At 49.7% G+C, this 257347-nt stretch overlaps 7 protein-coding genes and 1 long non-coding RNA gene across 25 annotated transcripts; 3 read left to right on the top strand and 5 right to left on the bottom strand.

Annotated features, from left to right (window-relative positions):
- The first annotated feature begins 17870 nt into the window (after window positions 1-17870).
- YWHAG (tyrosine 3-monooxygenase/tryptophan 5-monooxygenase activation protein gamma) lies at window positions 17871-42556 on the top strand. Its single transcript, XM_032459600.1, has 2 exons — window positions 17871-18180; window positions 39153-42556. The coding sequence occupies exons 1-2, from the start codon at window positions 18094-18096 to the stop codon at window positions 39807-39809; spliced, it is 744 nt and encodes a 247-aa protein (XP_032315491.1). The 5' UTR covers window positions 17871-18093; the 3' UTR covers window positions 39810-42556.
- Window positions 42557-55782: 13226 nt separating this feature from the next.
- On the bottom strand, window positions 55783-57397 carry HSPB1 (heat shock protein family B (small) member 1). The gene is made up of 3 exons (XM_032459596.1): window positions 56916-57397; window positions 56187-56250; window positions 55783-56098 (listed from the first exon to the last, which is right to left on the bottom strand). Exons 1-3 carry the CDS (start codon window positions 57265-57267, stop codon window positions 55909-55911), a joined length of 606 nt encoding a protein of 201 aa, XP_032315487.1. The 5' UTR covers window positions 57268-57397; the 3' UTR covers window positions 55783-55908.
- A 6595-nt stretch (window positions 57398-63992) lies between these two features.
- SRRM3 (serine/arginine repetitive matrix 3) lies at window positions 63993-99048 on the bottom strand. 2 transcript variants are annotated; one of them, XM_032459580.1, is made up of 15 exons: window positions 98799-99046; window positions 92373-92474; window positions 83142-83270; window positions 82968-83048; window positions 82417-82446; window positions 81916-81978; window positions 81758-81793; window positions 79869-79919; window positions 79247-79351; window positions 78741-78918; window positions 68297-68655; window positions 67479-67703; window positions 67254-67391; window positions 66762-66866; window positions 63993-65489 (listed from the first exon to the last, which is right to left on the bottom strand). In XM_032459580.1, exons 1-15 carry the CDS (start codon window positions 99029-99031, stop codon window positions 65264-65266), a joined length of 2061 nt encoding a protein of 686 aa, XP_032315471.1. In that variant the 5' UTR covers window positions 99032-99046; the 3' UTR covers window positions 63993-65263. The 2 variants fall into 2 exon arrangements, with proteins under 2 accessions (XP_032315471.1, XP_032315472.1); XM_032459581.1 differs by lacking the exon at window positions 66762-66866 and having other exon boundaries at window positions 98799-99048.
- On the top strand, window positions 67775-197343 carry STYXL1 (serine/threonine/tyrosine interacting like 1). 10 transcript variants are annotated; one of them, XR_004312555.1, is made up of 10 exons: window positions 67775-67797; window positions 86758-86859; window positions 159056-159159; window positions 167652-167713; window positions 171251-171389; window positions 175591-175736; window positions 177886-177982; window positions 178283-178387; window positions 181271-181416; window positions 188834-188931. XR_004312555.1 is itself a non-coding variant. In XM_014556047.2 (10 exons), exons 3-10 carry the CDS (start codon window positions 159057-159059, stop codon window positions 195991-195993), a joined length of 939 nt encoding a protein of 312 aa, XP_014411533.1. In that variant the 5' UTR covers window positions 148511-148704; window positions 149627-149724; window position 159056; the 3' UTR covers window positions 195994-196111. The 10 variants fall into 10 exon arrangements, 9 of the variants coding, with proteins under 9 accessions (XP_032315479.1, XP_032315480.1, XP_032315481.1 ...); XM_014556047.2 differs by lacking the exons at window positions 67775-67797; window positions 86758-86859; window positions 177886-177982; window positions 178283-178387 and adding exons at window positions 148511-148704; window positions 149627-149724; window positions 190557-190669; window positions 195862-196111; XM_014556048.2 differs by lacking the exons at window positions 67775-67797; window positions 86758-86859; window positions 177886-177982; window positions 178283-178387 and adding exons at window positions 148511-148704; window positions 149620-149724; window positions 190557-190669; window positions 195862-196111.
- LOC116657463 lies at window positions 123618-130546 on the bottom strand. The gene is made up of 3 exons (XR_004312557.1): window positions 127359-130546; window positions 126264-126486; window positions 123618-123875 (listed from the first exon to the last, which is right to left on the bottom strand). It is a non-coding gene; the product is annotated as an uncharacterized LOC116657463 (long non-coding RNA).
- On the bottom strand, window positions 135638-148463 carry MDH2 (malate dehydrogenase 2). 3 transcript variants are annotated; one of them, XM_032459595.1, is made up of 9 exons: window positions 148280-148462; window positions 146332-146500; window positions 144598-144681; window positions 144019-144128; window positions 142483-142608; window positions 139692-139769; window positions 138650-138749; window positions 138159-138310; window positions 135638-136513 (listed from the first exon to the last, which is right to left on the bottom strand). In XM_032459595.1, exons 1-9 carry the CDS (start codon window positions 148343-148345, stop codon window positions 136499-136501), a joined length of 900 nt encoding a protein of 299 aa, XP_032315486.1. In that variant the 5' UTR covers window positions 148346-148462; the 3' UTR covers window positions 135638-136498. The 3 variants fall into 3 exon arrangements, with proteins under 3 accessions (XP_032315486.1, XP_006180995.1, XP_032315485.1); XM_006180933.3 differs by lacking the exon at window positions 135638-136513 and adding an exon at window positions 136518-136835 and having other exon boundaries at window positions 148280-148461; XM_032459594.1 differs by lacking the exon at window positions 135638-136513 and adding an exon at window positions 137408-137731 and having other exon boundaries at window positions 148280-148463.
- A 139-nt stretch (window positions 197344-197482) lies between the features above and the next one.
- Window positions 197483-203774, top strand: TMEM120A (transmembrane protein 120A). Of its 2 annotated transcripts, XM_006180936.3 has the most exons (12): window positions 197485-197691; window positions 199340-199458; window positions 199691-199807; window positions 201814-201873; window positions 202080-202175; window positions 202252-202341; window positions 202577-202642; window positions 202741-202802; window positions 202906-202998; window positions 203120-203184; window positions 203284-203352; window positions 203426-203774. In XM_006180936.3, the coding sequence occupies exons 1-12, from the start codon at window positions 197611-197613 to the stop codon at window positions 203537-203539; spliced, it is 1032 nt and encodes a 343-aa protein (XP_006180998.1). In that variant the 5' UTR covers window positions 197485-197610; the 3' UTR covers window positions 203540-203774. The 2 variants fall into 2 exon arrangements, with proteins under 2 accessions (XP_032315478.1, XP_006180998.1); XM_032459587.1 differs by lacking the exon at window positions 201814-201873 and having other exon boundaries at window positions 197483-197691; window positions 203426-203688.
- Window positions 203775-203937: 163 nt separating this feature from the next.
- LOC102510441 (NADPH--cytochrome P450 reductase) lies at window positions 203938-256749 on the bottom strand. 5 transcript variants are annotated; one of them, XM_032459585.1, is made up of 16 exons: window positions 256638-256749; window positions 226020-226211; window positions 215264-215312; window positions 212555-212683; window positions 210867-211016; window positions 210278-210402; window positions 209755-209844; window positions 209259-209357; window positions 208091-208207; window positions 207872-207990; window positions 205814-205995; window positions 205518-205667; window positions 204907-205177; window positions 204687-204832; window positions 204523-204608; window positions 203938-204420 (listed from the first exon to the last, which is right to left on the bottom strand). In XM_032459585.1, exons 2-16 carry the CDS (start codon window positions 226196-226198, stop codon window positions 204276-204278), a joined length of 2037 nt encoding a protein of 678 aa, XP_032315476.1. In that variant the 5' UTR covers window positions 226199-226211; window positions 256638-256749; the 3' UTR covers window positions 203938-204275. The 5 variants fall into 5 exon arrangements, with proteins under 5 accessions (XP_032315476.1, XP_032315477.1, XP_032315473.1 ...); XM_032459586.1 differs by lacking the exon at window positions 256638-256749 and adding an exon at window positions 256234-256631; XM_032459582.1 differs by lacking the exon at window positions 256638-256749 and adding an exon at window positions 254893-254914.
- Window positions 256750-257347: the final 598 nt, after the last annotated feature.

Below are 257347 nucleotides of genomic sequence, written 5' to 3'. Positions count from 1 at the left end.
GTGTTGGCAGGATGGTATTTCTGGAGGATCCGGGGGGTATCCATTTCCTTACCTCTTCCAGCTTCTAGAGTCTACCGCCTTCCATGCCTGCTTATAACCTCCTTCCAGCCAGCAATCGCATCACTCTGACCCCAGCTTCCATCATCTCATCTACTTTTCTGACTCTTTCGCCTCCCTCTTCCATCCTCTAAGACCTCTTGTGATTTTATTAGGCCCCTGGATAATCCAGGATAATCTCCCCATCTCAAGGTCCTTAACCACATCTGCAAAATCTTTTTAGCCATGTAAAGTAGCATATTCACAAGCTCCAGCGATTAGGACATGGGCATTTTTGGAGAGGAGAGCATTAGTCTGCCTCCCAGAGGCTCCAAACCTGAGTCCTGGCTGCCAGCCAAGAGTGAGGCAGACACTTAAGCTCCAAACTCCATCAGCTCTTGGCAGTATTGGTTTTGTCTCCATTTGTCAGGGAGCTCTCTGTGACCCACTGTGTCATTGGAGGAATGAGGGCTTGAGGAGTGAAAGGAATGAAAATGCTTAAGAATTCAGGGAGTCAGGCAGAGGGACAGGGATGCCCTCTCTGCCCGCCTGCAGCCCCTAGATGTGAGTACAGGGCACACTCAGATTTTGCCTAGCCTGAATGGCCCCTCCACCATACATTTGAGGGAAGTATTAGTGTCCCTTTTTACAGACAGTGACAACTGAGGCTCAGAGAGGGCAAATGACTTGCCCAAGATTGCACAGTAGACCCAGGACTAGAAGCTAAGATTCTTTTTTTTTTTTAATTTTTAATTTAAAAAATTGTTTTTACTTTTTTATTTTTGGGGGGGTTGGGGTTTTTTTGGGGGGTAATTAGGTTTATTTATTTATTTTAATGGAGGTACTGGAGATGGAACCCAGGACCTCATGTATGCTGGGCATACACTCTACCACTGAGTTATACCCTCCCCCACTAGAAGCTAAGATTCTTGATTCTCATTAATTCTGGGCACCAACCGTGTCCAGTTCTTCGCCTCCCTGGCACATGGTAGATTTGTACTTCCCTGTCCTCTTGAAGTGAAGTGTGGTACTTTGACACTCTTAGGCCAATGAACTGTGAGTGGAAATGTCCCCCAAGGCAGAAGCCTTCAGGGATCCAAGCACAGTTCACTAAGTTCCCTTCTTTCAAGGTGGCCAGTGACATTCCAGCTGGTAGAGGCTCCATCAACCTGTATCCCTGAGTCAGGACCACCCTGAAGAAAGCTTCCATTGACTTAAGTTGGACAGGTAGAGTGAGTGAGAAATAAATCTTTGCGGTTGTAAACTACGGAGATGGGGGTTGGTTTATCAGAGCAGCATAACCTAGCCCATCCTGAGTGAGACACTCAGGCTCCTAAATTTTTCTCTGCCCTGTGGGGTTTCCGTGAAACCTGTCCTCCAGTCAGTTATCAAGGCTGGCTCTGTTTGCTGTTTTCTGTGGTTCTCTGCACACTTTGGTGTTCTGTGGGCCAGGGCCTAATGAGACTGGGAGCACACAGATAAGTAAGTCAGGGCTTTTGCCCTTGAGAAACAGAATAATCCAAATGCTGACTTGAGTGCCCTGTGCTTTCCTGAAACTCAACCTGTTGCACTCAGAACTTTGTCACCTACCCTAAACCTGGGTTTCCCTGTTTAGTAAGTACCACTACCAACCACCAGCTTAAGCTAGAAATCTGGGCGTTATCCAACAATCCCCACCCCCCAAAAACTAATTCTGTCTCCCAAACACTGCTGGAATCTGTTCGTTTCTCTTACCATTTCTTCTCTTACATTTCTTTCATGGCCTCTTCACTGTCTAGTTGTCTCCAACCCAGTCCTCATACCACAAGAACAGTGAGCTAGCTACTGCTGACAGATCTGATGGTGCCACTCCCCTGCTCAAACCCCTCCCCAGCGCTTTCCTCAACTCCTTAGCTCAGTTTGCAAGGTCCTGCACAGCCCGGCTCTGCTTGTGTTTTCAACATCATCCTTTACCATTTGCTGCTAGGATCTTGCCAGGCTGAACCACTTTCGATTCCTCTAATGTCTGGGCTTTCTTCCCACCAAGCCTCTGCACATGCTGTTCTCTGCCTGGAATACACGTCACCCTTTCCCCTCCTTCCCCTTAGTCGACTCTTTTAGCCTCATGTCTCTGCTTTCATTTTCTCCAGAAGGCCTTCACGGATACCCCCTCCCCTCCACAGTCTGGATTAGGAGCCCCCATCACACCCTGTACTTCCCCAGTGACAGGACTCACCCTCGCACCTCAGCAGACCATGACTTGGCCTTGGCTGTGTCCTCCACCAGCCCAGGGGGCCTTTGAAGACTGGGGCTGGGTCTCTTGGGCCCAACTTTGCACACAGAACCTCACACACAGCAGGTGCTCAAATAATATTTGTCCAGTGAATGGAGGACATCAGCAAATATTTCTGGGACACCTGTTTGCTAGTCCAAGCACCGTGCTGGACTCCAGGGCTGCAGAGCAAGAAGAGATCTAGACCAGTTTCTGTTTGCATGACCCAGAGATTACCTTCAGAAAGAACTCATGATAAGCCATTGAACAAATCAGTATGCAAGAGAGTTTGAGCTAGTGATTAATGCTATGAAGAACACGAAGCAGAGGGGAGGGTATAGCTTAAGTGGTAGAGTGCATGCTTATCATGTAAGATGATCCTGGGTTCAATCCCCAGTACCTCCCCTAAAAAAATAAATATGTAAACCTAATTACCTCCCCGACAAAAGAAAAAAAATTTTTTTTAAAGCATGAAGCAGGGCGTTATGGGAGGGACTGGGTGGTCAGGGAAGGCCTCTGAGGAGGTGAGACTTGAGCTGGACCTGAGTAGCGAGGGGGAACTAGCCCTGAAACTTTTGGCCACAAAAAAAGGTTTGGGGTGGACCATTACAGGTCCTTCACTGGGAATTTAGCCTGGCCTACAGAAGGACCAACAAGAAGAGCATTGTCATTGGAGCAAAGAGAAACATGCTAAGAGATGAGTCAGGAAAGCTGGTAAGGGCCAGACCACTCAGGGCTTTCTAGGCCACAGGGAGGAGTTTTATTCTAAGGGCAATGAGAATCCACTGGAAAATGAGTGATGCAGGCGGCCCAGGTGTCAGCCTCTTAAATATCTCCCACATCTTTGGACTTGCTGAGTGCACCTTGCCTCTTAAGATTTAATTAAAAGGACCTGTTAAAGTAAGACACACAGGATCCCTACAAAAAAACTCAGGAATTCTTAGGGAGCTTAGATTCTGCTTTGTACTCTTGACTTTTGCTGATTTCTGGGTCTCCCATCTGCTTTGTCTCCTTTGTGACTGTCCTTTTCCCTGTTCACTAGCTAAGCCCTTCACTCCCGAAATTCCACCAATTCCAGGCTCTGCATGTAGCACACTTGGCTGATGATTTGGACCAAGCATTCAATAAACAGCTGAAAATTGAGAATAAGATACCCTGTTTTTAAAAAAGCCCTTGTATATTTACATACACACCCATCGCCAGCATCACACCACTACACACACATACACATGGCCACATAATTTTTACTGATTTTCTCTACTCTAGCCCTAATGACCTACCCCAAATGCTGAGACCCTCTCTCCTACCACCTCCTTCCGAGTTTGCAAGCCCTCTGGCTTCCACCTTTTTGCTCATAGTCTTTTCTTAAATAACAGGTTTATTGAGATATGATTCACATACCATAAAATTCATCCTTTTAAAATGTACAATTCAGTGGTTGTTAGTTATTTGCAGGGTTATGCAACCATCACCACTAATTCTAGAAAGATTCATCACCTCACCAAAAAACCCTCATACCCATTAGTAGTTACACCCCATTTTTCCCAGCCCCCAGCCCCTGGCAACAACTAATCTACTTTCTGTCTCCATAGATTTGCCTGTTCTAGGCATGTCGTATATACGTGGAATCGGGCAATAGGTAGCCATTTGTGACTGATTTCTCTCTCTTAACATAATTGTTTCAAGGTTCATTTGCATTGTAGCATGTATCAGTACTTCATTCCTTTTTATGGTGAAATAATATTCCTTTGTATGGACTTACCAAATTATGTTTATCTGTTCGTCTGTTGATGGACACTTGGGCTGTTTCCACCTTTTGGGTATTGTGAAGAATGCTGCTATAAACATTCCTATACAAGTATCCGTTTGGGAACCTGTTTTCAGTTCTCTTGGGTAATACACCCAGGAGTGGAATTGCTAGGTCATATGGTAATTCTATGTTTAATATTTTGAGGGACCACCAAACTGTTTTCCACAGTGGTTGGGCCATTACATTCCCACCTGCACTGCACAAGGGTTCCAATTCTCCACATCTTTGCTATTTTTTGTATCCTCTAGCCTCTTAAAAAAATTCTAGCCATCCTAGTGGCTGTGAAGTGTTACCTCCTGGTTTTGGTTTGCATTCCCCTAAAGACTCATTGAGTGTCTTGTTCTTTCTGGCTATTTGTATATCTTCTTTGGAGAAATGTCTATCAAGTCCTTTGCCCATTTTTCACTTGGGTTCTTGCTTATTTCTTATGCAAAACTGTTTAGCTATCTTTGCTGCCTAGCCTCCAGGACTAGCTTTCCAAAATTGCCCTTTTTGTTTTGCTAATCAAAGCTGGTTCTCCCAATTGGAATTCTGCAGCCACCTATGAAACTTAAGTGGTTTTGTTTCCCCTCCTCATTTGTATACATTGTCTCATTTCACAGTCACAACCTGAGAGATGGAGGTAAAATCTTTCTATTTTACACATGAGGATTTAGGGATTGGCCAGGATCACAGAGCTAGCTAATTAGGTGGTGGAATTCACACCCTGAACTGTCAAACTCCAAAAAGCCCCATGCTCTTCCCATTACCTAGTACTATCTTGTCTCATGACTGCCCCTGAAAGTGTTAATCTATATCTCCACGGCACAGAAGGGAAACTCAGGGCCAGAGAAGGATCAGGAGTTTTTCTGGGTCACAAAGAAAGATCAGGGTCCAGGTCTAAGGACTCTCACCTGGGCCCACAAATCCTCCTCCCAGCCCTACCCGCTCAGTGGCGTGGACCGGGAAGAGGCGGCGTGGCTGGGCCCTTCCGGCCCAGTCGTCTCCCGCCTTCCTGCTGAGTCACCGCCGCGAGGCGGGGTGGGGCGTGGTGGGGCGGGGCGCGCACGTTGGCGGGCAAAGGAGAAGAAAGCAACCAGGTAGAAGGCCGCCCTGTGTGGAAACTGAAGCCCCACCCCTGGCTCCGCGGTAGCCTCCTGATTGGATAGCCATGGCCGGACACTGCCAATCACAGCAAGCTGCAGTGTGCGGGTGGGGCGGAGCCTAACGCAAAGGCGACGCCCTCTCGTCTCCTAGTATCTGCCCTTTCCGGGCGCGCCCCTCGGGGCTTTTGGGAGCGTCCTAGGCTGGTAGCGGGAGGGGCAGTGGTTTCTCGATGCTACGCAGAGTCCTGGTGCTACCTACGTGGGGACAGAAAGAAAGTGTCGGGGAGAGTCCCCAAGAGCCTGGGGTGAAGGCGACCTTGTCTAGCCTGTGCTGCCTTTCTCAGCTTACAAAGAGCATTTGACACCCTCCCCAACCTCAGTAGGGACAGGCTGGGATTTTTATTCTTGTTTTAGGGGAAGATTAACCTACAAAATCCTATTAAAACTGGTATTGAAAGGGGCGGGCCTAGACACTCGCAGACATGCGCACTAGACTGAGAGTTTAACAACCTGCTGCTTAGAAACATCCTGGCAAAGGCCTGGGTGTGCTGGGTCACACTGAGGATGTGGACTGAGGACTTGGTCCTGAGGGCCTTTGAGATGTATACGAGGTGGGGGAGGGTGGTCTCTGGATCTCAGCGGTTTGCTTTTCAAACTCAGTGCCCTGTCTCCCCCGTGGCCCGACGCCTCTCTCCACCCACCCCCCTGCTCTCTGCTCTTGAGCTTAGCTTACTCTCAAAGACTTACAGCAGTCTTTCTTCCTTTTCACCTCACTCAGCTACTCAGCAAATACCTACGCCCTTCCTTGTGCCAGGCTGGGGCAAAAAGGCCCATCACAGAGCCAACCAGGTCTCTGTTACTGTAGAGTTCACAATCTAGGCAGGAGACAGACCAGTGGTTACATGAAAGTCTGGTAAGAGTTGGATGGGGGAAGAACAGCGTGCTAACTCGGGGGCAGTTTGCAGGGGCCCCTAGCTTAGTCTGTGGGGAGGGACCAGGGAAAGCTTTTGGAATAAAATAGCTTTTAACCAGAGGAAAGGGAGCCTGGCCTCATTTGAGGAATGGAAGGAGAAGCAGATGTCTGGAACAGAGGTTCAAGGGAGATGGTGGATTGAGATGGGAGGAGAGCCTTGTAGGCTCATTAAAGATTAGGGAGATTATCCTGAGGGTACTAGGAGGCTAACTAGAGAGTTTTAAGCAGAGGAGAGACATAATAAGATTTGAATTTTAAAAAGATCACTGGGCATCCTGTGGAGAAAGGATAGATAGTAGAGCAACATGATGGAAGCCCAGCTGCATTAATGCAGGGGAGAGATAATGATGATGGTTCAGACTCTGGTGGAAGTGGTACAGACCATGAGCAGAGGATGAATTGTTGACCTGTCCAAAGGGGCTCTAATGTTTCAGGAGCCTTAGAGTCGTGCTCCCTCTGTGGGGCCCCTTATATTTATGCATTTATTTATTCTTTAGTTCAAATATTTGATCTCCACTCTAGCTAGAAATTATGCCTCATTTCCCAGGGAGAGGGGCTCCCATCTGACCCAGTCAGGATAGAAGGGAAAGGGTGATGTCTGCAGAGGGGTTGATGCAGACCTGACTGGGACCCCACAACTGCACAGTATTTGGACATTGACATGTGGGGGTTCCTGTGCACTACAACTCTCACCAGAGCCTCTCCTCATCTCCGCTGCCAGCCAGCCAGAGATTACTGTTCCTTCTTGGCAGATGGAGAAACTGATGCTCAGAGAAGGGACCTACCTGCCCAAGGTCACCTAGCCTGAGCTAGAAGCAGACTTGGAACCTTGGTGTCTGGGCTCCCACTGGCTTCTCTTCCCACTGCAGTCTGGCTGCCCACATTTAGGTTGTTTTAGGCTCAGAGAACCTCTCCACCACTGTCAGGCAGGAGAAGCTGCAGACAGAGGGGCGCCTGCTCTCTGCCTCGCTGCGTCCAGCTCTGGCCCCGAGATTGCTATATTATTAGCAACAACCCACGACTGCGCAGATCTGTACAGCCTCCAGCTTGCCAGGGGACTTCACATGCAGTATCTCATCTGATCCATTTGGCCACTTCAGAAAATGAAAATCATTATCCCCACTTAACAAGTGAAGAGGCTGAGGCTTAAAGACAAACTGTTATGCATCGAATGAACTCCATTGTGTAAGAACCCAGTGTGTGGAGCTTTGGAGAGGTGTTGTGGGTTCACAGGCAGAAGTCGCCACTCCTAGTAGAAGTTCTGGGAAATATTCTGAAAGAGCATTTAAGCTGGAGCTGAAGGCCATGGATTTGGATAGGTGTGAATAGAGTGATGGGTCCCCTGTTTGTCCTCTCCCAGCATCCTGGACTCACCCTTTGATCACATGTTATCATTTGTCTCACCAGATTTTATGCACCTAGAAGGCACTCAACATTTGAATCAATGGAGGGTCAAATAAATGGTGGTGAGGCAGAATGAGGCCAGTTTGCGGGTCACCTCGGTGATCAGGAGAGTCTCTTCCAGCCCAGTGGAAGGCTATCTGGTGCAGAGCCCTTGGGCAGGTAGGACAGAGCAATGAAACATGTCCTTCCCTCCCTGTTTTTGTGGGGCTTGGCACCCAGCATAAGTGAAGGGGTTTAGGGGTGAGGGGAGGTGTGTAGGAGCCTTTAATTGGTGAGATCTTTATCAATTGTGCAGCCCTGGGAACTGGGGTCGCAAACTACTCTCAGGCTCCCTACTTTCCAACCAAACTGCTTGGCCAGAGTTTTGGAACTATCCCCAAAGTGTGTCAGGAACAGAAAGCATCTGTTGCCTCCAAGTTCTTGTTGGACCTAAAGGACACTCTTGACGCCCTAGGTTACCCAGGTCCTCTGTCGGGTGGGTGAAAAGATGTCAGAATCACTGAAGATTGTGGTGGCTGTTCCCATTTTAGAGATGGGAATGAAGACTGCAGGCAGCCCAGTGGCTACCAAACCTCACAGCCAGTGAGAGGCAGAGTGGGGGTCCCTTCCTCCAAAGCAGGCCCCTTCTCTGACCTGCTGCTGCCCTGGAGGAAGTCCTTGGGGACCCTCCTCAGTCTGCAAACAGGGTCACCTGGCTGGGCTTTCAGCAGCAAGTGGTGCAGGTGGAAGAGATGCTCCAGCCGCCTGGCCCAGCGGCCTCTGCTTCCCAGAGCAGCCATCCATCTCGCCCCGATTGGATCCAGCCCAGCAGCTTCTCAGATGAGCCGTGGGCGCTTGGCCAGCCTGCTCAGCTCCTTCTCTCCCTGTCTGTCTCAGCAATCTGTCTTCCTGTCTGTCCCTCTGTCAGAGCCTTGTTTCTCTCTCTCTGTGTCCACCACTATGTGTCTGTCTCTCTGTCACTACTCGTTTCTCATCTCTGCTTTTTTTTTTTTTTTTTGCCTGCCTCAGGGCCCCCTCCCTGGCCTCTCCCTAGTGCAGGAGTAGCCTCGGGGCATCCAGGGCCACTGGAATCACGGTGGCCCCTACTCTGCTGGGTGCCTCTCCTCAGCCACCTGCATGACCCAGTGGATAAAAACATACAAAGCAGGGGAATACCATAGTCATGTTCCCCTTTGTTCAAGCCCTTGGCTTCCTCTTCCCTGGTTGTGAAGCTCAAGAGGCCTGAATTGTCCCGTCTTTCTGCGGTAGAAGTGCTAGCCCAGAGATTGGAGTTATGGAAGGAAGGTGCGAGGGTAGCAGGTCCCCTGTGCCAGGCAGAGTGGAAAGGTGTGGAGGTTCAAGCCACTAGGCTGCCCTGCTTCTTCCAAATGCCTGAGGGGACCCCCTTCCTTGGGGCTTAGGCCTCGCAGCTCTGTGACCCATCCCTGGGCCCCAAAAGCCTCTTCCTGGGTGGCCTTCCTTTGGCCCCTGGTTGTAGTTTTCCTCCTTCCCCAGACCCTGCCCCATCCTGAGGTTTCCAGCAGCCACGGGTCAGAGCTTTATCCATCAGAGCCTCTCAAGGGAACCAACTCAAACCCGGGCCTCAGCCCTAGCCCATGTCTACTCCCCAGAATTTTCTGTGGGTCTTGGGGGGCTTCCCACTCTCCTGATGCTCTGGCACCCCCACTTCACTGCTCCCTTCTACCTGTTCTTCTGGAACTCTGAACCCTCTGGCCTCTGACCCCCCTCCAGCCTTTATTTTCCCCACCTCACCTGGTCCTTGGCCAATCCTGGCACTCACTCCTTTGATATATTGTGTCCCCTATTCCCCCAGTCCCTTGGGCACAGCTGACCACTGCCTGCCCTGGGTGGGCTGACCTCGACCTTCTCAGCTCCTGGCCCACACTGCTGAGGGCTGCTGGAGAAAACCACGGGGCCAGGCAGATGGGGGCCCAGTGCACAAGGCCTCCAGGCCCAGCTGGTCCTTTTCCCAGCTCACTCCCCCACCCTCCCCAGAGGCTCCCTCAAACCTTCAGCCTGTTCACCAACCTCCTCCCCTCCTCCTCCCATGACTCAGCGGATGACTTCAGCTTCTCCTGCTTGGAGAAGATTCCCAGGAACCTCCCTGCTCTCCACTCAGAAGTCCACCTTAGCTGCCTTCCATCCCAGCTGACCCCTCCTCCAGGGCTCCTGACCTCCCCCATGTCAGTTCACCCACCTGTTCCTTCCCCACCCCACCCCCCCATCCTTCCAGCCTCTCTGTTTCCACACTCTTTCTCCTGAGCATTTAAACAACCCCAGCCTCTTCCAGACAAAGGAAACCTTCCCTATGCCCTGAGCCACCAGCAATATCAGCTTCTCTCTCCTTTATCAGACCATTAAATTACTGCTGAAAACAGTCATGAAAACAAATCCTACTTTGCCGCCTCTCTACCCTCTGCCATCCTGAACCACTACAGTTTAGCTTTACTAAAATTGAACTTGCCAGGGTTGACACAGATGCCCTAACTCCTGAAATGGCCTTCTTTTCCGTCCTTACGGTTTTCTGAAGGCATCGGGGGCACCATGGAGCACCATGAGGAATGATGATAACGTCCTTCTATGCTCCCTGAGTCATGTGGACTCCTGGTTTTCCTGGTGATCCCTTCAGGTCTTCTTCTGAGCCCATGTTTGCTGCCCCACCCCATACCTCACCCCCTGCTCATTTATACTCTTCTGAGGCCCACAGGTCCACTACCCACTGTGAATCAAATTTCTGTGTCTAGACCCAGCCTGTACATCTCACTTGGATGCTCTGTCTGGGAGGATGGGGCTGTCCCCGCCAACCCGCTTTTCCAGGAGTCATGCTGAGCATCTCCCTTCTCCCACAGCCTTCACTGCTGCCCTAACCTCACCCCCACCACCTCTCACAGGGGCTATTACAGGAATCCCCCAAATGGTCTCCATTCCTCTGGTCTCATCATCCAATCCACCTTCTACTCCAGCTGCCAGAGTGGATGTTCTAAAATGCAAATCTGATCCCATATCTCCCTTGCTTGAAATCTTCCCTTGCTGAAGAGTCTGAAGGGCAGCATCTGGTCCATTCTGAGATTCCCAGCCTTGGGGCTTCTCAGGACTGGTTTTATCTATCCTCCTCTCCCTTCCCCACCCCAGAACCCAGGAAATCCCCGTGATTTCATTGAGCGCTTCTGATCTACACAGGATAACTGAAGTTTGGATCATTTCAGCAAAGGCCAGAGAATGTAAAGATTTTAGTATTAACCTGAGGGGCTTGTTCTCAGCTGATGGATCGTTGGTTCCTCATTTTGCAAAGGAGAGACAGAGATCCAGGAAAGAGAAGTCATTTGTTTAAGGTTATTCAGCACATCATTGGTGCTCTGCCTCCAGTGTCTTCAGTACTGCGGGTCTCCAGTGCTCTGTTTGCTGCCCCAGCCCCCTGAACCCGGCATGGACAGCCACAGCCTTGGGCAGTACACCCGGAAACTGCTGTCCCTCCAGCTTCTCCAGGAGGGCCTTGGCTTTGACTCAACCCCCTGGAGACCACACTATTTCCCACTCCCATGAGTGAGAAGGTCATTAGCTTCCTCTCTCAGTACCCTCCTCTTAACCAGCTTTATCTGCATCCTCCCACAGGAGAGGTTTGAAGTGAATCCAGCTGTGTGTAGGGAGTCAGCCCTGCCTTCATTGACTCTGAGAAGAGGCCAAGAAATAAGAAGAAATTCCCTCCGATGAAGAACAGGAGACATATGAACCTCCTTCATGACCCAGCCCCTCCACTTACTAGCTGTGTGACCCATACAGGTTACTTAACCTCTCTGTGTCTTGGATTCCTCTTCTATAGTGTGGCCTCTCTCCTGTCTGTGGGGGAATGGGGACAGATGCATATGCTCTCCTGTTTGTTCTCATTTATTGGCTTTTCCTTGCCATCTGACTGTTCAAAACTGAGGTGAGGACTTAGGGAGAGGATCACAGAGCATTGACCTATAGATCTGGGGGCAGTCTTTGATGTAGGCACCTGGCTCAGCCTAGATTGGGGGTGGCTGCCCTCGGGTTGGAGGCCCAACCTCCACTTGTCATGAAGTGCTCTTAGGCCTTGTATATCTCTCTGGACACACATTTCTCAAGTTAGGGGGTCAGGAGCTTAGTACCACATGTCCCCCCCATCCATCATTTTGGCCATCTCTCCATTCCCATCATGCACCAGGCATTATAGATGAAGGAAAAAAGAATGTGCTAAAGTCTACTCTTTGTTCCTGGGGAAACTTGTCCAACATGGAGACAAAAGGGCTTCACATGTTCTGGCCTTAAATGTAAAAGGCTTTTGCGGAGAAGAAGGGTTCTCCTTTTTCCTATAACACCAGAAGGCAGAATGGGGAACGATGGGGAAAAGGGTCTGAGAACTTGAGTGTTGTCCCACGGAGGAAAGGGGACTTCAGGAAACCGTGAATTGCCTGTGGCTAGGGGTGTGTTCACAGGGCTGACACCCAGGAGATGGGGTGCTATGTAAAGGATTTCTCTACTGCATGAATAAGGGTCCTTCTGCTGTCCCTTCAGGTTTACCAACTCCAACTCCAGGAAGACAGGGAGGAAATCTGGCTGGTTTTGAAACATAGAAGACAGCGCAGGCCCCATGCTCCTGAGTCATCTCGATTTGTTCAAGGCTTGGTGCAGAGGGAGTGCCTTTTGCTCCTGTCTGTCCCCAGGCTCAGAGCAAGGAGTTGGTGCTCAGGGTCTGCGCCTACCTCCTGTCCCCCCGTGAAGCCTGGGCCCCGGCTGCCTGCTGAGGCAGCACCAGTGTTCCTAACACATGATCAAGTGGGATTTGCACTCTGGAAGCACTGGTGCTCGGCTGACTCAGCAGAATGGCCAACACAAGAAAATGCCAGTTTCCTACCTCTTCCAGCCAGCTCTCAGAAGGCCTCATGGCCACTCCTCCTATTTGAGCAACCTAACCTGGCCTTCTTCAGAGTTTTCAGGGCCTTCTGAGGTCACTCTGGCAGACCACTGATGGTGGAAGAAACCTCCAGAGAGTTTGGAAAACATACAGGCTCCCAGACCCTACTGTTGGAGAATCTGACCCGGTATGCTGGACCTAGGTCTCTGGATTCTCGACAAGTTCCCCTCAGGTATTGGAGGACTGTGATGCCCAGTCAGGTTGAGAACCACTGCTCAGCATCATCTCTGAGTGGCCGGTCTTTGGGCTCTACTTATCTGCTGGTCCCTGACCTCTGATTCCTGTCCCACCCTCTCTATACTCAGCCCATGCCATCACTGGACAGCTCAAGCTGATGGAGCAATTGCTTCCTAGAAATGCACTGAAACTGATAGGCTCTCTGCAGCTTGGATTTTTCTAACAAAAAGCACCTGCCTCATTCCCTGCGGTCAGCAGGCAGTCATCCATCACTGTAGGTCTCCCATGAGTCATTTGCCCTTTGTTGGAGTTTCAAGCATCAAAACCCTCACTTCAGACCCCTCTACCAAGTTAAGAATGCGTTTGTTTCCCAGTCCAATGTGGAGGGCATGATGGAGATTTCTCTTTAAGATTCAGTGGGGAATCCGAGGTCCAGATTGGTGAAGCACTTGGCCCAAGTTCATACAGCTGAGTTTCAGGAGAAGATTCTATCCAGACTCCTCTGCCCTCTAATGTCCATCTCTTGACAATAGGGACAGTTTATCTCTTTCTTTGAGACAATGGCCTATTTTTTATGGTGATGGACATTTCCCTGGTGTGATAAATTTTGCAGTGGGCTCTTTTTAGGGCAATGCAAGGCTTAAAATGTAAAGATGTATTAGACTTTTCAATCTCTCCCTCCTTCCAGTCCAGTCAGTTTTAGGGGATCTGAGAGGCCCTACATTTAGGAACACTGGCCTGGTAAGAAGCAGTCAGCCCCAGGCACTCGGAACAGAGAATTTCTGTGGGGTTGTCGGCCACATGTCAACAGGCCCTTCTTTGAAATCCTCTGTCTCGATCTTCTTCAAGACCATCCTTTCTCTCTGTGGCCCTACTGGCTCCTGAGATTGTCTACATTTCTGCCTTCCTGAGTTTTGACTGCAACTTGACCATGGCTGTCTGTTTTGGGGCAAAACCTTTCAAGTCCTCCTCAAGAGGTAAGATCATCACCAGGTGACTCATTCTTGAAGCAGAGTCTGTTTCATCGAACAGAACTTCCCTGAGCACCTGCTCCTTGCTGGGCTCGGAGCTCAGAGGTGACTCAGATGGGTCTCTGTCTTTGAGGAATCCATCTGTAAGACGACAGGGGAAGACAGAGTCACACATATACGAGTGTAGTAACGAGGTCTAAAACCCGTGCTGGGAGCTGGTGGGAGCACCGAGGAGGAGTGGTTAGTTCACCACGAAGTGTCTGAGTCTAAAAGATGAAGAGGTAGGACTGAATAGGGGATGGGGTTGGGGGTAAGAGTAGGAGTTCCCAGCAAAAGGAACAGCTTTTGAAAAGGCCCAGAGTTGGAAGAGGGCACGGCTTGGTCGGGAAATGCCAGTCAAGTGTCCTATGTGAGACGAAGCTGGAGAGGTAGGCGGGAGCCTCAGGAAAGCCCTTGAATTCCAGGCTAAGGAGCAGGGACTTTGACCCATATGTAATGGGAGTGGCATGTATGGCAGAGCAAAGGCCAGGGAAGGAGAAGATGGGATGCACATTTGGAAAGATCTTTGAGATCTTGTACTGGAGAGGGTGGAAAGACACCAAGATAGGGCAGTTGAAAGGCTATTGCTATAGGCTAGACAATCTTAAGAAAAATCCATCCAATTCTGTTATTTTACAGATATACAGTCTGAGGCCCAGAGAGGTAAAGTGACTTGCTCAAGGTCACCCAGCAAGATCAATAGCAAAGTCAAGGCTTCAACCTGTGGGTCCTGCCTCCCAGCACAGGCTTCCTCCACTGCCCCAGGATCCTCAGGAGGAGAGGCAGCCCACCAAGATCTCCCTGTTGTCCTTCACCTCTGAATCTGTCACGTGCTCTGCCCCTACTGCAGACCAGCCTGTTAGGGAAGTGACTGGGAAGTGTTCCCAGAGGACAGGGTGGGGAGCATGGCTGGTCAGCTTTGGAGATGCTGCTGCTGCTGCTGCTCCTCCGCACCAATCAGGGAGCTTTCTAGCCGCAGGAGGAAGCCAGGAGCCAGGGGTTGGGGCTGCAGTGATTTATGACTGCATAGAAACAGCAGGACACTAATGTCTCCGGCTGGCCTGCTTGTCTGCCAACTCGACCTGGAGAGGATGCATCTAAAGGTCATATCCCCCAGCACTGGAGATGGGGCTAAGGGTTAGCCATGCAGAGTGCCTGCCCAGTGCCCTTGTGTCAGACCGGTCACCAGGGGGCAAGGCCCCATCTTTCCTGAGCAGATGCCAAGGGGTAGATTCTCATAGCCTGGGCAGGAAAGGGTGCCCTTGTGACTGCGAGTCCAGAAGATCTGCCTGGGTTTGGATTCAGGCTCTATCAGTCATTGGTGTGTGACCTTTGGCTGGTCACACAGCTGAGATTGCTGTGTCTCAGCTTCCAAGTCTAAAAAGCAGGGATGATTCAGAGCCTCTCAACTCTGGAGCTGAACCATCTCCCAGGTCTGCAGGTATAGATTCCCTGTTTCCACAGCTAAAGAATGCAGGTCGCCCTCCATTTCAGAAGAGGAACAGGCTGCATCTAGAGCCTTGTCACAGCTAGGCGGAGCACTTAGCGCTCACTTGGTTGAATTTCTCACTTCAAAGATGGGGAAATTAAGACTCAGAGAGGGCATAGGCAAATGGAGCTGGGGGCCAGGCAGAAGCCAGAACGCTAGTTCTTTACCTCCCTGCTCCAGGTTTCTTGCAGCAATACCCAGGCATGGAGGAGAAAGCCAGACTATTAAGTCATTTGCTCTGTGTAAAGTCGCCTTGCCTCTGAAGCAGCCCTCTGAACAGCCAGGGGCCGCTGGGCAGCTGCAGCTTTAAGCCTAGAGTCTTTAAAAAGAAAAAAAAAAAAAAAAAAAAAAAAACAGGAAAGGAAGGAAGGGCCAACTCTACCCCTGCACAGTTGGAGAGAAGCCTCGCCGCTGTGGAGACCGCAGATGTTATTCCTGTTTGGCTTTGGAATATCCTTTTCTTTGCATCTGGTTTACTTTTCCCAAACAGATTTGGCCCAAAAAATAAATTAAAAAAAAAAAAAGCACATTGGACTGGTGGGGAAAGGAACTGAGGTGGAGAGGTCAGAGAGGCAGCCTGAAATGTGCCAGGAAGTTCCCGAGATTTAGCATCTGGGGCTTGAATCACTGACACATTTAATCCACAAGTGGACAGCCAGGGTTGGCTGTAAGGGTTCCTTCCCACGGACCTGTGATGCCCAGGAAAGAATGGTTCAGACCTGGTCTGCAGGGAGGGAGAAAGGAAGAGGAATGACTTGGCGAACACTCAAGTAAGAGACAGAAGGAAGTGGGAGGGTTTATTCACCAGCAGGATTGCATTTTGCTGGGTGGTGTAGTAAGAGGAGAGGGCCTAGATCCTACGATGGAGGAGGGGAGAAGAGAGCTATTTCCAGACTCCTCACTCAGTCCATCTCCTCCACTCCTGCCAGGGCAGTCTCCCGAAGTGCACGCGTGCATTCATTCATTTCTTCATTTCGTATATTCTACATATTTATGGTGTACCAGGCACCGGGCTCAGCACGGAGGAAGCAATGATGAAAAAGAGAAGATGCAAATCTCATCATTTTCTGCCCTTGTTAAAATCTCTCACAGGCTTTCTATTTTATTTCAGAAGAAAGACTTCACTCCTTTGCCTGCCATTCAGGGCTCTTCATGTTCTGGCTCCTGATTCCAGCCTCAAGCCCTGCTCTCCATCACTTCAGGCAACAAACACACTGGATTCTTTGCCTAACAATAAACATGCCAAGGAGGAACCTGCCTGTTAGTCCCGCTGACTGTGCCCTCTGCCTGCTCTCAAATCCTACACATCTTTAAGGGCTGGGTTGGAAATGTTACCAAACTCCCTGCACAAGCTTTTCAGAACTCTTCCTCTCTGGCCTGAAAGAATTTAAAAAATAAAAAAAAATAAAACAGAACAACAGCACTTAACACATCCTGAATTCCTTGAGGGCAGGGTTCCATGCCCTCTTCCTCCAGAATCTAGCATATAGCCTGGAATATTCCTTCACAGAAACTCCTTCATTCTCTGTTCTCTTACACAACACTTCATGTCCACTGTTTTTTTTTAAAAACTCCTTTTTACTTTCTAATGTACTCTACACATGTATCTTCATTTTGCCTATTTTCTAGGGCAGGAATTTTTTGTTTTGTTCACTGCTGTACCCCATTGCTTAGAACTGTGCTTGAAACATAGTAGGTGCTCAATAGAGAAGTGTGGAATAAATGAAATAAATACAATGTGCAGTCAAAACTATGGGGTGTGTGAGCTACATGGAATGTCAAAAAGGGAAGCATACAAGCAAGAATTAGTCAGCCAGAACTCAGCGTGTACATCCTAGGCGGGGACAGACGCAACCCCCAGACACAACCCAGTGTTAAGCATACAATAGGCTCTGGGTAACTGAAGTGAATCTTCAACGCTCCACCCTGGAGAGGAAGAAGGGACTACTCTGGGGTCAGCCTGCAAACAGCTGCATCCTTTCTGTAAATTAACCAGAATGTCCGACTGGTATTTGTCTTTCATATTTTCACCCATAAGGTCCAAGAACCTCAAGGTGGGGATGGGGAGCTGGAACCTTGTCGAGGAGGTGACAGCCCCCCAAGGTTTGGCTCCTTAATTCAACCATCCCTCAGGGAGGCACAACCCTGACAGTTTGGAGCAGTAGTGGTCGCGCCCTTTCCCCTCAGTACCCCCAGGTCCTAGTATCCTCCCCAAGTAATTTCCCGGAGCATATAGGGCGGGGCCGTGAATCAGCACTCGCTGGGACAGATGCACCCTTCGTCCCCGCCAGGGGTCCCCAGCGCCCGAAGAATTAGACGCCCCCCTCAAACCTCCTATGTCTGCGCGCCGTGACCACTGGGAGATGTAGTCTTGACCGCCCCTTTGTCCTTGATCTCCTCAACGTATCACCCCACCCGAGGATGAACTACAACTCCCAGGGGTCCAGGCGCGGCGGGCCTGGTGGGGCGGGGGTCTGCAGGAGGAGGAGTAGGGGGTCGTCTGGAGAAGCTGGGGCGCAGCAACCCGGTGAAGTGGAGAACGGGGATTGTTCGAGGCGCAGCAGAGGAGGGTACGCTCAGAAGGCGGTGGCGAGCTGAGTAGGGGAGGGGAAGCCCAAAAAGCGGAAGGGCCAGGGCGGGGCCGAGGCGGGGTGCGCGGGCGGGTGGGCGGGGCCGTTGCGTCACGCGGCGTGGGCGGGGCCGCAGGGGGTTGTCCGCCCGCGGCACGCACAGCAGCCGCAGCCGCCTCGCGCCCGGTCCTGCGGTCGCAGCTCGAGTTGCAGCCTTCGCGCCTCCGTTGTCGCCTCAGCTGCTCGCTTCGTGGGTCGGTTCTTCCGGCACACGGGCTCCAGCCGCGCCACAGCCGCCCTTCGAGCCCTTTAGGCCGTCCCGGTCTCCTATCCCGGACCGACCCAGCCCGTGAAGATGGTGGACCGCGAGCAACTGGTGCAGAAAGCCCGGCTGGCGGAGCAGGCGGAGCGCTACGACGACATGGCCGCGGCCATGAAGAACGTGAGTTTCTCCTCCCCTCCCCCCGCCTCTCCCCAGCTCCTTCGCAGACGCGGGTCTTCGTGGGGTTGGCCGGAGGGCTAGTCGCCTGTCGCGACTGCAGATTGGCCGCCCTGAGGGGTTGGGGAAGGTCCCGATAGCTCTGAGGACCCGGGTGTGACGCGGCCTCTACCCGAGCGTCCCCCACGGCCGGCGGCGCTGCCTCCTCGGCCTTCCCCGCGCTCGGGCTGGGGCGGGGTCTTGCAGGGCTGGTCTCGGGAGCGGGGTCTCTGGTTGCCGCGCCTCCAGGTCTGCTGGGGACCTGTGCGGGGGCCGTGCGCATCCTTTGTGCCCCACTTCCCCTCCTCCCAGCCTGGGCGTGTGGGGGCGGGGGACCGCATGGATGCGGTTCCTCTTTTCTCCCTGGTGTCTGGGCGGCGCCTTTCCCATTCACTCAGCAGGTCTCCCGGTTTTCTAATATTCCCCCCACCCAAGTCGCCCCACTGCCTCTCCAGACAGATCCTTTAGAACCTCCCCGGAAAAAATGTAGGCTCTCCTGAAAATCTGGGCTCAGTGGTGCAAAATCGAAACCTCCTTGCTCACGTTTTTCTTAACAAAAGGCTCCTCCTTTCTCCATTCCCCAAAGTAAGCCCTCTTGCTTTTAGGAAGGGGAATGTTTGTCTCGCTAACGTTTTCATTGATTGTTCTCAATATGTCATCTTTTTCGTAATGTTTTTGTGTTGAAAGGGTACGTATTGTCTTTAAAATAAAGGTTGTGAATTTAGTGACCGATTCAGTTTGTGACATATGCTGTTTCTTTTTTAAATACAGGCACACATCTGTTGAAATTCCTATAAGTTGAAAAAATAATCTCTCTGATCTGATATTGCAAACAAAGCGATGGTGGGAGGCAGTATCAAGTCATTCCAGAAGATTCTGCATTTGTCATATTGCAGAGAGCCTAGACTGGGTGGAGGCTGGGAGGAGTTATTTTAAAGGGGAAAAAGTCTTTCTTTTTTTTTTTTAATTTGTTTTGTTAAATGCATTTGAGGCTTAAAAAAAAAAAAACTAGCGCATCCTCAGTGCTGATGAAAAGAGAATACTGATCTCCAGTTGTCGCATTTTGTCTTAGATAGATGCAGATTCCTGCCTATATTGCACCATTTCGTCAGTAACACTACATTTATCTAATGAGTGGTCAACCAGTTTAATATTAGAGGAGGGGGGAAATATTGAGCATTAATAAATGCAACATGGAAAATTATCTAATGATTTAGGTTTCCCACTATCTTAATATTTAACTTCCTGCCTTATGTAACAAAGGTTTTAAAATGCATCTCCAGTGTGCAGCGGATGCAGGAGTGTACCTTGCACATTTAAACCTTTTTAATGAAGCAGTATAGTGTTATAGATTGAATAACTTTACTGGTTTACAAAAGATGACAATGTCATGCTTTTATATTAAGCCAGCTACATTAACAAAGAAGATTTTTAGCTTGTTAAGGAAGAGAACTGGTTCTGAAATTGGGAGTACTGCTGTAATAAAATACTAAATATTGCCACAGCTCAATTTGAGCTCTTTAAAGCTCAGAGTATATACATTGCACTTTTAATGGATATCAGTATTGCAAATACCTTTAGTTCGTGTTATTTAGACTCTTCTAATTTTTCCACACTTCTAGTTTCACAGGAAAGCGAGTGACCTCGCACCTATATCCATAGCAACCCAGTGATGTCACACACAATGACACAGAGGCTGCAATGCACCTAAGGGCTGATAGGGAGTATGCAAATGGCATTTGTCCAAGGTAATGCAGAAATTAGCAGATAAGGCAGGTGGAATTAAGCACTTTATCTTCCACCAGATGAGAGTTGGTCCCCATTTATCCCTAGATATGCACATCAGTGACCTCTAGATATGCCTGTCCACCTTCCTATTTCTAGTTTTCTCAGAAGTTTATAAAATATATTCATGATTTTAAACATTGATCTCACTGTTAAAATTGGGCATTGAATGAATAAATATAGAAATTTTAAACAAGGATGTGTTTTGTGGTCATAGTGCAGGGGCAAGCTGTATACATGGGTTTATTGCAAATTAACTTGGCAGGTTTTAATAAAAACCTTTAAAAAATTAAGACTTCCTACTGGGTCATTTTCAGTAAATGTTGGGGAATGAGAATCCGTTACAGAACACTTTAGCTTAGTATTTGAAAAGGTTCTCTTTTGCTGTGTTTATGTGTCTGCTCCTTGATGGAGTGTGGAGGAAAGAAGAGTTTATAAAATAAAGCAGACCTTTTTCAAACCTGTTTACTGTGACTTTGAGGAATTAGGCAGACTTCTGACCTTCATTTTCCTCATCTATAAAATGGGTCAACACCTACTTGGAAAAGTTGTGAGGATTAAACAGGAAATGTAGATGCTTTAAAAAGGTAACTTTTTGAAACTTTGTTCTCCCTCTGTTTATAAAAGTCATCTCATCATAGAATGTGGGAAATACAGGAGGAAGATACAAAGAAAAGTTTGAGCACTTAAGTGAGTTCTTCTAAGGCTGAGATCATCCAGATGGTAGAGTGGTTGCATTTGCATTTAATGACATTAGCCTAGTAGTAGTTAGGACCTGTGATAGTTGTATATGGGTGACCAGGATAGAAATGTATGCGATATTTTGAAAAGGAGGTAAGAGGGAAGTTTAGTCTTTCAAGACAAATGTGTAGGCTTACATTTACACCTAGACGTTTTCTACTTAATAGACAACACAAACCTGTCCTTTGGATTTCAGTAGCCTCTTGAGAAGTTAATATTATAAGTAGGCTACTGGTATTTGTTGGGGGCGGGATGGGGGAAGGTTCTGGGCTACTAAATTTGTTGAAGTTACTGGGTTAAGCAATTTAACTCAAGGGTGAGGGGGTTAGTGGGTGGCAAAAGGCTACCTTAATTATATTTTTTAAGAAGTCTTCCTAGTGGAATCGATACACTTTTAAAATTTTTACTGACTTTAATATTCTGTTTTTCCTACTAGCTCTTCCAAGAGGCTAGATCAATAGCCATTATCACTAATGGAGTAATGACACCTCTGCAGACTCTTCAGAGGTAGAGTCCTGCCAGCCAGTATTCTAAGTCATGTGATTTCAGTTCACTGAAATTGGGGTGGAAAGAATACAAATAACAGTTTGCTTTTTATGTTATCCTTTGCAATAACTGAAATGACTATTAAATGCTTTTTCTGATTATTTAAAAGATCTCATGTGTCTTTTGAATTAGATTGAGATAAAAAATATTGCTCAAAGTGCATCCTCATTACAGTTCTTTGGATTAACTCCAGACCCTGGAGAGGATTTCATCCCCTAGTATTTGGAGGAACCCTTATTTATTTATTAAACTTAACTGAATTATTAAAGAATGGAGAAAATGATTCTGGTTTTATTGAGGTAAAAGTCATATGACAAACTAGCGATTTTCAGGTGTACAATTCAGTAGCATTTAGTATATTTACAATGTTGTGTAGCCATCACCTCTAGAGAAAATGAGAAAATGGTATTTTTTAAAAGTGATGATGGTCTGGCTATAGCTGGCTGAATTTCAAAACATGATTACTGATTCAGGAATGTGTCAGTAATGAAGTGCTCACAGCCAAAGGTAATCAGTAACCCTTTGTCTTTGTTTTCTAACATCTGAACCTTTTCAGCATAAATGGAAAAAAGGGACTTATTTTAGCTAGATTTGTGTTTCCATTTAAAAAGTTAAGGGTTTAAAAACTATATGATGCTCACCCAAATTAATAAGAACAAGTTACCTGGAATCAGAGCAAACTCTTAACTATTTGGAGATTATAGGAATTTGGCTGGTGTTCTTATTACTCATTTTCCACCCCAAGGCTGACTTTGTTAGACATGATTGCCCTGCTGGGTGGCAGGGGTCCCCTAGTGGACACTGTGCAGTGTTTAAAGTGGTGCGCTGTTAAAGCATGGGATTCTAAACCACAGTGGACTTCCTGTAAATGAGATGTAAAGTACATCGTTTTGGTGCTTCTGAGGCTGCCAGGAACAAATCACCCCCAATATCAACAGTCCTAACCCTTTTATCTGGCAGGGGATCTGATTATTTCTGTATTTCTACCAGGTTGCATGAGATTCAGAAGAAAAAGCGAAGACCACTTTATGGGTCTAGTAGTCAAAAGAGGGGAGGGAATCACACATAAGTCACTGTCTTATTTTCTAAGCTCTGTTTGCTAGAGCTTTGCCAGATACTCAAAACTATAATTATGGGGGCCTCTATTTTTGGTCTTTCTAGGTTATGTAGACTACCTTCTGGCATTTCCTCTCATAATCATTTTTCTGTTGTCTTCCCTAAATTCCATTTAGGTATCACCTGTCATTTTGGTTGCTACCAAACCAAATCGTCTTACTTTAGGTTGGCACTTGCAGAAATCCTTGAATGTTGATTTTACTAATTTATAAATATGAGTAGTTAAAAAAAAAAGTTACATGAAAAGTGATCAACAGAAATTCCCAAAAGAAAGCTTTAAGATAGGTGGTTAAATTGGTTTGGTTCCATGATTTTGCAGGCACAATAAATATTTGTAAATCTTAAGGACTTTGCATGAGTCTTTATTTTTCTCCTTTTAAAAGAACTGGTGATGTCTAAGCCAAATTTTTGTCAGAATCACTTATAAGGATGTGTCCCACAGAGGTAGATTTTTCTTGACCCACGTTGAATAGTGTTAATATAATAATGGTGCATCGCATTAGTTGGGTTGTGAATAGGTGAACAGAAATGAGAGGATTCTTACATACATAGATTTTTAATAGGACATTAAAAAATAGTTTCCAAATAAACTCATTGCCCTTATTCTCAATCTTTGGAGCACTGTCTTATTTTTGGAGAGGTGTAAAGCCAAACTTAGTAGGACCCAGGTGTAGTGTCAGCTTTTCCCTCTTAATGACTCTGCTACTAGAACAGGGGTGCCAGGCCGGGGAATGTGGCAGTGACAGCAGTGGGCAGCTGAACATGTGGTGACGGTAGCGCAGGAGGAATCCCTCCTCCCCCCTCCCCCCCTCCCCCCAGCGCTGAGTGTGAAGAGCAGCTGTGCTGCTGTGAGAAGTGAGAGAAGGCTAAGAGGTAACAAGAGGAAGGCTTTGAAAAATGCAGGTTTGCTTTAAACTTCTTTAGCTTTCTGAAAGGAATTATTAATAGGACATTTAAGCTACCATCTTCAAATAACCAAAATCTAGGAAACAAAGTTGCCTAGGGTACCAATACTTAAAGGAGGTAGAAATAAGCTTCAAGTCTTTTTGACTGAATTGTTGGAGTACCATTCAGTTCAGCACAGAGCTCCTCTCGTAGCGGGCTAACATGAAATCGTCCATGAGTATGTCTTCGCAGTGAAGGCCCAGCATGGACAGTCCCATGCAAACAAGCCCATACTCCAGCTGCGACATTTTTACGTGAGGCTCTTTCTGGCATGGATAGACTCATGGAGAGGTGTTATTTTCAAATCATACTCCACTCTTCACATATGACTTACATCTGGTTTTTCTAACAATATCTGTGTAATAAAAATAGAATCTTTAAAGTTTAGAGACTAGATTTTTCCCAGTAGGTTGAAAATGACCCAACTGTAAGGACAAGGGGAATTAAGATAGGTTAAGAACAGCAGAAAAGCACTCAGACAAGGAAAGCTGGGTGGGAGTGAGGGGACAAGTGAGTAAGGAAGGAAAATTCTAGAATATCTTGAACTTGGGGATGCTGTGATCTAAGGGAGACTGGTTTTTGGAACACTGTCATCAGTGGGACTGACTACTGATGACAAAAATGCCTGGCTTTTAGGACCCTAGAAAATTGAGGGTAAATGACAAGGATCACCATAATAATTTCTACAGGGTTTAGGTTTGCTTTTGTACCTTGCCTTTTTCCCTTGATATTCCGAGGGTATTTTCTTCTGTTATTAGTATTTTCAGTGGCTGAACAGTACTGTAAGTGTGTTATAATTTAATTATTTTTAATTTAGCACTTACGCTGTTTCCAGATTTGTAAATAATATTGCCATGAATATCTTTGTGGTGAAAGCTTTCAAACAGATTGTATATTAGGACGGACACCCTAAAGTGGAATTGTTGAAAGAATAAGAATAATTTTTAAGGAACTTGAAACCATCACTAGTGCCGGTATTTATCTCTTAAAAGTTTTGAAACGTAATTGTTTAGATATTACATACACGTGGTTCAAAGTTAAAGGATACCCTATTGCCCTTTCTGCTTCAAAAAGAAAAAATGAGATTGAAAACTTGACTGCTAGTTTACTTGCAGCGAGTCTCTGCTTTCTTGTGGTTGGAATGAGTGCCTTTTAAAACAAGTTAAAAGGAAACAACTAAGACTGGGACTTTCAAATATATGCAAAATAAAGATAATAGCATAATATAACCCCGTTTACCCAGTCTCACCATTTGTCAGCATATTGGCCAATTTTGTATCTATATACTTTCCTACTCTTCTAGTCCCCATGGGATTTACCATCTTGCAAGATGGCTTTTATTGACCTAAAATTATTCCTTATTTGCCACAAATGCCCCAGTTGCCAGCGAGATCTCTTTACATTCAAGTTTGGCAGCCTCAAAGTGTAGCTTCTAGCCTAAAGCATTTAATCCAGACGGCAGACAATTTAATTTTTTCCTTGATTTAAAAATGAGTGTTTCCCTTCAGTTGACATCCAAGTGTTTCCTCCTATCAGCCTTTGCTCATGAGGAGACTGGATGGGTTGTGAATGGGGAGAGGAAAGAAGATGCTGTTCTGTAGGTTTAGAAAAGGGTTCTGTCGTTACAGGACTGTTCTTCATTTTTTACTGCCTCCCCCCCCCCCCTTTTTAAGAAAGGGCAGTTAAGGGAGATATCTTCTGTCAATTCTGGCTTTTATCCCCAATCTGATAGAAATGCTAAAACCCAACTGATTTGTTGAGGATGGTGTGGGTAAACAGGTTTTGCTTTTGTTTGGTTCTGTTTTTTGCCAAGCATTTTAAATCATTTTTGCCTTAAAGTCAGTATACTATTGGTTGTGTGTATGAATAGGTAGGTAGGTAGTGAATATACTGCCGTTTTATTTTTTATCATTTGAAGGTCCTGCAGAAAAAGACTAGATTTTTGGAACTAGATCCATTTATTGAGGAAGGGAAAACAATGTGATAAACTCCAAAACAGCTATAGTAATAGACTGAATTTTAAAACTTGCATTAAATATGTTTCTACTGACATTACTTACTTAGAACTTATGTCTAGCATGTAGATTCTCAAAAACGCTGAATTATAACTATTTCTTATTTGGAACTTAATGATACTCTTGCCTTTTGATCAGATTTTTCTGTTTATGATCTGGCTATATATACATGTATATTTTAATAAAGGATGACTAAAATTAGCTTTTTTAGCAAGCGTTTGTATCTGTTGTGAAAATCAAGTCAGTACCATTATTTACTGAGTTGTTATGGCATAGCATTACTCTGAAATGTTGATGAGTTAACTAAGCATTTGGACCATAATGGAAAACCTAGGGTACTTTTTTGATATGACTTACCTTTTTACATCTGTTGTGTAGATTTCTGCATTGACTATAATCTTTTGGGGAAGAAAAGAGATTTTAAGTTACACATTCTTGGATAAAATACTGCAACATAGTTGGATATTTACTATCACTTGAGAAGCATCTTTGTATACTTTCCCTGTTTAATTTCACATTTAGAAAGTAATGGCTCCATTTTACAGGTGGAAATGTTTTAAATAATTTGCCTAAGGCTTGAATTAAAAGTATTTTTTCCCCCTAAATCTCTGGCTCTTTTAAAAGGCTTTTAGTTTTCAAAAAGTGTCATAGGTAAAGTGTATATGTGGATACTGGTGATCTTTTAGCTGTTGTCTCATTGATCTGTTTCCATTAATTTTAGTCAATGTTCCATTGTTCATGGAAGCTTCGAAAATCCTCCAAACTGCTGCATGTTTAGTATTATTCCATTTAGTTGTCCTTGAAAGGGTGGTTATGTAGTCTAGGTTTTAAATACACAGAACAAACTTCTTTTAGGACAGTCCTAAGAAAAATTACTCAATATGAGTATAGTCTGGTTTTAGAAAACATTTGGTGCCATGATTATGGTATGTTTTAAGTACAGAGGAGAACTTGCAGTTTTTAGCATAAGGAGGTAAGTGTTGTGGTTTTTGTCGTTCGAGTCTTAATAGGTGTTGCTAAGAGGTCAAAGGATGCCACTCAAACTGAATGGAAGAGTATGTCACTTGAAAGAAATGGGAAGCTGTGATGTTTTTATACATCAAAATTAATATAGTCTTGTGTGGAATCCACAAACTGGAGATGTGTTTTGAGGGGATTTGGGTGAAGATTAAAGGAAGAAAAGAATGCTAATTGAATATTTTGTTAATGTTCTAGATGGTGGAAGAAATGAAAGGTACTCATCCAGAAATCACATAGGGCAGATAGAATTGTGAGGGGGGATTATTGAACATCTATGGGAGTATTCCACACAAAAAAAGTGAACGTCAGCCCAGTGCTGTGGAATCGGAAGAGGACATTGTAGTCACCCTGGGCATCAGGGGAGATTTAGAGAAGTGAAGGCAGAGTGGTGTCATCCAGGGGGGCTTGAGGGAAGGGACAAGGTTGAAGACAGGAATGTCCCGGCAGAGGGAATAGCATTGTTCAGTTTCAGAACGTACAAGGAGCAGGTCTGTTGCATTATTGCAGTCCCTGTTGGTTGCACTGGGAGAATGTTAGGAAATGAATCCAGAGAGATTAATGGGGGCCAGTTCACAAAAGTTCAAGTGGAGTTTGGGTGTTTTCTTACGCTATGGAGAGTCATTAAAGGATTTTAGGCAGGGGAGGATCATAATCCGATTTTTGGTTTGGAGAGAGCATTGGCAGCAGTGTGGAAATTGAATAGGACAGTGGGGCAGAGGGACAGAGACTGATTAGTATTTCAGGTCTAGTCTGAAGGGATGAGTACCTGGTCAGGGACAGGGAGGGCAGATTTGAGAGAGAGAATATGACTAGAGATGAAAGGAGGAAGAAGGAGAAATGATGGAGGTAAAGTCAGTTGCTGTCATGCTGTGTTGGAGGAAGCATTTAAGTGGATTTAAATAGAGACATCAGGCTACAACTTAATACATGAAAAGCCCTTAGAACAGTGCGGGGCAGGGGGTAAGCGATGTGTTAATAATGTATTATTCATTAAGTAAACATTTATTTAGGAACCACTAACGACCAGGCTCTAGCCTAAGGCTAGGAGAAGGTAATATCCCCTGCCCTCCTAGAGCTGACGGTCTATGAATTCATGACAGTCAAAACTAGGTGTAATTAGGTTATCTAGGGAAAAATCAAGAGTCAAAGGCAAAATGTGAAACCCGGGGAATCGCACATCAGTAGTGACTGGAATGAGGAGGAAAAATGTAGTTGGTGATAGAAAACCAAACAAGAAAGCTAACAAAGGGATGAGAGCATCAAGAAAGGGTGATCAGTCTGCAGTGTTGGATTCCTTGGGAATTAAGATTTAAGATGGTAGCCAGGGGAGGGTACAGCTCATTGGTAGAATCCCTGCTCAGCATGCACAAGGTCCTGGGTTCAATCCCCAGTACCTCCATTTAAAAATAAATAAATAAACCTAATTCCCACCCACCCCAAATAAAATAGATTTATTGAAGACATAAGAGAACTTGGGGATATGTGAGGTAGGAAGACAGTTGATGACAGTGGTAGTGGGGTGAGGCGTGGGTGAAAGGTGAGGAAATGGTAAGGAAGTGAGGCAGTTAAAAGGCATCATTTATTTTAAACCTGAACTTAGTCTACATATTAATGGTAAAGTACAGAAAAGAGAATGACTGATAGGAATATCTTGAGAGGGAAGAAGCATCTTGTTTGCATACAGGGAGGAGGCAGTGGTAGATGGAGTTGTTTGTTGAGTAAAGGCCGTGAAATTTCCTTGTCTGTGGTCGCCTTTTTCTGAAGAGGCCAGAGTGAGCAAGGATTGCCAGGCAGTGAGTGCTAAGGGCCCAGCTGAGGTTAAAAGAAACTTAGTTTGTAGTGACTACAGTCTATAATTTTTTTTATTGATCTCTCCCTCCCTCCCCTCACCTGTATTTTGGGTATAAGAGTAGAAAGCAGGCTGGGTGGTTCTATTGATTGAATGGGTGTTTCAGAGATGGCGTAGTAGGATAGGGTGTAGGAATGTTGATATAAATGCGAAAATAATTGAATTAGATGGATCTTGTTGAACCTCAGAAGGAAAGAATAAAGTGTAGAGGGACAGGGCTGAGAGGAAAAGGAAGTGGGGTTCAAGAGCAAGTCTAGTAGGTGGGAGTGAGGACTGGTAGGTAATACTGAAGGATAATAAAAGTTTGCTTTTTAAAGTGAATGGTTGTGAATGAGGCCAGAGGTGTGGTTTGGGGATACATATGTTGTCAGAATTGATGAAATGACTGAACTGGTGTTTATAATTAATTTGAGGGAATAGCCTTGGATAGGGAAGTGGAACCAGAGTTCTGGACACAGGTAAACAATCCTAAGGAATTGAACATGACATTGATTCCAGGAGAAACTTTAGAAACAGAAAAGACACGAAAGAGGAGATGGTGGTGAAGGAGTCAGTATGGATTTGTATAAGATCCTGTGTAACTAATTTTGATTTAACTAATTTTTAGAACAGAGTTCTCTGACTGCCAGCCAAGGGAGCGCTAGAGTATTAGTATATTTGCTCTGAAGTTGGGGTTATAGGATGAGCTGCAGAGCCTTGGCACATGTCCCAGTTATTAAAAAGTGAGATCAGACTGGAGTAACGGGTGGAATCTGGGCTAATGAAGTGGCCTTATTTTTTAATTTTTTATTTGGGGTGGATAATTAGGTTTATTTATTTTCAGTGGAGGTGCTGGGGATTGAACCCACGACCTTGTGCATGCTGGGCACACACTCTGCTGCTGAACTATACCCTCCATCTGAAGTGACCTTATTTTTGCTTCAAGTCCTGTACCTTGGCCCTAAAATTCAACTGTTCCGTTACATTTGGTGCAGATGATACTTAACAATGGCCGTATTAAGATTAGTGTTGTTGTTTTTTTAATCAAACTACCTAAAACAAATATTTCTGATTTTAGTTCTGTGGACTGGCTGGGTAGTTCTGGCCTAGGCTTGATCCAGTGGGGCTGGATGAACTACAGTGGTCTTAACCCCATGTGGGGCCAAGGCCACTTCATGGTCTCATCTCCAGGTTAACCCAGGTTTTCTCAGCTTTGGAGGGTTCCCAGCAGTGAGCCCCGATTCACAAGCACTTCTCAGGCCTTTGCTTGCCTCGCGCTTGCTAACTCTTAAGTAGCCAAAGCAAGTCACATGATCAGGTTCAGATTATAGAGGTGGAGAAATATATTCCAATTCTCAATGCAGGGAGCTGCAAAATCATATTAAAAAGGAAGGGGATACATACAGGGTCGGAAAGTTGTCTGGACTGGATACATCCTGTGTAGATTCATGTCACTTAACAAACATTCAGAAGTGACTGTTCAGGTACTGTGATTTACAGATGAGTGAAGTGTACTCCCTGCCCATAAGGATTTCAGTCTTTTGGGGGAAAAGAAAAGTATAGAGTCACACCACAAGGCATTAGAAATAAGCAGTGTAAAAAGTGCAAGGTGAAAGTTACTGGTACACAGAGGAAGCAGTAAATTAAGTTCTGCCTGAGAATTCTGCAGGCTTTAGGAAGTATCTGAATTAGGACTTGAAGAACAACATATAGGGAATTTTTCTTTATGGATTCTGGAAGTGCATTTTAGGTGGTGGGGAAAGCATGAGAGCAGGGAAGGACGTAATATGAGGAAGAGTGTGAGACCTGGTGTGGGTAGTAATGACTTGGAGCGGGGTTTTTCTACCTTTGCAACATTGACAGTTGGACCAAATTATTCTTTGCACTTGCACGGGGCTGACCTGTGCATTGTAGGGTGTTCAGCAGCATGCCTGGCCTCTGCCCAATAGATAATTGTCTAAATAGAGCTCTTTTTAGAATGCACTGTACCATGGTTTACACAGCACTTTCACGTATACCAGCTTGTTTAGTTTCTTCTCCCCCCGCCAAAAAAAAATCTATGGTAAAAACTAGTGGTTGTAAATACTAGTTCATTTGTGCTGAATTCAGAACATAGCCTGGTTGGTTAAAGTTTGAAGTATTAATATCAGGCAGAAGAGTACTGAGCATATTTTGGGGAAAGAGGATGGTGGGGGAGTTGTATCCAGATCATAGAAACCGTAAGTAGAGAAGACCTAGGGGTATAAAGACTATCTTTACCTACTTGAAGAATTGATTCTGTCCCCAGGAAGTAAAATTCCTAAGGCCAGTGAATGGCCATTGTAAGGCAATAAACTTGGCTTTAGTGTGAAGTCACATTACTTCTGAAGTTAATATCTAGCGGTGGATTTAAGCGGAATTCTCACAGGTGTACAAGTAGAAGGTGAAAGACCTTCACCCAGCAGGGTCTGCCAGAGGGAGAGGAGCCCAGGTTTGGTATGTGTGTGTGGCTTGTCTGCACTTTGACAAGTTGTTATTTTAGTATGTTTCTCTCCTTGACTTTTTCCCCCATAATAGTGAAATTGAATGCTTCATAATGAAAAATAACCCTGGTAGGGAATGTAAAATTCTTACCCTTTTGAAGTTTGCTTAACTATACCTGAGCAATAAACAACGATCTTGTTCTCATTTTTGGAAAGCATGTTGAGAAATATTAATCTGTGTCAGACTATATAGTTTATTTGAAGTCACAAGAGGAGGATTAAATATAAGAGGTAGAGGTCTGTGCTCTATTATAATGAATTTTCTTTGTAAAAGCCCACATATTATGAAGCAGGAATATTTGGAGTTCTGAACCTGTCAAACAAATGAGCTAGTATTTAATTACTGGTGTGTGAAAGTGCTGTATAGACTGTGATTACTGTCACAGTTTTATTTTTTTATAGGTTTATTGAGATACAATTCACATACCATACAGTTCACCCACTTAAAGTGTACAGTTCACTGGTTTTTATTATGTTCACAGTTGTGTGACCATCACTATTATCTCAATTCCAGAACATTGTCATTCCTGCAAGAGAAACCCTGTATCCTTAGCAATCACTGCCAACAAATCCGCTCCCACCTTAAAAAAAAAAAAAAAAAAAGCCCTAAGCAACCACTAATTTACTTTCTGTTTTTATAGATTTGCCTGCTTGGGACATTTCATATAACTGGAATTACACAATGTGTGGTCATTGGTGACAGGTTGCTTCTTTTTTTTTGTTTGTTTTTAATATTTTTGTTTATTGAGTTACAGTCATTTTACAATGTTGTGTCAAGACAGGCTTCTTTCATGAGCCTAATATTTTCATTGTCATCTGTGTTGTCCTGTGTATCAGTACTTTCTTCCTTTTTGTGCCTGTTCCTTTTTTGTCTATAATCGAGTGTATGGATAATGCTACATTTATTATTTCATCTGTTGACATTTGGATTGTTTCCACTTCTTGGCTGTTTTGACTAATGCTGCTGTGAACGTTTATGTGCTAGTGTTTGTGTGGACCTTATATTCATTTCTCTTATTTATACCTAAGAGTGGAAATACTGAGGCATGTAGTAACTCAGCATTTTGAGGAACACTGAGCTGCAGTTCTTAATCTGGAGAAATAAGATACGTGTGGATCCCTGAATCTTTGAGGGGCAGAGGTAGAAAGTATTTTACAGAAAGCTTCTCCTGCTTGGTTAAGAACCAGTCATATTATAGGGGAAAACACATGGGGTTTTTGAACCATGAAATTTGTATTCCATTCATTTGGCTCTGAGCCTTAATTTTCTGAACTTTAAAATGGAAATAACAATATTAAATCATAAAATGTTATCTGGAGGGCCAAAAGAGGAATTATAATTTTGGTGAAGAACTCATTTCTGAGACCACAAAAGTTATTTTAAAAAATATGAAACAGATGAATACTTAACATGATAGTGAAATATCTTTTAAACCAAGAGGCAGTGTTTAAGAATGCAACACTGATCAATTATACTTCAATTTAAAAAAAAGAATGAAATACTGGAAGCATTCCATTAAACTCAAAACAAAGATGCTCATTATAAGCATTATTAATATTGTCCTTGTCTGTGCAGTAAGATGTGATACGAGTATAAGAAGTATAACCATGGGAAAGGACAAACGACATTTGGAAACCGTAAGATTAGATGGGGAATAAACTGGAAGAATATTAGAAATAGTAAGTAGTTCAATAAAACAGGGCTGAAATCTGTAGTACATATTTTATGTTATCAGCCCTAATCTGTAAAAGATGAAAGGTTTTTATATACCTAATAAAAGTTTTTTGTTTTTTTTTTTAAGATGTTCTTGGTGGAGGTGGGGTGGTGAGCACAGAGCAGCAGATGTGGGTGTGAGTTGTTTACATCAATAAGCTTGTTTAGGGGGAGGATATAGCTCAGTGTGCATGCTTAGGTCCTGAGTTCAAAGTAAACAAATAAATCTAATCCCCCCCCCCCCCCCCAAAAAGCTTGTTTATATAAAACTACTGGCTTTGGGCTTTTCTGGAAAATTAAAACTTGGTTTTCAAAATTAACTTTAAACTTTAATGGTGGATGTGATTGCCTGGATCAACTATGGAGAGGGTTTATTTGAATAGGTAACAGGTCAAAATTCAACCTCCTCAGCCTTGAATGCCTCCCAGCCACATTTTCAGACCATTCTAGAAATACACTGAGAATATACAAATACTTTTTTAATGGATACCTAGAAATCCATTGTATGGATAATCTAACCAGTCTCCCATCGAAAGACTGTTTAGGTTCCAGACTTCCGCTGTTACAAATGATGCAGTGAATCAAATGCAGTTTCTAGAAATGGAGTGTCAGAGTCAGAAGGTCTTTTAGTATTTGTAATTTTGATAGTTGTTTCCAAATTGCCCTCCATAAAGTTTGTACTAATTTATGGTTTCTAACAATGGATGAGAACGCCTGTTTATCCACACTGTCAGCCTTTACAATGAGTCATCAAAGTTTAAGTTTTGCCAGTCTGATTAAAGAAAAATTAACATTTATACAGTGAATGAGATTGGGTACTCCTGTTTTTTTGTTTTTTTTTTTAAATCGTCTATTCCTTATGCTCACTTTTCTATTACTGATTGGTCTTAAATTCTTTGTAGGAGTTCTTTATGTATAGGCAGACCTTGGAGATATTGTGGGTTCAGCTCCAGCCCACCACAATAAAGCAAGTATCACAATAAAGTGAGTCGCACACATTTTTTGGTTTCTGAGTGCATACAGAAGTTATGTTTACATGTCTTTAGAAAGTACATATCTTAATTTAAAAGTCCTTTATAGCTTAAAATTGCCAGCCATCAATCTGACAACACAAGTTTGCCACAACCCTTCAGTTTGTAAAAACTGCAGTATCTGAAGTGCAGTAAAAGAAGGTCTGCCTGTATGAAAGAAATTAGCCCTTTCTCTGATAATGTTGCAATGATTACATCATCAGAGACTCAGTGGGAGTAAAGGGCACAGGATTTCAAACCAGAGGTCCTGAGTTTGTGTCCCTGCCCTGCTGTGTGTGAGTGGTGTAATTTTGGGGGAAAAGTCAATTCGTTTCTCTGCATCACACCTGTATAAGTGTCTACCTTGTGAGGTAGTTGTGAAAAGAACATAGGATTTGGTGACTATCAGAAAAGCCCAGGTTCTCAGCCAGCTCTCCTCTCATCCCTGAGACCTTGAGCCTGGCCCTGTCTTCACAGTGTGGTGTGGTGGGACACATGGTCAGTGTATGTGCTTGATGAATAATCTGATAAGCAGTGGTTTTTCTTGTCATCAGACCTATGTGACATGTCATATCAAGTTTCCTAGAATGAAATATGTATTGGTCCCCAAGACTACCCCTAGGTTCAGTGATTTCCTAAGGCTCAGCATGTAGCTGTACTCACGGCTATGATTTCTTACAGTGAAAAGTACAAAGCTAAATCAGGAAATACAAAGGGAAAAGGTGCTTGGGGCAAAGATCAGAGTAGATCAGAGGAAACCAGGCACAAGTTTTTAAGTCTTCTCCCAGGGGACTCACACAGGCTGCGTGTGTGAAACATTCTGTACTAGGAAGCTCATCAGAGACTCAGTGCCCAAGGGGTTTATTGGGGACTTGGTTAGATAGGCACTTTCTGCCTAGCACATACCAAATTCAAGACCCTCAGAAGGAAGATAGGTGTTTAGCATAAACCACATTATTACACAAACAATTTTAAGGACGGTGAGCCATTTTTATCTGGGTTTGGTGGGAACCCTCCCAATATCCCAAGTTCTCAGATGCTAGCCAAGGGTCAACTTTCCAAGCAGACCTTTCTAAAGATAGCTGTCTTAAGCCTGTTGTGTTAACTCTTTTCTGCTTAGACGGTAATTCAAGTTCAATGCATTTTGCTCAAATATGCAAGATAGAACTAAAGATTATTTTCAAAAATTTTGGTTTATTATTTAGTAGATCACCTCTAGAATACATGATAATTATATTCAAGCAGAAATGTCGCTTTTACTTATAGTGGTTTATTCTGCTGCCTGCACAGTATATAGATAAACTATCTATTATGTGGACATTGATGCCCGTCTTGTCATCTTTTCATTTTCGGTGTAGGGTGTTCATATAGTAATCACTGCATTTACCCTTTTCATAGCCTCTTGGCCCTTGCAGGTGACAGGTGATAGTTCTTTAAACCTAGAAGGACCAAAAAAAAATGCATGACAGGGCCAAACGTTATACCTAGTGTCTACTAACTTTAAAAAAAAAAATAGACTATTTTTAGAGCAATTTTAGGTTTACAGAGGGAAGCAGAGAGGTCTCATATACCCCCTGCTCCCGCACACGCACAGTCTCCTCCACTGTCAACGTCTCAGTATCCCGGAGTAGTACACTGGTTACACTTGACTCATTATTACCCAGATCTTTAGTTTTCACTGGGGTTCGGTCTTGGTGTTGTACATTCTGTGCATTTTTATAAGTGTATAGTGACATGTATCCACTATTGGAGTATCATACAGAATAGTTTCATTGCCCTAAATATCCTTTTTTCTGCCTGTTCATCCCTCCTATCTTATTTTTTGGATATGAGCTTAAATTCTTTCCTTGTGGAGATTTTCAATTTCCCTTAAATCAGCTGTCTTATGTTCACCACTGTAACTTAGTTTATAACTTCTGTATGGGATTCTTCACGATAGAAGCACATTTTAAAGTAAACTTAATTCAGGTTTTATTTAAGAAGGTTAAACGTTTGAAGTTGAATTCATTACAATTTAAAGTTCTTCATAAGTTAAAGAAATTGTGAATGACTTGGTGTGCTCCAAGACATAGGGTGAGAAAGGCATCTAAATAGCTTTCCAGGAATCTCAAGGGTTGCTAATCTTAGGTAGAAAAGATTTCTCTCCTCATCAACTCTTAGGGGAGAACAGTTGATAGTAATTAATACCTGATTCCTTAGCAGCTGGGACTTGGGGAGTTCTGTTTCTTAAATAACAGAATAACAGGTGAAAATAACAGATTTTTCTAACCTTTTTGGCTAATAGTTCTCTATCTTTAACTCACTAAAAGAAATTTAAACTTGAGCTAGTGTCATAGGAGTTGAGAAGGGAATCCTTAATTTTGTTTTTAAGCAGAACATAAAATGCTGGAGAACTTAGAAATTATCCACATTTTCCAGTGGCCAAGACAGTAAACTTGGGGGACCATGTTTACAAGTGTTGATTCTTAGAAATAGTTCAGTGACTGTTTTGAAAAACATTACCTTTCTTCCCAAATGATAGATAATAGATATTTCACACTTTCCCACATTGAATAGTCATTCTGTCTTGGTTTTTTTTTTTACCTTTTTTGGACACTATGTGAATAATTGTTTGATCTTTTGACTTTTGAAGCTAGTATGGTTGAGATCCCTTTTATTTTAAAGTGAAAATCACATTAACTTTCATACAAGTCATTTTGATCTTAAGGATTTCTATAAAATTCTGATTTAAGGTTTTTAGAGAAATCTTACTTTCCTTCGAGCAGACTTTTTAAGAGTTAAAGGTTTTTCCCTCTAACTTAGTTTTTCAATGGCAGAGAACAGCTAGGTGTGTTCCAAATGTGGTTGAGTCACTCTGTCTAAAGGTAATACTGGCATTTCATAATCTCCATGTTCCAGTCTGTCTGAGGCAACTGGGCAAACTTTATGTAAGCACAAGTGGCTACCTTTGGGCTCTGCAGCCGAACATTTGCAGCAGGAGGAGATCTAACGGTATAGAGTGCTGGTGAGGTCATTTGAGCTTTAAATAGTTGCTGGCTCTTGAAATAAGGACAGCATGATTTAGGGGAAAGGCCAGAACCCGATCTCAATGGCCTTAGGCTCTGTGGCTTCTTCCATTGGAGGCAGTTACCACGTTATCACTAGAGGCCGCTAGTCTTCAGTGTTTGCACATTCAGTGAACAGCGGTAGGTGTCCTATGATAAAGGCCTTCAGAGACCTCAGCTTGTTTGAAAGCTAGCCTGGGGAGTTATTCTAGGCAGTCTGATACTAAAGTTTATGGAAAGGAAGTGATGTAAGGTAGGTAGCTAAGGACGTTTGAGCTTAGACTAGAGAATCGGTTGAAATGGAGATGAGATACTTGATACAGGAAGAGAACCGAGGAGATGATGGAAGAAATGTAGAGGCCTCCTGTGGTGAGAATTAAAATGAAGGGAAATTATGCGAGGTATTCTCAAAAGTAATTGCGCGCATCTCTATAGCACTTTGTCAGGGGCACTTTCATTCGTCTGATACACCCTTATAATAACATTATGAAAGAGGCAGAAATCTGTCTTACAGATACGCAAACCAAAGCCCAGAGAGATGAAGTAGCTTGTCTCAATATCGTTAGTAAATGGTGGGACTGGAAAACCCCCATCTTCTGGATTATCTGCATATACATCAGAAATCCACAGGAGTGACAGTGGTCTGAGGGCTGGGAATAGTTTCTCCAGAGTCTAGAATATATGGAGAATTGGATTGTGAGATGATACGGCTCCTATTCAGGGGAAGCTGTGTTTCCACAGAGGGTCGGGAAGGGGGTCAGAGAGTAGAAAGCACCTCTCTCCTGGTCTCCTTCTGCTCTGACATCCAGTAGAACCAAAACCCTGTTCCCCTGCTCTGCGTCTGTTTCACCTAGGCCACCTCTGGTATTAGAGTGGAGAATCAGTACTGTGTAGTAAAAGGTTAACATAAGAAAAGCCACTAATGAATTTAGGAATATTTGAGTGTATGTTTGCTGGATGTTGTGAGAGTTGGTAAGCAAAGCATGATCAGTTTACTCAAAGAAAGAATTGCTTGCAATAAACTCCTAAGTATGATCTGGTTTACATTCTGATTTAATTATACCTGAGAAATACTGTGTAAATTACAGGGCCAGTTTCATTAAGCATAACCCTCTCCCACCCAGCCCCTTTATGAAAGAGGACTACATACCGGATGTAAATGATTCATACATAGATAAGTCTCTTGGTATCCCAGACCCCCCCCCATATAGTTTTGCATATCTTTTTGGATTATATCCCACGATGGTTCACAACTATAAGTAATATAATGTTATGTGGCTGCTGTGGTTGATGTACACAGGGATCAGAGTAGCCAGTTTAACTCTGGGCGGGAGGAGTAGAGATGGAGAAGATACGATAGAGGACGTGAGCATAACTTGGTCCTTGACAGCTGTGTAAGTATTTTGTAGGCAGGAACACTGGGAAATGTTCTAGGCAGAGGCAGAAGAACAAAAGGTAGAAGTGTGAAGTTTTTTTGTTTTTTTTTTACAATTAACCATGCTTACCCCTGGAGCACAGGTACATGAGACGATGAGGTGAGACAAGCATCTAATCTAGTCTGTTGTAAGACTTAGGAAGTAGCACATGATCTAGCGTTCCTGATGTTGCCACTGACCTAGTATGTACCTGTTTAGATATGATAGTTAACCAGACAAATAAAAATGTGACCTTAGAATAGGGAGAGAGAGAAAAAAAAAGCTCTATCCTTGTAAAATTTTGTTGTCAGACACTTAGAGGTGTCTGGCTCTGACATCACAGAAATCAGGTAATATAAATTAAGTAAGTGCAGTGTTAGTCACTTGATTTAATTTGTTTACTATATGCACTTGTTTGGTAGTCATAAAAATATAAAACATCAGTGTACTGTTCCTTTAGTTCCCTCAAGGCCGTTAGTCTTTGGGACGATGAAGACCCTTTAGAAATGCACAGTTGAAAGAAGCATTAATTCCTATTGGCCGCCTCAGCTCAGAAATGCCCTTGCTCACCTCTCCATCATATGGCTAATTGTATTCAAACACTAACAAACACATGTACCCCAAGTTCTCAGTGGTCAGAGTCGTCAGAGTCAATCCCATGCCCCCAATATTGACTTCCTTTCTAAGCTTTGTGATTCATATTGCTTTAACAGAAGAGCAGAAAAGTTTCTTTGTTTCTCAGAAATCAACTTGAAGCTGACTGTATTTCCACCAAGGGATGGGACTGAAGTTCGGTAAACAGGGCAAGATTAGGAGGAAGCTGTCTTTCTGTTTTCTTAAAAAAAAAACTGACGGGGTATATAAGCCACCTATAGGATTTGTATGTCTGTAATGTTACATGAGAGAACTATTGACCTTTTGCAGTTGAGATCAAAGTTTGATCTGTCATCTAAGAGCTAGACTTGGTAGTTGTTCCATGGAACAGCTATGTAATAAGCATGTGTATCCTTTTCTAGGGAGGAAGCAGGGGTTCAGGCAGCATCGATCCATTTGCAGTTTCTTTCCTTCTTCGTTCCACCCCCATCCCCCTTCCATACACCCACACAGCCTTAACTTGTTTGTTAATTACTTTAATCAACTGATAGGTCTCTTTGTGTTTTAGTGGCATTAAGATGTGATTAACCCAACTGACATTATCAGTACCGTAACAGCTCTTTATCCTTTCCCCCTAATAGGTGACAGAGCTGAATGAGCCACTGTCCAATGAAGAAAGAAACCTTCTCTCTGTGGCCTACAAGAATGTGGTTGGGGCACGTCGTTCCTCCTGGAGGGTCATTAGTAGCATTGAGCAGAAGACATCTGCAGATGGTAATGAGAAGAAGATAGAGATGGTGCGAGCTTACCGTGAAAAGATAGAGAAGGAGTTGGAGGCGGTGTGTCAGGATGTGCTGAGCCTGCTGGATAACTACCTGATCAAGAATTGCAGTGAGACCCAGTATGAGAGCAAAGTGTTTTACCTGAAGATGAAAGGGGACTACTACCGCTACCTGGCCGAAGTAGCCACTGGGGAGAAGAGGGCGACCGTCGTTGAGTCCTCTGAGAAGGCCTATAGCGAAGCCCATGAGATCAGCAAGGAGCACATGCAGCCCACTCACCCCATTAGATTAGGCCTGGCCCTTAACTACTCCGTTTTCTACTATGAGATCCAGAATGCCCCGGAGCAAGCCTGCCACTTGGCCAAGACCGCTTTCGATGACGCCATCGCCGAGCTCGACACTCTCAACGAGGACTCCTACAAGGACTCCACGCTCATCATGCAGCTTCTCCGCGACAACCTAACGCTCTGGACGAGCGATCAGCAAGACGACGACGGTGGAGAAGGCAACAATTAAGGCCCCCAGGTGGACTGGCAGCGCACGCTGATGCTACTACTGCAGTCTTTATTTTTTTCCCATGAGTTGGGGGTCGGGTGGGGGAGGGAAAGGGAGGGGTGACCTTCCTAGGGAGAAACCCACGACCTGTCCTGTCTTTGATCGCCTCTTTGACATTTTTGCCAAAATACCACTAGTGGAAAGTCAGGCTAGCTGTGCTGGTATTGGAATAGCAGCCTCACACTGGCATATGGACTGTTCTGTAGATTAATGCAAGTGGAGCTGTCTTTAATTTAACTTATTGCTAGAAAATAGGGTTTTAAGATGAAAAGAAAACTTAAAACGGAATGGCCCTCATTCAGTAAGTTCTGTGGTTCCAGTAAGGATTTTTATGTACATAGGCTCTTGTCTTTTAAGTTTTGGGTACTTTCTATCTCACCTGTTTAGCTGTGCATTTTTTTCAGGGTGTACTCTACGAGACATGGAATAGCTGAAATCCCAAGCTGATAGACTTAGAACATAAGGTATATTTTATCCTTATGGTTTAGGCCTTGCCAGTTTTCAGAAGTTTCTGATTAGTTGACAGTATTAACACTAAATTGCAGTTTACAGTATTTCTACATTACAGCCATATGTAACATCAAGCCATTGATTGTGTATTTTTCTTTGCTAGTTATTTTGGCTTTTCATCCTTATTGAGCCTTATCCAGGTTGGTTTTACTGTTAATCTGTCTCCTAGGCCAAAAGGCTTGCCTGAGGAGAATCAAAGCTACTTTAGGTTTTGGTTACTAGGTGCTTGGCAGGTGGCTGTGGGATTTTTGTCCTTCTTTCTTCTTAACTTAAATCCACCACAAAAATTATTAATCACTTTAATAGAAACGTTAACCACCGCAAAAATAGAGAAAATTCAGGTCTGTATGTCATTTGTGTTGGTATTTTCAGAGAAATCCTGATTTTTAAGCTGCCACAGCTCCTTCCTCAGGGATTACACTGCCATCTCCCTCTCACTTGAGTCTTCCCCGCTGTACCGTATGCTGAAGGCACGCACTCGGTTGGGTTGAAAAGCTGTTGGGGTATAGAAGTTGGTGATCGTTTGAGGAAGTTCGTGGTGCAGTGTGAGAAAATTCAGGTGCTAGACGCTTACTGGTAGAAAAATCCTAAAGGAAGAGCTCTAGTCATAAACATTCTGTCCAATTTTGGGAGCCTTGTGTGTCAGTTTTTCCTCCGTGAAAACACTCCTTCCCCAAATAATCGTTGTAGGAAAATAAACTATAATCATCAGATAATGAATACTTAACTCCTATTTGACCAAAACTTTTTCTATGTATTTTTTTCTTTTTAACGAAAGCATAGACATTGGAGATTGATCTCACTTGTGCAGTCTGTGCACATTTTAGAACTGAAGGAAACCATGATGCTATTTCCACAAGTTTGTCTTCAGTTAGCCTTAGGTCCTTTGTTCTCAATTTGGGTAAGTGTTTTTGAAAACACGACCCGTTGCACGTGCGTTCAGCCTTTTTTTATAAGATCAGTAACAGCATGAACTCCCGAGATAGGTAACGACACCAGATTTGTTTGTTTCTTTGTTTTATTTAGGCAAGGAGAGGAATTAGTAATTGAGGAAAACCTGACAGTGCTTTTGTTAAAACCAGAATGGAGCTTCCAGTTTTGAAATGAACACATTGACCGGGATCCAGGTGACAGTGAAGATAGAAGAGTGTGACGATGCTCTGTAACATCGTGTGGCACAGTTTACCCAGCATGACTTTCCTTAGAAGGTCCCCTCCATATGCTAGCGTGAAAGTCCTGATTAACCAAACCTACCAGAAGAACTAACAGAGAACTTTATAGTTTCTGTGCTATAACAAGGGCCTGAAGTCCATGCCATGATGGGAAAAGGTTTGGGGGGGTAGGTGGGGCTTTCCTTAATTTATCTTCATGTCCAGTGAGTAGTGTTGTGTCCTTCCTTGTAGCATTTGGAAATGATTTACTGGAATTACAAAACCTATTTTTATTTTAAATTTCAGCTTTGGCTCTGGCTGCTTTTTTAGAATAATGCAAGATAAAACCGTATCTGAGGGCTAAAAATGAAGAGGGGATGGGAGACTTGATATTTAAGCAGCTTGAATGGTTTCTTTTCTTTTCTTTATTTTTAAAGAAATGCACTTGCCTATGATACTGTCCAGTGAAATGATTACTCCTCCATTACTCTATTGATACAATATTGTGCATGCTAGTGTTGTATTTCTATACAGTAGCTTGAAATTTATTAACTTATACTGTAGGTGTTAATGTATTCCTATGACAAAAAAAACTAAGTCTTCAAATTTTTAAAAGTTTTTTTAATTTAATTTTTCCTTTTGGGGGTAAAGTTTGCTCTACCAAATAGTGATCGTAACAAATTGATCTGTTTTGGATGTTGCTATAGTGACATGCAGTTATATATTTTGTTTTTAAGGGGGGGAGCAAAAGAAACACCAGTGTTAGCTTAATCTTAATGTCTGGTGTTTGTCATGGTGAAATTACAACTATTACAGTGTAGGAGAACAATGAGTATGTTCTCTGAATGAGCCTTTGTGCTTTTTGTCATGTTATGCAGTGAACTATTTTTAAGGTCTAATCAGTGATTATTTTTCCAACTCCGTGTTTCTCTAAGGAATTATTTCACACACGGACCATTCTTAGCAGTTTTCCTCAGTGATGGAATATCATGAATGTGAGTCATTATGTAGCTGTCGTACATTGAGCAAATAAACTTACAGATCTGATGTCAGTGCCACTTAGTTTTATTTAAATGAGTGGAAATTTTCCTTTGCTTTTGAAGGTTTGATTGGATGTGGGTGTTCTCTCCCCTTCCCCCACTCAAAGAATGAAGTAGGGTTGGGGGAAAGGGGTAAAACAGTATGTATTGGAAAGCGCCTCTGTCTGGGAATCAGACTTGGGTTTACTGACCTTGAAAAATGATGGCACCTTTGGGGTCTGCATTGTGTCTGGTACAAAACAAACCTAAGTTTGAATCATGGCTCCTTTTGATCCTTGGGCAAATGACAAAACTGAGCTCTGGGGTGAGGGGTGGGGGTCTAAATAAACTGGGTCACATGCTGGTTAAGTATCTCTCAGGTGCTGGTTGGAGATCTCGTTATGCCTTAGATGAGGTGATTTATAGATTGTCTGGGGTATTTTAGTCCTTCGGAGGCGGTCAGCAGCCTTAGCTGGTGTGGACTGAGCTCTCACCATCTTGCTGATGGCAGCTGTCAGAACGGGCCACAGCTCAAATCCACATCCCTGGATGTAGGGGTGGTTCTGCCCTGACCAGCTGTGAGGCAGGGTTCGTCTACAGGGCAAAGGCTTTCCTCCATCAGCTTGGGCCTGCTCTGGCAGGGGGGGGGGGCTGGGGAGGATGTTAGTTTATGTATTGAAAGAAGGCTCTTCAGTTTTTTGAGAAATTTTAATTCATATTTTAGGAATAACACTGTGTGATTATTAGGCTTTTGCCATATACTGAATGAATTCACTTATTTTGGCCCATTGTCACTCAGAACCACCCTGAAAATGCCACTGCAAAAACAGCTGTGGAAACAGAAGTGACCCATGTGCCGAAGGTCCCAGAACTCACTGATGACCCACGTTGGAGCCCCAGTTTTCAGCCCCTGAGCTACTTCTCCTAACCAGCTGGGCTGCTTCTGCTCAGCTCGGAGAGAAAACTGAGCAACAGACACCCCCACGCGCCGACCGAGCTCTTGTCGTGTGGGAGGTACTGTGGGTAGAGAGTGGAGAGTCTTGCACAGATAGGGGCAAGAGCAGAAGTCAAGTTTATTTAACATCACAGGCTCATCAAGCTCTTCAGAAAGAAGAGTAGCCCCAGGAAGTTGTTACTATCACACCCTCGTTCCTTTGGTGTAACTTCCCATTACAGTTGCCTGGAATTTGATGTAAGACTGGAATTTGCCCAGAGGATTTTTCACAGACAAATTTCTCTTGAGATAAAATACTGTGTGGCTGCATTTCTACCCAGTTTTAAGAGCTCTTACTGTGGTGTTGAGTTCTCAAACTTAAACTTTTTCATCTCTGGACCACTTTACATAACTTTTAAGAGCTTTTATTAGGGTCTATCCAAAACTAGAAACTGAAAATATTCGTTTAAAAATAGTAAAAACCTATTACATGTTAAGACACCTAACAATTCCATGAAAAGTGCTTTCCAAAACAAAAAATAGAAGAGTCGCGTTGTTTCACAGATCTCTCAGAAGTCATGTGGACTCCCATAATTGGTTCTGCATACAGTCTCTTGTGATACATTTCAAGTGTGAAGTATTTGAGGGGGGAAGAAACCTAGCATCACAATGATAAGTAGTTGGAAAATAGCCCTGAAGAACTGAGGTTAAGAAAGCTGTCCCGGGGGAGGGTCTAGCTCAGTGGTAGACCATGTGCTCAGCATGCACGAGGTCCTGGGTTCAGTCCCCAGTACCTCCATTAAATAAACAGACAAACCTAATTACGCCCATCTCCCCGTCCCGCCAAAAAAAGCTGTCCTAATCCAGAATTAGATGAAACTCTGGGACAGGCACCAATGACAGAGGTCCTCCTCTTCAGTGCACTCTAGAACTGAGAGAGGGAAGCAAATAAAAGGTGATGGGCAGGAAGGAGGGAAACTGTAAGGAAGTGAATGATGCTCTCTGCTTGGGGCATCCACAGAGCAGAGTTCTCCATTCCTAGAACTTTGCAGGTGGAGTGGAGGGGACCTTTTGGTGTAGCAAATAAGCTGCTAGATGGACCAAGTGCAGTCTCCCTCCGCTCTGTGTAATTACCGTAGCAGTGGGCCTCTGAGCTGGTCAGCTGAACCTGCATGTGGACTCTCAGTTGTTGATCTGCATTGCTCAGAATGGCAGCTTCCTCCTGTGCACAGTTCTAAAAGGAAGCTTGGGGAAACGACCTGAAAACTAGCTGGGTAACACTGCTCTGTTTCTAGGAGTTGACATTAAGTGGTCCAGCCTAATCAGAACATTAAAATGTGGTGTACCAGCTTGCTAATTAGCCTGCTGGTTTGAATTTTCCAACTCTGGTATGGATAAATTTGGTTGGATCTGAACGGCCACAAACCCTACCTGTAATTAACCAGGTACCTGTGGTCAACAAGGAGTTGGGGTGAGAATGGCTGGGTCACACGACTCAGTCCTTGGTACCAGGTCTTGGAATTGTCGGTATTTCATCTTTCTATTTTTATAGGGGAAAAAAGTGCAAAGAGACAGTATCTTGTTCACAAAACTTAAAATACTATCTGGCTAGTAGTTTGGAGACACTTGGTTTAATATGGCTGTTTCCCAGCCCCCCGGTTCCCCTTCCTGTAGATACCCAAGCACTCTCCTCAGTGCTTTCTAATCTGGCTCAGTTTGAGAAGACAGACTTGACTGTTTTTGAGATTGGAAGGATTTTTGCTTCTTTTGAGCACTAAGTGACCTATGGGCCATATAAGGTTTTGCCTTGTCATTTAAAATATGGATAATTGAAATTTATGGTCCCAGTAGTTGCCTCTTGAGGTAGATTGAACCCTGTTTAAAGGATAGCTAAGTGGTATTGGTGTACCTTACCCCCTACCTTTTATTTTTAAAAAAATTCGAACACAAAAGTTGAAAAGAATGGTACAGTGATAACCAAATACCCATTATGTACACACTTAACACTTTTTGTTTTATATTTCTCTTTGTCTTGTGGAACCTTGAAAGTAATGACATTTTACTCCCTATGTTCATATTTTCCTAAAAGTAAAGACATTCTCTTGTAACCACATTGTTAACCACACCTAAGGAAATCACAGTAATTCCCTAATATCAGCCTATATTCAAGTTTCCCCAAATTGTACCCAGAATGTTTTTGATAGTGCTTTCTAAACCCCCTTCCCACTGATCTAATTAAGTTGATTAACTGGATTTCAGTATTGTTTCTTTAGCCTCTACTGCTTCCATTTCTTTTTTTGTAACACTGACTTCTCCAGATACCAGGCTACTTGGTGGATTTGTCCAGTTGTTTCCTCCTGTGTCATTTGATTTGTTCCCTCCCTGCTGGGTCATTTTTTTGTCTTGCATACAGCTTTTGTCCTTCATCCAGCCTTTTCAGTAGTTCGGGTGGAACTGAATTTGAATTGAATGGTGGCTGGCTCAGGGCTCTCCCCCAGAATCGGGTGGTCCTAAGCAGCAGCCAGTGCCAGGGCCTGTTAAATGAGCCCAGGAGAACCATCTTTTCTGACACAAGTCTTCCAGGCTAGGGTGTTTTGCCTCCTCACAACCCTCTCTTGCTTCCCTTGGATGGGAAAAGTACTAGGTAGGTACTCAGCACTTGCTTTGACTCAGCAAGCCATCTCACTCATGTACTCATTTGGCCTGGTGAGTCCTGGTGGTCTGCCGCTGTTCTGCCCCTGTGCCTGGGGGAGATGGCAAAATAGTGCGGCCCACCACCTTCCCAGAGTTCTCAGGAACCTGCAGTCAGGTCTGAGAGGCTACCTTTGTATTGGATCTGCCCTGGGAGAATGAATCTAGACTTTAACACAATCTTGGTGTTAACTGATGTTCAAATTACCCTATTTATTGGCTCTTACATAAGGAGCCAAGAAAGAGGCATCAAAACCTCTTTCGCTTTCACAGTCAGATTTTAGGGATGGTTGGTCAGTTCTTCAAAGCCTGACTGAAAGGTAATCTTGGATTTCCTTAGGTTAAAGACCCTGCCTCCCAAAATATGAAGGTTTTACATTATGGTTTATAGATGTTTTTGCGTACTCGATTTGGGAACTGCTCAGTTTAAAAAAATTAAAAGAAAACCCTTTTGGGGAATGTTGTGGTCTCAGTGGTAAGTTCCAGGTTGGAGATGGTAGGGGAGTGGGTGGACCAGGAGTGAAAAACACTCTCCTGACTAAATTAGATTACATTCGAACAAACAAGATAGACTTGGGAAATAATGGCTGGGTAACCCGTATAAAGGATGAGCAGCTTGTGGCTGACTGCAAGCATTCTAGATGAGTTCCTTTGAATGTAATTTCCCTAAATGCTGTCCAGAACCCCAAGATCAAATAGATACCACATTCTACTGCTGGGCAAAAAGCAAAAGTAGCAATACTTCCTGTGATGTTAGGATTTAAGATTTATTTAGCTCAGTGCGACAGGACCAAAACGAACCTAGATAACAGAACAGCCCTGGCCCACCCCTCAAGGCTTCAGCACCTACGAATGCACCAGCGACTGTTCTGACTGCCCCTGTATCATTACTTGGGTTACCAAATACTTTACAGGACCCTGGAGTTGGGAGGATTCAGCATCCATCCAGGCCCCAATCTGGGCCCCGGCCCAGCCCTCCACCTAGCGGCTGGCTCCAGTGGCGCCGTCCTGTTCCCGCCCCACTTCTCCAGGACCCGGCTCCGCGGCTGGCCCGCCCTTCCCAGGCCCCGGCCCCCGAGTGTCAGCCGAGTTCCGGTTCCTGCAAGCCTTCCCGCTACCCGGGTTACACCCAGACCCCGGCACGGCTGCAGCGCCCTGGAGCCCGCCCCGCCCCTAGCTCCGACCCACCCCGGAGCCCCACCCTCAGGCCGCTCTCTGGTCACCTTCCATCCGAAACAACCTGGGCCCTGGGGGCAGGCTCTTGGTGTCTGAGTGTGCCCGGGGCCTCACTTTCTGTGCCGGCACATTTGCGCGCATTCGCACCCGCGAACCCACGTGGGTAAGCTGCTCGGCCCTGCGCGGTCGTGTAACTCGGGGCCGCCCTGAAGGCCCACGGGCTCTGACAACCCGGGATCGCGAAGGGGCCCGGCCCGGCCAGACACCCGGATGTGAGCGGGGCGGGGACGCGGCCGCCTTCCAATCGCGGGCAGCAGCGAGAGCCAATCACAGCCAGCCCGCCCCGCTCTTCCAATGGTCGGCCTGTTGCTAGGGTTCTGCGCTGGGATCCGCTTGGCGGCTGCCCAGGCCCCTTCTCTCCCCTCTGGTCCTCCTCCCACCGCGGACCTTCGTCCCCCCATTCTCCACCCTCCTCTCTCTCCTCTGTCTCCGCCCTCTGCGTGCGCCTTTGTCACCCGGAGTAACCTGGTCTGGGCTCTGCAGGGCATTACAACGCCTTATAGGGTGCTAGCGACGTCCGCGGGCGTGATCCGTTGCCGCGGCCGGCGGAAGAGCCGGTTTTGGAGGGTGGAGCTTCGGGTCCCGCTGGACCCTTGAGCACGTTCCTCTCTCATGTCCTGCCCGGGTTCGCAGTGCTTTCTTACCTACATATCGCTCATTTGTAACCAACCCCAAGTTATCTACTTCTCCCCATATTTCAGAGGAAGCCGATGACTCAGTACAGCTTGCCCGGCCCACGCAGCAGTTGGATGAGCTCAAAGGGGAATGGCGATTCGGGTCTTTGAAGTTCCATCACTTCCCAGGCTCCATGGCAGAGCGGTGAGGTAGCGGGCGGCTGGTGAGGCTGGAGAGGTGGGCTGAGGCCTGGCCGCCTATGAAGGCCCATCCTCCTTCCCGCTCTGAACGTCCCTCCATCCCCACCCTCTGCATAGACGCCTCTAACTTTGAATTGAGCGGCAGCCGTCCAGAGCTCGCATCCAGAATCCGAAGTCAGGAACGTTAGGGAGCGCAGACACCCCGATCTCTGCCCTTCTCTCCTCCCCGACGTAGAGCTGTAGAATCTGAGGCGCGGGAGGGAGATGGGTTGCCCAAGCCATAGTCAAACCTGGATTTAGGTATTGAAGACCAAGTAAAGTGCATACACTGTTTAGAATGGTGAGATGTCTGTCACTCAGCAGTCTGTCATTTTCCAGATGAAGGGTTCTCAGTGGCAGAAAGCTTTGGAGTTTAGGATTTGGATTCCTGCCCCATTCTGTCCTAGTCATGGGGCATAACTCGTCAAGTTCCTTAGTCTTTCAGAGGGTCAGGTTCCAATCTGTAAAATGGGAATAATACCTCATAAAAATGCCCAATATTGACTGGGTGCCCCAGGCACTGTTCCAAAGGCTTCACTTGTGGAAGCTCCTCTCACTTGTGGAAGCCAGATGGGAGGCTTCCTGATTCATGAATCCTTGATTAAAGCCAATTAGATGTTCACATTTACTCAGGTGAGTTTTGTTTTTTAAGACACCTTATTAAAACTGGTCACATCTACCTTGGTTAACTCCATTTTCTTTCTTTTCTTTTTTTAATTTAGACAATCTGTTCCTTCTCAGAACTTTATGTTCCTGATTATAAATTAAATCATTTTATAAACTTTTCCACTGCTTCTCTCTATCCATCCTCTCATCATTTAAATTCATTGTCTTAAGTCTTGGAATCTAATCTACACTTATTTTCTAAAGCTCAAGTCCCATTTTCCTGTCCTTTCATAATGAAACTGAAACCACAGTTACCATTTCCTCATATTTCCCTCAACTTCTGACTTACAAAGATTACCAGTGATTTCACTATGCAATAAGGGTGATCTCCATATTAATGTCTTAATAAAATCAAAGTTATCTCCCCATTATCAATTCCTATGAGTGTTTCAATGTTTATCTTCCTTGAAAAATAAATAAAAGCTTCCCATGTATTAATTCATGTAATCAGTTTCATTTTGCAGAGGAAGAAACAGACTTAGCAACTTACCCATGGTCCCACAGCTAGTAAGTGTCCCAGATGGGATTTGAACCCTTGCAGTTTGACAGTGGTGGCCACTAGTACAACCTTAATCCTCTGCTGCCTCTCAGCGGCATGGGATTGCTATGAGGATTTAATAAGCTGAGTGATTGGCAGCTAGCAGGTGCCCAGTACATGCCAGTTATGATTAGTAACAGAACACCTATGCAGCAAAGGCAGAGGGTGGGGCAGGCCTCCCTCACTCCTGGGCTCCAGGCCTTGGCTGCCAGACTCGGCAGGCCAACCAAGAAAGCGAACTGGGTCCTCCAGAAGGAGGAAACTTCCAGGAGGTTTGAGGGTTCCAGGTGACTGAATCCCAGAGCAGAAAAGAACATGGCCAACGGCTTGGTAGGTGCAGGGTTGGGGGTGTCAATGTTTTCAGATACTTGGGTCTTATGCCTCCTTTTCTGCTCTGGGACTGTCAGGACCCAGAAACTGAGCAGAGATTCCCGAAAGTTCTGGGGTGGGTGGTGTCAGGTATCTGGGTGTCTCTGGGAGAGCACCAGGGGGCAGTCACTTACTGTCCTGTCTGGGTCTGCGGGAGGTGGGGAGAATGTGGGGGGTTCTAGCCCCAGTGTATCCTGCAGGGGGCGTCTCAGGGCCTGCCCTGGCAGCTCTCCATCCCCCTCTCCAGTGGGGCCAAGGCTTCCTTTCCGGAGTTGGCTGGTACAGCCGGAGGCCTGAGCTGGCTGGGCCTGCTGCCTGCTTGGTAGGGATGGAATACTCCTTCAGAACCACTCTTCCTCCCACCCAGAGCCTTGGGGCTCCAGGACCCCTGCGGAGGGATTGGCCTGTGGGACCACTCCCAGGATTCAAGGCCTTTAGGCTGGTCAGGCCTAGAGAAGGAGGTTTTCAGGATCTTCAAACTGGGCTGCCAAGGGGATTGTACAAGGATAGCTCAGCCACCAGGGCCAGGGGAGATGTGAGGGAGGGCGCTCAGGGGAGGGAGAAGGCTCAGTGATCAGAGAAGTTGGAGGACTCCCGGAAAGGAGGGGGTTTCAGTGTGGGAGAAGTGGTGCAGTCAGGGATGGGGCTAAGAAAGGGAGATGGAGGAACAGAGAGGGATAGGGAGACCTAGCTAGGAGGACAGGTGCTCAGAAGGGGCTCCTTGAAGGGAGGAGGGCTGAGAGAGGGTGAGAGACCTCAGAGAGGGAGAGGGCTGGGTGAGGAGCAGGCTCAGGGACAGCTCTGGTCATCCACTCACCTGATTAAGTAAGTTCTCAGTCTCCCCATCCCACCACCTCCTCAGCCTGAATACAGCCATCCCTAGGGGGCTTTCAGAAGGACTTTCTTGAACCCATCTTGTGGGTGGAGGAACGATGTGGGGAAGAAAAGTGTTATCTAGACCTGCCCTGGGGTGAGAGCCAAGATTCCTCATGCCAGTCCCTGCTGGTCCTGCAGAGGGCTGTCCTTATACCCTTGGATGCCCCTGGGACTTTGGCCTTCCTACCATTGTTAGGAGACCTTGGGTAGCTGCCAATCTTAGTGAGTCCCAGTCTGCACAAAGCTGACAACGCTGTTGGAAAATCACGGCAGGAGGGGCCTCAGCGGCCACTCAGGCTCCTCAGAATGGAAACTGAGCCCAGAGCAGGGCTGGACCCCAGGCCATGCCTCCAGCAGGGACAGAGCTGGCTGGAACCCAGAGCTGGCCTCAGCCCAGTGCTTTTTCCTGAACACAAAGCTGCTCCTGCCACCTCTATCCATTCTTTAATCCAAGCCTTCCTGGCAGGTTCTGCCCTGTTCAGCCCTGAGGTGGGGGTGAGGGTAGACTTCCTTCCACTGGGGAAGCCTCTGGACCACCAGTGCTGCATCTTGACCCAACCATTGCCACTTAGGCTGGGCAGGGAGGTGTATCAGGCTGGTGGGCGTGCAAGGCTGGAAGGAAGGGTGGGAAGGAAACTCTCTTAGGGCGGGTCAGATTTCCCCAGAGTCCCTAGACATGACCTTTCTCTCTGGGCTGGGAGTGGGGAGCCCTGGCCGGACACTTGACTTTCCCTTGCCCTCAGTCTGCCCTTCAGAACTGATGGAGGTGGTTGACTGCCCAGTGAGGCTCTTCCACCCTCCATGCTCTGAGCTGAGGCCATCCAGAGATTCTGTTATTGATCCAGAGCTGTCTCTTCAGGGGGAGGGTATAGCTCAAGTGGTAGAGTGCATGCTTAGCATGCATGAGGTCCTGGGTTCAATCCCCACTACCTCCTCCAAGAATGAATAAATAATTACCTCCCCTCACCAGAGCTGTCTCTTCTTAGCCAGGCCTGGGATTCCTGTTATTTTTCATGCTTTAGCTCTCCCAGCACAACAGAGCTGTCTCGTAAGAGGCCCATGAGAATATGGCTCATCCTTGGGAGGCAGAGTTAGATGCATACAGTGAAGCCAGTCACCTGGGCAGGTGGAGGAGGACCCAGAGCTCTCGACTAAGAGGATCTTGCCAGGGATGGAGTGCCTCCCACCCACAGGCTCCTGTGCTCCTCAGGGCTGGAACACAGGGGCACTGGTAGATGAACAGACAGTACACGCTTTGGGGCGGGGGACAGACACTGGGCCTCCTCCACATTCCCAGGGCCTACTTCCCTAGGAGAGCAGCATGAGGTCAGGGTTAGCCCCCATTTCATCAGGGTCTGAGCTCCAGGGTCCAGGGCCAGACTGGCTGAGACCAGCCCAGGCTCGCCCAGCTGCCCTCACCCATACCGCATCCTCCTTCTCTGCTTTGGTCCTGAGCTGGCAGCTCGGTCCCTTCTGTGCAAGTCTGGACCTGGGGCCAAGCCCTGAACCGCACGGCTGTCCCATACTCCCAGGTCCCACTGTGTGCCTGTTGGGGTGGAGTGCAGTGCAGAGGTGCAGGGGGTCAGGGTGAGGCCAGCAGATAGGACGCCTGTCTGCTTGATCTCCACCCTGCCCTGGGTTCTGCTGGAGCAGGCAGCGCTTGTGTGGCTGTCAGCAGACCAGAGGTCTGGGGTCTCTGTCAAACTCCTGGCCAGCCCTGGGAAGGGGCTCCAGGCCTACCCAACCTTCCTCTCCTTTCTTGGCTTGGTTGCCCCTCCCCCGTCACAACAGTGCTCAAGTGTTGCCCTTTGGCCCCAGCACTGAGGTCCTCTGTGCCCATTCCCCACCCCACCCCACCCCACCTTCTCCATGGAGTAGCTGTGCCTGGCAAACCCTAGGTTGGTTCTGTAGCAGCGAAGATGGTGGTATCTACAAACAGTTCAGTCCTCCAGCAGCCAAGGTCTGGGGGCTTCTTGATCTTACAGAGACCGTGAGGTCAGGAAGCTTCGGGCAGGGAGCCATGGCAGTCGAGGGCTCAGGGCTTCAGCAAGTCTCCTCCTTCCCTCGCCCAGCACCCCCACATCCCATCTGTCACCCCACACCACAGAGCCTGCTGCTGCCACATCCTGGCATATGGCCCCCTTCCCCCCATCCCTGGCAGGACCCATGCTCACAACATCTCAGTAGCACATTGCCCCCTGCCTCTCGGCTGGCCCTTCCCAACCACTCTCTTCTAAGATCTGAGACCATTTCTAAAGCAGGGATGCTTCAACTCTTTGATGATTCAGTAGCCTGCACTTAGCACAGCCTTTAGTGCCCTCCAAGACGGCCCCCACGACCTCCCTCGCTTGCTGTCTGTGCTTGCAGCTCCTTCTCCAGCCTGAATGCGCCAGCCTTCCAGCCCTCAGCCATGCAGTCCCCTCTTGCCTATTACACAAGGGTCACTTCTGGAAATCCTTCTTTCCCACTCCACAGAGGCCCTGCAGCCTGTCCTGGCCCCTCTCTAATGATAATCTGCTTGTCACTGGGCTGTGTCCTCCACTTGCCCCCTTGAGCTCAAGCAGGGACTTGGACCAATGGGCTGGCTGCTGGGCCCAGTGGGGGTGCCAACAGGAAGGGCAGATTTCACAACTGAGAGGGAGAGAGGAAAGGAGAGACCCAGGGATCAGCTTCGAACTGAGCTCCCCACAGATTCCCTAGGGGAGCTGGGGCTGGTGAGAGGTGAGTGGCCACCAAAACAATGTGAGGTCCTTGAGGGAGCCTTTGTCATTGGTCTGGAGCAGGGCGCACTGCCCCTCAGACCTTCGGCTGAGCACGGGGCGCAGATGCAAGAATTCACTGAACCCAAACCAGCGTCTGAGTCTGCAGATCTGATGGACATCAGGGGCCTTGAGAGAGGGACCTAATAAAAATCCGGGCAAGGCCTGAAGAGGCTGGGAACAGCGGTAGGGCAGGGACTCCCCAGGTCTCCTGATACCCAGTGCCTGCCTCTCCCAGTGGAGACCCCCAGACCTGAGCCAGCCTGCCTGTCCACCACTCTGCCCGGAGGTGCTGCCCAGATCATCCAGCTTCCGGGCCAGCCCAGCCTCTGACTCCCCTGCTGCCTCTGCCCCACCCTCACAGTGTGGCCCAGGCGGGCTCAGTTTCCTCATCCGCTACTTTGGTTTCCCAACTGGGGCCTGTTTCCTTTGGAGGGACTGAATTCATGTCTTCCCTACCCTGTGCCCCGGCTATGTCCCAGATGATTAACTGAGCCCTTAGGAGTTCAAAGCTGCTGCCCTTGGACTCCACTCCTGTAGCACCAACAGCACCAGGCGCCAGCCCCTGCCTGCCCCAGTCCACGGCCCTGGAATCTGGGCCTGAGACCCCCGGCAGCTCCCTCTAGGCCATTTTGCAGCCTTGGCCCCTTGAGCAGCCCTGGCTGCGGGCTCTGCTGCATCCTGGTCTTCCCCCTCTTGAGGCCGCATAGAGCCCCTGCAGGCAGCACTTCGGGTGCCTCTCCCCCACCAGGTTGCATCTGAGCTAATCTGCCCTCCCCTGCCTGTGACCATACAGATGTCCCTCCACACGCCCCCAGACAAGCCCTGTGAACCCTGGCCAAGTCCCGTCGCTTCTTTGAGGCTTGCCGCCCAGTTGTCAAGCAGGAGTAAGCACACCTCTTCTCAGGGCTGATGTGAGGATTACCTTGTCAAAGGCTTGCCACCAGCTTTCCCACACTTCAAGGACACTGACAGAGGAGCTGGCAGCCTGGCAGCCTTGTGATCACTCCCTCTGACCAGACAGGAGGACCCAGCCAAAGCTCTGGAGGTCAGGGCCACCGTTTCCAGCCACCAGGGAGCTGGCCGGCAAAGCAAGGGCGAGACCCAGACGGGCTGACCACAGGAACGTGGAGGCGTCCAGGAGACACCTAAGATGTAGGGGGGTGGGGTGGGGGTGGGGTATGTCAAGGAGGAGGGCAGATTTAGGAGATTGGAACTCAGGGAACAAGCGGTGGAAGGGCGGGTAGACTGGGCAGTGCCCTGGCTGACAGGCCCAGACCCGCGCTGCCAGCTGGGCCAGCACAATCCTGGTTCCGTGTGTTTACTTCCCTGTTGGCCTCCCTCCAGGTTTGGGGCCTTCGAGTGTTGGGACCTGCTCTGGCTTGATGCCTGCTCCAGGTTGTGGCATCCTGCCGGGGAGTAGAAATTGAGAAGCCAGGCAGCGTAGGGGGTTCGGGGGGGCCTCAGGCCTCTCCCTCTGGGTGCCGCTCCTCTCAGCGACCCTGGGGAAGTAGGGCTCTGTACTTAGGAAAGGGTCTGGCCGCAGCCTCAGGTGCTGGGACCTGGTTGGTAGAGATCATGTGGGGTCTCTCAAGATCTTGGAGACTTAAGACTAGGCTCCAAATCCCCCATCTGCTTTCTCCATCCCCTAGGTCTCTCTGAACTCTCCTTGGGCCTGTGAGAGGGTGGTGAAGACAAAGGAGAAGGCCGAGGCAGAAGTGACTGTCCCGGCTGGGGCCAGTCAAGGCAGGCCCTCTGGGAGTCACTATCTTCCCCATCAGGACTTTGCTTCTCTCCTACCAAAACCTAGGCCATACTGCACTCACTCTCTGCAGGGTGCCCTCAGGCCAGAGAGCCCAGGCCCCACTCTGCCCGCATGGCGGAGGACGGGTCCTTTGATGAAAAAGTTGCCTTAGAGTCACCAGGGGTGGTTACACCTCCCATACCTTCTCAGTGGTCCTGCCCCTCTCCACGATGATGAAGTCAGTAGGGGACCCTGAGCTCCCAGGAAGCTCTCCTCCCTGGCCCTGCTCTGTCCCCCTCCACCTGCCCCCTGACCAGGTGTTCCTGAGTGCCTAAGCCTGGGCCAGGGGCCTCTCTGGGTTCCTACCTCCCACACCTGGCCCTGGGGGTTTTAATTGCTATAAACAATCACTTCTCTCTTAGTAGACAAGGTATTGGAAAGCAGGGCTGTGCCCTGTGATAGACACGGGTGTACCCGCAGGGCCCAGCATGGGGCTTGGCATACAGCGGGCCCTCAGCAAATGTGATGAGTGTGTGAACCAGCACCAACCCCTAAGCCTCCACAAACACACCGGGTCTGAGGCAGTGGCCGGCAGGAACTTAGAACTTTATTTGAGAAAAACAGAAGGTAAACGTATCAAAAGAACATAGAGGCTTGGAGAGTGGGGATGGTCAAGGACGGCTACTGTGGGGTAGACAGCTGGGCTAAGGCCTTTACTTGGCTCCAGGCTGTTCGGACTTGCCAGCTTCTGGGCCCCCAAGTTGGGCACGGGCTTCGAAGGTGACAGGGATGGTGATCTCCGCCGACTGGGTAACTGGCTTGGGCAACGGGGCCTCCACGGTGAGCGTGCCCTCAGGGGACAGGGAGGAGGAGACCAGGGTGGGGTCCACACCGGGGGGCAGCCTAGACACGCAGAGAGAGAGGACAAAAGTTACACACTAGAGGGTCGCTGCGCCCTCCCCCGCCCCCTAGATCCGACGCCAGGACTCACGTGTATTTCCGAGTGAAGCACCGAGAAATGAAGCCGTGCTCATCCTGTCGCTCTTCGTGCTTGCCTAGAGGGGAAGAGGGAGGTCAGAGGAGATGGGCAGGGGCGTCTCCAGCTGGCCCACATCCAAACACGCCCCACCTGGTGGCCAGGACTCATGGCAGGAGAAGATTCACTAAAGGATTTGGGGGCCCGACTGTCTTGGGACCTCAGAAGCTTCTGGAAAGTTCGGTTCAGGGGCTTTGGGCTGGAGAGTAGGGACGCAGCGCCGGGCACGCGCACACGCCCTCTCCGCAGACCCAGGCTAGGGGCGGGGACCGCGCTGGGGGTGGGGACCCGACGCCCTCTTCACACCCACCTCAGGCTGGGCGGGGCGCGGGTGGGCGCAGGGAGACCTGGCCCCTCAGAGGTGGGGTTGGGGGGTGGTCTCTGCTGGAAACGGGCGTTTCTTTCCCTAGTAGAGAAGTTTTAGGGCCCACAGTTCCCTTAGGAGCTACCAGCAAGGCCCCCCGCCCCCATTCTAAAGAAGCAGACACAGGCCAGAGGGCAGGGCGAGGAGGCTGGGCCCAGCTCCCAGGACTCTGTCCCCGGGTCCTCGGCTAAGTTTTCACTTCCCAGGCCCCTCGCCCTGCCCAGGGCTCCTCCCCTAAACGGGCGAGAGGCCGGGGCGGGCGAGAGGGGAAGGAAGGCGGGGGGTGGGGAGCCGGGGTCCTCAGTCCCCGGAGGGCTCACCAGTGATCTCCACCACGCCGTCCTTGGTCTTGACCGTCAGCTCCTCGGGGGCGAAGTGGTTGACGTCCAGGGACACGCGCCAGCGGTCGGCCGTCTGCTGGATCTCCGACACGCCGCTGCTGAGCTGCCGGCTGAGCGCGCGGCTGTAGGCGGGGCCCTCGATCGCGGCGGGGTGCAGCGGGCGCACGTAGCCCGGCCAGCCGCTGTGGCTCAGCCACTGCGACCACTCCTCTGGCAGCCGGGGCAGCCCGAAGGCCTGCTCGAAGAGGCGGCTGTGGGCCGGGTACCAGTCTCGGAAAGGGTCCCAGCTGGGGCTCCGCAGGAGCGAGAAGGGCACGCGGCGCTCGGCCATGGTGGCTCGGCGGGATGCGTCTAGCTGAAGCTCGGGGAAGTGGAGAAGTGTCTGGCGCCGGACCCCGCAGCGCTTTTATGGGCCTCCAGCCGGGTATTTTTAGCAGGCGGTGTTTCAGGTCTCTATTAATGGCAATGACTGGCTGGGGGCGGCCCCTCCCCCTGCGTTCCCCTCTACTGCATACTGGGGCGCGGGGCGGGGCGAGGAAGGACCTGCCCACATCTGGAACCTTCTCTTGTTTGAGAAAACAAATGACTGGAGCCCCGCTGCTGGTGCAGTGCCCACTGCCGGACACTCGCAGGTTTGGGCGCTAAATCGCTGGGCCACACCCTGTGGATGGTCCCGGCCTTTTGTCCAGAAGCACAAAACCGAGAGAAATCGGGCTGCTTGTCCCGGGAACACACAACTAGAAGTGGCAGAGCCGGGATTTAGATCACAGGGTGTCTGTGAAACAATGTCTTAAGAAGTATCATGGTTACGAGTGTGGCCTGGGGAGCCAGACTGGTTCACATCCTGGTTCTGCCACTAATTGGATGAACTTGTGCAAATAAGAGTCTTTGTGCCTCAGTTTCTCCATCAGGAAAATGGGGATAATGATAATAATAATGCTTCCATCACTAGGTTGGTGTGAGGATTCAGCAACTTAATGCAAGAAAGCATTTTAGTCCAAGTCCTGCTGTGTGATAATTAAGTATTGTTATCGTTAGCTACCTGGAATTGAAGAGGGGGAGGAGGAGGGAGCGGCGTATGTCTCCCTATGGCAGATGCATGGCATGTGTAGGTCTGGCCGTTTTCCCCCTGCCCCCAAGTGCGGCGGACCCAGATCAGAAACTCTGAGGCTCAATGCAGAGAGAGGGTCAGGAGGAAGGTTATTGTGAAATCTCCCCATTATATCTATTTTACCATAAGGGGCCCTGGCCAGGGAACTTGACATGCAGCAACCTTGAATCTAGTCAGTGGGCTTCGCAGCTGTGATTTGGGACAAAGCCCCTCCTTTCCCTTTTTGTGGATTATGATCCTGAAGCCCCTTTTGTTTAGTAGTCCCACAGCACAAAGGGAGAAGGGGCTCCAGGCAGTTCCTTTAAACTTGCTTGGAGGCTGGGCCTGCTTAACCCCACATCCTATCTGACCACTTATGGGATCCAGGTCCCCACTCCTCCCTCTGGGAGAGGGTGCTGCCCCTAGGGTCCTGCCATAATCTTAACATTGTCTCTCCTGCCTTCATTGACATGACCCCAGTCCAGCCTTCTTTCTCCTGACTTCCGTCCTATTATTTCTCCTTTCTAGGTGAAAAAACTGAGGTTCAGAGAGACTGTGACTGGCCCCGGGTTTCCCGTAAGACACTAGCAGAGTAAGTCTTGCTTCTCTAGTGCTCAGGGCTCTTACCCTCTTACCCCTCCCTGGAGTCCCCTACTTCCTCTCCTTCCAAGACCCATTGGGCTTGCTGCGCCTCTCCTGCGGCTGAGCTGAGGCTGTGCTCCTGCCGGTTCCACAGGGAGCTTGCCCTGCCCAGGACCCCTGAGGGGCTGGAAGCCAGACTCCAGGCCACTCTCCTTGACGAGCCACAGTAGCAACAAATCTCATGCCGTCTCTGAGCCTCAGTTTCCTCTTCAAGAGAAAGAGCTCCTAGATATCTTTCTTACCCACCTGCTCCCCATCAGGAAAGAGCTGGCATTGGGCCACACATCTGAGGTCACCTCTGGAAAGGCCTCCAAACACCTGGAGCTCTTGTGGGCCAAGGGTAGGAGGCAGACAGGATGCCTGTTCTCTGCACCTCCTCCCTTGCTGGATTATGTCATGAGCCCAGTGGTCTCCATTGGGAGCCTCTCGCTGTCCTCCAAGGGTCTCAGCTTCAGGAAGCCCCAGGCCTTCCCTTCCTGGCACTCCCAGCCTCACCCATCCCCAGCTCTATAAAGTCGGGGTGAGGTCAGGAGCCAGGGAGGGCCGTCATCAGCCCCTGCCTGCCCATCGGCCCAGACTGGAGCCCAGGTGCCCCACCCTAGCGGGAGCTTTCAAATATAATCACAGATGCTTCCAAGTGTGGCCCAGCCAGTCCCAGCCTTGCTCTGGGTGGGGCCTGCCTTCCTAGCCGCCAGCATCTCGGAGACAGAGGCTCCCTTCATAGCTGCCTTCATCTTGCCTGAAACCAGGGCGAGGAGGATCCATCGCTGCTGCCCCAGCCAGGGGAAGTTGTGCAACCCAGGGCACAACCCCCAGCACTCTGTCCATGGGGCGAGGGAGGCAGAACTGAGAACTCACACCCATCTTCAATGGGTCAGCTCTTGAGGCACTCCTAGGTCACCTGGCCAATCACAGGGGAGGGAACATGGGTGGCTCTGGGTGGTGATAAGTGGGGTGGGAGTGTGGGAGTAACTGGATTTTGGGGTCAAGCATGGCTGGGCTTGAATCTGCTGCCATTCACTGGCCTGGTGACCTCTCTGAGCCACACATCCCCATTTGCAAAGCATGGCTAAGAACACATCCATCTTGCTGGGCTGTAGTGAATCTCTGATATGATAACGCGTGTGAAGTGCCTACTACACAGGAAGTGTTCATCGTTATTAAGGACAGAGGGCCTTTAATTTTGGATATTGAGACTTAAATTAATGAGAATTATCTGGTTGTATGTGCTTTATGGCATGTCCAAGTATCTTATCAGAGTCCCATTTTGGAGATGAGAAAACTGAGTCATGATGGCTCCAGGGTCACAAAGCCTGGGGTGGGGGTGGAGGGATTGGAGCCCAGGCCTCCTGCCTCTGGTCAGGCAGGGGAGATCCCAGGCAGTCCAGGGAGGGCCGTGGGCTGTGGCTTGTGGGCCCAGGGCGAGGTGTGCAGCCTGGACAGGGAGGGTTGGGCCAGCCTCTCTGGGTTCCACTCCAGCCCTGACTGGGCACCCTTCCTCCAGAGCACTGAGCTGCCAGGGGTAGTTTTTCTGGGATTAAGAGAACAACTCCACCCACCCAGGGATTTCTCAGAAGCCACAGCGGTTGTGGGGAGGTGGGTACTGCAGGAATTCCTTGATCAGAGGGGCCCCTCCCCTCACCCCTAGCCTCAAAGTCTGGAGTACTCTGCAGCAGCCCTGAGACCAGCCTCCCAGCCTCCTGCCTAGCCCTGTGCCCAAGGCCTTGGCCACATTAGCCACTCCCTTGGCAGGTCTTTGCCAATTGCGGCGGCACCAGCCCCTCCCTCCCTGGCCCAGCCTCAGAGAAAGCACGAGAGTCTTCAGGCAGCTGCTGGAGCTCCCGGGAGAGGCCTGACAGCTGATGGATTGCCAGTTGCTGGGCCTGCTGGGAGCTAAAGATGTGGGCAGCCGTAATTAGAGCGCATGGGGGCTGGGGGCACTGGGTCCTTCTGGAAGCGTCTAGACACTGCCCCTCTGGGAGTCCATTTCTGAAAACCTGTCTCTAGCCTGCTCATCCCCTAGGCCTCTGGCTTCTGGCTGGCCTTGGGGTCACCACATCCCTATCACTGCTGAAGGCAGGCAAGGATGGGCCAGGTGGGAGAGCTGTGGACCCATCCTCCCGGACCTCCCGCCCCACTGTCCAACAAAAAGAATCTGTCTAGCTTAAGAGTCTGGGGACCTACATGTCTCTGACTGTGACCTTGGCCAGCGGCCGGTCTCTGTGACTCATTTGCTTCATCTGTACCATGAGAACATCGGACTGGATGTTCTCGAAGACGCCTTCCAGCGTTGGTGAATCAACAGTTTCTCCTCCACGCTCCCCCTCCCAGCCCCCAGCACCCCCTCCTGGGATGTGTTTATGGTGAGTGGAAGCTGAGGGTAAAGGAGGACGTGGAGGTGATGGCATCCCTTGTGGTGCCCGTGGAGGTGGGAGGCCCTGTGGCTGGAGCGCCCTCATCCTGGGTGTCCTGAGAGCCTTTCTCAGGTGGAGAGGGGCCTGGAGAAGGAAAGGCAGGTGCCTGGTGATAGGGCCAGTTTGCTGAATATGCCCTCAGCTGAGAGAGGCCTATGGGAGGCCAGGGGGCTTCCAAGAGCATCTCAGAGAGACAGGGGATGGGGAATGCCAGCTGGGACCCCCAGATTGGGCATGTGCACTGTGACTTGCTATCCTGGGTCTGGGAAACCGATTAAGGAAAGGGGACGAATATGTCAGGGCACAGGAAAGCTTTGTCCAGCCTCCCGGCTACTGTGTTTGTTGGGAGAGGAAAGACAGAGGGGTCCCCAAGGCTCCAAAAGTGGAGAGAGAGAGACCAGGAGAGGACATACGATACCCAAACACCACATCTTACTAAGGTTCCTCCACCCTGGCCCCCATCTCCCCCTCCTTGCTACCTGATGTAAAATTGGAGTTTCCTGTTTCCCTGCCTGCCTTCCTGGCAGTGTTTTTCCATTTTCCCAAGGTACAGAACAGAAGAGTTCCAGCTGAATCCTCCGTCTGTGGGAGGGATGGGCCTGGTACCCTCCCTGTCTTTCTCAGGGAACAGACACCAAGTATCCAGGAAGGTGCCAAGGACGTGAGCTTCAGGGCTTGCAGTATGACATGGACACCGCCCCCGCCCCCTTCCCAGGGATCTCTCTCTGTCCAGGCCTGTTTTGTATTCCTTCTGGCGAGCTGCCAAGCCGCAGTTTTTCCTCTCTCTCTGTCGCCCTCTAGGGTCTTCCTGCCGCCACCACGCTTGCCTTTGGTCTCAGCCCTGATGGTCCCTGGAACTGCTCATTCCCTGGTTCCCCTCTTCACTCCTTTACTCAGTCAACAAACATTTCCAGGGGGCCTGTTTTGGGTATGCAGCAACAAGAAGGCATGGCCTGATCTCCAGAAGCTCACAGATTTAGGGAGAGAGAGACATGCCAACAAATAACTGGATCAAGAGCTTGGAGCCCTAAAAAGGCAGGAACAGACCCAGAGCTGGAGGAACCCAGAAGCGGGAGTGGCCACTGCAGCTGGGGCTCAGGAAGGCTCCCTAGAGTAGGAGGCAGCTGAGCTGGGCCTCAAACCATGAGCTCATGGGAACCTGTGGGTGTGGAGAGGGTGTGCACGGGGCCGAGGGGGGCCCAGCGAGGAGGGTCAGCTGGAGTCCAGGACAGTGGTAGGAGTGGAGGCTAGAGGGCGGCAGGAAGCAATTCCAGGTGGAGCCATTTGGATGCCTTCCAAGCCCGTGACTGGTGGGCACGGTCACAGGATCTACAGGGCAAGGAGTTCTGTTTCATTAATTCAGTACTGTGTCCTCAGAGCCAGGAACTGGATGTGGCGCTTAGTAGGTGATTAATAAGCATGTATGGAATGAGCGAGTGAATGGTCAGATTTGCATTTTAGGTACGGTTGGGATGGGCTGGAGGGGGCCTGGCTCAGTCAGGCCAGCTAGTGAGGAGGTGAGCATGGGGGGAGCAGTCCAGGTGAGAGGCTAGGAGTGGGGGTGGGGCAGAAAAGGTGGGCACGGCCTGGCTGTGGGATGCTGATGAGGGATGAGGAAGGCAGTCAGGCTGGGCAGTGAGGGAAGGCAATGGGGGAAGCAGGGAGGGGCAGGGTTGGGCTCAGTGGGAGACAGGCTGAACTTTTATGCCCACCTTCAGGCATGTTACATGCCCCACCCCCACCAAGAGGTGGCATGTCCAGAATGGGGCCAAGTCTGCTTTCCCTGTAGCCCCAACCCTTGCCTCAGACTGAGTTTTGCTGAACCTGTATAAAGGGTTAAAGAGATCCCTGGTGTGTCTTTGAACAGCTTCCTCAGATCAGAAACAGAGCCACCAAAGGCCTCCTCCGGTGCCCCTTCCAGTCTGAGCAAAAGCTAAAGAGAGGGTCGTGTGTTGACACAACTGTGTGCTTCAGAGTTCAGCTCCCCTGCTCTGGGGCCCAGACCAGACCAAGGACGTCTCCTATGTCTCGGCTCATGCAGACCAGAGCCATGATTAGTCAGCTGCCTTCTCAGCAGAGGTGGACCAGGGTTCTCAACCTGTGGGGCCCTAAAGAATGGCAGAGTGTCTGTGAGATCTGAAGTTGCCTGCAGAGTGTGGGCTTATGCGCCTTCTTCTCGGGAAAGGGCTCCCAACCTTCGTCAGATTCCCCAAGAGCAGTTGATTTAAAGTAGGTTAAAATCTATCACTCTAGGAAAAGAAGGAAGAGCAGAAGGAGAAGGAAGGGGAGGATGTGTGTGTAGATCTATATAAAGGAAAGAAATACGTGAGTAGCTATTAAAAAAAAAACACCATGTTAAGGTCTCCCTTTCCAATCCCCATTCTAACACCCGCCAGGGCTGGATACACAGTGTTTTCCTTAAGTGGCCACTTATGGACGGCTCATGCTGTGCCAGGCCCTGTGCCAAGCACTCTGAGGACAGCATCCCCTTTCGGCATCCTCCCGGTCCCCTGTGGATCCTGGCTTCACAGCCAGTGTTGCTCCAAGCTGTGTTCTAGCCACTTAACCTTTAGGGAGGGTCCTGCACGTGGGCCTGTCCCGGCCCCGTCCACTGCTGAAGCGAGACCATGTGTGAGGGTTGGCGGATGGGGATATTCAAGGCCACAGGGCCTCCAGGCTGGGTGGAAGGTCTTTTTGGGTCCCTGTTTTTCTTCCCATTGAGCTGAGCTGCAGGCTTTGCAGACTCATGAGTGGAGGCAGCAGGTGGGCATGCTAGGCCCTGGTTCCTTGGTGCCAGCTCTTATCCTGGGTCCCCAGGAGTCTGAGCCCCCCTCATTTCTCAAAGGGAAGGACCCCAGGACCCCCTGTCCTCCCCACACTCCCCAGGTGCCCAAATCCACAGAGGCCTGGTCTCACCACCTGCCGTCCGGGCACCAAGTGTTTTATTAGAGTCCAATTTTTATCCGCACCGCGGAGGAGGGGGAAATTGAGAGGGAGGAACCCGGATCAGACCCCAGACCCCTCCCCCAACCGGAGCCCAGGGTATCTGCCCTGTCGGGCCAAGGAAGACTTCATGAGATCCCTGAGGGCCCCAGGAGGAGGGGGCTGGGAGCAGCAGAAGAGGGCTGGGGACCACTGCTTCCCCATCCTTAACCCAGGCCAAGGGCCTCAGTCTAGATACTACCCTTTCTTCAAAGAGCTGTAGCACCCCTCTCTGGGAGAGGAGGAAGTACTGCCTTGGGCCCCCTGCTCCTTTGTGCAGGCCCGGAAGCACATGCTCTCCTCTGCCTGCTGCCATCTGGCCCATGTCCCAGCCACTGGGCACACTGGGACACTGAGGCCCTCTCAGTCATTGACTGCATTGCTTTGCCCCCTCACAGGCTCCTCTTCCACCTACTCCTTCTCTCTTCCACTTCCTGACCCCAACCCCTTTTGATCTCAGGGTCAGATGCTGTTGTGGTCTGTATGTCCCCCCTCTTGTCATGCAGAAGGCCTGCTGGCATGGCCTTGACCCAGGGCATGCGGTGAGGAGGGGAAAGCCTGGCTTGGATAGGTGGGACCATGGGTGAGCTCCCAGACCCTCAAGCTGAGGCTTAGGGGCCCACTGAGTCTGGGCACTCCTGGGCTAGGGGAGGGCTTTGGGGAGGCTGTGGGGCCAGCCTTCAGCCCTCAGCCAGGGTCCTCCTGCTGCCAGCTCAGAAGGGAGTAGTTCCCCAGCCTGGATGGTGTGTGCCAAGGGTTAGGCCATCCTTCCTTCTGTCTGACTTAGCTCCTGCTTGCTGTCCCACCTCCATGTCCACCCGGTGACAGATAAGAGCTGAGGGTCTTCTGGAGTGGCAGGGGAGGCTCCTAGGTCTGGCACCTTCAAAGGATCCTTGGGTCCACTGAGCTGAGGTCCCCAGCCTGGTGAGCTGGCATCAAGCAGGAAGGAGGGCAGGGTGATCCCTGTGTTCAGAACGGCTCTTTGTTCCCTGGACATGGTGGTTAGGCAGGAGGTGGGGGTGGGGACCCTCTAGAAGCAGCAGAATCCAGTCCCTCCATGTCTGCAGGGCATCCATCCCCAAGGTCTTCTCTGGCCCCAGGACCTCTTTGTAGCAGTGGGGTGCAGGCCCCCCACGGGCCCTGGGGCCTGACCCCTTGCTGCTCCCTGTGTTGAGAGCATGAAGCTGGGTCTGCTGGGCTCAGAGGCCCCCACTCTCTGAGCTACTCCGGCTGTGGTAGCTGGGACTGGGGGTCCGAGAGGGGCTGCGCGTGCGGCTGCGGGTCCGACTGCGGCTGCTGTAGCTTCCGTGGCTGTGGCCGGGGCTGGGGCTGCGGCTGGGGCTCCGGCTTGAGTAGTCACTGCTCAGGCAGCTGGAGGAGGATGAGGGGCTGGGCCGGTAGTAGGGGATGGGACGCTTTCGGGCACTGCCGGGAGGGAAAAGCCGATTACAGGCCATCCAGGGCCCTGAGCTCTGCCAGTTCTGGGCCCTCAATCAGGCCTGGAGCCCCTCCCCAGCAGTGGCCAGGGCTTCCCTGCCTCAGTTTCCCTTGAGACTTGGCCTTGGAATTCTCCCTGCCTCCACCCTCCCCCCCGCCCTGCCCCAGCAAGATTGGACACACAGTGGTTACTTGCCAATTTCATGTGATCACTTTGTTTTTCCCTCACTTGTCTGCAGGGAAAGGGGACCAAGTGTCTACCTGACTGGAGCGGGTGCTCAGTATTTGTTGAATAAATGAAACTTACAAATATAGACAACTCACATTAGCCAAGCTAAGCCAAGTGGCTTCTGTGCATGGGAAGATTTGTCAGTATGGCCCAGTCCTGCTTCTTTGTTCCCCACAGAATGGAGGATTTTGGTTTTCAGGTCACTCGGAGGGAACAAGAAGGAGCCCCCTGGCCACTGCTGCCCCTGCCCAAGGCCTGGCCCAATCCCACCGGCCCTGCCCCACTCCTTACTCAGCTACCTCCCTCCGGCCTGGAGTTAGTTTGAAGCCAGGAGACTGTGACCCAGAGAAAAGAAAAGAGAGTTAAGGGGGCAACAGTGTCCCCATCACGTGGGGTTAATTCTGAGGAGGGAAACAGGTGCACATTAGTGGGAGGAGGAGGAGGCTCCCTGGGAGGGGGACTGAGGTGAGTGCCAGGTGGAAGGTGTGGAGGTCCGGCCATCTTAGGACCCCCTGCATATGGGGGTGTCTGAGGGCAAGCCTTAAGCCTCTGGTGTTCTGGCCTCTAGCTCTGGGGCCAGTGCCCCCTTCTCCCTCAGGAACATCTGGATCATCAAGGATTAGTAAGGGCTGGTTTGAGAATCAGACCAGGTTAGAGCTGAAAAGATGCTCAAGGAGCCCTGCTTATTTTTTGGACGTGAGAACCGAGACTCAGAGAGGCACACTGATATCCCAAGGCTGCCCAGCAAGTCTGAGGCAGAGCTGGGCTCAGAATTTTGTCTGTGGCCCTCTAACCCCTGTCAGGGGTCTAGGGCTTCAGGGTGATCTCCACAAATGCAGACAGTCATCTCACCTAGAGACCTAGGCCCAGACCCTTGAGTCTGGCCAACTGTGTGGGCAAAGTGGGAGGGGCTGGTTCCCCCCACAGCTGCCCCAGAGACCAGACTGGGGGTGCCCCCTCCTCCAAGTTTCCCAGGGGGCTGGGAAGGGAGCAGAGAGGTTAGTGAGAAAAGGAGAGGCAGAAAGACTGACAGCTGAACAGAGCCAGTCAGCTCACATGGGCATCTCCCCTGCAGCCTGTGGAAAGGGGGTCCACCTGGCCCCCAGGCTGGCCACAGGCCACTCAGCAGACTGGACCTTGAGATGAAGGAGAAAAGGAGACATCATTGCCAGGAGATGAATGTGGGGAGGGATGAAGGAGGGAGGGGCTCCAAGAGGGATGGCTGGAATCTTCCAGAGCTGAACACCTTGTCTGCTGGTGTACCCAGACCCAAGAACACGGCCCCTCCCCTCCATGGCCTTCAAGACCCTTCCCTTCTGGAGGCCTCCCTCCACTCAGTGAGCCTGCACCTGTCTCTCTGGTCCCAACTCTTCCCCAGCACCTCAGCCCTAGCCTGAGAGCTCTCTTCCCTTCCCTGAACCCCTACCTCCTCTTCTTCAGGGCCCTCCCCTCCCCGGACGGAGCAGGTTCAGTCCGTCGAGGGCCCCCGAGGTCCCTGCCCCTCGGGCCAGGCCCCTCCGTACCTGGTGATGCGCCGTGGCTCCATGAAGCTGGGCGAGTCCCGGCGCCGCTTGCGGATGGGCGAGTAGCTGCGGGAGCGGCGCCGGGCGCGGGCAGCCTCGGCCTCGGCGTGCCTCGCGCGGCCCTCGCCGTCCTTGTCCCTGCGGGGCCCCGGTCCGAGGTGAGCGACACGGCGCGGCCGGCCCGCCCGGTCCCGCCGCGGCCGCCATCCCTGGGCCCGCACTTACCGGCCCACGGTTTTCTTGGGCGACGGCGAGCGGCTGGGGCTGCGGGTCCTTTTCTCCGCTGAGCGCGAGCGGGATTTGGAAGGCGAGCGGCTGGAGCTCCACGAGCGCGGGTGTGGGCCCGGGCTGCGCGACGAGCTCTTCCCCTCCGGGCCGCCGTGCCTGCCGTGCGCGCCCGGGGACGGGGAGGTGCTGGCAAGCCGGGCGCGCGGGGGCCGCTCCTTGGCCCTGGAGGAAGGGCACGGCGACAGAGGGCTCAGCTGGGAGAAAGTGGGCGCCAGGGAGGGGCGCGAAGGGAGACGGTAGGGGTGCTGGCTGACAGGTAAGGGCTCGCGAAGGGAGAGAGTGGGCCCAGTGGAGAGGAAAGGACTCGGGAGGGGAAGGGGTTCTTTAGGGCAGTGGATCGAGCAGGGGCAGGGTTAGTGATGGGGAGGACGTGGTGTGTGTTGGGTGGGAGAGAGGTTCCCGGAGGAGGGAAGGGGGCGCTGGTAGGCGGAGAGGAATCCGTGAGGAAGAGGCCGATCCGGGCTGCCGAGGGAAAGTGATCAGGGAGTGTGGGGCAAGTGAGGGAGGAGGGTGCGCCGTCGTGGAAGGAGGATCTGGATGTTAGCAGGGGGTAGTGCGGGGATTGCTCTGCGGAGTGGTGGCGGGGGAGGGTCAGTGACCCGGAGGTCAGTGCGCTGGGAGTGAGAATGAGCAGGGAGGAGAGAGGGATCGGTGCGGGGAGTGGGGGGTGGGTGGGAGGAGACAGTGCTTAGTGCGTGGAGGGGAGCCCCGTGCGGGTCCGAGACACGCGGCTCCCTGGGGTCGAATCCACTCACCGTTTCCCATGTCCGCCGTGGCCTCGCTCGGAGCTGGGCTCGGGCCCGGGGCCGGGGGCGCCGCCGCCCGAGTCGCTGCTGGAGCGGGCCCTGCTGAGCGAGCGCGACGAGCCCCGGGGCGGCGCGGGCCGGACGCGCCGGCGGCCCCTGCGGCGGGGCGCGGACGCCGAGGACCGCGAGCGCCGCCGCCGTCGCCGCCGCCGCCGTCGCCGCCTGGCCGCCCCGCCCGCTGCGCGGCCTCCTCTGCCCTGCGACGACGGCGCCGAGCGCGGGCTCGGGCTCTCCTTCCCTTGCGCGGGCGGCGTGGCTGCGCCGGCCTCCGCCTGGTCGCGGGCCCTGGACGAGGGCGAGCTGGGCTTCTGACGGGGAGAGAGGCAGAGAGGGCACGGAGGGGGTGGAGAGGGACACGGAGAGGGCGACAGAGGCGAGGAGAGACGGGGCAGAGACGGGGAGAGACAGAGGCGGAGAATCCAGAGAGGGAGAGGCAGAGGCAGAGCAGACAGAGAGGAAAGAGACATGGAAAGGTTAGAGAAGCAGAGAGAAAAAGCGGAGACGGAGGAAAGGAGGAGAGACAGAGAGAGAGGACAGATCAAGAGAAGGAGCGAGAGATCCAGGGTGAGAGAGCGGGCGGGTGGGGTGGGGGGGGAGAGAAGGAGAGGGGGCTTTCACCGGGCCCAGGCCAGGGGCTGCCAGTCCCGGAGCATCGCACACACGGTTCCCCGCGCCTGCCCTGCCTCTGCCTCTCCTGAGTGTCCACCTTCTGGCCTCAACAGTGCAGCTCATGCAAGGTTCAAGGCATGCAAAACACAAGAGGGACGGAGCGGTGGGGGGTAGGGGGCTGACAGGGAGGGGATCCAGAACGGGCACGGGGGCTGGTTTTGCGCCCCCTCGACGGGACTGAGGATCCCGGCAGAGAGAAGAGAGAGGGCGGGCACCGGGAGGCCGGGCCAGGGCCAGCCTACCAGGCCAGGCCCCCCAGCGCGTGGGGGTGGGTGAGGGGATGGAGGGGGCACACGGCACACAGAGGGGGGTGGGGCGGGGCAGGACAACTGAACTCAAAACTGAACCGAAGATAGGGAGAAAAAACAGAAATAAAAAAACAAAATCCACAAATGTCATTAGATACCAAAATCAAAAACAATGTCTGAACTCCTGGGGAACTGACATTTTTCTGTTAACATTTTTTCTTTCTTTGTTTTCCGGCCCTGCAGAGACCTGTGGAGCTGTCAGTAGCACCCGACTGTCTTTCTGTTTCTCTCTTTTCTTTTTCTTTTTCTTTTCTTTTCTTTTTTTTTTTAAAGTTCTGATTTTTTAAGTCCCTCTTGGTTAACGTCCACTTACCAATAAAGTGGCACTTCCTCCTTTAGTAGGTAAGGTGTGTAAGAGAAGGGAAAAGTGTGGTAGCGTAAGTTCATCATTAGATTCACAAAAATGCAAGAGAGATAGAGAGAGAGAGAGAAAAACGTAACCACCCCATTCCAGGCCGAGGAGGCCACGCTGCCTCTGGAGGAAGGATGGGCAGCGCCCGGCTCCTCGGGCCTGAGCAGTCACCTCTTGGTGACCGCTGGATAGAGATGTCGAATGTTTTTCCAAAAGTGGAGTCAGTACACAAGGATGGGGATACAGAAAACCAGAAAGGGCACCTGGTACCATCAAAAGGGCCCTGGCTGGGAACTAGGGGTCTGAGAGCCTGCCACTGCCTCACTGAGTGACCCTTGCCAAGTTACTTCCCCATTCTGGGCCTCAGTTTCCGCATCCACAAAATGAGAGGGTTGGGCTTTGCTTTCTGATGTCCCTTCCAGAGCAAATATTCCAGGATCTCCTGACCACCCTCTCAATCCCCCTCCCTCCACAGAACTGACCCTTCCTCCTGTCCTTGGGTTTCTATCCACTAACAGTTGATAGCACTTATCTGTCTGTAAGTCTGTCCCTTAACCCCTCCTCACCCCCCCCCCCCCCCCCCGTCACCAGCACCAACTTGACTTTGAACACCTCCAGGGCCGATTTGGTGTTGGAGTTGACTCAGTAACCTGTTTTTATCATAGTACTTGGCATCTAGTAGGGCCTCAATGGGGTTTGCTGAGGAAAGAAGAAATGCCCTTGCAAGGGCCAGGGCCAAACCAGGGAGTCCTAGAAAAGAGGCAGGATCTGGACCAAGCTCTTTTGGCAGGAGGAGAAAGCAAAACCAGCTGCCATGCCTCAGGGTACCTTGCTGCCCAGGACTGGAAGGGGCGTGGCTTCCTTGGCATGGCCCCAGGTGCTTCCTCCTGGGGTGGGGTGGTGCCCAGATCTCTCTGTACAAGCTGGAACCAGCCAGGGCATGAGGTAGAGGAAGAAGTCAGCCCCATGGTGGGGTGAGAGTGAGCAAGGCACAGCTAGCTTATGATTGCTGGCTGCAGCAGCCAATAAGCACCAGCCATAGCGGTGAGAGCAGCTGCTCAGAGCCAAACGGGCCATGAAGACCTGGGAGAGCCTGGTGTTTCTGTTTGGGGCAGAGGCAGGCATAGGTAAGCAAAATGGATATCATTGGGTACTGACATGACCCTCTGAGCACTCTGACCTTCCTGATCTGGACCAACTCACCTCTGCTAAGAGAGATGGAGGCTGGGCTGTTCAGCCATGGCCGCTCTCAGAGAAATGGCAATCCATTCTCAGTAGACATCACCAGGAGACCCATGGCTCCCCTATCACATACCTCCACCCCAGTAGGTGGCCAGTGCCTCACAGCTCCCAAGCCCCCCGAAATAGGTTCTATCATCCAGCATTCTTTTCCCTACAGAAGAGATAAATGAGAAAGAAGTCTCCAGGAGCCTCAGATTTCTAATGTCTTTCCTATGCCCTGGGTTGTCAAAGAGTGTAAAGTGGACGGATACCATCTGCGGGGATGGGAGGTCCGGAGCCAACACACAGTAGCCCATACCCAAGGACATGCTGGACCTTGCCTTTAAGAAGCCTTTGCTTGTGACTTTGGTCAGCAGTCAGCAAGGCAAGTGGGCAGAATACTAAACTTGGGAATCAGGACTTGGATGTGAATCCTGGCTCCAGCCCGGAACCTGGATCTGAGCCAACTGCTTCTGATTCCAGGGAAGAGGCCAGTGGTGAAGGTCACCATGTGCCTTCCCATAGACACAGCAGGGTCCTCTCCACTTCCCACTGTTGGGCTGGGAGTGGGCTGAGAGTGTTAAGAACAACAGTCTCATCTGTGTTTGGTGGATGTCCACCAGCCTCATGTTGCTGCCCCCAACCCTAGAAGTCCAAGCCCCCAGGCCAGACCCCCTGTGCTGATCTGGGTGCTTCCTGCCTGGCATGTCTTGAAGTCAAGCTCTTTCTCATTTCCCTCTCACCTCCTTCAAGCCAAATGGCTGCCAGAGCCCAAGAGAGTAATTGGTAAAGTGGAACACCCTGGGATCAGCTCTGATATGAGTTTGCTGTGAGACCTGAAGGAACTGACCAACTCTGGGAGCCTCAGTTTCCCCATTGGTAAAATGGGGGATAACTGGGTCATGGCTGGGTGGGCCTGTACAGGGGTTGAGAGGTTCTTTTCAGAAGACAACTGACTTATGGTCCCCTTAAAGGTGAGCAGGGCCAGAGCAGTGCAGGAAGGCCTGGGGCTCTGTGAGGTGTCTCCCAAGGGCCAGGAAGGAGGAGGATGGGAGGAAGGCTCTGCTGGGTAGGGTGGCAGATAGCACCTCCCTGGGGAGACTTCTAGAGCCAATCTCACCCTTATCCACCCATCCCTCCAGAAGCCCAGGACAAAGGGTCACCATGATCCTGCCAAAGTGTGAACCTCATCCTCAGTTTGGGTCTCATTCTTCCCAGGGACTGAGGGAGACCCAGGCCTAGACACCATGGCACTTCCTAGCTGGACAGGACTGTGGTGGCCAGGAGCCTCCAAACATCTCCTCCAGAAGCCTGCTCTTTGTGATTCCCATCCCTCTGGCCTCTTCTCCTCTCCTGCCCCACGCTAGCCTGGCTAATGTCTGTTACCCCTCTATTCTAGCTCAAGGTCACCACCTCCAGGAAGCCTTCTTCTGATCCTCACCCTGAGTTGAGTGTGCCCTTCTACCATCACACAGACCCTTGTTCCTTCCTCCTGTATGGACTGCGCCAGGCTGTGCCAGGGCCAGGGCTACCATCACCAGCAGGAGCTCCCCATCCATGGTTCAACTTTTTCCCTCTCATTGTCCTGGGCGATCTTTGTCAGTCCTTCAGCCTTGCAGGTGGGGGCCGTGAACACAGGCCTGCCTGCCTCTCCACTGGCAGGGACACCCAGATGGGGGCTGGCACTCTGAGCCAGCACACGCTCATCTAGTGTGTGCATGAAAAAATGAGTGAGTGAATCAGTGAGTGAATGAGTGAATGAGGGACCTCACCTGCCTCTGAGCCCTGCTTGCAGGAGCCCCTCTGCTCCCTGGTACCACTTGCTCCCTGGCATCTTCTCTTTTGCTTATGTAAGACATTTTTGAGGGGAAAAACAAGGAGAACAGCAAGGGACGTGCACTCACCCGACCCTAGTATCCTCCAGGACGAGAACAAGTGAGCATCTGGAACAGCTACCCCTCTAACTCAGCATTTTGGGGGCCCTGGTTACATCAGGTACTCCTTAAAGGTGGGGCCTCCACTCCCCGAATCAGGCTGGGACAGTTTCCTCCATCAGACCAGCAGTGCTTTCTCCCTCCCTGAACAATCTCCTTGTCTGCCCTCCCAGCACCACCCAAGGTTGAGGAATGTTCTCATGCCTGAGCTCCCCAGGACCTGCGCCTGGGGCCTTTCTCTTCAAAGCTGAGGATGGAGGCCTACTGAGGCCTCAGAGGGTTGGGATGTCAAACTTCTACGGCAGCTCCCACGTGGGACAGGAAACAGTTTAAAGGGCAAGGATGGGGAGGTTGGGGTCCCTGAGAGCCTATCCTGACGTGTACTCTGTGGCTGGATGAGCACTGAGTTGGGAGTCACAAGTCCCAGGACCTTGGTCTGGTTCTGCCCCAACATCTTGGGGGATCCCGGTCCCTGCTGACTCTCATTAAGCTCAGATTGTAAAATGGAAGGATGCTGGGGAACTGAGGAGCCCCGTCTGGGTTGGGTTGTGGTCCAGGCAGGGGGTTGGTGAGCTGAGTGTCCCCTCCATCTCTCAAATTGCCCCCCAGAGACTTTGCTAAGTAGACCATCTAGCCCAGCACCTGTTCCTGGCCAGCTCACATACCCCCTGAAGTTCAACTACCATTATGCCCGAAAGATGGAGCTGTGAGATTCAGCCCTGGTGCCAGCTGCTGCCCAGAGCCTGTAGCTCCCACCTAAAGCTCAGTCTACCACCAGGGCAGAGCCATAGGAGCCCAGCAGGCCCCGAAGGGTGGGACAGGACTCTTTCCTCAGGCCTGACCTCAGCCAGAACTTCTTCCAGGATCTGGAGGCCACGAGGCTCAGCACAGGCCCCTCCACCACTGCTTAGTGCCCAAGGTGGCCCTGGGGACTGGCAGGGGTAAAGGGTGAGGGGCTGAGCAGCTACTCCAGACAACAGAAATCAAATTGGCTCAACTGCAGCATACAGTTCAGGGAGGGAACACAAACTTGGAATGCTAAACCACACAGAAATGCATTCGGACAACAAAATGAGAAAAAGAGGGTGTGAGGGAGGCTTGGGGCACAGGGGGTGGGGATGGAGAGGGAGAAGAAGGAGCAGGGAATGTAGGAAAGAGAAGAATGAACCAGAAAAGTTGTTGGGAGAAGTCAAGAAAACTAAACGACAAACCAGGAAACACAGCTTTGTAGCTCATTTGGAGAAAATGCAAGTTACAAATGAGTAGTCACTAAAATAAAGAAAGAAAAGGGAGGGGAAGAAAACCAACCAGAGCGAGACTGAGAGAGAGAGAGAGAGAGAAAGAAAACCACATTCAAACCAAGCAGAGTGGCGGGGCTTATCTGGAGATGGGAGCGGGCGCACAGCGGAGCCGGGATACCTACCTTCTCAGTGGTCAGGGACGGGAATGCAATAATAAAAAAGAAAGAAGGTCTCCGCATTGGGATGCAGAATCGGGGGAAGACGGTGACTCTAGCTGCTCTCCCCCTCTGAATCAGCACGAGACAGCCCTGTGGCTTTCAGGCTAGTCCCAGGGATGGAAGGGGGCTCTTGCCCAGCCATTTCTGTTTGCTTTTTTTTTTTTTTTAACCCACAGGCTCCAAGAGCCAACCTTTCCTTAACTCTTTAAACAACAGAAAACCTCCAGAGGGCATGCAGGAAGCAGCTGATAGAAGCAAAACCACAGGGTGGGTGAAGGAAGGGCTGGCAGCATGGGGAGAGAGGCCCAAGTCAGAGAGAGAGATGGAGAAGAAGAGACAGAGAGACACAGGGAGAGGGACAGAGGGACAGAGAGACAGAGAAGCAGAACCAGAAAGAGACAAAGGCAGAAGAAAACAGAGACAGAGAGGCAGGAAGACAAAGAGGAAGGTGGACCCAGGCAGAAAGAAAAGACAAAAGCCGCTTAAACAAGGCCAATCAGTGGACAGATGGGGTGAAAGGGGATTGTGCATTTAAAAGGGAAGGCAACCACAGATTCAATTTGGAGGACTGACCCAGCCTCGGGTCCCCCTGGCTTCATCATTGTTGTAGCAAATTTCATCCCTCCTGCCTTCTGGCTTTATCCTGGAAGAAATGCCAAGTTGTCCCTTCCTATCCTGGCTGTCCCACTCCAGCTGTGGTCACTGCTTTTTCCAGGGGCTGGGGAGGGGGGAGGCCTGGGATGAGGCAGGTCAGGGAGAACCATGGGCACCTTTCCTTCAGGCCACCTATTAGGTGATGACATTCGAACCAGAGGCAGAGGCTAGAGAAGGGTTGGGGCCTTAACAGGGACAGATGGAGCCAAGGCAGGTGGCCATACTTCTAAGGCTGCAAACCCTGCACACACTTTCTGGCCGTTGTGCTGGGAGGGCAAAGCTAGCACCAGTCTCTCTCCTTAGGGGTGGAGGGAGGCTGCTGAAGGCACCAGGTGAGACGGGTGGAAGGACTTGTCCCACGAGGTCATCATACTCTTCTGTCCCATGTTACGTGACTTTGAGCCACTCCCTTCCATCCCTGTGCCTCACTGTTTATTCTCCCATGTGGTTGTGAACTGTAAGGGCTCAGGGCTCCCTGGGTCTGTGAAGCAGCAATCACGTAGTTCCGGCTTGTGTAATGCCGGGCCCACACGTACCCTGGTCTTGGTGTGGGCAGGCCCCCGTGTCAGAGAGGTGAGAGAACTGGGAGCACACCAGTGACATCTGGCAGGGTCCCCAGAGGGAACACAGAAGCTGAGACAACCAGAAGCCACCTCATAAATCCTCCCCATCTCTGCTCAGGACACCTGGAATGTGTTTTCTACTGACTACCCTCTTACATCTTAGCTGTGGCTGGGGTTCTTGAGGTCTGAGGGCTGTTATCTCCTTTTGGGTTTACTTCTAAAAAGCTGTGTGACCTTGAGCCGGTTACTTGACCTCTCTGAGCCGTAGAAAGCAGTAAGCAGTAGGACCCAGACTCCCTCTGGGGCTCAGCCCTGGCCTGGGATGGGACAAGTAGGAGATGTATTGGAGCCAGCATCCCACTGGCCTGTTTCAAGATCAGGAGGAACTTCTCTTGCCTGGGAGTATCTGGCTTTGAAGCCCTCACCTGAGTTAAACTCTATCAAGTGTCTTCAGCTCCCTCCTCCAGTGCCTCCTAAGGCTCTGAGGCAGGCACGGAAGGGGCGGATCAGCCATCTTATTCTGGATGGAATTGAGGATCTCACTGCTCTGGGAAGCAACCTGGGTGAACTGGGACAAGTCTCTCCCTTTCTCGGGATCTCCCAGCTTCCCTCCAAGGTTCCTTACAGACTGAGGCCCTGAAGCACCGTCTGCACCACTTTTGTTAATCTAAAAGCTGAAGCAGTTCCAGCTTATGCCCGCAGGTGGAGGAGAGGGCTGGCTGCTGGCGCTGTTGGTGTGGGAGTCGTTTTTTAAGAGTTATCTTCCCTTTTAAATTCTGAATACAAAGGAAAAAATAAATATAGAGATATGTACATGACTGAGGTTCACTTGAGATTCAAAAACCATCTCTGCATTAGAAGTTCCCACAGTAACACGCACAAAAGCAAAATTCTAGAACAACATAGAAGATAGGAAAAAAAAAAAAAGAACGAAAGATACTTTGCATTTCTGTACATCACAAAAGGAAAAGAAAAAGGGAAAAAAAAGGAAATACAAACAAAAACAAAACAACAGGAAAAGTTACATAAACTTCCCCACCCTCTTCCCTTGCCGGCTAAACAAGAAATGGAATCACAATATTACCACGTTTCAAATGGGAGGCTAAAAAAACAAACAAAAACATAGACGGGGTTAAAAACGGTGAGCTTTTCTTTTTTTCCGTTTGTTTCTCTCTCTCTTTTTTTTTTTTTTTTCAAAGGTAGCATCCAAGAACACCACCCGCCTCCCGTACTTTATCCCAAAGACTTTTTTTGGTTAATGGTAGTCTGTGACCCCAGCCCCATCTCACCTCCCTGGAGAGAGAACAGGTCTCATTTCACTCCTCAGAAAGACTTTGTAGGCAAAGAGGGAATGGGTGCGGGTGAGAGGCCTGGGATGTTCTGAAATCCCAGACCTCTTGGGGCCCAAAGGGTAGGGAAAGGGTTTGGGGAGCATGCTTTGTGAGTAGAGTAACAAAGTGCTGTCTTCTAGAAAAGTCCCAGGGTGATGACAAATTTTGTCCCATTTTGGGGAGAGAGGCAAGAGTGGGGTGCTGCCACGGCTTCCCTCCTCTCCGCTGAGGCCAGAAGCTAGGCCAGCTTCCCTGGCTGCTCTCTCCTGGGGTTTACTTAGTTGCTGTGGCCGTTTTGTCTGCACCGGCCCTGGGCCCTGGCAGGGATTACTGCTCAGGCCTCCAGGGTTGGGGAGGAAGGCCCTGATTGAGAGAACCTGCATTTCTGCACCTCTCAGAGGACGTAAAGTTTCCCCAAGAAAGTGTCTGGGGCACTGGGCTGTTCTGGCTCTGTGCCTGTGGGGTTGGGGGGTGGGATGCTAGCGCCAGTCTTTGTCTTGGCCACCCTCAGCTACTTCTGTCAGCTCCCTCCTACATCTAAGACATCGGAGTGATCCTCCCCACGTGGCCCAGTGAGGTGCCTTGGAGCCCAGGAGTCTGGCACGTTGTCCAAGCAGGGCAGTCTCAAGAAAGGACATGTCCTTAAACAAAGATTGATCTTGAGACTCAGAGCCTTTTCTCAGATGCCCTTGGCTTTCCTGGCTGAGGTCATGGGAGTAAGGGTGTTTGAGAAAAGAAAGGGAGTGAAAGGAAACAGCCAAAAATCAAAATGAAACTGACCAACATGTACATGTTTGCTGCTGAGACCTGAGGTCTGGGGAGGGGCAGCACCCCCCCTAACTCCCTGCTGAGACTCCTGGGGCAGCCTGCAGGTCGAGGGGTGGGGGAACTGCAGGCCTGCCCACACCAAATCCCCTGTGCCCATCCAGTGCCTCTGCCGGGACCTGCAGCCCCCTCTACCCTGGACTCTAAGACTGACAGACAAAAGGGGATGAGGGCCTCCCCTGGGGCCTGGGAGAGCCTCCCACCCTGGCCCAGCCCATAGTCCTGGGAAAGGCTGAGAAGCCTATTGCTCTGCCAGCTCCTACCATCACCACACCTGCCAGGGGTCTCCAGGAGTCTGTGCGCCCCCTGGAGGATGAGTGGGAACAGTTTTTGAGGTGATGCCGGTGTGGCTTTTCTGAGGGAGCAGTGGGTGCGCTGGGAGGTGCCTTAGGAAGGATGGACCATGGGAAGTGGAACCCGCAGGTTTGAGATACCTGTCCAAGTGTGGGCAGTGCCCAGGAAAGGACAGACTCCTTGGAGCAGGCACTTTAGAAGTGCAGCTCTGGAGTGGCAAGGGGACTGAGATGGGGGAGGGAGGGTCGGGATCTATCTGAGAGAGGGGGGGGGCTAAGACGGGGTTGAGAGAGGGAGGGCGTTCTAGAGGGGGCAGGACTTGGTGGGGAGAGGGAGGCTCAGGGCCCAGGTGATGCCCGGGGGAGGTCCTGACTCTTGAATCCTGCTCCTGACTGAGACCCCTACCAAAGTCCATGCCCCCTACCACCCCAATATGCCTGGGGGAAGGGAGGCAGGAGACCCTGACTTCTTTCCAGCTCTTTTCCCAAGTGGCTGGGTGTCCCAGTGGTCAACCTCCTCTGGCCTTCAGTTTGCCAAGGTCAAGAGTGCAGGCCCCCCTCCCCCACCGACACTAGGGCCGGGTGGGCGAAACATCCAAGCGTTCCCGACCGCTTGGACGATGCCAGGAGAGCGCCTGGGAGGCGGGAGCGGCCGGCCTCGCCCCCGTGACGCACTGACTGCCCCCTGCCCCGCGGCGACCCTGCCCCGACCCTGCTCCGCCCTGACCCAGCTCGGCGCAGCCCGCGCGGCGCGGGAACCCTCTGCAAAGCGAAGCGTACGTACATCGAGCGGGCTGTGCGCCGAGCCCGGGCGGCCCCCGTGCGCTCCGCTCCGCTGCCTGCTGCCGCCGTTCTGCTGGGGCGACCCCCATCCGCTGCCGCCGGACGGGGAAGGCGACCGGCTCCCGCTGGACCGCTGGCTGCCCGTCTTCCGCCCGTCGTCTCGGTGCTTGGGGCTCAGCCTGCATGGGGGGAGCCGGCGTGGGACGCCCCCTCTGCGAGCGGCCGCTGCCCGGCACGAAGGGCAGCCCCCTACCCGCGCTCTCGCTGGGCCGGGAAACCCTTCCCTGGAGAGAGCACGGCCCCAGCCCTTTCCAATTCAGGGACTGGGGCGCCCTCGGGCGTGGGCAGCAGCGTAGCCCCGCTAAACTTCTACCCACTAATTTAGTCGCTGTCTACCCACCAGCCCCGCTCCGCAGCCCTTGCGGGTGTTTAAGCTGCAAGTCCCCTCCCTCCAGCACAAAGCCGAGCTCCATCACACCAGAGCGCTCCCAGTGGCCTGGGACCTACCTGCTGGGTGATCTGGAATCACTGTAGTGGGAGGAGAGTGAGGGGCTGTGGGAGCTGCCGCTGCTGTGGCGATGGGACCTCCGGCCAGGGGACTCTACATGTGGCCTGGGAGATAAATCAGGCTGTACTCAAGTTCTGCCCAACCTCACCACAGGGGATTTCTGTGCAGGCCTGATGGAAGCCACTACCTCCCCTGCCCCTTACTCCATAGCCTCCTACAAAAATACTGCAAACCATGTTGGGCCTAGAGCTAGTCCATGCGGGTCATGTCAGAATTAGGAAAAGGTGTCCTTTTCTCTAGACAGTCCCAGCCCCTCAAGACCTCCCTCGCCTCTCAGCTGGTGCCCTTTTGACAGGAATGAGGGGAAGCAGGGGAGTCACAGGACTGAGCTCCAAGGGAACCTGGCCTGGGAGGCCACAGGCCTGGGTTCCAGTTCCAGCTCTGCCGCTGACTCATGGTGGGGGTCGGGGGCTCTTGGCTTCCTCTCTAGGTCTGAATTTTTCCATCTGGGCAGGCGGGACAAAGTGAGCTATCTTTGAGGGCCTGATACTGTAATTCTAGAAGGCCCAGTTTTCTGTGGGATGGAGAGGAGGGGGCTGAGGGGTGGCAGAGGGTACTCACCTCTTCCTCTCTTTGTTCTTTTCTTTTCTTTTGCTCTTGGGGCTTCGAGATCTGCAGAAAGCAGAGGCTACAGTGACAGCACAGCCTGAGCCATAAGCCCACCAGTGGTAGGCTGGGGCCTTTGAGCCCTGGAGCTGGGCTGTGTCCAGCTGTGATCTGAGATTTGTTCCTCTCTTGCACCTGCGGCTCCCTGGATGAGACTTCCTGGCTGGCGTGGACTTGCCCACCCCACCTCACTGCTTTGGTCCCTTCGATTCTGCAGGGCCTTAGTCTCTCCTTTTCCTGGAAGTCCTTACCTGCATGACCTCCTGCCTCAGCCCAACTGCTGCTCTCTCTGGGGGTGCAATAGGTGATGTGGCCATGGCCCCAGAAGGAGGGGGGACTTGCCCTTTCCTTCTGGCATTGGTCTCGAGACAGGCCCCTCTGATGAGTCACCATGGTACGGGTGGCCCCTCCACACCTCATTTGGGTCTCCTGTGCCCCAGGTTCCCTCAGAGGGGGCTCTCTAGGGCAGAGTCCAGGCCCTCTGCCTCTCTGTCCCCTCAGACTGTGGCCCAGCCCTGGGCCAGTTCACCAGGGGTTTAGGAAAGAAATGCTTTCCCTTGGGATATGATCTACCTTTGAGTTACTCCTCGGGATCTCTATCCCACCTCATCTGGCTCTCTGGGGTGGGCCCAGCTCCTTCTGCCTTTGACAGATGGACCGAGAAACTTCTGATTAGGCTTCTAAGGTATCACCCCACTTTTGGTCCCTATAGATCTCTCAACCCCACCCTCCCTGATTCCACCAGATTCCTGCTCTAGTCCTGAACAGATGCCTCCTTCTGACTGAAAACAAGGTGATGCTAAGAAACACTGGAACGTGTTTCACACAGGAGCAGACTGGGTGGGGGGGTGGGCACGGGAGTCCAGAGATTTGAGTTCTAGAATCCATGCTGCCTGATTCAGGCCTCAGTCTCCCTATCTGGAGCTGATATGGCCCTAGCTCACCTCTAGGTCCTTCCCAGGACTGATGAGAACAGGACAGAGGAGCTGTGCAAGCTGATGGTGACCACTGGGAGGCAGTAGGGGCCCACGCTGGCCCAGAGGGACCGGAGGGGGATGGAAGTGGGGAGGACAGGAAATTGGGGAACTGGAGGGCCAGGATTAGGTGTTTGTAGGTGTTTGTTTAGGCTCTTCCCCCACCTTGCAAGCAGCTGTAGTCTAATTCTCATTGCAGGAATGGGACTGCGGACTCTGCCCCTCCTCAGGGCTGCTGGGAGGGGGTCTGGCTCCAATGCCAACAGTGGGGATGTAACTGCCCCACATCTTCTGAGTTTTCTACTTTCCACACCCCTGCCTCTGCCTGGGTTCCAGCCTTACACCTCCTGCTCTCCCCTCTTCAGTCCATCCTGAACAAGTCACTGTCATGCTCAGAGCTTTGCGCTGGCTCCTAGCCCCACCTGGCAGGATTGTTGGGGGCTGGCACTTGCCCCCAGAAACTCCATGTTCAGTCGCAGCCTGTTCACCCTATCTTCTACCCACTGAGCTGTCTAGACCAAGGAGGTCCTTCTGCCTGGCTTGTCTTTTCCCTGCAAATTTGGGGTCCTGATGCTTCTGCCTTCTTAATTGGCACCTCTAGAGATGCAGCCCTTGGACATTGGGCCTATTGTGTTGTCTGGAAGTTTTGGGGACCCCCAAGGCAAGGCTGACTTGTGGGCAGGCAAGGATTGCAGTTGGCCTTCATCCTCCTCCTCTCCCCTGTCTGGCTCTGGGAAGGAGTCCCTGGAGTGGGAAGATGGAGCAGGGCAGGACCCTTGCAACTCCCTGCCATCATGGCTTCCTGGTCCCAGGAGTGGGACTGGCCTCTGTGCACATCCTCTTGTCATGCCTCCATAGAGTGCCACTCACCTGTGCCGTCTCTTCCTCCGGGACCCAGAATCAGACCTGTAGGGCCAATAAAAGGGTTCTCTTGAGCCTGCTTGGGGTGGCCTGGGGACAGGATCTGCACAGCCTTGGTTGTGGGGGCCCCATGGAAGTGAAAGGAGGCCCCAGGGGAGGGAGGGTACCTGTCTCGGCGGTGTTTCTTCACACTCTTCTTCTTCTTGCGCAGGGGTGAGGAGCTCCCACAGCTGTGGACACAGTTGGGGGGTTCTGGTGAACTGGGGCCCAGGATGGAGGGGTGGTGAAAATGGCTGGGGAAGTCCTTGTGCCTGGGGCATTGAAGCTGGAAAGGGGCCTCCAGGGCATAAAGCCAACTGCCATTGTAAGAGTGAACCAAGGCCCTAAGGGTCTGCAAATTCTCTAAGGGTAGTTGATGGAGCTGCTTGTGTTATCCATTCCTCAGTTTTCCAGCCTCCTGGGCATTGTGAATATTTCAAACCCAAAGGTTAGGGTCTCCAGTGATGGGATTTCTGACCTCTGTGGGGAAAAGCTGGCATGCTGGCTGTGTCCAGGCTCCAGGACCTGAGGTGGCTGGCCTTCTGCCTCTGGGGAATGACCTTGGACTCTCCCACCCACACATATCCTCTCCAGGCCCAGCCCATCCTTGACCCGCTTTCATCACTGACCTGCACTCGGAGTCTAGTCTCCTCTTTTTGCTGAGGGCAGGGGGAGAAAGAAGGGAAACAGACAATTGGATGGTGTTAGCTGTGGCCCCAGGGTCTCACACAGGGAAGGAGGCACATAGAGAAGGGGAGTCACAGATGAGACCAGCCAAACGCCTCCTCCCTACGCTACTCACACTTGTGGTGGGTGCAGGACCCGGGGCAGGTGCTAGAAGAAGGAGGGCAGGTGGATCAAGGAGGCGGGGAGTGTGTCCAGTTCTGGGGCGGGCGAGTGACAACGTGGTGGTGGTGGTGGTGGTGGTGGTGATTCAGCGAGGGGAGGGGCTTGGTGAAGGGGAGGGGCCCAGTGAGGGGAGGGATGTGATGGAGGGGAGGGATGTGATGGAGAGGAGGGGCTCAGTGAGGGGGAGGGCACTTAGCGCAGCGAAGGGGAGGGATTCAGTAAAGGCAGGGGCCCAAAGGTGCGGCGTTGGCGCCCTGCGGGCCGAAGGATGGGCACCTGGGGTCCCCCCCAGCGCCCTTCCCACCCTCTCTGGCCGGGTGGCGGCTCTCACCGGCTTCTCCTGTGGCCGCCTTTCTTTTTCTTCTTCTTCTTGGGAGGGGGCGACGCCGAGCTGCTGGACCAGTGCTTGGTCCTGGGTGAGAAGGGGCGGGGGTGGGGAGAAAAGGTGAGGGCGGAACGGTGGCCCCCATCCCTCCATCCCCCCGCCGCGGCGGCGGGCGCTGACCTGTACCCCCGGTGCCCGCGGTAGCAGGCGGCCGGGCAGTCGCAGTCCACTGGACCGTCGTCCTCGTCGAAGGGCGCGTACTCCAGGCCCGGCTCGGCGCCCTCGATCAGCCGCGGGGTCTCCGCCACGCTGCCGGCGACAGGGACGCTCACCACCCGCCGCCGCGGCCGGGCCGTCCGGCGGCCCCTTACCCCGCGCGGCGCACCGGGGCCTGGCCGGGCCGTAAGGTCAGGATGTGCCCGGCACCCAGGTCTGCGGCTTGGACCTCTAGAGGGTCAGGCAGGGATTTGGGGAACCCAATCGGGAGCCTCCCTTACAGGCCCCAGCCTCAGCCATGCTATATTTTGTCCTCCCCTCAACGGTGCCAGTATTTTGCAAAAGAGAAAGAAGAGCACGAGCTCTGCCCCCTCGCAGAGCCCTCCCCCCTTTGAGGTTCTCACCCTCTCAGGGAGCCCTATCCTTCTTAGTGAGGCCTCTCCCCTCGTTGAGTCCCCTCCTGACACTGATTCTTTGTCCCTCAGTCCCGTTCACTGCGCCCCACTACCCTTCACCGAGCCCCCTCTTCTCTCACTGAGCCCCTTTCACTGATGCCTGCACCCTTAGCCTTCGCGTCCTATTTCGGAGCCCCCTTCCCCTCGCTAAGCCCACTGCCCCTCCCCATCCTCCCTTTTCCCTCACTGAGCCCGCTCTCTGAGAGCCCCTTCCCCCTCTCCTAGCTCCCCCTTCTCTGGTATCTGTCTTCCCTTAATCCGCTGTCCCTGAGCCCCCACCTCCTACCGGAGAGCCTCCCTCCGCCCAACTCCCACCCTCCCACCCTCCAGCTCCCGCTGCCTCTCTGAAATATTCATAGCCTCTCCTCGCCCTCCCCACTGCAGCCTCCAGAGGCCTGGCTGCTCTCCTCGCGTGGCCAGGCTGTCATCAATCACTGCCCAGTGGCAGCGGGCGCAGGCCCCAGCACTCTGCCTGCCTCCGATGCTCCTCATCCATCTTGCCGAGCTCTCCCTTTCACTCAGCAGGGACTGCCGCATCTTGTCCCTGTTCCGGGCTCAGGAGCCCCCAGTCATCTTCTGCCACAGATGTTTGCTCCCTGCGGGCACTTGGAAGAGTGGTGCTTTTTTCCTAAAGGCTGCTGGGCCCAAGGCAAGAGCATGAACTTTGAAGCTGCAGATGTGCCCTCATTATGTGCTGTCCCTGAGTCATTGTGTGACCTGGTGCCTGTCCCACTCCCTCTCTGAGCCTCTTCTCCAAGATGAGAATGATAATGATGTCATAGGGCGGTTGGGACAATTCGTTGAGGTCACGGATGCTGTGCAACTTTGTTTTATATTGAACATGCCCAGAAGTGACCCTCCGAAGCCCCACCTCCAGGGTGATGGCTTCTCACCGTTCATTTTTTATTCCCTGCCCTGCTCCAACAATGCACCTCCAGATGGTTTCCCCCAGTTCACTTTCCCTGTCCAGAGCAAGGGAGGCCAGGGCTTGGATGGCAGAGCATTAAGAATGTGACAAGAGCTTGGAATTCACACAGACAGGTCTGAATCCAGGCATGACCATGCTCACTGAGCCTCCAGGTCCTTATCTATACAACGAGGAAAAGAATATCCCAGCTTTGAGGAGAGGATTAAGTAAGCATCTGTCTATGAAGCCTCCTGACACGAGGCCTGGCCCTCAGCTGTTGCCCTGCACACACACGGCCACCATTGCTAGGCAGAGGGACTGTCAGACACTCACACACCTGCTCCTCCAGGGAGAAAAGCGGTTTTGACCTATGAAAGAGACAAAGCAAGGAAGGCAGATCACAGCTACGAGGTGAAAGAATTTTCAGAAACAAATCTCCAGCAGGGCATGAACTAAGGCAGCTCTTTAAAGATTGATTTTTGTATTAAAAAAAAAAAATCCCAAATCTGGCAGGGTTAGCTAGCCTCAAGAATGCCATTCCAGGGGGAAGGCATAGCTCAACAGTAGAGGGCATGCTTAGCAAGCATGCTGTCCTGGGTTCAATCCCCAGTACTTCCCTTAACATTAATTAATGAATTAATTAACCTAATCCCCTCTCAAATAAATAAATAAGATTTCTTAAAAAAAAAAAAAAAAGAATGCTATTCAGTTCCCAAACACCACCCTGGCTCTGGCAGCCTAGAAGTCACAGGTGGTAGGGGAGGTCTGTCAGGGTGATGGAAGCTCACGTCACTTCCCTTGCCCCCACAGAGCCAAACACCCCCACACCTCTCTGCTCTTCCCCACACTCCTCTTCCTGAAGCCAGAGGCCTCCTATTTGCTGTCCCTGAAATCTCCAACTCCTTGGCCCATCCAGCCCTGCCACCCCCACCGTCCCAGGGCCCATCGCCCCCACACAGCCCTCAGCCAAACGCCTGACATGTAAAACATAGTCTTTAGTAAAACTTAAGGGCATCTCCAACATTGTGTGAGTGAGCTGGTGGGTGGAGGGAGCTTCCGTTTATCCCGACACAAAAATGATGGTTATTTACAAGATAAAATAGCTCAGTTTGGGCCCTGACTTCTGTAAGAATCCTTTCTTGCTTCCCAACATCCGAGCTGGGTTAGCCACTGAGTCCAGGCCCTCACTGCGCCCTCCTGATTCTGCTGGCTGCACCCCTAGAGACATGTTTCCTTTCTTCCTCTGTCCCTGGGTCACAGCTTCCTCCCCTCCCCCTCCTCCTCCCTCCCTGGGACCTTATCATTTGAACTCCCTCACTTTCCAATCCTTTCAGGGAGGTTGACTTGGGATCTCCTATGCTGGGAACTTTGAAAGACAGGCATGGGGAGACGCACAGGGTCTCAGAACCTTCCGGTAAGACTTGCCCTGGGAGTTCAAAGGGTATAAGTAGGCCTAGACTGAGGCTTCTTTTGCTAGTTTTGTGCAGCTGGTATCACTACTTCTGCTTTGCAGGCTCTCCCAGGGCTAGAACACTGGGTTCTCCTGTCCTGAACTTCCTAGATGATAACATCACTAATATGAATGTTCTCTAATGCTTAAATAGCTCTCCACAGTTCAAATCCCATTCAGAACCACTTCCTGATTTAAAGAAATTGCACACCCCCCTTTCAAATTTCTCACATGAAAACACTGAGGCCCGGAGAGGGAAAGGAACATCACCTATGTTTTGGGACCTTTGAGTAAAGAATGTAAGTTCACCTATCCAATTGGCTTTGAGAATTCACGTGCAAACCGGATGGCCCTTGACTTTGCTGGCTGGGCTTCCTGCTGTAGATGTTAGCTCAGCTGTCCCCTCCCTACTCTCTAGACACAGTTGTGGGTGAGTGCTCTGAGTTCTAGACTTGGTTAGTGTTTCTGCTCTTAAGTTCACGTTTGTCAGCTAGTTGATGCCTCACCACGTGTGTGGAGTAGGCTGGGGAGGCATTCCTCCCCTGCGATAGTACAAACCCAGCCCCAGGGGGCCGACCAAAGTGGGCTCAGCCGGTGTCACTGCAAAGGGACCAGGAACGTCTGGAGGCTGAACACAGCACCGCACGGGACACATGTTGGACTGGCTGCCACAGGCAGGGCTCGGACCTGGGAAGAGATTGCTTGTCACACGCGCTTCCTCGTGCCAGCAGTTTCACTAATTAACTGCTTCTGTTTCCCATTTGCCAGGAGCCTAATGGCCAATTGACAGATGAATGGGTCCAGAAAGAAGAGGAGGAGGAAGATTCCAGGCACAGGGGCTGCCCTCTGCTCACTCAGCCTGCATGCCAGGTCTGTTGGGGGATGGAGGGGGAGATGGGGGAGTGGTGGCAGGAACAGGGATAAATCAGGCTTGGGGCCTCACAGCACAGGGCAAAAATCTGACAAGTGCATATGATACTAATTACTAAGGCAGGAGTCAGGTGCTGTTCTGAGCACTTCACATGTATTTATCGCATTCAGTCATTTAATGCTCAGAACAAGCCTCTGATGTGTGTGTGACTATCATTGATAGTCCCATCTTAGACAAAAGATAATGAGGCACAGAGAGGTCACATTACGTATAAAATAAGACATAGGGAAAAAAAAAAAGACTGGAATTTGCTCACTGTTTTAGAAAATAGCTTATGAATATTGTGTTTCATAAACCCTCTCTCCCAAACATTTTGTTATATTACGTAACTATGAAAACTATTCTTTTTTTAAAAAAATATCCAGAGTACACTTTAATGGTTCTGAGCTATTACAAACCAAGATTCAATATAATCACATGTCCATATATGGGATGTGTATTATATAATGAAGAAAATGGTTATTCTTTATTCTGGTTTTTTTTTTTTTTTCAGTGGAGGTACTGGGAATTGAACCCATGCTAAGCATGTACCCTACCACTGAGCTATACCCACCCCCTGAAAACAATTAGTCATAAAGGTTGTCTATTAGGGTGAAAAAAAAGAACACAGAACTGATAACACATAGACGTAAAGAAAACACTGTGTGTATCCCAAAGAGGAGAGGATTTTACTTTTATCCCGGGAATATGGGTAAAGTGGTTTTTAGAGGCAGCCTTGAATGATGGGGTGAGTTTGAGTCTGTGCAGAAGGAACTAGGGTGTCTCCGGCTGAGGGCTCAGTATGAGCAAAGGCGTGGAAGTGAGAACACGCAGAACGTGGCTGGGAACTGCCAGCAGGTCGGGTTGGCTGCTGTGTGATGCTGGGAGGGGGACGCCAGGCTGGGTCTAGAGTGTGGAGAGCCTTGAATGCAGGCCAGGGAGTCCAGATTTGACTGCCTGGATGGAGGGGAACTACAGGAGTTTTGGGGGGTAAAATAGGACTCCCCATATCAATCTGTTTCCAGACAAAAGCATGTCCTCTCTCAGTGTCTGTGGGACCTCACTCCTCTCCATCACTTCTCTCCCAGATTAGAGAGTCAGCTGCCCCACTGTTCTCCTTGTAGTTTCACCCATCTGATCCATCTTCCAAAGGGAAAAGTCCCCAAGCACCTGTCTGACTGCCTCTTAAGAGCCTTCCCCGGGCTCCTGCCATCTATGGGATCACATCCAGGATGCCACAGTATGATGTTCTGGCAACCAGTGTGGAGAGTAGACTGGAGGGCAGATTGTCACAAGAGACTGTCACTCAAACCAGTCAATTAACTTAAGGAGGAAGGATGATCCCTGGGGACAAAAAGCTCTGGGAGTGATCCTGCCCTCCCTACTGAGATCCTTTCCTGAGCTGGAGGTGTCATGGGCTTTTACAGTCTGTGGAGGGTTAAAATCAGGCCTCCCTCTCCTGCAGTGTGGAGACCCTTGAGCTGCTTCTGGGTTTCTTATTTCACTCTGAGAAGGCATTGAATTTCTCCATGTCTCAAAATTCCAGTCTATGAGTGGGGGTGGGGTACCAGGGTCAGAAAGCCAAAGGCATGAGCACAGGGACTGCTGGGGAGGCGTAGACTCCCAAGAGAACCCCACAGTTGGCAGAGAGGGTGGACACAGCCAGGGAGAGGGAAATAAGTTTAGGTCACTCCATTCCTTGCCCTTGCCAGGGGTCCCTGTGATCATGGGGGTGGCGGCTGTTATTGATTGGATGCTTGTGTTTCCCCAATTCATAGGTTGAAACTCTAATCCCAGTGTGATGGCATTTAGAGGTGGGGCCTTTGAAAGGTAGTTAGATCTTGAAGATGAAGTGCTTGTGATTGGGACTAGTACCCTTATGAGAAAAGACAGTTTCCTTTCTTTCTGTCATGTGAGGTTACAAGAAGGTAGCCTTCAGCAGCCCCAAAGGGGGCTCTTGCTGGAACCAGACCACGCTGGCACCCTGATCTCAGATTTCCAGCCTCCAGAACCATGAGAAAGAAATTTCAATTGTTGCTCTGCCACCCAGTTTATGCTTTGTTATAGCAGCTCGAGCCAATTAAGACAGTGGTGGGGAGCATCCGGTAGTGATGTACGTCTGCTATGTGCCAGCCACTAATCCTCACACTAACCATCATCATCTCAACTCATTTCCTCTACAATCCTCTGAGGATAGTACTAATATCTCCATTTTAATTAATTAATTAATTAATTAATTAATTAATTAATTAATTACTTTTTAATGGAGGTACTGGGGATTGAACCCAGGACCTTGTGCATGCTAAGCACACACTCTACCACTGAGATATACCCTCCCCCGCTAATATCTCCATTTTATAAGTAAAGAACTGAAGGCCCAGAGAAGTCAAAGACTTGCCTGAGTCACACAGCTGGGGTGTGGTCAAGCTGGCACCCAGACCCTGGGGGGTTAACATTGAATTCAGAGGTTTGGACAGGTGGACTGTCTTACGCCAGAGCCCTCTCCCTCCTCTACCCCACACTTTGAACTAAGAACTGAAGACCTGGTCAATTGCCAGGAAGGCACATGGAAGGCACATGACCAATCTGTCACCAGCTCTCCATCACCTCTCTGCCCTGGGCCCTGGGTTCAGCACCACAAACAGCTCTTCCCAGCCTGGGAGTAATCCCGGCCACCATCAGCCTCCTTAGCCTGCTGTGGTCACTGTCCGCAGCGCTATTCTCACACGCTTTTGGCTACCTGAGCTAGAAGGCTTCCGGTCCCACCCATTCCCCATGTAAAGGAGGAAACTGAGGCTTTGGGGGAAATCAAGGCAAGTCATACTGTTCTAGGCACCAGGAATACAGCAGTAAAAAAAACTGATAACGAATTTACCTTCACTGTCTTCTAACATTCTAGTAGGATCCCAGGACCCTGCCAAGTATATATTCTCCCCTGCTTCCAGAGCAGAGGTCCTCCCTGAGCGCCGTGACACTGCCTCTTCCTAGCAACCCTACCTGACTGATCACCCCAGACTGTCTCTCTCTCTTCCCTCACAGAACACGCACACACACAGGATCTGAAGAGTAAAAGGTTTGAGTTGTTTCTTCTTGTCAGGAGCTGCCAGTAATCCTGGTTTCAGGCTGTAGGTTTGTGTTTCCACCAGAGAACAGAGGCATGTCTTTCTCTTCCCCTCTCCCCATACACAGCATTAGCGCAGGGTGGGGCATATACCATAGACCCTCAAGGTCATTTCTTGATTATGAACATTGCAACCTTTCCATGGCATACTTCCCAGTGTGTCTCAGTTCTTAAATGCATCATTCATTCATTCATTCATTCAAGGAAAGAGATGATCAAGACTACCTGAAAAGACTTGGGAGTCATCCATTAACAGGAGAGTGCTCCAGCTGGGGAATGGATGAGCTCCCCCAGGAAGAAGAGGAAAGGCAGAGCTGGGGAAGGGACCTGAGGATATGATTGAACCTTAGCAGGAACCAACATCTGGGAAGTAGGCAGGAGCAAGGGAGGAGCAGAAGCCGTCAGAGGCATAGGAGGAAGCTCACAGAGAACAGCATCTTGGACTCCAGGGGGGAAAGCAATTTCCAGAGGGGAAGCACAGGGGTGACACGTGTGAGAGAGAGGCCAGGCCTGCAGAGAAGCCCGGGCTGTGCTAAGTACGACACAGGCAGCTCCAGCCCAAGCAGGTCATGGGACTTGTGGGGGCAGAAGCCAGATCTTCATGGCTTAAGGAAGTGGAGACAATGTGTACCACACACTCGACAGAAACTGGGTGGAGAAAGGAGAGGAAATGTGGGCTGGTAGCTGGAGGAGAAAGCAGGGCTGAGGAAGAATGAGAAGCAGATTTAGAGGAAAAAGCCAGTGGTGGCAGGGGGGTTGGGGGGCAGGGAGAGCAGCCAGTTTGAGCTGGAGGGGCAGTTATCACTGGGAGGGCCCAGAGAAGGTGGCCAAGGTAGATTCCTGAGAAATCCCCCGACCCTCAAATGGGATGGAAGAGGAAAGGGTGGCTGATTTCCCAGAGGAGTCCTGGGGCCATCTGAGGAGGCACGGGGCAGAAAGCCAGGACCTGGCGGTTTGGAGGGGGTGTGGGCAGTGGTGGAAGATCTTATTGTCAGGAGGTTTGAGAAGGGAAGAGAGGGGCTAGCCCCGCTCTGGGGGAAACCTGCAGGGCATCACTGAGGGGTGCTGTGTGTTCTGGGAGGCTGGAGAGGAGCTGGTGGTGGTATCACTTCTTCCCACCCCAGGGGAGGAGACAGCAGGCCAGCTGAGCCAGGCTCCCGCAGATCACCCACAAGGCAAGCTGGAAGCTGCCCTGACTCTGCTTTTACTTCTAGTTTAGTCGGAGAAGTGAGGTTCAGTGGGGTTAGGAGGGGACTCCCCGATCCTGAGAATCCCCAGCGGTCTAGAATTTCTGCAGAAGGGCTGCCTGTTGAGGTACATCTACTCTTGCAATGCTGTCTGCCCTCAAGACAACAGCAATGGGAAAATCACTCCAAAGGGGCTGCTGTCATTTTATTTTTGTGCCAGTAAAGATGCACAGGGACTTAGGGCTTCAGTAAGGTGCCCTCTCCCCAAACTTGCCCTACTCTGGAGGAAATGACCAGCAGCATTCACCCCAGTCTCACTTCCAGCCAAAAGGCACACAGGATGCCGGCACACAGGAGGGGCCACTGAGGCTTAGCACACGGGCAAGACCCATAGAGTAGATTCAGTGATTCTCCCTTAGTGAACACTGCCTGCCGGGCATGGAGCTCACTGGCCACCCAGCCATGCCTGGGCACTTGCAGAGACAGGCTGTCCCCACCCTCCTATAGCAGCCTGCTCCATTTTATATGGTTTTGAGTGGTTGAAGTCCTCCTGTAATCTGAGACAAAGTGTACCTCCCTGTAACTTCCCTATTTGATCCAAAGCCCACCCAGGAGGCCCATAGCATCCCAATGTGTCTCCTATTCTGTGACAGCTGCAGAGATGTCACTCCCGTAGAGCCCAGGCTCTCATTACCCAATAAATCTTTGGCCAAGCCAGCAATGGCATTTGGTGTGTTGGTTCTTTTTCTAGAGTACGTGCTTACTCTGGAGGCTACTTTATAGGTGGTAATAGTTGGGGCAGAGGGACACACCTGTCGGCCAGTGACAACACTAGGGCCAGAACATTTCTCAAGTTTCATGATTTGTAGCCCAGGATTCCCTGAGCTGAGATCTGGGCTGCCTCCCCCACCACTGGGCCATTGGTAGAACCCAGGGTGGCAGGGAGGCCTTTGGTGATGCACAGGTACCCAGAGGCTCCTGCCCAGTGCCCTGGGCCAGGCCAGAGCATCCAGTGAAGAGGACCCATACCCTCTCTTCTTCCGTCTCTTGCTCCCCACCTCCAGCCCCCACCGCCTGAGGGAGCACTGGGAAATGCGCCTCTGGCCCCCAGCTGCTGCCTGGGCCTCCCCTCCCGGTACTCTGCCCTAACACGGGCAGCACTCACATGTGGCCCCCAGGCCGGTCCTCCCTGATGAGCATTCCCTCCTTCTCCATCAGCATCTGCCGGAAGGTCCTGACCTTCTGCCGGGTCTCCTCCTCTGAGTACCTGCGGGGCACAGGGAAGGTGAGCGCTGCTCTCTTGGCTTTGGTTTCCTCCCCACCTGCCTGCCCCCGAGCCCAGCCCTCAGTCACAATGGCACCATCCAGCTCGCTATGTCCTGTCCGAGGTCACCCCATCGACAAGATTCTCAGTGTTGGGGAAGCTCAAGGCCTACCTACTTTGAACCAAATCGGCCAGTCAACCAACTAAACAAACTATCAGCCAAATAAACACATAAACTAAAGGATGAGTTGTTCCCAGAGGTGGGGAGACCCACCAGGGAGGCTGGGCCCTTCCTCCTGGCCCTCTCCCACCCCTGGCCAGCCCTCCCTCCCACATCCAGGCTGAAGTCACTCTCTGGAGACATTTTAGGGGAGAAGTGAGACCCCTGGCCTTGATACATACGTGGTCTTTTCTATTTTCCTGGCCTCAAGGACATCTGATCCTCACAATAGCCTTGAGAGTTTCTCAGTGCATCCCCACCTCTGCAAGGTCAAGGCTGCCAAGTGGCTGGCCCAGGATCCCAGGGGTAAATCCATTGCTTCTCAGCTTGGGGTGGGGGTGGATAAAGTCTGGGCTTTGGACTGAAGCTCCTGACTTCTCTATTCTGCTCTCCCTCCCTCCCTAAGCCGAGCCTCAGGCTGGGGACCAAAACCCAGAATTATCTACTCATCCTTGTTCTCGCACCCTGGGGTCAGCTGTCATCCTCTCTCATGCCACCATTCTGACAGCTGCTTGGGCATCCCAGCCTGTGTCCATGCTGTCCCTGGGTGGGCGTCTGGCTCACCCAGCCCCCTGCCCTATGCCTAGCACACAGCAGGTACCCAGTGTCTGTTGTTGACTGAATCTTGGGGCCCCAAGCTCACACCCTCTCCCCTTCCTGGGCTGCAGGTCATTGAACTGGACAGAAAACATGGCTGCCAAATAGGAACTGGGGTCCTGTGTTCTCTGTCATCTAACCATCCATCTGTGCACCCAGCAGGCCCAGCCTCCCCGCTCAGCCTGTCCATGAAAATGGTACACTGTCCCCTCTCAGGGACCCCATCTCTTTTCTGGCTCCTTCCCTCCGCCCTCCTTTCCGCCTCCCCTTCAACAAGCATTTGGGATTGACCCAGTCATTTGGGAGAACAATTTGACAATTCTTTTCAAAAGCCTTTAAAAAAATGAACAGAGCCTTTGACTCATAAATTAACTTCCAGGTTTACTCTGTGGAAATAATTATGGCTACGCACAAAGATATGACTCATGAGATGTTTACAACAGGATGGGCCTCCCCCCGCCACCAGGTTAGGTGCCAGTGTTTGTGTTTCCATAGCAACCGGAGCCTCCTGGATCCTGGCAGGTGGTTTATGCGCTAGTTATCATCTGTTGACTCCACTGTATTCTGCACTGGCCTGGGAGTTCCCTGAGGGCAGGGACCTTGTCTGTCTGGATTGCTATTGTGTCCCTAGCACCTGGCACTTTGCCTGCATCCAAAAATGTTTGATAAATGAGTGGCTGGTGTTGGAGAGGCATTGAAGAGTTTGAAGGTTGGATTTTCATTTTGGAAAGATGGCTCTGGTGGCTGTGTGGCTGGAAGAGAGGGACCTGGAGGCAGGGAGGCTGGCACTGGGCTACTGCAGGGGTTCATGGGAGAGTTGATGAGGTCAGAGTTGGAGAGTGGGTGTGAGGATGGAGGGGAAGAAGTGGACAAAATACCATCTGGGAGGGAGAGTAGCTGGGACTCGGGAACTGATTGAATTTGTCAGGGTGGGTGTCAGATGGGGAGCACTACCTACTTCTTAACCACGTGTCCCCTGACCCCCAGCTGAGGTGTCACCCTCTATAGATTCAGGCACCCATGTGGCCCAGTATAGGAAGGATTGGGTCCAGCCTAGCAGGGGTAGGAGCCCATCTCTTCCAACCCCTCACCCTTTCCAGCTTCACAGCCCTGGGCCTTGGCTCGTAAGTGTCCACCTTGGACCTTGTTTATCATTCAGCCAGAAGTCCCTTGGCCTTACTTGTTGGGCAGTACAGAGCCCTAGCTCGCTGGGCTCTGAAGGAGGGTATCCTTCTTGCTGTAAACATCCCCTGAGTCACATCTTTGGTCCCTTTCTGAGCAGTGGAGGCACAGAGGAACCACTTCCATCTCACCTTCTCCTCAGGAGACCAGCTGGTCATTGTCACCAGCACAGAGACAGACAACACAGGCCCTTCAACACTGCCCAGCCCCCAATGCATAAGCCCCTGGGAGGGAGACACAGGCTGGCTGGGCCATTGGCAGAGGGCCTGGGACCTGGTCGGGTTGGGAAGGAGATGGCCCAAGAGCAAAGCTGGGCCAGATCGCCAGCTGTGTTGGAGGGGCTTCAGGCCAGGGTCTGAGCTGCATGAGCCGCAAGCCTGGTGGTCTACAGAGCGTGTGAAAGCTGGGAGGTGGGAGCACACCTGTGGTTTCATTAAGACCTGGAGCGGGACATGAGCAGGGACTTAGGGCTCATCCCAGAGCCATCAGGTGTAAGGTGACGTGACTAACTCTAGCACCTGTTGTTGGGGGGCCAGGGGTGCTGGATTGAACTGACTCGGAAAGACCATTTTATGCCCCAGGGTTTCGTGCTGGGAGAAGCTGGGGACCCAGGGATGACATCCGATTATTGGGCAAAGTGGTCTCAAGTGTGACCACCGCCTCAGAGTCTCCTCTCAGACCTCTCAGTGGAGGCCACGGGGACAGTCATTAAGAGGAGAGGCAGGAGAGCCAGGCAGTCCTGTTTCTGAATCCTGGCATCCTCCACTTTCTAACTCTGTGAACTTGAACAAGTCCACGTACTTCTCTTAGCCTGAGCCTCTACATCTGTGAAACCAGGATAGTAACTTGTTTTGCAAGGTTCTCCTAAGGACGAAGGGAGATGATTCATATAAAGCACTTTTCACAGTGCCTGGCATACAGTAGATGCTCAGTAAATGGTGGTGGATTAAGGATTATCTGTCCCAGGGCAGGAGGGACAGAGGGTCCAATTATCCCAGGCTCCCTGCCATTTTCTACTCTAGACCCCTTTCAGGTCAGCATGGTCCTGAGTCAGGAATCACTGGGGCCTCTCCGCTTTGCTCTCCCAGGAGGCAAAGGCTGGGTTGGAGAGGGAGGTTGGTACCCAAATCATCCACTCCCTGTGGATTTGGCAATACCTGCCAACTTAAGGCCACACAGGGGGCCTTGCTGGCTAAAAGTCAAGTGCTTGGATGAGGGGGAGTGGGTAGGCGGGACAAGGATGCCTGTCTCAACGCCCCAGCCTCCTGGCTCAGACGCTCCTCCAGCCAGTCTGGCTCCCTCCTTACCACTGCACTCTATGGGAAGGATATGCCAAATTCATTTTTGCGTTGGGGACTTTCTGGGTTGCTCTCTGGGGCTCGGGTGAGGTGAGGGGACAGTGCATTTTAAAAGAGGTCCCCAGAGTGAAAAATGTTTCATTCTGCCTGTTTTTGTGCAGACCCAGCACTTCCTAGACAATCACTTCCTTGGTCATTAATTTGACCTTCGCCACAGGTCTGAGGTGGGTGGTGGCCTTACAATTTATTCCCATTTTACAGATGAGGAGACAGAACAGGGAGAGGGGAGGGCTCAAAGCTCCAAGTCCAGCTAGGGGCAGAGCCATGCTCCATCCAACTGAGTGTCCTCTGGGAAAGGGTATGGGTAAGGTGTGGGAGGGGATGTCTGGGGTTGGGGCTGGAGCATCACATCACGAAGGTTGGGGGCTCTGTCCCTGCCCCTACGGTGATTGCAGGTTGCACATAGAGGCTGCTCAGGAAGATGACTCCAAATGCAGCATCAGTCACCAGTGGATCAGCTGCCATCCATCAATATTAAGGAAGGAATTGCTATTTAATGGGGCCAAAGAATGTATGACTAGTGGGAATATTTGTCAAATGCCCAAGAACCTGGTAAATAAATGCGAGTGAACCAGTGTTTCTAGAAATGGATATTAATGACTGGATTTTATAACAGAGCAAGAGTCCCTCTTTAGTTTTGTGGAGCACTTTTGGGGGACTGGCTGGGGATGCGGGAGCCCTGTACGTGCCTTAATCCACAGGACCCTCAGAACAACTCCCTATTTGACAGGCCAGTAGCTGTGGCTTGCCCAAGATCACGGGCTGGAGCTGGAAGCCTGGATTGTTGGGTTCCAGAGTGGCTGTGCCCTCTACCGACGAGGCAGCCGCTAAGAGATGGGGAGGAGAGGGGAATGGTAACTGGAAAGCTAGCTCTGTGGGAGACTCCAGTCTAAGGACCATCTGAAGTGAGGGCTTGGGTCAGGGAAGGGCCCCTGAGGCGTGAGTCCTGGATGCCTTGCGGGGCTGGGAGATGACACTTAGTACATGGCCAGATACCATCCGTCCTCTCCACCTGAGGCTGCCTTTGTGGGGTAATAAGCCTTCTGTGTGCAGGTTTATTCAGCCAGGGGGAGGGGGCTTGGGAAGGAGGGAGCACCATGAGGGAGAAGCCTTGGGGGGTTCCCTGAAAGGTTGGGGCTCTGTGAGGGTTTTCAGAAGGGAAAGGTTCAGTGAAGAGGATGGGGCTTAGTGAGTGGAGAGCGGATCAGGAAGTGGGTGTGACTTTGTTAAGGGAAGAGAGTGGGTCTCTGTATAGGGGAAGGGGGCGGAACTCTGTGAAGGGGAAGGGGGTGTTTTCCAGGGATAAAGCACAGAAGGCTGGTTCTTCTCAGTCTCAGTCATCTGGCTCCCTAGCCACGCCCACCCGCCCTCCTCTCCATGAGTCTCCCAATTCAATGGAATTTGCAGGTTTAATTAAGGTCTGAAGCTCTTTCTGCAGAAGGATACTCCACTCCCCACCCCTTACTCAGCCCTGCCCCTGGGGATCTCATTTCCTCTGCCCACATCCACAGCTCATCAAGCCTGTTTTTATTGCCAGCTGGAGGCCTCCTTTCTGTCTGTCTTCAGCAGCCTTTCACCCATCCATCGCTCCCTGCAGGGACCCTCCCCACCCCCATCTGGTCCCTGGCTGGAGGTGAACACCAAGTCCCTGTGCCCCTTTCTTTTTCTACAAGTGGCCCTTCCTGGCCCTTCCTGAGGGACTTCAGTGTTAGTGGCTGTCTCTGTCTGAGCCTCAGTGTCTTCTGGGCACAGTGAGCCATGCCTTGACTGCCTCTTGGGGAGCCCAGGAGGCCTGGATGAACAGACAAAATTGTGGTTTAGAAGGACTGTTGTACACAGGCTGTCTGCTGCCATATGGCTCCAGGCCCTAATGCAATGGGCATTTCTGATTTCTCAGCTCATGTTCAGTGCAAGTCTGATGGGCAGGCCCTGCTCCCCACTTTGACTCCCTCAGCAACCAGCCCAATAATTTCAAAGTACTCAGGGCAGATGCAAAATGGAGCCTTGGAAACACTGGCTTTCTTGGAGCTGCACTGACAGAAATAGCTTTGTTCTCTATTTCTTTGCCTTGAGCTCCATGTGTGATGACTGTCCTGTCCTGCGTCCACTGGATTTTCAGGGGGTGATTGATGCACAACCCCTCCTTCTCAGCCTGATGAACTCCTACTGATCCTTCAAGGCCCATTCAAATGTCTTCTCTCAGAATCTCTCCTCTGAGCTCCTGAAGCACTTGGCCCTCTCCTGTCCTGGTCTATAACCATAATTTTAATCTGTTTTATGGTGAAGTTGGTTGTTAATGTGCTTGTTTCCCTTCTGAGATGGGGAAAGAGTAGGGGATGGGATGGTAGTCTTTGAGGAAGTGACTCTAGTCTGGCTCTGGGGCCCAGCATTGCCCAGCACAGTGCCTGGCATGCTCGTGTGCCCCTGTGACCAGTCCTGAACTAGACAGTGTGGAACCGAAGCTTCTGGATGTGGCTGCCAGCTGGGGTTCCTTTGCTGAAACCACAGGCAGCCCTCACATATTGTAAGGGCCCACTGTGCGTTCTTTCCTGGCTGCAGAACCTGCTTGGCTGAGTCCAGGCAGCTCGATCCACCCATTTTATAGAAGGGGAAACTGAGGCCTTGAGTTGGCATTGATGTTTACACGCCTGTCTCCCCCGCTTGGCTGGATGTTCCTGAAAGGCATGGACTGATTCTCCTTGGCTTCTGTGAATCTGAGCCCGCTTCAGAGCCTGACATAGAGCAGTTCAAGACAGATTGTTCGTTGAATAAACTAATAAGTGAATGAAAGTTTGTTTGGGCTTGCAATGGTTCCACTAGGACTGGTGCAGATTCTGGCCCCTTGTCTTACAGGCTCCCGGGTCCCAGCGCTTGCCTGGCCCCGCCCTTGAGTCCCACCCAACTCCGAGCGCCCCGCCCCGCCCCGCCCGGCCCCGCCCGGCAGCCCGGCCCCGCCCCCGGCCCTCTCACCCCTGCTCCTCCATCATCTCCTGCAGCTCCATGCACTTAAGCTCCACGCGCCGCTTGCGCTCGTGGTCCAGGATCTCGCGGTGTGCGCGCTTCACCAGTCCCGGCTCCGCGGCTCGCAGCTCCTCCTCTGCCCGCGGCCAGGCCCCCGACGAGGCGCCCGGCTGCGGGAAGCCGTTCGCCGCGTCGGGCGGGGAGGGCATGCTGGCCGCCCCGTTGTTTACTGTGGAGGACATGGTGGCTGGCCCCGGAGCTGCTGGCCTCGGCCCTGCGGGACAGACACAGACACCCCGCGGTATGGTCACTTCTCGGCCACCTGCTAAGCTCCTCTCCGCGCGGGTTAATCCTGGAGATTTAAAGGCCCACTCATGGCTCTAATCCGCTTCCCCTCAAGCTGCAGAGTGGGGCGGGTGGCAGGTTTGCACCTTTGGGTCACACCTCAGGGCATGAAGGGGAACTGGACACTGGGCTTTCCCTATCTGTGAGGTAGGTGGATGCAGGCTGGGCTAGATGGCCTCTAAGGAGCCTTCTCATCTCCAGGGACCTAGTAACCCCCCAGGACAATCCTCTCTGCCTTGTACTGCTGCCTGGGCCTGCCTGCCTGGCCCCTGCCTGCCTGGCCCCTGCCTGAACGCCTGCTGGCAACTCTCGGAGCAACCAAGTTGGTATCTGGGAAAATTTGTTGGTTTTATTCTTGTTTTTCCTTCAGGCTCAGTTTAACACTGCATTGTCCTGGCTCTAGTGGGTGGAGTCACAGAACACATGTGCTCCCCACACCCAGTAGGCTCTCAGACCACCCTGCAGAGATGGAAAGATGGAACCTTCTCCGGGTTCAACTCCATTTCCAACACAGATGCAGCTTTCTGTTCTCACTTTGATCTAACTTCTCTAAAGTTCGAATTCCAGGTTGGGGACTGATCTGGATTGAAGCCCACAGGACTGTCCCCTCCTTTGTTCTGGAAACACTGCTTCTGAGGATGTGACCAAAAGTGGCACTAACATTAACTTCCCAGGCAGCCCCATCCTCCTGCTGGTGGGGTGGGAGTCAGCATGGCTTGGGAGGTGAGAAGCCATGGCTCCATGTGGAGCATGTGCAGGCAAGCACTCCTTGTGTGTGCACAACCCCCCCACCCCAGGACTTATCTTAACAGAGGGGAGGCACCTCCTGAGCTATTTCCATTTCCTTCTTCCAAGGCTCTGCTAGTTGCTAAGCAACAGGAAGTCCTCCTTCCCAGGGAGTGGGATGGGAGGGAGGGAAGGGGTGGAGGGAGGTGGGAAGAGAAGGATTTGGGCACGTCTGGACATCTCAGATGGAGCCTTCCTTGTAACACAGCCCTCTCCCTGAACACATACTCCCCTCACTGGCTTCAAAGTGGTGGGGGTGAGTGGTTTTCAGAGCCATGGAGTCTGGAAGGCAGAGAAGAGGGGGACTATGAGAGGAAAAGGGCTCTAAAGGGGACAGTGACAGGAGGGGATAGTGGTAATGAGAACATACGCCTCTTTCACATGTCCATCTCCCTAAGTGTCTGGGTTCTAGGCCAGGCTTTTCTACTCCTTGCTGTGTGACCCTGAGGATGTCACTGCCCCTTTCTGAGCCTCTTATCCCAACCTGTGCCTGGGAGCATCATCTAGACTCTTCAGGAGAGGAAGGTTCTTGGGCACTTACAGAACAAAACTGTTTTTCTAACCCCTGCCTGCTTCCTGTCTGTCCCTAACCCAGCCCCTCACCCCAGCTCCACCAGGGCTTCTCCTAGGGTGCCCTCAAGCATCACCCACTCACCAAGCCCCACACAGAGCCCTGGGATCCCTGCTTGCTACTCACCTTGGTTCCAGTGCTTGGCTATGGACCGAGCAAGGGACATGTGTGGAGCTTGGAGACCCTTGTTGTCCCAGCCCACCACAGCCAACAAGTTTGGTCCCTCATTCTCTCTTCTCAATACTGCTCACGTTCATCCACCTCCTCCCCTCTCATTACCACTTCAAGTCCCTCACTCTGGCCTCAGCATCCTGTCTGCCCTCCCCCACCCCTGACCTCTTTCTGTTCATCTTCCATCAGCAACCTGGGAGATCCAGTCCAGGAGCAAATCAGACCATGTCATGCCCTGATTAACAGCCTCTAGTGGTTTCCTGTCACCTTGGCTTAGTCGTGACCTGCCCTGCCTCCTGGTCTAGCCATCCCTCTCCCTCTCCCACACACATTCTCCATTTCTCTTGCATCCAGGCCTCTCCATCTGGGATGCTCGTCACCTGACTCCGACATGTCCTCAAAGTCACTGCTCACAAGCATTGCCACCTTCTGGAAGCCTCCCCTCACCCCTCCGGCTGGCGCTACCCTCCTGGAGCTCTTGTCACTCTCTGTGTCACTGTGGGCTCACAGTCTGGCTCCCCCTGTGGGCTGAGGGCAGTTTAACTTTCAACTCCCAGTGCCTGTAAAGTGCCTGAAACACTGGACCCCAGTGCACATGGGTGGAACAAAGAGGAGACAAAAAGGGAGGCGGGACGGAGGGAGGTCTGGCATGGCATTTGATACAGACAGCAAGACCCCTTTACATTTTGCCTTGTGCTATCTTGCAACTTCATCCCTTGCTACACCTAATCCTGCAACTAACATCCAGCCCCTCAGCCTGGATCGTCTGTCCCCAGATATGTGCTCTCACTCCTTTGTGCCTTTGCCCATGTGGTTTCCCGATGCTGGAACTCCATTCTCCCCTCTTCTTCACCTGGGGAACTTCAGCACATACTTCAGGGCCCAGCAGAATGCCACCTCCTCTGGGAAGCCTTCCCTGCTTCTGAGGAAGGGTAAGTCATTCCCTCCTTGTGCCCCTAGAGCTTTTGTCCTCACATCTTTAGATTTTGAGGCTCAATTTGTTTGCCTCTGACCCCTATTCTGACCCTTGAAGTGGAGGGGAGACCACCCCTTCATTCTGGCTCCCAGGAGCCCACCCAGCACCTGGCGATGCAGGAGGTGCACTGAGGGTGTGGGGAGAAAGTGCTCAGGCCCCAGAGAGAGCCTGTGGAGCCAGGTTTGAGTGATGCTTTCCCTCTGATGTGGGCTGGCTCCCCAGCCTAGACCTTGGCCTAAATTCTTTGACCCCAGGGGATGCGAGGCTGGTGGGAGCAGTTCTGAGGGCACTCAGGTCTCCATAACCTGAGAAAGTCTATCCCCAGCACTAGGAGAAAGCCTGGGTAAGATGACTGGGCTGCTGAGGGCAAGGAGAGTGGTGTGAAGACAGAGGACAAATGCTGTCTGGAGTTGCACTAGGACAGATGGTGGATTCTACCAACTTCACCTGGTAATGGAGGGTGCCAGGCAGGAATCTGAGGCAGGTTATTAATAACCTCAGAATGACCCCTGAACCCCTAGAGAAGAGGCCATGCCCCTAAGAATGAGTCATGGCACACTGAGCCCACTTCTTTCCAAGTTGGTGTTGCTGGACCAGCGGACCAGGGAGTTACTGCAGGCACGGGTCTCCCTGTGAGGTATCTGACATTATTTATTATGGAATCCTTGTGAGATTTCTTAAGGAGAAAGAGACATTGTGCTGGTGGGAAGTAATAATCTGTACTATTGTAAGTGGTAGATAGATTGACCTATGCTCCAAAAGAAACTGATTAACAGGTCAGTGTCACATTAGATGGGAGTAACTAGTGGAGGACCACAGGGCTCTGTCCTCACTGAGGTCTGATCCAACATGTTCACCATTGACTGGATGGCACTTTGATAACCTGATGATCAGATTCACTGGGCAACCACTTGCGAAGTCTCGTAAATTCAGAGTCAGAATCTAAAAGGATTCAACATGCTAAAAAGATGGAAGGAATCTAAGAAGGTGAAACAGGATAGTGAGAAATGTCACATTCTGAAGCTGGGTCCCAAACTAACTTTCTAAAATTGGAACGAGCTAGACATCCTTTAGAAGCAGCATATTTAGGAAGGATTTAGGGGTTTTCAATGGTCATAGACTCAATATGAGTCAATAGCACGATGTGGCTGCCAAAAGTGCATGTTATCTTCGGCTCCATCAACAAAAATATAATGTCGGGAATGGGGAGTGATAAGAATATCCAAAGGGTCAGAATCCCCATCCTCAAATGCCTGAAGGACTACAGAGGAACCTGGCTAAATCTGTTGGGAAGCTTGTTAGAAGTAGGTTGCGTTGCCAGATTTGGCAAATAAAAATACAGACTGCACAGTTAAATTAATTTGAATTTCATGAATTTCATATTTGGGACACCCTTATACTAAAAAAAATATTCATTGTTTATCTGAATTTCAAATTAAACTGGGTGTCTTTATTTTATATGTGATTCCTACCTAGTCCTACTGAATCAACATCTCTGGGGGTGAAATTGTTCACGTTCCCCAGGTGATTCTGATACAGACCATCTGTGGCCAGCAATTGGGAGCCAGTGTCTAGAGCAGCAGTTCTCAGATTTCATTAGGCATCAGAGTCACCTGCAGGGCTTGTTAAACCGTAGATGGCCAGGCTCCACCCCTAGGATTTCTGCTTCAGTGACTGGGGTGGGGTCTGCAAATTTGCATTTCTAACAAGGTTCCCCTGTGCCGGACCTTGAACCACACTGAGAGGAACAAAGCCCCTAGCTGATCTGGGTGGTTTCAGAAGACAAAGCCAAGACTCCTATGGGGAAGTCGTCTTGAGTGGACTTCAGCTAAGACCAAGGTAGGATTTTTTCCCCTAACAATCAAAACTTTAAAAAAACCCTGAGCTGCTCATCCGAGGATGAGTGAGTTCCCCATTACAGGAGCTGCTCAAATAAGAGACAGACGATATTCACTCAACAAACACAACAAACACTCAGCATCTGCTCACCACCGCCCCTCGCCCACCTCCCCAAGGCTGGATGGAGATTTAGAGATGGACAAGACCCCATCCTAGCCCTCTGGGAGCTCTCCGCTGGTTTGGGAAACCAACAGGTATCACAGCGTGATGTGATAAAAGAATGTCCGCATCTCCTCCTGGCTGGTCCGGGCAGGCTTCCCAGAACGGGCGGGAGGGGCTGGAGACAGGGACACCAGAGCAGGTGGGGCCTGACCAGCATTCAAGAAATAGACAGACAGACTTGGCAGGACTGTACTGGACTGGGTGTGGGCTGGGGGAGGCGCCTTGGATGCCACTGGGTCTCTGACTTGTGTGGCCAGCTGGATGGTGCAGCCACTTACTGTGATGGGGAATATGGAGGGCAAACAGGTTTGTTAAGGGTGAGGGGCTTATGGGGGTCAAACAGGCAGCTACGAGGTCTAGAGCCGTAACCCTGACCCTGACTTGTTAAGGTCCTTGGGGACATCAACGCTGCGTCTCTTTGGAGGGAAGTCTTTTCTCTACCACTGATTGGCTGTCAGACACTGAGCAAGTCTCTCCATGTCTCTGGACCTTTGTTTCCCCACTTGACAATGAGGGGCCAGACTCAAAGACCCCACAGGTCTTTTCCTGCTCTGGAAATCTAGATAATACTAACTATGTATGTATACTGCCAAGCCTTCAACTCCCCTCCTTCCTGCTGCTGCAGTCAGTGGCCGGAGCACACCAGTTCCCCCCAGAGCCCAGCCTGAGGCTGTCCCAAGCACTGGGTCAGGTCCCAAGGGCAGGCCCAGATGCTGGGCCAGCCAAACCCATGTGCAGATTAAGTCCTGAAGCTCTAATTTTATGCTGGCTGACGGGAGAGGGGAGAACATCTTTTCTTCTGCCAGCCAGGAAGTGGTTAAATCGCCAGAGCCCTGACTTCCAAGCCTCATGGCTGAGTCCCTGGAATTGCCTCCCTTCCTCAGACCCAAGCCTGGGTCCCCTGAGCAGGCTTGGCTGAGTACAGGATGGAACATAACCTGGCTGCTGGTACCTGCACGTCCAGCCCTGCTGGTAGAGATTAACTGAAGGTGAAACAGCCCATCTGTACTGCAGGGTCCAGTCTGCTGACAGGCACAGAGGCCTCTCAGCTAATGAGATCATCACTCACCTCAGGCGGTCAGGAGGGTAGGATGCTGAGGACAGTAGTGACCGGGCCAGGTCTGGGGAAGGGAGCAGTGCACCACATACGTGTCTGAAAAGGAGACTGGGCCCTGTCCTGGGGAATCTGGTTTGAGATGGGGAGACAGGGCTGTGCTCTTTGGGAACTCATGAGCTAAGTGACCTTGATCATGAAGCTTAAACTCTGTGCCTCAGTTTCCTTGCCTGTGAACTGGCACTAATCATAGCACCCTCCTCGTAGGGTCATAGGAAAGGACTAATGTCTGTGAAATGCTATCACGGGCCTGGTGCGCAGTAAATGTCTCATAAACGGTGATGATTATTTGTCAGTGGTGACCGTCCTCTTTCGGACATGGGGGTAGTGAGGAGTCCATGGACATCCAGGTGAAGATGGTCCAGGAGGCCTCAGATCACGGGTCTGGCTCCCATAAGGCTGAGATCTGGATCTGATCAGAGGTTGTAATTACATGGCTAGGGACTAAGGCGACAGGGAGAGCAAGGTTGTGGATTGTGGAGGAAGGGGAGGACAGAGGCTGGGACTCCGGGCGGGGGTGACCTAGGCCAGTGTCCCCCCGCTCTTCTCTGGCCTCAGCAAACTCCCCTCCATCTCACATGCAGTGTCTCAGCCTCCAGCACCTATGGCACCAACCCAGGGCCCCCTTTTGCTCCTGGGGCTCAGAAAACTCTCTCTCCCAGGGGGCAGCACTCACTCCCCTGGGGGCTGCTTTCCCTGCTCCTGCCTGCCAGAGACCCACGTCCCCAGTGATGATCCTGGGACTAGGGATCTGTACCCTCAAAGGTACAGGTTCCTACAGCTTCAAGTAAACCCCTGGTCTGTGGTCTTACACAATTTAACCACCTCCTTGCCACTAAGGTCTGTCTGCTGTCTCCCACTGGCTCAGGAACAAAGAGCACTGGGTGTAGAATCAGAAGATTTGAGCTTGAATTCTGGTTCTGCCGCTTCTGCCTGAGTCATCAGGAAATGTCATCAAACCTCCCTGAGCCTGAGTTTTCTCATCTGTAAAATGGAGACAGTACTCTTTGCCTCATAGGATAGTGGGATCATTCATTCTTTCAGTGACAAGCTTGTTATGAGAACAGATCCTCATTACCCTTCACCTTGCCCCATGCTCGGGGAGCCTAAAAGAGACTGAGGAGGGTCTACCTTTGCCTGTGATGGTCAGGGAAGGCTTCACAAAGGCAATGGTGTTTGAGCTGGCCCTTTGAAGGATGAGTCTAAGGGAGGGGAGTTCAGGCAGGAGACTGCACAGGCCGAGGGCAAGGGCGTGGCAGGCCCCAGGACCTGGGGCTAACGGGGTCACTGTAGGGTGGGATGCATGATGGGGTTCTGCCTTCCTATGAAGGTGGGAACTGCGGACACAGGGTGAGCCCTTCCAGAGAAAAAGTCCCGTGTGGGGAGAGAGGGTGGGGAGGGATGTGTCTCCTGAGTTTCCCAGAGGGAAAAATATTCTTTGTAACTGTCAGAAGTGTGATGGAACTGACAAACACACAGGAAACCAAGTACTTAGGTTGTAAAACTAAGTCTGGGTCTTTGTAAAAAGGAGCGTGCAACAACAATGGTTTGTCAAGATAGTTCATGCAGCTGGAAAAGAAAACCCATCCTCATTGTGTCCAGGGAATCTAGGCGTTCCCTTCCCCACCCAAATCCTTGAATCCCTGCACCGAAGCCAGGCTGCACTCCTCACACCGGTGGGTCCCCAGAGCACTGGGGGGAGGGGCTCTCCTGCAAACCCCTCCCTTCCCTGGGGTGTCTCCAGACCTCCAGAGCGTGAGCACAAGCATGCGGAGGTGGCAAAGGTAATCAGGCAGTGCTTAGAACAAACTGGAAGCCCTCCCTGTGCTCCCTGCCCAAGAGGAGAGGGCTGGGGAGTAAGGGCCACAGGACTGGGAGACAGCCCCTTAGCTCCAGGGGTGGGTCACTCATTCATGTCACAGTTATTCAGTGAGCAGCCAGTCTGAGACTCACCAGAGGAGAAGCACTGTGATGGAGCAAGATAAGTACTGGGATGCGGCACATTTCGCAGAGACATCAACTGAGCTGGAGTGTATTTGGGGAGGAGCATAGCTGGGAGGTCTTCCTGGAGGAGAGATCTTGAAGCATGAATAGGAGCTGGTGGGACATAGAAGGGGATGAAGGCTGTCTTGGGCAGAATGTAGGGGTGGATGGGAAGAAGCCTTGAAGAGGAAAGAGGGAAGAGCATGGGCTTGTGCATGGCTGGGCACAGTGGGCCAGGAGGGGCTGGAGGAGCTGGGACCATACCCTGCAGGCAGTAGGGAGCCACTGAAGGCTGCTAAGCTGGGGAGATCATGGCCAGCTTTGCATTTTGGAAAGATCCCTCGTGCTGCCTGGTGCCCTCACTCTTGGTGGCCTCTGCCCTTTGGAGAGAGGTCTGACTCTCAGGGACAGCCCAGTCCCCATGAACCAAGACAGATCTGTGCAGATCAGCAAGTGGCAGGAGAGCCAGCCTGGGTTCACATCACTTACTATGTGCCCTAAAGTGACTTGACCTCTGTGCTCTGTTTCCTCATTTGTAAAATGGGGTTAATACAAGTACCACCCCACTCCCCACTTAGGGATGAGGGACTTAACATAGGGACAGTGCAGTGCCCAGGAACAAGTTAAGTTCTATCTATAAGTGTTAACTGTTAGTACTAGCCACAAACAATGCCAACTAGTCTAAACCACTACAAGACTGAGTTAACCAGTGAGACACCCAGATCAGTATAAATCAGAACAGTTAAGACAGATAACGTACGGTGCCAAAACAGCACCGACTTGTGAAGATTGGTAGACACCAGCCCACACAGACCAGTAGAGACCGGTATCTGCAGGTAAGAAGATGCTGCAGGGCAAAGCCAGGGCGGAAGGCGCTCAGCAGGCCGGCGGCAGCGAGAGGGTTAACAAAGCGAGCTTCCTCCCTGCCTTGGAGTCTCTCTCGGGAGGCGCTGGCACTGCTGTTTGTTACCCAACCCTCGAGAAGATGCTGCAGGAGGAAGGAGAAAACTGAAAGCCTTCTTTTCAATTATTCAGCAGCCGGAGCCTCCTGCCTTCCCTGTTGGAGCCAGAGGAAAGCCCTGGCCAGAGCCCCCAGGCTGGGTCTGGCTGGGCTGTGGGGAGGGCTGGTTGCTGGAAGGACAGGCAGCCTGGCCTGCAGGGGTGCTGGCACCACCACCTGGGCCACCACCCTCGTGGTCCTGCTCCCTCCCTCCCCACTCCAGCCCTGTGCAGGGGCCCAGCTGTGCCTGGCTAGGCTTGGAACTGTCCCCTTCCTGGCAGTCTCAGTCTGTGCTGTGAACCAGAGGCGATGGGGCTGGCCAAGTTCCCAGAGCCAAGGTGAGGTGTCCGTGGTAGGCAAAGGAGGGCGGTCACGTGCACTGTCCATAAGAGAAAGCCGAGCAGCTTAGCTGGTACCTGTGTCCTGGGCAACCTGTCCAGCCCCCTGTATGTCAGATACATGGCACTCCACTCCACCCAAGAACACGCTGGCCTAGGCCACTCCCTTTGCCTGGAATGCCCTTCCCTTTCCATTCATCTTACAGGACTCTGTGCAAACATCACCTCCTCTGTGAAGCCCTCCCTGACCTCCACTGGAGGATATGCTTCTGTGCTGCTCCCAGAGCCTCACCCTCTGGTTACCACTCTCAGTGTTTACCTTGTTCTGTTGTGACTATTTGCTCTCTGGCCTAGTGAGGGCTTTCCAAGGGCAGCGATTGGGTTGTGTCCGTCTTTGTGAACCTAGAGCCCAGCACAGAGCTTGGCACAAAGCAGCCATCTATGAATATTTATTGAAACCCAGCCTGTGTTTGCACTGATGGGGAGCTCACTACTTGTTTTTAACCATGGCCATCTCTCGGGACCTCAGTGAGAAAGGTCCCTGGTTACTGCTTTCAATACGCCCAGACTTTGTGTGTGTGTATATTTGCAAAGGCCACATGGTCATATACTTTGTAAGCCCTGGAGTCCAGCTCTGTCATTGAATGGATAAGGACTTGCCTGATACCTAGGCCCCCACCCCTCAGCCCAGGGCCTGCCTTTGTTCCTCCTGGCTCTGATTTGGGTTTCCAGAGCACAGGATCTGCATGGCAGGTCCACAGGGACAAAGAGGCTTCAGCTGTCTGCTTCCTACACAGGAGCCCCAGTACAGGCAATACAGCCTAAAGGAGATCAGTGCAGAATACTGTTTGTAGCCAGGACAGGCCATGGAGGAACCAGGAATTCAGATTGGATACATCAGCAGAGGACGGGGGGAACCCACAGGCCAATGCAGGCCAGTATTCTAGACCCGGGGAATAGAGCAGAACACACATCACTGGTCCTGAAAATAACAAACTAGTTAAACCCAGTAGGCAGCCTGTATAGACCTGTACTGATACCAAACAAGCAAGTAGTGTTTTAGTTGCTCCTCCCCCACGTTCTAGTGGAACAAAAGAATCCCTGCCCCCACCCAGGCCACTCTATTCCTTTTTGGGGACCTTAGTGGCCTTCCGGGAGCTGTAGTCTTCCAGCCAGGGAGCAGACAGCTTCCCTGTGTCTGCCTGAGTTAGAATGGAGATTTGGGGTTGCAAAGGGGGAGACTGAGAAAGAAACTTTCCATGGCTGAGCTGTCACTAATGGCACGGGCTGCCAGGGAGGTGATCTTTGTGTCCTGGGGAGGGTCCAAACCAGATGGCCTTGGTGAGGTGTCCTAGAGAGAGCCAGCCACCTCAGTGTCAGGACTCCATGCTCTCTGAGGGTTCCAGGGATGACCATGGAGTGAAATCAGAGGAGCCGGTGTGCTGTCTTCAGCTTCTATTACCTCTTTTACCCGCTTCTCCTCCCTGCAAAGATCAGACCCTCCTGGGTTGACACCTGGGAGCTGGACTGAGGAAAGGGAAGATGGGCTAGTAGCTGTATGACCAGATCTCTTTCCCTTTTTAGGCCTCAGTTTCTCCATTTGGACTAAGTGCCAGGGACCTGAGGACTAGTGGGCCGGGGTAGCACTGGACTCTGAGTTCCTGGCAGCCCAAGACTTGGAATAATCTAAGTTGGGTGGTGATGTGCTGCCTCGCTCCTGCCTCCCAACCAGAGGTATCAGCAGGAAGTGTGTATGCTGGACAGACAGAAAAGCCCCTTCCACCCACTGGGAAGGGTGAAGTAGGGAGACAGGGCAGCTGCCTCCATTGCTCACACAATCTCATTATGGAAAATTCCCTCTATTGACTCAGCTTTAATTAGGCAGGCTGCCCTGGGCATCCCCTCCAGGTTTCTGCTGGGCTGGGTGAGATCAAAGAGAGAGCCGGGCTGGGGGCTAGAGCCTCGTCTGCCATTCCCATCGATCCAGATGCGCCTCTCGTTGCTAGGCAACAGCCTCCAGTCTCTTCTGGTCCTTCCTCCCCCAGGGGCTGCAGGATTGGGCCGTAAAGGGGGAGAGAGACCCCATATTCATTCTCTAGGTCTTCCCTTACCAAGAGAGAATTCTCTGTCACCAAGCTGGGAGACCTCCTCTTGCCCAGAAAGGGCCCCCCATCCTGGGAACTTGACCCTTCCACCAAAACAGACCCCTTTTCTCCCCTCGCATTTGTATTCATCTCCAGAATACTTGAAATCCACACCTCCTGTGCTCCATGTAAGCACTCTATCAGGAAGTCAGGCGAGGGATTCACCAGAGGAGAAGGGACCTTCAGCAGGGCAGGGGAGGCAGGTGTTAGTGAAAAAGTCCAATCGAGGCTGCAGCCTACCAACTTGCAGCCCAGCATTGGACTAGATGTGGGAGCCATTTAATCTTGAGAGAATAGCTCTGAAGACAAATTCACACTCCCAGTTTTGAGTGGGTTGGCTTTTTTTTCCCTTTTTTCAAAACGTAGGATGCATTTCATAGTAGTTTTTTCTTTTTTGTTTCAAGTGCTATAATTTAAAACTGTAAGTTGTGTTTTAAAACAGGCATAAAAATGTACTGTGGGTTTTGGGGGCTGTAATTGACTAAATAATGCAAATCTGATCATTTTATCACAGTTTAATATTTTGCATATTTTATCTACCTTATACTGCTCATCTTCCCCCCCCCCCTTTTTTTTAAAGCTGAATATGTGCACTTCATCCCCACAGTTGTTGTATGGTGACCTACTTATATCATGGCTTATTTAGGATTTTAACATCTCTCCCCCTCCGAGGTCTTTACAGCCCTTGGGGATGGAAAGTGTCTCACTCTTGCCTCTGGTCCCTCATCAGACCTTTTTATTCTTTTTTAATGCAACTTAGGGAGAGGAAGGGGTGGTCTGCTTCCCAAACTATGAAGACCCAGGACTCAGGAGTCCAAGGACCCAGCCCGGAAAGCCACTGGGAGAGACACAGTCCCTGCGCAGCAGTCCTGGTGTCCTGGGTCCTGCCACTGCCTGCCACCTGCTCCCCCCCACTCCTCAGCACAGTGACAACTCCTCCCTGACTTCCCTGCCCAGTCCCAGTCACACACTTCAACTCTGAGAGGCACAGCTTTCCAGGGTCCTTGACAAATGGTAGCCAATTAATGTCAATTAATCTGATTAGCCTAAATAGTTAATTAAGCAGTTAATTAACAACATCATTGACAATAACCTATGGCTCCTGAGGGATTGTGGGTGGGAGGCAGAAATGGCAGGGGGTAGGGGCCCTCCTTGCTCTGGGAAGGAGAGAGCCCCTTAAGTTCCCACTGAGAGTGGGAGCTACTTTTGCAGCTGAGGCCTCTATGAGTCTCCGCCTTGCTCCGCCATCAGCCCGAGAATCTTCATCAGGGCATCCGACCCCACACTGGCCACAAACCCTTCCTGGCCCCTGGCCAGAGTTAGGAGGGTCTGATTTCTGGGAGAGAGAGGCTGAACCTCAGCACAGCAGAGGAGGGAGAAAGCCCTCCTGTCTGGGAAACTGGTCCACCCTCAGATCCTAGCCAGAAGTCCTTGTCTCCACTGTCGCCCTGACCCCCAGCCCAGACCATACACCTCACAGCTTACAACACCCACCAGGGCCATGGACTTTCCTGCCAGAGCTGCCCTGGAGGGGAATTGTCATCCTTAAGCCCATCCTAAGGATGAGGAAACAGCACCTTTCATATGCTAGGCCCTGTGCTTGCACTGGGCACCTGCAACAATGAACAGCGCGGGTTGCTGCTCTCCAAGAGCTCCAAGTCTGGGGTGTCACAGAACAGTGCAGCCTATCGCATCTCAGCTGGGTGATGCTGGTGATGTAACTTACTTCTCTGTGCCTCAGTGTCCACTGCTGTGGCCTGGCTTCTCCATAAGACGTTGTGAGGACTAAATGAGTTAACACACATGAAGCCCTTGCAGTAGTGCCTGGCACACGGGAGATGCCAAGTGGGCGTTCATGATGATCACCAAGGGAGACAGAAGGGTAAATAACCATCAGGACAGAGTATCAGAGGGGCTGAGAAAGTGGTGGTACCAGGCACCTGGGGGCACCCAGAGGGAGCTTGGAACGAGGCATCGCACAAAAGACATGAGAGCAGAGGCTGAAGTTCAAGGAGATAGAGGAGGGAAGACAGGCATCCAGGCAACGGGAACAGCATGTGCAAAGCAATGAGGCACCACTCCTCACCGCTAGCATGGATAGTCACTGGGGAGCTTTAAAAAATGCAGCACCCCACACCACACGCTTCCCAGGCCCTACACTCGGCTTCTGAATGGGTGGGTCCCGGGGACCTGCTGTTTGTGGACTGTTCTGGAAATATTGAGGCAGGTACTGTGCATCTAGAGACCATGGCTGCTGTGGTTCTGGGTGTCCCAGGCTGAGAGGAGCAGAGCTGCAGCAGGAGAGGCCACGGGCCATGTGACCTGTGTCCTGAAAGCACACCCAGGCCCCCCTGTTCTCTCCATCTGTCCAAATCATGCTTGTCCTTCAGGGGTGACCTTCCTGAAACAGCTCTGGCCACGTGCTTACCTGCCGGAAACATCCCTTGGTTTCTCTGCTGCCTACAGGAGAAAGGCCAGACTGCCCCGACTGGCATCAGAGCCCCTCAAGAGGCCTCCCACTCCCATGGTGTCCTCTGTTCCTTGGACTCTCCAGCCAAACTAATCCTCGAGTGCCTGAGGCGCTTTCCTCCTCCATGCGTCTGCTCATGCTGTTCCTTCTGCTAGAAATGCCTTTCCCCTTTTGCTCCCCCCGGCAAGCCTGTACTCAACTTAGGAAGACCATCTGTGAAGCTGGCTCCAAAGTCAGCCAGGCAGGCAACCCTGCCCCCTCCACCAATGCCCAGGCAGCTCTCGGGATGTTCCCACATAGCCCCATTTCCTCCCAAAACATTCACCGGCTTATGGGCCTTGCTCCCCACTAGGCAGAGGGAGGCTCCTCCCTTTCTCCAGTGTTGAGCAAATGTTTGATGAATGAATGAATGAATGACCATCTCTGCTTTCTGATATATAAGGAGCAGAGGACAGAGGGAGAGAGAATTCAGGAGGCAGAGAAGAGAAGTGTGTGGGGGCCTCCCTCTATTCTCAGGCATGCCCTCTGCGCCATGGATATGTGAGATCATTGACTAGCCCCTTAGTTCACTAGGGCTTTTCACGCCCCTGTGCATGGCCCAAGCTGTTGTCTGGAGGGCCATGCCTCTGTCTTCCCTGTCTGGCATCTTCCCTGTCATTCTCCAAAGTCTAACGTAAAGGTCCCTCTCCCAGAGGCCTCCTCCAGTGGCCCACATCACCGTGGACATCTTAGTTCGAGCAGAACCTCTTCACTGTCAGTTCCCTCACGCCTCCCTTTCCTGCTAGTCTGGGAGCTCCTCAAGGTCAGGGAGGGTGTCTGATTCACTTCCACATCCTCAGGGCTCATATGATGCCCGAAAGATGGGGGGGCTCGATAGATATTAACTGCGTGGTCCCACGCACCCAGATGACCGCCATCGCTGTGGGGCCCAAGGGGGCTTTATCCTCCCTTGGGCGCTTTCACACTCATGACCTGAATCACTCCTCGGAGCACACCTGGAGGTGGCTATTATTATGCCTATTTTACAGAACAGGAAACAGACAGGCTTCTGGAGGTTGGGGCCTAGATGTGATCAGAGCCCAGGAGATAGGCATCCAATCGCCTGATTCCCAGTCTGGAGCTCTTTCTTCTGAGGTCTGGGTGGATCCCAGTTCCCACCCTCTCTGGGGAATGTATGACTCTCTAGTGTTCCCCCTCCCCTGGCAGCTTTGGCCCTCCCCACCTCGGTCCCTGGCGGAGGGGTGTCCTGAGGGAGCAGGCCCACTGCAGTCCCTGGCTGAGCCTGTCACGGGCCCCAGAGCCATGCTCTCCAAGGGAAACCCACAGCCAGCAGACCCCCAAGGTATGTTCTGCCCGAGAGGGCAGGGGAGGGGCAAGGTCTCACCCCACCACCTCCAGGTCTCCCTGGCTCCCTGGGAAGCAGCTTCACCTGTGCCCAGTCTTTGGCCATTAAAAGTATACTTTTTGAAGACTCTTTAAAGACATCAGAGAATTTTTTTACTCTAGGATGAAAATTAGCATGCCAACTTCCCTCAACAGGGTGTTCCCAGTTATTTAATGCTATGCATCTATAAACACATGGACAAAATCCTGGTAGGAAATACTGCCCTGTGTTCACAGTGGCTCTCTCTGGGTGGTGCAGCTACAGATTTTTTTCCTCCTTGGTTTTTCTATGTCCCAAGACTTGCACAATGAGGATGTGCCATTCTTAAAATCAAAAGAATTCCATGAAACTAACTTTTACTTGTCTCTATACCTGGGGCGTTGTAGGGAATGGTGGTGGGGAGGGGGCTCAGTACAGGGAGGGGTCTCAGAGGCACAGGCCACACTCAATGCTAGAAGTGGGCAGGCTGAGAGCTCCCCAGCTCAGTAAGCTGCCTGGACCTCCGGGTCTGGTTCACTGGGCTCAGGCCACCTCCAAGTCCTCACAGGCCCCAGCAGGATGCTGGCACAGCAGCCTCTGCAGTGGGCAGGAGGCCAGGGTGGGGGCGGCAGGATGCTGAGGCCAGGCTGGCTGACGAGGGAGCAGTGCCGCAGACGGATGGGCCGGCGGCTTTTGGCTATAAGCGGGGAGCCTCTCGGGGTCAGGGGCTGCTCCGGAGCCAAGGCACACATGGTGCTGAGGCCTTTCTCCCAGGCCAATGGTCAACCTGGACAGCCTGGGCCTGGCTTACCTGCCTGAGAGCCCTATTCTGGATGACAGAGTCAACAGGGCTTGGCCTCTGGTGATGGAGCTGCCGCCCTCCTGTGCTCATGACCCAGAAGAAGGTGAAGGGAGGAAATCAGAGGTGTCAGCGGACACTAAGCACAATGAAGACCTACGTCTGTAACTGTTGGTAATGATTCCTCCCTATTGTAGGTTCCACTGGACCTCTCGCCCTCTCACTGGTCTCTCTCCCTCTCTAACCCCCTCCTCCTTTCTGAAATCACTCCCCACACCTGAGCCCCTAACCTCCCATCTAGCTCCTTCCCACCCATCGGTTGCCCTCCATTCTCTGAGTACCATCTCCCGAGCCCCCTCCTCCTCCCTGAGCCTCTAAGACCCCACTGAGCCTCCAGCCTTTAGCAAGTGCCCTCTCTCTTCCTTTCCTCATGAAATCTTCCCCCGTCTCTGAGCTGCCTACCCTTTCACTGAGCCCAGGTGTTGGAAAAGGAACCTCCCCATTTCTTGCCTGTCTGCTCCTTCCTCCACTCAGCCTGGACTAGTGGCCGTACTGACCCAGTCCCCCACAGGGCCCTGCATCCTCTCTTTAGAGCGCCAGCTTCGAAATCCCTCCCTCTCTCCAAGACTCTATGAATGAGCCTCCACCACCGTCCCTCCTGCTGCTTCCCTTGATGTGGGACCTGTGCCTACATGTCTGGGGGGAATTCCTGGACTTCGGTGAATAACTCTGGGAGGTGTGTGGAAGGCACCTTCAGTGCCCCTGCAGGTCACCTCAAATTTTGGGCCAGGAGGGCTTCATCCTCGCTCAGCCAAAGAATCCTGGGATCTCCAGGTGAGCCACTGGGCCTCTCCAAGCCACATTTTCCCATTTTGAGTTAAGACCCCAAGTTTGTAGTTAAGAGGGATGGGTGAATTTAAAATCTCAGCTCCAACTAATAAACCAAACCTTCAGACACTAGAGGTGAATTCTACCTCTGCTGATGGAACCGCAGGCTTCCTGACACACAGATTTACGGAGCCAAGAGATCTTAAAATCTTAGTGCTGGCAGGACTTTCAGCCTGGTAGGGGTGGGGTGGAAACATCTGGTCAAATACCATCATTTTATGGTTGAGGACACTGAGGCCCAGAGACAGGAAGGGACCTGTTGAAGGTCACACAAGGAGACGGGGTCAGAGACGGGCCCAGAAAGGTCCTTGGACTTCTGTCCTAGAGCCCTTCATTTACCTCCATCACCTGCCACCCCTAACCCCTGCCAGCTCACAGGGCCCTAGCTGATCCTTCCCCAGGAGAACCTGGAGAACTGAGGACAGAGTGGTGGTGTGGAAGCCACACTGGGCCCCTGAGGCAGTGGGCTAGGGTTGCACCATGACCTGTTCTGTGACCTTCAGAAAGTCATGTCCCTTTCAGGCCTCATTTTGCTCCTCTGTGAAAGGGAGACAGTGGCACCTTTGGTGCCAGGTTATGTGAGGATGAAATGAGATGACGTAAGTGAAGTGACAGGCCTGCGGCAGGGGCTCAGAGTGTGCGTAGGAGGTAAGGCAGAGAGGGTGGGCTCTCCCCCATCTTCTCAGTAGTACCCCTGGCTGGCTGCTGGGACAGGAGCTGTGCTTCGGCCCCCACCCCACCCCCAGCAGTAAGAAGTAGGCAGAGGAAGAGAAGAGTCAGTAGGGAAGGATGACCCCAGCAATGCTGGCAGTTGCTTGTGACCATAGCCCTGTCTCACGGGGTGAGGGCTAGCCACTCAGAAAGGAACAGGCAGTCACTGGCTTGCCAGGGTCAGCAAGAGGCTGGCAGGCAGAGAAGGTGAGGGTGGGTGCGGCGGTGAGCAGATGGGCCTGCCAGCCCATACTTGCCCCCTGGTAGACATAGCAGTGGAGGGGGTGGGTTGCAGTGGGGGCACCCAGCTGGACAATTCAAAATACATTCTGTGTGCTCTCCAGATATCCCAGTGACCTTGGGGGAGTCAGCTCCTCACCCATATGCCTCAAGCTCCTCACCTGGAAAGCTGGCATCATGAATCAAGAAACTGGCATTTAACTGGATCTTGATATCAAGGGGCTGGGACAGGCTATTAGCTCTACTCCTGCCCCAGGGAAGACAGTTTGGGTGGTTTCATGACCTTGGAAAAGTCATTCAAGTCTCATTTCTAAATTGTGAAATAGGAACATTGAAGGCTTCCTTGTTAAGTTTTTGTGAGAACTAACTGAGTTAACTGTAGCATTGTGCGTTGCATGAAGTCTGGGGTGAGGCCCTCAGCCAATGTCCAATTCCACTGGGAAGAGAAAGATGTGCTTCAAACAATGCTGGAAACTTTTCCACCCTTACCTAGCTCTTCCTTAAGAAATTCTTACTTGTATTTGATTTACTAACACTTGTTCAGCATTTCACAGTTTAAAAGTAGTTTCCCATCTATTATTTGGATTATTTCTTTGATTGCCAAAGTTGATATTTTCAACGCTATACCTGTTTTACAGATTGGGAAACAGGCTCGGAAAGGTTAAGTGGCATACCTGAAGTCACATAGCTTAGATTTGAACCCATGTCCCTCACAGTTCAAAGTCCATGACTCCCCACCTACTCAACTCCACCTTTTAAAATCCAATCAACTCTTTATTCACTCTTCAAGGATTCCTCCTCCATCCCTCACAGGAGAGTGGGATGGGGCATAAAGTTAAGGAATCAAAAAGCTGGTGTTGTGTGGAAGCAATTTCTTAGCCAGTTCTTAGCCAGCTTGGTCCTATTTCTGGCCTGGGAAAGATCTGGCACATGCTAGGGCTATGACCTTAATATGCCCCCTGGACATGAAAGTACTTGCCTTTTCTCTTGACACAGGACAAAAAACCAGCCCAGGCCCCTTGATCCCAGAAGCAGATGAGTGAGTGAGGACTTAGGAGAGTGAAAAGTTATGGCTGGAATAGAGCACAGGCATTGGAATACCAGGCCAGACCTGGGTGCACTTCTCTTGCTCCCCTCCAAATCCATCCCCACAATGGACCTGCTGCCAGAAGCAGGAACTGCAGGAAGCTTCAATACTGTCCAGGCAGGAGCCCTGGGAGGGAGGGGGAGGAGGATGCAAGAAAGAGGCTGCGTCTCTTCTCTATCTCCTTTTTACCAAGAATTTGCTCTGGAGCCCACTCTCAGCTTCAGAAACTCTCCCTGGGCATCCAGAGAGACCACAGAGAACCCCCCTAAACTCCTAGTGGTTATTATCTCTTCCGTGTCCTCCATTCGCTCCCCCATGTGAGAGTAAATGCCATCCTGTGTGAAACCCAGTTCTCGTTGCCAGCTTCTGCCTCCCCAGGGGCATTTGGGCAGCTGGGAAAGGGGCCAGACTGTCCCTTATGCTGCCACTCTGTGCTGGACAGAAGCCCAGCATTCAGGTGGGGGCCTGCTCCCTTCATGCCTCCCAGTGACCAGCATCTCCACAGGGTCCCTTCCTTGGTCTTTCCCTTCCCTAGGGAGAAGGTCCTTCTCCTCAATTGGGGGAGGGCAACTGGACGGCAATTGGGGGCCTCTGTAGCATCCCTATGGGCCAGGCCATGGTCATTTATGCTTAGTGGAGTCCTGCCCATGACCCGGCAGGGTTCTCACTTTCTCCATCCCTCAGTGAAATGAACAACGTTCCTCATCTCTGTTCCCCAGGTGCCTCGCACCCCGACCAAACACACTAGCAGTCCCTCAGCACCTACCCTCTGCTCTGGGGTCTATGGACCCTGGGTCCCCGCCTCGCTTGGGAGGCCCAAGTTTCATCCCAGCTCCAGCCCCTCTGGGAAATGCCCCCGCCCCACCAGGGGCTCTCACCTCCCCGGTGACTGTCACCCTTCGCCGGGCGCTGGGGCCAGGCCTTCTGGCCCCGCTTCTCTGGGGTGCCTCCGGGCCGCCTCCTCGGCTCGGCTAGGCTCGGCAGGGCAGCTCCGCGGCCCCCGCGGCCCCGCGCCCTCCGTCTCCCCGCGGGCGCCGCCGCCGATTGCTGAAATGCTGGACAGCGCACTACCATTGAGGTGGCCTCCCTTCCCACTTGCCGGCCAGAGCGGCCTGGCGCCCATAGCGCCCTCCACAGGCCTGGAGGCCGTCCGCAGCCGAGGCACGGGACTGGGTGTTGGGCGAGGGGGAGGGGGGCATGATTCTCCACCGCACCGACTAGTTCCACGCCTTGCGGGTAGGGGTAGGGGCACGTCAGCCCCGGGAGGCGCTTGGGGAAAGGGAGAGTATTAGTTTGGGAGTGAACATGATAACGTGAGTCCTCACCAGGACACTGATACCGCAGTGTCGAAGAGGGCCCTGGGATCCCTCTGGGATGCTCCCTTTCATCGTGCATCCTGGTGGCCTGACCAAGGCCAGTCGGGGTGACAGGAGACATCCCAAAGGGGAGAGGAATTCGAGAATGGAATCGCTGGACCTTCGGTGGTGCTGGGTTGGCTGCCTGGAGTCCTGAGTTCAAGTCACCCTTTGGTTACTCTCTTCCTGACCTTGGGTAGCCTGCCTCCCTCAGCTTCCATCTTGGTTTCCTCATTTCCTCAGTGAGCCAGTTGAGTGGAGGGAACTCAGGGGTGGGGCGGCCTCTGCAAGGAGCACTGGGAGCCCAGAGACCTTTCCCTAGTGGAAAGGAGGCCAGGGTCATGGAGGCCTTTGCTTGGAGCCACCAGTGGTGTCCCTGTGGCTTTCTCAGGAAGCAGGGCCGAAGGGCCAGAGCAGACCTGGGCAGGGCAAGTGAAGCACCTGGGACACAGATTACAAGAACGCCTTTGCATGACACTCAGAGTCATCCTGAGTGTATGTTTGTTGTTAATCTGTGCAGGTTTATTGTGTGTGCGCCCATCTGTATATCGTGTGTCTGTTTCTATATTCCAGATTAAGAGTGTGTCTGTGTGTGCCCTTCTCCCCTCCCTTCTTCTTTTTCCCAAGTTTCTTCACCTACATGTATCTTTGGAGTGTATGTTGGAGTGTGTTGTGTGTGTGTGTGTGTGTGTGTGTACACATTGGGATCCTTGCACTGTAGGCCCAGGGGGTCTGCTGAACAAAGCTTGGGGTGGGGGAGAGGGGTGGTTACAGCTGCTGCTGCTGTTACTGCAGCCCCAAAGCCCCAGGGGTGCATCCTCTGCTGGTCTCCTGCCTTCTGGCTGCATGAATATTTCATATGCTGGGGCCTTGAGCTGGACTAGCACCAGTGTGTTTGCTCCCCCTGCCTGGGAGGGGCTGCTCCCTTTATCTGGCTAGGCCTCGAAAGGCAGAGTGGGGAGTAGGCAGATCAAGGGCTGGGGGAGGGCCCCCTCGAGGGCCTGCAGGCCTTGCCTTGCCTGGGGAGCCATGGCTGGGTGTGTGGAAGGGAGGGAATGGAGGAGGCCAGAGGAGGTGCTGGGACGCCACATACTCCCAGAATGAAGCCCATTCCTTAAATGAAGTCAAGTTAGTTTTTTGAAATATCACCGCACTGATTTGGTTCCAGACCAGCACCAGGCACAACTCTGTTTGGGACTGGTGCCTGGGAATGCTTTGCCCTAGCTGGGCATACCTCCTCCTGCCCTCCCTTCATCTGCCTCTGCAAATCCCCGCCCCCACCACCGCTGCTTCACAGTGGGAGCTGCCTTAGAGGAGAAAGGGATAGGGGCCTGCAAGCTGGCTGCAGGCAGACCTCTCTAGCTGCCTTGGGCCCTCTATTTTACCAGTGCTGGGAGGGGGAGCCCTGGAACATAGGCAGCCTCTCAGCCCCAGTACAAGTGGTGAGAGTGGCCCTCTCACCCTTTGTATTCCCATGCCCTGGCTCAGAGAAATAGACCTCTATCTTGGTTTCCCTACCAGGCTGCTAAGTTTCCAAAAAGACCTCCTTCCCTTGTGCTACTCATGTCAACAAATGGCATCCGCATCTGCACTGGTTTTTCTCTGCTTGCCCCTTTGGTCCCTTCTCATCCTTCTCTGTGCTGCTCTGGGCCTTGGGAGGCTGACCTCGGCAGGCTGATTACCCAGGTTCCCTTGTTCTTGGCTTTTGTTCGGGTTCCTCCAAAGGGAAACATCACCAGGAGAAAGAAGGGCGGGAGGAGAGAGAAGTTAGGTATTTATTCCCCTACTGAGTTCCTCTCCAGCTCTGGTCCAGTGGCCCCTTGTCCGTGGCTCCATTCTTCTGGTCAAGCCCCGGCAGTAAGTTTCCTCTCTGTGACACTTCAGGCCTAGAGGTGGTAACGCCCCCCTCTGTTCTAAGTCTCTGGGTGCTTCTTATCCCTCATTGGTCAGTCTTCATATCCTCACCCCCATCTCTGTGCATAGTTCCTTCATCAAGCACTCTTCAGTTAAACCTCTGGAGGTGCCTCTACTCCATTCTGGGTCCCTGACCCATGCACCCCTGCTCTCTCAAGTCCAGTCTCTAAGTTAGAGCCCTTTGAGTCCTTGAGTTCTCCCACCCCCCTTCTCCTTGCAGACCTTCCACCTCCTGGAACTGTGTCTCTTCTTCACCCCCAGGGTGTCTGCCTGGTCCAGGCCTTGGTCCTGGACCCCTGCCTAGTTCCTGCTCCCTCCCCATTCACCCTGCCCTGGAACATCCATCTCTGTTTGAGTAGCTCTTGATCAATGAACCCTTCCAATGAACCTCATAAAATTGTGTCTCCCAGCCCAGCACTATTATTGTTTTATTCTCCTTTAAAAAAATTCATTGTGGTAAAATATTAATGATATAAAATTGGCTGTTTTAACTATTTTAAGTATTTACAGTTCAATGGCATTAGGTACATTCACATTCTTTTGGGTACAACCATCACCCAAACCCAAACTGGAATTCTGTACACAGGAAAAGATCACTCCCCACCTGCCCCTCCCCCAGCCCCTGGCAATCACAGTTGTACTCTCTGTCTCTATGAATCTGACCAGTCTGGGGACCTCATGTAAGTGGAATCACGTAGTATTTATCTTTTTGTGCCTGGTTTATTTCACTGAGCACAATGTCCTCAAGGTTCTTCCATGTCACAGTGGATGTCAGAATTTCCTTCCTTTTTAAGGCTGAATAATATTCCATTATATTGATGGACCATATTTTGTTTATCCATTCATCTATCACTGGGCATTTGGGTTGTTTCTGCTTTTTGGCTATTGTAAATAACGCTGCAATGAACATGGGTGTACAAACGTCTGTCTGACTCCTTGTTTTCAATTATTTTGGGTAATACCCAGATGAGGAACTCTTTTGGTTAATACCTAGATGGGGAATTACTGGGTTATGTAGTAATTCTATATTTAATTTTTTGAGGAACTGCCGTACTATTTTCCACAGCAGCTACACCATTGTAATTCCCACCAGCAATGCACAAGAGTTCCAATTGCCTCACATCCTTGTCAATACTTGTAATTTTCTGTTGTTTTTGTTGTTTATAATCCTAATAGGTGTGAAGTGGTGTCTCATTTGGTTTTGATTTGCATTTCCCCGATGACTAGTGATGCCCAGCATCTGTTTGTGTGCTTATTGGCTGTTTGTCTATCTTCGGTGGGGTGCCCTCCCTTATTTTTTATCTTATCACCACCTGTCATGTTACACAAACACTTGTATTTTTTTTCTGTCTTCACACTCTAGACCTTGAGTTCCATGAGCAAGGCCTTTGCTCACTGCTGTATTCCTAGTTCCAGCACATAGTAGGTGCTCAATAAATATTTGTTGATTGAATGTCTAAATTCTCCCTGTGATGCTTTCTCCATCCATCTCTGCCCAGCCTCACCAGCCAAAATTATGTCCATCTTACATTCTGCCATTGGTGTTATGAGAACAATAGTGCCATGAATAAGCTTTTCCAAAGTAGACATGGGATCCAGTGTCTGATTCAGAGCCCTGCACCTGGAGCAGATTCATGATTTCCCATTCCCTGCATAGCCAAATTCACCTGCCTTCAATCTGTCACTGAATTTGGCTTTGCGCATCTCCTGGCTCCTCCCCATCAACCCCTACATCCCCCACTGGCCTTTATATTTGCTATTCTCCTGACTGTAACACCTTTTCCTGCTTCCCCTGACATCACCACTCAGCTCCAGGGGGAACTTCCCTTCCAGGTGTCCACCCTCCTGGATGCCTGATCTCCCCTCCCAGGGGCCTCATGCCCAGAGAAAAGAGCAGGAAAGACCCAGTGATGAGAGGCCAGGCCAGGCTGGGGTCCTTCCTTACCAGAGTTCCCAGGCCCAGAGTGTGGCTTATAGTGGTTTGACTTCAGAACTGGCTCTGCTCTTTCTCTCTTATTCCTGCCGTCTCTGCCACCTTCTCTCTGTGCCAACCTATGTCTAGAATGTAAATTTCCATGAAGGTGGGGCTGCCTTGTGCCTATCTCCTTATCTCCCACACTAGCACCAGGAGGCAAGCATCATTGCTTGTTGAATTGAGTTGTCTTGTTTTCTGTCTCCAAGCTGTTCTCTGTCCCCCTACCCCCACCTCCCACCTTTTTTTTCCCCCTCCACTCCTCAAACAATTGACTCTCTTCACTTTTTCTCTGCTCTGCCTTGTCTCTTTCCATTCATCTTTCTGCATGATGTGATGTAGACATGCCCCCTGGGGACACTTGGCCTTAGGGTCAGTCTGTCTCTTCTGGCACTTCTCAAAGTGTTTCCCCCACTTTCTGCATCAGAACCAGTTTAAGTGCTTGTTAAATGTGTTATATCTGAATCTCTCTCCAGACCTATTCTAGTGGTTATCTACTGCTGCGTAACAAACACCCCAAAACTTAATGACTCAAAACAACAACCATTTTATTATATTTCACAAGTTTGTGGCTCAGAAATTTGGGCAGGGCTGGACTATGTGATTCTTCTGCTCCACAAGGCATTAAATGGAATCACTTGGTGGTTCTCAGCTGATGGATGAGTTGTGGACTGGAAGGCCTAGGATATCTTTGTTCACTGGCTGGAGGACTGGGCTCAGTCAACTTCTCTCCTTCTCCAGGTAGTCTCAGGTGTTTCAAGCAGCATCGTCAGACTTCTTACATGGTGGGTCAGGGCTCTGAGAGCAAATGTTCCAAAAGAGAGGAAATAGAAGCTGCCAGTCTTTTAAGGCCTGGGCTCAGAAGGCATGACATCACTTCCCCCATTTTCTATTGGTCAAAGCAGTTACAGAGCCCACTCTGTTTAAAGTAGTGCTTCCTCACTCGTATCCAAAGATAGGGGACATAGATCCCACCTCTTGATAGGAGGAGGGGCAAGGAGTTGATGGCCATCGGCCATACCCACTGCCGACACTGGGGTAGAGACATGATCATGCTCCTGAACTTGAAGAACCAAAGCTATGGCCCTCCTCTACCCTAGAGCGCATACTCCTCATCCCCTGGGCTGTTCCTTTGCCCAGCAGGCCTCATGGCTACTGGAACAGTCTTGGAGGGAGAGTCTTGAGCTGGGTCCAAAGGGTAGGGGAGGGTGTGACTGACCCAGTGGGAGGAGTGCAGTCTAGACCCAGGCCCAAAACCCAGATTGATTTCTGACTACCTATGTGGATTTGGGAAAGCGATTTAAGCCGCACTGAGCCTCAATTTCCTCATCTGTAAAATGGGGCTAATAATACCTGTCTCTGAGGGTCGTGCTCCTTTTCTAATTATTAGAGATCATCTCCTGGTCATAGCCTGCAGCAACTTGGTGATGCAGGTGACAGGCCAATGACTATCTGGTATCTTTTATCTGGAAAATGACAAAACTTGGGTGTCGGGGTTCTGATACCTTAACCGATCACTCTTTGCCTCTGGCCCAACTCATCAGGGTTTCCCTGCTGTCACCCCTTCTCTCTCCTGGCTTTCTTCCCTGTCTCCCAGGTGCCCTCTCTGAGCCCAGTACTCTTTTAGATCCACGCTGCATTCAGGGACCACTATGCCCTTTTCTCTTGGTGCCTCTCTGCCTGGCCCACCCCAGGCTGCTTCCTCTCCATTTCCCTCCCCTCCTCCCAGCACATCACTCTCTCATACTCTTTGCAGAGCCTGGGAAATTGAGGAGTCCCTTGTGGCAGGACTGACCTTGAAGCAGATCTTTAATAAAAAATGAGCAGAGGCGGCAGCCCCGCCTTCCCCCTTCTCCTCCCCTGCGCTACTCCCCTCCTCTCTCCAGCCAGGTCGCTCTTCTCCTTCGCCTGTAAATCTATCATAAAGGGCCATTGCTCTGGGTTAAGCATTGCCCTCATTAGGGTCCTTTTGGTGGGTGCAAATCCCTGGGATGTGGGAGTGTGAAGGAAGAAAATTTTTGTTGGGAGGGGGCGGGAAGTGGTATAGGAGGGGAGGGGGCTATACTCTGAGGCTGTGGGCCCTGCCTGCCTCTGCCTTTGTGCTTTACAGGAGGATCCACCTCCCCCACTGAGGCCTTGCAACTGTCCCTGTGGTCCAGCCCCACCCTTGGCCCAAGGCCATCTTGAGCTGGAGTTGTGGGGCTGTCATCAGCAGCCTAGGCCTCACCCACTGGGTGCCCCACAGACCAGGTCCTACTTAGCCTGGGTGTGGGAGTGAGAGGGGCCCACGCTTTGGACACTGCAGGACCCCAGCGATCGTGTTCATCCTCATTACCTCTGCTCCTCACAATGGGCCCCTGAGCTGGGGATCATTGTCCCATCTCATAGATGATGACACTGATGGTCAGAGAGGTTCAGAGCTGCCCACAGCCACCCAGCCCATAGGTGATTTGAGTGATAACTTGAGCCACCATCTGTCTGACCCAAAGCCAAGCTTGTCCCCTGAACCACTGGCCTCAGAGTTGAACACAGTCTTATTTCTCCTTCCTGCTCCTGACCAGGGCACACAGCTCCTCTGCTTTCCTGAGGCTGGAACTCAGCCAGACCCTCCAGTGTGGGCCCTGTGGGAGGGACAGACCTCCCAGAACCAGGTTGCCCATCCCCTGGCTCCTCAGTGTATTCCCCTTTCCCCCTGGACCTTTTGTGACTGCAGAGCCTAAACCCACCCTGAGCTATCCACATGGTGGGTGTGACTCTGGCTGGCCCAGCTACTTTGCCCCTTGGGGTCTTACAGGTGTATAGGAGGTGTAGAAGTGTGGATGGATGTGTGTGCACAGATGAGTGGATACAGTGAGTAAAGGGCGTGGGGAATAACTGTGTGAGTGAATTTCACTTAGTGAATGAATTTGCAAATGAATGAATGAGAAGTCATTTAAATGGATACCAAATGAGGCACTGAGTCTGTGAACTCTGCTTATCAGGCAAGGTAGAGGCAGGAGCAAAGAGACAGCATGGGTCCTCTCTGGGCTCTCCCTCCCCATGAGGCCCACTGTGACAGAGATGCCCACCAAATGTTCATGCTCCCCTTTCAGAGTGGAGAGTTGTCAATGGGCCATGAATGCCCATCCAGGGACTACATCTCCCAGCATTCCTTGGATGTAGACAGCTTATGTGACCAATTCTCACCAATGGCGTGTAGGCAGAAATGACATTTTCCTGGAAGAGGCTCTTAAGAAGCAGGTATGTCCTGTCTTCCCTCTCTCCACTCTCTTCCCCCACTTGCTGGCTGGATGTACAAGACTTCAAGGCCCTGTGAAGGGGAGAGGGAGCCACAAGATGGAAGGAGCCTGGGTCTCTGTATCATCACGTGGAGGAGAGCTGCCTGCTGACCAGGAACATCAGCCTAGGACTGTTACAGAATGACAAATAATAAGTAGGGATAAGCTACTGCAGTTTTAGAGTTTATTTGTCATAGCAGCTAGCGTTGCCCTAACTGACACACTCACACATTATTCATTGCCAAGCTATGGAACTCAGCCCCGAAACCCTCAGGCAGGGGCTGTCGAGACCCTCAACAGGCGTCTGTGATGAGGGCCAGTCTGGTCCTTCAACCTTTGCCTGCTGGTGGTGGGGACAGACAGCATGGCCTCCCAGCTTTCTCCTCACCTCTCCCGATCAGGGAGGAGTTAATGTTGCTCCAAGGTTAAGGGAGGGACTCAGGTATTGGGGTTAAAAATGACTAATTAGACAAAACTCATCTGCAGTGTTAGAAGTCAGGATAGCAGTTTTCTTGGTGGGTGGTGACTAGAAGAGGGTACAAGGAGGGCTGGTAATGTTGTTTCTTGATCTGGATGCTGGTACCTGGCTGGGTTTAATTTGTGAAAGTTCCCTGAGCTGTATATGTATGATTTCTATACTTTATTTATGTTGTACTTTAATAAAATTTTAAGTGCCAAGGAGAAGGGAGGGTTAGGTTGAAGAGACAAAAAGGAGAACGTCAGCAGAGGGACAAAGGAGGGGTGCAGGTGGGCAGAGGGCAGGGCGCAGCTCTGCCCCGTCACCCGTCACTGTGGCCTAGGATGGCCACCTCCCCTCCTTCCTTGGCAGGTCACCACAGGCCCTCACCCACCACCCATCGTCTTTCCATCCCACACTGGGCACCTATGGTATCCAGGTCCAGGAAGAACCCAGGTTGTCCCAGTGGGCAGGTGCCCTGGCCTGGGGACCCTCATCCCCAAGGAGTGTGCAGTGAGCTCTTCTGAAAGGCCCGGAGCATCATACCTGAATCCATGTGTTCCAACCAAGATCAGGCAGGCGAGGAGTGGATGCAGCTGCAGAGATGGCAGCTGAGGCTGTCTTGGAGGCGGTGACCCAGTTTCATCTCCAGCATCCGTCTGCCAGCAGAATCGGTCCCAGTCACCTGAACCCACCACGCACGGCCACAGGGAACACACACCTCACACCTATGTATGTGCTACACGCACTAAGTCCCGTACACACACCACACCCGCTCACACATGCCCGCGCACGCACCCACACACACACACACACAGTCCTGCATCAGCATGGCCCCCACATACGAGCATCCATGCGTAGATACACACACCAACACATCAGACCCTGGGACAGAGATGGCCTGCCTGGAGGAGGGGCACACCCACACTGAACCAGACCCCCAGGTACCCAGAGGCAGGAGGGGATTGACTGAGGGTCCCTAGCCTGGACCCCCATCTCTTTCACAGGACCCCCATCTCTTTTTCAGTGGCCCAAGAGAAGCCCCCAGGTCCTGCCCCAGCTGGAGTGCCAGAGTGAGGGTTGGGGTGGGGGCAGTGGTGGGGGCAGGGCTGGGAGACAGAGCCCGGTGGGAGCCCCTGTGGAGCTCCAGGGTCCTGGACTGGACCAACCTTAGCCTGCCCACTCCGACCACTCTGGGGAGAGGGCAGCTGGCTTGGGACAGGCTGTCAGTGTGAGACAGGGAGAGAGCCAGCTCCTTGGGAAGGGTCTGCACATCTGTGCGTGCACACATGCAGGGATTGTTATAAATATGATGCATTTAATTGCACACTATCAAAAAGCCTCCCTCCTTCTCCCCCAGCCCTGCTTTAATTACCCCTCCAGGGACCGAGCAGGCTGGATTTGCTTCCTGAGCTGAGGCTGGCTCAGACAAAGCCCAGGCTGGCCCAGCCCTGCAGAGGGTGCAGTGAGGCCCCAGGAAGTTGTTCTGCCTAGGGCTGCCCTGCGGACCCCAGCTTCCTTCTCTCTGGCTCCCGCCTGGCCTGGCCAGAGCCTTCCTCCGGGCTACCCTGCTCCCTCAGACCCGGAGACTCCCCATGAGTCCTTGAAGGGTCCTGGCCTCCAAGTGAGAACCATCACCAGGACAGTCACCATTTATTGAGCGCCTTTTGTACTGGGGACTTTGTATGCTCAGTCCCCTCAGCCAGCCTGGGGGCGCGCGTGATCATCTCCATGTTACTAGCCTGGAAACTGAGGCCCAGAGAAGTTAAGTCGGTTCCCCAACCTTGGGAAGTTGGGGGTGGGGAAGAGGTCTGGGGTCTGGAGTGAGGTGACCCCTTGTTGGCCCTCAGCAGCCTCACCTCCCAGGCTGTCCCTCTGGACTACTCCAGCCCTGCTGGACTCTTCCTTCTTGAATGTTCTGTTGCACTGGGAAGCACACATTTCTAATGTAGCGCGATGCCACTGAGACTTCAGCAATTCCTGTTCTGTCTCCACGTCTCTGCTCCTCTGGGTGACTTCTGTGCTGTTAATGCTTTCTTTAAATCAGTTCCTGTTTGTACTCAGCCTCTGCTTTCTCGTTTGTAATGGAGGCCTCACAGCTCTGAGATGGCAGATGTGGAAGGTTCTGGGTGGGGACAAGATGCTCTGTGATGCAAACAGGCACTTCCTGGTCTGTTCCAAGTGAGCAATGGTAGGGTCTTGAGGGTCCCTCTGCTCCCCCCCTTTCCTAATCAGACCTTTCCCCTGAGCCCAGGCCAGGTACATCCAGCATCAGTCGCTGCTCTCAAAGCTCACAGTGCCTGCCCCCAACATGCACACCGCCCCCCTCATACCCGACACACATATACACCACACATACACATGCTAGCCCCCACCGCCCCACCAAAGAACCACCCCAGTCCATGAAAGAAGCATTTCCAATCTCCCCTCTACTCCAGCCCCAACCAGCCAACTTCCATCCCCAGCAGGAGTGGAGTTAACCTAATTACTGGCCTGCAGTCTGCCTGGCACGAGCAAGGCTCCCAGCCTGGCTGGGAGAATATTAGCACCAGCAGGAGCCTGGGAGGGAGAGAGCAGGGTGGAGAGGAGTTATTTTCAGTTTATTTTTAGGCAACAGAGGTGGGGTTTGTAGTTGAGCTGGGCCGGTGGCTTCGGGTGGAGGGGGCTTCACAGAGTGGTGGAGGGCTCAGGGCAGGGGGAGAAGGCAGCCTGGCTGTGGCCTCTGCTAAGAGGGTCCAGTTCCACCCGGGGCTCCCAGGAAGGAGGGGAGGGGACCGAGAGAAGGAAAGAGGGGACTTGCCAAGACTTCCTACCGCAACTGTCCCGCTGGGCTGGGTTGCCAGCTGGGAGAATGTGAAATGGATTTAAAATGGGGAGAAGGCTCTGTGTGAGCTGACAGCCCCTCCCCCCACCCACAGACAGACAGACGCACAGGGTGGGAGCAGGGCCGTGCTTCTGTTAGGCCTTCAGACTAGCTGGGCAGTGGCAGGGTCTGTGACTTCCCCAGGGCACACCAGCCCCTCTGTGAATGGCATGTCCCCTCCATTCAGGTCCCTGATCTGGGGTCAATGCCCCCCCATCCACCATGGAGTACCCCTGTCTCCCAGTGAGGGGCAGAGTGGGAAACTGCCTCCCTACCTCCCCAACTTTCAAAGCACATAAGATATCAGAACATAGTGAGCCAGGAACCCAAGATATCCAAGGATCTGGTTTCAAGACACAGAACCACCCCCACATGCAGGGAGGGTCTGCCCAGTGGTGGCAGGAGCTATTGGGAGACAAAGAGATGTCTTAAACACAGCCCTGCCCTCCCTGAGGCTGCAGGCACCTTGCTGAAAGGGGAAAGCTCTACAGCTAGAAAGCCTGGGTTCAAATCTCAGTGCTCTTCACCTGCTGTGTGACCTTGGACAAGTTACTCAACCTCTCTGTGTATGAATTCTCTTGCTAATTACCCACCTCAGTGGGTTGTGATGAGGATAAAACAGAGTATGGTGAAAATGCCTAGGAGGGTGTACTGGTTTCTGTGGCTACTGTAACAAATGACTTTGAGCTTAGAACATACACATGTATTATCTAATTGGAGGTCAGAAGTCCTAAAATCAAGGTGTCAAAAAGGCTGCATTCCTTCTGGAGGTGCTAGGGGAGAATCTGTTTCCTTGCCTGTCTTTCTAGAGGCTGCCTCCATCCCTTGACTTGTGGGCCCTCCCTCCCTCTTCAAGTGTTGAAATGGAGCATCTTCAGATCTCTCTCACTGACCACCTTCTGGCATCAAATCTGCACCGCTAATTCTGACCTTCCTGCCCCCCTCTTATGAGGACCACTGTGATCATATCCAACCCACCCAGATAGTTCAGGACAATCTCCCCATTTCAAAATCTTGAACTTCATCACATCTACAAAGTCCTTTTTGCCTTGTAAGGTAAGGTATTTGCAGGTTTCAGGGATAAGGACATGGACATCTTTGGGGACCATTACTCTGCCTCCACTAGGAGGCTCCGGAAGTAGTGAGTCAGTAAATGTGAGGGAGGGAAAAATGCTCACGGCCTGGACAGGATGGGGAATGATTTAGTCAATAGGGGCTTCCAGGGGCTGCCAGGAAAAGGTGGCCCTGCTTTAGGCAAAAAGTGACATCAGGATAAGGTAGCAGAGACATTACAACTTCCTGGTGCACCGCTCTTTACAGTTTGTAAAGGGCTTTTTATGATCTCATAGATGAAGAAACTGACAAGTGGACAATGCTTCACCCAAGGTCAGGTATAAATGGCAGAGCCAGGACTTGAATCCAGGAGTGCTCGGCTTCAAGCCTAGGGGTGGGTCTTCCCATCACACCCCAGGTGCCTCTGTGCCCAGCACAGCTGATACATGCACAGTGGGTTGGAGGCCAGAAAGCTGGGAGTGGGCGCGGCACCCTAGGAAGGACAGAGGCCACTGGGCTTGCGGTCCAACAGCCGGGGCTCCCATCCTGCACTGTCACTCAAGCTGTGTGACCTTGGGCAAGTCACCTACATCCATGAAAGGGCCAGTATGGATGGCTGTTGCATTAAAGGACAAGACCCACACATAAACACAGGGAGTGGGACTAGAGTGTGGGGTCAGCTCCATAACATGCTTTGGAAAGATGGATATTTGATTTTTAGTTTCACAAGCAGTACTCATGGTGTGTTCTGACCTCCACCAGAGGGGACTTCTCCTCGTGCAATATTTAACTACCCCAAGTGCCCCAGTTTCCTGGGACCATCCTAAGAAAGCAGCAAAACTGAGTAGCTTAAACAACACACATTATTGTGTCACAGCTGTGAGGCCAGAAGTCTGAGATCAAGGCCTCGGCAGGGATGGTTCCTTCTGAGGGCTCTGAGGGAGAGTCTGTTTCACGCCTGGGGAGCCTGGCTGCTGGTGGTTGCTGGTAATCCTGGTGTTTCCTGCCTCGTAGACGCCTCACCCCATCTCTGCCTACATCTTCCCCTGGCGTTCTCTTTGCGCGTCTGTGTCCAAACTTCCCCCTTTGACAAGGACACTGGTCCTTTTGGATTAGGGGCCTACCCTCCTCTAGTGTGACTTCATCTTAACTAATTACATCTGCCACAACCCTATTTCCAAAGAAGATCCCACTCTGAGGCACTGGGAGTCAGGATGGCAACATTCGAAATTTTAGGGACACAATTCAACCCCTTACACAAAGTACATGAAGTTAAAAAGTTACTCTACGCAGCTCCAAAGATAACTCCTTCCCCATTCTAGACGTTGACACCAGCTGATTAGTGTCATGCATGCCTTCAAGACCTTTTCCTTCGCATTTACAATCAAATACAAATATCTTTTGGGGAGATTTGTTGTTAGTGGGTTTTTTTTTTTTACAGCATGTGGAATCTTATAATACCCATTCGTTTTCATTTAATAGGTTGTAGAGAGGCTTGTCAGATCAGTGCCTTGTTTATTAGCTATGGCCTTGGGGAGGGAGACGGGGTGGGTGAAACCGCTGGGAAACCACCACCCCAAAGCCCAGCTTTTGGACCCTCCCTTCTGGCTGAAGCGCGGTGGGGGGCTTGGTGCTGGGGGCAGGAAGCTGTCCTCCAGGCCTGCTCTCCAGTCCTCTGCGGAAGGGGCCCCACGCCACGGTTGTATTGAATTATTTAACCATTGGCTAGTGGGTTTGGGAGCTGCTACACCACTTTATTATGGGGAGGTTGGAGGAGGGCCCCATGGGAGAGGCCTGCAGGCTGGGGCAGCACCTGTTGACTAGTTAGTCCTGGTACTTCACAACCAAGTCAGCTGCTGGTGCAACAAGCCAAGGATCAACCCACCTGGCCCTGCTTTTCGGCACCTGGCTCTGGGTGACCCTATTCGGCTTTAGGAGGGAAGTTAATTACTTGTCTAGAAGACAATGAACAGGAGGAAAAAAAGACACTTTCTGGCTGGTCAGCTCACTGCCTTTGGGAGTTTGCCCCAAGCAGTGAGCCCACAGCCCACTGAGGGGGAGGACGTGGGTGGCTTCTTAAAGTGGGTTAATTGAGTAGCTCCATCTCTAGCCCCGGGGGTTACAAACTGGCGATGTCAGGAAAGCACTCTCCAGGAGCTCAGAAGCAAGTGGGCGCCAGGCCCAGGCCCAGGCCCAGGCCCCTTGCAGGGCCTGATGCAGGAGCTGCTGCAGGTGGCCACAGGTCTGGGGCTTTCCCTCTCCCCCACCCGCCCCAGGGTGTTGGACGGAGTGGCTTGTCCTTGCTGTCCACTCAGGGCCCTGGAGACAGAAGGAGCCATAGGATACCTGGTTAATGGAAGAGGGAAGTTATCCTCTGCGCTGTTCCGCTGACTTCTCTTGTGAGGCCATGGCTTTGAGTCTCTTGGGCGATGGGGAGGGGAGTGCTTTCTTACGGGAACCCCCTACCCCACCCCTGCTTTGGTGTCTCCAGGCCGGTTTCCACAGACCTCCTTGGATTCAATCCCACCTCCATTACCACTGTCAGAAGGCGGCTGGCTGGGTGAGCAGAGACCAGACAGGGCAGGGAGGAGCTCTGGCCCTAGGAAGCTGATCCTGGGTCACCTGACCTACACTGTCCCAGGGACAGGGTCTGCAGCACCAGCCTGCAGCTCCCTCTGCAGGCAGCTTGAGAGAACTGCACAGGAAGTTTTCCCTGCAGCACACGTCCATCCAAGAGAGGTCAGGGTCATTGTGGGTGTTGTCACTCCCTCTGCCCTAGCAGGGGGGATGCAATACTCTGCTTTCCTTATAATTACCCAACTTGGCTGCATCTACTCGGGACTTAAATGGCAGCTTCTTTGCAGGGTTGACTTTTTTGCCATCTAATTACTGTCGTTTGGGTGCCTCACTGCTGCTGCACCAGCCTCCTCTCTGAGGTCCAAAGACTGGTTCTTGGCTTCCCTCGGTAAAGGCTCAGCCAGCTCATTATGGTCATTAACACCAACCACTCAATCCCCGGGTTTTTGTTCCTTGCTGAGGGGGACAGGAGTTGCATGTCAAGAGGTGACCAGAAGGCAGGGATGGCAGCCAGTTCACGGACTGGGAGGTGTATAATTGGAGCTTGAAAGTGGGGATGTGGTTGGTTGAACCCATGCTGCTAATGGGCTGATGGACTTCTGGGGTGGTTGAGATGCGGCTGGGAGACGCTGTTTTTTCCTCCATGTCACCATCATCCTTCCCCTCCCACTCACTGCCACCCCGTTTCGGGTCCTCAGTCCTGCTGCTGCTAAGCGTCCTGAGTGGTCCCTGCCACCACGTTTTTCCTACTTAAGTGTGGCCCGCAGCCAGGACATCCCCTGGGCTCCACCCCAGGCTCCCGTGCGTGTTAACAAGCCCCCTCCTAGGATTGTGTCTCCATCCTGCTCAGCGCCTTTGACATCCTCCCTGTTCCCACCACCCAGAGGAAGAGGTCAGAGCTCTGCAGCCTGGCGTTCAAACCCTGCCCCCGCCCCGAATGGCCTCCCTCCCCTCATCCTGTGAACACTCGCCATTCCTCAAACACACCTTGAGCCCATTCTCTAAGCCCAGCCTGCTCCTGCAGCTACTGCCACGCCCACCCTGCCCTCCTTGCCAGCTGGAATCCTAACCCGCCTGCAGGACTGGTCAAATGCCTTCTCCTCCTCCCTCCTGGATATCTCGATGGGGCAATCTTCTCTGATCCTTGCCTCTGCCGAGACATCCAGGAGTAATCTCATCCTCTTTTCAAGTCCTGCTGTACTTGACCTGCATTTTTCTCTCATTATCACATCCCTGACTTGTTCATAAACCCTGACAGGCAAGAGGCTTACACAGTCTGAAGTGTGGTGGACCACTCCATCCCCCTCAGCATAATCTGGAAGATTCTGGAATCTTACAGGTTCTTGGCCCTCTCGCTTGGATTCTTAGGTCAGGACTTGTGAGGGATGGGCACAGGAACTTGCATTTTAAGCGAACTTCTTGGGCAGGCCTTAGTGGGTAACCACCGGTATGTGGAGACCCGCTCTGACCCGTCCTAAACCAAGACAACTTGCCGAGTCACCTGCACTAGGTCCTGCCCATCAGGGTCACGGCAAGGATGCTAGGAAATAGCAAATGCACCCCAAACAGAGCTAGCAAAGTGCTTCACATAGAGAGCCACCAGGAGGAATCAGCCCCAAAGTACCATGGTGTTCAGAGCCATGCTCTTCATAGTAGTGAAAACTGAAACCACCTAGTTACCCAACAACAGTGGCACACACCTTATAGCATGTTCACCCTAAGATTATCCAGCTATTGAACAAGCAATACGGGGAAAACACACATACACTTAGAGTAAAAGAATTGTGTGTGATGGCTAATCTTCAAAGCTGGTTCCCAAAGAAACAGGCCTCCTGGTACTCCAGCCCCTGTGTGGTCAGTCCCCTCCCACTGCAGACCTGGGCTTGCCGGGGACCTTGTGACTTGCTTTAACCACAAGGATGTGGCCAGAGAGATGTTGTGCCTGTTCTGCACCTTAACGACCGGCAGCTTCTGCTTCTGTACTTTGGGGAACCCCGAGCCATCAAATGAGAAACCTGCCCACCCTGCAGTAGCGGCCCTTGAGGAATGAGTGAGGCCCAAGATCTCATGGAGAAGTCCAGCTGTCCCACCACCTCCCGAACAGCTGCACATTCCTGAACCATCATCTCAAATGTGCCAGGATGGCCAGTCCCCACACCTGGACAATCTTGTCAACAGCAGAATCTCATGAGACATAAAAAGAAAAGACTGGCTTAATAGCAACTCAGTTGTGTCACACAGTAATAACCAGGACAGGTTACAAAACAGCACAGAGATGTTACCTCAACTTTTGAAATACCCAAAATTAAGAGGGCACATACTACTATCAGTGATTATTGCCTGCTTTATTATTTGGCTACATTTTGGGTTTTAAACAATGAACATTACTATTTGTGTAAGAAAACAATGTCACACTTGATAAAATCCACTTCACTTTTAGTTTAAAAAAAAAAAAGCTGTAGGTAAATGAGTGTCGGTCCCCAGGGTGTAGCTCCACCCCCTTCCCCCACCTGCCCTTTCACCGGAAGGTCATCTCCTGTTGCCAGAAAGTTCTTTCTCAGGTATGGAGCTCTGTTTCTACTTTAGAGGTCATGGCTTCTGGGGAGCAGACTACCCAACATTAAGGGAATCAGGTCCCTTTAATTCCTCACATTTATGCTAAGCCCAGCTAATGCAACACAATCCCCTTAGGCCACCAATAAGGACTCGAATCCCTGTGTCCTCAGCCCCCTGGGGGTGCTGCTGGGGCTTTGCTCTGGTTGTTCCTGCCCCTGCCCAGCCTCCCTCACTTCCTGGCTTTGGGTCGTTATCACCACTGAGTATCAGGGGAGGATGAAGTCCAGAGGGGGCAGAGGTCAGCCAAGGCAGAGTTTGCTTGGCCAGGAAATACCTCATAGAGAGAACGGGGGACAGAAGGCAGTGGCCTAGTGTCGGCCACTGAGCTGCCACCCTAGCAGGTGAGGGGACCTGAGGAATCAGGCCCTGCCAGCCCTTCCTTCAGCTCACCCGCCCGAGGGATGCGATGGTGCAGAGAGGAGGACTGGGAGAAGCAGTAAGTGACAGACTTCAGACGTGAAGCTACTGATGAGACCATCATGCTTCCGTCTAATTTTTAAATATCTAGTTCTGATTTTTGATGGAAGAGATGCCAGACACTCTGCAGTCAGCTCTAATGGAGAAGAAAGCACGGTACTCAAATGGAGGAGACCTTGAAAAAGAAAATCAAAGCCTGCTTTTATTGATGTTCCGACAGACCGACCGGAGATTTGGAAGGGATGGTTCGTTAATACAATACTCATCATCAAAGCAAACTGAAAAGACAAAGGCATCTGAAATGGCTTTACAGTGACATGATGCCTTAATAAGTTAAGAAAAAGGACTGCTCGCTAACTGCCTTCTCATTTCATGCTCTTTACAAACTCCTCTCCCTTCTTGATGGAGGCTTTCAGCTCAGGAATGGCCTCGGCGATCATCTTCTCTTCAAAAGGGGAGATTTTGCCAATGCCTAGATTCTTCTCGATGCCCTTTTTCTGGAGAGAGGGGAGGTGGGAATAGTGAATGAGTTTATTGCAGAAAACCCAGCTTGTAGCTTCATCGCTCTGCCTGGACTGTCTACACGAGTGGCCTCTGGGAGCCCACTGAGGGGTGGCACATCCCCCAGATGGGATGGGAATGAGCTGGGCCAGCTCTGGCCTTGGTCAGGCAGCCCTGGGCTGTGACCTGGGCTGTCACTTACACGCCAGGTTGGCTTCCTTTTCTATAAAGGGGCCCCCAGTCTACCTCACAGGAGGCTATGAGGACACACGTGGGTGACCTGGCACGTGGCGCACTCAATACTTAGCAGCACCTGAGTTACTCACCCTGCCACAGAGTGTACCTTTGGGATCTAGTTTCTTTTCCAAATTGGTAAAGGACTGAAGAAACACTTTAATATCCACCTGAATCTAACGTAATTAAGCAGGTGAACGTCAGACATGAGGAAAACGGTAGGTGCCTGTCACAATCTCATCCTCCGTAGCTGGGCTGTTTGTTGGAGCCCCTACCCTGGCAAGGACAGTCAGCCGCGGGGTCCTGACCCAGGGCCCCACCACGCTGCACACACCTGCGCTGCCCTGGTTCCTGAATTCATCTCTTCAGAGTCAGTCTTAGGGATTTTGGACACAAGGGTGTCCGTGGAAGGGCTTCTGGTGGCCTAACAAGTCATGAAATGGCTTCCTTCTGGGCAGGAGATGAAGGCGGTTCCAGCAGGTGCCCACACTTAAGAAATGGAACCCTGGTTCCACGGTTTGTGGGAATGAGACTAGGAGTCCTGCCCACTGAGGACTCAGAGTCAACCTGACCTGGCAGCTACCCTAAAATGGCCTGGCTGAAGCCAGCAAGGTGATGAGATGGGCTCCGTCCGAGTGCCACATTCCAAGGGGAACGCCTGCAGCAGAGACGGAAAACCAGTGTGACAAGGAGCCAGGACCCAGGGAAGCCTCAACTGGAAAGTCTAACAGCTATGCAAAGCCACCCCTGGGGCTCCTTGGAAGAGGAACGAGGCTCATCAGGGCCTGAGGAACCTCTTCTGTGAGGGCTGTCCGTGGGCTGCCTTGAGATGGACCGAGGGTCTCACCAGGAACACACCCAGGCAGCCACTACCGACCAGCTGCTGGGGCCGTGAGATTCCCATCAGCCCTGGGGCTGAGGACTTCCCTGCTCTTAGTTCTGTGGTGCACTTCTCCCTCAAAAAGCCAAGCACACTCCAGGCGGTGAGACGCAGTCACCACACAGGGAAATCCGAACCATGGCGCAAACGCTCGGGGCAGAGCTGTCAAGTTTTACCAAGGAGACCCAGCCTCCAGGATACATACCCCCAGCAGCAACGGTGTGGAGAAATACGGACAGTCTGTTTCCTGGGACTTAACAAAGGAACATTCGACAACTCCTTCCTTTCCGTTCATAGCATCCAAGAGGGAGAAGACAAACCGGGCTCCAGCGTATGCCATGGACAGGGTGGCAGAGCCTAGGAGGACACAGGCAGGTCAGCCAAGCTGGCAATGTGACCGTAAATTGCAGGTGAGCCCATCCCACCAGCTAAACAAAGCACCCGCACAACCTCCAGCTCTTATAGTTGAGACCTCAGGTCAGCATCCCTTGACCCGCAGACTCACGAATGGCGTGAAATTGGGGTTGCTGACCTCAAACACTACTCCACGCCACCAGGCAAGCTGAGCTGCCCTGACCTGGGGCTTGCTCGTCAAGCGGCCAGACGCAAAACTTAGAAAAGGACCAGCTCCTTGCCAGGCCCCCGTAAGTCTTCAACTCTGACTCTAACTGCCCAGGGCTGCCTCTGAGAGCCTACCTGCTCCAGCTTTAGCCTTGACCACCTCCGTGCCGGCCTCCTGGATGCGCCCTGTGAGGGTGGTCAGCTGGTCCTGGGGAAAGTCCACCTTGGGGGTGCACTGCAAGCAGAAGCCACGGGGACCACGTGAGCAGGGCCAGGCCCATCACCTCCCAGGTCCCGCATCCTCCTCCCCCACCACCAGGCAGGCCCCCAGCATCACCGCCCCATGGGAAACCAAGACCTTTTCTTTAAAGAAAAAAGCCGATTTTATTGGGAGGTGTGGTGAGTTCCCTACTCATTTTTAAAGAACTTTTTCTATTTTGGACTAATTTTAGACTTAGAGGAAAGTTGTAAAAATAGCACAAAGATTTTCCTCACCTGGCTTCCCCTGATGTTATATCTTACATAACCACAAGTACGAAGTACGAAGTACGAAGAATAGGACATTAATAGCGCACGTTATTAACTAAGCCACAGACCTTATTCAGTGTCCAACTGTCCCACTACTGTCCCTTCTCCATTCAGGGTCTTGCCTAGGGCCCCTGCACTTAGGGATCTTGCCTTGGCCAGTTCCCATCTTCCCTGGCCTTTCACAACATCTGTCAAGAGTGCCCACTGCTCATTTTGTAGGATGTCTACCAATTTACATCTATAAGGTGTTTCCTCAGGATTTCCCTGTGAGGTTATGAGATGGTCTCATGTATTTTATTCTCGGTGGTTTTACCTCATTGCCTACTCATTTTCAAACAAAGCAGCTATGCCTGCTCTGACCTGACCAGGAAGTCAGCGATGGTTCCTTGTATGGAGGAGCTGGCCATCCTGAACACCTTCTGACCACACTCACTCCCACGGCTGTGGACTCTGAAAGGCTCCAGCCTGACCACAGCCCCACAGGCCCTTCGAGAGACCCAGACTGGGATGGGGCTGTACCCATAGCAGGAATCCTTTCAAAATATAATGGATAGTGAGATCTTTGTCAGCCTGTCCCAAGGGCCCCTAAGTGGAACCTCTGGACAGTGTTCATGACCTTCAGGACTTCCGGGCAAGGTGACGCACACACCTGAGAGATCACGGGGATGATGGTCTTCCCAGCATGGCCGCCAATGACAGGAACGTTGACTCGAGCTGGATCCAAACCCTGGTCACCAAAGTGTGAAGCTTAATTAATTTTTAACACACACTTTTGAGTGTAAAACATGTCATATCTACCTAAGGCACCAATACTGGAAAAATCTACAGAACTCAGAACAAAACAAAGAAGTCAGGAAAGAGGCTGTCTGACCCCAGCTGTGCTTACAGCTCCTACCGGGCCCCACTACATGGTCTAACATCTGTTTGAACATGTGCAGTGAGGAGTAACTAGGTGTCTGGTGAGGTCACTATGAGGCTTCCTTTCATGACGGACCGAAAACTGCCTCCTTGAAGGGTCTCCCCAGTTGGTCCCCATCAGTCTGATAGATTCTTGGAACCAGAGGATGACAGTCCTCTTTCCCACACCTGATGTCACACCCCAGGCAAAAGCCCAGACGCGTGTGCCCACACTCTGTCACCGAGAACAAGTCAAATTCTCTTTCCCTCATATCAGAGCAAGATTACAGAAAACCCAGGGGTGAGAAGTCTGTCAACTCAAACTGATTGGGACAGAAAGAATGAAACCAAATTGAAAGGGGTCACAATGCCATGGCTAAGCAGGGCTTGCTGGGGCGGCTGACTCATTTGTTAAACCAGAGACATGACGCCCCCAAGAATCTAGGAACCAGGTATCTCTTAAGACAGTCAAAAAAAGAAGCTGGTAGGAGTTATGGGAGGGGGTGAGCAGTCCCCAAATGCTTCCACCTTCCCTAAATGCTGCAGCTGCTAAAGAGAGATACCCTAAGTTAGGAACCAGACTCACTCAGGGAGGCCCAATCTCAAGAACAGGCAGACCCAGCAGCACCGAGTTAACGGAGCAGGGAGCTTGCACAGCAGTGCCTGTGGGCCAAGGCACCGTGCTGGTCACCAGGGACACGGGCACCAACAGACAGAGCCCCTGCTTTTGAGAAATGCATTGTCTTAAGATAGACGTTGAAACAGACACAAATGGATGCTCCAGTGTGATGGGCTAAGCCAACCACAGGATGGCTGTGGAAGGCAGGGGTGCCCTTACTCAGCCTGGCACAAGGCTTCCGGGGGCAGACCTAACTTCACCTGGCAGGGAGCAGGACTCTGCCAAGGGAAGCATATTCCAGGCAGAAGGGGCAGAAGGAGCAAAGACACGAGGTATAAAGAGCATGTCAGCACATCAGCAGAGCATGAAATGCAATAGCGAGCCCAGTGGAAAGGGAAGGTGGTGGTGCGGGGGGCTGGAGACAGCCAAGGTGGAGGGGGGAGCCAGGGGCTGCAAGGTTAAGGGCTGCCTTTCATTCCTGATAGAATTCAGGAATTTTTCTGAATACAAGGCAGCCTGAGGTAAAGGGCACATCACTTAACGGACTCGTCCAGCACTAGATTCTCTGGCAAGGGCCGAGACACCCATCCTCCACCCCACACAGCGGTGCTTCCAGGCTAAGGCTGCATGTCTGAGAACTACGCAGGCACACAGCGGCCACGGGTGGCTGTGAAGCATCTGAAGTGCGGCAAGTGCAACAGAGTACGTGAATTTCTAATTTATTTAATTGTAATGAAACAGCTGCATATATCTACTGCCGCAGCAGGACTAGGGGCCCAGGGAAATATGTGCTTTGTCCCCCAAGAGCCAGGAGCACCACGGCAGACCTAAGGGAATGAACACCACTGCTTCCAGGAACCCAGGGTGTGAGCCTCAGAAAGCTGGGACCACCACCCTCCTGACCTGTCCGTGTTCAGACTCGGTTCCAATGAGATCTCCTCCGCAAAGCCTTTCTGACTCTGTGTTCTATACACAAGTGTGCTGAACTGATGATTCAGTTCAACTGTCTCTGGAATTAGTGTCTCCTTCCACTTTGCTCCACAGTGCTCCCAAGGCCTGGGGCCAAGTCTCATGGATCTTGGACCCCACAGCTAGAACAGAGCCTGGGGGACGTGCCACAGTGGGAATTACAGGGGGCACTGGACTGTCCACGTTCTAGAAGAGAACTGCTGGGTGCACCAGGAGGAAAATGAAGGTCGGTGGTCCTGTGTGCACGACAATCATTCCCTACTTGGGAGACCCCCACTCCCTGACTTGCAAAGTCACAAAAAATGGCCTAAAGCTCAAGAGGGCTTCTTGGGGCCAGAGGAAGTGGTTCTGCCGGTTCCACAGCCAAAAACATTGGAGAGTGGGTTGTGAAAGGCACTGAGGACACCAGACCTGGTGCTGGTGCCGAAGCCCCAAAGCTCCCTCAGGACGAGTCTGGAGCTCAGGAAGCAGCAGAGCTCGCGGGTAAGTTGCTACCAGTACCAAGAAGGGGAGTCAGAACAGCCCAGGAACAATTCTCGTATCTGAGGATTTGCGGAACCCTCCCAAGTTCCTCATGTCTGCTGATTTTATCATTTGTCTAATGATGAGCAGGTAAATGTTTGTTACTAAGTTTTCAGAGGCAGTGAACTTGGAAAGCACAACCCAGTCTAGCCAGTGAGAAACCCAGGGAAAGCCAGAACCCTTGGTACAGGAGGGAGAAGAGCAGAGTCAAGGCAGAAGCTGGTCAAGGTTTCAACCTGCAGAGGCCCACGGCGCGTGTTCCCTGAGCAACGCGAGAGCTGCTTCCCACCAAGGGGGCAGGCCATAAAGACATTAAAAGTCCCCAGTCACACGTGACCTGTAAGGGCCCCGATCTTCCATGCCCACTAATGAGCCAACAATGGCCAGAAAAGTTTGGAAAGGTAATTTGAAAGACGCCGGATGCAGCTCTTACCTTCAGTTCTGCAACAAAAGTGTTGGCTCGGACAATGTCCAGGGTGGTCACCCCGAAGATTTTATCAGGGTTATATACTCCGTGCTTCTTGAAAACTTCTGCTGTGATTGGGATGGTGGAGTTAACCTAGTAAATCCAGGAGAGAGGCACAGTTTGCCTGCATTCTGAGAGCACAGCCAGGCAACAGAAGGAAAAGTCTTTTCGCCAGACCATTAACAAGCCCTAAGGTGTCACATTAAACCGAACGTTTGATAACCGACCCCCACAATGGCCGGAAGGCCCCCTACTCTAAAAGAGTGCGTCTTTCTCTGCCACAGGAAAGAAGAAACCCTTCTCTGTGGCAGACGCTCTACCCCTCGGTGGCCTCTGAGCTCAAAGTTCACAGACGCACATGACCCTTCAACTAACAACTTAAAATGTGATGAAGGTTCCGAAACGGCACCTTCTGCTCCAACTGGGGCTTATGCCTGAAAGGCCATTCTTAAAAAAAGAAAAAGAAAAAGAAACAAACAAAAAAAGTCAGCCTAGCACAGAGCTAAAAGCTCTAAGGGACCAGGGTCAAGTCCCAGCTCTGTCACTCTGCGTTGTAACCATGGGCAAGTTACTAACTCCTGAGGATTCAGTTTCTTTATCTGTAAAATGGAAGTAACTATCTCATAAGGTTGTTGTAAAGATTAAGTGACTTAATATATGGCAAGCGCTTAACATATTACCTGGTGCATAGAAAGACTAAAACCAGACCAGAACAGCAAGCTTTACATGAGGTGCTGGTTAATCAGCTCCCCAATAACTCCTGATCGTTGCCCCTGAGGAAAGGCAGGCTGGTTGGAAAAGGCAGGATCCTCTTCCCAGAGGCCAAGGGCCCCACCTCTGGGTTCATCAGCAGCCACGTCCCTCAGTGAACATCATGTCACTGCACTTTCACCCACACCAATCTTGAACTCGGAGACCAGAGTCCCAATTCAAGTGGTGGGGAGGAACGCAGAGGGCCGCTGTCAGGTGCAACCCGAGACCCTGCTGGGGCGGCTGTGGGAGCCACCGCCATCTTCTCAAGGGACACAGCACTCAGAGTTTCTGAACTGAAGAATGAGCTTCCTGCAGAAGCCAGCGAGCGAGGCCCGGGGCAGCCGCGTACAGGATTATGTGCATCAATGTGAGGAGAAAGGGGATGTCGGGCAGGCAGGAATCACAAACCCTGAGTGGCGTATGGTAAAAGGTGTTAACAGGCACCAGACTCACGGCTGCAAGCAGCCTTAGGAATGGACTTATTTTCCAGGTGGAGAAACTAAGATATCAAGCGGGGAAACGATCTGCCCAAAGGCACACGGCTGATAGAAAAATCAGGTTAAAACTCACCTGGTCATGCCAGGGGGAATCCTTAGGAAATAAATTCAAGGGCCTCTTATTAGTTCACCCAATTTACCCATTTCAGCACATTAATCTGATTATTCTCCCTATAAGCACAGTAACATAGTTGGGCTAACTGTGAACTTTCATACGGTATCAGCCACCTACCTGCCCGCGGCTGACACTCACCGGGTTTGAAATGATGCAGATCATGGCCTCGGGGCAGTGCTGGGCACAGGCAGCAGTCAGGGTGGCCACGATGGTGGCATTGGTGTTGAACAGGTCATCCCGGGTCATGCCTGAGAATGATCCAATTTAAGATGTTCACAAAGTACAGGATGAAGTTTCTAAATACGTGCCAACTGCTGTGTGTGTTGTTCCAGGAAATTCAGACTTGAGTGAAACAGGGTCCCTGTTTCAAGTAAATCTGCCTTGTAGGGAAAATAGCCCAGTGTGCCAAGTGCCAAGACTGAGGTTTGTGGGGGTGGGGTGGGGGAACGGGATGGGGGTATAGCTCTGAGGAGGATCATCAGGACCAGCAAGACTTCCAAGGAGGAATGGGCACCCCATGCAGGAAAAGCACACACACAACAGACTGGGCGAGGGGACACCGTGACACATGGGGGGCTTTATCTGTACCCCACAGGCATTGGGGAGCCTGTGGAATTTTTTCTGCAGCAGAGAAATCTGACCAGATCCATTTTTCATGGAAAACCATGCCCTCGTCTGACTTGCAGGGAGATGCTAGGCAAGGCTTTCAACACACACCTGGTTTTCTTGGGACTCCCGCCGGAATAACCACCACATCGCAGCCCTTCAGGCAGTCTGGAAGCTGCTCAGGTCCTAGATAGCCTGGAAAAAATACCCACAAGAACAATTTCACTGCCTCTGACCCGGAGAGGCCAGTATGTCTGTGGGGACAGAGTCCGGATAGGACAGCCCGACCTGGGTCCAAGGTTGACCATAGGCCTCAAGACAGGCTGGAAGGCCCAGCCATGAAGGGGTTCCTCTCCTGCGGAACTGTCACTGTGGGTCTGATGACCCTGGCAGGCAGGCAGGGGCCCCTTTCATTATCCTTTCCTCCAGCCTCCACTGGCCCAGGCCCCAATTCAGAATGGAGCAACCCTGCAGGTTCCCACAAAACTACACCAAACTGGCTGCTTGTCTTTATCCTAATCACTAGCACCTAAGTCCTTCTTGGCTCCTGGTAAGAGCTGCTTATTCACTGCCACAATCATCCTAACAAATGTTGCATCTCGGGATCAGATCAGAAGGCACACTGGAGGCCAGGAAAGAACATCCCTGGGCTCTAAATATTAGCATTTATTTTGTTTACTTCTATCATCTGAGGGAAAAAAGGTCCAAAGATTTCAGGGAAATTGGCTCCAATGACCAAAGTCTGCTCTGATTTGCCTTTTCCCTTACTGCAGGAGCTTTTGGAAACTCAAACATAGTGTCCAGAAGAAAATGAGCAAACTAATTCAGAGGGACCATGGAAGGCACACAAACATGTGACCAGTCAACCTTCTGTGTTGTCTATAGAGACACATGCAAACACCATCAAACAGCTCAGTCTCACACACTATCAGTAGAGACAGAAAGCAGTACAAACTTTCTGCACAGCCATTTGATACTTTATAGGAAATGCTTTAAAAGTGTCATACCCACTAATTCTACTTTTAGGACTCTTAAGAAACAAGAGGTAAAGATAAAGATGTTTTTCACAGCTTATATATTTATAGTAGAGCAAAACAGGAAACAGCCCAATGGTCAATAAACAAACGATAAATTACAGTACGTCTTTAAAAATGATTTTTACCAAGAATTTGGTGACAAGGAGAAATGCTGCTGTAACATGAAGGTAAAATAAGCAGGGTATATATAATTATATGTAATTATGCATGACTTCTTGGATAACATACCTATATTACCTACTTGGAAGGGAAGACTTCCCTAAGGTGGCCGTGCTTTGGAAAAGCTGTCAAAGGTAACTCTGGGGTGGAGGGATGGCCCATGGCAGGAAGGGAACTGGCGGTGCACCAGGGACAGCATTTCTTACTGTTGCACGTCCCTGCAGGAGATTCCCCCTCCCCCATCCTCATATTACCTTTTTTTTAGGGGGTGGTAGTGGTGGTAATTAGGTTTGTTTACTTTTAATGGAGGTACTGGGGATTGAAACTAGGACCTTATGCATGCTAAGCGTGTGCTCTACCACTGAGCTATAACCGCCCTCCACATTACTTTTTAAACTAGAAAAAAGTTTTACACGGGAAGATTGTTGTTTCTCTGAAACTGCTATTTAAATTTTTCTGACATTGCTATTTAAATTTTTGGACTCAAGTCCAAAAAGGTGCAATAATTTACAAAATTTAATTCTAAAATGAACATGAAAACCCCAAGTCTCTCAACACCCAGTTTCATCTAAGACTCTCACTCTAAACCTGGACCCTGGTCTCCTGGGGAGAAGAGATGTAAGTTCTCTAGGGTCGGCGTGCTCAGTACCTTTCACAGTTGCCCTGGTCTCGATGTGGCTCAGATCCGCGGCCACTCCGGGGGTATGAGCAATATCGTAGAGGGTCAGGCGGCTCACCAACGGGCTGTTCTTCAGGAGAAGTGAAAGGGGCTGCCCGATTCCTCCGGAAGCCCCTAGCACGGCTACTTTAGCATTATTCTAGAAAGAGGCACAGAGAAAGGACTCTGGAGACAGAATCGGCATTGAAAAGATTCACGTGGTAACCTGCAGAATAGTGCACTGAGCCTCTTACTGCAGTGGTGCCAAATGAAGGTGCAATAGTATTTCAACCAACCCTAAGGCCCTTGTTTCCTTCTGAAGTTCAGAAGCTTGCCTTAAGAAAATGGGGGAGAACTCATGTCTCTAGATGCTGTGATAGTCAGGGTCCAAACTCACAAATAAAAAGCGGAGCCTATCCTGGCAAGCATGTGGGCAGCTGCCAGGGAAGGAGAAAACAAAAGGAGAAAAGAGCAGTCTGTTACAGTTTGTTTTTAAATTTCTATTTGTGTTTTATATATTTTAATTCATACCGACAGGAATAAATACATTGAGATTGCATGGTCAACACATTCTTCCTGTTAAAGACAAAGGATCCAAAGTCTCTCTGGGCCCATATACTATTTGGCTCAGGCTCATCTTTCTGACTTATACAACTGCATTCTCAACATCTCCACCCTTATGTCCAATAGACATTTTAAACAACAGATTCAAATCTGAGCCCCTGACATCCCCGCCCCTGCCCAAACCCACTCTCCTGTAGCAGTCTCAAGACTGTTCAGCAAATCTCAACTCCAAAGCCCAAAGCCTTGGTGTCCTCCAAGCTCCTCTTTCTCTCACAACACCCTCTTCAAAGCAACGGTCAGCAAATCCCACTGTCTTACCTTCAGTTAGTTCCCTTCCCCTGCTTCTCAGCGTCAACTTTCATCACCTCCACCTGTCCTAAGTTTATTCACTGTTGGCTTAAGTGCCACTTTTCACTCATCTTTGTATTACCTGCAGCACCCAGCACAATCCTTGGCAAGCACGGATACTTAATGTACTTGTGTGTATATTTTATTTTTTTAATGAACTGAATGCATAGGAATCTTATATGAAGGACAGAAGCTAAATGAGAAATGTGGAATCTCATTCAGTAACCACTTCCCCTTTGGATGTGGTACTTAAGAGGCCATGTGGGCATCTCCTGGGCTCTCAAATTTTGGTTGCAGTAGTCACTTGGGGCACTTGGTAAAAAATATAGAGGCCCAGGTCCTATCCGCCTCTGATCTTTAGCAGCTTTCAGGTGATTCTGACACACACCAGAGTTTGAGAATAGCTGCCCCAGAAGAAGATGGCTAAAAATAGCTTAAGCTTAAGCAGTTCCAGGCCAAGCCACCCACTGTTATAACACCTGGGGGCAGGCCCAGCCGGCCCAGAGCAGAATGGATCCTTCAAAAAAGTCCTTAAGAGGAAACAGTGTCTTCAGTTTCTTAGAAGGAAGGCTTGATGATCCAAAAGTCACTAACAATGGTCAGGAAAGCTGAATTTTAAACCTCTGGCAAAATGACTGTGTAACCTTGGACCACTTCTCTACCCTCGGAATCTTAGTCTACACTATGGAGTTAAAAATTACACAGTTTGTACAGATGCTGCAAGAAGAACGAGGTTAGTGTCAAAGTACTACGGAAAACAAGTTACTTTCGGCCCTAGAGCCCTGGCTTTTCGACCCTGAAGGAGCACAGGTCAAGAGCAGGCCCTCTGGGAGACGAGCTGGGGGCTTGGAGAAGCGCACCGGTCCTGGAGATGAACTACCTTCCCCTCTCTCTCCTGGGCTTTCTCCCCCGCACTTCCTGCCCAGTATCAGAGCCGGCCCGGGGGTCCGGGCTGCTCGCGAGCCAGGAACACACGTGGCTTAAGCCGGGGAACCTCGGCCTGCAGTCAGCCCCTTGCAGGGCCTACCTGGGCTGAGGTGCTGAAGCTGCGGCGGAGAGCGGCGCCGGCAGGCCGGGCGAGGGCGGAGAACATGGCTGGAGCGGGCGGGGCGCGGACCGGGCGGCGAAGGAACTGGCGACGAGCAAGTGACTCCAACGACCTCCACACTGCGCAGGACCTCCCGGCTCTTCTCCGCCTGGTCTCGCGAGAGTGGCCCGGTTTCCGGCGCCGCTCTGCTCACATCTCGCGGTATCACGGCCACATCCGGGCTGTTGCGGAGACAGGCGGAGGGACGCTTTCCCAAGCGTAGGCTTTGGCTGGGTCATAGCACGGGTCGTGTTTCCTGCGGCCTGTAGGGGAGACGCGGTCGGAGTGGGAGGGAGAGTCAGCACCGGAGAGGTGGAAGAAGACAGGCTTTAGGCTGGAAGAGCCTTAGAGGAGCCATTTTGCAGGTGGGGCCCCATACAGAGGTTTTGACAGGAAGACCATCCGAGGTCACGCCGCAGGCCTGACGGAGTGGGTGCAGTCCGAGCCCCTGAGCCAAACCCACCCCTCCTGCCCGTGGAGGCGGGAGGGGGCTCCGAGGTCTGGAAAGCTCTGGAAAGAAAAGGGGGAGGGAAGGTGGAGAGTCCCGGGGTGGGAAGATGGGGGCCCCTCTAATCAGTGACTCCCGTGCACCCCTCTGCGCTCGAGCGCACACATATACGCACTGTCCGCCAGCCAGTGTCGTCCGCCAGGTGCCCAGGACCTTCCATTACAGCTTACAAAGCTTTAGAGACGCCCCTACTGAGAATGGCTGACCCTAAGCATTGACTTGGGCGCGAGACACTGTTCTTAAGAGTTTACAGGAAAGCAGTCAAGCGTTATAGATGAGGAAACAGGTGATAACTTGTGAAGCTACCCAGTCCCTACTATTCAGGCCTGCCCAGCAATTCTGTGACCATGGCCACATTGTTTCTGCTTTAGGGATGAAGAAACTGGCTGAGCTCAGTTAAGTGGACTTGTTCAGAGTCTACCCAGACAGAAAGTAATGGTTCCTACTCACAGGAAGCTTATTTAAATTTCTAAGTTAACTTTATCAGCTTATCACTTCATTTCCACTCCCCTTCCCCCTATTTTCTGGCATACAGATAATTCCTTACCCTCAAAAAGTTTAGGGTCAAGTGGGGCAGATAGGTGTACTGCAGGTTGTTGCCTTGATGGAGGAGTGTACAAACCCAGTGGAGGAGGGTGACAAATAACTGAGCCTGCTTGAGAACCTGGTTGGGGAAGCAGGAGTGAAAAGACCAGTTAGCAAAAGTGCTATAGGAGGGAGTGCATGATGACTGGCTTACTCTTTCCTTTCTCCTTCCCATTTGTTTATTGAGCTACTAGGATGTGCTAGCCCAGTCTTGGAGCTGGGTACCCAACTGTGAACAAGATCCACACATTTTTCTGCCTTCATGGAGCTCAGAGTCTAGTGGGAGAGACAGGTAAATTGCAAGCAGCATGATATGACCAACACGAGGAGAACTATGAGGTGCTGTGGGAACACAGAGGAGGTCCATCTAACTTAGATTTGGGGTGGGGACTATGTGAGAAAGGACTTTGGAGGGTGAAATGCCTAAGGGGAGATGTAAAGGAAGAGTAGGAGTTACTCAGTGGGACCGTTCAGCTCCACAGCCGGGAGAGATCCTTGTCTGGACATTGGAGCTCTCAAAGGAGGGGCACTAGGAGCTGGGCGCTTAACAGTGGGAGGTGTTCGGATGAGAAAGGAAGGGGAAAGAGCCCAGAGAAAAACCTGGAGGTGGAAAAACCCAGATCTGTATTCAGGGGACAGTGAACAGATAATTTCTGTTGGTGTGGAGACATGAGGACAGTGACCTTTATCTTATAGACTGTATTTTCTGGTTAATTAATTACCTCTCTATCTTAGCACTACAACTGAAAGCATCTTGCAGTCAGGTACGTCTTTCATCTCTATTGTCCAGCTGTTACGGAAATGATAGGCCAGCCGAGAAACAAGCACCACTCGGAGGGTTGGAGTACTCAGATGTATTACGCCGGCGGGCTCAGAGGGGCTTCTGCTCCGAAGCTCTGAGCACCTCCAAGACGTGTGCATGAGGTTTTATAGGGTTAATTACAAGCTTGGGGTACTCGGCCAATAGGCATGGAACAACTTTAGCAGCATCATTATCACAAAAGTAGCAGCAGGGAGGCAGCAAACCAACATTTCAAGGCCAGATATGTCTCTTTGGAAATCCAGCTGGCTAGCAAAAAAAACATGAACAGGGAATCAGCAAACCAACACTAATTAACTTAGATTTATGAGTTAGCCCAGCAGAACTCAAATCAGTAATCTGACACTTGTTACACTTAGATTTGTTAGTTAGCTTGTTAGCCCAGCCCGGCTTTTCCTTCACACACATCTGACCAGGCTGAGAGTGGGTCTCTGAATTTTGAGAGAGTTGGGTGGTTCTAGATATGTCTGGAAAAACCAGGTTGTGCGTGACCTTTGAATGTTAACTGAGAAGTTCGTATTTTATTCCTTGGGAAGCAGGTGTTTATCAAAGTTTTTATGATGCCACCGAAACTCTGAGGAAGATTAGACTGACCTTGGCATGCTAAAGATCCCAAGGGAAAATTGTGCAGGGCAAGGAGATTGTTTAGGGGGCTGTCATATGAGATGATAAAGATCTAAGTTATGGTGGTGGTTTTAGAAATGGAGAAAGTGGGGCCAGTGAGGGAGAGGGAAGAATGGTAAGAGTTTGTGCGCATCTGGATTTAAGAAATGAAAAGTGATGTGGGAAATCAGCCTGAGAGAAGTATCTTTGTACAGAAACAGGGAATTCAGGGGTTGTGTGGAAGGAGAGCTGGCTGGAGAAAAAGTAAAGCACTCTGTTTTAGATGGGCTAAATTGGAAGTGATGGTGAGTTGTCCACATAGAAATATCAGTGGGCACTTGGGGAATTACTCCAAGAGGAAATATGGGATTGAAACCGATGAGAGAGGCCTAGGACTGAAGTCATCCCTGTAGAGGGGAGAGTTGAGGCCATAGGAGAGGAACTAGAATCAGATTCTCATGCTCACTCCCACATGTGGGGCTGGAATTCCTCCCTATCCCTGCCAAGTCAGTCAGCCCCTGTCTGCATCTCCACTACAGGGAATCACTATCTCCCAAGTCCTCTGCTCTGGCCATCCCAGCAACTTGACTGTTAGAAAAGTTTCCTCACATTCAACTGCTAGTTGCTTCCTTTTAAATCCCAAAATGTTCTATAACAGTCTTAACAGCTACTGTACTAAGCATTGACTTTGTACCAGGCACTGTGCCCTGCTTTGCAAGTATAATTGTTACACTGAACATGCCCAGCCTCATTCAGGAAGCCTAGTGCAGTCAGAAAATAGCTTTATGTCTTCATCCCCACTCTTCCTTTAAACCTTTGCTTGTCCTTGGATTACATCTAGTCACCAGGACAGACTTGTAATAGCCTAAATGTCCAATTCACATTAGTAGTCAAAACTCTGAACTTGATTCAATGTTAAAACTTGTCTCCTTCTACCCTTGAGCTTGCTTCAGGCTCCCACCTTTGGAGAGGAGAGTGATTGACTTCTCCATTCCTCCATCTTGCTTCCTCACCACCCTTCATCCCTGCAGACTGAGGCTTCAGACCCATTAGTGTTGGTGGAGGAGGGTTGTAAGAATATAGGGGCAGGAAAGGTCCCTTTGTCATTTGGCATCAGCATTATCTGAGCTTGACAGGAGTTTGTAGCTGACACTTCCATGTGGTGCTTTTGTGGGTCTCTCTTACCTGTAGTTCCCTTGACCTAGGTGTTTACACCTCAGTCTTGCTGTTTCCAGGTGCTCTTTCAGCCCTCATTTTCTGGTATCCCCCACTACCTGCAATTGGTCCAGGGTCCGTCCAAGTGGCCCTCTTGGGCAGAGTGCCTTTAAGATGGCTTCTAGCTGGCCCTCTTTACTGTGTGGCCCACATCTGGTCTACAGGAAACACATACATATCTTTTTCCCCAACAAATTCTAGGGACGTAGGCCATTTCAAATGCAGCTGCCTCTCCTTGCTAACTGCTAGTTAGCCTCAGACTTTTCCTTAGACTTTCACTGGGGCCCACCACCAGCCTGTATGCCTGCACAAGCTTCAGAGGACACAGGCCAAGCTATTCTAGGGGTTTTCTTTCTTGTTTCATGAACTATTCAAGAAAGCTGAGGCTTGTGAAATGTTTGAAATCATAGAGAAAGATGCTAATGGAGGTAAAGAGTTTTGAGATGCTAAAAGTAGAGAGAAGGATTAGGTGGGAGAAGACGAGGTCAGAGGATGCTTATCCCTCTGATTCGGGGAAGAAACTTGAAGGGCACCTAGGGAGCAGTTGGTGGGGCAGGGCTCTTTGCATCCAGTGGCCTTAACCTTTCTCGGCAAGAACTAGTAAGTGAGAGAAGTTGCTCCAAGGTGAGGCGGTTTGGATAACAGCTGTAGCCATTGGGGAAATGCTGCCCAAATAAGGGACGATGAGAGAGATTAGCTGGCGGCTGTCGGGGCCAAGCTAAAGTTCTGCGGAGTGTACTTTCTGTGTGCCCAGGTTCATGTGTCTCAAAGCCCAAACCCCACGCCAAGTTCATGGATGTACAGGTGGGGCCACACACACAGCCTTGCATCCCCCCACACACCTGCATGTTCACATCCTTGACCACATAAGCACATGGTTCTACACAGGGGACTTGAAAAATATTATTGCCATATAGTTTACGTACAGTACAGTATACAGATCTCAAATGTGCAGTTGGATGTTTTTGAGTTTATACCCTTGTAACCACCACCCAAAACAAGCTATAGAAACATTTTCATTATTCCAGAAAGTTCCCTTATGCCCCAGTCCCCCAAACAGCTACTTCTTGATTTCTATCACCATACATTAATTTTGCTATTTCTTCATTGTATGTATTTATACACAATATACTAATTCATTGATACCCTCCTTGCCACACTGCCACACAAGCCGCACACATGCATGTATACTGACCATTTTGTTCCTTACAATAGGCTTAGACCACAGTCAGGGGCTATCAGATTTTTGCTCTTAGGTACACATATTATATACTAACCTACCTTCTCTTCAACCCTAAAATCGTACCACAAGTGAAGTATTTTAAATCTTCCCTTTCAGATCCTTGGAGCTAAAGTGAAGAATTAGAAAGGTGGTTGTCCTCCCACCTGCATGGGAGTTTTCTGTATTTTCCTCTAGGTACATTAGAATATTGGAAAATGTACAGTGTATTTTAAAACAGACCTCTGTTTAGATGTATAGTTTAACTTTTTGCTGCGGCCCATACCTGCTGGAAGTCGAAGGATTTGGCTTTCCAAGATATATACCAGCAGAGCAACTAGGAGGCGGTGGATGGTGACAGCAGAGGCAGCAAGAAGCTGCTGGCAAGGTGCTCTCGAGAGCTAAGAGTTCCCGACGGTGACACATCTGTCAGGAGCAGAGCCTTCAGTCCTCCAGACCAGCCAGGGGTCAGGGAAGTGAGTGCAAATGTGAGTCCAGACCCTGGTCAGGTCCAAGAACCCGTGTCAGGAGCAGAAGGTAGGGCATAAGCTCAGTCGAGCAGAGGAGGAGCCAGTGCCAGAGACGGAGTCAGAGGAGGTGAGACCAGACATGTTGGCCACACAGCCTTTGTGTAGCAGTTTGCCAGCCCCTACCTCTGACAGTGAATTGCTGCCTGGGTAGGCCTGTCACCCTCCCAGGGCCACTAGGGTGCTTCTCCAGGGTGTAGTGGGTGTAGGTTTGGGAACATGGGAATGAAGGCAAAATAGAAGATGAGGGACAGGGATGTGGTGGCTGGGTCTGTGCCTCTGGCCCATACTTGTTCCTTCCAAAATACAGAAATACTGGCAATCACTGGCAGTAGGACCTGGTGCTCCTCTGAACTGAGAGATTTCAGGACCACTTCTGAAGCCTCTGCAACTGTGGGGTGCTGCCACCCAGGACTATGTCCCTTAGCTTTGTCAAGATTTGGGCCACAAGGAAGGTGTCTGGCTGGGATTGAGGAAAGACTGTATCAGATCCCATAGGAGCCTGACCGTCAGGCAGCATCATAGGCTCCCCTCCTCTTATAAACTTGGCCAGCTGGTCTTTGGCCTGAGATTCTCCGAATCTCTGTCTACTGGACTTGTAGCTATCAGAGGTTCCTGGTTGAGGATGAAAAGAGAGATGTTAGGAGTGAAGGATCTTGTGTTTTCTAAGCTCTTGCTCTATACCAGGCTCAGGTCTGAGCAATTTATGTTGATTATCTCAACATTACCTTCCTATAGCCTTTCCAATGTGTAGTATTGCCTCAGTTTACAGGTGAGGGCATTGCTGCCTGTCGCTGTATTTAAGCCTTGGTCATCCTGGCACAACCTCAGTTTCCCACAGGGAATCTGGGCATAGTGGGGTTGGCTGTGGACCCCATCTCATATCTGTGTAGTCCTCTGGTCCCTGCTTAGCCTGAGCCAGGAGCACAAAGTGAAGGTTACAGTCTGGCTTCTCCAGGAGCATTGAGTGATGCTTCCTTTCCACCAGAGGCAAATGTCCATCAGTTGTGTCCACCTGTCTGGGGCTGAACCAGACCAAACTCTCAGTATCCTATAATGCCTGTGAGAAGGATGGGGTCGGGCCCAGTCTCTGACAGTGATGCTATCAGTCAAAATGGAAAGTCCCAGGCATTGGTCAAGCACAGGGAGGCAAGAAGGCCTGGATCTGGCCAGTTTCCCCTTAGTCTCAGGCTATGACAGCTCCTAATGAAACATCCCTTCTCAGTCGGCTGTTTTCCCAGGCATTTTCGCTGGAGCTGAGCTTGCCAGCACAGCTGCGTCTGGACTGAGAGGGAGAGAGAGCCCCACACAAGTCCCCTGGTTTGAAGTTCAGGCCAGGTCATCACAGGGAGGGTGAAGAACCTTCCTGCTGGTGGGCATCTAGTGTGCCAAGACAAGGCCTGGGCTGGCATCCTGCTGCTGACAGTAGGTGCCTCCTTGCCACCCAGAAAGCTGTGTGGATATCCCAGCTGCATCAGCTTATAGGAGGATTGGTCTCTTTCTCACTCCATGAAGCCAGAGCCCCAGAAGGTGCTCCCTCTGACCTCTCTTTCTACAACCTGCCCCATCACCCTTGCAAAAACGATCTCACTAAATGCCCTGAAAGTCTCTTAAAAGCTGTGCTGTGCTAAAAGAGCCCAGAGGGGGATGGCTGAAACTTGCCATTTTGACTCCACTGTTTTGAATAGTTCACCAGGAAAATGAGACTTGGTAGCAATAATCAATATAATGAAACTCACAGCGGCAGTAACTATATTTGGTAAAATCTGATGCAACAAAAATCTGATGAATGAGTCAAATCTTTATTGTACAATTCACAGGGAAAAAAGATGATCTTGGGGAAAAATAATTTTGAAACAAAACTGAAGATGAAATTGGAATTGGTTAACTGAAATACAGAAAATCAATTAAGGGGTTAAATTGGCTTAATGGAATTCCTCTAAGGAAAATACTTTTGGCAAAACCTCATCGATATTCACTTAATGGTTCCATGTAAGAGCTCAGTATCAAAATATTTTGGGGGCCCAAACTGTGGAGCCAAGAATATCTTACACCCTTCAGAATTTGGAGCAGCCCTGAGAGATGTTATCTGTGTCCAGTCCTCCACCCATCCGGGCTAGTGATTCCTCTTGTCTCAGCTTACAGGGATCTTCTCTCAGAAATGTGCTGTTAGGTTCGGGACTGCATTCACCCCCCTGCACTTTACCAGCAGGCGAGGGGCAGTTCTTGCTTGACAAGATAGAGTGCCTCCTTTGGGAAGGAGAGAAGTCTGAAGGAGTTCATCACTGGGGCTGGGCTGGGCTTTTCCTGGAGGCCCAGAGACAACCCCTCTGCTAGTGAGTAAAGAGATGGAAGTTGTAATGGGGAGAAGTAGTTGGGAGTGTGAGGATGGGCTCTAAGCGATAGACCAAACAGGTTACGAGCCAGTTTTTAGGTTGGTTTAACAAAGTTATAGGGTGAGACACAGAGCCCATCCTCTCTCCCCTATGCTCACCACCTTCAAAATGGCCTGAGATCAGGACTTTCAGAGGCAGAAGACCTGGGGGTGCAAGAGGGGAGATCCTGAGGCGGAATCTACATGTGGCATCAGGTCAGGATGACCCCATTGGTGAAGGCAGGAATGGTGACTAGTCATGATTTATTCCTTCAACACATGCTTATTGAGCACTGCTCTGCACCCTGGGCACTGGGTGAAGACACAGTGAACAAGAAGGGCAAGGTCTCCACCTTTATGAGTCATACATTCCACTGTGAGGAGACTGATGATGAACCAAGCAAACAAATTAGTGTGATAATGCAGATGAAGACAAACTCGTATTTTGCAAAGATCACCTTGACTGCCATGTGAAAATTAAGACTGTTAGGGAGAAAGCAAGAAGCAGGAAGCCCAGTTGGGAAGTATTGCATCCTCAGGAGAGAGTTGCTAGTACCTTTGGTCTAGGATGTTAACCCTGGAGATGGAGAGAAGTGGATGGATTTGGAATGTATTTAGTTAGTAGAGCTGATAGATTGGCTGTGAGGGGCTGAGGGCAAGAGGGATTAGGGATGTGACCCAAGTAACTAGGTGGGTAACGGTGATGTTCATTGAGACTGGGAAGACTAAAAGACAAGCAGATCTTGGAGATGTGGGCATATGTAATTTAAACATTCGTTTTTGGCCATATTATATTTGAGATGCCCATCAGGCATCCAAGTGGAGGCTGGAGCTCAGTGGAGTGGTTAAGTAGGGGCTACAGTTTAGGAATCATTAGTATACAAGGGGTATTCAAGGGACTAGATGAGTCCTCTATAATCTAGGGCTTACAGTGGTGGTTCTCAGCTAATGGTAACTTTGCCCCTCTTCCTGGGCGACATTTGGCAAAGTCTGGGAAATTTTTGGTTATTATAATTGGAGGCGGGGCTTTGCTCCTGGTGTCTACTGGGTGGAGGCCAGGGATCCTGCTAAACATCCTACAATGCACAGATCGGCCCCCACAACAAAGAATTATCTGGCCCCAAATGTCAGTGGTGCTGAGGTTGAGAAGCTTTGTCCTAGGGTGAGAACAGACAGTAAAAAGGAGATGATGGTGCCTAAGGGCATTCTCATGGGGAGAGAGAGAGCAGGAATTATCTGAATGGTAGGAGGGAACCCTGGAGAGTGGGGTGTCCTGGTAGTGGAGAGTTGTTTGGGAGGGAGGAGTGCTCCACTGGGTTAAGTGCTGCTGAGGTGCCATGTTTGAGCACAGAGAGAAATGACTACTGGGTTAGGCAAGATGGGTATTGCTGATGACCTTGATAAGAGCAGTTTCTGTGGTTTGCTGGGGTTAGAAGTTCCAGGGGAGAAGGTTGTGCCAATAGCCACCACTTAGCGAACACTTCTTCCCTGCTCAGAATGTCTTACGTGTGTAATTGCTTTAGTCCACACACAATAGGTACTATTATCCTTGTTTTACAGAGGTGGCAATACTATTTTTACCCCCATTTTACAGAAGTGGAAACTGAGGCAAGGAGAGATAATTATTCCCCAAGGTAAGGCAGCAAACAGAGAGTGACACAGTAGGAATTTGGACCTAGGGAGTCTGGAGGTGAGGAAGTGGAGGCAGTGAGTCAACACTACCCTTTTGAGACATCCTGGCTGTTAAGGAGAACAGACAAGTACAGAGAATGTGTGCTGTTAGGAATGGTTTATGTGGAGAACGAAACAGATGATGCTGGAGGAAGGATCCAGGGCTCAGGTTGAGGGGTAGCCTTTCTGGGGAGTACTGGTAATTCTGAAGTGGACTCTGTTTTGAGCAAGATTATGTCTGGACCTGACTGGCCTTCAGAGGTCTGCTAGCTGCGCCTTGTGGCCCCCACCTTATCTCAAAGGTAGCCCCCTTGCAGGAAGCTGCTGCACAGACCCAGCTTTCCCCCTTCCATGTCCACGAGGCACCAGAGACAGTTGTCCTCGGAAACCTGTGTCCCCAAGGCAGCCCTGCAATCAGGAGCCAGAGCCCAGGCTGGGCAGTTCTGTCAATACAAGTGAATGATTCTCTGCCTTCCATGAACCGTCATGATCTTTATCATAAGCTTACAAGGCCCTTCACAAGGGGTCCTGCATTGGCCTCCCTGGGGTCTTCACTCATCACTCTCTCCCCTCTGTCACCACACCAGGCTCCTTTTGAAATCTCTCAGGTACTGAGTTCCCTCCTCCTCTCAGGAATATTCTTACTTTCTTCATCCTCGCTCTCTCCTCCACCTGCCTAAGTCTTGCCTAACCTCCTGTCTCAGCTTAGCAAGCACATCTTGTCAGTCCTTCTCTGATCCCCGCAGCTAGGTGAGACCCTCCTGTTAGCCCCTCCTATGACACTGGATGCTGACTCTTGGAATGCATTTTCTACGTATTTTTATGTATGATGTATTTTTTGGTCCAACATCTGCATTCCATGCTAAACTGTAATCTTCACAAGGTTAGGTCTAGCTTACCACAGTTATTTCCAGTGCCTGGCATACAGTAGGTGGTCAGTAATTTTCTGCTGAAGGAAGAAATGAATTGGTGACTATTTTACAGCCTCCTTTTATTTGTATGGTTCATATATATTGTATGCAATGTTTATCTCCCCTGCACACATATCACTATAAATTTTTGAATTTCCCTGATTACTTTCATCCTTATTTGAAGGCATGTTAGGGAAGAGTTTAATTATCTTACTTTGTGGTCATTCATCTAAGATAAAAAGATGTACAAAGCTTTTACGTTATTACTGATTCTTCCCCATAGGATGACTGGTTTGGTTTTGTGTGAACCAACAGAGCTTTACAACATCCTGAATCAGGTCACAAAACTATCCAGATTAACCGAACCCAACTATCTCTGTTTATTGGGTAAGTACATAAAAAAATATTGTGAACAGTGTCCTTCAAAGATTATTTTTGATGAATCAACAAACTTTGGTGGGGGACAATAAATTAGTTTAGAAAACTGTTAAACTCATCAGGCATAGCTCAGACGCTGCTATTAATTGTAACATGACTTGGAATATTACCAGATTAAATAAATCTAGAGGAGAAGTTCCTGGAAGACTAATGTTTGAGTCCTCTTGTTAATTGTTTTTAGTGAAATATTTTAAACATCTAACAAACGTATAGTAATATGCAAAACACTGAAGTACCCACCATTTAGATTTAACATAATAAATAAAAAGTTAAATGCACAGATGTACCTCCCTTTTGTACCCCATCCTGATCCTATTCCTTTCCCTCCCCAAAGATGACTGCTTCTGTATATTTGCACTTTTACTACATCTGTAGGCGTCCCAAAATAATATATGGTTCAAACATTTACACAAATAGTACCATAATGTACAGTGATTCTGCAGCTTGCTTTTTTTGTTTGCTTAAAATTGCATTTTTGTTGTTTCCCTTATGTCTAAATATGAAGATCTAAAAAAAAAATATGAAGATCTAGTTTATTTTAGCTGTTCATTGCAATACATATCCATTTCTAATTGTGTTGCATTGTGTCGCTGTTATGAACAGTGCTGCAGTGAACAGTATTGTATATCTCTCCCTATTCGTGTGCAAGAGTTTCTTCAGGATATATATCCAGAAATGAAATTGCCAAGCTGCAAATTCAGCCTCACTACATTATTGTCAAATTGCCCCCCAAAGACAGTGTATCAGTTTATCCTCCAATCAGCAGTTTGGGAAACATACCTATGAATACCTGGTTTTGTCAGTGTTTAATTTTTTTGCTATCTGACTGACGTGAACTTGTATTACGATGTTTTTCTCCACAATTTAAAAAATTGTGATAAAATACATACGAAATTTACCATCTTAACTACTTTTAAATGTGCAGTTTGTTGGTACATTGCCACCATCATCTCTACAGCTCTTTTCATCTTGTGAATCTAAAACTCTATACTCATTAAATAAATCCCCATTCCCTCCTTCTTGCAACCCTGGCACCACCATTCTACTTTCTGTCTCTATGGTTTTGTCTACTCCAGGCACCTCATATAAGTGGAATCATAGAGTATTTGTGTTTTTTGTGACTGGCTTATTTCATTTAGCATGATGTCCTCCAGGTTCATCAATGTTATAGTTTGTGTCCAGATTTCTTTTTTTTTTTTAAGACTGGATAATATTCCATTGTATGTTTATACCACATTTTGCTTATCCATTCATCTGTTGATTGACACTTGGGTTTCTTCCACTTTTTAGCTGTTGTGAATAATGCTGCTATGAACAGGGATGTACAGAATATCTCTGAGGCCCCGCTTTCAATTCTTTTATGTATGTACCCAGAAGTGAAATTGCTGGATCATGTGGCAATTTTATTTTTAATCTTTCAAGGAACCACCATTGTGTTTTCCATAGCAGCTGTACCATTTAACATTCCTACCAGTAGTGTACAAGGGTTCCAATTTCTCCACATCCTTGTCAACATTGTTATTTTCTGGGTTTTTATTATTTTTTTTTATAGTAACCATCCTAATGGGTTTGAGGTAGTATCTCATTATAGTTTTGATTTGCATTTCCCTAATGATTAGTGGTATTGACATCTTTTCATGTGCTTATTGGCTATTTGTGTATCTTCTTTGGAGAAATGTCTATTCAAGTTCTTTGCTCGTTTTTGTATTGCATTGTTGTTGTTGTTTTATTGTCGCTGTTGAGTTTTAGGAGTTCTCTGTATATTCTGGGTATTAATCCCTTATCAGATGTATGACTTGTAAATAATTTCTCCCCTTACTTGGTTTCCTCTTTACTCTGTTGGTATTGTCTTTTGATGTGCAACATTTACAAATTTTTTAACAAAGTTCTATTTGTCTGTCCCTTCTTTTGTTGTTTATGTCTTTGATGTTATAACCAGGAAATCTTTGCCAAATCCAATGTCATGAAGCTTTTGCCTTATGTTATCTTCCATGATTTTTATACTTTTAGGCCTTATATTTAGGTCCTTGATCCATTCCGAGTGGATTCTTGTATGTGGTATATAGATAAGGGCCCAACTTCATTATTTTACATGTGGATATCCAGTTTTCCCAGCACCATTGGAAAGACTGTCTTGTTCATGGTTACTTGAGGGTCCATATGAATTTTGTATAGATTTTTATATTTCTACAAAAAATGTTATCGGGATATTGATGGGATTTCATTGAATCTGTAGATTGCTTTGGGTAGTGTTGACATCTTAATAATATTGGGCAGTATTGACATCTTAACAATATTACGTTTTCCAACTTGTGAACAGAATGTTTTTTTGTATATTTGCTTCTAATTCTTTCAGCAACATTTTGCAGTTTTCAGAGTACAAGTCTTTTACTTCCTTGGTTAAATTTTATTCTCACGTATTTTTATTCTTTTTGATGCTATTGAAAATGGAATTGTTAATTTCCTTTTCAGATTGTTCATCACTAGTGTATAGAAATAACAACTGACCCTTGAGCAATGGGGGGTTCACCCATTTATGACTTAGAGTGAGCTCTGTGTGTCTGTGGTTCCCCCACATTCATGGATTCAGCCAACCATAGACCATGTAGCACTGTAGTGTTTACTATTGAAAAATATCTGCATGTAAGTGGACCCCCACAGTTCAAATTCATGTTCAAGGGTCAATTGTACAACTGATTTTTGTGTATTGACTTTGTATCCTGCAGGTTTGCTGAATTCATTTATCAGTTCTAACAGTTTTTTTAACTGAATCTTTAGGATTTTTTATGTATAAGATCATGTTTTCTGCGAGCTTAGATGATTTTACTTCTTCCTCTCCAGTTTAGATGCCCTTTGTTTCTTTTTCTTATTTAATTGTAATGTGGAACTTCCACCGCTCCACTGAATAGAGGTGGTGAAACTGGGTATCCTTGTCTTGTTTCGTAAGGAAAAGCTTTCAGTCTTTCACCATTGAGTATAATGTTTGCTGTGGGTATTTCATGCTTGGTTTTTTGTTTTGTTTTGTTTTAATTGAAGTATAGTCAAGTTTACAATGTTGTGTCAATTTCTGGTGTACAGCATAATGTTTCACATACATGGTTTTTTTTATGTTCAGGTAATTTCCTTCTATTCCTAGTTTGTCAAGTATTTTTATCCTGAAAGGGTGTTGAATTTTTTCATACTTTTTCTGCATTGATTGAGATAATCATGTATTTTTCCCCCCTTCATTCTTGAACCATTCTTGCCTTCCAGGAATAAATCCCACTTGATCATGGTGTGTAATCCTTTTAATATGTTGCTGAATTTAGTTTGCTAGCATTTTGTTGAGAGTTTTTGCATCAGTGTTTTATAAGGGATATTGATCGTAGTTTTCTTGTATCTTTGTCTGACTTTTGGCATCATGGTCGTGCAGATCTCATAGAATGAGTAAAAAAGTGTTCCCCTCTCTTCAGATTTTTTTGGGAAATGTTTGAAAAGGATTGATATTAATTCTTTAAATGTTAGGTAGAATTCACCAGTGAATCCTGGTCATGAATTTCAAGAGGTTTGTCATCATTTTTTAAGACAATAAATGATACACTGAATTTTAAAGTGTTATATTCTCAAGGAGTGATGGATGAGATCCTTTCCTGAGAGCAGCTGTTGGTTAGATAGATATGGGAAAGGCCCTTTCAGGGTAATGTGTCACAGAGGCTATAGACAAGGGAAAAGCCTCAGTGCATATATTGTATTTGGCTTCTTTTTTTAAATTGAAGTATAGTTGATTTACAATGTGTTAATTTCTGGTGGACTGCACAGTGATTCATATATATATTCCTTTTCATACTCTTTCATTATAGGCCATTACAAGGTATTGAATATAGTTCCCTGGGCTATACAGTAGGACCTTGTTGTTTATGTATTGTATTTGGCTTATAATTCTGCTTTGTGTTCACTCTGCCAGTAGCAGAGTACATATGTGAATTATAGTAATATGGAATATAGTTTAAACCCTTCTCTATGAATATACACGCTGTAAAGATCCAGTTTTATAATTAGAGTGTTAGTATGGTCTGTGCAGAGATTTTCTTCATCAGGAGCTTTTTGATTACTGATTCAGTCTTCTAACTAGTTATAGGTCTACTCAGGTTTTCTATTTTTTCATGATTTAGTGTTGGTAGGTTTTGTGTTTCTAGAAATTTGTCCATATTATCTGGGTTATCCAATTTGTTGGCATATAATTGTTCATATTACTTTCTTAAAATCCTTTTTGTTTCTGTAGTATTGGTAGTGATGTCCTCATTTTCATTTCTGATTTTAGTAATTTGAGCCTTTTTTTCCTTAGTCCATCTAGCTAAAGTTGGTCACATTTATCTTTTCAAATAACCAACTTCTGGTTTGGCTTCATTGATTTTTTTTCTCTTGTTTTTCAGTTATCTATTACATTTATTTCTGCTCTAATACTTTATTATTTCCTTCCTTCTGCTAGCTTTTGGCTTAGCTTGTTAGCTTTTTAAAATTTTTTTTAAGTTCCTTAAGTTGTAAAGTTAGCTTGTTGATTGGAGATCTTATTTTTTAATATAAACATTTGTAACTTATAATTTCCTCCTTAGCATTGTTTTCCTTGGGTTTCATAAGTTTTAGTATCTTGTTTTCATTTCCATTTGTCTCTTAAGTATTTCCTAAGCTCCTTCATGATTTCTTATTTGATCTGTTGGTTCTTTAAGAGTGTGTTGTTTAACTTCCACAAATTTCTGAATTTTCCAGTTTTACTTCTGTAATTGACTTTTAACTTCATCTTGTTGTGGTCAGAGAAAGTACTTTGTATGATATCTGTCTTTTAAAATCTAGTGAAACTTAATTTCTGTCCTAGAATGTGGCCTATCCTGGAAAATGTCCCATATGCACTTGAGAAGATGTGTATTTTGTTGTTGTCGGATAGAATGTTCTGTATACATGTTATATCTACTTTGTCTATTGTGTTGTTTAAGCCCTCTAGTTCCTTGCTTCTGTCTCTTTCTTCTAGACATTACTGTGAGTGAGGTATTGAAGTGGGATATTTAGCTGTGTGTTTTCTATATGCCTTATAGCTTTTTTGTGCTTCATTTCCTGCATTACTGTCATCTTTTATGTTTAGTTGATTTTTTGATAGTGAAATGTTTAAATTCCCATTTCCTTTTGTGAATATTCTATAGCTATGTTCTTTGTGGTTACCATGGGGATTACATTTAACATCCTAAAGTTATAAAACTCTTATTTTAATTTATACCAGCTTAACTTCAATAGCAAACAAAAGCTCTTCTCCTTTATAGCTCCTTCCCCATTCCTTTCAGTTGTTCATGTCACAAAATTACTTCTTATATATTCTGTGCTCAAAAACATAAACTAAAAATTCTTTTAAATGCATTGATCTCCTAAGTTATGTAGAAAACAAAATGTATGGTTACAAACCGAAGTTACAATATACTAGCTTTTAGATTTATAATTAATTAAAAATGTATTAGTCTCTTAAATCATGTAAAAAAACAAAAAGTGGAGTTACAAACTGTTGTCACAATAATGCCAGCTTTTATAGTTCCCCACGGATTTACCTTTGAGATCTTTCTTTCTTTACACAGTTTCATATTACTCTCTGGAGTGCTTTCATTTCACCCTGCAGGATTACCTTGAGCATTTCCTGCAGAGCAGGTCTACTTCTGACAGACTCCCTCAGCTTTTGTTGATATGGTAATGTCTTAATTTCACCCTCACTTTTGAAGGACTGTTTTGCCAGATAAAGGATTCCTGTTGACAATGTTTTTTCTTTTAATACTTTAATATATCAGGCCTCTGCCTTCTGACCTTCAAAGTGGCTGGTGAGAAATCTGCTGATCATCTTTTTGAGGAGTGCTTGTGTGTGCGTGTGTGTCGTTGCTTCTCTTTTGCTTTCAGGATTCTCTCTTTGTCTTTGTTTTTTGAAAGTTTAATTATAATGTGTCTTGGTGTGGGTCTCTTTGAATTCTCACAGGTTGCTTACGTATCGTTCATATTTCTTCAGTCTTTTTTTCTTTTTATTCCTCGAGCGAAATGATTTCCATTATCCTATCTTCAAGTTTGCTGATTCTTCTACCTCCTCAAATCTGCCTTTGAATTCCTCTAGTCAGTTATTCATCTCAGTTATTATACTTTTCAGGTCCAGAATTTCTTTTTGGTTTCTTTTTAGGTGTTTTATCTTTACTGATATTTCCATTTTGTTCGTACATAATTTTCTAGACTTTCTCTGTATGTTCTTTTAGTTCTTTGAGATCTTAAAGACAGTTGTTTTAAAGTCTTTGTGTAGATCTGCCATCAGATCTTTTTCAGGGAGTTTCTGTCCATTAATTTTTTGAATGGGGCATACTTTCTTGTTTCTTCATGTGCCTTGTGATTTTGTTGTGGTTGTTGTTGAGTACTGGACATTTGAATTTAATAACGCGGTAACGCGGTAACTCTGAAAATCAGATTACCCTCCTTCCCCTGGATTTGCTGGTTATTGTTATTGTTTACTGTTTTTTGTCTTTTTGATTGTTGTAGGCTGTCTCTGTGCCCAGATCTCTGTGCCCAGGGATGTAAACTTAAGGTCTTCTCAGGTCTTTTACAAATTTGTGCCTTTAGCTCACTAGCTTTAAGTTTTTCTGAGAAGGAAATTTTCTTCCCCAGCTTTTCAGTTCAGAACTGATATTTATACTATAGGCAAGGTATTCCCTCCATAGTCAGACTTCGTGGAGGCATGTGATGAGGTTGACTTGGGTTGAAATTTGTGTTTGCACTCAAATGCAAAATAGTCCCCAAAGTTAAAGACCACATGACTTTAGAAACAACTCTGAAAAATAAGATGTCCTTCTTAGAAGACTAGAGCCAAGCATGCAGTCTTCTTTTTATTAAAAACCTTGTGGAAAAATAATGTAATGCCTTGTGAATTACAACTCAATTAAAAAAAAAAAAAAAGTAGCCCTGAAAGGAAGAAGCAGCTCTGAAAAAGAAGAAAAAAATGTCCCATTCGTGCACTCAAAACACACCATTATTATATAACTCGCTCCTCATGTCTTGAGAGAATCTTTTGCTTCTTTAAATCCAAGCTCATACTGGTCGCTGTACAACAGGCCAGTAAATCAAGGAGACATGGTGTTGAGTCAAAGAATAGTGGCTTTATTTGGAAAGCCAACAGATGGCGAAGATAGTGGACTAGTGTCACAAAGAACTGTCTGAATCGAGTTAGAATTCAGGCCCCTTTTATTACTAAAAGGGGAGGGGGTTGTAGCTGGTTGTTGCAAACTTCTTGGTGCTGGCCAGACCCTAGAGGGAATGTGATAATCCTTTATTCTGGCAGCTGTCCAAGTAGGTCTGGTCACAGTGTTCCTGTAAACCTCCAACAGGACAAATGTTATACCTTTAAAGTTCAAGCCTGGGAGTCAGAGCCTTGAGAAAGGGCTAGTATGCATATTTCAGTCTACTGGCAACATTCCTTTACAAAGGTGCAGAGCCAGCATGACTAAGCACAGGCAACGGAGCACAAAGGTTAGAGATAAAAGAATAGATCCAATGTGGAGTCAGCTTTGTTCTCCGCTGTTATAGTGATAGTGAACATTTTGTCTTGTTTCACACTTTATCAATCAGTATGATGTTTGCTGTAGATATTTAGTAATTTACCCATCAGGTTAAGGAAGTTGTCATATATACCTAACTTACTAAGGTAAGTTACTTACTTACTCTTAAAATACAGGTACCTTCAGATGTCTGGAGTTTTTGCCCCTCATTGATTTATGAGTTCTTCGTAAATTCTGGAGCCTAACTTTGTTTCAACTTGCATTTCCTTGATGATATATAATATGGAGCATCTTTTCGTATGCTTATTTGCCATCTGTTTATCTTTTTTGATATGATGTGTCTGTTCAAATCTTTTGCCCATTTTTAAATTGGGTTGGTTGTTTTCTTGTAGAATTTTAAGAATTCTTTGTATATTTTGGATAACAGTTCTTTTTAAGATTTATGCAGAACAGTCCTTTTTAGGATTTAGCTTCCATGTTCCTCCCAGCATTGAGGACATCAATACCACTTCCTCTGTCCTGGCAAGGGCATTAGAACCTCAACTCCTAAGTTCTAAAATTTGGGTCTAAAATTCCATGGGGCATTTAATATGAGGCCACTCTGGCTTTGATTTCTCCCTTCCCTGCTTTTTTGGACCTCTGAGAGAACTCCCCCTAAATCATAGATACGAAGTCTCACTCTTCCTTAAAGGAATGTGTGGGTGTGGATGTGATGGGGCAGAGGAGCTGTGCAGACAGCCTAGAATAGTAAAACAACATGCCTGGAATTTTAAACTGACGGCAGCTGTTGGCCAACTGCCAAACAAATTCACGTTAATGCTGGTGTAAGCACTCTGAGTAGTTCAGTCATGTGTTCTTTTGCAAATGCAGTTATCAGTTCAATACCTTTCTTTTCAGATGTGCGTTCCAAACGGGAGTATGACGAAAGCCACGTGATTACAGCCCTTCTCGTGAAGAAGGTACATCAGCAGAGTCAGAATCTGGGGCAGACTGGCTGCCATACAGGATTGTGGGAAGAACGGGAGACGTTATCCTAGCTCCAGGAGGCGGCACCTCCTACTGGACAGTGTGGGCAGCAGAGGCAGGACCGGCCCTGTGCGTCCACCACGAGGGTCTTCTACGTTGTCACACACACCCTCAGGTGTCCCCCTGTCCCCCATGGTCAGCAGCTTCATTAAGCAGATATTGATTTAATTTCTTGACATGCCAGGCAGTGTTCCAGACCCTGGGACAGTCTGTTGTAACAGAATACAGGATGCCCTTAACTCATTGTCCCTACTCAGGGAACAGATAAGCCATAGAGATAGCATAACCCGGAGTGGGAAGCCCCTTCTCTCCTATCCCTTTTCTTTTCTGTTTTGTTTTCCTTTCCCAGTTACAGCTTTTTAAAAAGACCGCGCCTGGCATGCAGTGACCATTCCCCTCCTCCTGCAGCTGAGGCCCTTCCGTCCAGCCCCACAGGGTGTCTTCTCTCTCAGGTCACTGTGGAGCCTGGCAGCCATCACTCAGGCTCCACCTCTGACCCCTGCAGTGCTGGCCACCACATTCTTTGCCCTTGAATTCCAGGTTCTCTCTTGCTTCTCTGGTTTCTTTATCTCTTTGGTTCAGCTTCATTTTCTCCTGCTGCCACGCCTAAAGGAAACCACTGAACTGTGTCCCTGGTCTTCTTTATCTCTGTTGGTCAGTCTACTTTCTTGCTCAGAGATTTCACCCAAGCTTACAGCTTCAGTTATCTATACGCAGTTAACTGTCCTGCCAACGTCACTTCAAAAGTTTTGTCTTGCAAAACTCCCCCTTCTCCCTACTCCTGCTGCCACGCTCCACCTCTGGCCCTTTTCCACACAGAACACACAGGAAGCATGAGCCCTGCCTCAAGCATTTTTCTGAGATAAACTTGCTGCCTAACTCCTTTTTTCCCCCTCCGCCCTCGTGCATCATTATCTGCTTTTTTCCTCCCTGGGTTTTCAGTTTTCTGGCTCCATATTCCAGCTCTTCATCTCCCTTTCAGGCCTTTCTCATCCTTTTACAGCTTATTCAGAGCCCCTTCATCATGTATGGCCCTCAGTTTCCAACTCAGCTCTCAACTCTGTGTGTTCCTTTGATCCTGGCAGCACCCCCAGCTCTGGAAAAGAGACATTCTCTCAGCCTCAGCCCTGCAGAACCCTTCAGCCAGGTTGACACCTCATGCTTCCCCTCTTCCACTTTCTGGCCAGCAGAACCCCAGCACCAGCAGAACATACAGCCCCCAAGTTGGTGTTCATGGCCTTCTCGGATCTGGTTCCATCTCCCTCTTCAGCCTCACCTCTGGGACGCTTCCACTCTCCCCTGATGCCTCACCAGCATTGCCTTGCCGTGTTTCCTTGATTCTGAGATGCACATACATCATATTTTAACACTCCTGAAGTTGGGAATATATCCTACAGTTGCACCTTAAAGTAGCGGTGTCTTTCCCTCAAAACTGAATGTGGTCCACACTTGTTATTGTTCTGCCCTGCACCTCCACTTTTTTGAGGGGCATTCCTCCTCTCTCTGCTCAAATCATAAGGGTCTAGTTGTGCTCCCTAGAATAGGATCCAGACCTTGGCCACAGTGATTGGCCTGGAATGAAAATGGCCAGTCAGAGTTGGAATTAGAGAAGGTGGCTCCTTTTACTCTGGTGGTGGAGTGTGGAGGGTGGGAATCTGAGCATTGCTGGTGGCCGTGATTCAGGCCTCAGGACAGAGTGGTCCAGAAGGTGAAGCCAGTGTGCAGGCGACAGAGCGAGGCACAGTGCCTGGGAGCGAGGTCTGGGCTTTGGAGCACTGGTTCAGATCTTCCCAGGACCAGTTGGTCCCCACCCTGCCTAAAGTATTTATATGCCAACACATCCCTCCTTTTATGTACATTCCTGATTGCAACTGTTAAAATTGGTGGTGCATCTTACAACCCGTGGTCTCTTACAATCTAGGAAATGACAGTATGTGTGATCTCCTGGACATGCTACTGTCTGTGATACAGGGATGTGTATGCTTTGCTCGTCATTGTATCGCACATGCTCAGTCTGGTCCCTGGCATCTGGGAGGTGCTCAGTACCTATTTGTTAACTAAAACATGAACGACTGGAATCTGGTCCTCCTGTGTGGAACACTCCCCCAGCCCTTGTCCATCTGGCAAGTTTCTGCTCACCCTCACAGTCTCGTCTCAAGTGCCTCCTTCCCCATGCAGCCCTTCTGAGTCCTCCAGGCTGATGCAGGCATTTCTCTTCTCTTTCTCTCTCTCTTTTTTTTTAAATCTCTGTATTCCAGAACCTGGCACAGTGTAAGTACAAAGTGGTCCTCAATGAATGTTTATTGAATAAAGGATGGAGGTCCAGCCCACTTCTCTCCTGCTCTCCTGTCTGCTCCATCCTCTGGGGGCTGTTCCCACCTTTGCCTTTTGCTCATACTTTTCTCCACACACAGACCACCCCCCCCCCCACCTCCTCGCTATCACCTGTTGAAATCCTGCTCACCCCCCGAGCACCAGCTGTGTCCTGATTCCTTTAGATGAATATGATTTCTCCCCTCAAGAGTCCTGGAGACAGTCCTGGTCTGTACTCCCTGGGCCTTACCTCCCTGCACTGCTGTCCAGTAGATGTGCACTCATCCCATCCCACCCGCAGGTCCTGTCAGGGCCTCTACGACAGCCAGACCAGATCGCAAGGGGCAGACTCAGGCTTGGGTTCCCCTGAGTAGTGCGGGCTTTCAGGAAGCATTGTGAACAAGTGGACACTAACCAGCTGGGTCTTCCTGAGCTCTGGGACACCCTTTGGGATCATGGACAGTCCTGGTACTGAGAGAGGTCCTCACCTCCTTGGCAGAAGTCTCCTGTGCTTGCCCTTGTGGCCGTGATGTTGACTCAGCCACTCCCAACTGCTCCTCATGACCTCCTGGCTCCTGTTTGTCCATTCCTTCCTTTAACCATTTTTATGCCCTGCTGTGTGCCAGGCATCATTCTGGAAGCTCAGGATACGTCAGTGGCTCTACATGGACAAAAGTTCCTACTCTCCCAGAGCTTCCATTTCAGCTGAGTCTGCCTCATCATACCTGCTTGCTTATGACTTCTGTCTAGTCAAGTCTCCTGCTTACTGCCCTCTTCATGGCAGATTTTGGAATTGGCCCTCACAACCAACACTCTTCCTCAAAGAGAGGATGTCATTAGTTCAGGTGGCTATGGTTGCTCTGACAGCACTTGTGCCAGGGCACCTAATAGACTGTGGGCCAGTCAGTAGCCCACTGTTCCTTGCCCAGGCACTTATCTCTGGTCCAGTCAGCTGTGGTCACTTTCCCCAGGAGGGGATATAGGTGTGGAAGATCCTTAGCATTTAGCAGACTCTCCGGCTCACTCAGGGCTTCCATACCTGTGTGCAGTCAGGGAAATGGGCACAGTCCTTCCTCGGCTCCTCCCAGTGCTGGTGTACAGGGAATATCTGCTTGGCTGAACCCACCACCAACAGGCTTCTCTTGTGGTCTCTTTAGAGGGCAGATGAATATCTCATCCCAGAGTCTGTAGATCTGGAGTGTGTGAAATACTGTGTGGTGTATGATAACAACACCAGCAACCTGGAGATAATCTTAAAAGATGAAAACAATGACAACACCGACGATGACAAACAAGGTGGGTTTTTACTGCAGCAGCAAGAATCACACTGAACAGTTATTGGGCACTTCTGCCACCTGCCAGGAGCCCTACCTGCATCACCTCATGCCATCTGCAGAACAACCCTGTGAGGCTGGCAATGTCAAGAACTGGGGAGAGTCTGGGATTTTTTCCTTCCTTACAAGATGATAAGTGAGCCTGCCATGGTTTCATGGATGCTGGCAGAACACATGAGGCTTCTGTGTCAGAGACAAAGGGCTTTATTTCTCTGAGCAATAAAAGTGGCCAGAATGCAACGGGTAACATTGTAGGAGAATTCTTAGCTTAGAGGGCCTGAAGTCTTGTATACTAAATGGGCAGAAAGCCTGCCCACCCTTGGATCTGGAGGGACAAACTGTCTCTATCAATCAAGGGTGTTTCTTATACAAATACCCTTGAAAAGCCAGTGCTTTGTTCACAGGACATGTAGAAACATGAGAGACCATGGAGAATTGTCTCCTAATAGGTAACATCCTCATCTTGCAGATGAGGAAGCTGGGGCCTGGGAAGGTGAAGTAACTCACCCAAAGTCCCACACCTGGGAATTTGCCATGTAACAAATTACCCCAAAACTCAGCAGGTTAATACTGTAAACATCAGTTATCTCATAGTTTCTGTGGAATTCAGGAGCAGCTTAGCTGGAAGATTCTGGTACAGTGTCTGTCCTGAGGTTGTAGTCACAACATTGGCCAGAACTGCTATCATCTGAAGGCTTCACCGGGCCAGGATGATCTGCATCTGAGATGAGTCAGTCACACGGGAATAGCCAGGAAGCCTCAGTTCCTCACCACATGGACCTCTGCATAAGACTGCTTCAGTGGCCTCACAACAGTGCAACTGGTTTCCCCCAGAACGAGAGAGGGAGAGAAAGGGAAAGACACGTGCCTTTTATGACTTAGTCTTGGGACTCAAACTGTCATTCTCGCTACATTCAGTTCGTTAGAAGCCAGTCACTAAGCACAGCCTACCCTCAAGGAGAGGGGAATTAAACTTAACCTTTTAAAGGGAGGTGTTTGAAAGAATTTATGGGCATATTTTTAAACCACCATGCCTAGTAAATGGTGGGGCCAGGATCCAAACCTGGGCGGTTTGGCTCTGTCGGGTCTCCTAAGGGCTGGAAAGTGATGTTGGAGGAGAGTGCAGGAGAGCAGTCCGAGCCGGGGTTGTGATCCGGTCGGTCCTGAACTGCTTCACTGAGGCTCCGCTGCGTCCTCCATTCAGCCCCTGGTTGGGCCGACCACCCCTGGCTGCTGCTTGTGGCTCCGTGGCTGATACGTGCAGGTGGAGTTCCACGGCCTGGGCATTCACATCAGCAGTCACTGGGTGGCGCTAGGCTTCCACCTTCAGTAAAACCAGTCTTTCCAGGAGGTCATTAGGCAATTGTCCCCTCTTCCCTAAACTGATCCTGTTGGACTCTGGTCTGCAATCCTAGGATTGCAGGCTGGACCCTGAAATCCTAGGAAATGGTGGTTGATAAGGCACTACCCTCCACACTCCATCCCTGACCTCACTGTAATGCTAGAGAGCCCCTCTTCTCACCCTGTAAGAAATCACAACCACGGAACGACAAAAACCAAAAACCACTCACATAAAATTTGCCTACTCAAGGCAACTTTTCTCCTTTAAAATGGCATCTTTCAGGTAAATGCAGAGTCTTTTGGATAAAAGACCATTTCAACGTTTCTCTTCCCACCTTCTTTCCACAGTGAAGCACCCACCTCCCTGTTTCCCAAGGAAATCTGGGTGTGGGCAAAGCCTTCATCACAGCCTAGAAGCATGTGTTGGCCTCTGTGTAGTCTTTTCCTGCTGGTCTCTGGGTGGGATGCAGCTCAATTTGTGCACTGCCTTTGGCACGGTCCTCTGTCTTTGCTGTCTGCGGCTGAAATGTCCACGTCTCGTGTAAGTTGTAAGAGTGCCCTCCATCTTGGCAGTGCATGGTGATGGCCCCTGGGGATCTCAGCCCTGTGCCCTCCTACCCAAGCTCCGCTTGGCCTTCCACAGGTGCTGCTGATCCCTGGGCTGCTGTGTCTTTCCTTCTTTTCAGGGTAGGTTAACCCCTCCCACCTCTGCTGCAAGGGCCTCAGGATTCCTAGTGGGAAATAAGGCACAAGCTGTTTTCAGCTCCCCTCGTTCCACCCCCCCCATCTCCCTAGCCAGTGTGTTTCTGCCTCCTCAGCTGAGTCTCTTCTTAGGAACCCAGAAAGTTATCTTCCCTTGTCTTGGTCTCTGGGACTCTCTTTCCAAGCTCTTTTAGCACATAAAGGGCAGCCCCTTCCTGAATGAAAGACATTTCCTTATGTTAAATCATCCTTCCTTGCAACAAATGGATTACAGACCCGCAAGCTGGGCTCTTGATATGTGTGGATGGAGTTCCCTAGCCCCGACATTGACACCAACTGTGAAAGGGAAGCTTTGGGAATTTGGAGATTCCTTTTTTCTTCTTAACAAAGCCTGACTTTCAAAACAGTTGTCTGGCTAAGGACCCGAACCCCTTGTTCCAGGTGGTGTCCCCTTCCCCCTGAAGCAGTGGGCACCCAAGTGGGAAACTTTGTGTCAGTAGAGAACTCAGAATTAATGGGAGTAAAATATATTTAATCAGAAGTATTAACCCCATTACATCCGTGGCTGGATAGCTTGGGTCCTGGGAGGTTCTCATGGGTTTTCACTGGAGTCTTGAATTGTCCCAATTGAAAGACAGCAGCGGTGTGTCCTGGGACTCCCTCCCCAAATCCCTGGGGCCCTCTGACTCACCAGTCATTATTCAAGCTCTTGCTCAAGAGGGAGGCTCAGAACTCTCTGGCTTCCAAGCCAGGTGCTCTGGGTTGGACTTTGGCTCCTGTCTTGCCAGCTACATGTTCTTTCCTTGCCTGGCTATTGAATCCAGGCTCTGCCTCCAAATACAGTCTCTCCAAGTGGGTCTCAGGCCGCTTATATTCTCAGCAGCCCCTAATGGAATCGGCCTTCTCTCCCTGGACAAAGGTTCAGTATTGAGGTCAGTGTCTGTGCTCTTCCCTCTCTCCTCTTAGCTGGCTCTCCACAGTCTGCTGCATAGTATCTCTCTTCAGGGCTCACATCTTGGCCTCAGGATATTTTAGCTTAGCCTTAATTTTGCAAGCTTCCTGTCACATAGATCTAGCTTGTATATGGTCTAATGATGATTGTGCAGATTGATGAAGGCATTTAAGATTAAATTGATGTCAAAGGCAGAGTGGCGATCTCGTCACACCCACTAGAATGGCCATGATCTAAAAGGCAGGTAATAACGAATGTTGATGAGGATGTGGAGACATTGGAATCCTCATACACTGCTGGTCAAAATGTAAAATGGTGCAGTTGCTATGGAAAATGGTTTGGTGCATCCTCAAAAATTAAACACAGAGTTACCATATGGTCCAGCAATAACCCAAGAGAAATGAAAACATTTGTTCACAAAACCTTGCACATGGATGTTCACAGCAACATTATTCAAAATAGCCCCCAAATGGAAACAACCCAAATGTTCACCACAGACAAATGGATAAACAAAAGGTGGAGAGCCACACGATGGAATATTATTCAGTTATGAAAAAGGATGGAGTGCTGACACCTGTTGCAACATAGATGAACTTTGAAGACATGAGGCTCAGTGAAAGAAGCCAGACACCAATGCCACATTTTGTGTGATTCAGTTTCTATGGAATGTCCAGAATAGGTCAGTCCATAGAGAGAAGCTAGATTAGTGGCTGCCTATGGCTGGGTATTTGGGGGGAAATGAGGAGTGAAACCCTCTAACTGGTACATGGTTTCTTTGGCGAGGGTAATGAAAATGTTCTGAAATTGATTGCAGTGATGGTTACACAACTCTGAATGTATCAAAAACCATTAATTTATATACTTTAATTAGGTGAATTGTGTGGTATATGATTTATGGTATTGTATATATACGCACACACATTTCCCTTACATTGAATCAAAATTCTTTACAACAATATGAAAAAAAATGAAATCTCAGTTTACAGGAAAAAATCAGCTTACTTGGTAGTAAGTTGCTTTTGAAATTTTAATGGTAGCATTCATCTCTATTTATAGTCGCTTCAGCTTCCCAGATAATTGCTTTTCAGAATGAAGTGCCCATCCGCTGGAGCTTTAGGCAAATGATGAGCACATAGGGAGCATTCTTCTCTTTGGTCTCCCCTCTTAGGAGTGGTGCTCGGAGCTGCCCTTGAGTGTGGTAGAGCCCTGACCCGCCTCACCCGCCAGCCCATCCATATCCTGAGAGGGGGCTACGAGCGCTTCTCAGCCATGTACCACTTCTTCCGGACGCAGAAGATCATCTGGATGCCGCTGGTAAGGCAAGGTGCTGAGCGCGGGCAGGCTCGGATGGGAACATGGCCCTCCCCTGAGACCCAAAGGGTGGGGAGCAGGGTTGGAGACACAGGAGGAGACAGATGACGTGGAAAAGGTGGAACAGATGTTGAAGATGGCTTGGGAAATGAACTTGGGGCAGCCAGGAGGTCGAGTTCAGTATGATGAATTTATAGTTGCCAAATTCAGGCAGAGGCCAGGGTGGTGTTTAAGAGACAAGGCAGGTTCAGAGGGCAGGGGTCGGGGTGAGGTAAGGGGGTATTCTGGATGGTGTGTCGTGGTCAAAGTCAGACGGGCAGGGGCATTGTGAATTTTTAAAAGATAATTTGTTAATTTTATTTGTGGCTTTTTTTGTGTTTTTCTAGGGGAGTAATTAGGTTTGTTTATTTGCTTGCTTGTTTGTTTGTTTAAATGGACGTACTGGGGATTGAATCCAGGACTTAATGCATGCTAAGCATACACTCTACCACTGAGCTATACCCTCCCCCTGGGGCATCATGATTTGAGGCTGCCTCGCCATCCTTAGCCATTGAGTCCCACAAACCCTGGCTGGGTCCAGAGAATACAAAAAAAAGTGAGATGGCAGTCCCTGCCTGTGAGGAGTCCTTTGTCTAGTAGGAGAGACAAGGGTTATAGCAAGGTGGCCAAGGGATGTCCCAGATGTCTGGAGCCCAGAGGGGCACTTATTTCCTGGAGCCAAACCAGAAGGGAACTGGGTGAGGGTGAGTAGGGCAAGCACTGAGTAACAATGATTGGCAGGCAGGGACTGGTCCCTTGGGGCCATTTTGTAGTATCTGATTTCTTGAAGAGCCTGAATGTAATGGAATGTGAACATGCAAGGGTTTTATTCTTTCCAACAATTGCTTTCAGCTACGCTCTCATTCTTGCCCTTAGCATTGTCAAGGGCAGATTCTGTACTTTGTGGCAACTTTTGGTTATGAAAAATTTCAATCTAGTTATATTATAAAACAATTGGGGAAATGGGCCTATGAACTGGAATTTGATGATAGAAATTATTATTTATTTTTAGGTTGTGATGACATTACTATGGGTATGTTTTAAAAAATATGAGTCGGTATCTTTTAGACATACATAATGAAATATTTATAATTAAAATGATATGACGCCTGGAATTTCCTTCAAAATAATCGGGTGGGTTGGTAAGTCAGGGATATAGATAAAACAAAATAGGCCATTAGTTGGTAATGTTTGCAGAGGGGTGATAGAACCAGAAGTTTGTTATACTATTCTCTCTACTTTTGTGTATTTTTGGAATAATTTTTAAAAAGAGAATGAAAACAGTCAGTCCCAGTACAAGCTAGACTAGTTTAACATTACAATCTCAAATCAGATCTCCTCTCTTCCCATCCCCCGGAGCTGGGCAGCCTTCCATTTCCTAGGGGCTGGGAGTGGGGAGGGATGTGGGATAGCTTCAGGGACATCGCCTCACTTCCTTCTTCTGGGACTGGCCCCTTTGGTGCTGGGGGTCCAGAGTGGGCCCTGTCTTGTGTGACTGGCTGTTTGTCAGTGGTGGGGGAGTGCCTTCTCACTCTGGTGCTCCTGTGTGCTGCTGATGGCCTTGGTTGCTGGCTTTCTTGAGGCCTTGGTCAGAGGGCCCCATTTGTTACTAAGGATCCTTCAGAGAGAGCCAGCTGAGAATTCCTGCCAGGTGTACCCCCAACCCCCTTCCCTCCCCTTGGCAGCTCATGACCTCTCACCACATCTATACTCTTTCGCCTGAATCCCAGAATGAGCCACGAGGGAGTGTGATGGTGGGGAAGGGGGCCCAGGCAGACCTGGCTCCAGCCCCTCCTTGTCTTGCTGACTCAGCAAGAGAAGGAGGAGGCAGTGTCAGAGGGAAGCCAGCCTGTGTGAAAAGGCAGGGACCAGGGTATCGTGGAGTCATGCCTGTTCACAAACCCAAGCTCTCCAAAGGATTTCCTCCCCTTCTTCCACTGAGCTATGATTTTCAGCTCAACAGGTGTACCACCAGTCTCCCTGCCCTGCCAGACACTCCTCTGCACTGTCAGAGGAGCACCCTTGCTGGATTTGCAGTGATGGGAGGGAGTCTTTCTCATCTGAATATCACACACTGATAACTCACCTCCTTTTTTTTCTTTTAAATTTTTAGGAAGGACATAGGATGAACTGCACATATTCACAGTGTACAATTTGGTCAGTTGTGACACGCGTGTACACCCGCGACTTGCCCTTGCCCCCAGTCTTAGGTATACTGGGAGGAGGGAGAGGGTGGTGGTGGCTGGTGGTATCTAGCAGGGCCTGGGTGGGTGAATTCTACTCTGATTGTTTGTGGCCCTCTTCAGAATGCAGGTTCCTAGTATTTGCCTCTCCCTGCTTTGGGACCTTTGTTATTAATGCAGGGGCAAGAGTGGAAGCCCCACTCCCTTCCTGTTCTGTGTTCTGTCACACTGTAAAGCAGGAGTGTTCCTAACACTCCCCAAGGAAGTCCTTCTGCGGGGAGGGTGGAGGTACAGAATTTGGGCTCTGAGACTGCCCTTCTACTTTAGACAGAGCAACTTCTGATTTCCTGTCTTATATATGGCGTCCCTTCAAAGAGCAGAGGGGTTCTCTGACTAAAGCTTGTGTGAAGACCACACTGGAAAGAGATAATGGTGAGCTACTGAATAGTTTTAAGTCAGGTGGGGGGTGGGGCGCCTGGTCAGATTGCCCTTTAGGAAGATCAGCTCTGATGGCAGTATGGAGCAGAGATCAATGGGGGTGGGCAGAGTGGATCTGGGGAGGCCTGCTAGGAGGCAGGGATGGAGAGGAGGACAGGATGGATTCGAGAAATACTTAGGAAGTGGCATTGATTAGACAAGGAGTAGGACATGGGAGAGGGAGGAGTCTAGAATAATACCCCGGTTTAGGTGTGGGTGGCAGGTGACGGGTGGTGTGGCTTATTGAGGTGGGGACACGGAAGGAGGAGGCAGTGTCAGAGGGAAGGCAGTGGGCTCAGTCTGGACATGTTAATTCAAGATACCTATTTCTTTTGCATTTGCTGATGTGGTTGTCAAAATTGTGACCACTAGAATTAACACGCACTCTTTCTTTTAGTACTGCATGCTTTCATCCATGCTACACCCTCTTCCCTCGCAGCCCTTACAACCACAGGAAAGGAAGCTGGTTAGAAAGCATCCGGAAGAGAGTTGACAGATTTACGATGGGTGATGAGTGAGATTTTTTTCCCAAATGAAACCAGGAAGATTTTATTTGGCTCCAGCAAGCTGAGCATCCTGTATGGGGTCAGCCTGAACTCTGGGGGGTGCTTTGGGTCACATCTGCAAGTAGCCTGCATGCTTGCATGTGGAAGGGCCCTGCCTCCCTTTCACAAACTTGAGGATTGGCTCAGTGTGATGTCTGCTCATTGATAAGAGATTTTGAGGCTGATAGTTTGGGAAGAATGTGGGCTTGCAGTAGGTTCCCTGGGAGGGGGGATGTGCGGAGGCCAGAAGGCTCTGAAAGGCTGAAGTGGATGGCAGAATAGCTTGAGGTACTTAAGATTTTATTTCTGAGTCAAACATGGAGCCAGAGGCATTTTAGAACTGGTTTGACCTTTGAAATTACATAGGTCAGTATTTCCCATGGAAAACTGATGGAAAAAAGGGGTCTCTAAACAGATCATAATAGAAGCATGAGTTTATACAATATTAGTGGATTTCTTTTGAAATTATGCCTAAAAACAAGTAAGTTTTCAACCCATACCAACAATAAATATGTAGCCATTGTTTTATTACAAACATCTCAGCTACAGAGGTCACCCAGCCATTAGGGAAATGTTCACTAGTTCTCAGTTCCCTGGAGGCATACCTTGAGAACAGTCTTAGACTGGCATGCTTTTCTGGCTGTTGTCCAACTTTTTAAATAATAAGATTAGTTTTATTATTTGATCATAATTGTTTCTAACCACCTGATTGGTGCTCTAATAATCTTTCCTTGGAAACAGTCAAATTTTGTAATTCTCCCTCTAGCTTTATTGATATATAATTCACATATAACATTGTGTAAATTTAAGGTGTACAATAGGATGATTTGATATACTTATGTGTTGCAAAATGATCACCATTACAAGGTTACCGCATCCCTTACCTTATGTAATTACCATTTTTTGGGTGTGTGTGATAACATTTAAGATCTACTCTCTTAGCAACTTTCAAGTATATTATACTGTATTGTTAACTGTAGTCATCCTGCTGTATGTTAGATCCCCAGAATTTATGTGCCTTATATCTGGCAGTTTATAAGCTTTGACCAGCATCTCCCCATTTCCCCCACTCACAGAGCCCCTGGCAACTACTACTCTACTCTCTGTTTCTGTGAGTTTGGCTTTTTTATATTCCACATATGCGTGAGATCATGTAGTATTTGTTTTTCTCTGTCTGACCTACTCACTTAACCAATGCCATTCACGTGTGTTAAGGTCCATTCACGTTACAAATGATAGGATTTCCTTCTTTTTTATGGCTGAACAACATTCCATTGTATGTATATAACTTATTTTCTTTAACCATTCATTATTGATGGACACTTAATTCATTTCTGTATCTTCTGTGAATAATACTCAGATGATCATGCGGTGCAGGTACCTCTTCAAGATGGCAATTTCATTTCCTTCAGATTCATACCCAGAAGTGGGACTGCTGGATCATATGGTAGTTCTGTTTTTAATTTTTTAGGCACCCTCCGTACTCTTACCCATAGAGGCTGTGGTTAGTGGACTTCCTTAGTGCCGGACTTCTTCAAGCCTTTCATTGCTAATGTGCGTTGTTAGTTTCTGAGAGAGGGATAGCACAGGCACTGCTTCTCATCTGTGCTTGGTTCTCTGAACTCTTTTCTCAGTGCCTTGTGAGCAACCTGTGATTCTTAGAACACGCTTTGGGAAGTGTAGAAATAATCCTTCTCTTTGTTTCTTTGTTTTTCAAAGAAACCAAAATTTTTTCTTATTATAACTTTGGACCTGGAATTCACTAAGCTTCCATTTATTTAAGTGGTGTCCTGCTCTCCCTACGTCTCTACATCAGAACTTCATTAGAATTTATTTCCTAATGGCAAATAGGCTCTTGTGATTAGTTTTATTGTTTTTCTTTTAAAGTTTTTAAATTTTGGTGGTCTTCAAGTATAATAAAAAGGCTGTCCCCTGCCATCCCCTGACCAAACACACCCTGGGGTTACCATGTTGAATACCATGTGGTATTCAACTACAGTCTTTGTGCACCTGGCCAAATACAAACAGGGAGGTTGGGGGAGGTGAGATGTCAGTGTTCCGATTCAGCACACTCTACCATGATGCTGTGGCTTGGTCCTTCTGTCACTACCAGCCCTCTAACCCCTGTGCAAATTATAAGCCAATCTCTTTGAATGCCCAGATCTCAGTCTTATTCACTGTCCCAGTTTGTCTTTTTGAGCTTGTTTTCTGAGCCACATTTCAAGAGACAAAAACAAAAGCAGCTTCTTTGAGAATTATTATTATAGTGGCCTTTCTCCTCCCTCCATCTCAGGAACTGGATGCATTTCAGCCATACCCTGTTGAGATAATGCCAGGCAGAATCTACCTGGGCAATTTCAAGCAAGCCTGCGACCCTAAAGTGCAGAAGGATTTGAAAATCAAAGCACATGTCAACGTATCCATGGAGACAGGGCCATTGTAAGTAGAAATACCATTTTTTTAGATTAGTATAATTTATTTATACAAGATTCCTAGTGCCATCCAATGATAGCATTGAAAGGGCTCTTAGACATCAGCACACACTGGAGTAGGGTCTACATTTATTTTTGTCTATTCCTGGCCTGCAGTTCATTTCCTAGCTTGGCCATGGTGTCCTCTGTCCCTAATTGACACGTCATACTTGCCCCATACTTAAATCTCAAAAGTAATGCTTTCGTGGTGTTTAACATTCTGGGTTCAAAGAGCAGAAAAGTTCTGTACAGCCTTGCTTGTCAGCCGCTGTCTTCCCAGCTGTGTCCAGTCATGGTCACCAAGGCCCAGCACTGTACACCCCACCTCTTCCAGCTCCTGGTCAAAGCTAATAAAAATTCAGCTCAGGGAGAATTTATATAAATAACACAATAATTCAGTAAGGCATCTGGTAATGAAAATACTATATAAAATCAATAAATTCAAGTTATTGATATAAAAACAATAATCAGTAAAAGAGAAAAGATACATTTTAAAACAGTAAGAAAAAGATAAGATTCTTGGGACTAAACTTAAAAAATACACAGTACTTATGTAAAGAAAACTTCAAGATTTTAAGGTAGGAGATAAAAGATGATACAGATAATGGAAAAGACTATAAATTCAAAAGGATTTCAATAAAATTATGAATTACATGTGTGTATAACTAGACAATTTGATGTTCATAGAGAAAACAAAATTTAATGATGAGTCAGGACTAGGTGATTCAGTTCAGCCTTCCAGCAAGAGCAACTAGAAAATTGGATCAAATATAAAATTTTCTTCTACTTTATGGATAAGAGAGAAGACAAAGCAGTGACAATTTAGTGGCCAATATCTGGGAGAAGGAAATCTAGAGAGGTGAAGGTAGCACTTGGTGCTGTTTTTCCACTGGGAGTGTCTGCTGATTCTGAAAGTGACAGCTAAAGGCTGAGAAATTGAGCAGAACTTTTGAAAGCCTCATAGAGCTATAGGTTTAAGAATCAGGGGCCCTGGAAATTTTTTCATATTTTAGATTGGAACACTAAAGGACTACTCCCTAGAAGTAAGGCTTAATCAGAGAAAGGCCAACCCTCATGGGGACTGAAGCCCAGCCAAAAGTCATCTTAACCTCAATTCAGGTGATTCTAGATTGTTAACGCCCCAAATTATTTGCCAGACACAATTGTAAATCTTTTACAAAAAAATAACATCATCCTGGGCCTCAAATTATTTCTGTAATTTTACATGTACAATACCTATATACAGTAAAAAAAAAAAATCTGTCATATGAGGCAATAAGGCAACATGACCAATAATCAAAAGAAACAACAGAGAATAGAAACAGACTCATAGAGGGTCCAGATAATAGAGATAGTAGAGTTATCAGACATAGGCTTTAACTTAACTATAATGGATACGTTTAAAAAAATGAAAGTGAAAATTGAGCATTTAAGTGGAGAACTGGAAACTAACAAAGAGGCAAATGGATATGCTAGAACTGGAAAGAAAATAACCATAATTAAGAAAACAATGATTAGGTTTAATAATAAATAATACAGTTGGAGGAAGAATTGGTAAACTGGAAGTTAGGCCAGAAGAAACTACTAAAATGAAGCTCAGGGGATAAAAATTATACAGAATGATAGAGGATGCAAGAAACATAGGAGCTACAGAGAAAGGTCTATCATAAATGTAATTGGAGTTCTTGAAGACTGACAGCTCATTCATCAACAGAAATCACTGAAACTAGAAGAAAATGGAATATGTCATTGCAGTTGGTAGACTTTTAGGTGATCCCTACCTCCTATCATTCAGACCATTGAGTGTGGGCTAGATTTACTCATGTGCACTAATGACTAGAAAAGCAAAAGTGATGGGCTGTCACTACAGAGATTAGGTTACAGAAAGACTGGATGTGAGCTGCCCTCTGGAAGAGGTCCACATGGCAAGGGCCTGAAGGTCTCCAGCAAACAGTTAGCAATGAACTGAGGCCTTCAGTCAAAAAGCCTATGAGATACTGAATCCTGCTGACAGTCATGTGAATTAGCTTGGAAGCAGCTACTCTTCCAATTGAGCCTTCAGATGAGATCATATGAGACCCAGACAGTAGCTTAACTGTAACTTTTATGAAAGATTTTGAGCCAATGGTGCCCAGATAACTGCTCCCAGATTCTTGATCCATAGAAACTGATAGATGATAACTTTTGTTGTTTAAGCCACTAAGTATTAGAACATTTTGCTTTCCAGCAGTAAATAACTAATGCAGTCTTAAAGCACTGAAAGAAAATAACTGCCAACCTACCATTTTGTACACAGAGAATATATCCTTCAAGAATGTAAGTGAGAAGAATTTCTGTTTCTGGCCTTGATAGAGTAACTAGGACCAGATTTACAACCCTACCTTAAACAACTTTAAAAAACTCAGACAAAACATCTAAAACAAGGATTTTTGGACAATGGCAAACAGACAGCATAGGACAATGATTCTTGAGAGAAAGGGTGAAAAATCAAGATGAGCCCCACAATCAATCCAGCTTGTTGCTTGGAGACTGTTTGCAGGTCTCAGTACAGGGCTGAGGCCAAAAGAGATTTTATTATTCTTTCTGAGTTGAGAATTTAGAGATGTCAAGTTGGCTAGAATTTTTAGGAGAGACTTGCATGGAGAATAGAGAGCAAAGTACAAAGAAGGTCTGCAGAGAGTCCCCCTGTGTCTTCAGCTGAGTACTTATAAGAAAATGCATGTGAGGAAACTACTCAAGGCTGGAGAAAAACCAATAGAAATGAACAGGCAGTACAGTCCCCAGAGGTTACAGGGAGCCAGAAGTAGTTTATGTTTCGAGCCAGAGTAAACAAAACTCATAATATGCAGGGCATCAAATAGAATACTCAGAAGAGTAGTGCCTCAGTAGTGAGGAAAAACTAGCTTGATATTAGGGATGAAAAATACAATGTCTGAAATAAAAAATACACTGGATGGAATTAATAGCAGATGAGACAGTATGAAAGAAAAGATGGATGAATCTGAAGATAAAACAATAGAAAATACACAAAATGAAACATAGGGAAGAAAAAGACTCAAAAAAAGAACAGAACTTCAGTGAGATTGAGACAGCTTCAAGTGGCCTAACATGTGTAATTGGAGTCTCCGAAGGAGAGGAGTGGGGAGATAGAAAACATTTGAAGAAATAATGGCCAAAATTTTTCCAATTTTGATAAAAACTATAAATGATCATTATAATGATCTCAATAAAATCAATAAAATTTTTAATTAAAAATAAGAGAAAAATTAGGAAATATTATGAGCAACTTTATGCCAATACACTTGATTATTATATTGAAGTTAAATTAAGTGAACAGTTTCCTTGAAAGACCCAAGCTACCGATGCTCAATAAGAAAGAGACAACCAGAATATCCCCATACTTTTTGAAGAAATTGAATTCAGAGTTTAAAATTTTTTTCACAAAGATAGCTCTAGACCCATTTGGCTTCACTAGTGAATTCTGCCAAACATTTAAGGAAGAAATAATACCCACTCTACACAAGCTCTTCCAGAAAATAAAAGAGGAGGGAACACTTTCCAGTTCACTTATGAGGCCATCATATTCTGATACCTAAACCTGACAAAGATGTTACAAGAAAGGAAAACTACAGACCAATATCCTCAGGAACATAGGCAGAACAATTCTTAAAATTTTAGCAAATGGGATCCAAAAATATATAAAAAGGATAATATCTCATGACCAAATATATTCGCTCCAGGAATGCAAGGTTGGTTTGACATTAGAAAATCAGTCAGTGTAATTCACCATTCAGTAGTCCCCGCTTATCTATGGTTCTTCTTTCTGCAGTTTCAGTTATCTACAGTCAACTGCAGTCTGAAAATATTAAATGGAAAATTCCAGAAATAATTCATAATTTTTAAGTTGTGCACCATTCTGAGTAGTGCAGTGAAATCTCATGTTGTCCCACTCTGTCTCACCTGGATGTGAATCATGCCTTTGTCTAGTGTAGCCACACTATATAGTACCTGCCCATTAGTCACTAAATGGTCATCTTGGTTATCAGATTGACTATCACAGTATCCTCAGCGCTTGTGTTGAAGTAACACTTATTTTACTTAAAAATGGCCCCAAAGAACAAGAGTAGTGATCCTGGAAAAGACATAGTATGTACAGGTTTTGGTACTAGCTGTGGTTTCAGGCATCCAGTGGTGAGGTGGAGGTCTTAGAATGTGGATCCCCACCATGGATAAGGGTGGACTACTGTATTAAACAGGCTAGAAAAGAAAAGTTATCTTCAGAAAGATACAGAAACATGGCATCCTGCAAGTACTGAGTCTAAATTTTTAAAAAAGTTTACATGGGGCATTTATAAAAATTGAGACTATGATGGTCTATAAAGTGTGATTAAACCAATTTCAGGAGATTAAAATCATATACAGTTGGGTTTTCAGCCACTGTGGAATTAATGTAAAAAGCAATAATTAAAAAATGTAACTAGAAAATTCATAGAAATAATAAATTTTATTAATTATCAAATTATTAATACATAATTATTGAATTAATAAATAAATAAAATAAATACCTAAATGGCCCATGAATCAAAGAAAAACTCACGATGGAAATTATGACGTATCTTCAACTACATGATAATAAAAATATAGCATATCAAAACTTGTGCAAGGTAGCTAAAACTGTTCTTAGATGGAAATTTATAGCCTTAAATGCATCTATTAAAAAGAAGAAGGGCTAAAAATAAAGTAGTTAAGCATTCTCTCAATAAATTATCAAAGAAGCATCACACTAAACCAAATAGAAGAAAGGAATGATAAAAGAAAATTATTGATCTAGAAACAATAGAAATGATTAAGAAAGTAAAAATAGTTTTAAAAAATCTAATAAATTTGATAAACCCTTGGCAAAAAAGAGAGAAGGCACAAATAACCATCTGTAAAAGGGGACTCCACATACCCTACAGATATTAAAAAGATCTTAACAGGATATTGTGAAACTTTATTGTAATAAATATGAAAATTTAGATGAAATGAACAAGTTAAAAAATACTATTAAAGCTGACATCAGACAAAATAGAAAATTTTATTAGTATCAATAACCAGTAAATTTCTCATAGAGAACACTAGATCTAGGTAGCTTCACTGATGAATATTACTTAATATTGAAGGAGGGAATAAAGCCAATATTAAATTTTTTTAGAGAATAAAGAAGAGGAATAATTTCAACTTGTTTTCTGAGACCAGCATAACTGTGATATCACAACCTCATAAGATATTATAATACAAGAAAATTATAGACTCATTTTCGTAATGAACACAGATGTAAAAATCCTAATAAAATATTAACACACTGAATATAGAGATATATGAAAAAGGTAATACATGATGATTAAATTGGTTTTATTCCAAGGATACAATGTTGTATCTGAAAAAAATCAATCTATGTAATTTATCATATTAATAACATAAAGTAAAAATCAGGATTATCTCAATAGATGCAGTGAGAGCATTTGACAATATTCACTATATATTTATGGTTAAAAAAAAAAACCTCTTGGCAAACTGGGAATAAAAAGGAACTTCTTTGCTCGTTTAAAACCTACAAAAATCTCTATAGCAAATGTCATGATGGTGAAAATGGAAAGTTTTCCCTCTGAGTCTGGGAACAAGATAAAGATGCAGCTATCACCACTCCTATTTAACATTGTACTGGAGGTCCTAGTTGGTGAAATATGGCAAGAAGAAGAAATAAAAAAGGAATCAAAAGGGAAATTTCACTATTCACAGACAATGTAATTGTATACAAAGAAAAGCCAAAACAACCTGCAGATAAATTATTAGACTTAAATAAGGTTGCTGGGTACAGGAGCAATATATAAATAACTTTTTGCATACAAATTAAAAAACTGAAATTTAAAAACATATAATTTACAATAGCACAAATTATTAAGTACCTAATGAAGGATGTGCAAGATCCCTACCCAGAAAATTATAGTGTTACTGTGAGTAGTAATGTTTTGTAGTTCTCATTGCACAGATCTTGCACATCCTGTGTCAGATTTCTTCCTAAGTATTTGATATTCTTTGTGCAATTATAAATGCTGTTTTAAAAACTTCAATTTGTGATTGTTGCTACTATGTAGAAATCCAATTGATTTTTTATATATTAATAACCTTATATCCTTCAGCCTTCTCTGTCCCGATGTCTCCTCTGTTGTGAGGCTTTCCCCAGCTCCCCTGACTTCTCCCTGCCCCTCCTCTTCAGTGTCATGTGCAGATCTTTATCCATAAACCTAACCAATTTGATTGGGGCCATTTGTTTGTGTGTCTGGCTTCCCCATCAGACTGGGAGCTCCTTGAAGCTGGGAAAGGCCCTGTCTGATCCATCTTAGGTCCACTAGGGTCCAGCCCAAGGCTCAGACTTGAGTGAGTGTCTGAGGAAAGAATGAATGGATGTGGGTAGATGGATGGGTGAGTGGACAGGTGGGTAGATGGGAGGCAAGGAGGGAGAGAGGGATGAAGGGGGGAGGAAAGGATAGATGGATGAATGAATGCATTGTGAACTGTGCTTGTATTGTCACAGCAAGTGCTCATGCAGAAACTAAACCAGCCTATTCTTGTTTCTGTATCTACTGCAACTTTCTGCATGCCACAGTGAATGAATGTCACCAGTAGGCCATGGTCTTCATCAAAAATATTTATCAAGTGCTTACTGCACGCTAGGCATTGTGCCAGGCTCCTTGCAGGCATCTTCTCATTAAACATGCTACATGCTTCATCTCCCCTGCCCACCTCATCCATGAAGCTCTAGCCACTTTGATCTCCTTATTGTTTCTCAAATACACTAAAGACCCTGCCCTCAGGACCGTTGCACATGCGTTCTCTTCCACCTGGAACATTCTTTCCTCAGATAACTGCCTGGCTTGTTTTGTAACCTCCTTTAAGCCTCTGCTCAAATGTCATCTCTTTAGTCAAGCCTTCCCTGACCACCCTATCTAAAAAACAGCAGCCCCACCACTCTCCATCCTTCTTATCTTGCTTTCTTCATTTAACGTAGCAGTCTTACTACATACTCCTTTCCATGCTCATTTTATTATCTGCATTGTATTCTAGGAAAGCACCAGGTTTGGTTAACAATAGTAATGTCATATTTATTGAGCGCTACTATGTGCCAAGCAGATTGCTAACTGCTACTAGATTAATTGACTCAATCTACACAATACCCCTACAAGATAGGTGCTGTTTTTCTGAGAGGGTTTCAGTTATTTGCCCACATCTCCAAGATGCTAGCTCAGCATCCTTCCACTGCGGTCCTTTTGCTGTGGTTGAGGGACACCACAGTAGGTCTCTGTGTGAGTTTGCCCACTTGCCTGTGCTTTTCTTCTGTTTAGTTTTGTAGGCGACGCTGACAAGCTTCTGCACATCCAGATAGAAGATTCCCTAGAAGCCAACATTTCCCCCTTTTTACGCCACCTCTGCCACTTCATTGGTAAGGAGCATTCTCTAACTAGCTAGCAACTGGCCTGTGCCCAGGAAGCAGAGGGGCTGTGACACCTTGTCCACACGCCTATTGCTGATTGTGACTCTCAGGACTCAGGAGAAAAAGGTCAGGGCCCAGCCGTGCTCAGCCAGGTGTGGCCAAGCCCCAGGCCAGGCCCTTCTCCTTGGGATCCTTGGCAATATGGGCAGCCACGTATTTACCTTGGGGGCAATAGGGCCAAATAAGAGCCCCAGGCTGTGTATTGAGCACCCTGTGTTCTGGCCCTAGCTGGATCACTGTGCCCTTTTGGGCTTGGCCAGGCCCCAGTCCTGGCATCACTGCACTTGTTGGCCTGTTGTGAAATGAGGGTGTTGGCCTATCCTGGGTGCATGTGTTCATGGACGCCTGCTTTGGGCTGGGCTCTGGTGACCTGCAGGTGAATCTCACTCCGTCCTGGCCCTCTTGTCTGGTCAGTGGGGTGGGGTGGAAGGAAGACTCTAGAGCCCTTCCATTTCTGACTTCCATGATCCCCAACATGTGTGCCCAGTGCCCCTTCTATTGTCCCACCACACAACAGTGCCCACCAGTCATTTATCTCACCAGGGGTGGAGTTTTCAACCATTCCCAGGGCTCAGGATTCCCCAAAGAGAGCAAAATCCCTGGAGAGAGTAGGTTGTGTCAGGTTAGAGGCCCACCCCAGGATGGCCTGCTTGTCACCAACACAACCCTGAACCTGAGAAAGGCATTTTGGCCCAGAATTCCCTTATTTTCCCAGGAGATTGCCATTGTCACTTGCCTAGGAGCTGAGACTGAGACTTGCCCTGCATCCCACCATGGGATAGCAAAGCCCTGTGGCCCAAAGAGGACCCCTATCCAGCCCCACCTCACTGGTGTGGCTCTGGGCCAATCCTTAACTGCTCTGTGCCTAAGTTTCCTTATCCATATGATGAAGCAGTTGGCCTTAATAATCTCAGTCCTCCTCCAGCACTGATGGTCTCTGATTCTGCACTTGGTATGTTTATTTTCAGTTCTTGGGTATTACCAGCCAGCTTAGGATGCCAATTTAAATTTTCTCCCGAGCCCTCACTGGGTGAGCTTGGCAGCCCCAGGGCCATCATTGAATGTGATTATAGCTGATACTTGTGTGCCAGGCACTGGCCTAAGCACAGTTCAAGACTGCCTTATGAGGTAGGTAGTACACTATTATCACATTTTCCAGATGAGGAAACTGTAGCTTAGAGTAACATGCCCAAGCCCCACAACCAGTACTTACACCCAGGCTACACTGCCTCTGTCAGCATCCAAGTGTCGTTGGGGTACGGTCCTCTTCATCTCCACTTGGGGAGGTCAACTGGTAGCAGGCTTCCTGGGCTGGAAGCCTGGAGGGCCCAGAAAAGACCTTTGCATGATAATACTGAGTGCCCAGGCGTGATTCTCTTAAACTGCCAGCTAGCTCTGAGGATCTCCACTTGTCAGGGGATGAAACAGTAAGTAGCCTAGAGATGTCATGTGACTTACCTAGGCCATGGTTTGCTGGTTCTGAATTTACTGTTGGACCTACTGAGGTCAGTCATCTTATAGATCCACAGGGAAGGGGGCCACGCACAAACCCCTGTCTTTCCTTCCTTGTGCAGAAATTCACCTTGAGCTTGGCTCTGTCATCCTGGTGTTTTCCACCATGGGCATCAGTCGCAGCTGCGCAGCCATCTTGGCCTACCTTATGCACCGGAACGAGCAGACCCTGAAAGTATGTATTCCTTGGTCCAGAGGTGGGGTCAGAGCTGCACCTGGGAGGAATGGGGCCCCAGCACTGCCTCAGGGGCCTAATTGGGGGCTGGGGGACAGGGAGGAAGAAGGGTTGGGGAAGGGAGCTGCAAGTCCATGGCTTTACCTAGCACACCATACCCAAAGGCAAGGTCCGAAGATATGGGCTAGAGACCAGAGGCTGGGAACACAGGGCAAGTCCAGGGACTCAGACTGGGCAAGGCTTCAGCCAGCCGCACCGTCTGCGTGTCCCCCATCCATCACTCTGTCTATCAGTGTTTGTTCAGGTTCCCCAAGGGAGGTGCATTTTGGCTGCTGCCATGTACCTGTTGGCCATCTATATGTTTTCTTTGGAGAAATGTCTATTCAGATTCTTGTCCCTTTTAAAATTCAAATTGTTTCTTTGCTGTTGAGTTGTATGAGCTCTTTATATATTTTGGGATTAACCCATTATCAATTATATTTGCAAATATTTTCTCCCATTTCTTAGGTTCCCTTTTCATTTTGTTGATGGTTTTCTTTGCTACGCAGAAAGCTTTTAGTTTGATATAGTACCATTTGTTTATTTTTGCTTTTGTTGCTTTTGCTAGTTTCATACTATTGTGGTCAGAAAAGATGCTTGATCTGATTTTAATCTTAAATTTGTTAACACTTGTTTTGTGGTCAAATATATGTTCTATCCTGGAGAATGTCCCATCTGCACTTGAGAAGAATGTGTATTCTGCTGTTTTTGGATGGAATGTTCTATAAATATCTATTAAGTCCACCTGTGGTCCACTGTTTCTGATTGATGTTCTGTCTGGATGATCTATTTATTTATGAAAGTGGGGTATTAAAGCCCCCTACTATTATTCTGTTGCTGTCTATTTCTCCCTTTAGGTCTATTAATATTTTGTTTATATATTTAGGTGCTCCTATATTGGGTGCATAAATACTTATAAATGTTATATTCTCTTGTAGGATTGACCCCTTTATAGTGACCTTCTTTTGTCTCTATTATAGTCTTTGTCTTAAAGTCTATTTTTGTCTGAATAAATATAGCTACCCCAGCTTTCTTTTGGTTTTCACTTGCATGAAATATCTTCTTCCATCCCCTCACTTTCAGTCTGTATGTGTCCTTACATCTGAAGTTATTAAACCACCACTTTTACATTAGATTATTTTGAATTTTCCTGTGTATTTAGCTCTCTTAGTGAGGTTTATACTTTCATATATTTTCCAGTTACTAATTAGTACCCTTTCATTTCAGCTTAAAGAATCCCCTTTAACATTTCTTGCAAGGCCTAGTGGTGAAGAACTCCTTCAGCTTTTGATCGTCTGGAAAACTCTTTATCTCTCCTTTAATTTGGCAGGACAACTTTGCCAGGTGTAGAGTACTTTTTTGGTTGGCAATTTTTTTCTTTAAGCCCTTTGAATATATGATGCCCTCCTGGCCTGCAAAGTTTCTGCTGAGAAATCTACTGATAGTCTTATGGGGGTTCCCTTGTACATAATAAGTTGTTTTTCTCTTGCTGATTTTAGGATTCTTTTCTTGTCTTTAACTTTTAACAGTTTAATTATAATGTTTTAGTGTGGGTTTCTCTGGGTTTATCTTATTTAGATTCACTGGGTTTTCTGGATCTGGAATTCTGTTTCCTTCCCCAGGATAAGGACGTTTTCAGTCATTATTTCTTCAAATAATTTTCCTGTCCCTTTCTCTGTTTCTTCTCTGGGACCTCTATAATGTGACTGTTGGTCCTCTTGATGTCCCATAAGTCCCTTAAGCTATCTTTCACTGTTTGTAATTATTTTTTCTTTTTTCTACTTTGAATGAATGAGTTCTACTGTCCTGTCTTTGTTTGCTGATCCTTTCTTCTGCTTCATCTAGTCTGCCATTGACTTCTTCTATTGTATTTTTCAGTTCTGTTATTGTGTTCTTCAGCTCCGTGATTTATATTTTATAGTTACATTTTCTCTCTCTTAGTTGAGTTTCTCACTTTATTCAGGCATTCTTCTGACCTTGGTGAGTATCTTTATGATTGTTATTTTGAACTTTTTATCAGGTAAATCACTTATTTCCATTTTATTAAGGTGTTTTTGTGAGGTTTTATCTTTTTATTTCATTTGGAGTGTATTCCTATGTTTCTTCATTTTCCTTGACTCTCTATGTTGGTTTCTGTGTATTAGATAAAACAGTCACCTCTCCCAGTCTTGAAGGAATGGCCTCATGTAAGAGATGAACCTTATGGTTCAACCCTTTCCTAGCTCTTGGCTATCTCTCAAACCTTTGTGTTTGTAATTGTCCAAGCAACTTACTTTGTTCTTAGTGGTTCTCAGTAGTTGAGGATGTATTAAGACTTGTCAGCCTCCCAAAGGGAAGAATCTCAGTCTGCACCTAGATTCAGGCTGATTGGAAGCTGGAACCTCAGGCAGCAGCTTTTAAAGTACATTTTCCGTCAACAATGCACAAAGGCTCCAGTTTCTCTACACCTTTGCTAACACTTGTTTTCTTCCTTCCTTCCTTCTTTCCTTTTCACAGTAGCTATCCTAATGGATTTGAGGAGGTATCTCACTGTAGTTTTGATTTACATTTCCCTAATGATTAGTGATGTTGAGCATCTTTTCAGGTGCTTATTGGCCATTCATATATCTTCTTTGGAGAAATGTCTATTGAAGTCCTTTGCCCATTTATTAATTGGGTTGTTTTTGTTGTTGAGTTTTAGAAGTTTCTTACATAGTTTTTATATTAACACTTGAATATATATCCAGATATAAATCAGATATATGATTTGCAAATGTTTCCTTCCATTCTGTGACTTGCCTTTTCACTCTTTGATTGTGTCTCTTTTTTTTTTTTAAATTGAATTATAGTTGATTTACAATGTTGGGTTGATTTCAGGCATATGTCAAAGTGATTGAGTTATATATATTATATATTATAATATTATTATATATATATTTCAGATTCTTTTCCATTATAGGTTGTTACAAGATGATTGTGTCTTTTGATGCACATTTTAAATTTTGATATAATCCAGTCTATTTATTTTTTCTTTTGTTGCCTGTGCTTTTGGTGTCACATCCAAGAAATAATTTCCAAATCCAATATCATGAAACTTTTCCCCTATGTTTTCTTCTGAGGGCTTTATAGTTTTAGCTCTTACTTTAGGTCTTTAATCATTTTGAATTAATTTTTGTACATAGTGTAAGGTAAGGGTCAACTTCACTCTTTTACATATGGATATCCAGTATTCCCAACACCATTTGTTGAAATGGCTGTTCTTTCTCCATTGAACGGTTTTGGCACTCTGGTTGAAATCATTTGACCATATCTGTGAGCATTTATTTCTGGGATGTCTATTTCTATTCAGTTGGTCTGAATGTCTGTCTTTATGCCAGTATCACATTTTTTTGATTATTAAAATTTTGTAATAACTTCAAAGGTTTGAAATTAGAAAGTGTGAGACCTCCAACTTTCTTTTTCTTTTTTCATGATTGTTTTGGCTATTCAGGGATTCCTTGAGATTCAAAATAAATTTTAGGATGGATCTTTCTGTTTTCTGTAAAAAATGCTTTTGGGATTTTGATAGAGGTTGCATTAAATCTTTAGATCACTTTGGGTAGTATTGACATCTAAACAATATTAAATCTTCTAGTCCTTCCATGGGATGTCTTTACATTTATTTATGTCTTCTTTAATTCCTTTCAGCAACATTTTGTATTTTTCAGGGTGTAAGTCTTTCACCTCCTTGGTAAAGTTTATTACTAAGTATTTTATTCTTTTAATGTAAGTATTTTATTCTTTTTGTTTTTTCTTTTTAATTTTTAATGGTACTGGGGATTGAACCCAGGACCTTGTGCATGCTAGGCATACACTACCACTGAGCTGTTTCCCTCTCGCCTTTTGATGCTATTGTAAATGGACTTTAATTGTTAATTTCCTTTTTAGATTGTTCATTGTTAGATACACAACTGATTTTGAATGTTGATTTTGTATCCTGCAACTTTGCTGTATTCATTTATTAGTTCTAAAGGTTTTTGTCTTTAATCTTTTAAGGTTTTCTATATATAAGATCATAAAGTTTGTGTCATCTACAAAATTTTACTTCTTCCTTTCCAGTTTGGATGCCTTGCTTTTCCTTTTCCTTTCCCTTTTCCCCTTCCCTTCCCTTCTCTCTCTCTCTTTCTTTTTTCCCCTCTCCTTTTCTTTCCTTTCCTTTCTCTTTCTTTCTCCCTTCCTTCCTCTTCCTTCCTTCCTTCTTTTCTTTCTTTCTTTCTTTCTTTCTTTCTTTCTTTCTTTCTTTCTTTCTTTCTTTCTTTCTTTTTTTCTTTCTTTCTTTCTTTTCTTTCTCTCTTTCTCTCTTTCTCTCTCTCTTTCTCTCTTTCCTTCCTTCCTTCCTTCCTTCCTTCCTTCCTTCCTTCCTTCCTTCCTTCCCTCCTTCCTTCCCTCCTTCCTTCTTTCCCCCTTAATTTCTCTGGCTAGGACTTCCAGTACAATGTAGAAAAGAAGTGGTGAAAGCGGGCATCCTTGCTTTGTTTCTGATCTCAGAGGAAAAGCTTTCACTTTTTCACCATTGACTATGATGTTTCTTTTCACACATGTGGACTTTTCACATATGACCTTTATTATGTTGAGATAGTTTCCTTCTATTCCGTGGTTTATTGAGGCATTGCTTTTTGCCTTTTCCTTTTTCCTTTGTCCTCAATCCAGATAGACCAGCTGATCACCTTCCTTCACGTAATAACCCTTTCTGCATTTTAGGGTGGATGCCTGATGGAAGGCAGCTTCAATTTTCCTTATTCAGAGAATTTGCCCAAGTTCCCTTCCTTTTTATTAATTTCTCCACTCACAAGGCAAACGTTTGTTGAGGTAGCACTGAGTGTCAGGCATGGGCATGGTGCTTTCCTGTCCACGGGAGGTTTCACATATGTTGTCTCAGCCTTCATAGGAGCCATCTGACATAGGAATGATTTCTGTCTCTATGTTCAGAAGCATTGGTGCAGAGAGGGCAGAGCCAGCTCCTACAACTCCTTACCCTAATCTATTAACCCCAGGCAGCTGCTATTTTTATGTCCTGCCCTTAAGCCATGTTCCTGACTCCTGTGTAAGTACCTCCTGTCCCTCTTGAGCTCTGATCAAGGTAGAAAGGGGCCAGGTCCAATCCTGAAGTTTGCTTTCTCTCCATGGGTTTACAGAGGTCCTGGGCCTACGTCAAGAAGTGTAAAAACAACATGCGTCCAAATCGGGCCTTGGTGGCTCAGCTGTCAGAGTGGGAGAAGGTCATCCTTGGAGACGTCATCACAGACATCTTGGATCCACTCTACTGATCTTCTCTGTGGCCCAGCTGTGGGTCTAGAAGAACCTGGCTTGGAGGCTTCTTGTGGGTAGTGGGCCAGGGTGTGTAACCAGGATGTGGAATGAGAAGGCCTTTGCTGCCTGGAGCCTTGTGTCAGCCTCCCTGGTTCTTCCCAGGTTCCTCATTCACACCACACAGCAGGTGCGCTCTGCTGAGACTCAGTGAGAATCCCCATCCCTGGGGCATCCTGGACCACCCCACTGCACTCCTGAGGGTGCCTCTGGAGGAGCATCTGGCTGCCAGAGCAGCTGTCCCTCATGTCCCCTATGATATGGATCCTTTGGAGGCTGCCTGGTGGGAGCTCCAAGGGTTCCCCCAGCCTTGTGTTGGGCCACAGTGGGTGTCACAATGCCTGCCCATGGGCGGAGATCCCCCAGCCCCAGAGATGCCAGGCCCAGCCTTGGCCCAGGCCCCAGGCTTCATAGCTATGAGAGGCTCCTGGCACAAGGGCACACCCTTGCCTCATCCCCAGTCCCAGCGCTCCTCTCTCTTCCCAGTGGTCCACCGCCTGTACAGATTTCCTTTCCTTGCTCCCAACTCATGTCTGCCTGGCTATATTCACCAAGAAGAGATTCCTACCCTCCCATCCATCACACCCAGGTTTTTAGAACTTCCACAGGTCTTGAAGGGTGTTTTCCTCAGAAAGCATTTCTGAATGCTGGCAGCGCACACAGAACAAGCCTGGAGTCAGGAGAGGGCACAAAGGGACTGATGGAGAATTTAGGATGTCGGTCCATGTTCATTCAGCAAATATTCCCTGCCACCTGGGTGGGGCTGAGGACCAAGAGATGAACACTATGTCGCCTCCTAGGATTCTCTGCAGAGGGTTGAAGGAGCACACCCCCGCCCCTGGTGCCCCAACAGACGCCCAAACTCTCAAGAAGTGGGGTTTTGCCAGAGGGATAAGGGCTTTTCAGGTAGTGCAGGCTTTAGTCAGGACCTGAGCTGGAGCAGAGCCTGGGAGGGCTGCAGAGTGATGGCTTAGGGACCCCCTGGTAGGCAGGGCAGAGCCATTGGAAAGTTTTCAGTAGGGACAAGGTGGGGATTAGCCTTGTGTTTTACTAAGGGCAGTGTGGTGGCTGTGTGAAGGGACAGTAATAGAGAACTTGGAGATAGGGAGACAGTAAAGAGGCCCCTGTAAAAATCCAAGTGAGAGAAGAGGCTCAGAATCATCCTCCCCGCAGAAGTGCAGCTTCTCAAGGACGAAAGTGAGGCAGGTGTCACCTCCCTGGGCCTTGGTTTACTCCCAGCACGACAGGCAAGGACACTGCTGGCTGCACCACGCGGTTGGCACGACCCCTGGAGCCCAGGTTGGGGGCCACCTCCTCCCTCCGGGCCCGGTACCGCCCACGGCGAGCGGTCCTCAGCGCACGTGGCCCCGCCCAGGCCCCGCCCCTGGTCCGGACTGGCTCGGGCAGGGGGCGGGGCCAGAGCACTCACTGCTCCAGGCCTTTTCCCATTGGTAGTCGTGGCGGCGCGAGCCCGGAAGCGGACAGGGGCGGAGGCGGCGGAGGCGGAGGCGCCTCGGGCCCGCCGGGGTTGCGGCGCTGTCCTCGGCTCTGGTCGTCCGGCCCGCGGCCCGGCAGCAATGCATCCCCCTCCTCCAGGCCCGCTGGGCGACTGCCAACGGGACTGGGAGGAGCTGCAGCAGGACTTCCACGGCATCCAGGTGAGCCCTGATGCGGACTCCTATTGGTCCCGAGCCATGTCTATCTGGCTTGGGGTCAGGGGTCGGATGGCCCCGGGTCAAGCAGCGGGGACCTCGGGGTCAGCGGTCGAGGACTTTGGCGTCGCTCCTGAGGGCAGCGAGGCCCAGGGTCCTGGTGTTCCCGGCTGGACCCTCCTCTTGGCCTCAAATGAATGTCCGGCGGCTGTACGTTTCACTAGCGCGGCCGCCGCGACCCCAGAGTGACCACACTGACCCGGGTGAACCTCGGGAGCCTCGTTAAGAGGCGCGACTCCAACCCGGTCTCCTCCCAGGAGAGTCCGAGCAAACCCGGGCCAGTATTGAGTCAGTCACTGACCAGATACGCCGAGGGCGCCAGCCGGGCCAGTGCGGTTAGCAGCGTCTTCCTCACCACCGGGCTGAGCTGTCTGGGCTGAGTGCGGCTGGGGAGCCCGGCCTAGGCCAGGGGAAGTGGTGTTTAGGTGAAGTCCCTGGACTGGTTGGGTAAGGCTCATCCAGGGTGAAGGACAACACCTACCCAGACAGGACCACGTGGCTGCTGCAGAGAATGAGGGGAGAAGTGGGTGGGCAAGACCCTGCCAAGAGACCTCATGGGCCTGGCTGGGACTGGAGTCTCTCTAAGACCAGTGGAAAGCCAGGGGAGGAACTGTCTAGATCTGACTTGAGTGGGCCACCGTGCTGTTCTATGGAGATGCTGAAAGTAGAGGGTGGTGGCTGGGGGTAGGCTGAGGTGGCATACGCTGGGTTCTGAGGGGTGTGGTGGCCCCTCCTAGGCATGAGAAACAAGGCTCAGACAGGGTAGAGCCCATGCCAGCTGGACACTTGATCAGCCCTTTGCCTCCCTTGGACTGGTTCCAGTCCTTTCCTGTCCACATTGAAGCCTGGTTGCCCCCTGGCTTGGCCAAGCTGCCACCATTAGTGCCTCTCCCTAGAGTCCTGAGCAGAGGAGACCTAGTCTCCTAACCTGGGTGCCACTGTTCCGGCCTCAGTCCCTGCCTGACCTTCCTCCCACTGCCCCTTGCCCAGTCTTCAGGCTGTTCCTTCTCAATACTTACCCACCGGGGCAAAGTGCTCTGGAAAGCCTTGGGCCAAAGGTGCAAGGGGAATGGTAGAGGAATGGTCTTGTAGCAGGAGGTCCAAGGGCTGATGACCTTTTACCTGGGGGTAAGTTGCTGGGAGTGCCAGAGCAGCAGGCATCTTGGAAAACCCAGCTCCCCCTGCATTTGCAGGCTGGATAGGCAGGAGGATCTGAGAGGACCAGGGATGGCTTTAAGCTGCCTGCTTGGTCCAGAAGGTGGACCTGTGGGCCTAGAATCCAGACTCAGGATAGAACAGAGAGGGGTGGGAACAACTAAGTACTGAGACTAAAAATCTTCAGCGAACTAGTCTGTTTCTGGGACAGGGGTGCTGTGGGGGCTTCTGGACTTGCAGGAAGAACCCTGTCTCCTTGCGGGCCTTGGAGAGAGAGTAACCTCAGGGAGTTCCCTGGGCTGGCACAGCTGGCTGCTTCCTTTCCTGCTGAGACCCTCCCAAGGAACTCTGGGGGAGTCTGTGCCCTGCCCCCTGCCCAGCAGGCTCTGGCTCAGGGACCCCCTAACCAGCCTGAGCCTTTCCCCTACATGGTCCCCAGGAGACCCACCGGCTGTACCGCCTGAAGCTGGAGGAGCTGACCAAGCTGCAGAACAACTGTACCAGCTCCATCACTCGGCAGAAGAAGCAGCTCCAGGAGCTGGCCCTTGTCCTGAAGAAGTTAGGACCTAAACCCCCATACTCCCCCATCCCCCCATCCCTCCTCATCCCCCCATACTCCCTGGCCTCGGACTGTGGGTGGGTGTCTGACCTGGTGAGGTAGGGAGTAGCTGACTCTCGGGTGTCCCTGGGCATGGCTTCTCCCCTCTCTGGGCTGCATTTGCTCTCCTGCCCCACAGGTGTCAGGTGTGACACATGGCTCTGATTCTGGCTTCTGTGGTCCCGACTGCAGATGCAAACCCTCCCTCCCGTCAGAGGCCAAGGAGGCCGCGCAGGAGCTGGAGAACCAAATCAAGGAGCGACAAGGCCTCTTCTTTGATATGGAGGCCTACTTGCCCAAGAAGAATGGGTGAGACTCCTTCCCCAAGCTCAGTTCACAGCCACTCCTAGGAGAGAGGCCTGAAGCATGGTCTTCCTCTGCTTGGTCATTCAGTCAGAAAATGTTGCCTGGACCCTCTTTGGGCTGAGCAGTCAGGCACAGTCTTATCTTAGAGACAGCCTGAGTGACAGTGACAGCTCACTGCAATGGGTGTTTTTTGGGGCATGTACAGGGAATGGGGGGAGCACAGAGAGGGGCACCTAACCTGCTTGGGAGGTCACAAAAAGCCTGCTGGAGTAGGTGATGCCTCAGCTGAGTCATGAAGGATAAAGAGGAGTAAGCCAGGCAGACGTGGGAAGCTGGAAAGAGCAGGTGTCCCGGCCAGAGCTTGGGGTGGGAGGTGAGAGGTTTCAATGATACCAGAGGGGGAGCCAACCTGCAGAGCTTCCTGGCTCAGTGGGCAGGGGAGAGTGACAGGTCAAATACGCACTGAGGTCAGCTGCAGTAACCGAGGGGGACGGCAGGAGAGAGGGCAGAATCCTAGGCTTAGGGAAGAAAATCCAGCAGAGATGGCAGGCAGCAAGACAACTGGGAGAGAGCATGTCCCAAGAAGGAAGCAGTGGCCAGTAGCCCCAGATCAGACTGGCCCGGGGCGGGGGGTGGGCGGGCAGGCAGTCAAATGCAATATGGATGGGGAAATGTCTCCTGGAAGTCAGGGTGACCTTGGAGAGAACCACTTGACAGGAGGGTTGGGGTGGAAGTTGATACTGGGGATAACCAAAATGCTGAGGAGACAGCCAAGTCTAGGCCATGCCTCAAAGGCTTGGCTGTGAATGGAAGGAGAAACTAGTAACTAGAACTCGGCATGAGGGTTGAGGGCTGGCTTTTGCTCGGATGTATGTGTTACTTTGTACATAGGGAAGACGTGAGCATATCAAGCTGCTGAGGAGTGGGGCCAGCCGAGGGAGAGAGACCCAGAAGAGGTGCACTAAGCTGTGGAGGGAAGTCCCTGGAGATGGGAAGGAAGTCCCTGTCATTTGGGATGGGAGGGTGAGGAGGCAGGCAGGGGAGATGTCACCTGCCCAGAGAGGGACGGGATGGAGGATTTGGGAGTCGGTTGGACGAGACCACCTCTGGGAGTGGGAGAGGGAGCTCATGGCGATGCTGAGAGGCAGCCTGGCAGCCTGGTCTGAGTCCCCGCTGTGCCCCGTCATCTCTCTGCAGCCTCAGGCAGGCCCCGGAACCACTCTGAGCCTGTCCATGTGACTTGAATGTGAACTGGAGCCCATATGGGTGCAGCTGCTTAGTACATGACTATGACCTTCCGTCATCTCTTGGAGTTTCTCTGGCCGAGAAAGATGCGCTTAGCTGGTGGGGGTGATGGCCACGCAAGGAGCTGGTTGGTGGTTACGGGGTTGGCCAGAAAGTGGTTGACGTGCCATTAAGTAGGGCTTGGAGACTCAGCTGGCTCAGGGAGGGAGGGAGACCAGAGTCAGGAGGGCCTTCGAGCCTTAGTGAGAGAGAAGGTTCTTCTGGATGGGAGGCTGGGCACTCAGGGATCAGAATACGACCAGGGTTTCCGAGGAGGCCCTTCTGGGCTGGGAGGAGGTTGTGCTGTGGTCGTTGGGTGTGGGTTGCTGCAGTGGACTTGGGGGCCGCGGGTCATTGGAGGTGGCAGGAACCGGAGGGCGGGTGCTGGACGGTGATCACGCATGTAGGTGTTGAGTCACTGCCCAGGCCTACGGGGCGATCTGAGGTGTGGGCCCTGCTGCCACGTGGTGGGAGAGCCGGGCTGCCCTTGAGCCCCTGAGGTGGCGAGCTCGGTTGTGGACAAGGCAGGGCTGGTCTGTTGATTTACTCAGGAGCAGGCAGGGAGGAAGTCCGGGCATCACTGTTTCCATGGAGTCAGTCTGCAGCCTCCGCGGGGTCAGACCTCTAAGCCGAGGCCTTGGGGAGGCCGGGTTGGGGTGGGGCTCTATGCCCTCTGGCTGCCCTCTCATTCAGAGCGTCTCCTCACCTGGTGCCCCCTCCCCTAGGTTGTACCTGAGCCTGGTTCTGGGCAACGTCAACGTGACACTCTTGAGCAAGCAGGCTAAGTAATTTGTCATCAGGGGCTGGGCCTCATCCCTACTCTCTGGCCCCCCAGGTCCCTTCCCTGTGCCCCAGCTTCCCCGGCTCAGCTTGGGGTTCAGGGCTGCTCCCCCATGCGGGCCCCATGCCACCCACAGTGATGTGTCTGGGGGCGTGGGTGGCCCCCTCCAGCATCCCAGCCTGCCCCACAGTGTTTGCCCCCCACCCCCAGGTTTGCCTACAAAGACGAGTATGAGAAGTTCAAGCTCTACCTCACCATCATCCTCATCCTCATCTCCTTCACCTGCCGCTTCCTCCTCAATTCCAGGTGGGTGTCTGCTGCACAGCGCTGCACACTGTGCCCTTGCCAGGCTCAGACACCAGCCCTCTGTACCCCTCCCCAGGGTGACAGACGCTGCCTTCAACTTCCTGCTGGTCTGGTATTACTGCACCCTGACCATCCGAGAGAGCATCCTCATCAACAACGGCTCCCGGTGGGCGAGGGCCGGGCCCGGGCTCCTGGGGCGGTGGGGGGACCCAGGCCCAGGCTCCTAGGGTGGTGGGGGGACCCACACCACAGCTGCCCTAGAGTGGGGCGTTTGCCATGGCCCCTGAGAAGTGGGAATTGGCTGGGGTACTGGTTTCTTCCCACTTCATCCTCACTTCCTGTCCCTGAGCACTGATTCTGGGGGCTGAGGGGACAGGAGTGATGGCGGCTTCCTGATGCAGGATCAAAGGCTGGTGGGTTTTCCATCATTACGTGTCCACGTTCCTGTCGGGAGTCATGCTGACATGGTGAGTAGGCTGGCTTGGTCCCAGGGCCTTCAGGGGAGCCGGAGCAGGGAGAGATGGTGTCCCCGAGCCCTCACACCTCTCTCTGCTCTCTGCCTTAGGCCAGACGGCCTCATGTACCAGAAGTTCCGGAACCAGTTCCTGTCCTTCTCCATGTACCAGAGTGAGTGTCTCAGAGGTCCCCGCGCAGTTCCGGACTGGCTCCTGGGGAGGGTGGGGAAGGGACCGGGGGCTCCAGCCCAGTCCTGATGATCCCTCGCCCCCAGGCTTTGTGCAGTTCCTCCAGTATTACTACCAGAGCGGCTGTCTGTACCGCCTGCGGGCCTTGGGCGAGCGGCACACCATGGACCTCACTGTGGGTGAGTTGGGCGTGGCCACGCTTCTCTGGACTCTTGATGGGGGAGCTGGAAGGGGACGTCCTTTCCTCTTGACCTGGGTCTGAGTGACAGGTCCGTCTCTGTCCCTGCTGTGCCCCTGCAGAGGGCTTCCAGTCCTGGATGTGGCGGGGCCTCACCTTCCTGCTGCCCTTCCTCTTCTTCGGACACGTAAGTTGTACCTGTGTCCCTGTCCCCCTGGCTGTCCGTCCCCAGCCCTGGCTACAGCTGGGACTGTGTTCTACTGTGTAAAAAGCTCCTCCCTCACAGTTCTGGCAGCTTTTTAACGCGCTGACGCTGTTCAACCTGGCCCGGGACCCCGAGTGCAAGGAGTGGCAGGTGAGCCAGGGCGCCTGGAGAGGACGCGGGAGGGCTGGCCCAGCTTCCATCCTAACTCTGCTTCCTCCCCCAGGTGCTCATGTGCGGCTTCCCCTTCCTCCTCCTGTTCCTCGGGAATTTCTTTACCACCCTGCGGGTTGTACACCAGAAGCTCCACAACCAGCAGCACGGGAGCAAGAAAGAATGAGGCGGGGCCTCGCCCTGCCTGCCAGCACAGCTCCCTACCACACCCCTGGCCCGGAAGGGGCTTTGGTGCCCCATGTGTTGAGCGGGTCAGGGCTCCCCTCGTCTGAGAGGGTCTCATCTGCTCTCCCCTGGGTTTTGTGGGCTCTGTGGGCCCCGAAGGTGATGCAGACCTGGGCCTATGTCCCTGCCCTGCGGGGAGCTGGGGGCCAGTGGCCTCAATAAAGGACGAGAGGCTCGGAGTGGCTCAGTGTGTGTTCTCCTGCAGGTACGGCAGGGGCACAGGCTCTGTGCTGCCACAGTACTGGGTCTTGGGGCTCCTGAGCTGCTGGTCTCTCTGGGGTCTGAGTTAAGGACACCCACGTGGAGGCCCCTAGATCTGTGTAAACAATGCCAGGCAAATACAGAAAACAGAACTTTATTCCAAGGGCCAGAAGTTATTTAAAATTATTTACACTCATTGAAAATCATGTGGAGGGGCGAGGCCCCACTCAGCTGAGAGGAGGAGCCCCTTCTTTTTGGCCCCCAGAGGTCTGAGGTGTTCCCAAAGAACCAGCCCAGGCACCCTTGGCCACGCAGCCTGGGGCTGGCAGGTCCGGAGGGCACGTCTCGGGCCTGGAGCAGTCTCTGTCACTGGGCCTGCCTCCCTGGGCAGAGACTGGCAGAAGGGAGTAAGGAAAGTGATTACACGGGGAAGCAAGTCTGTAGGGTGTGAGGGGCAGGGCGGAGCCAGGCAACCCCTAACTCCAAACGTCCAGGGAGTAGCGGCCCTTGGTCATCAGCTTCTTGACATAGTCCACGGCCTGGGCGTGCTCCATGGCCCCCTGCTCGGCCACAATGTCATAGAAGGTGTTTTGCACGTCCCTCGCCATGTTCCGAGCATCCCTGGGGGCAGGAAGGAGGTGGCACTAGCGGCCAAACAAGGCCCCCCCCTCCACACACACACACACGCAGGCAGGCCGAACCCCAGCCTCTGCCCTCACTCACCCGCAGACGTAGATGTGGGCACCCCCGTCATGGATCAGCTTCCACAGATGCTCCTTGTCCCGCTTCAGTAAGTGCTGCACATAGACCTGGGGGACCAGGGGCGCCTGTGAGGAGGGCCAATCACACCACCCCCTGCACCCCAGGCGGCCTGCCCGCGGCCTCACCTTCTGGGGCTGCTCCCGGGAGAAGGCCACGTTGAGCTGGGTGAGGGCGCCATCCTTGTGGAACTTGGCCAGCTCCTCACGGTACAGGTAGTCTTCGTCAGAGCGGCGGCAGCCGTAGTACAGCAGCGTCTCCCCCATCTCCTTGCCTGGGGCAGCGCGGCTCGAGTGAGCCTGGAGCCCCCCGCCCCCGCCCTGCCCCGGCCCCGGCCCCTCCACTCACCCTGCTGCTGCAGCCAGGCCCGCTCTTGGATGAAGCCCATGAAGGGGGCGATCCCAGTGCCGGGGCCCACCATGATGACAGGCGTGGTGGACTTGAAGGGCAGGCGGAACTGGGACTTGCGCACGAACATGGGCACCAGGGCCCGGCGGCCGTTCTCCCCGGCTGGCTCCTTGGCCCGCAACCAGCTGGTGGCCACGCCCTTGTTGATGCGGCCAGACTTGGTTTCATACTCCACGGCCACGGCACAGATGTGCACGGAGTTGGGGTGGACCTGGTGGGGACAGGAGTGAGTGCGGCTGTGTGCCCGAGGCTCCTGCCCTCCTTCCACCCACCCTGTCATGAGGTCCCTGCTCAGGGCCTCTTCAAACCCTTCAAAGCACCCAAACCTCCTCAAAGACCCCTTTCGGGCAGCTTTCCTGACCGGCTCTTGGCACTGGGGCCGGAGAGCAGTTTACAGTCTTAAACTCCAGCCAACAGGATACATAGCCCAGGAGTCTTGAGCGCACTGCCCCAGACACTTGGGCAGAGCAGGGGCAGTGGCCCAGGGTCCCTGGACACCTCTGAGGAGCCAACACTCTGTCTTCTATAAGCAGGTGGGCCGAAGCCCCCACCTTGGAGGACGAGGCGATGGAGTAGTAGCGGGCCTGGAGACGAGGCAGCAGCTCACACAGGTGGTCGATGGGGGGCCGCAGGGACGGGGAGTCCTGCAGGATGGCCAGGATGTGCCTCCGGGCCTCCACCACCCAGCTCAGGTACAGCTCCTGGAGAAGACAGAGATGGAGGTGGGGCACGGGCGATGGGGCCCCGGGCCCAGGGGACAGGGCTGAGGCGGGGCCCAGGCAGCAGGGGGATGGGTGGGAACTGCAGTGTAGGGCTGAGGCGGTGGCACTCTGGGTGCCAGGTCTACCTTGCCCTCGCCCGAGGAGGAGGCCATCTTGCGCAGCTGCTCCTGCTCCGAGGGCTCCGAGGCGTACTGGGCCAGCTCGTAGAGCACATTGGTGCGTGGCGGGTTGGTGATATCCAGGTAGTAGGTAAGGGCCGTGCGGTAGGAGGTGGGGCAGGGGAACGGGTGCTTCTTGTTAGATTCCTCTGCAAGGAGAGGGCAGGCAGGCTTGGGGTCAGAGGCCACAGCTGAGATGGGCCGGGTATCATGGGATGGGGGTGGGTGAAACCTCAGGAAGCAGGCAGCGTAGCTGGCATTGGAAGCAAGGCCAGGCTTTTCTGGTCTTTTCTTGGGCTTGGGGCAAAGGCTAAGGCCTTCGGCCAGCCTCGAACTGTAGGCCTGACAGTCTTCCTCACGGGCGGGATGGTGTGGGGGGGGCCTGGCGGTCACTCTCTTTATCCAGGAGAATCTGAGCCCCTGCGGGGGCCCTTGCCCTGCCAAGAGCTGCTCTGAGAGGGTTTCAAGGGCAGAACTTCCCAAGTGGGTCCTGCCTGCCTGTGGGCTGGGCCTGGTCCACAGTAGGGGCTCCTATAAGGTGCCAATACTAAGCCTTCAGCTGTCACAGCAGGGCCACCTCCAGGTCAGTTTTTATGCTTGGACACAAGTGGAGGTCGGTGCATGGGACACCCAAAGGCCAAGGTTTTGGGGTAGCATCCTGTACACTCAGGTCCAGCTGCCGGCACAGGAATCCCCCCACCCCTTGCGGGAGCCTTCCGCTGCCACAGTCAACAGGTCGGCTTTCCTGACCCCTCCCCACAACCAGGCTCAAGCAGGACTGGGCCCAGGAGTAAGTCCACCTCGTAGAGGCATGACTACAGGGGCATTTATTCCTGTGCACAAATGAGCCCCGCAGAACCTCAAGGGGGTGCCGAACACACACAGAGGAGAGGGCCTGGCCCAGGACTTCAGGGGTTTGCATCTATTTTGGGGAGGAGTTTGAGCTTCTTACTGAAGTATGACCTACATACAGTGTACAAGTCACATGCAAACTGAACGTCCTCACATACCCAGCACCCACATCAAGGAACAGGTGTTCCTAGCACCCCAGCACCCTCTTCTGCGGGTCCAGGAACCAGGGCTCAGGCCTCGCACTACAGGGGCAGGTGTGGGTGCCTTTTCTAAAGCCCCACTTCTGCCTTGACTTCTGAGCCTCCACAGTCTTCTCTCAACGCAGCTCTTGGCAGTGAAGGGCTCCCCATGGGGGCTCAGATTCTCATGCGGGGAGCGTGAGCACCAACTACCCGCCCCCCCGCCCCCAGCAACATCCCACCTCTGATGGCACAAAAGGCACGCCCCCTAGAGTGAGAAAGACAGGCCCACGAGCGCACCGCTGCATGTCCACTGCTGGCACCGTGAATTCTGGTATCGATCAGCCCCCTTTTGTGTTGCTCCTCTTACGAGCTGACTCTAAAGCTGGTGAGAAGCAGCAGCCGGGCCAGGGGCACCAAGGACAAGAGTGAGTGGGGCAGGACCAGGCGGAGCTGGGCTGGAGCTGGACCCCAGGTTGGTGGACGGGGAGGGCGCCGAGGGGTTCAGAGCAAGAGGCTCAGGCGGCCCCGGGGAGGCCCGGGCAGCCCTGCCTCATGTCAGTGCCTCTTGCACTCTAGGCACCCTGAATGGACCCAAAGGACTATTAGGATCGCTGACTGATCCCCAAGTTCACAGGTGAAGAGATGGAGGCCCTGGAGCTGGAAGGCGGCCTTCAGTGGCCAGCTGTGGCCCTCTTCCCCACAGGACGTGGCGCTGGGCGGGCAGCCAGGGCTGGCTCTGTCTCCAGGCCCCCCCCCCACCTCTACGGAGTATCCCACTCAAGGGACAGTGCCAGACCCTACAGGTGCTTTTGCCCCCTGCCCTCCGAGTTTGTTCCAGAACCTATAACTCTGGGGTCTTGGATGTAAGGGCCTGTAGGGCACCAGGCTTTAAGCCCAAGCAGAAGCTCAACCTACGAGCCTTGCCAAGGGGCCCACTCCCACCAGCCGCCTCACACCCGGCAGGCAGGGAGGCCTTGGTCCCAGGACTCACCGTCGAGATTGTTGAGGGACATAACGACGTCTAGGTCGGCACCTAGGATCTCACCAAGCTGGTTGACCAAGGCAGAGTCGTTGGCCGGGTAAACGGCCACATGGTCCCCAGATTCATACCTAGGGGAGATGCGAGGCTTAGGAGGAGGGGGAAGATGGCTCTGAACCCAAACAAGAGGCCTGAGTGCTGGGTTTGGGGAGTGGGTGGTGGAGCTGGTACCTGATTTTGGAATCTGAGATGTCTAATTCCAGGTGCATGAGGTGTCGCTCAGTTCCCTGGTTCAGCTTCCGATTGGTGGTGACGACAGCCAAGAATGGGTTCTTGGCATCAAAGGGGCTGGGTAGAGAGGGCAGCTCAGTGACTGGCCAGGTCTTCAGTCTGAATCTCCCTGTCCCCAGGGACCCTTCTGGCCACATAGAACATGGGGAACCTCAAAGGCCACAAGGAAACCTCTCCAATTAGGTAAAGGGTTCTCCAGCCCAATCCCAGGAAATGCTCCCAGCACCCAGCAAGGTGGCAGAGCTACGTTATCAGTGTCCCTGTTTACAGACATGGAAACTGAGGCTGGTTCCTAAAAACCTGGGGGACCCTCCACACTCTGTACCCACTGTGGGGGCTGAGCACAAGGAGGACCAGGCCCTCGAAGGTGGCTCCCCAAGACGGAATGTGCCTGGGTCCCGAGTGACTGTGGGGCAAAGCTCCATCCCACCACACGCCCTGGCCTGTACACAAACAGGAGAGAAACTTCCACCCTGTGAAGTCACTGAAATGTCCAGCTTTCCTACAACAGTTACAGCAGAGCTGCCAACAGGGGGGCCGCTGGTCTCAAATGCCAGTGTTTCAAGGCATCTGCAGGCATCTGGGTGACGCTCAGGGGCACATCAGGGGCCCAAAAGATGAACACAATGTTTTTGGACAAAAAGTTCATATATTGAGGCAGATTTTAAGGAAGTGAGCCCTTTTGCCAAAGTTCAGCCTAGACCCAGAGCCGAACTCTCTATGTTCTGGTCCAGGGACTGGTGGGCATCCCCCACCCAGAGTATTTACAGGGAAAGCTGTCAGAGCAAATTAAGTACAAACTGAGCAAGTGCCAGTCTCCCCAAGGCTGCACCCTGGACTGAGAGACCACCAGGAGCGGACGGGTCCCCAGGGCCCTGGGCTTGGAGCAGCCTCCTGTCTCTTCCTGCTCTGGGCCTCATGCCCTCCTGTGAGGTGCAGATGGAAATCTGGGTGCGCCCACCCACGATCACTCCTGGATGAAGGTAGGGATAAGGAAGCCCCATGGGATGAGGTCTGAAAGGAAAGGCCCTGCGGGGACACAGGATGGCCAGCTGTCTGCCATCCTGGGCGTCTGAGACAGCCTGGCCCCCAGCCACATTCTACTCACGGTTTCTGGTTCTCATAGCTCTTCAGACGGCCCATCTCACCCACATACACCTTGGCTGCTTCTATGTCTGGGTGGACTACAAGCTCATACTGGCGAATGCTGTAAAGGGGAGACCCAGGATAAGGCCAGGGGCTGGGAAGGGGGCCAGGAGGCTCCGGGGGTGAGGTGAGGGGGTCCCAAGACAGGAGGGAGTGAGACTGTGAGGAGACAGGATGTGTCATGAGGGGAGGTGTGTGTGGCCAGACATGACCTATAAGGAAGGACATGCGTGAGCATGGGAGGTAGGGGAGGGGCCGGCACAGCGCAAAGAGGGCGGAGGAGCCTGGGGTTGCCAGGCCTGAGGCGCTGCTGTGAGAAGGTGAGGAAGACATGGGCCTGGGCCTCTCCCATACCCTGATGGAGCCTCCTCTGGCCCCAGCCCCACTGCACCCACCAGGCCAGCCTCCCCTGCGGGAGGCATCAACTACAGCCCCGCCCACCTGCGGCACACCCTCACCTGGACTCCTCTCCAGTAGCTTCCACCCCAAAGTGCTCGCACACGGCCGGCCAGAACTGCTCTCGCCATGTGATGAAATCCTCTTCCAAGCTGGGGAAGAGAGGGGATGAGCCAGGCCCCAGGAAGCCCAATCGTGGAAGTAAGACCCCAAGTGGGGCTGGCTCCCCAACAGCCTGGGCGTCCGATGGGGCTGCGAGGCAGCTCAGACTCTGGCCCCTGTGCCCCAAGCCTGAGGATTCATTTCACATCAGCCCACCCAGTGTTGTAACCCAGGGCATCAGGAAGCATCCAGAGGGTCTACAGGAACCACAGGCGGCTCCTATCTGAGCTGGGGAAGCCGTGGGTGGGGGATGTGTGACTAAGCAAAGGGGTCAGCCTCCCTTGTGCTGAGGCAGGCCTTGGAGTTGCGCTGACCCTGTGTCTCTGCCCTCCTCTCCTGCACCCCAGCCAGTCTGAATCTGGCTCCTGACACATGACAGCCGGAGTGGGGGTGCCGGGGCGGGGCTTGTTGGGGGGCACTCACTTCCCATCGTCGTCACCCAGCCCCAGCTCATAGATCCGCTGCGCTCCAAGCTGCTCCAGCCGCTTGTCCACATACTTGCCCATGGCATTGAAATGCTCGTAGGTCTTGTTCCCAAGGCCAAACACCTGTGTGGATGAGAGGTCAGTGGTCAGCGGTCCCTGCTAGACACCTCGCACCCGCTGGTGGCTCTGTTTCAGTGACCAGCAGCCCAGGCCCCTCCACAGCCACCTCGGCCTTGACCCTGGAGGTAGCAGGGCGCTCCCCCCACCACTCTCCTCGCCTGGCTGATCTTTGTCAGCCCGCCCCTCCTTTCTTGCCTTCAGCCTCCAGCAGCAAATGCCCCCAGAGCAGACTGAGGCGGGGACACAGGAGGAGAAGTCCTTAGTGCGAGGCCCGGGCAGAAGAGAGGGCTGTCCCGTGAGCAGCCTTCCCGGGTTCCCTGCCACGAGCTGCCTGCCAGGCCCTTAGATTGAAGGCCCCATCCCGGCACCGCGACCCACGCCGGCTGATCACAATGAAGTGGGGACTGGAGGACTCTCTCTCAGACGTGGGGTTCCAGAGGCCACCACAGGCCACACGGGCGACTCACCGCATACTTGACTCCAGAGAGGTCCACGTCTGTCTCCTGGAGCCAGTCGTAGAAGTCCTGGGCATTGTCAGTGGGGTCCCCCTCACCGTAGGTGGCCATGCAGAACACTGCCAGGGCATTCTCGATCTCCGGAAGGCTGCTGAGGTCGGCCTGGAGGGACAAGGTCAGGGCCCAGCCCAGCGATCATGACTGGGTCTGCTTTGGGTCTGTGCTCCCAATACGGGTGCAGACAGGCAAGTCCAGGGTTCGAGTGGATGGAGTGCGTTTCAAGAGCAAAGGCAACAGCAGGTCCAGAAGAGCACAGGTTAGGGTGCGGGGTACTGACAGGCAGAAGCAGGCTGGGTTCCGGGCCATGAGCTGGCCCTTGGAACACAGTTCCCTGGGCATCAGCCCTGGACCACGGCGGGAGAACCAGATGGTCCCACAAGGAACTTGGGGCACAGGAGGACCTAGGTTTGCACGAACTCCTAAGCAACTGTCTGCCAACTCGAGACCCAGGGCCAAAGATGGATGGGTAGTGGTGCCCATCCCCAAGGCCAAAGGCAGGGGAGTAGGTGGGGGTGGTTTGGTTTGAGAGATGGAGTGGCACACGGGGGAAGCAGCTGGCACTCAGGAGAGAGTGGTTCTAAGGGAAAGTTCATTTGTCATTTTGTTGGAGTAGCAACAGCCTGTGTGATGACTGACAATGACCTCAGAAGGGGACAAGCAGGAGGGCAATTTCATGGGGGCACCTTCCCAGAACCACCTGCTCTCCACCAGCCTCACCCCTCCTGCTTGCGTAAGGATCACTCCCCCTTCCTGTCCACTGCCTGCACTTGGGGCCGCTGGCCTGGCTGCCCCAGAAACAGGCAAACAGACTGCTGGAAGGTTCTTGCACTTTGGAGAGCCATAACCGGCAAAGGTTAGGACGAAGGAGCCAATGCCAGGAGAATAGTGAGCAAGGTGAGCCTACCTCCCACCCCCACGGCCCTCAGAGCCAGGCTGGGTCAGGTGGGTGGGGAACTGGGGACTGACACTGCACACAGTCTTGTGTGGCTCAAAGGAGCCACGTGTGGAGGACGGCTGACAGGAGGGGGGAGAGCTCCTGCAGCTCCAAATGGGGGCCTTTCCCCCAATTCTCAGGCTCTCCTGGCCCCTTTCCAGGCCCGGACACATGAGTTTACAGCCTCATTTCAAAGCCCAGCTGAAGGGTTCCCAGGGACGGCCTGTCCAACACCCTCGTCCCTCATCTGTGGACGAGGCAAGGAAGGCTCTCAGTGGGAGGCTCGCCCAGGGTCACGGGCAGTAAGGGCAGAGCAGGCTTAGAGCCCAGATTCCCCCGACTCCTCAATCCAGCTCCTGTGTCACTGCAGTTTGGGGGATGGGAACAGTTTCTCTCCTGACCTGCTGAGACCGTTTCATTTTTTGAGCCACACCTAATCCACCAGGTGCCCCAGTCCCTTCTGCTTGCACCTGCCCAGCACTTGTAACGCCCACAGTGCGAGCAGTGCTGGGAGCACACGTGCACACCTGCGCCAGGTGTTCTTAATGTCCTTAAAACCGGGGCCACCTGGCTGCTGGAACAAATGACAAGAGACACCCACTCCTGTCTGTCCCTTGGGAAAACTCAGCCCTTTAAGTGTCTCCATGATCCAGACATGACTTCCTTAATGCTCTGGAACAGCACTGTTGGGGAGGAAGGGGCTCACCAAGTCGTACTCCTCGGGGTCCGCAGCCATGCCCCGCATCCCGTAGCGGTGGGCGTCCTTGGACAAGCGGTTGGCAAACTCCTCGGCGGTCCCCGTCTGGGAGCCGTAGAACACGATGATGTTCCTGCCCTAGGGATGGCCAGACACACGGGGTCAAGAAGGGGCCAAGAGCCACAGGTGTCACTGGAGACTCCAGGGGACCACGGGGGCAGGTGGGTCCCTCAAGGGCTCCTTCTTTCCTTCCTGCTTCACGTCCTTTCTAAGTCACTCTGGGACTAGCATCTCACTGCCACAGCCACTGCAGCGGACGGGGTCAGAGGCCACCCAGCTGACTCCAGCCAGAGCCGTCAAGATAAATCCTACGCACACAAGCTGCTCAAAATCACGCTTTGGACAGATTTTTAAGTGACGTGTGAAAAAAGCAGAAATAATGTTCAGTGAAAAAAGAAGGTGACCAAAGACTATGTATAGCATAGTTCAGTTTTGTCTTATACCTCCACACATATGTATATGTGTGTATTTTGTTTGTGCATGTATTTGTATAAAGGAAAAGATGGGCAAGAAATATACCAAGAATCTCCAAATGGGGGATTATAGGTGAGTTTTTCTGGGTGTTAGACAACGAATACATATGCTTTATACAAACCCAGAGAACAGGGAGAGGTACCACATGGCTCGGAGGCTCTTCACCCTCCCCTCCTCCTACGGAGCCCTCTGCTGCGGCTCTGGAAAAGCCCGAGCTCTATTCCCTGGGCTCCTTGCAGCCAGGGATGCAGCAAATTAGGTCCAGGCAACTGAACGTGCTTTTGTAGATCTGAGAGGTGGAAGTGAGGCACAGGCTGCCTTCCAGTCTGTTTATGTAGACAGGAGGTTTCTCTGCAGCAGCCTTTCCAGTGTCCAAAATGCATAGGGGGGTCTCTGGTTTTGCACCGAGCCCTAACTGATAGGTACAAATGACACATAAAATGTAGGACTTACAATTGCTGTTAAGTGTTCTCATAGCTTTTACATTTTCTGGATTTTCTACAAATCATTTTAAAATCATTTAAAAAGTATTTTATAATAATCACTACAGAAACTACTTAATAAAGAAGAAAATGCTTATGAAATCAGGTTAAGGGAGCAAAACAGGATATAAAACAGTAGCTAACTATTTATGGTCCAGAAATCATAGGAAGAATAGTAAAATGGACTAGGGAAGTTTTACACGACAAAACCAAACACACACACGTACACAAAGTAAGCTGAATTATTCACAAATTAGTAACTGAGAAAAATAATTTTAACTCATATCACAGACAAGGGGTTAATCTCTTGAATAATTTTAAGGGGTCCCTAAGAAAGATCAATCCCAACAGAAAAAAACAGCAAAAGATTTGAACAACGAATTGATTTAAAAAAATGCCATCGTTACATGAAAATTTGCTTAAACTCATTCATAAGAAAAATGCAGATTAGAACTACACAGAGAGAGCATTTTTTCTAATCTAGAAAACTGGCAAAATCCCAGCCTTTGCAAAAAACTGTTGGCAAGGCTGTGGGGAACAGGTTTCCTCACACACTGCTAGTGACAGTGCCCTGGGGTGACCCCTACTGGGGTGCAATTTGGCAACTTCTATCACAAAGGCATACTCCTTTTGATCCAACAATTCCACTTCTGGGATTTTACTGTATTTGCAAATGTGCAAACTGATCTGGATAGTCACAGCAGCCTTGTTCATGAGAGCTAAAGATTAGAAATACTCTGAGTGCCTGTCAACAAGACAGTGTTAAAGTCAGTACTTGTGGCCACACATGGAATCATGCAACTATAACAAAGAATGGGGAGGAATAAATTGAGAGTTCAAGATTTGCAGATACTAATTAATATATACTGTATTGCACAGGGAACTATATTCAATATTTTGTAACTTATGGTGGAAAAAAATATGAAAATGAATATATGTATGTTCACATATGACTGAAGCATTATGCTGTACACCAGAAATTGACACAACATTGTAAACTGACTATACTTCAATTAAAAAAAAATATATATATACAAAGAATGGGGGAGGTGTCTTTGAACTGCTGTGAAAGGGTCTCCAAGACATAGTAAGTGAAAAAAAAAATTAAGGTCTGTAACAGTGTATATAATAAGCCACCTTTCGTGTTTAAAAAAGTGTAAAATAAAAATCTATGTTTGTTTTTTATTACATGTGTATAAAGAAGCTCTGGAAGGATCTATAAAATACTAAGAACAGTGATGAGGAACAGGGGAAGGAGAAGCTTTCCACTGAATAGTTTATGTTTCAAATTTTAACCACATGAATGAAGTACCTTGTCATGAAATTCAATACTTAAATAAACAAAACCAAACAGATAAAATTGTAGCTGTGCTGTGACCGCAGATATGTGAGGTTTACATCTGCTAGGGGACAGAGCCTGATCTGGGGTGGGGGAGGAGACGGGGCGGCGTCTGAGTTAGAGGGGAAGTCTGTTCTTACGTTTGTTCAAGAAGTAAATATTTAAAAAGCAGAGTAAACTGTCCCACCCACAGCAGAGCAGCATTGAGGCTTTGGTGGGAGGAGAACGCACCCACAAGGGAAGCGGGGCCAGGTTCCCACTGCCCCCTCCTGTCCATGGGGCTGGCCTCCTGCCAGATGCCCCCGCATGCCCACCAAGGCCAAGACTCCCTGGGAAGAGCACAGAGACAGAAAGAAACCTCACCGTCTTCTTCATCTTTTCCACGAAGCTGCTGTCTTTGACAGAGGAGGTCCTGCAAAACAAAAGTGTCTGATGGGCACGGGAGGCACGTGGGGCACCAGGGGTGTTCCTGCACCCATTCCCTGGGGACCACGCCAGCAGCCGCCTCTGGCCCAGTGCCGGGGCTGGAAGACGCAGGACCCAGGCTCTGAGGCCTCCTGTGTCCTCAGCGGTAACTCCAAATCCAACACCTCTCAGGGCCAGGGCCTACCCCCCGGATATGTGAGAGCACGAGAACAAAGAAGGGTCACGTTCACTCCCCCGTCCCCTACCGTCCACAGCCATGGTCCCCACAGCCTTGTCTCTCCTCCAGTCCCCACCTCACAGGAACCGAGAGTCTCCCAGGTAAGATTCGGACCATGCCACTGCCCTGTTCCACTCTCAACCCTTGGATAGCTTCCATGACCCACAGGACAGGGAACACAAGTCCCTTCAGAAACTGTTTCCAGCCTCCCAGCTACTCCCATCCACACACCATCCCTCCATGACGGTTCTCAGAATTCTGTCAACGCCATCACCTCTGCCCAGAGCATTCTCACCCCACAGACCCCCGCTCCCCTGCTAGGCTCCTGGGATTCCTAACACCCCCGCCCCCCGCCCCGTTCCCTCAGGCCACATTTACTCGTGCTCTCCAGAGAGCAGCGCCACCGCCCGGCAAGCCCGCTCCCTTTCCACCTCTCGTAGGCTGGCCAAGGTGGCCGGAGAAGGCTTTTGGAGCCTCCCTACCCACCTGAGAGGGTCTGACATCTGTGGAAAGCTCATCTTTCTCAAAGGACAGAGGTTTCCATAGACGCTACATCTGAGGAAGGTGGATTGAAGGCCTCGCGAAAGGACCAGCGGCACCCTCACCACGCAGCGAGTGGCCAGCTGCCTTCCCTGCATCTCCAGGTGATGTGCACCAGCCTGGGTGGGGTGGACGCCGCCAATGCCAAGGGCATGAGACTAAATGAGGCGGCCTGGACCTCCCAGGGGCCAATCACCAGTCCAGGGAAACACAGAGTCCAGGAGGAAGGGGAGGGGCCACACATCAGGGGCAGAGACTCGGATTCTGCCACCAAACAGGCTTGTGACCGGATAAGCTGGGCCTCTCAAGCCTTGGGTTCCTTCGCTGGAAACTGCATCTTGGCTCCTGCAGTCGCCCTGGTGCCATGCACAGTGCCTGCAGCCTGGATAACTCTTGGGGATAAAAGGGGTGTTCTCTGGATGAAGAAAGCTGTTTGGGTCGCTCTGTGACTTCAAAGCCACCTAGGGGCACAAGGTGGGCCGTGTGAAGACCAAACAATGGAGCAGATACTACATCTTGGGCCTTCCGAGGGAGCAGGGACTGTGGCCAAAGAAACCAGAGAAAGCCTCTTGGAAGAGCTGGGGTCTTTTTTCAGAGATGGAAAATGGCTCCCAGGAGGGAAAGCCACAGAGGCAGGGGTGCCGAGGGGCTCCCGGATGAGGCCCACGCAGCTCGTGGGGGCTGAGCTCTGGGGAGGAGGGCATGGGTGCCCCCCATGCAACTGCATGGGACAGACGCTCCAGCTGGCGGTGAGGGAGCAGAGAGGGGAGCCCTCCACACAGGTCTGGCTGGGGGAGTCAGAGGGCAGGCGAGATGTGCTAGGGCCCCCGCCGCCCAGGGAAGGATGCTCCCAAGAAGGACAAGCACTTCTGAAGGCCGGCACTGGTCTCATCACTAGCTCTAGCCGCTGGGGAAGGTGGGTCACTCCTGCAGACCCACGAGGGGGAAAGGGAAACCCAAGGAGACTGGGAAGCCCTTGTCCGTGCCTCTAGCCACTGCCCAGCTCAGGGCAGGCTCTGCACATTCCCACTGGCTACACTGGCCTGCTGGGCAGCGGCAGGACGGTCCTGCCCACCCGGGTGCCCTTGGCTGGCTTTACACGCCCCCGTCCCCCACAACTGATGCTGCACGCTGGGACTTGCACTCAGAACCTGAACTTCCACAGGCGGAAGAGTGGGTGGCTGGGGCCTTCCTGGTTTCCAGTCTAAACCCTTCCTGCAAACGCAGCCTGCAAGCCAGGACTGAAGGGGCCAGGGTGTCCGTGCCCCAGAGTGCCCCTTCCACCCAGGGACCCGAGTCTGCCAGTCAACTCTATACAGCGCCCTCTTCGTGCCTCCTGGCGGCCCTGCCCAGGAACAAGTTCCATCCATACCCCAGCAGGGGTGCCCGCGGGCATCCACACTGTCTGCCTGGACACTGTCTAGAACTGACCTTGTCAGGGTGGGCTCGTCCTGTGAAGATGAGTACTTGCACCCCATGCTTTCTGACTCCCAACTCTGGGACGTGCGGGAAAAGGCAGGTTGCTGCTCTCTCCTGGAAGCAGGCTGGGAGCCAGCGTCTCAGAGGTCGGGCCCTGTCCATCTTCTACCAGTGCTGGCGGGGCGGGCAGACTGGCCCGAGGACTCTGAACATCCTCCTGGACACCCCCGTCCTCTCCGAAGCCCTGCCGAGCCCCTGCCCGCCTGTCCCCGTGAGACTGGGAACGCTGCCGCATCTGGCGGCTCCGGCGGGGAGGAACCGGGACTCAAGGCTGAAACCTCCCGTGAGCCCCTGCGTCTCGGCACACACCCCTCCTCCTTCTATATGGACCGAGGGAGGGAGAAAACCTTCCCAACCCTGCTCGGGTCTCCTTGGTAACTGTTTATATCAGAGCCCTCTCTCCCCACATCCTCCCCCTTCCCATGAAGGAAAAAGAAAAAAAGAGGAAGTCGTGTGGGCTGAACAAAGCTCTTCTGGACACTGGAAGGCAGTGGTGCGGGTTCCTAGGGCAGGGCCCCTTCTCCATAAAGGAAGCACATCCATCTCGCTGCCCGGGCACCTCAGAATCACATTAAATTAGATCTGGTCCCCATCTTCCTCCCTACAAAAGAACTGTGGGTAACAGAGCCTAAGACACTGGGCCCAGGCACCTAGGAGCAGAGTGTGCTGTGAAACCGGCACATCTCAGCCTCCCACCACGCAGTGCAGGGAACGCCCTGCAAGGTGGACACCACGCTGGCAGCTGAGACGTTTCCAGGTAGGGAGCCCCCCTTCAAAGGCACCCAACTACGAACAGCCCATCAGAAGAGGCCGTAGCTGGCCCAGGCTCAGAGCCCAGAGACCATGTGGCTCCGGAATACAGTACAAAAGGTTCCAATTAGGGCTCTCCAGCCCCAGACTGGGAGCAGGAGTGTCTCTGGTTCTGGCTGCAGAAGTTAACTGCAGCCCGCCGGGTGGCAGAGCCAAGACGGAGGATGGACAAAAGCACTGAGTCACTTGGACAGAGATGAACCACGATATCCCAGAGTGACTCATTTTGTGTCTAGTCCCAGGCAACGCTCAGAAGGGTTTCTGAAAAGTGCAACTCAAATTTAATTTTCTGCGCAGCGGAACTGATTTCTTTTGGGACCTTCCCCTGCCTGTGGTGACGCACGGGGCAGCTGCTTTTGAATGGCTCCCTCCCAGAGCCTAGTGTATGGCGACAAGTTGTCCAGTCCCAGGAACAGCAGGCACCCATGACAGGAGAGGGGACAAGAGCTGAGGCCCGGTACTCAATGGTGGCAGAGCAGGGGCAGGCTGGCTGAACCAGGGCAGACGTCTCCACTATGGGCAGGGCTGTCCCCGAGCCGTGGGGCAAAGAGCTAATGGTTTGTAAAAACTGTCTCTGGTGAAAGCGAAGTGGTTTGCTGGAGCTTAAACCAAAACCAGCAGCTCTCTCCACGGACAGAAGGCAGGGAGGACACGGCTTCCTGAGACAGCTGGCCTGCCAGTCCTCCCCCGGGCTTCTGCACATACGGCCCTTTCCCAGCTTCCTACTCAGCTTGTCAGACTCAGCTCAGGGCCCCCCATCCTGACACGCCCCCCAGTGGAGAGGCGCCCTTCCTCTGCACTCTCACTGCCCTGGGCTGTTCCAACATCACCCACTGCACCATGCTCACATCCCCCAACTGCACATGAGCCCCCACAGATGCCGTGTGTCCCCGCACCCTGGCGCCTGACCCAGAGAGACGCAGCCACCAGCACCAAGAGCCCCGGTGACGCCAGCAAGGTCAGGAGGCCCAATGACATCAGACTTTCATGGCCTTCCCAGACAGGTCACATCCGAGGTTTTGAGCACTGGCTGGAATGGCAAAACTACCCCAATGTCATAGACAGGAGAGGTGCCTCAGTGGCCAGGTGGCAGCGGAAAACCCAGACTTGGGCTTGGGGGAGCAACGTGGATGCCCTGAGCCCACCTCCTCGCCCTTTCTACCCATGGGGGAGGCTTTGGGTGCTGTCCACCCTCCACGTCCACAGGGGCCTTTCCTCATGCTGTTCTTTTTGTAAAAACTCATCTGTATTTCTATTTTCATGCTTGGCAGAGGCAAGGACCCTCTCTCTATAAAGAGTGGCCCTGAACTGGGTGTGGAAAGAACAGCTCACTCTCTATCTGCTGGCGCTCGGGAGATAAAGGCAGACAGAGCCGGTGTCGGCAGCCTTGACGCCTGGCTTTCCTGGCCTTTCTGTTGAGAACTAGCCGACAGTCAAAGGTCACTAGGAAAATGAGCTCTTTTGTGGCTTTTCAGAAGCAACCCCCAGTGGGATGCAGTCAGCAGACTCCAGACTGTGGGAAACTCCAGGAAACAAGTGATCTGGGTTCTTCGATACAAATGCCGCGAGGGAGTCGCCAGGATGGAGGGAGACCTTACGATACATTAGGGGGAAGCAGCCCGACAGCAGAGGCCGCAGTGAAACAATTCCATCTGCACGACATTCTGGAAAAGGCAAAACCACAGGGACAGAAATAAAATCAGTGGTTGCCAGAGGTGGGGGCTAGGGGTGCCGGCTGTAAGGGGACCTGGGCGGCAGGGGAGCTTGCTGGGGTGTGGAGTGCTCTGTATCTTGACCGTAACACGGGTTACACAATTGCACATACCTGTCAGCACTCATCAAACTGTACATACACTTTAAAAAGGTGAATTTTACCTCATGTAAATTATACCTTAATATACCTGACCCCCCCTAAAAAAGACATAAAATTTAGTAATCAACTGCAATGTAATGGGTTTTGATCTTGAATTTTTAAAAAAAAACAGTTACAAAAATTCCTTAGTCACTCTGGGAACTATGAACAAGGCTGCTGTACCTGAGGATGCCGAGACTTACTGCGGACTTCCGGGGGAGGGAGGATGGCGCTGGGTCGGGTTTAAACGGGGAGTCCTTGGACTTGAGAGGATGGAAATATTCTCATAGTCCCTATTTCCATATAATTTCATATGCAAATTTCCAATTTCCTATGAAATCATATGCTTTAGGATAAGCCAGGAACAGCAGAGGGGGGAAGGAAACAAGACTGGCTGGGAGGGGACAGCTGTTCAAACAGGGTGACAGGTGCACGAGTTCACTCTCCTGTGCTCTGCGCTTCGCTGTTTGTTTGAAATGTTCCATTATGAAAAGCTTTGTTTTTCTCTCAAGCACCCTCAGGCGCCACAAGTGAAGCCTAGCTGCAGGGGGTGTGGGGAGAGTCAGGGGGGTCCTCAGGGCCATGAGCAGGGCAGCCCAGGCTGGCTGGTGGGCAGGGGCTGTGGTGCAGGCCCCACGGAGAAGGGCGGCCCCACTCAGCCCCAGCCACTGATGGCAGGTGTCACCGTAGGCCCGAGGTAGCCTGGTTTTTTTTTTTTCCAAAAGAAGCCGTAAGTCTGAGTTTAATGTGACGCTGCCAGACTTTTCAATGTTCTAATTTAAAAGATTTTTAAATTTTAATGTAAGCCACACCCAGCCTGCGAGCCAGTTTGCCTCAGAGGCAGACACACTTGCAGCTTCAGGGTTTACTAATTCAACAGCCTTTCTCCGAGCGTCTTCGCTCCGACGGGCCCTGCGCCGAGCGAGGGACCTGATGGGACTGGGCCGCTACCTCTGCACTCTGGGAGGCAGAAGGAGAAGCAAATTCCCATCCAACACGAGGGGCGCTGTATTACATGAGGGAGCGAAGCACGAGGGGCACAGGGAGCCCCCCGAGTTCAGACTCCATCCCCCGGGTCCCCTCCCATCAGGAGCTGCCCTGGTGTGGATGCTCTGCCCAGAGGTACCAGCAGAGTGAAGGCTGAGGAGTGAGCAGGAGGGGAGACGAAAGAGCAACTTTTTAAATCATTATGATTATTACTAAGAGGATGCGCTGCTTGTAACTGCTCCTCTTCAACAAGTCTTTAGTTGCTATTATTATAAACCCTTCAAAAGACCTCCCCAGGGGGATAAAACCATGTTCACGGATTAGAAGGCTCAATATTGTAAGATGCCAACTAATTTACAGAGTCAATCCAATCGCAGCAGGTTTTTTTGCTTGTTTGTTTTGGTGGACGTTGACAAGCTGATTCTAAAAGCTATATGGAAATGCCAAGGGCCCCAAAAGCCAAGAGAATCTTCAAAGAGAAGAACAAAGCTGGAAGACTTAGACTGCCAGATACCAAATCACAAGCTACTATAAAATCATAGAAAAGGGAACAAGGTGGTATTTGTGAAAGGACAGAAAACAGATTGACAGAACAGAACAAGGAGTCTAGAAATCGGCCCCCAACTATATGTTCCCTGATTTATACCTATAGTGAAGCTTTAGTACAACAAGAAAAGAATGACCTTTTCCAATAAATGGTGCTGGGTCACGTGCGTGGCTATCGAGGAAAAAATGAATTTCAAAGAAACTTGATAATTTGCCAACATCAAAGTCAATGTCAGCAGGATGGCAGATCTAAGTATCAAAGCTACAAGAGTGAAGCTTTCAGAAGAAAACATAAAAGAACAGCTTCACAAGCTCAAGATAAGTTATGATTTCTTAAACTGGACACAAAATCATTAACCATAAAGTTTAAGGCCAACCAAAAGGTTGACAAAGTGACTAGCTTAAGGCAAGAATTTCTCATCACCAAAAGATACTATTAAGAGTAAAAAAGGCAAGTTACAGAAAAATATTGACAATACATAGACATCTAACAAAGGACTCATATCTAGAATATATAAAGAACTGTGACAAATCAACAAGAAGGCCAATAACCCGACAGAAAAAAATATGGGCAAACTTTTGAACAGACTTTCACAAAAGATATCTTAGCAGCCAATAATGAAAAGGTCATTGGACATTAGAGAAATGCAGTTAAAACAAGTCCCACCACATGACCATTAGAATGGCTAAAATACAAAAGTTGACAGAAATAAATGTTGATGAGAACGGGAAGCAACTGAAACCCCACCTGCTGGGGGTGGGACTGTACGCCAGGACAAGCACGCTGGAAATCTGTCAGTTCCCAATTCCACATCTAACACCTAACAATACTGCGTCCATAGGGAACCACGTCCACATGTACTAGAATGTTCCCTGCAGGACTGTTGGTAACAGTGCCCCAGGCTGGAAGTCGTCTAAAGGGCCATCATTGTTAGAATGAATTAATGATGGTTCATTCCCACAACGGAACATGAGGTCACTCCTGAGCTAGAATCTGTCCGGGGGAGAATTAGGGCAAAGGCTACTCTGACTGGTGTATTAAGCCCCACCCCTCCCCGCCCGTGAGGGCAAAGGCTGCTTCAAGTGTCCTCTGGACGGACGCTGATCCGTCCTGAGAGCAGTCCAGGCTCAGCGGGTCTACAGGTGGCATCTTCGTCAGCCACGTGTGGACGGCAGCAGCAGAGACAGCTTCCAGGCTCCTGAGGTCCTGGGGCCAAATCCAGAGGGTGGTAAGGGCCCCAGAGGCCAGCACACCTGGGAGGTTCACCTGCGGACACAGGGGCTCCTCCTGGGGCCCCTGCACCTAGAAGCCCAGGGTCGGGGCAGCGTATGTGTGTCCTGTGCCTCTGTGCTATTCCAAGTGCCTGCTTGTCAGGTACAGTTGCTCCCTTTGGCTTGGTTTTTAAATACCATCCATACCCAAAGGTTTGGACTCACCATCCAGGTGGCTAAGGCCTTAAAACACCAACTAGAGGCCACCAAAGATCATGGTGAGAATTCTGGATGGAAGCCCAGGCCTATGTAGTCCCACACAAATTGCTCCAGCGACCTGGGGGTAAGGGAGGCTCTGGGCCATGGCTGAATCCACCTGTGCTCACTGAACATGCAAGCGGGGTTCACAGCAGGAGGCCCAGGCTTGGGGCTCAGGTGACCTCGCTGAATCTCAGTTTTCTCACCTCTGAAATAGGGATATTAACTACATCTTAAGAGACCAAAGGCGGCCTGGCAGAGTGGGGAGATCATGGGATGTGGGGTCTGCAGATCTCGGTTCAAAAGGCAGCTCTACTACCTGTACTTCAGGCGGCCTTGGGCAAACTCCTCAGTCTCTAGCACCGCAGCTTTCTACTCTGCAAAACGAGGTTAACAATGGTGTCCCTCAAGGGCTCTTGTAAGACTGGAAATGATATTAATAATAAGGGTAAATGCATGCCATTTGAGGGCTCATCCTGCACCAGGCCCCAGGCAAACAGCCCTACAGTGGATCATACCATTTAATTTTTACCCATGAGGTAAGTTCTATTATTACCTCCAATTTGCAACTGAGGACATGGACTCCAAAGATTAAGTAAGGGCAAATGTCACAAATTAAGACGTAACACAGTCAGGATTCAAACCTTTGTTACCCAGTGTCAGGGCCTAGAACCTAACCCCTGTGCTATGAAAGTTTCCTCTGTGTAGCGAACACATAAAACCCCTGGCACAGGGTATTCAACATGATATAATGAGGGACGAGAAAGAGATTTAAAATAGGGTTAAAACTTTAGGATCATGAAGAGGGAAACAGAGTTCCAGGATGCTGGCAAAGATGGACAATTGGAATCTACAAAATACAGGGGCTCCCAATAGAGGAGTTTCCAGTCTACCCTGCAAGGCCAGAGAGCTCGGGACGGGCAGAATGGCGGCCCCACACACCCCCAGGCACAGCCGGTCCTCACCCCGGGGTGGGGGGCCACCTCCATCTTACACACAGGGCAACGTGGGGCCACTGTAACCTGGGGCCTGAGAACTGGTCACCTTATCTTGAGTGCCATCATTTTCACCAAAACTACTTTCCCACCACAGGAGGGTACCTGCTGCACCCCAGCTGCAACAGGCTGGACTCCAGCTCACCGGCCCAGCCTCCCAGCCTCCCTCTGGCCCTCTGCTGGCAGAGCCCTCGAAGCCTCGGCGTGTGGCCCCACCTCCCGTCGCACACCTTCCTGATCTCTCCCAAGGGGGATTCCTTCTTAAGAGTTCCCAGAGCCTGTGTCTCCTGGCTGCCTGGCCTCCCCCTCCACAATGAACAGGGAGGCCGCTCACCCTGCTGGGCTGGCACTGCTGTTGCATGCAGAGAGGCCCAGATTAGATAAATGCACGTGGAAACATTTCACAAATCATTTTTAAAAATTACCTTTCAACATCCTGACTCCTTAGCTTCTTTAATGTAAAGGCCAACTTTGCACACCTGCGTATTGCTGGGTACAAAATACTTTCTGATGCAAACACTGAACAGCTACCACGTGGCAAGCCCAGTGCCAGGTGACATCAGAAAGATCACCCCATTTAATACCCACAAGCCCCATGAGGGCAGGGTTACTGCCTCCATTCAGGGTTACTGATCTCCGGGGAGGGGAGAGGGGCTGGAGGTTGATTTAATCCCCAGCGGCCAATGATTTAATCAATTACACCTACGTTAACGGCACCTCCATAAAAACCCCAAAGGATGGGGTTTGGAGAGTTTCACGGTTGCTGGACACATGGAGATGCAGGGAGGATGGCACCCTCAGTGGGCATGGAAGCTCCACATCCCTTCCCTACACCTTGTCCGATGCATCTCTTCCACTGGGCTATTCCTGAGCTGTGCCCCTTATAATAAACTGGTCATCTAGTAAGCAGCATGTTTTCCTGAGTTCTGTGAGCCACTCTGGCAAGTTAATCAAACCTGAGGAGGGGTGATGGGAACCTCTGATTTAGCTGGTCAGTGACACCTGGACTTGTGATTGTTGTCTGAAGAGGGTGGTGGGTGGTCTCGTGGGACTGAGCCCTTAACCTGGGGGATCTGATGCTAACTCCAGGGAGATAGTGTCAGACCCACCTGGTGTCCGGAGATTTGGAGAATTACTTGTGGAGTCTTCCTCACACACCTGGTCACAGAAGTGCTCGGGGTGAGGACTGAGTTTTCCTCATATGCTGTCACTCCCCAGAGCTCTAAGCTCCAGGTTGCTCTCCTCATTTACAAAGAGAAATGAGCAAGTGTTAGGTGACAGGGACATATTAGCACCAAATGCGACTCTCTCCTTGTCAGTGATGAAAAGGACTGAAAGGATTGTGCCAAGGAGCGACCTGGCCCGGTGGACAGAGCCTCTGTGAGCCCATCTGCTCACAAAACGGAAAGATCTGGGGTCTGGAGTGAGGTATCGCGTGTGTGCCGGCTCCAGCTCTGCCTGGTGCTGACGACCTTTAAAGGGCCGACCCTTCCCTGCCCTGAGCGTCGGGTTACCTATCTGTACCTGGTGCCTTCTACTCTGAACGGGTGCTGTGAAGCCTCAATGAGAACCAGGTACCAAAGGACCTTGAACACAGCGAGGTGCGGTGTAAACATAAGGGACTGCCGAGGTAGACCCGCAGCAGGGTCCACCAAAGAGGCAAACCCCCAGGCTCAGCCCAGCTGCAAGGGACCCCGCGTCGCCCAGCCGGCTCGCTCCTGCCCGAGGCCCAAGCACGGCACTGTTGGGACAGCAGAGACGGACAGGCTCGAGAGGGGCCTGGGTGGTGTCACTTACATGGGCTGAATTTTGGTGAACTCAGGGATTTCTTCTTTTTTCTTCCTGAAGAAGAACCAGTAGGTCAGGAGACCCACAATGAGAGAAAACAGGATCATGTCCATTGTGCTGAAGAGGGACACCTCTTCCGTCACTGTCTCAGCCGCAGTGGCACCGGCATCCACGCTGGAGTCCCCCATGTTGACTGCGAAACTGTCGGGAGAGAGAAATGACAGACGTCAGCAGGGAAGAGCAGGGTCCGCCTCAGGACTCTTGGGGAATCTCCTGAAGGCTTTGGTCCTGGCCTCATGCCCCAGGGGCCGCAGCAACCGGCAGAGGACCGGGGACCGGGGCTGCCGGTTCAGCAAGGCCCCCGTTAGGACGCAGCTACAGCCTTGGCCTGGAACTAAATTAGCATGTGGCCCTCTGGCATCAGCGCAGCCCTGCTGTACCTGGGCTGGAGCTAGGACTGGGCCCCCCAAGAACACAGAGAATGGAAGCCACAGACTCCCAGTACTAGCATCCCCTATCCCCTCTAGGGCCCAGTAGAGGGGGAGCTTCCACATGAGAGGGGCCACTTCACAGCAAATCCTTTCCCCTGCTGTGCGGCCAGCCTGGGATGCCCCAACCTCTGCACATTTCAAAGGTCTTCAGGACTGGCCCTTGGACAGCTCCCGGGAAGTAACCTGTGAGCCCTTGGAATGTGCCACCTGAAAAGAGTGTCTCCATATATCTGACACCTTGGGTCATATAGATCCATGCTAATGGTCTGATTTAGGGGAACACCCAGGGCTCTGAATCCCATCATACTGGTCTGACCTCTGGGGTGCTGGAGACTGCATCAGTGAGCTGAGACCCATGGGTGCCCCATGCCTACAAGGTTGATTCCCAATAAACACCCTGGACACCAAGGCTTGTGTGGGCTTCCCTGGTGGGGAACACTTCATACACGTTGCCACAAGTGGTTACCGGGAGAATTGAGCGCTGCTGTCTCACTCCCCTGGCAGAGGACAACTGGAAGCTTGTGCCTCCTTCCTCCGGGACTCTGTCCTATGGAGTCTTTTCCTTTGCTGATTTCAGTTTGTTTCCTTCTGCCATAATAAACCATAACTGGGAGTAAAGTAGCTTATCTGAGTCCTATGAGTCCTGCTGACTTGCTGACCCAGAGGGTGGTCCTGGGGAGCCCCCACCACACCAGCCTAGTTAGTCCCCTTGAAAGAACTGCTCACTGGTCCTCCCACCATGGGAACCTGGCAGGTATCAGATTTGGTCTGAGTCAATGAAGGCTGAGCTGAGAGTCCCTGAAACCCCAGCGGTGCACTCCTGCCTCTCATCACTGGCTCGGCCCTGGAATCTGCATCAGGCCCTTTTGCAATCACTGTTCTCGCCATGTGGGCTGCTCTCATTGCAGCCATGGCCCCAGACTTGGTCAGAAACATCTTAGTCAGAGCTCAGCCACTCAGGCAATGGGAGATTACCAAATATCTGACTTCCGTTAGCTGTCACTTCCTCCAGGAAACCACAGGGCAGGCCCCTGCAGCTAGGACTTTATCCCAGCATCTGAGGGCTCGGGGCATTGGCCCTACCATCCTGTGCAACCTGCCAGGAACGGGCAGTTCAGGATGGGTCCTCAAGCCTGGCTCTCTGCTTCGTGATCAATAGGAGGTGCTCTCTGAATGGCTGAGTTCCTGACTGAGATCATCCCAACTTATCCTTTTAGACACCTGAACATTAAAGGACAAACTTAACTCTAGTGCCCAGAGAATACTGTTTATATTTAACTATTAACCTAAAGACACATTTAATATTTATTGAACTTAAGTCACGTCCTTATGTCTAACTCTGACTGTGTCATCTGTCACAAGCCTTCTTCCATGGAAACAGAGACATGGGACCTTGTCCCACAGAATTAGGGGCCCAGATGGAAGCAGCTGGGGGTGCTGCTCAGGGTCAATGTTCTGACACGGGAGGGCCCAGCTGGTGCCCCTCACAACAAGGCAGTCAGTGAACACCGCTCCTGTCTGACTTGGGCCGCCCGGCACCCTTACTGTACTGACTGGGCACCAATGCCCACCAGGCTAAGTGACTCTTTCTTGACCACACAGCTCAGAAGAGAAAGCTCAGCCCTGGAGGAGGAGTCTAAGGTGCTGGTGCTGCACAGGGAAGGGCTGTATGTCGGCCTTCACACGACCCCATTCTTCCCCTATTCTCTCTAACAACGTGAGGCTCAAGCCACCAGGCCCTGCAACGGACACCTAACGGGCTGTTCTCTGCACAGTAGCAGAGGGAGCCTTTCAAAAAGTAACTCAGACCACGTTACCTCCCTAATCAAAACCCTCAAAGGCTTCATGTCACACTCAGCACAGAATCTAAAGTCCTTACCTGGTTGATATGCCCCAGTCGGTCTGGCCCCTGGATACCACTCCCACCACGTTTCTCACTATCTCTCCTTTCCTCACACTCACCGGTCACACTGGCCTCCTTTACTCAAGCCTCTAGGCCTGCTTGTGCCTCACGGCCTTTGCACATGTTAACACAGCTATCTGGATGCTCTTCTAGCTATCTACAGGGTTCTCTCCCTCACTTCATTCAGGTCTCCACACAGAACTCGCCATCTCAGGGCGACTTGGCCTCAAGGCAGTATCTGGTCACTCTCCCTGCCCTTCCCCCATCACAGCCCTGATCACTAGCTGATGTTATGTTACACATTCCCCGCTGACTATCTCTCTGACTACGTGGTTAGCCCACAAGGGCAGATAAGGAGCATCCAACAGCAACTTGTTGAATAAGTGAGCACAGGATTCTAGCGCAGCTGGGCTGGCAAAGCGCAGCACACAAATCACAGCGGTTTTCTAATCTGAAAAGCACAACATGGGCACGTGATTATGACAGTCTGAGGCTACGTCCACTAGTCCCCACTCTCCCTCTGTCTCGAACACCTGCACTTGCTGCTTCCTGCCGCCTCTCAGGCCTCTCTCTTCGAGCCCAGAGTCGGACCCCACGACTTCCTGCCCCGCCGCGGAGACAACCAGGCGCTGGCTACTGGGAGCGTGCCTGACTCCCTGCAGCAGGTCCTGAGGCCCCCGGCATTCAGACCTGGGTCTCAACAGATCCAAGAATGTCCCCAGCAGCTCTGACTCAGGCATGAAATGTCAGACAGAAAGAGCTGCAGAGGGGCTCTGGGAGGGACCCTGGCCATCATCTTCTCAACAACGGAGAGTCAGAAGCTCCAAGGGATAAGCAGCTCACCTGTGATAAGACTAGAAAGGGGCGCCAGCTTCCTGGGGGGGGCTGCGCTCAGTACCCAGCTAAGTGGGGGGACCAAGCGGACATGTGTCTCCCCCCTGCTCTGTGTGAGCTCCTGAAGGAAGGACAGTCCCAGAGGCACCTCTGTATCTGCCACGTGGTGGGAAGGTAGGACTGGCAGGCTGGCAAAGGAGGGCATCAACCTGGGAGGGAACACCTTAACCTTACACTACCCACTGGGATTCCCAGTAGGATCCAGAGCAGCACGCCTCCGGGCTGAAGCCCTGAAAAGCTGTTAAACCATTATTTCGACCTCACTTAAACCCCCATCACACACAAACACGCCCACCAGTCTCTCCAGGCTGTGTCTCCATCCCTGCTCAGGGCACTCACATGTGCTGGGGCTGCTCTTCCCCTACCTGCTTCCTGCTCAGCCTTCAGACCTCAGCTCGACCGTCACTTCCGGGGGTCACACTTTTCTGGCACATAATCTAGTGCTTGATAACGCCCCGTGGAATGAATGAAGGGAGCCAGCGAATTCAACACGGAGCACAGGATGTGAAAGATGCATGAACCAAACACGAAGCATGCACAATGAAAAGAACTTTGAGGCTGGGAGTGTGCGCACATGGTAATCCTCCAGGACACACGTTTCCAAACTTTCTCAACTCACGGAGCCCTGGCAACTCAGTAAAATTTTCATGGTATCCCTAGGCCAAGAGAAACACCTAACAGATGCAGTTAGGTAGTGACCAGATCCAACCACTGAAAACCCAGCTTTGCAAAGACACAAAGTATCAGAAGGAATGTCAAAGATCTCACGTTGATACTGAGAAGCACCCCAAGTGGCAGTAAGGTGGACAGATGTGGACTCTCCCTCAGCACCTCTGAGCGTCGGCTATGGTGCCCTGAGGGACAACTCTGCCACTAACTGGGCAAACTGCTTACTGGCAGCAGGCTTTTATGTCCTTCTCCGTAAAGTCAGGGTATGGAAAAAGGGGGTGCATTGAAAGACCAGCCAAGAAGGTCTCCCCCTCCCCAAAGAGAGCAGATATGATCTGATCTTTTACTATAAATTAGGTCTGTGTGTAACTTTTCATTTTTATCATAAATGACAACGTGCATCCGGAAAAGGGCGCAGATAGACAGACAGGCGCTATTCCTCTTGAATTTCATCACTGGCCAGTTCCCACTGATGTCGAAGGCCAAGGACATCACCTCCAGGGCCCGCACCAGATTCAGCAGGCAGCCCGATTTGTGCAGCTGAGCAGGCTGTACAAATTGCTGGCCACCCAGGGCCGAGGGCATGGAGGGGGTTTGGTCAGCTCTGAAAGGGCAACCAAGGCAAGGACAAAAGGGCCCTTTCTCCATCTGACTGTTTACAACACTGGAGTGTAAAGTCCTCCTCCAGGAAATGTCTGCAGCTTTGCCTTTGCTGTACGTAACTTCTGGTCAGTAAATGACTGATCATCAGAGCCGGCACTGACATCACAGGGAGCTGGTTACAGATGCAGCAACAGAAAGGAAGGAAGCTAGCAAGAGATTCAGGTGGCCCCTTCAGCATGCACAAGGCCCAGGCAAACAGTCGCTGTCACCTCCAGGAAGCCCAGACGACCCTCCGCCCCCAGCAGCAGTGCGAGCAGAGTCTGCTCAGGGTCACAAAACTCTGCCAACGTTCAGTGGCTTCAGGACGAGGGAAAAGCCACAGGGAAACCAAGCCTGCTCTTGTCTCGCAGTTCATCCTCCAGAGCCTGAGATGCCCAGGGAAAAAGGCCTCCCCTGGTGGCCTACTCGACAGTGCTGCTCAAAAGAGCAGCTGGTACAGATTCCCCAGTGGTGAGCGTGTCCACAGAGCTGATCATTCAAAGTGAGACAAGACTGGTGTGGCTTTCTTTGGGTTTATTCTACTTGGAGTTCACTCAGCTTCTTGACTCGGTAGGTTTGGGAATTATTTAGTCATTATTTCTTCAAATAGTTTCTCAGCCCTACCCTCTTTCTCCTCTCCTTTTGGGACCATGACAACATAAATGTGTTTTGTTATTAGTTCCACAAGTCCCTGGGCTCTGTTCAGTTTTAGTGATCCAGTTTCTCTCTGTGGTTTAGACTGGGTAAGTTCTACTCTTCTGTCTTCAAGTTTACTGGAGATTTCCTCTGTTGTCTCCATTCTGCTGTGGTGCCTGCCATCCACTGGGTTTTGTTTTTATTTCATCTTTTTGTTACAGTATTTTTCAGTTCTAAGATGTCTGTTTGGCTCTTCTTTATATCTTGTATGACTGTCTTCTCACTCAAGTTGAGACGTTCCCAGTTCTTAGTATGGTGAGTGATTTTTTTACTGTATCCTGAACATTTTGAGTATTATAACACTCTAAATCTTATTTAAATTCTCTCTTCTGTCAGACCTCCTCTGCCATCACACTGGTGGGGGATGGAGGGTGCCAACGCATTGCTGTCATTTGCAGGCATATCCCAATAGGCACAGCACAGTGGGGAGGCCAGGCGGAGGGGGAAATGGAGCTTTAAGGAAGAAGATAAGACGGTCCAGTCAGTCAAAGAAGGGTCACCAGGGGTCAACCTCTGAACTGAGTCGAGAAAAATGGCCAGAGTCCAACAGTCAGACAAGGAAGGTAAGAGAAGTTCCAGATAGAGGAAGCATGTGCCAAGACATAAACCACAAAAGAGCAGTAGTTACAGGATCGGGTGTGACTCAGGAGAGCTATGACAGGATACTTTTGTGTGTGGGGGTCTAAGGGTGGCAGGGAAGAGATGAGCCTTTTCAAAGAGACCAAGATCCATGTGCGAAGGGCCCAGGAGCCCTCTGCGTGTCTAAGGTCTTAGGGCCCTGGGCAGCGGTGATTACAAGGCGAGGGTGTGGCATGATTAGAAGTACATCATAGGGCGGTAACCCTGAACAGTGCCTGCACCCACATTATCAGTACAGTCACGGAGCCGTGACCAAGACATCCGAGACTAGAACATGCTCTGGCCAATGTACCATAGCAGATGCCCAAATGCCCCAGCTGACAACCTTTCCCCCACTTAACAGGGCATATTATAGGTGGGATCTGGAAACACATGACTGGCACTGTGTCTGATGCAATGATGTGAAAGAGGAAGGCATCCAGCGGAGCTGGATCTGTGAAAGTGTGACTTGGAGAGAAGAGCTAGCATTACTCAGCACAAATGTTGCTGACAAAGCCCCAGAGGGGCTGATCGCCCAAACTGCTGCCTGTCATGGACAGCCACGCGGGCTTGTTTCTGTCAGCCTCCCCAGGGCTTTGGCCACCTGGACTGAACAATACATACTCTGGGACATTCTGAGAGTATAACTTAGTAGCATGACTGAAAGTTTGCACCAGGCAAGTTCCTGGCACAGAGCTCCTAAAACTCTTGTAATTTCCTATGTGATAAGAGCATCAGGAGCATCTTCTGTTCGAATGCAACTCTGGGTGGGATGGGCTGGTTACCATGACGACCACGCCATGATGAGAAGCTTGGAGTTTTCAGTACCTGCCCCAACTCTGTTCTCGAAAGAGGGGAGAGGGGCTGGAAATGGAGTTAATAATGGAGTTGATCATACCTATGTGAGGAAGCCTCCATAAAATCCAGAAGTACGGAGCTCAGAGAGCTTCCAGGTTGGGACCACATCTATGTTCTAAGATGTGACCCTAACGCTACGGGGACAGAAGCTCCTGGGCTCAGGATCCTCCCAGACCTCACCCATGTATCTTTTCATTATATTTTTTGATGAACTGATAAACATAAGTAAATGTTTTCCCAAGTTCTGTGAGCTGCTCTAACAGATTAATCAAACCCAAGGAGGGGGTTGTGGGAACCCCCATTTACAGCCAATCGGTCAGAAGCACAGGTTGACAACCTGGTCTTGTGACTGGCATCTGCAGTGGGGGTAGGGGGAGCAGTCTTGCGGGACTGAGCCCTTAACCTGTGGGATCTGACCATATCTCCATGTAGATAGTGTCAGGACTGAGTTAAATTGTAGGATACTAGCTGGTGTCACAGAGAATTGCTTGGTGGGGGAAACCCCACACACCCAGGGTCAGAAATGCTGTCAGGGTGGTAGCAGCGTGAGAGTAAAGGAGAGACCCAGGAGGAAGGACCAGGCTTTCCTAACATGAGTTCATAGGGCTCACCCTCTGACCACGTCTTTGCCTTCATTAGCCTTGGATATGAATGTGGGAAAGAGAAGCTCCAAGCTGGAGGACCCGCCTTGGTTTACTTAAGTTCTGGGCAGAGCTGTTCTGAAGTCTGCTCCTGCCTCCAGTGCATCAGCGGGAATAAGGGGTGACAGTCTGATGAGAGAGAATTCGAACCCCCCAGCTCCGGCAGGGCCTGTTACCGTTCACCCGGCTCATCCACACAGCAAGCCTGCGGCACAGATGCTGCAGCCGCCTCCCTTTCACAGAGAAGGGGATGGGATGGGCCGGAGCCAACAGGGCCTCCCCAAAGTGAATCTGTACTAAGGACCCATTAACAGAGCTACAAATGGGCTCCGCGGTCAGCATCAAAGACAAACTGGAAGACAATCAGAAAGGGTCCCCAGGATGGTGTGGTCCCCAAAACATGTCACATGAGAAGCTTACTGTAAAGGAACAAGAGAGGTTTACCCTAAAGAGAAGGAGATTCAGAGGCAGCTGACTCCTTTATAAGGTTGTCAAAAAACAGGAGGGGGGAGGCCCCAAAGTGTAGAAGTGGGGCCTGGTGACAGAGGATAGAGACTCACACACTTCCCCAGAAGAACTTTCCGACAAAGGTGCTTAAAAGTGAAATGAGCTGTTATGAGCCACAGCCCCGCATCACTGGAGATGGGTCAACAGAAGGCTAGGTGCACTGGGTTTCATGACCCCAGGGGCCTGGGACATAGACCCGCCAAATTAATGCTCAGTGAGCTGAACCGGCTGATTGGTGACAACACCGGGAGGAAAATCCCTGGTCTCTGACCTGAGTTAATACTGCACCACTAATTCCTGGACCTTCTTTCACTGAGCCCTTTGAAATACACACAGACACAGACACACACTCAGACACACACTCCTACTTCACATTGGACAAGAGCTATGGAAAACAAAGGCAGACAGTGACACAGTGATACGTGGTCCAGGGCACATCCTAAGGACTCGGGAAAAGAGGAAGAGAAACGGGGAGGCTCAGGGCAGACTCTGAAAAAGGCAGGAAAGGGGGAAGCTCTAACTACTTTGGTTAAGAAACTGGTTCCAAGAACACTCTGTGCTTCCAGCAGAGCCGGGCTTTCAGCCTTAACGAGGAGCATGTTCAGGGGTAAATGAGTCTACAGGCCCCCCAAGCACACCATCCCCACGTCTGCGTTATGTCTTTGAGAACCCAACTCAGTCTGCGCGGATGCAAGGTACTGCTCCCTGATGGCACCTCACTGCTCCTTCCGGCCCCGAGAGGGAGGGCTCGGTACCTGTAAACTGAGGCCCAGGGGAGAAGGAATGCCTGCCTCAGGCCTCCCAATCGGGAACCACGACAGTCCTTTGTGCCGAGCGATCCCAGCCTCTGCCGGTACAGCCTCCAGTGACAGGGGCTCACCCCCTCGCATCCCAGGCTGACTCTGCTCCAGTGTTTCTCTTAAAGGACAAAAAAGGTCAGGCCAGAGGCCATCTACCCACATCGCTATTTTCTCTCTAGAGCCTCCCATCATTTTTTCCATATCTGAATACCTTACACACACCTACATACACTCATACAAAAAGCAGATAAAATGTACTCTATTTTGTAAAACAGTTTTTCACGTTGCTAGAGGATCCTTTATAGTGATATTTTCTTTGGCTGTGGGACAGGCCACTGATCTTATTTGATTACTTTCCTGTTCTGCAGTTACTAAATTATAATTGATCATTTAAATATATATGGGCACCAGGAAGAAAAGATGAGAACACCATGGCCTGGCTGTGCACACGTGCACGATCTGGTCAAGGAAACACAGAAGACACTGCGGTCAAATGTGAGAAATGCTATGAAATAAACGTTGACAAAGTGCTGTGGGAACTGAGGGGAGGAGAAGCGAGCGGGAGCCCCAGAGAAGCTCGGGAACACTCCACACGCAGGCAATTTTGGCAGAGTTGGTTCAGATTTCTCACTGTGAGTAACAGATGCATGGGTGACCACTATAAGCAGGCACCAGGGCTGGGCCCTTCTGTGGTGCATGTCAGTGTCTCAGCCGTTTCACCCTGGAGTTACTACTATCTCCTTCTAAGGATGACATCAGTGCTCAGGGGGGTTTAGGTGGTTTGCCTGAGGTCACACCGCTGGTGAGTGGTGGAGCTTGAATTAAAACGTGTGTCTGTTTCTGAGGTCCATCTGATCTCCTCCTTAAATAATATTAAGGAAAGCATCTTTAAACAAAAAGCTTTCTCTTAAAAAAAAATCCTCAAATTCTCGACTCCATTTGAATTTTTGTAACTCTTAATACATACATTGCCTTCAAATAGATCAGCCTCAAGCAGATTGATCAGGAAGAAAAGACATAAATCACTGATACAGGGAAATGAAAAGGGGGCCATCATTAGAGTCTACAGACATTAAAAGGGTAACATGGGAAATTAGGAACAACTTTACATCAACATTTGATAACTTAGAGGAAATGGACAAATTTCTTAACACAAATCATCAGAGCTCACCCAAGAAAAATAGATAAGCTGAAGAGTTCCCTGAAATAATTCAAATTAGTAGTTAAAACCTTCACCAAAAGTGGATTCCAGGAGCAGACAGCTTCAGTGGCAAATTCTGCTAAATGCTTAAAGAAGAAATTATACCAATTTGGCACAAATTTTTTCAGAAAATAGAATACTTCCCAACTCTTTTATGAGGCCTGTATTATCCCGATACCAAAACCAGGCAGAGACGGTACAAAAAAGACTACAGACTAACACACCTCATGAACACAGATGCAAAAATCTTCTAAAATATTAGGAAATCAAATTGAACAATATGTAAAAAGGATACTATGTCATGATCAAGTGGTGTTTTCTCCAGAATTCAAGGTTAGTTCAATATCCAAATATCAATGTAATCCTCTATATAACAGGCTTTAAAAAACTCACGTGACCATCAGTAGATGGAGAAACGGCACCTGACAAAATTCAATATCCATTCATGATGAAAAAACTCAGTAAACTAGGAATAACAGGGAACTTCTTCAACCTGACAGAGTCATGGACTGTCATTATAATAATAGGACCCACTTCACTGGGTTATTGTGAGGATTAAACAAGCTGAGCTCGTAAAGGGTTTAGAACTGTGCCTAGCACAGAGTATGTACTGTAATAAATGTAGCTGTTACTACCGGGAAGAATTCTGAATGACAAGAAGTAAACAACAGCAAAAAGTATTAAGTACCCATGGCCATGCACAAGAATGAATTACTGCATGCAGTAACACGAATAGATCGCACAGACATAATGCTGAACCAGGGAGGCTGAACACAGGAGTAACTTATTGTACAATTCCACTGAAAGCTGAAGCTCAAGAACCAGCAAAAGCAATCTACGGTGACAGAGGTCAGAACAGTGGCTACCTTTGGGTCAAGGATCATGAATGGAGGAGGAGACATAACGGAAGCTTTGACATGCTGACAAGGTACAGTATTTTATCTGGGGCGGTAGTTACAGGGAAGTTTATGTAAAAAGTCATCAAGCTGTTCATTAAAGATTGCACACTTTACTATATGTAAGTTACACTGCAAAATAAGTATCTTCAATACAACAGCATGTGTCCTCTGGTCCCCGTGATGTGAAAATAACTTACTTGTGTATATGTGTAAGCTGATTGTGAAAGGATCACCAAAATATTGTCTCAGAGGTGAGATTCTAATTTTTTCCACTTTACTTTTAACATATTATTTGCTTCTTTTAAAATAATTACTGTGTTAGATAAACAACAAGTTTAATCTGTATAGCACAGGGAATTACATTCAATATCTTATAGTAACTTATGGTGAAAAGGAACATGAAAACGAATATATGTATGTTTCTATATGACTGAAGCATTGTGCTGTACACCAGAAATAGACACAACATTGTAAACTGACATACGTCAATAAAAATATTAAAAATAAATAAATAAATAAATAATAGGTGTTATTTACATAATGAGAAATTTTTTTAAAAATTGGGGGGGAGGTAATTAGGTTTTTATTTATTTATTTATTTATTTATTTAGTGGAGGTGCTGGGGATTGAACCCAGGACCTTGTGCATGCCAGGCACACACTCTACCCCTAGGCTTTCCCCTCCCCCTAGAAAAATATTTTTAAAGTTGTTTTCTTAAGAGGAAAAAAATTCCCAGACCCTTGGGTCTGGTAACTCTCTTCTTGGACTGTGCTTCTCACTGAGCCCAGCACTGCTTGTCCCAGCCCCAAACTGTATGCTTATGTTTTCAGTTCCAATGGAATGCTATGCAGAAGTTAAAAAATAATTATATGGAACTAATGGTACTCTCATAGAAAGACTGCCAAGATATATTAAAAAAGAAAGTTACATTCTCTTTATGAAATCATTAATGCAATAGAAGAAAAATTATATATTTCTACAGAAAAATGATCCAGGAGGATGTATACACAATAGAGATTTCCTCTAGGAAATGCCTAGAATACGAAAGGGGTGGTGGGGGTCTAAAGGCACCTTGGCTTTGCCTGTCCTTTACAACGAGATAATTGGTATTCATGTGTTAATTCTGAAATTAAATACATGGGGGCTGGATTTCTTGCTGCTGAAGAAGGGAGGTACAAATATGGAAGAGCGACTGGGGAATGAACACTGTGGGCTGGACTGAAACTGGAGGTATCAGTATACACAACGGTTTCTTACTGTATAAAGAGAGATCTAGAAACGTGTATGTACTTGTGTGTATTTCCTAATTTTGTCTGTTGAGAGGGCTTAGAAGTAATGATCCTCCAGAAGCAAGGAGTCATCCAGCACCAGGTCTTGATTTCTAAACACTATTCTCCATCAAAAGGAACCAGGACCCCTTGGGGAAATGGCTGACTCAAGAAGAAGGGCAGGGAAAGTAGTGGTGAACCTGGGTCTCTTTGCTGTGCCCAAGAGTAAGGGCTTGAAGAATGACAGGGACATGTTTAAAGGACATAGGAGTCTACCACCGGGGAAATCTGAGACCATTTGAACATCAAAATAAACACCATTAGCGACAGATTATAACCCACAGGATAAAAGAATAGCGCCAGAGTCAACACTGATACAAATAAACAAAAGGGTGAGAAGGGAAAGTTCTTCCTTAGAGCAGAATGCCAGCTAATAAATGTAGAAGGAATGGAGGACTTAGAAAATCACCAATTGGCAATCCCCACAGTAATAACTGTTTCAGACAAGAATCATGAATGCTAAAACGTCAGGGGTGAAAGTGTGATGAGAAACTCATTGATTACATACAGAGAAACAGAAATTCATGGTGGAGAACCTGGCTGATGCCACTGTAACCAAGGGATCTAAGTCCAAGACTGGAACAAAGAGACATCACCTGCCAACTAACACGGCGCTCTAAGGACAAAATACCGTTTCTGTGATATCCTGCCAAAAAACATATAATCTGAATCTTATCATGAAGAAACATCAGACAAATCCACACCGAGGGGCATTCTATAAAGAGATGGTCTGACTTTTTGAGAAATGTCAAGGTAATGAAAGATAAAGAGAGACTGGAGGATTAATCCAGATCAAAGGGAACTAAAGAGTGGTTACAGCTAAATGCAATCTTGGACCGGAGGTGGTGGGGGAGGATTTTTCTTTTGCTATAAAATACACTAGTGGCAAATCTGAATAAATGCTATGATTAGACAATGTAGTATATCAATGTTAATTTCCTGATTGATTATTACACTATGGCAATGTAAGAAAACGTCCTTGAATTTCTGAAAAGAAGTACTGAAGTACTTTGGAGTAAATGAGCACCATATGTGCAACTTATTTTCAAAGAGGTCAGGAAAAAACATGATTAAAAAAATACAGAGACAAATGTTGGCGAGGATGTGGAGAAAAGAGAACTCTGGTGCACTGCTGGTGGGAATGAAAATTGGTGCAACCACTAGGGAAAACAGTAATGGAGGTTCCTTAAAAAATTAAAAACAGAAATACCGTATGATCCAACAATACCACTTTTGGGTATTTTTCCAAAGAAAATAAAAACACTAAAAAAAATATGTTCACCCCTATGTTCACTGTAGCATTATTTACAATAGCCAAGATATGAAAGCAAAATAAAACGCCCATCGATAGGTAAATGGATACAGAAGATGTGGTATATATACAATGGAATATTACTCAGCCTTGAGAAAGAATGAAGTCTTGCCATTTGTGACAACATAGATGGGCCAAGCGGGTACTATACTGAGTGAAGTTAAGTCAGATAGATAAAAACAAACATCATATGATTTCACTTATATGTGGAATCTATAGAACAAAACAGAAATACTCACAACCAGGTAGTTGCCAGAGGGGAGGGGCATGGGGAGATGAATGAAATAATGGAGGGAAATTAAGAGGAACCAATTTCCAGTAACAAAATAAATGAGTCGTGGAGATGAAATATACAGCATGGGGAATAAAGCCAACATTACAATTGTGTATGGTGACAGATGGTAACTAGGCTTACCATGGTGATCATTTTGTAATGTAATTTGAAACATCAAATCATTATGTTGTGTACCCAGAATTAATATAGAGTTGTAGGTCAGTTACACTTCAATTTTTAAAAAGAGCGAGAGGGACAGAGAAAGTGATAAAGTAAACATGGTAACATGTTAACAATTGAGGAATCTGCTTAAAGAGTATTCAAAAATTCTTTGCATTATTTTTGTAACTTTTCTGTAAATCTGAAACTATTTCAAAATAAAAAGTTAAAAAATAAATACATGCTTATTAAAGAAAATATGCTAAATTTAAAAACAAAGTTGGGGGTGGGTATAGCTCCATGGTACAGCGCATGCTTAACATGCATGAAGTCCTGAGTTCAGTCCCCAGTACTTCTACCAAAACCAAACCAAACCAAACCAAACAAACCCCACAAAGTTAAAGAAAACATAACCCAAACACCTATTTGTTTTTGTCCTAGCTGTTTTATGTGTATATCATAAAACATATTTATTTTCAATATTACTTGTTTTATACTACATATAATTTTGTCCCACTTTTTTCATTTATTAAATAGTGCACATTATAAAATCTCAAATGTTCTTCCAGTCTATGACTGCAGAGTGGTTTATTCAGTATCTTCACTATTACAAACAATGCCATGATAAACATGATTGATATTGTTTCAAGATAAGCTTTTGTGCACCTCTGATTATTTTCTGAAAATAGAGTTTCTGAATATATCTCAAAAATATTTACAAATCAAAGGGAATAATTATTTTAAGGCTTTTGACTCACTGTCAAATCATTTTCCAAAAAGCAATTTATTTTCAACATTTCTCTACAGCTTTTCCTCCACAAGACATAACTGCTAACCCGGGGTGGAGGGAGCAACTCCACAAAGCACTGTGTCCAGAGCAGCCTGGGAGGGAAACAAGGCAGGAATAGGCCCTACATACAAGAATCAGTAAGGAGTCCAGGGACGCCACGAAGTCTGTGCCCCAGAGAGGAGGACAGAGGGAAAACTGGAGAGATGGGTGAGGTGCTCACTACCATGGAAACCACTCCTGGTAGACGAGACCCTCTGTGGCATTCGGGGGAAAGGTGTGCAGTGGGGGTGCTGGCCCAGGGTGACAACCACATACCAACCTGGGGACCACAGCCTGGGGACACACCAGTGTCACCTCTCAGCTCTCCACCTGCTGCGAGTCACTCACTACATACCCTTCTGTCCCTGGAGCCCTTGTCGGTGTGAAAGCTGCTGGGGCAGGGAGTGGGTGACTCAGACAGCAGGACCAGAGTCCTGAGAAAGTACGAATAATCATTTATACACAATCTGTCTGAAAACAGTTCATGTGTTTAAATGCCGTATGCCGTGATATTTACGCACTCACACGTGCACAAATCTTAAAATCTCTGAGCCTCAGTATCTTCATGTGTAAAACCAGGATAATATTACTACCTCCTAGGGGCTGATGCTGAAATTCTATGAGACAACAGATGTGGCCGGAGTGATACCTGCAAAAAGAGAAAAGTTGTTAACTGGTGCTCTGTCTTGTGCTTTGTGTTCTGGGTCTGCTGAAACTAGGAGGGTGCAAGGAATCCGGTCTAGGTGACTCCCCAGAGCCCCTGGATTTCCTTAAGAGTTTAGAGAAACATGATCTGGAGACACCCAAAAGTTCTGGACAAATCTGATCTTCTCGGAAGGGAAAGGGTCTGTATGAGGACTAGAACTCCCCGCGTCTGTCCCATCCCGCCTCCTTTCTGCAGGCACGTACAGTGACCAAGGGTGTTACTCTCAGCTTTTGTTACAAGACGAGGTCTGAGTATGCTCATTCCCCATTCATGTCATCACTCAGGAGAATGGTGCTCTTGTTGAAATCTGAAATTTCTTGGGCAAAAAATCCATACGCAGGGTTCAGAAGAGGTTTGTTTGTGATCTCAAGCCCAGAAGATGAGTTCACTCTTGAAACGGCAGTGAACATGTACCAAATTCAGCTGCTTGGATTCAGCAAGCCACAGCAGCTAAATAAAAGATATCAGAAAAATTTTGGATGGTATCTATGTTTTTGAAAAAGGACAAGTTCAGCAGGCTGACGAATAAGATCTACGTTATCCAGCTACAGAAACAGCAAGATGCCAGATCATTCCTCAGACTTCTTTGTGATATTTTCACAACACAACAACAAAAGCTGTGTGTCAGTTTGGAGGGCTGGGGGTAGGGGGAGGGGAAGCCAGGGATGGGGCATGAAAAGCAACAGATGAGCCTGGAACATCCTGTGGTGCTATAAATGAAGGAAATGCTCCGGGAAAGATGGGGCTATCAAAAGAACCAGGAGACAACGTGAAGGAGTTCCTAGTGGCTAAAGCTAGAACAATTTCAACAACCAAATAATGATATTATTGGGTTGGGGGGAGGTAGTCATTTTCAAGTTTTTTTTTTTAAAAAAATTGTGGTAAAGTACACATAATGTAAAATTTGCCATTTTACCATTTAAAGGTGCAGTAAGTGCATTCAAAATATTGCACAACCATCATCACAATCTAGTCCAGACGTTTTCTATCATCTGCCCCAAAAAACACTGTACCCATTAAGCAGTCATTCCTCATGGCTCAGCCCCTGCAACCACTAACCTACTTTCTGTCTCTGTGAATTTGTCTATTATGGACAATTCATATCAATGGAATCATACAATAAGTGGTCCTTTGTGACTGGCTTCTTTCACACAGCATGAGGTGTTTAATGTTCATCCATGCTGTAGCCTGCATCAGCTTTTTTGGTGGAATAACATTCCTTTTTATGGCAGAACTAACATTCCACTGTGTGGATATACCACATTTTATTTACCCATTCATTAGATGATAGATATTTAGGTTGTTTCTACTTTTTGGCTATTATAAATAATGCTGCTGCATTCACATACAGGTATTTGTTTGAGTACCTGCTTTCAATTCTTCTGGGTACAGACCTAGAAATGGAATTGCTGGGTCATATGGGAATTCCATGCTTGATGTAGTGAGGAAATGCCAACCCAGCTTCCACAGCAAAAGCACCCCTTTACATTCCCACCAGCAACGTACCAGGGTTCCAATTTCTCCACATTCTCACCAATATTAATGTGCTTGTTGCCTATTTGTATCTCTTTGGAAAAATATCTATTCAGGTCCTTTATTCATTTTTTAATTGGGTTGTTTCTTGTTGAGTTATGAGTTTTGACCTTTGAGTTATGAGTTATGATATTTGACCTTAATCAAATATATAATTTGCAAATACTTTCTCCCATTATGTGAGCTGTCTTTTCACTCTCTTGGTTGTGTCCTTCGATGCATAAAAAGTTTTTAATTTTTGACAAAGTCTATGTCTTAGCTTGGGCCGTTATAACAAATAGCAGAGACTAGGTAGCTTAAAACAACAAGTATTTCTCCTAGTTTGGAGGCTGGGAAGTCCGAGTTCAAGGCCCCAGTAGTAGATCCAGTGTCTGGTGAGAGCCCCCTACCTGGCCTATAGACAACTGCTTCCTCGAACAGGCACATGGCAGAGGGCAGAGAGGAAGCAAGCTCTTAGAGGTCTCTTCTGACAAGGGCACTAATCCCATTCACAAGGGTTCCACCCTCATGACCCAATTACCAACCAAAGTTCCCACCTAATACCATCATATTGGGGATTAGGATTTCAACATGTAAATTTTAGGGGGACACAAACATTCAGTCCATAATAGCCCAATTTATGTTTCTTTTCTTTCATTGCTTGTGATTTTTGTGTCATATCTAAGAAACTACTGCCAAATCCAAGGTCATGAAGATTAACCCCTAAGTTTTTTTTTTTAACTTTTTATTTTGGGGAGGGAAGGTAACTAGGTTATTTTTCGAGGAGGTACTGGGGATTGAACCCAGGACCTTGTATATGCTAAGCATGCACTCTACCACTTGAGCTATACCCTCCCCCTTAACCTCCATGTTTTATTGTAAGAGTTTTATAGTTTTAGCTCTTACATTTACATCTTTGATCCATCCTGAGTTGATTTTTGTATATAGCATGAGATAAGGGTCCAGCTTCACTCTTTTGCATATGGATGGATATCCAGTTTTCCCAGCACTATTTTTTCGCTATTGAATGGCCTTGGCACCCTTGTCAAGAATCAATTAGCCATATATGTATGAATTAGGTTCTGGAGTCTCAATCCTATTCCATTGACCCAGTCATTGTCTGTCCTTACAATGGTACCACACTGTCTTAATTACTATAGCTTAAAAGTAAGCTTTGAAATCAGTAAATATGAGTCTTCCAATTTTGTTCTTTTTCAAGATTGTTTTGGTTATTTGGGTTCCCTGCAATTCCATAAGAATTTTAGAATAAGCTTTTCCATTTGTGCATAAAAAGTTCTTGGGATTTCTATGAAGACTGCATTATATCTGTGCATTGTTGCTTTGGGGTGGGGGGTTGTTAAGTCTTCTTTAGTTCCTTTCAGAGATGTTTTGAAGTTTTCAGTGTAAAAGTCTTACCCCTCCTTGTTTAAATGTATTCCTAAGTATTTAATTCTTTTTGATGCCACTGTCAATGAAATTGTTTTTTAATTTCCTCTTTGGATTGCTCACTGCTAGTGGAGCTATGGATTTTTAACCATAGAACAAATAACTATCCCTGAGTCCAGATATAAATAATGAAATAATAAATGGGAGAGAAAGAACAACTCCTCCTCACAGTAGAAGTCCAACTAATAAATGCAGAAGGAAAGAGGAAAATAGAGAGTTATCGTCTGACAAATACCACAGTAAGAACTGCGGCAGGTAAGATCCGCCAATGGACGTGCTGAAATTAGTGAGCACGAAGTCCCCGGGGGTGGGGGCCGGCGGGGGGAGACTGGATTTACACAGTCTCAAAGGATCTCCCCCAAGATACTTACTACAAAGGGAAAAGTCGAAACTTCACAGCAGAGAAACCCTGCAGTCACCACCCTCACCAAGAGGTCCAGTTAGACATCACCAGCAGTCAACCTCCGAAGACAAGGCACTGAGAAGGACACACCACCAATTATGAGGTGTTCTTGCCACAAATGCGTAACCTCGCTCCAATCACAAGGCAGCATCAGTCAAACCCAAACTGAAGGACATTCAACAGGATAACTGACCAGCTCTCCAAAAGCATCAAGGTAATCAGAGGGGAGTGAACTGGCACGGACTGGAGGGGACTGAGACAGGACAACTCAATGCAAGGCGGGTCCTGGATGGGGCTGTGGGGCAGAGAGAAGACATGGGCGGAAAGACCTAGTAAAGTTCTAATAAGGGATGGAGTTTAGTCCAGGGGTTGGCCAGCTATGGTCAGCAGGCCAAGCCCAGCCTGCTAACTATTTCTGAAAACAAATTTTTACTGGGACACAGTCACGCTCATTCATTCACAGATGACCTATGCTGCTTTCTTCCTAAAACCAGAGTCAGGTAGTTGTGACAGAGATCTTAGGGCCCACAAAGCCTAAAGTATTGACTATCTGCTTTTTAATTTTTTTAATTAATGATATTGTGCCAGTCTTATTTGCCTGTTCTTGATCATTTTATTATAATTTTGTAAGATGTGATGATCAGGGGAAGCTGAGTGAGAAACTTAAGGAAACTCTTTGTACCATTTTTGCAACTTTTATGTAAGTCAAAACTTGGTTTAAAAATTAAAATTTTTTTTTTTTAAAAAGCCCGTAGCATCCTTATGTGAGGCCTTCCCATCAAGCTCCCCTGACACACCTTACACGCTGCTGCATGTTCTGCATCACTGTTTTCCCTCCTAAGGATGGTCCTTCCTTTTTGTAGCCACTGAAGCTCCATCTTCACAAATTAACTCAAGTGCCGCTTTCTACATAAAACCTCCTCTCCCTGCCTCATATTCACGCTCGGTGGCAGCATCTGCCTTGGGTTCCAGTCTGTTACGTCCACATCTGCTTCTCTCACCTGGTTATGAACGTGTGAGGATTAAGAATCATGTCTTATTCAACTTTGCGCTTCTCTGGCCAGTGCTGAATAGAGGTCCGATGACCTGGATTCCTCAAAACCTCCAAGAAACAAGGGTGAGTGCCCTTGGGTCTCCAAAAACAGGCACAGAGAACTGGAGGAGAAAGGCCTGCGAGGTCCTAATCAGTACTGTGTGCGCAGCCTGCTCACGAAGCAGAAGGCGAGTGAGGGGAACCAGCATCAACCCCACACCTGCCATGTGCAAGCATCATTTGATACAAGCTCTTACTTTTGATTCTCACAGTAAGCCTATTTAGATAAATATTAAGTCACCCATTTTACAGACACAGACTCAAAGACTGAAGGAACCAGAAAATTACAGAAGATCCCACAGCCAGCAACTCAAAGAAGGAGATTTAAGGGCCGTCGTGCAAGACCCTCTCCGTTACATCCTGTTGCAACCCTAGCCGTCACTGGCTACCTGCTGAAGAGGACAGGGGGTCGCCCAACTCCTGGTTCACAATGTCACAATGGTCTCAGCTGGTCCTCATGCTGGTTGGTCACCCCGGATTCAGCCCACAGTAGGCTGTGTCACTCAGCAAAGATACAGGCGCTTTGCCAGAAAGTGAGGACCAGGAAGCCACACGAGGCTCCTCTGGGCAGTACCTCTGCACCCAGAGATGTGGGCATCCACTTTCCGAGGGGTCAGATTTTATCATGAGGTCAGGCCAGGATGTCGTCATGCTTGGGCCTCAGATGACATGGTTTTGATTCCCAGCTCTGCAGTCGCCTTGACATCAGGCCACAGCCACGTATTAAAGGCCAGTGACAATCAAACATGTATCGAGCACCCGCTGAAGGTCATCTCTGTGATCTCAGCCCACAGGGTCACACCATGCTTTAAACTGTAGGATTCGGGAGTGGGGTTATTAAAAGTTCACAACAGCATGAATGAGCAGGTACGAATCAGACCCTATGGTGACAGATGACTATCTTACGGTGTCTGTAGAAGCATCCACAATTATTACACCATTTACAAGACTGCATAGCGCAATAAATCACTAGCGGATGAGAGCTTTTTATTGCCCGACTACATTCTCTCTGGGATAGGATGTCAGCTGCCCTGACATCAGACCATGCTGTTACTCGAGACAGGGACACTTGGTCCCTCGAGATGCTCTTTGAGGCTGAGTTTAATGTTCCCTCTGATGGACAGGGCTGCGCACTCAGCTGCGGCAAGCAGTGGGAACACGCTCGAGGTCCAGTGCAAAGGCTGTGGCTCCCCGTTAGAAATGACGCCCACATCACCCAGCACACCAGCGGGAGGGGCCACAAGGACATTTCTCCAGGCCACAGTGCTGGGAAAAGGCGTCCTCCTTTAAGCACAGACTTCCACCCCAAGTGACAGGGTACATAAGTGACACAACGTCCAGGGGAGGCCAGGTGCCTCTTCTGGGTTCTGGGCCTCCATAAGGGGACTCAGTGGTTCACGCAGCATTTTTCTTGGGACGCCACTGTCTTCACCCATCACCTGCAGGGTTGCTGTGATGGGGAGGAGACTGGGGAGGATCAGCCCCAGCCCCTAAATGTGTGTCAGGCCAGAAGTGACACACATCACTCCCACTCGCAGGCCATTAGCTGAGGTTAACTTCAAGAGGGCGAAGGAATGGGGGGGGGGCGGGGCGGGGACACAGAAACACGCCGTGAGCAGTAAAGACGTCTGCCGCAGGTATGCAGAACTCGCTCGAGGTGATGGGACTCGGTAGCAGAACTAGTGGGGGTCAAGCTGCTCAGGGACTTGTGACTGACAAATCGGAGTTTTACAAACTGAGATATAATTCACAGCCCCAGAATTCGCCATTTTAAAGTGTACGATTCAGGGGCAGGGTAATAGCTCAGTAGTAGAGCGCATGCTTAGCATGCCCTGGGTTCAAGCCCCAGCACCTCCATTAAAAAATGTTTAAAAAGTATACAACCCAGCGGTTTTCGGTAGATTCACCCATTGTGAGAGCAGCACCACCAGCTGATACCAGAACATTTTCATCACCCCGCCCCCCACAGGAAATCTTCGTACCCACCAGCAGCCACGCGCCATTCCTGATGTGCTTTCCCGTCTTTGCTCTGGATGTCAGGAAACTCTAGAGAAATCTAAACAGCCCTAGCAGCCACACACTACCCTTATCCCGGGGTCCCCACCTCCCCCCATCATTTTCTAGTTGCCTTATCTATTTTTTTCTTAATAAATACTAATTGTACCAACAATTACCATGAATTAAGTATCTGCACTCTGACTTTCTACGATTCCATTTCCTCCTCACAGCAATGCCCCGAGGTGCAGGAGCCGTCACTAGCAGAGGTTAGAGTCTTGTCCAAAGTCGGGGAACTGACAAGTGTTAGAACCCGGATTCAAACACAGACCAGCTGGTGTCAGAGCCCCTTTGTCGCCCTCTTGCATGCCCACACAACATTTTTAGACCAAGGCAAAGCTGTAGATAGAAGTTGCTTCACTGCATGACCTGGGGTTCAGCTGGCAGGTAACACCCTGACTACACCATCAGGTGACAGCATTGCTCAAAATTAAAGAAGCCCTGGTGTCACAGAAGGGGCTGGTGTCTGGCTGGAGGTCCCTGGTGTTTCTGTAGCCCTGGTGCTCAAGAGGCCTGGCAAGACACAGTGCTCAGTATTACACTTGCTGGGTGACTGAACCCACAAACGCTCCCGGCTCTCTCCCACTCCACACTTGATGGTGCAGTATGCTGGCCCTTCAGCCAGAAGCATTTAAACAGAACCAAGGCTGCCTTCTGAGAACTCTTGGCTCTGCCTACGGTCACCCACTAGGGGGCAAGAAGCCAAGCCAGGCTTTTCAACTTTCACGGCCAAATAGCAGACATTTCAGTGGACAGGAGGTTGAGAAGCTCAGGACCTCCACTGTGGACTGCCCGCCTCCCACCTCCGGCAAAGGGTCTCCCCCACTCACTCTCCCAGAATCTCCTGCTTGACCCCTGCCTGGTAAAATACATTGCTCTGAGTCTATCCTCTTGTCCCATCCTTCAAAGATCTGCCCTTACAGCATGAGAAGGGAGCCTGCAGGTCTCTGCCTCTACCCCAGGGGGTCCCCAAAAGCATGACCTGTGGTCATATTCCTGTTCTTTAGAACATTCCCTCCACCCTGGCCTAAGCCACCCTCATCTCGTCCACACACAAGGGCAGTCCTGGTGCCTCAAAGAGGGCCTGGCACATGCAAACACCTGGTGGGAAAAGAGGCTGCTGCCACTACCTCATTCAATGACCCTCACATGAAGCCCCAGGGAAAAGCGCTTGTGATAAACCGATCTGCTCCCTTTTGTGATAAACCAATCTGCTCCCTTTTTCCAGTCACATTTGCTGTGCAAGCCCATTCTTCTTTCCTTACCTTCCAGGAAGCTCTGAGCTGATTCTGTCCTCCATCACGATGGCTTCCCTTGACTGTTTTTTGGTACAAATACCTGCCTCCCTGAGTCCTTCTCTCAACTGCTAGTTCTTTCTGTGGTTTTTTATTTTGCTGAGGAGAGTGTGGGGCCTTGAAATTGAACAAACCTAAAATAAAACCCAGCTGAGCCATGAACAAGAACATGGGCCTTGTAGGCAAAAAGACCTTGGTTCAAACCCCAGATATGCTCCTGACACCACGGGACCCGGGGCACATACATTCCTTATCACTCAGCCTCGGTCCCCTTGCCGACCAGCCTCCCAGTGTTATGCTCATCACATGAGATGGAAAACACCCGACACAACAGACACTCCAAGGTTAGACGAGATCCCTTTAATTCATTTCATTAGAATTTTTTAAATAAACAAATTTATTCATGTGTTTCACATCCAGGTAACTGATCTAGAAATATCCAGAAAGACTTAGAATACTATGATGGGGGGTGGGGGGGGGAACGAGTACATAGGTTCTTCCTCTTCAATTAAAAAATAATTAATCATTGAATAAACTATCCATTTCAGGAGGAACTTGAAACATTTAAAATTTCATACCTAGATGGACAACTAAAACCCTACTAAAAGTTCATACTGCATCTTAGAATAATCTTAAAAAATACAGATCAGACCCAACACTGGCATCTCCATCAATACGCAGGAGAAAGCTCCGCAGTACACCTGGGAGAGAGGAGCCACAGCCATTCATCCATCCGCTTATCCCTCCACTCACCCAGTTAGTATTTTTTGAGGGCCTACCTCATCCCTGGCCCTGTTCTGGGCACTGGCTTACACTCGGAAACGATGGGGAGGTCCCCTGTCCTCACCCAATTCACTGTCTATTCCAGCCACATTGCCATGAGGGAGGGAGGAGACTCCTTTTATTATAAATCACTTCCACATCCTTGATGGAAGCAGATGGAGAAGAGGAAATATAAACAGAAAACAAGACAGTGAGAGCGACTGTAAATTCTTGAGCAAAGGCAGGGCTTCGAGATCAGTCTAGCCATGGTACCATGGACAGATCACGAGCAGAGCTGGGGAAGAGCGTGGAGGAACTACGGACGGACTCGGGGGAGGCCAATTCGAGGGCTGGCATAGCGGGAAATGACAGCGGCCATGAGACCACAGCAGTAGAAAGAGATTCAAAGAGTAAAAACTGTCAGGACTGTGTGGGGGCGGAAACCCAGGAAGAAGAAGGGAAAATGTCTTTCGTCCTTACAGCTGCAGGGATCAGGGAATGGTGAGGTCACTATTGGGAGACAGACTGCCAGCGGGGGTTTCAGGCAGGCGGGAAGGGCTGGCTCATCTCTGCACTCGTGCTAAACGACCTTTTAGAGTTTGCAAATCATATTACATAAGGGACTGCGTCCAAAGTGTCCAGGTAACGCCGTGTGGTTTCTTAATCACAAAGGTGCTGAAACCCTTCACTGAAATTGACAAATGTCCTTCTGTACAAGACCGCAAATCCCTGGCGGGCAACACTCCAGTGCCTGGAATGTGTCTCACCCTAAACCTCACTCTGGAAAGAAGCCGGGCACAATTGGCCCATCCATTCTCCTGTGTTTTCAAGAAGTGCCACCCCTGTTTACAGGGTTGGAAGCTGACCCAAGTGACCCACAGATACAGAGTCAACACATCTGGGTTCACAGAAGGTGAGCGCAAGTTCATGTGTTCCTACCCAGTCCTCGAACCTTTGTACAGACCCAGTCTACCCAACGCAATGACGGTGCCTGCCGTGAGGATCAAAGTATCACAGGGTCACGGTGCTCTTACCTAAGCATCACAGGAAGAGGTGACATGAAAGGCTGAACTGAGGGAAAAGGAATGGGGTGGGCAGGGCCACAGGAAAAGGCATTAAAGATAAAACTAGGGGAGTTTTTTTTTTTTTAACGACTAAACATAATTCGTAACTTTCACTGAGACGTAAACTCTGTAACCCTACATCAGAGGACACATCCCAGAGTCCGTCTTCCTCTGTGATTACAACCAGGGGGACAAAAGCCAGCTTTCCCCTTCTATTTTGCTACCACAGGACATCTCCCAAAGAATCCAGTCCACAGTGGAGGGCACCACAGTTTGGCCCATGGTTATATTCTACGTTAGCCTTGAAACAGATTTATTTCTGGGGGTACAGTTCTCTCAGCTGTACAGATGCTGTGCAATGGAGATCAGACTGCCTCAACCCACAGTGCTCCAATTAAAGGATAATTCTTAGATTTCCCTCCAACACAGCCACCTCTTGATAAGTGAAATAAATAAGCCCCCCATGTCAGCAGTTTTTTCCACTGGCCAGCGAGAAGAACCAGGTCCCCCAGATGCTCTGTTCACAACATCCCTAAGCATTAACTGAGTTGCCATGCCAGCCAGCATCAGGCATAACAGAGGCTGATGAATTTGGCTCTAGTGGACCCAACCAACAGGAGCCACCAGCCTGCAAAGAGCCATGATTTGCACCATGGGACTCCTCTGCCACCTTCACTCACACGCACACACACCCCAACAGGCACACAACTAATACCTCACTTGGTGAGAGGGTTAGGGAAGGAAAAACACTTTAACAATGTAGAGCTCTAAAACAGTATGATTTAGGCAGAGTAAGACTCCTAAATGATGAACTCAATCAGAGAGGAGGACATTGCACAGTAAAAAAGAGTCCAAAAACCCAAGACAAGAACACATGTTCTGTGCTAGTCACATCACTGACCTATTTAAAAGCCTTCCCATCACTTAGCATGGTTCACAAGATGCCTTCAGATCAGCCCCAATCATTTCCAAGCCTCAGGCAACCTCTACCCTTACATGCCCCAGAGAGGGTGTGCCTTGGTGGGCTCAGTGAGCTCCTACAAACCCTGCAAGACCCAACTCAAATGGCCCCTCTTCTGTGGGGCCTCACATGACCCCCCACATAAAGGCAGCTTGTCCTGAGTGCTCCTCAGCACACACAAGCATGTTCAGCACCAAGAGTAAATGCCTCACATGCATTATCTCAAGAAGGAACTGAATACACTTGGTCATCACTATTTACTCTAACGTTGGCTCCCCTTAAGGCCAGGGTTCTCAAGTGCTGAACCAGGCCCTAAACATGGAATTCGAGAGCCTCAAGGCCAAATATGTGTTTTCTAAGTGTCATTCCTCAGGGATGACAGGATGGAAACACTGTCAAGAATAAAGGGAATTCACTATTGAAAAGACACACCTCTTGAGCTGTTCCAGGAGGCAGGTTGAGCACGGATTCTTTCCCTCACATTGTGGATGAAGAAAGTAAGGCCTGGTGTGGACCAATATAAGCTGGTGCCTGTATAAGCTGGGAAGCTACCTCTGACCCAGGAGCTTCTCCCCATTGGCCCAGTGAGTCTAAAGTTCTATCCAATGCCAGATAACTGCACAGGAGTTTTGCTCTGCAAAACAGTTTTGCTCTGTTTGCTCTGTTTGCCTAGATAATAATAATAATAACTGGCAAAGTTTATGTTGTTATAAGATACTCATTTCACGTATGTTTTTTACATTATAATGAAATGTACAGTGAAACATAGAAGATAGATATAATCACTTGTGCACTGCAGTGTTGGAAGTGAGGAGGAACAATCATATTATTAAGCAATTATATGTTTTAGGAGATTTCCTTTCCACCAAAAAAAAAAAAAAAAGCAAAAAAACCCTGCAGTCAGAAAATGACATAACACTGCACAGAAAGAGGAGGGAGGGCCCTGGAAGCAGATGGCCCTACGTGAGGCCTTAGCTTCACGCTCATAGCCTTGAGCAAGTGATGTCATCTCGGAGGTGGCCTCCCCAGCTGTGAAGAGGGCATGCAAACACCAGTCATCAGAAGAACCAAAAAATATATATGTATATGTATATATATATATATAGTGTGTGTGTACTTGTACACATGTGCATACATAGTGTAAACTTAGCACAGAGTCTGGCACAAATTTCCCTGAAATAAAAGCAGCTCTGCCATTAGCAGTTAGTCTTCACAAATTATGAATTAAAAAATGATGAGTCTCTGTTGATGGGACTGTAACAAGGTATCGCTTCTGGAGGGAAGTCTGGCAATACCTACTGACATTTAAAATCACACCATTTCTACAAACACACATGCTCCTCTGTACTTTCTCTCCACAGAGAAAAAGTCTCAGTATAAGGCTATGAAGGACGTTCGCTGTCTGCAGCATGTTCTGCAATAGTCTTTTTATGTGAGCATTTAATATTTTTGTAAACAGAAAAAATACACTTTTATAAAAAAAGAAAGTCATTTCTCCATTTCACTTTTTTCTGATTTTAATTTTCAAATGAATCTGAAACCTGAAAGCATATCATCTGACAAACCATGTGTCAGATCCACAGAGGATCTGTCTGTTTTGTTCACTGCTATACACCCGACACCTCACATAGTAGCTGGTACACAGGAGGTAGTCAACATCTGTTAAATGAATACATTTAACACGTTGATTGCCCACTGGGGATCGAGTGCCTCTGAGGAAACACAACTGTCACTCAGATTTGGGTGATGTGGCGATCGATGTGTTAAAAGTTCATAACTGTTCTAGCTCTGCCCCTTCTAAGAATTCATTATGAAAAAATGTTTGTCCAATTGTCCAAAGATAAAGAACAAAACTAATCATTGTAGCAGAATCCAAAATAGCAAAAGACTGTACACAGCATAAATTGCTTTCATTAATACTGGCTACTGGAATATTCTGTCATTTTTACAAAGAATGACATTTTAAAAAAAGAATGAGGTAGATCTTTACAGAGTGATATAGAAAGACATCATGTTAAGGAATAAAAAGCAAGCCTCAGAACAGAATTAAGTTTCATCTTAATTCTGTGTTTAAAATTTAAATAGTCAAAAACTTCCTGCTGTTTTAAGTAAAAACAAACAAAAATCTAGGTAACGGATGTTCTTATATGTAAAGAAAAACAACTGGAGACTATATACTACACCACCAGCAGTGATCTTTTGTCTTTATGTAAGACTGTGAAGGAATGTTCATTATATTGCATATTTCTATAATAGCACTTTTTAAAATAATGAGCCCTTAATATTTTTGTAAACAGCATAAAAATTATTTTTCATAAGTCATTTCTCCATTTCACTTTTTTCTGATTTTATTTATTTATTTTTAAATTTATTTTTATTTTCTAGGAGGAGGTAATTAGGCTTATTTATGTATTCATTTCTTAATGGAGGTACTGGAGATTGAACCCAGGACCTTGTGCATGCTAATGAAACCAACACTGAGCTAAACCCTCCCGCCAGACTTTAATTTTTAAATGAATCTGACATACAAGTTAAATTCCGTAGCACTGAACTGAGGCCCACGGGCCTGGGGTGGTTTGCCGAGAGGCATGCAATGCTAGTGTCAGAGCTGGATCTCAAGTTCCCTGACCCCCAATCCAATGCCCTGCTCCTTCCTAAAGCACAAGGAGGCAGAGATGTTGTAAGGGCAGCTGGGCCCTCTGGCACTGTGAGAAGTCTTACAATTAGAGAAGCCTCCATTGCTGGTGGGGAGGTGTGCTTAAGAGCCAAATTCTTATTAACTTGAATTATTCCATGTTAAGATTCTGGATTTGCCAAGCAGTTCTGATTTCAAACAGCCTATCTCCTAAGTACACAGAACTTACCTGACCCAGATCCTGATTCTCAAGGGGTTAAGGAAGGATCAATTCGAAGTCACTGGCAGCTCCTGAAATTTAAGGCTTGTCAGGCAACAAACAACTTCTGTGGCTGTTTACAAACTCAAATCACCCAGGAGGCTCATTTGCCTTATGGTGACTGCAGTCAAGGCTGCTTTTACCAGGCGCTGAAGTACATCCCTGGAGTTCCTTTCACCTCAAACCTAACCCACCTGTAATTTTCTTCAAGTACCAGACACAAAAGAATTGGGGAGAGTTAAGATCACTTTGAAGTTTTCAACACTACACCACTGGAAGCTAATACTCTATTCTCTGAAATGCAGACCCATTTTTTCAATAATGATTAAGCTACCTGCCCAATGAAACAATTCTCTGCCTCAGGTGGTATGAAAATCACGAGAAGCTCAAGGACTGACCACACTCTCAAGAGAAAAATTAGGATGTCTTAGAGGGACACAAAGAGAAGTCTTCTGGGTTGACTGCTTTACTAACTGGGACTTCTGGACTGTTTTCCTAATCAGGTTAACCCCATAACCACTCAAATGGGATCTGTGTAGACAGAACCTGTGAGAGATTAATGAATCAATGCCTTCTCTCACACAGGAGGGCCTGAGGAATTACAGCATTACATAGTGAGGACACTGGATCCCAGAGGGTTAGCTGACTGCTCAGCTTACACAGAACGTTACAGCTCTCAAATGTCACCCTCCAGGACCCTCCCTTTTAATCCTCAGAACCTCAGTCCTGTGGGGGCCCGCAAAGTGGGCTGTATCACTATCTGTGCTGCTGAGGAGAAAAGGAGAGGCTCCCAAGTAGTGTCCTGCCAAGATGCCAAGGTTCAAATCCAGGACTACCCACTCCAGCCCGGTCTCCCGGGGCGACAGCACTATTCCCTACTTCGGTCAAGCCCAGAAGAAAGGCTACATTTTCTGGGTCTGAGAGAGGAGGCAGCCACATTCTTTGAAAAAACCCCAAATTCCCCTGTATTGGTCACCAGCTTACACAATGGTGACTCTCCTAGAGAAATGAAAAGCAAAAACTCGAGGTCAAGCTCCCTCGCCGCCCAGGAGACCTCGACCTCTTACCCAGTTGCTCCCACGAACTTAAGAGTGTCACGCTGCCCAGTTGAGCCCGTCAAAGACTTGTGGTAGCGGCTGCCAAGACACCTGCCCGCAAGAAGCACTGCTCCCCGCCATGGATGCCAGGACTTTGCCCGCACTCAGACACTCAAGAGTTTCCCAGGAAAGGCAGGGCTGGCGGGCTTGCCTGAGCCCCAGACTGAGCCCACCTGATGCTCCGGGGTCAGATTCGGGTCCCGCCCGCACTCACCCAGAGCGTCCCACAGGAGTTAACCCTCTGACTGGCCGCCTCCTGAGGCCCACTGTGCAGACAGGGAAAGTGAGGATCGGAGAGAAAAAGTGGCTTAGTCCGAGGGTGGCAGTGTGGGCCGAGACCGGATCCTCGCTGAAGGGCCCGTCGGGACCCTCTGCCGTGGAAATGACGACCCTCAAGCCGCCGTGAGAGGTGAAATCGAAGTGAAGGGCCGAGATGGGAGCCTCACTTTCAAAGCTAGCATCGGGCGAAACGGGTAGCACCCCGGCCAAAGTGCCCTTCCCAGCGCCGAGGGCCCAGGCTGCCGAGGCGGCCGGTATGCGTCGGGCCCCGCAGCGCCCGCACCCCGAGCCCTGGCACCCGGACTCGTCCACCCCACGTCGGCGGACGCACGCACTCACCACGGACAGCCGGCAGCACTCCGAGCTCCGGAGCAGGACGCAGGCCCGCACCACTGAGGCGCCACCACCTCCTGGGCCGGCCGCGGGGGTGGGGGCGTGGCTGGCGGCGGCGCCCGCTCCGCCCAACCCGGCCGCGCGCTTGCTTCCGGGGCAGGCCTCCCCCTGCGAATCTGCGCTCTTGGTACGGTCCCGACGGCCACGCCCCCCTCAGCGTCCCAGCTCCACACCGAGGCCCGGGAGCCCGTCACGTTGTTCCGGAGCAGGAGTACCCTGGAGCGGGCGACTGTGGCTCCTCCCGCCTTTGACCCAGCCGTTCTGAGGGGCTGTGGCTGTGTGTTGCGCTGCCTGGCCTCCTGCTGCCGGCTGCCGCTCACGTGTTTTCGTGGCCTTTTCTCCTCCGCGGCCCTCAGATCCCTCACCTAAAAGTGGCGAGGCTGCAGGGACTGAGTGTCCGGGGTCCCTCCAACCTGGGGTTAGATTACTGGCCTGCTTGGGTCTGGGGGCCGGAAGTGAGCAGACAAGGGGCTAGGACTGAACCATAGAGACAGAGGGGGGTAGATGGCGCCAAGGATTTGGAAAGCCTGGCTGTCTTGATCCGGGGGTGAGAAGCCCACCTCTGCCTCTTAACTGTGGTTCCTGTTGGAGGGTTGAGGATTAGGTGATGTAACTCACGTTCATAAGTAATTTAGGTCAGTGCTCTAGAAATGTAA

Source organism: Camelus ferus, chromosome 18 (assembly GCF_009834535.1).
Source record: "Camelus ferus isolate YT-003-E chromosome 18, BCGSAC_Cfer_1.0, whole genome shotgun sequence".
NCBI classification, from domain to species: domain Eukaryota; kingdom Metazoa; phylum Chordata; class Mammalia; order Artiodactyla; family Camelidae; genus Camelus; species Camelus ferus.
The sequence above is the reverse complement of the archived record's forward strand: the minus strand, read 5'-3'. Positions and strand labels throughout refer to the sequence as shown.

Excerpts from the sequence above, each read along its gene's own strand:
- STYXL1 (XM_032459588.1), top strand. The coding sequence starts at position 159,057 with ATGACTGGTTTGGTTTTGTGTGAACCAACAGAGCTTTACAACATCCTG. Across the intron at positions 159,160-167,651 it reads CAACTATCTCTGTTTATTGG|ATGTGCGTTCCAAACGGGAG; the intron begins GTAAGTACATAA and ends CTTTCTTTTCAG. Across the intron at positions 171,390-175,590 it reads CACCGACGATGACAAACAAG|GAGTGGTGCTCGGAGCTGCC; the intron begins GTGGGTTTTTAC and ends CTCCCCTCTTAG.
- YWHAG (XM_032459600.1), top strand. The coding sequence starts at position 18,094 with ATGGTGGACCGCGAGCAACTGGTGCAGAAAGCCCGGCTGGCGGAGCAG. Across the intron at positions 18,181-39,152 it reads TGGCCGCGGCCATGAAGAAC|GTGACAGAGCTGAATGAGCC; the intron begins GTGAGTTTCTCC and ends TCCCCCTAATAG.
- TMEM120A (XM_006180936.3), top strand. The coding sequence starts at position 197,611 with ATGCATCCCCCTCCTCCAGGCCCGCTGGGCGACTGCCAACGGGACTGG. Across the intron at positions 201,874-202,079 it reads CTCTTGAGCAAGCAGGCTAA|GTTTGCCTACAAAGACGAGT; the intron begins GTAATTTGTCAT and ends CCCCACCCCCAG. Across the intron at positions 202,803-202,905 it reads GTCCTTCTCCATGTACCAGA|GCTTTGTGCAGTTCCTCCAG; the intron begins GTGAGTGTCTCA and ends CCTCGCCCCCAG.
- SRRM3 (XM_032459580.1), bottom strand. The coding sequence starts at position 99,031 with ATGTCCTCCACAGTAAACAACGGGGCGGCCAGCATGCCCTCCCCGCCC. Across the intron at positions 81,794-81,915 it reads AAGAAACACCGCCGAGACAG|GTCTGATTCTGGGTCCCGGA; the intron begins GTACCCTCCCTC and ends TTGGCCCTACAG. Across the intron at positions 67,392-67,478 it reads CCCAAGAAAACCGTGGGCCG|GGACAAGGACGGCGAGGGCC; the intron begins GTAAGTGCGGGC and ends GGGGCCCCGCAG.
- LOC102510441 (XM_032459585.1), bottom strand. The coding sequence starts at position 226,198 with ATGGGGGACTCCAGCGTGGATGCCGGTGCCACTGCGGCTGAGACAGTG. Across the intron at positions 212,684-215,263 it reads TGGAAAAGATGAAGAAGACG|GGCAGGAACATCATCGTGTT; the intron begins GTGAGGTTTCTT and ends GGCCATCCCTAG. Across the intron at positions 210,403-210,866 it reads TCTCTGGAGTCAAGTATGCG|GTGTTTGGCCTTGGGAACAA; the intron begins GTGAGTCGCCCG and ends TCATCCACACAG.
- HSPB1 (XM_032459596.1), bottom strand. The coding sequence starts at position 57,267 with ATGGCCGAGCGCCGCGTGCCCTTCTCGCTCCTGCGGAGCCCCAGCTGG. Across the intron at positions 56,251-56,915 it reads CGGCGTGGTGGAGATCACTG|GCAAGCACGAAGAGCGACAG; the intron begins GTGAGCCCTCCG and ends CTTCCCCTCTAG. Across the intron at positions 56,099-56,186 it reads TGCTTCACTCGGAAATACAC|GCTGCCCCCCGGTGTGGACC; the intron begins GTGAGTCCTGGC and ends CTGCGTGTCTAG.
- MDH2 (XM_006180933.3), bottom strand. The coding sequence starts at position 148,345 with ATGTTCTCCGCCCTCGCCCGGCCTGCCGGCGCCGCTCTCCGCCGCAGC. Across the intron at positions 139,770-142,482 it reads CTTTTGTTGCAGAACTGAAG|GGTTTGGATCCAGCTCGAGT; the intron begins GTAAGAGCTGCA and ends TTTGGTGACCAG. Across the intron at positions 138,750-139,691 it reads TCATCCCCGTGATCTCTCAG|TGCACCCCCAAGGTGGACTT; the intron begins GTGTGTGCGTCA and ends TTCTGCTTGCAG.